The sequence below is a fragment of the Camelus bactrianus genome, chromosome 21 (genome assembly GCF_048773025.1).
Source record: "Camelus bactrianus isolate YW-2024 breed Bactrian camel chromosome 21, ASM4877302v1, whole genome shotgun sequence".
NCBI classification, from domain to species: domain Eukaryota; kingdom Metazoa; phylum Chordata; class Mammalia; order Artiodactyla; family Camelidae; genus Camelus; species Camelus bactrianus.
This window is the reverse complement of record NC_133559.1, coordinates 7,444,861-7,670,482: the sequence shown is the minus strand read 5'-3', so window position 1 is coordinate 7,670,482 and position 225,622 is coordinate 7,444,861. Positions and strand designations below refer to the sequence as shown.

General features: G+C 48.8%; 2 protein-coding genes, 1 long non-coding RNA gene and 1 pseudogene across 7 annotated transcripts; 2 read left to right on the top strand and 2 right to left on the bottom strand.

The window, feature by feature from the left end:
* Positions 1-3,385: 3,385 nt before the first annotated feature.
* On the top strand, positions 3,386-14,423 carry PMVK (phosphomevalonate kinase). 2 transcript variants are annotated; one of them, XM_010953973.3, is made up of 5 exons: positions 3,386-3,777; positions 5,623-5,686; positions 8,247-8,399; positions 12,741-12,870; positions 13,909-14,423. In XM_010953973.3, the coding sequence occupies exons 1-5, from the start codon at positions 3,683-3,685 to the stop codon at positions 14,043-14,045; spliced, it is 579 nt and encodes a 192-aa protein (XP_010952275.1). In that variant the 5' UTR covers positions 3,386-3,682; the 3' UTR covers positions 14,046-14,423. The 2 variants fall into 2 exon arrangements, with proteins under 2 accessions (XP_010952275.1, XP_045371924.1); XM_045515968.2 differs by having other exon boundaries at positions 3,638-3,777; positions 5,585-5,686.
* Positions 14,424-52,613: 38,190 nt separating this feature from the next.
* On the top strand, positions 52,614-205,904 carry KCNN3 (potassium calcium-activated channel subfamily N member 3). 4 transcript variants are annotated; one of them, XM_074349498.1, is made up of 9 exons: positions 52,616-53,879; positions 96,012-96,107; positions 139,062-139,480; positions 174,713-174,854; positions 181,613-181,723; positions 190,864-190,991; positions 191,697-191,766; positions 197,484-197,729; positions 197,976-205,904. In XM_074349498.1, the coding sequence occupies exons 1-9, from the start codon at positions 52,980-52,982 to the stop codon at positions 198,006-198,008; spliced, it is 2,145 nt and encodes a 714-aa protein (XP_074205599.1). In that variant the 5' UTR covers positions 52,616-52,979; the 3' UTR covers positions 198,009-205,904. The 4 variants fall into 4 exon arrangements, with proteins under 4 accessions (XP_074205598.1, XP_074205599.1, XP_074205601.1 ...); XM_074349497.1 differs by lacking the exon at positions 197,976-205,904 and having other exon boundaries at positions 52,614-53,879; positions 197,484-197,968; XM_074349500.1 differs by lacking the exons at positions 52,616-53,879; positions 197,976-205,904 and adding an exon at positions 54,767-54,925 and having other exon boundaries at positions 197,484-197,968.
* On the bottom strand, positions 163,282-166,686 carry LOC141574362 (uncharacterized). Its single transcript, XR_012501317.1, has 5 exons — positions 166,452-166,686; positions 165,481-165,719; positions 165,166-165,330; positions 164,503-164,604; positions 163,282-163,702 (listed from the first exon to the last, which is right to left on the bottom strand). It is a non-coding gene; the product is annotated as an uncharacterized LOC141574362 (long non-coding RNA).
* LOC105068178 (large ribosomal subunit protein eL28 pseudogene) lies at positions 184,958-185,730 on the bottom strand (annotated as a pseudogene).
* Positions 205,905-225,622: the final 19,718 nt, after the last annotated feature.

Here is a 225,622-nt window from a genome sequence, read left to right as displayed (position 1 = left end):
TATTGGCTATATTCTCTATGTTGTTGTATACATCCTTATCGCTCATTTTATTAATAATTTGTACCCCTTAATCCCTATATGGCCCTTCCCCCATTTCCTCTCCCTGGAGGTAACCACTAGTTTGTAGTCTACATCTGAGTCTGCTTCCTTTTTGTTATATTCACTAGTTTGTCATATTTTTAAAATTTCACATCTAAGTGACATCATAAAGTATTTGTCTTTCTCTATATTATTTCACTTGACATACCGTCCAAGTCCATCCAAGTTGCTGCAAATGGCAAAATTTCATTCTTTTTTATGGCTGAGTAGTATTCCATTGTACATATATACCATATCTTCTTTATCTAGTCATCTATTGATGGACACTTAGGTTGCTTCCATATCTTGGCAACTGTAAATAATGCTGCTGTGAACATTGGAGTGTATGTATCTCTTCAAATTAGTGGAGTTTTTTTGAATATATACCCAGGAGTGGAATTGCTGGGTCATATGATAGTTCTATTTTTAGTCTTGAAAAACCTCCATACTGTTTTTCATAGTGGCTACACCAATTTACATCCCCACCAACAGTGTACAAGGGTTCCTTTTTCTCCACATCCTCGCCAACATTTGTTGTTTGTGTCCTTTTTGATGATGGCCATTCTGACAGGTGTGAGGTGATATCTCATGGTGGTTTTGATTTGCATTTCTCTGATGATTAGCAGTTTGAGCATCTTTTCATGTGTCTGTTGGCCATCTGTATGTCTTCTTTGGAAAAATGTCAGTTCTTCTGCCCATTTTTAATTGGGTTGTTTGGGGTTTTTTTGTTGTTGAGTTGTTTGAGCTGTTTATATATGTTGGATATTAACCCTTATGGGTTATGTCATTTGCAAACATTCTCTCCCATTCACTACTTTGTGTTTGGCAGAGTGCCTGGCATCTCTGGCTTCTAATCTCATTTCCCAAGAACTCTGGCCACTCCCTTCCTGGGCTGTCTCTGCTCCTGTCAGACACCCCTGCTCCTCCTCTCTTTCCTGCCTCGCCCTCAGCAGCATCCCAGCCTTTAGGCTGGCCTGTTCTACCCTAAAAATAGTGCCTCATATTTGTACAGCCCTGTACAATTAGGAAAGCTTTCTACACATATTCGCTTGTTTAATATTCCCTTTGGTTGTGGAAGGAAGAGCAGATGTTCTGTAACATAAAGGGTTTCATGGGCTGGTGGCAGCCCTGGGAGGGCAGCACCGCTCTGGGAAGTCCCTGAGCAAGTGACCTTGGCAGATAGGGTGGATAGGTGTGTGAATGCTCGGGGTGAATGGTTTCTGGTGATGATGAGGTCCAGGGTGTGACCACAAGAGCTGGTGTCTGAGGAGGAGAGGATGAAAAAGCCTTTGGACGTCTGAGGCCAGGGCATTGAGCAGTCAGGGTGTTGGAGGGGCTGATCCATGCAGAGAATGAAGTCACTGAGAATGGTGATGGGAACTGGGTGGAAAAGAAGACAGGGAGCCAGCGGCTGAGTCTCACTAGGTGACTCAGGATTGCTGGTCATCAACCCTGAGGATGTCATCCCCTGAGGAGAGGATAAAGGTGGCTCAGCCAGGTGGTATGAGTCTTAGAGGAGCCAGAGTTTTCCAAGAAACAGGGGAGTCATGGTCTGAAAGCTGAAATGGTGTGGGAGGGAGGCCACAGACACCAAGTCTATACTGAGGCCTGAGGGCTGGGGGAAAATAAAAAGCCTCCCCTAGAGAGAGTAGTAGGGAACAGTGAGGTTCAGTTGAGGCGGGAGCAGGTGGGAGCTGCTGAGAAGAGTCTGGGATATGGGGGATGTCCCGTGATTACTGGGAATTCCAGGGAGCTTCATTCTAGGAGGGGTGAGGGGAAGGGGCAGGGGTGAGGCTGGGCCAGGTGAGGGAAGAAACTCTGGGAGAAGTTCTGACTTCTTAGCGGCGACTCAGGGAAGTGGGAGCGTGAGCGCAGTTAATCCTTTTGGTCTCTGCTGGCAGAGGTGGGATCGGTGCTTTCAGTCCCAGATACTTGTTGAAGGTGAGCTGGGAAATCTGATCCTGTGTTGAATTATAAACTCTAAAATCACACAATGATCAGAATAAATAACTCCATATTTGGATGACACTTGAGAATATACAACACCTTTTGACTGTACTTTAGCATGTTATTTTCCTTATTTCCTTCTTATTGCAACCCAGTGAGGTGAGCATTATCAATGATGAACTCAGAGTGACTTGCTGAAGGTCACATTCCTGGGAAGTGTCATAGCTGGGTTCACCCCCCCCCCATGCTGCATTCTAAGTGCATCTATGAGTGTGGTGCTTTCAGAGTTGCTTACAAGAAAAAAAGACTTTCCCAAAGTCCATTCTTTTTGCATCTGACCATTGACCATTCTACTTTCCTTAGCTTCTCCTGTGCCATCTTTTCAATATTCAGAGAACTAATGGTTTCTCCCAGAGTAGGTCTTCACACCTCACTTATCTCTACATGGCTTTATAGCTTGTTAAAATGGATGCAGTAATGGGTTGCAGGCTCTGTTCTGACAATCTCAGAGAAATAAAGGACAGCAAGTCATAGCTAAAGACAAATCCTCTTACTTAACTGGGACTGGCTGTCAGCTGCTGGGGGCAGAGGCAGAACTGGGAATTCAGGGAAGGGACAGAACACCACCCCTTACATTTGTCCTTTAAACTCCTGGCTGAGAGCTGGACTCCAGATAAAACTAGGTAATCTCGTCCAGGAGTGGCTTCAAAGCAACCCCACCTCTTTTTTTTTTTTTTTTTTTTTTTTTAATGAGGTGGAGGTAATTGGGTTTATTTATTTTTTATATCTGGAACCTCGTGCATGCTAAGCATATGCTCTACCACTTGAGCTATACCCTCCCCACCAAAGCCCCTTTCTAAATTTATTCTACTGATGTCATTCCAAGCTTTCTTGCTTCCGAAAACTTTTGAAGAGGCTGCGGCTAGAAAAGCGACGTAAGTTTTCTCGCTGGGCTTAAAGGGTCGAACTCTAGTGGCCTCTCCAGTTAGAAAACCTGTTTAACAATCAAATAATGCTGGTGTGATTAAGCCCCTCCCCTAGCATGACGTCACCAGGCCCAACCCCCGAGTGCTTGTCTCGGTTCATCGCCGGAAAGACCCATTTCACTGTGGGGCCTATCCAGATTTGCTTTAGCACATGCATTAAAATGCACAGATAAAAAGGCAATTTTGAAAACTCCTTCAACGCGATCACGTCTATTCTTTATTTCATAATGTTTGTAGGGTCGTGTGGAAGGTAATGTGAGGTCCATTTAGGAAATTTTAAAACGTCACCCCCCCAGGGGGAAAACAGTTGAGTCCAGTTCCCGCCCCCCATGCGTCACACGTGTCAGCTAAGAAGGCGTGGCTTCACGTCAGCTTCTGGGCGGGTTGGACTGTTCTAAATGAGTTCTCGTAGGGGAGCTGCTTTAGGGGAGAAGGAGGCCCTGGGAGTTAACCTTCTTTCTCTCCATATTCTATTTGTGTAGGCATTCATTTAAATGCACGGAAGCATGTGTAGGGGCTGACTGTCCTCTCCGCGGCCATGGAAAAGGCGGAGACCGAACCCCTCCTTATTGCCGCTCCACCGTGTGGCCGCGTCCATTCGGCGCCGGGTCGCCCGATTTAAGAGGTGGGGAAAAGTGTCGGCTTTAGGGATCGCAAAGCGTGGCGGCCCCATGGCTCCGCTCGGAGACGTCCCGCGGCTGGTGCTGGTGTTCAGCGGGAAGAGGAAATCCGGGAAGGACTTCGTGACCGAGGTCCTGCAGAGCAGGTGTCCGTGGGGTGGGGAAAAGCGAAGGACCGGGGAGATCCCCGAATCACGTGACACAGGGGGTGTGTTTTGGGTGTGATGGAGTGAGCTTTAGAGTAGGGGTCCTCGATTGCAGGACAGGAGGAGCACTGGGCCACGAGAGGTGGAAGATTGCCACCGTCACGTGAAGCAGCAGTCTGCACGCCCACCTCAAAGAACCAGGCGGCCACCTCTCCAAAGACTGTCAGCTGTAGGTCTCTCCAAGAAGCATTAATAATAGTTACTACCAAGGCACTTTTGCTGCACCACCTCTAATACTCAAGACAGTATTGCGAGGTAACTGTTACAGATGAGGAAACCAAGTCACAGATAAAGGATTTGCCTCAGACCGCACCCCAATCGCGTATGGCTCCAAAGACAAATCCTTGCCCAGCACACCACCTAATAGCTGGGGTTTATCAGGCCTTATTTTGTGCCAGATGCTGTGTGTATACACCTCATTTAATTCTCAAAAGCTCTTTGTTAGGTGCTGTGTGGTATTATTAGTATCTACATTTCACAGATGAAGAAACTGAGGCTCTGAAAAGTTAAGAAAACAAACCAACCAACCAAACCCAAGCTTGCCAGGAACACAAAGTAATTGGCAGATCCAGAACTCAAATTCAGCTTTAGTCTAGCTCCAAGGAATGGGTTCTTTCTGCCTTACCTCACTGCCTCTCCAAGTAGTCCCTTTTGCTTAGTGTGTTCTCTCAAAGCAAGATGTTCTGTGTGGGAGCATTTTTGCTGGGGTATGGGCTAGAGAGCAGAGAAACCAGGGGGAAAGTGGAGTGCGGCTCCTCTCTTGAAGGCCAGTGTGGTGGGGGTACCAGGAGGCTGCTTTTGGGCATCATGGGAGTTTTAAGAGGTTGTGGGAAACCCCAGGGCAGAGTTTATCACCTGAATCTTTCACCACTAATTATCCACCGCCTTTTCCTGAGTTACATTTCTCCTTGTCTCCAAACACATAAATTAATAGTGGTCAGAAGCAGTGGCTCTGGAATCGGATTGCTGGGATTCAAATCCTGACTCAGCACTTACTTGACTGTGATCTTGTACAAGTTTCTTATACACCCTGTCCTCAGTTTTGTCATCTGTGAAATGGAGAGAATAATAGGGTGATTGTAAGGATTAAATGAGATAATGACATGAAGGACTTGGAACAATTCTTGGCACCTAGTAAAGGCATAGGAACTAACTGTTGGCTTTCATTTTTATTTTAACATTACTGGCTTTGGTGCTTTGGGTGTGTCAAGTTTCCTCACTCAGCCTCAGTTTCCTCATCTGAAACATGGACATAAGAACATCTATCACAACATGTCAGTGTTTAAGTGAATCTGTGAGCATCTCATGGTCAGGGCAGGAATCATGTATCTTATTCATGTTTGTATCACCTGGGTCCAGGTATAGTACCCAACAAATGGTCAATTGAGTAAATTGAACAACTGAATGAATGAGTTATTTATGTGCGGTCACCAAGTCAGCTGAGACCGAGATACCCCTGGCTGTGAGAGAACTAGTTCAGGGGCCCAGCAGTAACCAGATTACCAGCCAGAATATTGCCGGGATGTTCACATTGTAATTATACTTTTATTTGTTTTACCTGTTAGCTTCAGGGCTCTTTCGCATTCGAGTTGCATAATAATCCCATGGGAAACAGAACAGAAATGGTTATCTCCATTTTATAGATGAGGAGATCAGGGACGTTGAGACTTGACAAAGTTATACAGATACCAGCAGCAGAAATGGGGCTTCACTCCTCCTGATTTCTTTCTCCTCTGGGGCCTGGAAGCTCTGCGTTAATGGGGTTCGGATCTCCCTGTGTCACAGACTCGGAGCGGACGTCTGTGCTGTCCTCCGGCTCTCCGGTCCGCTCAAGGAGCGGTATGCTCAGGTAGGTGGTGGTTCTGGGACAGCTAGTAGGTTGGAAGGAGCCAGCTCCGGGCTTTGGTTGCTGTGCTGTTGTTTGAGTCACTAGTGGGGTTCCTATGACCACTGCTGGCAGGGTGGCAGGCAGCCCTTTGCCTTCTTTTTTTTTTTTTGCTGGAGGAGGTACTTAGGTTTATTTGTTTATTTTATTTTAACAGAGGTACTGGGGATTGAACCCATGACCTCATGCATGCTAAGCATGTATTCTACCACTGGGCTATGCCCTCCCTCTCAACTCTCTGCTTTCTGTAGGTGGACATTTTGGGAGCATTTTCAGCTTAAAGTTTCCTTCCCATTGGCCTTACTCACTTCAGGCCACCTCCCTAGAGTGTGTTCAGGAAAATATGTCCAGAAAAGGCTGTAGATGTGATTTGGCAGCTCTGATGCTGTGTTATTAGTAAGGGTCTGTCCCCTTGGTCAAAAAATGTGACCCACCTTGACCCCCTTCCCCCCACTGAAGCTGACTGGCCACAACCCTTAAAATTTTCCCCTTAGCTATTTAATCACAAGACTTGTCAAGACAAATTGTCTAGTGAAAAAAGCAAGATGTAGAACAGTGTATAGAGAATGCTACATTTGTATAAAAGTGGGGAAAATTGTAAATATATTTGCTCATATATTCAGCCATTCAACAAATACTTATGGGGTGCTCGCATTATGCAGTGCATTCAGCACCATCCCAGGTACCTGGGATGTATGAAAGCCTGGGCAGGACACTTAAGACATTGTACCGTTGGTTGCCTCCAGGGAGGGGAGCTATGTGGCTGGGGAACAGAAGAGGGAGAGAGATTTTTCAGTGGCAGTGATGTATCTTTTGAATTTTGAACCGTGTAGATTAAAAAAATAGGATTGTAAAGAATAAAACAGGAACTCTTAGAACCTTAGACTTCGGGAGCCTGGAGGGTGAGATCAGCTTCCCACCCAATGAAGGCCCCCTAGTCACTTACATTTCTGTCCTTGACCTCTAGGTGCAGCCTTCCAGGGACCTGTGCTCATGGCCCTTTGGTCAGTTGGCCTGAGTCTGGCCTTCTGGGGCCACACAGAATGATTTGTCCCCTCCTTCCATGTGACAGTCCCGTCTCTGTGGGAAGCCCTCTCCTGTACCGTTGGGTCTTCTTCCACCAGCTAAACAGACCCATTCGCTGGATGGCCGCCTGGGGGCTCCTGGTGGATAACGGATTCAGTGGTCTTCAAATTTTTTTTAGTAGGAAACTTTCCCAACTGAAATTGGATGGAGAAATTTCTTGAATCCAGTAGATAGACTGGGAGCAACTTTGAATTGAGGGGAGGCACTTAACCTCCCCCAGCGGGGCCTGAGCACTTCTGAAGAACCCCAGGGCTTTAAGGAGCAGATAGAAAACCCCTGATCTACTTCCAAAGTTCCCAAATTAGGCCCCACTTCAGATCTGTGAGCCAGGCTGCGGGGTGCCGTGGGGTAGGTGGGCAGGTGTTTGCATTCTTAAAACCTCAGTAGGAGACTGATAGGCCAGCCTGCCCTTGCAGTTTTGAAGTCCAGCATCTTACTCCCGTTAAAAAACAAACCCAAAATGAAATGCTCATGTGTTGATTTCTTAAGTTGCAATGGGGAATATACTTGACAAGAAGACCATAATGCTCCTGGTGGCTAATCTTCCCCTGTGGTAAAGAGTACATGGGAAACGAGTTTATAAACGGGAGGTGGCTGCCGGCCTCACCTTGGAACAGGGTGAAAGTAGGTGATTCGACTGGCTGGGCCCCCTCAGTGTGCACTTGAAGGAGCTGAGTCTTTGGGGAGAGGGTCTTGCTGCAGTGAATTCCAGGGGAGCTGAAACCTGAACTGACTGACGATCTTCAGACCCCTTCCCATCCTGGGGTCCTCTCCATGGACCCCTCCTGCTTGTCAGTGTCCCTGGAGAAGGGAAGGCTGGGTCTGGAGGCAGCTCCCCAGGGTGGTCAGAGCAGCCCCTCCTGCTCCAGCGGGCCTCTGGCTTGGAGGCTCCAAGAGCGCCCATAGCCAACTGGAGTGATGTTGGTTCAGCAAACGTGCCAGGAATTTGGGTAGGAGGAAGGGGCTGAGGGAAAGGGGAGAGGGACAGGGAAGCCAGGTTCCTGGGCTTCAGGCTGGGAGTAAACAGTGCCAGAAGGGGCAGTGGAAGGACACAGAATGGTGTGTTTTCAGATTTCCCACTTCGGTTGAAGGCTAAGCCTGTGCCCAGGGGAGGCAAACTAATTTCAGGATTACTTTAAGCCAGAAATAATTGGGTGGGTAAAGCTGTTGCACAAGAGAAACCCACATCACACATTTAAACTGAACAAACTGAAACAATTTCTGGTTTATCCCGAGACCTTTCTTCCATCTGCCAGGGTTTGGGATTTCTTAGTTTCCAGGACCCTTTCCCTCTCAGGCCTCATCCTGGTGGCAACCTCCTGAGTCCTGCATCAGCCCTCTGGAGGGAGGGTGAGGAGAGGGCTGGCCCTCCCTCTGGTTTAGGGGAGACCTGCGAGGCAAAGAGGCTGGTGGTGGAGACCGAATGTGCTTTGGGCAGGAGCACGGCTTGGATTTCCAGAGACTCCTGGATGCTAGCACCTACAAGGAGGCCCATCGGAGGGACATGATCCGCTGGGGGGAGGAGAAGCGCCAGGCGGACCCCGGCTTCTTCTGCAGGAGGATCGTGGAGGGCGTCTCCCAGCCCATCTGGGTAAGTGGGCTCTGTGGCAGCTTTAAGAAAATCTGTTTCTCCTCCTCTGCCCCTCCCCAGGTATAGCCCAGATGTGTCCATTTCTCTCTCTCCACTGGTCCAAGCCCCTGTCGTCTCTCACCTGGACCGTCCTAGTGGCCCCTACACTGGTCCCGCTTCGGCTCACGTTCCTTATGATCCAGTCACCCAACCGCAGCCAGAATAACCTTTTAAAAACTCACTGAGTCACGTTTAGAAACCTTTGTCCCACTGACCTGATGAACAGAATCAAAATCCTTCATGTGAACGTCTGGACCTTGAATGATCCGACTCCCGCTGCCCTTAAAGCCACCTTGCTCCTTGCACTGCTGCCATATTGGCCTTCTCTCTGTCCCTCAGATAAATCAGGCTCCTTCCAGAATCAGGGCTGGCTCTGCCTATGTTCTTCCATCTGCCTGGACTGCCCTCTCTTTCCCTTCTTGCCTGGTTCCAGCTCAGCTTACATGGCCCCTCCACAGGGAAACCTTCCGTGATACACAGGTCTTCACTGCTGCTCCCTGTCCGGTGCTCCCATAGCACCCTAGCTTTTCCTTCTGGAAGCCAGTAGTATCTCGTACCAGGACTGGTTCCAGGTGACTTGGGGATACATCATGGGAAAATCTGATGAGGTCTCTGCCCTCAGGGTACTTACACTATAGCTGGTGGGTAGAGGGAGTTAGGCCCTAAATAAATACAGAATATGTCAGGTGGAGATAGTCAGAGGCAAAATAAAGCAGGCCAAGGATATGAGGAGGGCAGGGTTGCCGCTTGACTAAGGGTGTCGGGGAAGGCCTCACTGATGTGGTGACATTGGAGCAGGCCCTGAAGGAAGTCAGGGAGTGACCCAAATGGATTTTTGTGGGTGAGGGGTGTGTGGCAGGAAGTGAGGTCGAATCATGCAGGGTCTCTGGAAGAGACTGGAGTTTTCTCTGAGTGAGATGGGAATTCACTGGAGGGTTCTGAGCAGAGTAGAGGCCTGATCTGGTTTAGGGATTAATTTTTGTTTCAAAGTAAAAGTTGCTTAATTGATATTTAAGTGCCTACAAATTTCTAGGGAGTTTCCCCTCCCTGGGTAGGATGACAGCTGCTCACATGGGTTAATGCAGGAAAGATGTGAAGTTCCTAGAATCTGTCGAGCACCAGGTAGGGGACATCCATTGTGTCAGCAAGATCCGTAGTACCCAGGTAGAGGGCGCGTGGCTCTCCACTTCTTGCCACAGCCTGCTGTTGGTATGGCAGGAACCGTTACCAGGGCATCCTAGCCATCCCAATGGCACTTCTCTGAGAGAATTCCTAACTGTAGGCCTTCAGTCATCAGACTAGCCCTGAGTCTTGTGAAGGGACACTGCCCCTGGCTGGGCTTCCAAAGCTCTCATGCTTTATTCAAAAACACCGGTGGACATCTTAAACCCCTAATGGAGAAATGAGATACACGAATAAGTGTGATCTAAGATTTAGAGAGCTCTCCCTAGCTGCTTGGGGGAGGGCAAGAGTGGAAGCAGAGAGGCCAGGCAGAGGATCTTTCCAGAAGACAGCCAGATGGCCGTGGCTGGGCTTGGAGTGGTGGTGGAGTGGAGAGAGGGGTTGATTCTGCACAGGTTTTGAAGATGGAACCACTAGGATTTCCTGGTGCGATGGCTCAGAGGTGGAAGGACAGGAGACAAATCCAAGGATTTCTTTCTGAGCAGCAGACGAATAGAGCTGTCATTTTCTGAGATAGGCCAAGTGTGGAGGAACAGGTTTAGGGAGAAAATCCGGAGTTCAGTTCCGGCAGCGTTAAGGCTGAAATGCTTGCTGATGTGCACTGTGGTTCCGTGGTTATTAGTGAAGCTGCTGGTTGAGCATCAGTCTCCCACTAGACTGGAGCTCCCTGAGGGCAGGCACCAGGTCTGCTTTGCTTACCACTCCATCCCCAGTGCCCAGCCCAGTGCCTGGCACACAGTACTTGTTTAATAACTGGGTGAATGACCATGTCAGCAGCATGGACAAGAACACCTGGCCTCTTCATGTGCTAATTCATTCATTCATTGAACACTAAGTGCTCCTTATGTGTCAGACAGTGCTAAGGGTCAGGGATAGAGCAGTGAATGAGACACAGTCATTTCCCTCATGGAACTGACACTGCAGCATGCAGACTGACAATAAACACAGAAGCAAACTGACAGAGAGTGATGGTTTCATGAACACTCAGTGCTCAGAGGAAAATAAACAGCATATCAAAATCGAGAGGGACAGGAAGGGAGCCAGGATGGGAGGGACAGCCTCTTTGAGGAGGTGACGTTGGAGCAGAAACCTCCATAAAGCGAGGGAGCTGACCTTGTGATTATACAGGCAGACTGAGCAGCACATGCAAAGGCCCTGAGGAGGACACCAGGTTGGCAGGTTTGAGAAGCAGCAGGACGTCAATTGGCTGCAGCGGAATGAATGAAGGAAGATGATAGGAAATAGGTTGCAGATCTTGTAGGACTTTGTAAGCTGGAGTGAGAGCTTTGGATTTTATTAGAATGAATGGAAGCTTTTGAGAGATTTAGGGCAGGGGACTGGCAAGAATCACATTTGCATTTTATTTATTTTTATTATTTTCATTTTTATTAAGTAAAATTGGTACAATTTGCCTGCACATATACAAAATATTGCATATAAATACATATATACAATATACTGCACATTCTTTTAAATTTACATATATGTACTGTCCATTCTTTCTAAGAACAATTTAGAGCCTTAGCTTTTTAAACTTACAGAATTATCAAAGGAATAAAGCCAACCACAAAAGAAGAATCAAAATCAAAATAAGAATGCAGTAATCCAATTGTAAAGGACAGTCAGATGTGCTTACATGTATTTAAGAAATTAATCATCTAAGTTATAATGAGTTCATTTGTGTCCTTTTTTTTAGATTCCACATATAAGCAATATCATGTGGCATTTTTCTTTCTCTTTCTGGCTTGCTTCACTTAGAATGATGATCTCCAGGTCCATCCATGTTGCTGCAAATGACATTATTTAATTCTTTTTTATGGCTGAGTAGTATTCCATTGTATATATGTACCACATCTTCTTTATCCAGTCATCTGTTGATGGGCATTTGGGTTGTTTCCATGTCTTAGCTATTATAAATAGTGCTGCTGTGAACATTGGGGTGCATGTGTCTTTTTAAATCATGTATATGCCCAGGAGTGGGATTGCTGGACCACAAAGTAAGTCTACTCTTAGTTTAAGGAACCTCCATACTGTCCTCCATAGTGGTTGCACCAATTTACATTCCCACCAACAGTGTACAAGGGTTCCCTTTTCTCCATACCCTCTCCAGCATTTATCGTTTGCAGACTTTTTAATGATGGCCATTCTGGCTGGTGTGAAGTGATATCTCATTGTAGTTTTGATTTTCATTCTGTTAACAATTAGTGATATTGATCATCCTTTCATGTGCTTGTTGGTCATCTCTCTGTCTTCTTTGGAGAGATGTCTATTTAAGTCTGCTGCCCATTTTTTGGTTGGGTTGCTTGTTTTTTTGATATTAAGGTGTATGAGCTGTTTATATATTTTGGAAATTAGTCCCTTGTCTGTTGCATCACTTGCAAATATTTTCTCCCGTTCTGTAGGTTGTCTTTTTGTTTTGTTGATGGTGTCTTTAGCTGTGCAAAAGCTTTTAAGTTTAATTAGATCCCCTTTGTTTATTTTTGCTTTTATTTCCATTACTTCAAGAGCTGATTCAAAAAATATATTGCTGTGATTTATGTCCGGGAGTGTTCTGCCTATGTTTTCCTCTAGATGTTTTATAATATCTGGTCTTACATTTAAGTCTTTAATCCATTTTGAGTTTATTTTTGTATATGGTGTTAGAGAATGTTCTAATTTCAGTCTTTTACAGGTAGCTGTTCAGTTTTCCCAGCACCCACTTTTACATTTTAAAATATGCTGGCAGGGCAGGGACCGACTAGGGTATTTTTATTTCTGGTCTCAGTTTGCTCATCTGTAAAATGAGTGTGTTGGATCGGCTGATCTGACTTCAAAGCCTGAGGCGTCTTCTTCAGTTTGGTGATGACCAACAGGACCGTAGAACACAGCATGGGCAGAGTGGGCTGTGGGCTGCAGCGATCAGGGAGGGCTCCCTGGAGGAGGAAAGGGATGTCTGTTTCAGCTGGTTGGGTGATAATAGGGAAGGGGGATACACTTGTCTGGGTTCTGTAGTCCATGCTCCAGCTTTTTCAGAGTGAGGTCTGGGTCCCCCCCCCCCTTTTGCCCTCACCCCCAGAGCCCTGTCCTGTTGCTCCCCACACCATGTCCTGTTGGTCCCCTGTCTGTGTCCTTTCCCTGCAGCTGGTGAGTGACGCACGGAGAGTGTCTGACATCCAGTGGTTTCAGGAGGCCTATGGGGCTGTGACGCAGACGGTCCGTGTGGTGGCCACGGAGCAGAGCCGACAGCAACGGGGCTGGGTGTTCACACCAGGTGAGCTGCTCACAACCTCTGCCTCCAGGCTCAGCACTCAGGCCGGCCACCTTGCCTGCAGACCAGCCCACCCACTCCCGTGCTTCTGTCTTCTGCCATTTCCCTGGCAGGCTGTGGGGAGTGAACAGGGGATTATAAGAAGGGGTCTGAGGCTTGGGGCTCAGGAGTACCTCCAGATTAGAAAGTGGAGTGGGGTAGAGGAGGGTGTCCTTGGGGGTGAAGGTTCCCCCATGACCTTGGCCTTGAACCCTTATCTGAGCTGTCTTCTCTAGGCCAGTGGGCTTCTGGAGGTCTGCCTGGGACCCACCCCCATGGTCCTTCACCTTTGCCTTCCAGCCTGGTGAGGGGCTGACTGTGGGTCAGAGGAGGGGGCCTGACAAACCTCACTCCTGTTTGATGAACAGAGCGGGAGGGGTGGGGGTGGGGTGCAGGGGGACGGAGCTCTACTGGCAGCCTCAGTGGTGTCAGCCCAGGGCCTGCTCTGTGGCAGCTCTGAGGCCCAGCTCCGGAGTCTTTCCTGTCCTAGGTCCCTGGGACTCGGGGAAGTTCAAATCAGTGGGTCAGTCCCCTCCTGAGGGCTGCTCACCACATGGGCCAGGCCAGTGCCAAGTGCTTTGTACATATGATCCCAGTTTAGAGTCACAGCAAACCCACCAGGTAGATGCTCTTATTACCATTCTCACTGTCAGGTGAGAATGGCACACGCTGCCTCCCATGAGGATTGAACCAGAGATTTAGGGAGAGAAATCGACATGATCATCTTTACATAAAATGAAAGTCAAGTGGCCATTTGGGTTGTCTGGTTTGAGATGGTGGTAACAAGTGAAGGGTTAAGTCAGCGGGACTCTCTGGGGGCTCAAGTGGCTGTGGGCTGTGGAACCTGTTATCCCGGTGATTCAGGGTGTGGGGAAGTGCCCTCTGGAGTGACCGAGGGGAGTTCAGGAGAGGGCGGCTCCAGGTGGAGCCAGCAGGCCTCGATGCCGGTGCCCAGTGTTTGTCGGCAGGGAGGGGTCTGACCTCGCCGTACCTCCTCCGCAGGGGTGGACGATGCTGAGTCAGAATGTGGCCTGGACAACTTTGGGGCCTTTGACTGGGTCATCGAGAACCACGGAGATGAGCAGCGCCTGGAGGAGCAGTTGGAGAACCTGATAGAATTTGTCCGCTCCAGACTTTAGCTGTCAGGGTCTCAGAGTGAGCTGGGGGCTGCCGGGGTGAGGGTGGCTTGCTGATTCTGGCTGAGGTTGGGGAGCAGACAGAGGGCCTGGGTCTAGGCTTCTGGGGGCTGGCACATGTCAGACAAGTCAAGAAACTGCTGGGGACCTCATTTCTTCATGGAGAGGACAGCCCTTTGTCTTTAGAAGGAGACTTAAAGGGCAAAGGAGGGCGAGTTGGCTGTGCTTGAAGCAGAAACGTCACCATCTCCATGGGTGCCAGACCTATCGGCCTGTGGTGGCCTTGCTTCCCGGACTGGATGCTCTCAGCACTTTGTTCTGGGCAAGAACCCGTGGCTCCCCGGTGTGGATACTAATAAAACTTCTTGGAGCACCTGCTCAGAGCTGGACATCTCTCATTTTTCAGACGCCATCCCAGCCTGCGTGGGGCTCAGTAAGGCCTGGGTTGTTCTGGTGGCTGGGGGTTTCTGCTCTGCCCCCTACCTGGGCTGGAACGTATTCTGCAGAGGCTGACCTTGGTCTGGGCCATGTCGGTAACAGGCCTGTGTGTGTCTGAGGTTCTTGTCTTCTGGGATGGCCCAGGAGAGGCTGAGTGTTCCAAAGAAAGTGCCACCAGCAGTGCCCGGGGGGACCGAGGTGTCACAGAGGGGCAGAGACACCAGAGCTCAGTGGCGCCTGGTGACCGTTGCATGGCCCAGGACAAGTGCCATCACCACGAGCCTCGGCTTTCCCATTCCAGGCCTCGGACTTGACTCCTTTTGTTTATATAGCCATATACAATTTCTAAATTTCTTCTAGATTCTTCACAGCCACTCTGTGAAATAGGCAAGGAGGGCATTTTCATCTGCATTTAGCAGATGCCAAGGACTCAGAGAAGTGAAGCAACTGGGCCAGGGTTAGTAACTGACAGTGCTCCGACGAGAACACAGGCCACCTGCCTCCTGACCCGGTCCCTTGGCCACGTGCCTCTGGGGTGTGGTGCAAAGCCCTGGGGCCCCTTGCGGTCCTCAGGCCCAGCCTGAGCCCTCCAGCCCTCTGGCCTGGGCTTTGTTCTCCTCCCACAGATTCTGTGGGTTCTCACTGATAAGAGGACAACCAAAGAAATTCCGTCGGCTTGCCCGTGCCCCAGACTGAGCTTGATGCAGTCCTGCCCACGTCTCCTCCTCCCTAGGTCCCGTCTTCCCGAATACTGGTTCCCTGGCTCTTCAGTTAACCAGGCCTGAAAGCTTGGCAGTCATGGTGGACTCCTCCGTGTCCCTTGACCAACGGCTGATCGATCCCCAGGTTCTGTTAACCTGCCCTCCCCAAGTCTTCCCTCTGGGATTCTCACGGGAAGGTAAACTCCCTGATGATCGAGGCCATGTCTGTCTCGTAGTTGGAGCCCTGTCTCCTAGAGCTGTCGGTCCACCGTGGGCACTCAGAAAATGGCTGTGACTGGGTGCATGGTGAGACGGGACTGTGTGAGTCATGCTGGAATCATGACCATTTCGTGCAGTACGTGTTTCCTCATCTCCAGCTGGGAGGCTCTGCCAGCCCCCGGGGCCTGTGTGTCTGTCTGCTCCCCTGCTGGAGCTGAGCCAGCCTGGCTTGGATGCCACCGGGGTCCTTACCAGCACAGAGACTGTAGCTCCTGGGGGTCCTCTCAGAATTGCTGGCAAGGCTTTTGTGAGGTCACCGCCCCCACCCCGCTCTGTCTTCCCCAAGGCAGTGTCCTTCAGCGTGAGGGGATGCGGGGGTACCTCCTCAGAGTTGAAAGCAGCCAATCCTTGCCTTTCACGGCAGAGAGATTCAAAGCTCAGGATGGATATGAACCTAGACGGTGCAGTCTTGGACTGAGAGATCAGTTTTTCTTCCTTCCTAGCTTTATTGAGATATAATTGACATAATATAACATTGTATAAGTTCAAGGTTTACCACACGATGATTTGGTACATGTATGTATTGTGAAATGATTGCTGCCAAGTAAGGTTAGTTAAGACCTCCCGTCACCTCACATAACTGCCATTTTTTTCTGCTGGTGGTGAGAACATTTAAGATCTACTCTCTTAGCAACTTCCAAGAATATAATACAGTATTGTTAGGTACACTGATTATGTGGTACATTGGATCTCCAGAACTCACTCGTCTCGTAACTGGAAGTTTATAACCTCTAACCAACATCTCTGCATTTCCCCCAACTTCCAGTCCCTGGCAACCACCATTTCACTCTGTTTCTATGAGTTCAGCTTTTTAATTAATTAATTAATTATTTTTGTTGTTAATGGAGGTTCTGGGAATTGAACCCAGGACCTTGTACATGCTAAGCATGCACTCTACCACTGAGCTGTACTCTCCAAATTCAGCTGTTTTTGGATCCCACATATAAGTGAGATCAGACAGTATTTGTCTTTCTCTGCCTGACTTACTTCACTTAGGATAATACCTCATGGTTCATCCATGTTGTTGCCAAAGGCAGGATTTCCTTTTTTTTTGACTGAATAATATCTCATTGTATGTATATGTACCACATTTTCTTGATCCATTCATCCATTGATGCACAATTTGCTTGTTTCTGTGTGTTGGCTATTGTGCATAATGCTGCAGTGAACATGGGGCTGCAGATATGTCTTTGAGGTAGTGATTTCCTTTCCTTCAGACCTATACCCAGCAGTGCGATTGCTGTTTGATCACTGATTGATACTGTTCAGTGTAAACGTCAAGGAGGCAGGGATGAAGCAGAGAAGGGGAGGTGGGGCTGATGGGTCTCCTGTGTCTCTGGTGGGGGTGCTGACCTGGTTCCTGGCTTTGGGTATTTGGAAGAGTCACACAGGATGTGACTTGGGAAGCCAGTGGGTCCATCCCTTCACCCTTTGACAGGTTGGCACCGATGCCTCTTAACATGGGAAGCCCCAGTGGCTAACCAGAGTCACTTCTGCTGGAGTTCCTACACACTTGTTTTTTTTTTCAACCAGATATTTCTCTAAATACCCAAATCAATAATAACCCTGACTTATGATACCCTATGTTATGATGAGAGTTTTAGCTGCTTTTATTTCAAGACATTCTCCCCCACCTTGCTAACTTTGTCTGCGGTTATGATCTCAGAGTATTGCTCCTAAATTATTTTTTAAATGTTATGTATATATTCTTTTAATAATAATTTGTGGCACTAACATTCTCCAAAAATTTTTACTTTTCCACTTCTAAACTGCTGGATTGAGACATAATTGGCATGTAGTAACTGCACATATTTAAAGCATACAGTGTGACAAGTTTTGACATTTGCATATACCCGGGAATCCATCAGCACAGCCACAGTGGACATATCCATCACCCTCAAAATCTTCCCCGGGTCCTCTCCTCTCGCCTCTCCCTAACCCCCACCCTCGTCCCCAGACAACCAATGGTTTGCTTTCTGTCTCTATAGATTAATTTGCACTTTCAATAATTTTGTGTAATGAATCATATAGTATACATTCTTTTTTTTTTTTTTTGCCTGATTTCTTTCACTCAGCATAATTATTTTGAGATCCATCTACATTATTGCAGGTTCATATCAACAGTTCATTTCTTTTTATTGCTGGTGTGTGGTGTGAATATATCACCAGAGTTTATCTGTTCACTTGTTGATGAACATTTGGGTTGTTTCCAGTGCTTGGATATGACAAATAAAGCAACTGTGAACATTTATGTACAAGTTTTTATGTGGGTACGCATTTTCATTCCTCTTAGGTAGATACCTTCTTAACTTTTTAAGAAACTGTCAAACTGTTTTCCAAAGGGGTTGTACCACATGCCCACCAGTACTGACTGAGAGTGCCAGTGGCTTCACGTCCTCACCAATACTTGGTATGGTCAGTCTTTTTAATTTTACTGATTCTAGTAGGTATATAGTGATATCTCATTAGCATTTTATTTGCACTTCTCTAATGATTAATTTGACACATATCCTACATTCAGTGTTGATGAAATAATCTCTCAGCAAACTTGGAATAGAATAGAACATCCTGTACCTGAGCAATAACATCTACAGAAACCCCACAGCTAACAGCACACTTCGTGGTAAAATACTAAATGCTTTCACCCTAAGACTGGAATGTCCACTCTCATCACCTATTCAACAGCATATTGGAGATTCTAGCCAGTGCAGTAAGATAAGAAAAAGAAATAAAAGGCATTCAGATTGGGAAGAAAAAAGTAAAACTGTCTTTATTCATGCGTGATCTGATCATTTATGTAGAAAATTTGATGGCATCTCCAAAAAAGCTGCTAGAATGGATAGGTGAGTTCAACAAGATTTCAGGATATGAGATCCATACAGAAAAGTCAATTATATTTCTATTTATTAACCACAAATAGTCAAAAATGGAAATACATTATGCCAGTTAATAATAGCATAAAAACATGTGGTAGTTAGAGATGAATCTGATAAGACGTGTAAGACCTGCACGCTGAAAACTGTAAAACATTGCTGAGAGAAAGGAAGACCTTAAAGACAGAGATCGCACCATATGCATAGATTAGAAGCCTCAATATTAAGATATTCATTTTTACTGAGACATAATTACATACAGCCAAGCGTACTGATCCTAAGTGCACAATTCAACAAGTTTTGACAAATGCACACCTGTGTAACACAAACCCTTATAAGACAGAGACATCCCCACCACTCTAGAAGGTTTCTTTTTAACCCCAGTCAACCCCTGTCCTCCCAGGAACAACTACTTTCACCGTAGATTAATTTTGCTTGTTCTGGAATTTCATATAAATGCTCAACATCCAATTTTAAAATACATTTTCAACAGTAATTTATTTTTTAGACTTAATTGGTTGACTGCTTACTCTTAATTCATTCCTGATTCCTCAACTTCCCCATTTTTGAGTTTTGTATTTTAATTCCTCTCCAGACAGTTGGTGTGCCTTCAGATACTTTTTTCAAAAAAGGCAGGTGGTGATATAATTTTCTGAACCCCTGTGGATGAGAGAATGACATTCTGTCGCCTCTGTACGGGGACAGTGATTTGGCTGGCTTAGGATTCGTGACCTGGTTCCACTGTCTGCTAGTGTTTAGTGTTGTGGAGTCTGAGGTCACCTTGAATTTTGTTCCTTTGAAGGTAACCTTCTTTTTCTGTCTGGATGCTTTTGGATTTTTTTTTTTTTTTGCTTTCATTTTTGAAATTCAAATTCTGGCATTCTCCAAGGCAGAAAATGGAAATGTCTTAAGAGGAAAAAGTTGGTGCTCATTGTTCCCGGTAAAGCGTTATGGAGTAATGAGATGGAAATTTAAATGGTCGTGTACATCCAAGTGCCTGCTGCAACCCAAAGTAGTCCCCTTGACAGAGATGTTGCCTCTAGCAAATGTCTTTGGGAGCTCCTCTTTGCTTTGGAGGTGCTGGCCTCAGGGATGGCAGATTCTCCCCCGGAAAGCGGATTTGGGTTTTGGCAATAGCCAAAGGAAATTTGGTGCTAAATTCTGGTGAGGGGGGCAAGGTGAGAGAGGCACTTTTCGGCTGGAATAAAGAATGCCTAGAGTGAGATAACTCTAAAACTTCCTCAGAGCCAATTCTAGAGAGGAATTTTAAAAAGCTGTCTTATCATCCGTGCCTCTGTGCCTTTGCATATGCCGTTCTCTCTGCCTAAAGTGCCCTTCCCTGTGGCTTGCACTTGGACCCTCACAACCAGGGTCAGACCGCTCTGCTCCCCGACTGTCTCCGTATGTGCTTTTATCATTCCGCCATCACCCGGTGAGCCATTCCAGGAAGAGTTTTTTGAATCTTTGTCTGGTGCCTGGCATGTAATAGGTCTCAATAAATGTTTGTGGAAATGAAAAAGTTTTATTGTCAGGAAACAACATGACCTCCCAGGTTTACTGTCTTAAAGGGGCCTCATTTAGTTGTATAAAGTTATGTTGAGTGTTTTTGAAGAAGCAACAGCACACTGAATCCTGTTGCTTTGCTCTTATTTACGTACAGTGGTGTGCTGGTGAGTGTTGAAAAATTGGCTCTCTGAGAAAAAAAAAAAGCCCTTGAGTTTTAGCTTTTGACCGTTTCTCCTGCTATAGCTGATTTCAAGCTACTAACATGATGTCCGCTGGCCAGCAAGACATGTAAAAATTGGCCCTCGTAAGCTGGCTCCCATATACCACTGTGAAACTCTCCCCCATCTTGTTTTTCCACCATTACCGTTTGTGGGGATGGCTTTTTCGCTGTTTATGCAGCACATGGCTGTGTGCTCTGCATTTTATCCCTTGCATCAGTACAGTCGTTCCTCTTATCCTCATTTTACAGCAAGTGAAATGAGACCCAGAGACTAAGAAACTTCTGCGAGGTGGCAAAGCTGTCCTGTCTCTCCCTGGGTTTGGCCTCTGTCTGGAGCTCGTGGCCAGCGCCGCGAGGGGCTGGAGAGATGTGTGCAGGGCCCTGTCTTCTGTTGGCTGGTGTTGAGGTGAGTTGCCTGGAAGGACCCGAGGACCCTGTGCTTGACCCAGGACATCCCTGCCAGCAGCCAAGTTGCGACAAAGGCCAGCATTTGTCACATTCTCTTGTGACCTGATGAGCAGGTGACAAGGAGTTTAGCAACTTTTACTATATGGGGCTGTCACTCTTGTGGGCTAATTCAGCATCTGGGCAGGGCCCCATCGCCTGACAGCCAAGTGAAGTGATGAGTTCCTCCTTACAGTTTGGGGTTTTAACCTGTTTCTTCCAGGTGGGTCCAGGGAGCATCCAGCCAAAGCTGAGTTCCTCTGGAGCCCAAACTGAGGGTGGTGAGGGCTCCTCCAGGAGGTGAGAGGTGGACCTGCGGCCTGCTTCCTGCTTGGTTTTGTCTTAAATGACGTCCAGTTTCCAAGATGGAGGAAGGTCTGTGTTAGGGACTGTGTGAGGCTTCCTAGGGGGAACGAGGGTCACCAAGATATGTGACATCATGGAAAGCAAATATTGTAATGGGCCTCGGTGATCTAGCTTCAGATCCTTCGCTTACAGATGAGGAAACTGAGGCCCAGCAAGGGGAAGTGGTTTGCTTAAGGTTGTACAGCAGTGGTGGCAATGCCAGGACTAGACTCCAGGACTCCTGACTCCCCACCCAGGGGTTGTCCCCTGCCCTCTGTGTCCCTGAGGGAGCATGAGCTTTGTGCCCTTTATCAGAGGGTGGCAGAGAAGGCCCAGCTTGAGCTCTTGGGAGACTGGCCTGCTTCCCTGCTTCCTGGGTTTTTCCAGACTTGGCTCAGGAGGCCGAGCCACCTGCCTGTGCCACCTGGCATGTTCTGGTTAGATGAAACAAGCTTAATGGGACGAGAAGGCTGCAGAAGCCACTTCGTGGGAGGGAACATGCCTGGCGTGCTGGGGGACAAAGAGGGGGATGACAGGTGGACACCTGGACCTGCCATTCCTCGGAGGTTGGGGCTGGGATTCTGGAGGTGGAGGGCCCTGTTCTGCACCACGGCTGCTCTCCACCTGGGCGTTGACAGTGTCCTCTAAGTGGAGACATTCCCAGCAAAGTCCCTGTGTCATGACAGCTCTAGTGAATTCCCAGGCACACCCAGACCTGAGCCACTGGTGGTTTTGGCTACCTCAGGGTCTCCTGCTGCTGCGGCTGGCTGGTCCTGCAAGGTGGTCAGGAGGCCCCAGACAGCTGGCCTGGGCCGGGCATTGTTCTAGCAGATCTGAGGTGTTCCAGGAACTATGATAAATCCAGTTGAGTATTGGCCAAGCAAGCCGAGAAGGGCAGGGAGCCAAGGCCTTGGATCTGTTTGGCAGATTCATTCTCAGCACCTGGCCTCTTGCAGGAGCGCTGGGGAGGGAAGGGGCGCGGGGGGGACGTTAACTCGGGTGTCAAGCTTTACAGTCTACCACACGTTTTCAAGCGTGTTATTTCATTCCATTCTTCAGTAGCCCTAATATTGCTCCCTTTTTAAAATGGAAGAAATGGGGACACAGAAAGGGAGTGACTTTGCCCAGCACACTCTGTCGTCAGGTTTGAGCCCCACCTGTCATTCATTATCCAGCTGTGGGACCTTGAGCAAGTCAGGTCTCTTTCTGAGCCTTGATCCCCACCTGTCAAATGGGGCATCTTGCTACTCACTGCAAAGGTGATGCAGGCAGCACCGTGCCTGCCTTCCGGGAGCTCAGCTACCGAGAATTCCTCCTTTTCCCCCTTGCCTCACACCCCGCGGCCGGCAACCAGGGAGCTGGGTCTGGAACTGAGCTTCCATTTTTAGTGTTCTTTCCCCCTGACCTTACCCTTTGGAATGTGAGAGATAAATTTGGCATTTTGGGGAATGGAGTTCTTATGAGTAAATAAAGGAAAACGCAAATCTTGAAATGAAGGCATGAGTGAAGGGCAGAGCGCTGGGGCCAGGCCTGTGATGCTGAGCCCTCGGCTGGCCTGCCTGGGGCACTGAGGCCCCCCTCTGCCCCTCTGTCCCCTCTCAGTGTGTCTGGCTGGCTGAGCCTTGCATGGACCCCCTGGCAGGTTGTCTGGGGTCCTCAGGCTTTCCCAGAAGCTTCTTGAACCTGCTCAGGGAGTGGGCCCTCAAGGTGGGCTGACTGATGGATGGTCTGAGCCCACCTTAAACTGGGAGGGAGTGCGCAACCAGAGTCAGCCCTGGAGCAGGCTCAGCCGTGCCCTTTGGTGGGCCCGGAGCAGCTTCTCAGCACCCCTCTGGGTGTGCACGCCTTCCCACCACGACACGCAGGGCACGGTGGTTAATGGATAACTGACGCCTCTGGGAAGTCCGCACTGGGAATGGCACTGGGTGTGCAAGCATGAATCTGGCGCAGTTCAGGACTTGCTCAGACCTGGTTTCTTTCTGTCAGTCACTCTTCACTGGAGGCACTTGCACGCCTGTGGTGGGACTGAACTTGGCCAGCTCCAGTAAAACGGTATAGTCACTTTCAGCGTCCATAAGGCCAGAGTGGTACGGACCCACCCCTCCCTCCCTCCCTTCCTTTTGTGCTTCTGGTGGTCACTGATTTAGCCCCTGCAGCAATCCCTCCTCCCCCTCCCCCACCCCCCTAAAGGTTAGGATTCTGTTCAGTCCGCAATGTACACAGTTGTTTTGGTCACAGGATATAGTGACCTCTGGGAGCCTGTACTCATAATTAGGTAATTATTTTATTCAGTATTTTTTGCTAAATAGCCCAGGCAGGCCCTGTTCCTGTGGCTTCAGCCCCATCCCTTGAATGACCATCCTGTGCTCTGCTCTCCAGCCATCCTGAACTTTTGGATCCTGGTTCCTGGAATCACCAGGCTCTTACTCATCTCTGCAATACTGTACCCTCTGCCGGGAACACTCTCGCCCCTGCTGGCCTCCTGGCTCCCTCTTCCTCTGACTTTGGTTCTCTGCTTGTGGTTCGCTTTCTTCCCTGGTTCTGCCCGGCTCTGCGCTTCCTCCCCAGGGTGAAGCGTCCCCATAGCCCCTCTGTCTAGACTGTTGCCCCCTGTGAAAGTGCTTAATCATGCTCCCTGCTACCTTCTGAGCTCTGTGAGGTTGAGGCCTGCTCCCTCTTACTCCTGTAACTCCCAGCACCTAGCACAGTACCTATCACATAGTAGAGACCAGTAAATACTGTCAGATGAGTGATGAGAGAGTGAACCCCAGCCCACCAGGGGAACCCATGACTATGACCATGAAATTGATCGGGCTCTGGGGCCTGTGGGTCCCTTAGCTCAGATGCCAGACACACAGTGGTGGTGTGGCCATGCTGACGTGGTCTATCTTCCAGGCATCAGGAAAGCGGGGCAGGCGATGGCTGCCGGAGTGACTGAGCCTCAACCTGTGTCCCCCACCTCCCCTCCTCAACTCCATCCTTCCGCTCCTCCTGCCTCGGTGGTTCTCGCCAGTGCTTCACTCCCCGCTAGTGTCTGGTACCCCTGTCCAGGGCTTAGCTGCATCAGGTTGCCCTTCTCCTTTAGATTTCCCAGTTTCTCCATCTTCCCCTGTCCTGAAACGGCTTCTCTTTCGTCTGCTGACCCCTCAAGTACCATCTCAGTTCTCTCCTTTCACTCCTTATTAACACTCTGCAATTTGACCTCTGCTCCCCTCTCTGCTGAAACTGCTTCTTGAAGGTCACACACTACGGACCCAGCATTGTCAGTTCTCACTCATGACCTGCCTGCATCAGCAGATACGGTCACCCACTCCCTTTCTCTGCTCCTGCCTTTTCTATTTCTGACTCCTCTCTTCTTGTCCTAGAAATACAGGTATTCCTCAGGCCCTCGCCTTCTGTTCTCTCTCCTGCCCCTCCCTTGGTGAGCTCATCTGGATGGGAATGACTCCCAGATTTCCTCGCTTCCCTCCACCGATGTCCCACTAGTTGTGCTCAGACCAGCCTCGTGATCACCCCTCAGAGCCTGCTCCTTCCCTTACACGTTCTGTTCCATTGCTCAGACTGGAACAGGGTGCCCTGGCTGAGCCAGCCCCCCAGATTTTTGAAACCTTGGTGAATTGAACAGGGAAAAACTGTCCCAGAAAAGTCACAAGAAGTTTTTGTCTTTAGAGGTGATGACTTCAATTCCCTCTTGGATCAGGCAGTTCCTTTGTTTCAGGAAAATTGCCCAAAGCAGCCCTTTCATTACACACATATGAAGTAAGCATTTCCCCATTGTTCTTGGGGAGAACTGAAGTCACGGCTCACTTGAGTGCAACTCCCAGCCGTCTAGCCTTCTGGAACAGCAGCTCTTGCGTACAGTTGAGTCAGAGCTCTGCCTCTGAGACTTTCTCACTTTTGGAGGTGGGGGTGGGGGTAGGGTTTGCAGTGAGAAGTATTTCTTGGATCTGTGTAAATATAGAGGCCACTGTGCCGTTTGTTCGAGGGTGCTGTGTGTTCTGGTTGAGCCTGTAGTCTGTGCGGTATCCAGAGCCCAGTGCAGAGACCTGCCGGCAGGACCCATGGAGGAGACTGAAGCCAGAGCAGTCTGGACCTAGCGCACCCTCCTGGGACTGGATGGGCCGCGGGTGCTCCATCTGTGTGATCATGGTGTCGCCTCCCGACTAGACTGAAGGCAGCATAAGGGCAGGGACTGTGCGTCTGCCGGTGACGGCCAGGTGAATTTATAGATGGACAAATATTGTGTTCGGCCGCACCTGGGGCCATAGAGCAAGAGCTCCCTCTCTTGGTAGGCTGGGGTTCTCCCAAGGGTCCATCCTCCTGGGAAGAGGAGGCTCCTGGGTAAGGAAGGCGTGTGCTCACCTGGCTACTGGGGAGCCGCTTTCCTCCCCCTGCAGGTGCCTGGGAGCGCGACGTGGCGAGGTTGTGGCCTGGGAGTGGCCCCTTCTCTAGTCACCAGGTTGTTTATCCCCCGTGTGCTTTCCCTCCATCACCCTCATAAGAGTCTGAAGGCACAGTCATGGGCCTGCCCAGGTTTGCGGGGCTGGGGTGAGACGCCTACATGCTACGTGTCTAATATTTAAGTTATAAATAAAACACCTTGTAACCTCCTGCTTTGACAAATATAACTTTATAATGACAAAATTGGGAAATACAGAACTCAAAGTTGGCAAACTATCCAAATTGATTGAGTTGAATTATTGTTGTGCGTGTTTGGGTTCTGCTGTTTTATTAATGGGCCAGAGATGATTGGAAAAGTAATACAGACAAACATCATTCATAAGTTATTATATAATTTTCCATAAAATTTATTTTTCTTGCCTTTATTTTAGCAATATCACTATATTGATTTGGTCAAGATTTCCCCTAATTTTTTGCGCTATTGATAGCAATGATCTAAAAGATAAAAATACAAAGAACACTTTCCAAAAAGTACAGAACTTGAATTTTTTCATTAATTCAATGTAAATAGAAGTAAATGTAAAACATTAAGAAAATTAAAAGTAGTTTCCATATGTTTTCAAAGAAGTTCCTTTTCTTCCAAAATTGTCATCTATTAAAAGGCAAACCAGTAGTTTAAATAAATTAATCTGGCGGCCAATGTAAAGAATCAGTATCAAACTTTACGCGTTTACATCTTGATCTACATATTTACAAACTGATGTGTAACATGAATGATTGAATATTGAAAATAGTCCTCAACGACCATATGCTACAGTTGCAAACACTCCGCTCGTTCCTGAACACTTCATGATTGAAACAGGAAGAGAAGCAAGAACACGCACATCCGCACATCCTGCCTCCTGGGACAGGATATATTGTCATGTGATCTAAAAGGAAGGATCTGACAAATGAATTACTTTTTCCCTCTTACCTGAGACTTCTTCAGTGACATCTGCCCTGCTGGCTAAGGCAGCTTCATCCCAGTGCTGGCTGTGCCGTGACCCACACCCCGTTGTGGCATTTGGCTTAGTTGCCTTTGTCCAGAAGCCACAGGGCAAGAGACATGGAGAAACACGAATCACAACAGAAGACGTGTAGGGGTGTGCACTGCGCTATGCCTGCTCTGAGATACGCTTCTGAGAGAGGAAGGGGCCCCGTCTGTGTCTGTGTTTGTATGTGTGTGTGTGTTTAAAAATGATCCGGTAAGTCTAGTATTGTTTTTTTGGGGGGAGGGGCAGGTAATATCATGTATTTAGTTATTTAATGGAGGAACTGGGGATTGAACCCAGGACCTTGCGCATGCTAAGCATGCGCTCTGCCACTGAGCTATACCCTCCTCCCATGTATGTGTATGTTTTATAATAACAGCTTTATTCTAGCAGTATTTATATACCATACAATGTGCCCATGTAAAGCGGATAGATCAGTGGTTTTTAGTATATTCACAGAGTTGTGCAACCATCACCATCAATTTCAGAGTGGTTATTTTTTTTTATCACCCTCTAAAGAAATTCTGTACCCGTGAGCTGTCACCTCCCATTCTCTCCTCCCCCAAGTCCCTGGCAACTACTAAGCTACTTTATGTTTTTATGGATTTACCCATTTGGGACATTTAATATAAACAGAATCAACATGGCCTTTTGTGACTGGTTTTTTTTACTTAGCATAATGTTTTCAAGGTTCGTCCACACTGAAGCAAGTATCAGGGCTTCATTACTTTTCGTGGCTGAATAAGATTCCAGTGTTTGGCTAGACCACGTTTAGTTTATCCATTCCCCTATTGATGACCATTTGGATTGTTGCCACTTTTTGTGGCTACTGAGAATCATGCTGCTGTGAACATCCATGTACAAGTTTTTGTGTGGACATATGTTTTCTGTTCTCTTGGAGATGTACCTAGGAGGGAAATTGCTGAGTCAGCCATGTTTTTTAACGATATTTGTGTGTATGCGTGCGTGCGTGTGTGTGTGTGCAGGTCCCAGGGCAGGGCCCCTTGACCTGGGTCTAAGGATGGTGCTGGCAGCCTGGTTTCTGCAGAACAGTGGGGAATGAAGGCAAAGGCTTTTGTCACACTGGTGCGGGGTGGACAGAAAAGGGTAAAGGACCAGGATGGTGGTCGTCATCTGTAGAAGATGGCCAGTTGTAATTTAGGTATTTATATGAAGTGTGACCTTATTTTGTGGTTCTTGTCCGGTGAGGTGGTACCCTGCTCGTTAGAGGGCTATCACTCTCCCCATCACTCAGACTGAAATTTACAGCACAGGTTCTGGGAATCCTGTCTCCTTGTCAGCAGCCCTGGTGTCTGTCCTCTTCTCTGCACTCCCTATGCCTCTGTCCTAGTTCAGCCACCCGAATCCCCCAGAAATAACTATCAGGAACAGTTTGGTGTATTCTCGTCCAAAATTTTTATACACATATTAACATATTATTATTTCTTTTTGAAAGCAAAAATAGGATAGTATGGTGTACACGGTACATTCTGCAACTTGTTTTTCTCCCGTATTGAAATAGACATCTTGCCATTAAAATGCATACAGATCTGCCTCATTCTTTAAAGTCGAGTGTGTGGCCTATACCATAGTTTATGTAACCAGTCCCCTATTTATGGACATTTGGGTTGTTATGGAGTTTGAGTTTCTGCTGTTATAAACAATGCTGGAGTGTTTTTGTATACATATCTCTTTATGCATTTGTGTTTATCCTGCAGAAAAACTCCCAGAAGTGAAAATGTTGGGTGAAAACAAAAAATGTTGGGCCAGAGGACATAAACATTGAATATTTTAAATAAATGCTACCAAATTTGCCTCCAAAAGCATTATGCAGTTTATACTGTCATCAGTTGTTCATGAGAATGCTGGTTTCCCCTCCCTTTTGAGCACTGGATATTACTGATTTTTGCTGTCTTTTATCAACCTTAGCCACATGTCCTCTTGCCTCCCATGGAGCATCAGCTTCCTAAAGGTCCATTGACGCCCAGCTTCTCTCCTTTTGCCTATTAATCTTTCAATACCTAGTTCTAATTATGACCTTGCTAATTAAAAAAACCCTTTTGAAAAATTGAAATAGGCGTGTTCGGGCCACCTTTATTCAGTCAATCAACAAATAGTCATTGACCATTAGCCATGTGCCAGGCACTCTCTAAGCATAGCATTGAACAAGAATAAGGTCTCTGCCGTTGTGGAGTTTATGTCTTGTGATGGGAGGCAGATCACAAGCAAATGAAGGAGCAGAAATATGATCAGACAGTCTAGGTACTAGATAGTCAAGTGTTATCCTAAGAATTAATATAGGGAGATGTGATGGTTACTGGGTGGCTGTTTGAGATTGGCTGATTGAGAACAGAATTTCTGAGGAGTAAACACACAAACTCAGCTCTGAATGACAAGAACAAAGATTAGGGGAAGAACATGCTAGGCAGAGGGAACAGAATGTGCAAAGGCCAGAAAGTAGGAGGGAGCTTGGCATGGTAAAGAGCTGAAAGAAGCTGGAGTGGCAGAGTGGAGTAGGGTGCCCATGTCCCCTGGGCAGAATGGGACATGATAAGAGTCGAGGCTTAGTCAGGGACCAGACAGGTACAGCTTTGTGAAGCAGGGCAAGGGGCTGGAATTTGGAGTGTGATGAGAAGCCGCTGGAAGGTTTTAATCATGAAAGTGACTTGATCTGAGTTATGTTTTTAGAAGATCACTCTTCCCAGGTGTGGAACACGGATTGTAACTGGGGAAGTAAGGAAGCAGGGAGACCCATCAGGAGAGACCAAGGGCAAGGTCAAAAGCAGTGCAGATGGAGAAAAGTGAACAGAGTTTGGATGGAGTAACTAAGTTGATGGTGATGTTATTTACTGAGATGGAGAAGACTAAGGGAGGAATGGATTTTGGGGTGGGAAATCCAGAGTTCCATTCTGCCCTAGGCAAACTTTGAGATGCTTATTAAACATTCACACGGAGATGTCATGCAGGCAGTTGGGTATTTGAGCCTAGAATTCCAGGGAAATCCAGAGTTCTCTGCTATAAATGTAGACTTGGGAGCCATCAGCATATAGATGGAATTTAAAACCTTGGGACAGGAGGTGGTCACCCAGGGAGAGTGTATAGACAGGAGAAGAAGAGATCTCCTAGGACCGAGTCCTGAGACCCTCCAGCATCGAAAGATCAAACAAAGGAGGAGGAACTTACAAATGAGGAGGCTGAGAAGGAGCAGCTTTGGAAGCTGAAGGAAATACAAATCAGGAGAATAGGGAGCAGAGAAACCAAGAGAATAATATGATTCAAGGAGGGAGTGGTCAACTGTGTAAAATGCTAATAGGAGGTGACCATTGGATTTGGCAACATTGTGCTCATGAAAGTCCTTGACCTGAGCTGCCTTAGTTGGGGGGCATTGAGAGAGAACAGGAGACGAGTGGGTGGAGTCCAGGCTGCAGCCACTGTTCTACAGTTCTGCTGTGATTGGAGGGGAAAGCAAAGGGCGAGTACCTGGAAGGGAACATGAGATCGAGGTAGGATTTAAAAAAAATTATTTATTTTTTTAACGGAGGTACTGGGGATTGAACCCAGGACTTTGTGCATGCTAAGCACACACTCTACCTATGGGCTATACCCTCCCTGCCAAGGTAGGATTTCTAAAGATAGGAGATGCTAAAGCTTTTTCACCTACTGATGAATGGATTTGGTGGGAGAGAAGAAGCTAGTGATGTAGGAGTGAGGACCTGGGCAGGATCCAAGCCCTCGAGGAGGAGAGAAGGGTACCATCTGGGTACATGGATGGACCCAGGGACATTATCCTTGCAGGAGGGAAGCAGACAGGGTGGTCTTGATGTGAGTAGGCTGGTGGTTTGTGCTGAGGAGAGGAGGGGGTTCCTGTGAGATTGCACCAGGTTTTTCCCCAGGAAATAAGAAGCAAGGTCATTGGCATGGCAGTGGCAGTGGCGGTGGTGGTGTGGGGTGGGGGGAGGGTGGGGGAGGGTGGAGGGTGTAGGCGGTCTGAGGAGTGAGGGGCGGAGTCAGCTCATCATTTAGGAGACTGGAGAAATGTCCTTCCGGGGAAGCACGCGGGGTTCACTGGGCATGTGGGTGCCCGTTTGAGATGGACTGACAACTGTCTCCAGCTATTTACTCAGAGGGAAGCCTTCCATCCTCTAGGCCCAGCTTTTCTGCTCAGAGCTTTGCTCATCCACTTCTCACTCGGGTGTACCAGGTGGAAACCCAGGGGGCGTCTGAACCACAGAACTGGAAGGAGGAGGTAGGCGAGGAGAGAGGCCGCACAGTGGAATAAAACCAAGCTGGTCCCCGTCCCAGCTCAGGAAGTCAGTGACCCTGAGCAGCCACAGGAGGCCTGGCAGGGCCCGCCCGGGCAGGGCTGGAGGCAGAGCTGGCTAATTTTAGAAGGCCTCCTGGTTCTATTGTTCCGGGTGAGGCTGGGCAGCAGAGGAGGCGGCTTGGGGTGGTGACACCCGTGTGGGAAAGGAAACGTGTGAGAAGGATGGAAACTGTGAGGGTGGTGTGCAGGTTTCGGCCCCGGGAACGTTCTGCTCTGGTTCCCACGGGGCAGGTAGGAAGTTGCCTTCCCCTGACTCCTTTCTACCATGAGTAGCTTTTCCATCGTCCCACTGAGCAGGGTGTCGGCTAGAACCCTCCGCTCCCACGCCTGCTCCAGCACTGTTCCCCCTCTCTAGGACTGGTGGACGGTGAAAGCCAGAGGAGCGCAGTGGCCCTGTGTGGTTTGAGGCTCAGACACATCCAGTGACTGCCCAAGGCCTCACTTTGGTAGCTGAGGCCAGTCAGGGTCCACTGGGGGACAGTCTGGAAGGCCAGAATACTTTGTTGTTCTGATGAGGCTTGCTGCTGTTGGCATGGCAGACTGAAGGCCCAGTGGAGATGGTTTTCTGAGAATTTGTGTAAGAAGGGAGGCAGCGCAGGGGTCCAGGAACAGGGCCCAAAGGCCTGTGTTCAAATCTTGGCTCCTCCAGGCATTAGCTTCATGACTCTGAGCAAGCTATTTAATCTCTGGGGGCCTCTGGGTCCTCATCAGCTACTGGGGACCAGTAATCCTGCCAGGCTCTCAGCACGGACAAGATAATGTGCTGGAAAGCACTGCGCAAGGAGGAATTCTGATCAGTGTGAAGCTGAGGCCACATCACAGGTTGGATTTTACCTTAGCCCAGGAGGGAAAGGCCTTCTTCTCAAAACGAAAGAGGATTCATTGTACTTATTGGTGGGGGGAGGTTCATGACTATGTGGATTTTGTTGTTAAAGTTTTGTGACTGGTTAGAGGACGCACAGGGGAGAAGGATGAGGTGTGCCCAGGCCGGGAAAATTCCAGACCCCGTTGGTCTCCAAGGCCCTCTTGAAGTGGAGAGCTCTTACAGGCTGGGAAGGCCACTCAGAAGGCGATGTGTGTGATTTAAAATTCTGCAGATGACTTGACAGCTGGGTATGTTCTTTGTTGCTTAATAGGTTTTCTCCAGCTAATTCTCCTGGGTTCTTTCCATTTCCTGGGCAGAAGGAGCCAGCTTTAATATCTCCCCTCACTGGCAATAAGCTGCTGCCTGGTGAACAGAGATGAGAATGTGCAGATTTGTCGGGGAGAGAGGACTGAGTGAAAGGATCTCAGCCGCAGGGCTGGAGGGAAGGCAGGCCGCCCTCAAGGTCACCTGGAGGTCATGGAGGGCCTTTCCTGTTGCCTGACAGATTGAGCCCTGATCATTCTTACCTCTCTTGTCTCCTGGTGAATTCCTACTCATCCTATAAATCAAAGCTCAAATGATGTCCCCTCTGGGAAGACTTCCCCAGTGTTATTAGACAAAATTAATGGGCTCTCTTCCATGTCCCTATATCAGTAAGGATGCTTTTGGTTGCAGGTAAGAGAAAGAGTTGACTCAAACAATAAAGAGAATTTATTATCACAGATGACTGAGAATTTCAGGAGTAATAGCTTCAGGCATGGTTTGATCAGGACTCTAGCTCGGTTTATCATTTTTTAACTTGTTGCAATTTAAAGTTTACAAAAATTTCCAAAATATATGTTCAACAATAATCATTAAAATGTTTGCAGTATAAAAAAATATCATTGGTTCTCTAGACTTTTATCCTTCTCTGATATGTTAGCTTTGTTTTCAGATTGACTTCTCCCGAGGAGGCAAGATGGCTGCCACCAGCAATGGAGACTTGTTGATCTATGGGCAGAAAGAGAGACTGTCTTATCGCCCAGGCACAGAGCAAAAGCCCTAAGCCTCACTGTGGTTAAACTGATCTGAAGTGGACAAGAGAATCCATGCGTCGATTGACTTAGGCTGGCATTAGCTTCTTTTCATGAATCAGTCAGTGTGTGGTACAAACGATGAAATTATACCAGGCAGGGACCACCTTGAAACGGGTGGGCTCAATCTCATGCAAGGATGTGGCTCCCACAGAGTGCAAGTAGGGTGGTTCCCAAAGGGAGAGCTTTTAGGAAAGGGAAGAGGGCAGTTATTGCTGGGTATGTAACCAACTAATGCCCACTGTACTCCCATGACATTTCGTACACTGTACTAAAATCATATGTATCTGTTAGGCTCTCCAATTCCTTTCAATTTTGATGAAGTCCAATTTATGATTTTTTCTTTTATGGACTGTGCTTTTACTATTGTATCTATTGATTATACTTGCAATGTAATCCCAATCAAAACCCCAATCTAAGCTAGGGTCACACAGATTTTTTCCTACACTCTCTTCTAGAAGTTTTATTGATTTAGGTTTTATATTTAGGTCTATGATCCACTTTAAGTTGACTTCTGTATGTGGTGTGAGGCATGAATTATTAATTTTTCCTCTTTTTTTGCATGTAGATATCCAGTTGTTCTAGCATCATTTATGGAAAAGACTATCCTTTCTCCACTGAATTACCTTTGCACACTTGTTGAAAATCAGTAGTGCACATGTGTGTGGGCCTATTTCTGAAGTCTCTATTCTGTTCCATTGATCTATTTGCCTGTTTTTATGTCAACTCCACACTGTCTTAATTATTTTTACTTGATTATTAGTCTTGATGTCAGGTAGTGTAAATTCTCCAACTTTCTGTTTAAAGGTTGTTTTGGCTCCTCTAGATCCTTTGCATCTTCACATAAGCTTTAGAATAAGCTCATAAATACCTATTAAAAAGCCTGATAGGGTTTTGACTGGGATTGCATTGAATCTATAGATGAATTCAGAGAGAACCGGCATCTGAACAGTCTTGAGACTCCTACCCATGACTGTGGTATATATCTCTCCCTTTATTTAGATCTTCCATTTTTCTTAGCTGTGTTTTGTAATTTTCAGTGTACAGGTGTTCCATGTCTTTTATCAGATCTATCCCTATTTCATGGCTTTAATATTATTGTAATTGTCATTCTTTATTTCAGATTTTGATTGTTTATTGCTAATAAGTAGAAATACAGTTGAGTTTTGTATATGGATCTCGTCTCCTGCAACCTTGTTGAACTCACTTATCAGTTCCTATAGTTTTTTGGGAGTTTCCTCAGATTTTCTCCATAGGTGATTGATTATGTTATCTCTGAATAAAGACAGTTTTATTTCTTTCATTCTAATCTGGACACCTTTTCTGTCTTATCTTGTTGCCCTGGCTAGAACCTTCAGTACAGTGTTGAATAGGTGCTAGTTCTCAGGCTTGAATTATTTATGACAGGGGTTTGCTATCATGCTAATCTTTTTTCTTTTGTATATAATATCTCTGGTTGCTTTTCAGATTTTCTCTTTAGCACTTATTTTGAGCCATTTGATTATTATGTGCCCCTACTGTAGTTATCTTCATGTTTATTGTACTTGGGGTTCATTGAGATTCTTGGTTCTGTGCATTTATAGTTTTCATAAGATGTTGAATAATTTTGGCCTTTATTTCTTCAGACATTTTTTCTGTTCTCCCCCCACTTCCTTTTTTCTGAGACTCAAATTATACATATGCTAGGCCATTTGAAGTTGTCCCATAGCTCATTGATGCTCTAAGAAAATATTGGATGGATTTAACAGCAGATTAGACATTGCTGAAGGACATATTAGTGAACTTGAAGACAGAGAAATAGACATACCCAACATGAAACTCAGGGAGAAAAAAGACTGAAAAAATTAAGCCACCTGACATTTTGACTGCAACCTCATGAAAGAGAATGAGCCAGAAGCACCAATCTATGCTTCACTCCAATTTCTAACCCACAGAAATTTTGAGATTGTAAATGTTTGTTGTTTAAACCACCAAGTTTTGGGGGTAATTTGCTATGCAGCAATAGATAACCATCCATCCTCTTTGCCTTTTCCTCTAAGTTCTCCATGTGTAAGTCTTTTTGTGACCAAGTACTAAGAAGAGAGTCATTAACCTACTATCAGCTCTATTTTTTTTAACTTCCATTTGTCCCTGTCTCACTTCAGTCAAGTTACTATCACTCTTCCTTCCACCAGTCCCACTGACTCAGCTCTCACTAGTGTCATCTGGGAACTCCTTGAGGCCAGGGGTATTTTGCAGCTCTCTATCTAGACAGCATCTCTGCTGTCTGGGACGCTGTCCATCAGTCTTTTTCTTCCTCCGCATCTTGGTGTTCTACTCTCTCATACTTCCTTATTGTCAGCCACATCTTCTAGGTCTCCTATGTCGACTTCTCCTTGACCTGTCCTATAGTTGTTCTCCAGGATCCTTGTCCTGCCCTCCCCAAATTCTCAGTCTACATACTTCATATACCTTCTCCCAAGGGCATCTCATTCACACATGTAGCTTCAACCACAACCTCTGTGCTACCACAATCTTGCCTATGTCTCTCCTGACCAGTGTCAGGGTTTCTATTCTTTCCCTCTGTGTTGGTGGTGATGACTATGGCTCAAAATAACGGAAAAACCAACCCAAGTTGGCTTCAGCATGAGGGGGGTCACATTTTAAGAAGGTCATATGATAAGACTAGAAGGAGAACAGCTATAGAGTTAGTTGATTCAACAACTCAGTGATGTTATCAAGCTCTTAGTTTCCTTTCCTCTTTCTGCTCTGCCAGCCTCATGAGTTCTCTGCAAGCTAACTCCTTTCATGGTCCAGGATAGCTTCCATAGGTTCAGGTAAAACATACACCCAACAATGTCCAGCATCATAAGCCTCTTACAGTCCCTTGTCATGTTGTTGTCATTGTTGGGGGGGTAGGTAATTAGGTGATTTGTTTATTTATTTATTTGAATGGAGGTACTGGGGATTGAACCCAGGACCTCGTGCATGCTATATCCCCTCTCATTCTGTTGGCTGTCACTTGCTCATGCCTAAACTAGTCACTGTTCAGGGGAATGGGATCAGTATGGTAGCATTAGACCAATTATGATTCAAGTCCCAGGACTGGAGATGTAGCCCTCCTTCTCTGTGACATATGGCCACATGAAGGATGACCAAATCTTGGGTTCTCTTATAAGGAGGAAGGGGGACAGTGGCTGTTGGGAGGTAGCCTGTCTGTTTCCTTCCGTCTGACTCTGCTTCCCACTGTGGTCAGCGCTTTGATTAAATTCTCCAATGGCTGCACAATAACTTCTGACAAATTCCAGGTTGTTAGCATGATACTCCAGGCTTCCAGGACTTGGCCTTTATTTACCTTTCCAATTTTGTCTTCCAGTACCACCCTCCTTCAGTGCTCAGCTCCGGCACCACTGCCCCCAGGAGTCTTCCTGGCACTTGCAGAACCTCACTGCGGGTCCCTGTAGCTCCTGCACATTCCTCTCTTGGTCCTCTCCATATTGACATTTCTGAGCAGCAATACCTTTCATTCCAAGTGCCTGATAAATCTTTTCTGAACTGAACTATAGACCCGCTGGCCTCTCTTCTGAACTCCAGGCCTGTTTCACATGTGCATTTGGTTTGTCCCACAGGCACCCGAATTTCAACATATCAAATTAGTGGTGCGTCATCATCTTGACCTGATCTCTTCTTCCTCTTGCATTCCTTATCTTGGAGGATGTACCTTCACTGAGCTGCTCAAGACAGGAATTTTGGAATGACTCTCTCTCTTTTTTTTCTCACTGCCTTAGTCCAGGATCCCAGGATCTTATCAGCTCCAGGGATTCCTGCAGCAGCTTCTTACCTCCAACCTTATTCCTATGCTATCCTTTCTCCATACTGTAGCCAGGGTGTGCTTTGTAATAAGGTCACTCTCCTGTTTTAAATCCTTTGATGCGCTCCATTCCCTTATCAAACTACCTTTCTTGTTGTAAACCCCTTCACATCTGTCTCCTATTTAATTCTTTAGTCATCTCTCAAAGTACTTGTACACTCATGTGAACCCAAGCCATCTGGAATTATTTCCAGTTTCTCCAAAGCAATTCCCCAAAGCTTTTTCTCTGCCTAAAGTGAGAATCTCCTCACTTCTGCCCCTGGTTGGCTCATGAATCCTCATCTTTCAGGACTTAGCTCAAGCTTTAACCATTTCCGGAAAATGCTCCCATCCCCACCCATTTTCCAGGGTTGACCCAGGTGCCTCTTCTGCCCTCCACTGTCACGGCTTCTAGCTCTGTACTATAATTGTCACTAATAATGTTTTGTGGAATCTCTGTGCTCCTGGCCCTAGGTTAACCTGAGTTCACTCTCTGGAGTTTCTGTTTTAGTGGGAGTTGAGGGGGAGGGCTCCAACACTAAGCACGTACTGTTTGGTTATAGTTGAGACAGTACCGAGGAAGAAAAGTACAGGATATTAATGGAGTGAACTACAGAGGACCTGTCTTAGGCTGAGGATCGGGGATGGCTTCCCTGAGGAAGTGATGGTTACATGGGAAGTCTAGGGATGGGGAGGAGCTGGTGGCCGGGGAAAGCAGATGGTGGGAGGGGGTATTGGTGGCATTCTAGGCAGAGGAACATCACATGGGCGCACCCTGAGGGGTGAGGTCACCTGGCTCTTTGAGGAGCTGGAGAGAGCCAGTGTGGTGAGTGTGCGGAAGCAGGTGCGGAGTGGTGAAGGGTGATGCAGGGGAGGAGAGTGAGGGGCCCCTTCAGGGCCATGGGGCTGTGCTGCCGAGGACTTTGGCTTTTACCCTGCGAGCTCTGGGAAGCCATTGTGGGGTTTTATGCAGAAGAGCAATCTGATCAGATTTGCATTTCAAAAGATAGGTGTCCTGTGGAAGATGGATCCGAGGGCTGGAGGGGTGGCAGTTGGACCAGTTAGGAGGTGTTAGGATAATGACTTGGATTAGAGAGGTGAAGAGACAAGGAGGATGCCACAAGCTGTTTACGAGGCTGGGTCAGCAGGATGGGAAGAAGCAGGTGCCGAGGATGGTTCCCATCATCTGGGGGGTGATGGGTTTTGTCTGCTTGAGGTGGGGGACATGGGACAAGGGGATGGTTTCGGGGGAGCAAATCAAGAACCTGTTTAGGGCATAAGGGTGAGCTCCTCAAGGACGGACCCATCTGTTCACCTTGAATTCTCAGATACTGGGCCCAGCAGGGGCCCAGGAGCCATTTGTGGTGTGAATGACAGGATGGACCCTTTCAGGCCCGCTGACCTGCTTGGTCGGCTGAACGGAGCACCCATGTGCTGCTCCTCAGATGGCAAGACGAAAGCCCTGTTATGTTCTTTCTCACCTGGCGGGTTATCTGCCCAAACAGACTGCTCTGGAGGTTACCCCATATGAGATCAGAGAGGTGCACATGTGTAGGAGTGTGTGTGTGTGGGTGTGTGTGTGCGTGGGAGAGCACGCAAGAGACACTGGGAGTTGGGGGGGCACTGTGCTCAGCATCTCATCACCATCCATCCCCTTTACTGCTCAGTGGGGGGCAGGGTCTGCCGGCTGCAGGGCAGCGCTGCAGTCCGAGGACTGGGAACACTTCCCTGCCACTCACACATACCATTCCCAGATTTCCCCAGAGGCTTGGGGTTCTGGTTCTGTTTTGCAGTCAGGGAGTCTAACATACAGAAGGCTGAGATGCTGCCAAGTCTCCTGGGCACAGTCCATCCATCCCCCAGCCAAGCATCATTCATTCATTCACCTGCTGCGTGCCAGACCCTGTGCTGGGCTCTGGGTATATCACGGCAACCGGACAGCCCTGGTCTCGGCCCCCTGAGCTCTAACACTTCACATGCGTCCACACACCAGCAGTGCCGCCAGCACCACCGCCACCTTCAGAGTCAGCTTTTGCGGGTTCCAGAGCACATATCCTCACTTCCATCTAAGCCGCCTGAGGTACAGCTCTTCCAGGGCCCACAGGTGATGCTGTTATTGTAAGTTTTATCTCCAACCACACATACCTACCTGCTGGAGATTCAGAGCAGTGATGCTTATAGTGGCCAGAAATTGACAAGTGACCCCCAAGGAGTGAATGGCTGAGCAAATGGTAGACATATAATGGGAGAGTGTGACATCTAATAAAAATGCCAAGTAGGTGGCATTATGCTGATGTGTTAATGAGATGGGATTTATTGTATCTGTGAGATTTCCTTTAATGAAATAAACAGAACATAAAACAGCAGGTCCACACTAATGACAACTGCTCTAAAGCCGATGTACCTATGCCATAATTTCAATTTTATATGAAAAACACAATACTTTGCTGAAGACTAAAATATGCCAATACCTGATTTAAGCAGAGAGTTTATACATGATTTTTCTGCTTCTTTATTATTTTCTGTTCTTTCCAAACTTTTTATGATGAGCAAGCTTTTCCTATGAAAATTCAGAAAAGTAAATAAAAAAAACACTGGAACCCTCCGATGTCTACACATGGGCATAGATCAGAAAAGTACTTCCAGGGATGTAAGAAAAACTTGGTGATCACTGGATTCTGTTGTCCACATTTGTAATAAAACATACAGTGATATCTGAGAGCTGGATTAAGTGGGTGCTAAGCGCTCTCTGGCTCTGAAGTTCCGTGATTTAATTTAATTCTACACAAGTGGAGAAGCTCACAGTCTAGGCAGGGGAGCAGACTTATTTATTTACTCATTCATTAACTCAACAAATACTTACGGGGTTCCCGTCATGCTCCTGGCATTGTCCCAGATGCTGGGGAACATAGACACATAATTACAATGCCATGTGAGATGTGCCTCAGGAGAATTCCCTTACAAAGTGCCGGGGGTCCACAGCATAGGAAGCAGCTGACCCTGTCTGGGGCTTTGGGGGGGTCATGGACGGCCTCATAAAGGAGGTTTATTTGAATAGGGACTTGGCGGATGAATAAGAGCTCTCTAGGCAGCAAGCAGAGGGAAACAGAGCTTATGCTCAGCTGGGCATTATTTCTGGAGAGGCCTACATGTGCTTTGAGGGAAGATGGAATAGAGGGATCATTTAGAGACTCTTGTCCTCATCCCAGCCACGGAAATCGGGATAAGAAGTGAGTTCAGAGGTCTGAACTCACAAAGTTAGAATAACTCTTTTGAGTCCTGGCTGTTTCTTCTTCTCCCTTTTACTAAGAGTCATGTGTGTTCAAGGCCTCTTTAAATAATGACCCCCCTTGACCCATCAGCACAGCCTGATCCAGGAACTGGAAACATCTGGATCCTGCTGGGCTGGACAAACAGTGTGTGACCTCTGGATTTCTGTCCTCATGCAGAAAGCAAGGATGGCTATAAGAAGATGTCCCAGGGCTGGAAATTCCAACTGGGAAACAAGAATCCTTAAAAAAGGGACCATTGGCCATCTCCGGTCTGTCTAGTTCTGTTGTTCATCTTTCTTCCCTCCTTACCCCAGTCTCTCATTTCCTTTCTCCTTTCTCTCTCCTTGGCCACGTCTACCTTCCTCTTTTTCTCTTTCTTGTTCTTCTCTCTTTAGTCTCCTGGTCTCACTCTCTGCCTCCTTGTGTTTCTCTGAGTGTTTCTGTCTCTCTTGCTTTGCATGTTTTTTGATCTTTCTCTTTCCCATACCTCCTGCCTAACTCCAGGTCACTCCCTTGGTTTCCTCCATTGAGAGGACCCCCAGCCTGCCTTTGAGGGGGCTTAGGGAGGGCAGAGCTGGTGGGTCACTCCGAGCTTGTTTGGCATCCCTCGACAAGCGTCTCCTTTTAAGGAGTCTGAGTTCACAGCGAGATGATATAAAGAGCTCCCCCGTTCTGGCTCTCACATATCCTTACTTGAGCGGAAACATTTCCAGACAGATAATCATCAGGCTTCCTACAGGAAATTAAAGACCTTGGCGCTGTGTAGCCGCTCGCATCACCTGCGTGGCCTGTTAAGTTTCACGAGAGGCTTTGTTCCCTGGTATGGGATAGAACACATCTCTGATAAGATTTCTTTCCCACATCTCTCTAATGAAGGCAGAAGTGTGTGTCTTCTAGATGAGCAAGCTCACAATAAGGCCAGCGGGTTCTCATTTTGGTGCAAGCCGGTGCCTCACCCCTTCTTATCTGAGTCACAAAGACCCTGAGCTGGCACATGTCCTGGGTCCACACTGGGGGCAAGAATCCTTATAATGAGGCACATCTGGACCTCTGGCTGGCTTGGCAGATGCAGCACTTGTCTCACTTCTTTCTTGAATCCCCACTTTGTCCACATTCCTCTGGTCAGCATCTTCTTTAGAGGAAGACAGGCCCCCGTCTAGACAACATGGTAATCCCACTGTGTGAGATTTGCCAATGATTGCCTTAGGTCTGAGCATGTAACTCATTTTGACCAGTGAGTTATAGAGGAAAGTCTGGGGGCTTCTGGGATTGTTTTCCTCTTATTAAAAAGAGATCTAAGACATAGGTGCTTCCTTTTATTGTCTCTGGACTTTGAGGGGGTGACGGTGGGATGCCTGGAGGTCCTGCAGCCATCTTGTGACCATGAGGGAATGGTTAACATGCTGAAGATGGTGGAACAGAAAGTCAGAAAGAGCCTATGTTTGTGGTGAAATGTGCCATCAAATTAATGGCTCCTAAAACTGTCCTGCCTCTGAAGTTCTTAGCGTGTTGGATAATAAATGTTCTTATTTTTAAACTCCCTGAGTTGGAGTTTCTTTACTGGCAACTGAGAGCATCTTAGCAAATACAGAAGGGGAAGACCAAGATGGGCCCACCATATTTTATAAGGGAAGTGCGAGTTCACTGAGAGAGAGGTAGGGTGGGGAAATGAGCCTTGGGATCAGATGGCTCCACACGGCAGCACCAGCTTTGTTGTGTTCTTTGCTGTGACAAGTCATGGGCAAATCACTTAACCTCTCTGAGCCGAAGTTTCCTTGGCTCAAAATGAGTACTGAGTACCACACAGATGCTCAATAATTGTCAATTTGCTCCTCCCTAGGTATGTTTCTCTTCCAGCTATTTTTAAAGGGACCAAGAGGTGCCAGGAGCAGAGAGTTATTTAATGACATTTCAGTGCTGGGGAGAGTTTTATACAGAGACCATTCCGAGTCCTTTACCCACAGTTGCTCCAAGTACAAATCATGTCTCTAATGCCAGCAACAGCATTGAGGGGGAGGCAAATACACCCAATTCTCAATTCTCCATGGTGATGAGGGACGTGGATAATTGAAAACAGCAGATAATCCCCGAAACTGCTTTGAGTCACTGACTTCCACTGCCTGCCTCCCCCACCATCACTTTTCTGGTGCAGCTGACAAAATGAACGTCTCTTTTCTTCTCTCTTCTGGTGCATCACTTGGCAAAGCTGCTTCAAAACAGCCAAGGCCAGGGTGATGGAGGAGAATCAAGGGGGCCGACGCCACCTTCCCAGCCAAGAACAGCCTGAAAGCTGCATGACTGAGCTTGGCCTTGGAGTTGGGCTCTGTCTACCCCTTGGGCTCATTGACTTCAGTTTCTCCAAGCTCTTCAGAAGATCAAAGACAAATGGTGCAGGAATACTCCAGGTGGAAATGAGCACAGGAGATGTAGGTTCCTTGCCTCAGTTGGGCGCCGCCCAGGGGAGCCAGGGCACAACTACCTTCACGCGTGCTCAGAGTTCTTCCATGACATGCTACGCATTCCTTGGAACCAAGGGTGACTGCCCTTTTCCCTCTCCCCAGTGATGGCTTAAATTAAAATGATTTTTGTGCATTGAATTTAGAGCTTTTGGATTCTTGAGCCAGATCGCAGAGACCAACTTATTTACCAAAGCCCCCTTTCAGTCAGTGAAGCACCTTCATATAAGAGGGGTGAGGCGAGAAAGAAAGAAACATGTACTGAGTCCTCAGCCCATGCCGGCACTGTGCTAAGCACTTCACGCCTATTACTTCGTGAGGAGACTGATCTTTCCAGCTAGAACTTGTCTGGCCTGAAGTAGGAGGTGCTGCTTGCTTGTCTCCGGCAACCTATCGTGGAAAATTCCTGCCTTGGTACCAATAACACACAGATCAATTTCCTCCAGTCCCAGACCCGGAGTTCAGGTCTCTCAGGATCTCCTGCTGTCTTGTCCTTTGTCTCTGCACTAGCAGTTCACTCAGACGAGGCCTGTGGGGCAACCTGAAACCTCTTTGTCGGGCGCGGGGGAGTTTCTAGCCTTCTCGGCCTTTCTCGGGAGATGCGCGAGGGCCTCAGTGATATGAATCAAGGCTCCCGGTGCCGGAAGCAGCCATGACAAGATCTTGGGGGCTGCCCGGGCAGGCTCTCATCCCTTTTCCTTTTCTTCCCCTTCTCTGCCCCTCCTGGCTGGTTCAGAAGCTTCTCTAACGGAAGTGACAAGAAATAAGTAGGAAGCCACTAGCCTTTCTTACCCTCTGGGGCTCCCATTTGCCAGTTCCTGGGGCCACCAGGAGGCTTAATCTCTAGGTTTGCAGGAGGAAAAAGCTATTGTACTAAGAAAGAGGATTAGGCCTCCCGGGAACACCCATGACGGGCCCCAGGGATTGCCGAGCCGCCACCTGTCATAAAATCAGCTCTGGGAATACAGTTTCGGAGACAATCAGAGGAGGCCAGTTTTCTTAGACTGTAGGATGAACTCCCCAGTTAGAAGAATGGCTTATTTGGGGCACGTGTTCTTTCTGAGATGTACAGCCTCATCCCATCCCCATTCTGAGTGTGACTTTTGAACACCAGACAGGAAAATGGCCAAGATGGGGGAGCTGGGCCTTTGGAGCCTGAAAGTCAGTCACTCAATCTTGGGCAAGTCCTCTAGGCCTCTCAGTTTCTTGCTGTAAAGTGGGGACGACAGGAGCCCCCTTGCAGAGGGTCACGGGGTCGGTAAGAAGCAGCTGCTTGATGCTGGGGGCTTGATAGGGGCCCCCGAACTGATGGTTGAATCTGTTACTGACCGACCTGTGACTGAGGTTTCCCCAGTTTTTGGGTGTCTTTCATTTTATTAGAAAAATTGGCCAGAGGCTCTGGAGCAGAAAGGGGAGTCCCAGGCGGGGCTGTGGCTCTACTCAAAGGGGAATTCGTCACTGCAATAAGGGTCACGCCAGCAGGGGCTGGGAACCCCCTTGCCAAACCCAGCTGACCCCCAGTATCCTGGCCCTGATGTCTTTGATAAGGACGACTTTTGAGAGCCCCAGGATGGGTAGTGATTTCTGGTTCTCCCGAGGTGCGGTTTGCAGTTTCACTTGTTACGAAGTTGGCGTTGGAGTGAGTCACTGCGGGTGTGTGGGCTTAGCTGCCTTCCTGGCACCCACTTCCTGGCTGGCCTCGTGGACCTCTTTTCAAGGTTAGTCTTGGGATTTCCATTACAGGGTCTGGGAGAGACAGCTTTCTGTTCTGCTTCACTGTATTTCATGGCAGAAATTTAAAAATGAGACAAATATTCGTAAATGTGGGGATTTGGAAAGTCTTTTTCTCCTCCATCCACCAATCTTTTTCAACCTTTAAAAAATATACGCTTACGTATAGGCACGTATGAACACATGCATATGCTAATATACATGTGTGTACGGATGTGTGTGGATCTCTAGCTCGGTCAGTACCATCTAGCTCTGTCCATCTCAGGGGTTTGGGGGGATAGGGTTGGGGCCTCCCTGGCCCATTTACACTCTTCCTCTAGGATTAATGCACGTGGGAAGGGGGGTTTCTGTAGCGGCGGTCAGGGCCCAGCAAAGCTAATTAATCCTCCTGATGGCTGAGCTCCGAAATGAGCGCAGCCTCCAGAAGGCCATTGTAGCTACGGATGCACATGTTCAGCGACTGTAGGGTCCAACGTGCGTTCTCACCAGCCCTCACTTTAAAGGTTCCTGGTGGCCACTGGGGGTGCTGGAGGATGAAGCCAGCTAGCCTTCCCAGCAGCACGTGGCTTTTGGCTGAAAACACAGAAAGGATGCTCCACGTCGGACCCTCCTGTTCCGCTGGCCTGGAGGCTGTGGCTCTATGGAGTCTCCTGGTCTTGGTGACCTGGTCTGATGTGGAGGTGGGCAGTCGTGGGACATGGATAGAGGTGATTATGTTCTGATTTCATGGTGGAGAGCCCAAGGGTGAAGAAACAGCTCTGGGCTCAGGGTGGGGACAGGAATAGCAGTGACAGTGTCCTGATCTCTTAGAGGAGATGTTCACAGAGGTAAGATGCTCTGGTGCTGATGGCAGGGACAGGATCAGAGGTGACAGTTCTCTGGTCACCTGGTGGGATCCTGATGGGGGAGTATGCCCTATTCTCAAGGTGGGGAGACCAGCAGTGGTGGTAGTGATCTGATCTCCTGGGGAGGAGAAATGAGGGGGGCTGTGTGGCAGTGGGGAGCTTGTGTGCTTCTGCCCACAGGGCAGCAGAGGGTCCAGGAGTCCCACTCAGAAAAGCTCCTGCCCATGTTTGTTCTTACATAAGAGCCAACCGGCTGTCAAGGTCTTTCCTGCAGACACTGCTCCTGCACACAGCTGGCGGGGGCGGTCGGGGGGGCCTCTCCTTTCCCCTCCATCTTCTCAGCATCCTGCCTGGGAGACGCTGGCCACAGTGATTAAGCTTCCGGTTTGATGGGGATCCTGTTAAGACCCTAATGCTTTTCTAATTCTGGCTAAATCGACATCAGCTTTGCTGCTCTACCTACCCAGGTCGAGCTTGTTGCTTCCAATTTCAGGTGATTTCCATCTTGTCACTCTCTCCTCCTCCCTTAGCCCATGTGATCCTCGGGCTCTTCCAGCTGCCTGGTACCTCCTGTGAGGCATCCTGCTGCCTCCGAGGCTTGGCAATTAGAGACCCAGGCTCCAGCAGGGAGGGCGGCTACGGATTATTACTGAGGAGGGAGAGCCTGAGTGCAGTGTCCATAGCAACCCTCTAGCTTTCACCTTGATGGGGAGAGGAGGAAAGCAAAGAAAGGCAGGGAGGCAGCCGGATGCCTGCCCTTTTGCATTATTCATATCAAAGTGCTGGGCACGGGAGGCTTTGGCTGCTGACTTTGGTTTGTAGATGTGGTGTGGGGAGAGGGGACTTTTTCTCATTTAAAGACAGTGACTTGGAATGGAGATGTGGCGACTTGGAATGGAGATGTAGCAGGGAGCTTTGGGTTGGGATGCATGCAGTGACACAGCAGGGCAGGAGAGGATGTGGTGAGCTGTGCTGTCGGATGTCCAACAGCTACTGAGATGATAGACCTCTTGAGAGGGACACATCAAGGGGACCCTGATTCGGGTCCCAGCTTTGTCCTTAACTCACACGTAAGCTTAGGCAAGTCACCTCCCATCTCTGGGGGGTCTTCTTTTCGCGTTAATAAGGTCGGGCCCCAGGCATCTCTGTGGTCTCGTGTAGCCCCCATTCAAAGGTTTTCTGTTGGCTTACCTAGGACAGATCCTAGGGGTATTATCTTCTTTTCCAATTGGAAAAACTCAAGGAACCTGCCAAATAGGAGCTACCTTTGCAAAGCATCCATAAAGGTGAATCTTGGCGCTGAATGTAGTCCCTGAACCTTCATGGAAGGAGGCAGAAAGTTAAGGGCACGGGTTCCACTTGGGATCCTCCGCACCTCCCAAGGTGCCTAGAGTGCAGAGCTATGTGCGTGTCCCACCAGCAGAGGTCGCCACACTCCTCACAAACCCGCCACAGGTTGCCAGGCCCCAGGTAGGTGAGCCCCGGGTGAGAATCAGCTGGGGCCTCATCTCAGAGGCAGAGCTGGGCCAGGAGCCACCAGGACCTTCCCTACTGAGCTGCCACTGGCCAACTGGAGTCGGGAAGGGCCGACAGCGCCTGGCTTGCTCAGAAGGCTCAGACCCAAGTCACCAGACACGCCCCAGGTATATGTCCTTAACTCGAGAACTTAACCATTGGAGGGTGGTTCATCCAGGGCTGCACAGTGCCCGGGACTTGTGGCTGCTCTGCTTTAGGGCCCCCGCCTCGGGCAGCCCAGGTGCCAGCTCTGGGTTTGGGAAACCGCTAGAGGTAATATTTTCCTTGAGCCTTTTGGGACTGGGGCCAGGAAGCTGACTTGATTAGTAAATCTTAATTGAGAGCATGCTCTGTGCCAGGCATTTGGGATTCGGTAGTGAACAAAATAAAGATCCCACACTTGGGAAGCAGAATCTCTGGTGGGGAGGAGGGTGCCATGATCTGCACTACAGTGTGGGGCTGGGAGTGGACACACCCACCCACCCAGGACTGGCTGGTGATGGGCTCTCCCCACTGATTCAGCCCTGAGCACACGGGCCTTTGGACCTGCCCCGCCTCCAGGGATGAGGCTCAGATGCTGAGCCCTGGCTAAGCAGGGGTCTACATAGGCTCTCCCCCAACCACCAAGTTCCACCAAGGTCTTTGCATTTGCCCAGTCCACATACATAGCACTTTACAGTTTGCAAAATGTGCGTACCTGTACCACTTTCATGTGAGCCGGCAGGGCAATGTGGTGACAAGACACTGGCACCCTGTACCCATTTCCCATGTATTTTTTTTTCCAGATACCATATCAGTACCTTTTATTTGACTTTTGACCCCTGAAATAAGGGGTCAGGAGAAGCATTTAAAAATGTATTTTCATTTTCACAAAACCACCAGGGAGGGAGGTGTGACTGGGTCCTACTTTCTGGGCTCAGAGCAGTGTAACTTGCCTGAGTGGCCACCAGCAGGATGATGGCAGCTCTAAAGCAGACGGGTCGGATTCCCAGCCCGAGGCTGCTCCCAGCATCCCTGCCTGCCTGCTCCACTCTGTCTTCTTTCCACACCCAGGACCAGCCCCACCTGCCACAAAGTCTTTGGAATAGAGTCGCCACCCTTCTTTCAGACAGGTCTCCGTGGAGCTGCTCTTTGGAAACCTTCCCCAGCTCCTATCGTCAGAGTGGTTTTCATGGAGAAGGCAGGCAGGAAGAAGCCCAGTGGTGGTAGCTGAGAGGACAGGGTGACCTCTCCAAGTGCACAGTCCAGTTTGGCTCATGGCGTGGCCTCTGGCCTCCTTTCAGAACAAGTGCAAGCCAGTTGCCTTCTCTGGAACTTAACTCAGTTTTCCCATCTGTAGAATGGGGCTACTAATCTAACCTTACTGGCTTGTTGGGACCATGTGTGCACAGAGCAGGCCCTCAGTGAACGTACCAGGGTGTGGAAAGTACGTCTCTTTTATAGCGAGAGCCAGACAAGGCAAAGGCACAAGAGTTTCAGTTTTCCCCCAGCAAAGCCGGATCCTGGAGGAGACGGTATGAAGCTGCTGTAGATGGATGAGAGTGGTTAGTGGGTGGGCTGGAGGCAGGTGGGATGTGCTGTGGTCCTGTCTCGCTCTTTCTGCCATAGCTTGGGGAAGGGTGGGAGGGCTCTAGTTAGGCAAGTCCTCACCCCAGGGAAAAGAAGCATGGATGAGAAACCTACACTTACAGATCGGGATTCACCGTGGCCAGCAGGGTAGGTAAGGGGTAAGCACTGTGTCCAGGGTCAAGATGCCCTGAACTCTCACTCATGCATAAATTCACTCACTCACTTCTTGATTCAACATATCATTTGGGTGCAGGGTGGGATGCAGTGTTGTGTGTGTGTTTTACAATTTACACCACAGGCTCCTGTCACCAAGGAGCTTATGGTGTAAATTAAAAGCAGGGGAGAAAAGACGTGTCTACAGACAACTCCAATACAAGCAAGAGGTGAAAAGTGTCCCCAGAGAGATAGAAATAAAGTGCTAAGGGAATTCAGAAGAGGGAGATGATGTTGAATTGGGGGGAAGGCGCCAAGGAGGGGCTGTCTGGGAAGGTTCTGGGTGGAGGCAGCACCATGCTCTCCTTAAATTCTAGCCAGACTGGACACAGAGTGACGGTGGAGTGGCATTCCAGGCAGCACGAATGGGGGATGGGAGAGAGCATGAGTTTAGGGGTCAAAAGGATCCAGGTTCAAATCTTGAGCAAGTCATTTCAGCCTTTCTGCACTTTAGGTTGTGGGAGTGAGAGTGTAAAGGATGGAGAAATAGAACCTTCCTGGCCTGCCTTCCAGGGCTGCCAGGAAGTGCAAATGCAGTAGTTTATGAGAAAGTAGTTGGCAAACTGTAAAGTGCTCTAAACGCGCAGGGGCTGTTTTTAATATTAAGGCATTAATTGACCCCGTAACAAAACTCCTAGATAAGAACACAGTAATGACCGAACCCGGACGGGCTAATGAGCTGTTCAGCCCAGAGCTCTCTCTGACCCACCTGTCCAGGGTCTGAGGGAGTTGTGGCTGATCTCAGTGACACTTCTATCCCTGGAAGGTTAAGGATAGCCCTAAACACCACTAGCTTTTCTAAAACACCCACTATTGTCTGTCATTGTATCTAAACTCTATCTGTCTGTCTGTCTGTCTATTTATCTATTCATCCATCCACCTATCATCCACCCCCCATCAATCCATCCATCCATACACTCACCCATCCATCCATTCACTCACCAACCCATTCACCTATTTATCCATCCATTCATTAATCCATTAACCCCCACCCCATCAATCTATCCATCCATGCACTCATCCATCCATCTAGTAAACCTATAATGAGTATCTCCATGGCTGGATACTCTGTTCTCTGTACAGAAAAAACATTAGACCCCTTCTCTGTGCTCAAGAAGTCCACAGCTTAGTGGGAAAGACAACCAAATAAACCACATACCATCGCTTTTCTTAAACCCATTTTCAGTCAGTTCTACGTTTTGGGGATAACAAGTTCCACAGACCACAGATTATGGGATTTTAAAGTTGGGTGATCTTAGAAATCATCTATACTATCTCACTCATTTTATTGATGGGGAAATTGTGGTTATGATTTGTTGTGGAAAGTACTATGACTTCCTCTTATTTGCCTCCCAATGACCTCTCCAAAATTTCAAGTTCAGCTCAGTTCAATTAATCTTTATTAAGCATCTGTTATATGCTAGACTCTGTGCAAGAGCTGCGGATCCACCAGTGGAGAAGACATCATTCCTGCCCTCAAAGAGGTCATAGTCTAGGGGGAAGAGGACACACACACCAAGAGATAACAGCTACACTGCTTGATAAAGACAGGGATAGAGGTGAACACAGCACACTGAAAGTATAGAAGAAGGGCCCCTGATCTGGATTTGGGGAGCCTGGGGGAGGCTTCCCAGAAAGAAGACCTGTGAGCCATGTCTTGAAGGGCAAAAAGCGAGGTATTTGATGAAGATGTATGGGAAGGGCATGCCAAGCAGAAGGAACAGCATGAGCAAAGGCATGGAGGTATAAAATAGCATGGCTTATTGGAGGAAATATAAGAAGCTGGTGGTGTTGAGGCTTAAAGAGGGAAGTGGTGAGGAATGAATGTGGGAAGGAGGACAGGGGCACAGTGACAGCCTCACCTGACATAGAGCTGGTACGGCCAAAGGCCACCTTTACTTTACTGGATTTGGTGAGCATGTCCTTGTTCACTTTCCCTGGTACAGCCCTCTGCCACAGCTCCTTGGCCTTCATCTTTACAGACCTAAGAAGTCTTATTTATGGGAACGAAGAACCTATCCTTCAAGCTGTGGATTTGGACATGCAGGAAAAAGTCAGCCCTGACTGGCAGTGTTGGTCGATTCCTGTCGTGTAAATACTCCCCCATCACTGATTTCAGGCTAGCGATGCGCCATCACTGGTTGTGGAGTTGGGAAGAGAGATGTACCTTTGACTTTTACGAGCCAGTACCGGCCAGCTCCAGCACACCAGCTTCGGGGCTGCATGCCCACTCTGGTGAGATAGCCTACTCACACTGACTTGCATGATGTAGGGACCTTATCACTCCCATTTTGTAGAGTGGGAAGCTGAGATTCAGAAGGTCACATAGCCACTGCACAGCAGAGAGGAGCTCCAGCCTAGGCAGTCTGACTCTAGGGCCCAAGCTCTAATTGAGACACTGTGCTCCTCTCATTCCAACAGGGCGGCTGTACTGAGAGGCGTGAGCTGCAGCAGTGGCATCAGCTAAGCCCCAGCCCATTTCCAGCCGAATCTCCAACTGCCCTTTGGCTCTGGTACAGTTTTGTACCTGCCCCCACCCCCGCCCCCCAACCCATAGCTGTTTGTCATCCCCATCCATGACAGCAGGACATACTCTAACAGCCCCCATTGGATCCAGCCGGCACAGGGAGGAGAACCGGAGGCAGGAGGCTGGCCCAGAAAGGTCAACTGAGGCAGAAGACAGGTCATGGCAGTGGAGTGGGCACAGAAATGCCCATACCTGGAGTCTGTCCTTAAAAATTGATTTTCTGCAGCCCAGATGCTGTCTCCAGCAGTGAGAAGCAACACTAACAGCACATTTCTGCTACTAACAAGATAGTAATGATAACTTATTAGGAAATCATTAAGTCTAAGTATGTTATCCAAAGCCTTGAACCAAACAGGTGGCTCTGTTTGGGGATGGAAGGAGAGAAACCAGGAAGACAGAAGGCAAGGGGAGGGAAGGCAGGCGTGCTAGAGGGAGTGAGGTGGGAGAGGTACCAGAGGGCTGGCATGGTCATGAGAAAACACGTGAGACCCTGGGCTTGTGTCTGAGCCCCAGCCCTATGACCTAGAGGGGGCATGACCATGTCATTGATAATATAATAACAATAATCAAGATTAGTGTGTGTAATTATAATTATTCAGGTTTCTGGGGTTGTGGCTTATTTTACAAGTAATATTTAGCTCTCTATCATCAGGGCTGATAGGGGATTGGAGAGGTGAGAACTGATGTATGGAAGGTACTCTGGGCTCCTTTGATGGGAGCTCTGCTCCTTGTCCCAACCCCCTCCCCGACCTGGCCACTTGCCACTCACCATTCAGGAGAACTGCTTTAGAATCTCACTGTGTGTGTGTGTGTGTGTGTGTGTGTGTGTGTGTGTGTCCGTCCTACTCTTCCCTCTTCCTACCAGGAAAGCAGCTGGACAGAGGCCAAGCAGTGATGGGAGAAGCAACAGCCAGGCGGGAAGACAGCTCCCTCCTAAAACTCCAGGTGTGCCTAGGGAATCCCACAAGGGCCCCTTCCTCACTGATTCCCTAAGTCTGCTGCAGTTAGAGATGGAAATGAATTCAGCTGGAGTCTCATCTCTTTGGAACTCCCTTTGCACACAGTGGGGGCTGAATAAATACTTGATGATGGTTCTGAACCTGGGAGGCCAACAGCTGTTCCCAGCTCTGATTCTCAGGGCTCCAAAGGACAGATCAGGTGGGGAGCAACCATGGTCTTCAGTCTTCCTGCCAGACCCTCCTGTGACTCCAAGTCCAGCTGGAGCCATGGTCCACCTCACACATTCTGCTTTGGGGAGGCCAGTGCTTTCTCAATAGCTTCACTTCGGCTCTTTCCCACCCATCATTTGAGCAACATTTATGAAACAACTACTTTGTGCTGAGCATCGTAGTGGAAAGGCATCCTGGGCGATGGTGTAGGAGCTGTAGGGTCAGCCTGACATGTGTTCAAATTCTAGATCCCTTAATTACAAACGGGGTGACATCTGGCCAGTTATCTGCACTTGAGTGATTTTAAAAAAAAGGTTTTCATCTGTAAAAGGAGAATGATGACATCACTTTCATAGGGTTGGTGTGAGGCTTAGAAATAACAGATGCTCCTGCACACATATTGCAGGCAGTTCAGTAGGTGAGCTTATCAACCTGGGGTCAGGAGGATGTGCATCCCTTCTGCTTCTGTGACCTTGAAGTTGTTACTCAATATCTCTGAGCATCAATTTGTTAAATGGGAACGATGCTTACCTCTTTGGTTGATTGGAGGATGTAACCAGATGGATAATATGTGTGAAACAACCTATCGTAGACCCTGACCGTTAATGACTGTCTTCCTGCTTCTCGCCCCCGCAGCAAGGTGCACAGCGCTCGTCCTTAGCAGGACCTTCGCTCCTCCTCCCCTCCGCCCCGCGTGCGCAAACATCCCGTACCGCCGTGAGCTCACGGGTTTCTGCCATACCTGTCAGAGGAAGGAGGGCAGCTGCTCAGCCTCCACGGTGGGGAGCGGAAACTACAGTTCCCAGCCTTCGCTGCGCGGCGGCTGGGGCTGGGAGCTGAGGGAGGCAGGCCCCTCCTCCGGGGAGGAGTCTGTGCGGGGGCGGAGTTAGGAGGTGGTTGGAGAGTTAAGCCAAGCCAATGAGACCAGCTGCTAATAAGTGGGCTTGGCTTACCCTATAACAGTGGCAGGAGGAGGAGAGCAAAGCTATTGAGCCAGCGAGGAGTGAAGCTGAGCCTGGCCTCACACGCTCCTAGAGGACCACCTCCTGAGACAGAGTTCTTTTTCCCCCTTCTTCTTTCTTCAAGCTCCCCTCCTGCCCTCCCTCCCTGCCCAGTACAATGCATTCTTGAGTGGCAGCGTCTGGACTCCAGGCAGCCCCAGAGAAGCGAAGCAAGCCAAAGAGAGAGGACTGGAGCCAAGACACTCTGGTGGGGGAGCTCGGATGCCTGGCTTTCTTTGAGGACATCTTTGGAGCGAGGGTGGCTTTGGGGTGGGGGGTTTTGCTGCAGGGAATCCAGCCAGGCCCCAAGATGGACACTTCTGGGCACTTCCATGACTCTGGGGTGGGAGACCTGGATGAAGACCCCAAGTGCCCCTGTCCATCCTCCGGGGATGAGCAGCAGCAGCAGCAGCCACCGCCGCCACCACCACCGCCAGCGCCACCAGCAGCCCCCCAGCAGCCCCCGGGACCCTCGTTGCAGCCTCAGCCATCGCAGCTCCAGCCGCAGCAGCAGCAGTCCCCGCATCCCCTGTCTCAGCTCGCCCAACTCCAGAGCCAGCCCGTCCATCCCGGCCTGCTGCACTCCTCTCCCACTGCTTTCAGGGCTCCCCCTTCGTCCAACTCCACCGCCATCCTCCACCCTTCCTCCAGGCAAGGCAGCCAGCTCAATCTCAATGACCACTTGCTTGGCCATTCTCCAAGTTCCACAGCCACAAGTGGGCCCGGTGGAGGTGGCCGGCACCGGCAGGCCAGCCCCCTGGTGCACCGGCGGGACAGCAACCCCTTCACGGAGATTGCCATGAGCTCTTGCAAGTACAGCGGTGGGGTCATGAAGCCCCTCAGCCGCCTCAGCGCCTCCCGGAGGAACCTCATCGAGGCTGAGCCTGAGGGCCAGCCCCTCCAGCTCTTCAGCCCCAGCAACCCCCCGGAGATCATCATCTCCTCCCGGGAGGACAACCATGCCCACCAGACCCTGCTCCATCACCCCAATGCCACCCACAACCACCAGCACGCCGGCACCACCGCCAGCAGCACCACCTTTCCCAAAGCCAACAAGCGGAAAAACCAAAACATTGGCTATAAGCTGGGACACAGGAGGGCCCTGTTTGAAAAGAGGAAGCGACTGAGTGACTATGCTCTGATTTTTGGGATGTTTGGAATTGTTGTTATGGTGATAGAGACCGAGCTCTCTTGGGGTTTGTACTCAAAGGTAGGGGCTGCAGTTTCTCTTTATACCTTGAACAAAAGGAATATGTAGGTAGCAAGAGAGAGAGATTGAGAGAGAGAGATTGGGGGAGAGTGAGAGATGGTGGTGGTGGTGAGAGGCGTCTGCTCAATTATATTGAACACTCTAACTTCCCATGGTTTTCCTGCTTAATCCCGGGAGAATTCATTCCTCACTTTCTTGGGGGGAGGACATCCCCACACACTGTGTCTAATTTGCAGTCTCTGTGTTAGGGAGGATTAAAGAATCCCTTCTGAGAAATCATCTTTCCTCCTGGCTCACTTGTACTAAAGCATAACCCAGCAGCTTAACGCACCAATTAATTACACTCTGCCTTGATGTGCTTGCCAGTTCCTGTGACTTCCCCTCCTCTCCTCCCTCCCTGCTCCACTCCATTTTCCCGAGGATAAAAAAGAAATAAATGTCTGGGTAGGGGGTGGGGATTCCATGCCAGTCCCTTCTCTCTCTCTGTCTTCTCCCCTTCTTCCCAAGTTTCTGTTTTTCCTCCCCATCCCTGAGAGACTTAGGGCAAAATAGAAAAGCACCCGTGACTTGCATCACCTGGGGCCATGGGGTAAAAATATAGGTGGAGGAAATCAGCAGTCCTTTCCCTCAGGAAAGAGGACTCAGAATAAACGTGCTGCTGCCTCGTAAACATCCCCTGATAAAAATGGCTACAGGTGTTACCAGGGCAGAGCAGATGGGCACCGCCTTGGCATCAGCCAGTGGGGAGCGCCTCTCCTTCGGATGGGATGACAGGGCTTCCCAGGCGTCCCCGAGAGCCCGCGCCCCCGGCTCAGCCCCAGTTCTCCCCTCCCACCCCAACTCCTTCTTCTTGGGATAAATAAGGATGAGTGTGTGCGCGAGTGTGTGAGTGCGCGCCCCGATGGAGATCGGCGGCACCGGCTTTAGCGCGGGGGAGCTGGCCCCGCTGCTCAGTCTCTCATTTCAGTCCCAAGACGGAGGAGGGGGTTTCCCTCCCCGAGGGGGCTTGGAAATCGCGTCCTCCAAGGGAGTGGGAATTGAAGAAGGTGGGTTTCCGTCAATGTTCTGCTGGCTGGGAGCCCTCCTACTGCGAGCTGAAGGCTTGGAGACCTGGGGAGTCGTTGGGCAAGTGGATTTTTTCCCACTCTACCCTTCACTCCCAATTTGTTGGTGTGTGTGCGCGCGTGTGCGCGCGCGAGAGTGTGTGTGTGTGCATACGTGCTTGTTGCTTAGATTTCTCTACTTATTTGTCATTTTGGGCAGGGGATGGCTGGGCTGGCCGGCGGGTAGCTGGGAGGGGTTCAGCTGTTGGAGGTTTCAAATAGAGCTTGTTTCAGGCTGGGCACAGCTGCTGCGAGACTGTCACATTCCTTGCTGAAATCCAGCCGCAAAAACCTGGGAGGTGCTGATCGGATTTCCCCCATTCCCAGCCTCTCACTTGAACAGGGGCTGGGCAGATTTGCCTGCTCTGGAAAGGGGTGGGGCAGACCCGTCAGACGACCTGAATAGCCAGAATGGAGACTTCCAGGTGGAGGGTCCCCCAGGGACCTGGCTGTTCGGAGGGGGCTGCCCGAGCCCAGGGCAGCTCCTGGAAGCCGCTTTCGTCTAAATAGCTCAAAGATTGAACCCCTCAGTGAGCGGGAGCGAGCGGGGTTTCCCCTGGAATCACAGCTCACTTAGTCATTCCTGTAATGAGCCTCTGAATCTGCGGTCCTTCTGCTTGCTGCCTTCTCCTGCTGGGCTCTCCGGGAGAGGGGGCTGCCAGCCTCTTGGCAGGCCTGGTAGTTGCCCTGGGCACAACCCAAGCTCCCTCCAGGCAGCCCACTGGGGACCTGGAGCCCTTGCTGGGGGAAACTGATGAAGGCCCAAGTGCTGGAGGGGTGGGGAGAAGGGGCAAGACCAGTACCTTCTCTTTCAGGGAAGCCTGTGGTTGGAGCTCTTAAGGGAATGGCTCTTCCTAGAGACAGCTCCCAGCGTGGGATCGGTCTGTGCACATTTGTCTTGATGCGGTGGGAGGGTTGCTGCTGGTCAGGAAAGGGCCTGGAGCAGGTGCCTCTCTGATGGAGTATTCAGGGAAAGGGGCTTTCCCAGAGCCGGAGAAGGCAGACTCTGGTGTGAAGGGAGGGGGAGGTGATCCAAGGGACTGGGCTTCACCTAATTTTTCAATTGCTGACCTTGGGCTGATGGAAGCCTGGAGTGGGCAGCAACTGGGAAAGTCCTGCTTGCCTCAGCTAGCAAGATGGCCACTTTCTGTTCACCCTGGGTTCAATACTGGTTGTGATAAGAGGGCTCATTTTAACCTGCTCACCCGCTCCTCAGCCCTGCTGTCATCTATCCATCAGGGCATTGAGTCATTATGGAACAAGTATTTTCTGGGCGTGTCTCCCGTGTCAGGCCCTGTGGACCCAGGAGGAGGTCAGGCAGCTATCCCTTCTCCTTTCCTGGAGGTGAATAGGATTGTTTTAAAGAATCAGACTGAAGTTCGATTCTGCCACCTCCAGCGTGTGATCTTGGACAAGCCATGTAGCTTCTGCGAGCCTGTCTCCCCAGCTGCCAAGCGGGGAGAGTGAAGTGGATAAGTGTAAGGCACTCCCTACAGGACCTATTGTTATTGTTACCAATAATGACAATGAGGAGGGAAAAGAGATGTCTTTTTCCTCTGTCATCCAACTCTGGCTCCAGAATTAGTTGGGGCCTGGAAAGCTTGGGAACTAAGACTTGTCAATGGAGTGAGAAGTTGTATCTTGCAAAGGAGAAGTTCTGAGAAGGGGCTGGGCCTTCTGACGGGAAGGTACCTCTAAACGTGGGTCTGCTGTAAGGGAGGTGAACACCTGTTCCCCAGTCTCGTAGAGAAAACGGGACACTGTTGCGACGGACAGGTTTAGGTCAGAATGAAGACTCACTGGCTTGGGGAACTCAGAGACGTTCAGTGGACCCCAGGGAAGAATGGGTGACAGTCTCTTTGGCTGGAGAACTCTGGGTATCTGTTTGGCTTTGGTGATCAGTCTGGAGGCAGGAAGATGCACAGGGTGGCCTCAGGTGCCGCACCCAGGTTGGTTAATTCTGCACCGATGGTGGCAGCTCCCACTCAAAGGCCCTGGGGAAAGGGACACAATTTCTTTTCTCCAAGTGATTGAAGACTGCCAACCTTGTGCCCGAACTGCTGCTTATTGAAGTTCTCTGTTCTTTTCCACGGGGCTGTGGCCTTCCTGTTTGTCTGTCGTTGGCTGATATCTGTTCTTGGGGGAGGAATTCATCCTGCCAGCCTGGGTCTCTTGAGAAGGAACGTGGCATGTCCCGCAAGCATTGAGTTAATGCAAAAGTAAGCCAGTTTGAGGATGTGAGAGATCAGGATTGAATGGTCCTCACTCCCCTCTCCCAAGCCACAGGTGATGATAGGGGAGGAAAATGGGTTAAGGTGGGACTTAGGTAACAGGAGAGCTGTTCGTGATTGTGCCCAAGGCCGTGGCTCCTAGCGAGCTACCTCTGCACTGAATGAGGGTCCAGGTGTTTTCTTCGGAGTGAATTTACCTTGAGGGCTTAGCCACCATGATAGGGCCAGGTCTGGAGAGCCTGTTGAGAAATCTTTGTGACATTGTCCCTGCCACATTAGTGTCAGTCAGGATGAGGGAATGAGGATTTGGGGAGTCCTCCTTGGCGTTCTTTATTTTCTTCCAGAGCTGGTTTGAGGCACACCTACTTCGTTGTCTTACATGGCCTTCTGTGACCTCTCCACCGGGTCCAGAGAGAGTTGGGGATGTGGCCAGCCTGTCCTCCCCTTGCTGTGGATGTCCCCACCCAACCTGGCCATCCCGCTGGTGGCTGAGCTGGGGCCTCCGTCTAGCTGGCAAGTCATGGGTGGGCCTGGTTTCCCAGGGACCTCGGGCATCGGGCTGTGGGGTCAGCCCAGGGGAGGCTGGGAAATGCTGAGGCAGCAGGGTGGCTCTCTGTTTCCACCACTTTTGCACAACCTCAAACCACTTCCCCACCCCCGGTCTCAGAATCCGTCTGAGCTTCATCTCCCAGGCAGAGCCAGTCCGCTGCCCGCTCGTGCCCCGTTCCTGCCCTCCCCACCCACTTCCTGCCCCTCCGTTCCTCCCCCTCCCCGTGCTGGCCATGTTGCTGGGTCACCAGGCCACAGGCACAGGAGTGGGAATGCTGGTGCTTCCCCAGGCCGCCCTGTCCCCTCCCACGTGTGGCTTCCTTTCTCATTTCTAGTTATTCTTCCTTCTTCAAGCCACCTCGTGGGAGGCCACCCCAGAAAGGGCAGGCTTCTCTGTGTGCCCAGGGGAGCTCCGTTCCCTGGCCAGTCACTCTTTAAAGAGAATGGGGTCCCTCAGGGCCAACTTGTATCTCTTTGCTGACCCCACAGAAGTCTACCCCCAGCCTCCAGCCTGGATGCTGGAGTGGGATCATGGGTCCCAGCTCTTCTGTTCCCCTGCTCCCCTCCCCCACCCCGATCATGGTGGTCTTGACTGCAGAGGGGCAGAGCAGCCCCTGGGGCTCTGCTGGGCGAATGGTCTGCACCTCCTGCCAGACCCAGGGGCCGCTGTTGAGGGATGTCTTGCTGTTTGGGAGCAGATGCCTTGGGGCACGCTCGTCTGTGGTTTCAAGCGTGCTGGGAAAGTAGGACTGGGTCAGCCCCCGCTCCGTCAAGACTCCCTGCAGGACGACCTGCAGGACAGGGTTGCAGAAGGCAAGAGACTCTTTATGGGTGATTGGCTACAGCAGGAGCCTGAGAGCCAGCCACCAAGGCCCCAAGCATATGTTTTACCATCACAGGTCACACTGAGTGTCTTGGCCCAAGGCGGGCAAGGGAGGCTCTGGGAGTGTGAAAACGAGTCCCTTCTCCCACCTAGGGTGGTGGCGACTCTATTTATAACCTTGGTGGACCATCTGCAAATGAGTCAAACGTTTGTAACCCACAGAAGGGACAGCTAACTTTTATATATGCTTCTCCTTTGCGTGTCATGACACTATTTATAACTGTCCTGGGGGAAAGACTTCATAACACATCCGGACTTCCCTTCCCCATGGGCAGCGCTCCCCGCTGCTCCGGCCCCGGCATCATCGCTGGGGCATTTATCTGCTGCACAGGCTAATTAGCAAGCTGGTGGACAGCCTTGCATTTCCCTTATTGAGCTGGGAGGAAGGGGATTTGGGAAGCCAGGGTCCAAAGATCTGCTCTAAAAAATGTAAGCTGAGGAGAAACAAAATGAAAAGAAATGGGGGTAACCTCTGTGGTGATGCTGAGGCCCGGATGGAGATGTAAATTCAGAACTGAGAGCTTTGGTTTTGTTATAGTTATTTGGAAAACACATTCGGGGGTAGAAAATGAGTGTGTTGGAGAGAGGGAGTGAGCGGAGGGGATGTGAGGGGCGGCTGTGGGTGTGAAACACCCCCTTCCTCAGTGGCGGCCAGACTGGCGCATTTGTTCATTCAGAGCTGTTTTTCTTCTCTTTCTTTCAAAACCCCAAAGGGAGAGAGAGAAAGAAGAATGCCTCCTGTTCCTCTTTAAATAATGAGGGTGGGGAATTCTAAGACTGTGCTGTTCTCCAGAGCTGTGGGGAGGAAAATTCTGGTGCCTTTTTTTTCTGTTGGGGAAAGTCCGGAGGAGGCTGATAGTTTTTGGGGTGTCCCCTCCCCCTCCCCTCTCATTCCACCCCCAGGAGCTCAGCTGGGATCCAAGAGAGCAAAGAGGGAAGGCGGAGCAGGGGTCAGGGACCACCCTGCTTCATCTCTGGGCCTGGCACTGCATGGGGCGAATGCAGTGGGGGACAGGAGAGAGGATGCAGGGCCGTTTATACCGCACTGGGCCAGCGTTTCACTCAAGAGTCTTGGAGGTAGGGGGTGGCTACGGCCCCCTTTGTGGATGAAGTCCCCTGGCCAAGATGACAGTGCTAGTGGGTGGTGGCGCTGGAATAAGAACCCAGGCCAGTTGGACTCCCAAGCTGAGGCCTTTCCTGCTGCTGCTGGAAAATTGCTTATCTTAAGAGACAAATCAAGGTTTATGGGGCTGAGACCCATGATGCAAAATGTTGGGATGAACTTTACTAAGAGAGAGGCAGGAATTAGCTTGATGGAGGATGGGAAATACCAGTGCAGGTACCCGGGGTGGGGGGTGGCCAGGGCAAGGCGGGCCTGGGCGCAGCCTGGGTCCAGGGTGAGATGTGGACAGGCCCACGGTCAGTCCTTGGGATGCCTCCTCACCTAGAAGCCTGGTAATGCTGCTGGCAAAGTGGAGAGGGCAGAAAGTGTGGGAGTTACAGAGAGAACAGGAGCCTGTCCTGCAGAGGCTGGGACTGGGTGGGGTCCTGTCACAGCCTCATGGCACTCCCTCTCCACCCCTGAGAGCCAGCGGTCTGGGACCTGGCAGAACACTTCCACACCCAGCCCTGGCCTCTCGGCCGCTCTCTGCTTCCCCTTTGCCCACCTCTCCCCTTCTCCGGCACTGGCTACTGGGCTACTGGTGGGGTGATCCACGCGGGCCTAGCGTCTTACATCTCACAAGGTATTTCCGTGTTTGTTGTTCTCAGGATCCCCCTGTGGCCCTGGGAGCCATTACACTTGGCAGTGTCTCACAGATGAGAAAACGGAGCTGCACAGGGGTTGAGTGGCTCGCCCCCGGTGCCCATGTGAAGAGAGATGGTTCTAGAGAGCGAGCTCAGGTCTCCGGTGCACCGCTTGTCTGTTCCAAACCCCACCCCACATGTCTGCTGGGGATTGGAGGGCAGGAACTTCCAGGGCTTCTCCATCCTGCTTCTAGAACTTTCTCCTTCGTCCTTGAGTTCCAGTTTCCTACTTTCCTGGTGTGAGGCTTTGTTTAGCTCTGTCAGCGGCAGTTAGTGTTAAAGAAAGGCCTGTCTCTGCTTTGAAGGAGCCCTGAAGAGGTGCCTCCGCCTTTTGCTTCTGATTTGTTGTATGGCCTTTGTCAGGTCCCTTTACCTCTCTGGGTCTCTGTTTCTCCAACTTAAAAATGAGAGCTCCTTTCCTGCTCCAGAGCTTTCTGCATCCATCAGACTTACATTGTGCCGCTCTGTCTCCAAGACAGCAAGCCATGGTCCTCCAGCTCCTGTTCCCCAGGGCTGTCGGGGCTGCACCCGGGCTGGCCTGGGGTTTCTGGTGGTGGCGTTGGGAGTGCTGAGGAAGGAGGCATAATTTGGGATGTCATGGAGGCTCCCTGTGGGAGATGGGGTGGCCCTGAAGGATTAGAAAGACAAAGATGGCAAGATCACAGGCCTTTCTAAAAGTGAGAACGTTGGCAGACAGGGTGGAGGGGGGAAGAGTTGGGCGGAGTGAGTAGGAGACGGAGCAGGGGCAGCTTGGGGTTCCCGCCATGTGGTGTCCACAGGGACAGGTGGGGAGGAAAGAGAAGCCTGGGAAAGTTGCTGGGGCTGGGTCTCATCCCAGCAGGTTCGAAGCAGGGAGTGAGAGCCCAGGGCGAGGGCACAGGACAACTTAATATTGAGCTGATGAGTGTAACTGCCAGGGGCTCAGGGTCTGGTGCCCTCAGGCCCCGAAGACCCAATGCTGTTCTCTTCTCAGAGGCGATGCTGATCCAGGCGGCCTGGCGTGGCTGTTGCGGCCTTGGGCTCTGGGCTGACATCCAAACTTGTGGTGGGTCCTCAGGGAGTTTACTGAGCCTAGAGCCCGTCCTTCAGATGTTCAGACGGAATGACAGCCCCTGCCTATAGCATAGCACCCAGGTCAGAGCCTTGACGCCCACCAGCTGGTGCTTTTATGAGAACAGTGCTTAGAAGATGCCCCTGTAGCCCATAGCCACCCGGAGAGCACGGAGGGCGTGGTTGCACCTGTCACCCTCTACACGGGTGGATGCAGAAGGGTCCTCTGGAAAAGGTGTGGAATATGCCTTCCTTTCTCCTAAAATCAAATGGCCTCACCTTGGGTCCTGTTTCTGGCTGGGTCCCTGTGGGTGAGTCTGCACAAGTAAGAGGGGAGCAGGGTGTTCCCTGGAAGGTGGGGCTGTAGTGGTGGCCTGGCTGGGGCTTCTGGAGCCTTCTCACCTCACGGGACCCAGTGACTCTACACTAAGAGTCCGCACTCTGTGGCCTGGGTGCAGCTCATTGGGTGTGGACCTGCAAATCAGACAGGTGGAGAGAGAATAAAAATAAGCCAGGGAGCCAGGCCAGAGGCTGAGAGGCCCGGAGGAAGGTCAGGGGGACACACGATGACCAGGCAGAATGAGGCTGAGAGCACGGAATGACAGGGCGAGGGCCAGCCAGGAGGCCGTCCTGGGAGAGAACCGGAGAAGAAAAGAAACGCTAAGGCTTTCCGGACGTGTCTTTAAGAGAACACGATTTTTCCTTCAAGACTTGTGATGGGGCACCTTCTTGAATTCAAAAGGTTGTGGGCGCTTGTGAATTAAGGCTCTGCCTACCTTTTCTGCGCTGGCAGCTGGTAACCCTCCCAGCCAGGCACCAAGGGGCATGAAGAGCAACCAGGTCTGGGAGGGGCGTCCAGACCAGGGCATCGGGGCTGGCCTGGGGTGGAGGCCATTTCCCCCCCAACAAGGCTGGGGCAAGGTACCCAGAGTTGTATTCTGAGCTGAGCCACGGTGACACTAAATGAACAACGTGCACATGATGTGTGAAACAATATGCAAATTGGCATCTGCTATTTTTGCATCGGCTTGTTGGGCATTTTTCTTAAAGGACAGGCATTGTGCTGAGTGTCAAATGAACAGGAAAGCTGTCTTACGGGACACTCCCTCCTACAGGGGCCGAATAGGCTGCTGCCTGCCCCTCAGAGCTCCCGGGTGTCAGGCCTGCCAGGCAGCACCTCTAGGAACCATCGTTTGGTGTTCAGCTTGATCTGATAGATGGAGAAGCCCAGAAAGCTGGGGGTCTTGGCTGGGACCACCCCGCAGACAGGGCGTGGGAGGAGGCAGATGATTTGCTGGCTGAACATGGGGAGTAGGGAAGAGACTGCACTGGGGGCTAATTCTGGCCCAGCCCCTCACCTGCTCGGGGACCATCAGGCCAGTGACTCAAACCTTCTGAGCCTCAGTTTCCCCATTTGTTCATGGAGAGAGTGGTGTTCGCCAGCCTGGTGAGGATGAAACGTGATAATGACTGGGTAAGTGGCCAGCCCGGTGGCTGACGCATCCTGGGCTGCCAACAAATGGCAGTGCCTCCTCGCGCCTTTGCCTGAGTTGGCACCTGCCTGCATCATTGCCAGGTTCCACCAGCAGGGATTTTTGCACAGCCTTTTCTCCCTTTTAAGAAGATTTCTGATTTTAACAAATTGGGGCTTAGCCATTTTCTCTCTTTCCTGGCTTCCATCGGGTAGGATGTTGGCTTGCTCAGCCAGTCCCCGAATAGCTCCCACATGTGGGAATGCCCGGAGCTGCGGACGCAGGTGATGTCACCTTCTTCCGAGATGAGGGCTTGGGGTGGGCACGTTGTTGTGGGTTGGGCTACTGCCTTTGGCGGGGCTTCGAGTTGGATAATATGGGTGGGATGAATCAGGGGAGGCAGCGTCCAGGGGCAGCTGCTGGTGTATCTGGCCTGGTGTGGCCCAGTACCTCTTGGAACGGCCAAGCTCCACAGGCCCACCGGGTGTGCCAGCCTGGGTGCACATGGCCCCCGTCTCGGCCTCCCACCTCAGTGAGGAAGGCAGGGCAGAGACCATCCTCCTCTTTACAGGACCCTAAGGCCCAGAGAAGTTATGTGACTTGCCCAAGGCCACTCAGCACTGTGAATGGCAAGGGTGCAGCTGGAATCCAGGAATTCTGGGTTTTAGTCCCACTGAACACCCGCTCTGTGGCAGGCCCTGTTCTAGGTTCCAGAAGTGCAAAGGTCTGTGCTCTTAAGGATGTGAGGCAGCTATAGAGGTCTCTCTTTAATAAAATGTGTTGTTCTTTGCTCACTCTTCCTAAAAGAGCTCAGGCTTTCAACACAGACCTGGGTTCAAGTCCTGGCCATGTGCTACTGAGTTGTGGGGCCTTGAGCAGTGTCCTCTCTATCTGGAAAGTGGGGTTATAATTCCTTTTGCTGAGGGTGCAGGTGGAGGATTCAATCTGGCACAGAGCTGCCTGCGGGGGCTCTTTGGTCCACCGCAGACTTTGCCATGTTGCTCCTTTCGAGAGCTCAGTGGCCACAGGACTGTAGAAGCTCCTCAGAGCTGGGCCCAGGACTCCCTGCCCCTCCTGCTCCAGGCTGGACCAGGCGTTCAGCTCTGCCAAGCTGCTCTCCCCTGCTCCTGGGAGGAGTAATGGTGCTGAGCTGGGTGGGAGGACATTTTGGCACCAGACACCAGACTGGTCCATGCTGTGTGCCCGCGATGGAAGGATCCCTCAAGAGTGAAGTGAAATTGACATGAGCTGAGAGCAAGCCCAGGATGGAGGTTGAGTCATGAGGGTTTCCTCACAGGTGGAGGGGGTCATCTCTAATGCTTCTGTCCTCAGTAGTTCGGTGGAACGCACTGTGCTCACAAAATGGAAACTTCTTTCCCCTTCCATAAAAAGGAGTCCAAAGCACACTGAGCCTTAGGAGGGATAAAAGGGGCAGATGGAGGAGGAGAAGGAAATGAACAAATGAACATTTATCAAGCAGCTACTATGTGTTTTACCTCCTCTCTTCTCCTTTAATTCTCACAACAATCCTTGTTTTATGGATGACTGGATTCAAGGCTCAGGGAGGTTAGGTGACTTGCCCAGGGTCTCACAGCCAGGAAGTGGTGGACTTGGTACTTGAACCCACGAATGTCAAAACGCATGCCCTGTGCGGCAGACATGCTTTGCAGATCGCCTCCAAACCAAAAAGCTGTTCTTGTTCTCTCCACCCTTGCCCCCCTCCACCCGCCCCGCTCTAGTATGCCGCCCTCACTCCCCACTCATGGATGATTCGATCTCTGGAGGGACGGGTGGAGGCAGGAGAGGGAGGAGGAGGCTGTCAGTTTAGACACAGAGGTTTGTTCAACCTCCAGATGCCCTGAGTATGTTGACAGGGAACACTGGGCTCTGGGGCCAAGGATGGTCTCCCCCAGGCTCTCAAGGGGGTCAGCTAAGCAGTCAACAGACATGCTTTGGTGTTCTCTGCAGTGCCCTGGTTGTGCCAGCTATGTGAGAAAATTGAGCTCTGTGAGCCTCAGTCTCCAGATCTGTGAATGTGGTGACAGTGCATGTCACAGAGAGCCCATGAGACCAGACCCAGGGCTGGTCTGGTGGCAAAGGGCTAGGGGAAGGCCAGCTGTTTTTATTGTTCATTTGCTTACTCATAGACTTATTCAGCAAAACCCAGGGGACTAGAGAGAGTCCCCAACCTGTGGCCCTTCCTGGCAGGATCATCTGTGTGCTGGCCTAGCCAGCAGGCGTCTCCCTGGGCCCATTCTATTTCATGCAGATGTTAGGGCTGTCGGCCCCCCTCTCCTTTGTGGTTTTCACTCCATGTCTATCCCAGAACGCCCCTCCCCTGCTTCCCAAGTCTTCGGTCTTTCGTAGGTGACTACTCCCGAGGGTTGACAGGTGCCAGATTGGCTCTGGGGGTTCAAGACTTAACGAGACACAGAGCTCCAGGCTTGAGGGGAGGCAGGCGTTGAACAAGTCATGACAGGTATGACGGGAGCTTTGTAGGAGACAAAGCACATGCATGTGGCCTGGATCTGACCCGTAAAGCTGAGACTGAGTCTCTCATTCCTTCTTCCTGTTCCCCGCCCTCTTTCCCCCACGGGGCCATTGCGCCTTCGCTTCTTCCGGCTCCCCTGTGTCTGGCTCCCCATCGCCCCTGCCTCTTATATTTGTGCAGTGAAGGCCAGTGTTAGGAGAACAGGCCTTCACACGGCAGATCTGGGTTTGAATCCTGACTGCCATTTATTCCTGCTTCTGTAGAGGTGGGCGAGTTGCTTCAAGGCTTTGATTCTATTTCCTTGGGGTTGAACTTGACTCTGTTTCTGGGCAATGCTGAGGATTCAGTGAGGCCCTACTGTGTGTACAGCATGTGACATGGATTTTGGCCCAGGTGGAGCACCAGTACAGACTGTGGGGGAAGAGAAGGGCCCCAGACTAAGAGTGAGGAAATTGGGTTTCTGAGCCTCTGCCATGTCATCTGGGAAATGGGAGCAGTGAGGTTGAGGACGATGTTAAGTCCTCTGTCGGCCATTTTAGGAGGAGGACAGTTGTGAGGACCCAATGGAAGTAAGGAGCGAAGGGGAAGCAGCTCTTGTCGGCTTGGCAGGTGCTTCTCGGAGGGGGCGCCGGGGAGGTTTTATCTTCCTACCCAGGAGTGAAAACCCGCGAAGGCATTGTGGCTAAGTGGATTTTCTCACTGTCAGGAGATAGCTGAGAGACAGACCCTTCTGGACAGCCTCCCGCCCCGCTGCCTCCTCCCTGCAGGCCAGCCCTTGGCATGAGGCCTGCTCAGCTCCTGAACCCTCCTAGCAGCAGGGATTTAATTACTATAATGTAAGTAGCCATGGCTTGAGGCCTTCTGGCGGAGGGGAAACAGATTTGTCTTCTCACTGGGAGAATAAAAATCGATGGGAAGAGAAAGAATTGTACCTTCTTCTGAAGTACCCACTGCTGTTGGGCTGACGGGTAGCTTTCCTAGCGGGGGAGGGTGGCGGGGAGAGAGGGGTGGGGCCAGCAGGGGGAGGAGACACACCGTCCACTTCAAGGACCCTTGGTACTTGCGTTTGTCTTCCGTGGGATGACTTGGCTAAGCTGCCTGTGTTTCCCCAGATCAGCCAACCAGTCAACAGCCCTGTATCAAGCACCTGCTGTGTGCTTGGCACTGCCCTTTAGAAATTCCTCGCCGTGTATGGAGCCCAGGAAGAAAAATAGGTAACTTTATTCATTCAGCAAATACTTATTGAACACCTACTATGTGCCGGGACTGTTCTAGGCACCACAGATGTAATAGAAAGAAACCACAAAAGGTGAAAATCCCTGGCCTCTGGAACTTACATTTTAGCAGGTAAAACTGACAGCGAACTATATATTAATTATACATTATATTTGATGGAAATACATGATATGAAGAGAAAGGAAGCTGGGATGGGAGGGCAGGGAGTTCTGAGGGAAGAGTCGTCATTTTAATTAAGTGTCTGGGAGGATCTCACTGAGAAGGTGACAATTGATGAAAGATCTTTAGGAGGCAAGGTGGCGAGCCCGGGGTAGGGGGAAGAGGAAGGAGCAGTATGAAGGCCCTGGGTCAGCATTATACCTGGTGTGGTCTGGACAGCTCTGTCCCGGAGAAATGGGATGTGAGCCGCATCTGGAATTTTACATTGTCCTGTAGCCATGTTAGAGAAAGGAACAACAGAAATGGGAAATTAATGTTAATAATCCTTTTTATTTAAACTAGTAGAGTAAAAATATTACCATTTCAACATGTAACCAATGTAAAAAAATACTGAGATAGTTTAGATTCTGCTTTTCATACTAAGTCTTAGAAATCCAGTGTGTTGTGTATCTTGTAAGCACATCTCAACTGGACACTAAGTCTTCCCTGGAAATACCTGATCTGTATTTGTTCATAAAATTGGCAGTTAAAAAGTAGACTCACATGCATAGGTTGTTGCAGATATATTTAAGTTTTCTTATAAATGAATGGAGTATCATTTTTTAAAATGTATATTGAAAAATGAAATATTTTAAAAATTCCATTGCATTCGCCACACTGCAGGGCCTCAGTGGACATGTGGCCAGTCTCTGCTGTGTTGGACAGCGCAGGTCTTGGGCAGTGAGGCTGACTTGATGAGTGATGGGGATGTTGAGGGAGCATGGGGGAGGGTGTGAGGTCAGAGAGGAGGTGGGACCAACTGCCAGGCTTTGTAGGCTGTTCTGAGGAGTTTGGTTTCTACCCTGGGTGAAATGGGAGCAGATGGAAGGCTCTGAGTGGAGAAGAAACAAGATCTGCCTTACATTTTAATAGGATCGCTCTGGCTGCGGTGTTGGGAACAGACGAGGGGGTGGGGGCAAAGGCGCCCAGTTAAGAAGCCGTGGTCATGGTCCAGGTGAGGAGTCAAGGTGCTTTGGACCCAGGTGGTAGCAATGAGATGGTGAGAAGTGGTTGGATCTTTGGAATATTTGGAAGGAAGGCATTCATGATGAACTGCATGCAGGAGTGTGGTAGTGGTGGGGAGGTGGCAGAGTAAGGGGAGGTCAAGGACGAGGCCAAGATTTTGGCCCAAGCACATGTAAGGATGGAATTTCTGTTAATTGGGTTGGAAATGACTGTGGGAGAAACAGTTTTGGGGAGAAGATGGGAGTTTGGGATTGGACTTGCTATGTTTGAAATGTGTCGATTTCAACACAACATGGGTAGCATGTGCCCCGAGGCTGTGGGGGGTCAGAGACCTGGGACACGGAGAGCTTCTGCCTGAACCCCTGGACCCTGAGGGAAGGCTCCCCTTGCATTCCAGAGGACAGTTCCCAGCACAGCTGGCCACGTTTTTAAAGAATTCAAATAAGTTCTCTGTGCTTCCAGCACTATCGGTGCTTACTCTCTGAAGGTCACTGGAAGCTGCTAGGGTCTTCTGGGTCAGAGCCATATTTCAAGGTCACATCTCCCTGCTCTGGGCTGACCCTAGAGCAGTTTGATGAATTAAAAAGAGTCATAGTGGTCAACAGCTCCCCCAGCATTCTGGGGAGGCCAATTTTATGGGAAGTTACTGAAACAATACAAAACTCTAAAGACATGTATTCCTGATCCCCCAGCACTTTAACTGCACAGGGATGTGGGGGAAGGGATTCACGTGCTCTGGCTGGAGAGGCAGACAACCTCCTCACGGTCTCACAGCCCGGGAGGAGGATAGGACCAGCTCCCTGGGAACCCCCAGCCTCGTGTTCACCAGCCACGACCCCAGGTGCCCAGGGCTCTCAGGGACCTGCCGAGTGCTGTCACACCTGTTCGCTTGTCAGCTGGGAGGAGAGTTGGGAAAAGGGGCAGGAGTGGCTTTGAAGGTCTTCTCCCAACCCTTCTGGTGTCCGATGCTGGGACCTGGGCCTGGAGAGTGAGGATCTTGGGACCTGTGGACTAAGGCCACTCCATTCTGGTGGCCCAGGGTCCAGATCCAGAACCTGATCCTTACTGGCTGTGAGACTTCAGTGATTTAATTTTTGAGTTCATTGGCCCATCTGTTGAATGGGTGTGATGGTGCCTACCTTGCAGTTGTGGGAAGTGATGTTAATGAATGACCTTAGCCCAGAGACGTGACACTTGGTAAATGCTGACTCTCAGTAAATACTGTTTCCGTTCTTCCTTCCACTGATGTAAGAACTGCTTGCGGGCAGGCCAGTTCTGGCCCTGGAGTGGAGGGAGGTTGTGCAGAAGGGAACATCTGAAGTGGTGTTGGAGCCCAATGAGCACCATAAGTACAAGAGAAAGGAGCACCTGCCTGAATGGGGGGAGTGAGAATGAGGTGGGGGTCTCCTCCCTTTCCTGAGGCCTGGATCTAACTCTGTGCCTTTAGGTTAAGGTTTCAGCTGGGGCGACTTTGCTCCCCAGGGGGCTGTTTGGCAATGTCCACAGACATTCTCAGTCATCACGACTAGGGGAGGGATGTTACAGACGTCTGGTGGGGAGAGGCCAGGGACGCTGGTAAACATCGCACAACACCCAGGACAGTCCCCACAACAAAGAATTACCCGGCCCTGGTGTCAATAGCACGGAGGCTGGGAAACCCTGCTTTAGATGACTCATCCTCGCAGGCTTCTTAGGAGGAGAGATGAGAAAACGGGCGAGGTTGCTTTGTTACCTTCAGTGTGCTATTCTAATCCCTCTCTTCCCCCACCTCATCCCAGGGGCAGCCCTGTGTTGGGGGGGACTCTGGACCAGGAGTCAGAAGACCCGAGTTCAAGGCCCAACTCAATGGAGTGCTTCCTTGTGTCTGATCCCCGTGTCTTTCATCCATGTGGTCTCCTGTGTAAATGGGGCAGTGGTGTCTCCGTGGTGGTGGGCTGTGGCGTGGACCTGGTGGGAGCCTGCGTGGGGAAGATGCTCATCCGTGCGATGTGCTGACAGACGGGAGGTGGCAGGATGAGAGACTTTCGACACTTGCACCCATGATACTTGAGGATGGAGGGACGGAGCCAAGGAACAGCCCTCTGCCCCGCGGGGCCACATGGCTTTCCCCCCAGGCCTGCTCCCTTTTGCTTCTTGTTTTGTGTTTTCTTGAACAGGTGGAGCTGAAGTCTCCTCTTGGGAAGACGGAATTTGCAGGAAAATGCAGGGCTATTATTTCTGTGCTGTGTGAGTGGGAGACAGAGCTGGGTGAGTGGCAGATTTCCCGGCAGGGGAGAGACAGCTGAGTGCGCCAGCCTGGGCATTGCTAGAATCCTTTTGGGGTGGGTGGGCCAGGATTCCCTAGTAGCCACCTCAGGAAACAAGTCTTTGTTCTGAGCTCAAGACTGGCTCCAGGGAAAGACAAGGCCCGGCTGTCCGGGAAGGGTCTGCATCAATATGGTGAAGCTCTGAGGACGCTCTTCTGGGTTTGGTGCCAGGCACCGGCCCCAGAAATGTTGGGGGACAGAGAGATGGACAATGCATGGTTGGGGAGTGGCCAGGCTGCCATAACTCCGAGGAAAGGCAGACTGTGACACGTGCCCTAATGAGGGACAACGTCACATTGAGGGCACGTCTGGGGGCTTAGAGGAAGTGGGGGTGGCACGGGCTTTGTAGGTGGGGACGGCTTCCTGAGGCCAAAGGGAAAGTGTACTCTGAGCTACAGGCAGTTTGGGCAGAGGCCTAAAGTTGGAGAGCACCTGGTGTTCTCAGGGACAAAGGAGGTAGGTTTTCCTGGAAGTGTTTGGAAGAGAAGACTCAAAAGGGATGTGAAAGCTGCCCACAGGGGCTTGCACATGGGGCCAAGGAGTTTGCACTATTGTCTCAAGGCACAGAGAGCCATGGGAAGTATTTGAGTGGAGCAGTGTTGTGCTCAAACCCCAGCAGAGGATGGATTCCAAAAGGAGCAGGGAGGCTGGCTGGAAGGTTATTGCAATAGTTCTAGCGAAGGAGAGGTGAAGGCTTGAACCAGGCTGGGGGCCAAGGGAGGGAAGGTGTGCGAGCAGGGTAGGGCTTTGTGGAGACAGGTGATGCGTAGTGTTCACATTTCTCCATCCTGGATAACTAGCTTGTGTGTAAGGGTCAGAGAGTACTGTGGCCCGATCCCTTCCCTGCTCTGCTCAAAGCCAGCGCCTTCTTGGAGGGCGGACAGGCAGCTGTGAGCCCCGGAGCAGCCTGCCAGTCCCGGAGGGCGGGGTGGCCCAGTGCCCGCCCCAGCCACCCCGGCTGGGGGGCTTTCCTTCTGGAACCCACGGGGCTCAGCGCTGGCTTCTTGCCAGGCCCGAGGGAGATGGAACACACCCTCTTCCTGCTCATTTTCAAAGATCGGGGAGGGAGAGCGCCAGCGTGCTGGAGCCAGCTATGCTTGGGCTCACGTTGCAGCTCGGGTGCTGACAGGCTGTGCGGTTGGGCAGGTTGCCCGGTCTCCCTGAACCTCAGCCTGTGCATGTGTGAAATGGGGGTCACAGTGCTCAGCCCCCAGGGTGTTGTGGGAGAGGATTAATAAGAACACAGCTGTAAAGTTCTTAGCTCAGTACATGGCCACTATTTCAATTTACAAGACCCAGAGACAGACGGGTGTGGCAGGGTGAAGAGAGGCAGGACCGAGTTGCCTATAAAGGAGATGGAGGCCCGGGAAGTGGTTGAGATGGTGAGTTCTGTCTTGGGTGTGTCGGCTGAGGAGTAGGGGGAGTCCCTGGAGGATATCCTGCGGGAATCAGGTGGTGCTGGCAGTCTTCCAGCAGTGGGGAGTCACGGGGAGTCACAGGGAGCATCCTTACTAGTAACTTGGAATCTTTCCCAAACCCCAGCCTCACTGCAGGGGGTCCCAGTGTGGAGCTCGGGGGTCAGCCCAGCCTTGGTCCTCAGCGCCTCCCGCCCAGAGGCTGGCCCCACCTCTGCCCAGGGCCCTGCTGAGTCTTGGCGCAGCGCCGGCTCCAGAGAGGAGAGAGCCCTGGATCTGGGGTCAGTGACCTGACATTCGCCCTGGTTCTGTCCCCTCCCTGTCAGGGCAAGCCTGGCAGGTGTGTGGGCTTTCTGAGGGGCAGCGCCCTCATCCACAAAGTGGAGACAGTTGTCAGGAGGATCTGTGAGGTGAGGGCTGGGAAGGCCTCCCACAGGCGCCTTTTTTAGGGGCCCTCAGCAAACGTTTGGTGAATGAGTGGAGGGAAGGCTGGGCGGTGGGCAGAGAGGGATGGTGGGAGGCGGCCCCGAGGAGAGGCCAGGGGACAGGGCGGACAGCGAGGGGGTCAGGGAGACCCCCGCCTCAGCTCCTGGCTCTGCCACTTGCTTCCGGGTGACTTTGAGCTTTGGTGCCTTCCTCATTACCGCTATGTGTGGGTGGTGGGGATGGGAGGTTGGGTTGCGGGGCCGCTTTCCTGCTGCCTTGTGGGGTGTTGACGGGCCTGGAGGGAGAAACAGATCTAGAGGGACACACGGAGTGTCCACATCCCTCCGTTAGTACGCACAGGAGGCAGAGAGAGTGAAAGTGCCCCTGAGAGGGCGGTCCCCGAGTGCCTCCCTTTCCTCGACTGTTTGAGTGCGGAGAGAAGGGGTGCTTCCGAAGGCCAGGCTTTTTCGCTGCCCTGACTGCTTGTCATGTGTTCCTTTGCTCTTTCCTCTCCAGAAACATGCCCCAGCCCTATGGACACTGGCCGTAGCTGCCTCAGGGAGCCGGGGCATCACGGCGGGGCAGGGGCTGTAGGGGAGCAGTCTGTAGAGAATATAAAAAAGTAAAAATAAATAAAACTGATGAAAAGTCAGTTCACTTTTATTATCACCAGGCACCTGCTCTTCTAAGTAAAATTTGGGATGAAACCGTCCCCCTTGAGGGCCAGATGCTCCCAGCCCCGCCCTTGGTGAGCCCCTGCCTGATGGCCCTCCAGGGAAGAGCCTCGGAACTGTCAGTACCGGGTGGACACTCACGGAACCCTAGCCGAGGAAGCAGAGATGGTCTGGAGGGTGGGCCATGCACGACTGCAGTGGCAGCCCGGCCTTGGGGCCCAGGGGACCTCCCTGGGAAGTGAGGGGAGAGCAGGGGGTGAGGAGGTGCGGGAGTGCCGGCTGTGAGCTCACTAGGAAGGCGTTGTCTAGACCCCTTGGACGCTGGCGTGAAGAGGGTGTGTTCCATCTCCCTCGGGCCTGGCAGGCGGCCAGTGCTGAGCCCCATGGGTTCCAGAAGGAAAGCCCCCGGCCAGGGCGGCTGGTGCCAGCTGGTGTGGGCACTGGGCCGCTCTGCTCCGTGGGACTGGCGGGCTGCTTCTCAGCCCCAACGGAGGGACTGGGGAGGGGGGGAACCAGGCTTGCTCTGGGGCTCCTGTAGCTGGGAGGGGTTTGAGGGAGGCGGGAGACAGGCCGAGATGCACATTTCTCCACCTTGCAGAACAACGATGTACACGAGGGTCAAAATAAGCCCTTTCGGGCTTTAATGACCATGATTTAACAGGTTTCCCTGCAGGGCTGTGGGAGGGTCCCGTGTGGAGGGATTGTGGGAGTGTTTCTCCAGACTGGAGAGGCTCAGCGGATGTACAAGGAGGAAAGCTTGTCCCTGTGGCTGGCTGCGGCTTGCGGCCCCAGGGAAGTGTGTGATTGGGATCTGGCAGCCCCTTGGCCCATTTTCTGTGTGAACCCCTGGGAGGGCTGCTTGCCAGGGATCAGCAAGGCCCGTGTCTGTTTTGAAGCCGCATGCCTTCGGTCCTCGCTGTATCTGAAGTAGATATGCACCAGTCCAGATGGGCCTCATTGGTCCTGTGTGGTGGGGCCCCTGCAGTGAGGAGAGCAGAGAACTTTGGGACTTGGGGGCATGAGAGTCCCTTTTCTGGATCTGCTCCCCAAGGCAGGTGTGTCCGGTTCCATCTGGAGCCCTTTTGGAACCAGGGAGTGGGCTGGTGTGTGGCTGTCTGGGGCTTCTGGGGCTTCTGGGGCTGAGCAGCCAGGCTAAGCTTAGCCCAGAGACACTTCCTAGAAACTCAAGGCACCATCACAGTATTGGCTGGATGTTGAGGAGTGGCACGAGGTAGTGCACGAACGGGAAACAGGTTTTATCAGGGTGTCAGCTCTGAACAATTGGTACCAGCTGCCAGAAGGGATATTTTGAGAAGGATTCTGAGGTGTGATCTGAGCTTGGTGGGAAGAGTTGATTCGTGATGTCTCTCCTGGGCAAGGAGGGATGGAGGAGGGGCAAGGTGTTTGCCATCGCTGGCATAGTGGAAAGGGAGCCTACGTGTTATCTCGGGTGAGTAACTTTTATCTCTGGGCCCCAGTTTCCACATCTCTAAAATGGGAGTGAAAATGTTACCCTTCCAACCTCACAGGCTTATTGTGGGGACTGAGTAAGAGAGTAGAGAGAAAGTACTTTGTCAAAGACAAAAAAACTGATTCATGTGCAGAATGGGGGTTCTGTAGCCATGGAATCACTCAGGGCCCCCAAATGACCTAATAATAGTGATGTCTGCAGTCATTCCTTTCTCTGCTGCACTGAGGACCAGACCACGCTGCGGTGTGCGTTAAGAGCCATGGCTCACGTGGCGGGGGCCTGCGTCGTGCCTGACACCCAGGCCCTTTGTACACTCTTGGCCAAAGTGTCAACAAAGTGTCCGGTTGGAATTCATTTCTCTCACTGACCCTCTCCCCAACTTGAAAGATTAGAGACTGTTTTTGTGTTTAACGAGAAAAGGACAGAATATCTCTCCCCTTGACTCTTACACTCCATTAAAGATAGCAGAATTGCTTTACCAAGTCTGAAAGCCTGACAAGAGGATGTACTAATAACGCATGAATTATGCAAATCTGTATAGTCACTTGATTTGCATAATGGAGGGGCAGGAGGAGGGCTGGGGAGGGGAGAGAGTGGGGGTGAGGGCACCTGCCCAGATCTGTGTGTGATGGGGACACCGCTTCTCTCCTCCCTCCTCAACTTCTAGTCCTGAGGGTGACTGCTTCTCAGCCTTTCCTGCTGGCCCTGTGTCTGGCCCTCTGCAGGCTGGCTTACACGGCCATCCCTCCCCCTCACAGGAGTGTCACCCAGGCAGGGACATATCGCCCTGTGCTCCCCTCTCATGTGGAACTGGCTTCATTAAATCTCACAGCAGCCCCTCCGTGTACAGACAGCTTTCCCGGAGAAGTCCCCGGGGTCATTATTTCACCAAACTGTTCTGTCTCTCGGAGGTCGTGTACTTAGTTAAGCGCCGTCTGGAATTGTAACCGTTGCCAAGTGCCTTTTCCTCTGGCTCTGTGGGAAGTGGTGTGAAAAGGTGTCTAGAGGAGAGAACTCCGGTGACCCCCCTGGTTTCTGATCACTGCTCGATGGGTCTGGGCCTCTGGCTGTGAAGCAGGCTCCATCTTCTACTTTCCCTCCCGGCTTCCCTGAGCCCTTTCTATCTTAAGATTTCAGATTTGATTAGGGCTGAAGTTGGGGCGGGGTTACTTGAGGCCTGGCCCTAGTGGGTGCTGTCTGGGAGCCTGGGTGGAGGGGGGCACAGACTGAAGGGGTGTGGGTACCAGCTAAGGAGGCAGGGGGGCAGTGGTAGGGGCCGGGCAGCTGGCTTCTCCAGAAAGTGTTGATCCTTTACTCGGTGGGGCAGCTTCTTGTTCTGGAGGACGTTCTGTGAGGCAGCTGCAGGGACCAGTCCTGGCTGGGGAGTGGGCAGGGGTATCTAGCTTCTGGAAGGGCTGAGTGAATTGTCAAGGCTGCTGACAGGCTTATTAAGCGCTGAGGTCTGTGGGCCAGGTCTCACGTTAGGCGCTAGAACCGTGGGGATAAAAAAGCACTTGTGTGTCCCACTTCCTGAGCTCCTGCCCTCGGTGCTGGTCCTGTGCTAAACCCCTTGTTTACATGTGTCATCTCAGTTAATGTTCACAACAGCTTGATGAAGTCACTGCTCTTATTTCCCCATTTTATAGATGAGTAAGTTGAATCTTGGTCATAGGGCCAGTAAGTGGCAAAGCTAGGTCTTCTGAGTCCGTAGCCCTTTCTCCTGACCACAGCGCTTCCACAGACTCCGACCCCTCCCTCGAGGGTCTCGTGGTAACAGTGTAAGCAGATGATGGGTGTGGTGAAGTATGATAAGTGCAAAGAGAGAGGTTTGAACTAGGAATAGAAGTAGCACAGGGGATTTCATTATGCCAGGGAGGGCCAGGGAAGGCTCGCAGAAGGGGTGTGCCCTGAATAAACCACAGAGGGAAAACTAGCTTCTGTCTGGCACTTGGCTCATTGGGCTGGGGTGGGGAGTGGGAGCTTTCAGATGAGCAGAGTAATTCCAGATGCTCTCAGCCCCCGTCCTGCCCTACTTGCAGGGTGGGACTGGGTGAGGGGAAGCTGACGGACTTCAGGGAGCCCTGGCTAAGATGGGCAGGTGGGGCAGGTGTGGGTGCTACCCCAGGGGCTCCTCCCCTTGCCCCATATGTTCAGCCAGTGCCCTGGCCTGACCAGACAGCCCTGGGAGCCAGGGGTCTGTGGGCGCCTGAACTGTGTGTGGACTCTGCCTGCCCCAGGTGAGGCCTCGGCTGTTTCCACACCCACACCCACTCAGGCCTGAGGATGGGGCCATCATCAGAGCAGCCCTGAGAATTCTGGGCTGGAAGGACCTTGTGTCTCACAGAGGAGGGGTCTGAGGTTCAGAGGGGAAGTAACTTCCCCAGGTCCCACAGCTGGTGAAGCAGCAGATCAGCCCCAAGTTTTGCAGTCTCAGCTCTACCTGGGTCTCCTCTCACTTACTGGCTCCCTTGGGCTCCCACCCTTTCCAGGCTGTGGGTGCCCCCTCAGCACCCACTGTCTTGTACCCATGCACCCACACGTGTACACTGCTGTGTTTGCCTCACGCTTGGCCATCCCTTTGGGATCCTTTTAGGCCAGGGCTTTGTTCTGGAGAGAATTTAAATGGAATTGTCAGATGAGGAAGGAGCAGAACCTCCTAATTACATTACCCCCTGAGAGGCCCCTCACACACACTCAGCTCACTCTCCCCACCCCCTTGCTCCTGTCCTGGGGATGCTCTGACTGGGGAGTGGGGATGGAGGGTGAGGGCAGAATCTGGTAGATCTGAAAGACTTTCTGCAGGAAGTTTGGAGTGAGGGGGGCTCCCTGTTGGAATCACAGAGGTGTGAGCTGGAATCCTGACTCCACCACTTACAACCTGTGTGACTTTAGGCAAGTGACTGAATTTCTTTGAGTGTCAATTTCCTCATGAATAAAATGGGGGTAATAATAGCACCTCCCTCAATGGTTCCCAAACTTCGCTACACTTTGCCATCACCTGGGAATCTTTAAAATATGCTAATGTCTGGCTTCCAGTTTTTGTTGTTGTTGTTGTTGTTGGCGGTACTGGAGATTGAACCCAGGACCTCATGCATGCTAAGCACACACTCTACCACTGAGCTCTACCTTCCCCGCTGGTTTCCAGCTTTTGACCTTCTGATTTCATTGGTCTAGGGTGCAACCTGGTATCAGGAGTTTAAAAAACTCCCCAGGTGGTACTGAGCTGCCAAGTTGGGACCCACAGTCACAGGGTCTGTGGAGGACTAGAGATAGCACAGACCCCTGGGGATACCTCAATAAATGGAGGTGCTTACTTTTTAATTCATTTTCCTGCCTCTTGCTCCATGTATTATGGGATCTGAAGGGGGAAAGAGGGTTTTCATTTCTACTCCACAGTGGGTTTCCCCTGAGTGCTAACTTGGAAGTGGCTTTCAGGGGCCCATCTTTACTGGAAAAGCCCCTCGCTTGCCCCTCTCGCTGTCTCCGCGGCCCTGGGGCCGGCCTCAGTCTTCCCGACAGCCTCTGCGCAGTTCGGGGTTACACCGGGATGCCGGAGCGGGGAGCTGGACGGAGCTGGGCTTGATGGGACAGGACCAGGCCTCTTCCTGGTGGCTTTGGGGGTGGAAGGGCCAGTCCCCACGCGCGCCTCTGGGAGACGGAGGCCCAAGATGCTAGCGTGTGGTGGTCAGACCTGGGGCGGGGTGGGCTCAGGGGAGGTGTCGGTGGGGACGGAGTAGGGGAGGGGAGGGGCCTCTTCCTTGATCCCCCGAAACTCTGCTCCTTGGCACCGTGGGAGGCTCGGCAAACCTGCAGCGGGGGCTGTGAAGGAAGACACATTTCCCCAGATTCCTCAGCTGCGCTGACAGGAAGTTGTGCATCACCGGGCTGACAGGAAGGAAATGGCTCTGCTATTTGGAGAGAAATAGAGAATTCTGACTGGGGCTGAGGAAAAAGGTGTTTGCTTGTAGAAGCTGTTTTGTTCCAATACAGGGACCCTTTTTCCCCTCGGGCGATTTCTCCCAGCTTATTTTCCTCTGAATGACAAAGATTGAATTTAGCTAATGAGGAGCTGAGAGAGGGAGGAGAGGGACGCGTGAAGGGGTCCTGTGAGATTTCGGGAGGTGGAGAGCCCTTGCAGGCTGTGCGTCCTTCTGCTTTTAATCAGAGTCTTCCTTGCCCAGCTCCCTGCTTCAGGGAACTGGAAGGTGACAGAGCACTTTGTGGTCTCACACGCCACTCTCGCCTCCATCCACAAACCATACCTTCGCAAGTGCCTTTGATTTCAATTTCTTTTTACCGCCCCCCAAAGACACAGTGAATCTTTTAATAGCACAAGGCCTTTTGGATCGCTAACCAATCGGTCGCCAAATCCTAACCAAAGTGCACTCAGAATAGACGCTTTTAATAAAATATATTCCCTGTAAGCCAGGGTAAACCTGTGAAATTTGTCCATTTCTTTGAGAGTATCTCTACAAATTTTACAATATTGAAATCACCACCCAGTGACCTTTTAGGAAGTACTAGATAAATTACAAGAGACAAATAGACAGACCAAAAGGAGAAGTACAATTTCCAGCGCCTTTCCTGCCAGGTTCTCAGGTTGAGTCTTAGAAATCCCTGGCTCCCCGTGGCCCCCTCCCAGTCGTTGATGGCCCCTGCCTGGCAGTCTCTCTCTCCATCCGCCCCGGGAGCCTCTGAGACGTTTGCAGCTCTGAGAGGCAGCTCCGGCACCTTGTTCCGTCTGTTTGTCTCTGCGCTCCATCATTTAAAATGCTTCCACTGGTGGCCAGAGCCCCTGGAAGGGCTCTTGGGATGGCCAGGGACTGCTTTGGAAAGGCTCAGATGCCCTGCCGCCCAGGTCTGCCCCAGCTGCGTGGCAGGGAGACTTCAGCCTCACCAGGTGAGAGCCAGGCTGGGGTCCGGGCCCGGCCACCCTCCCTGTCAAGCATTCTCTGCATCCAGGCTGGCTCTTGGTCACCTGTGCGTGGCTTGTCCACTTTGTGGATCTCCTCGCCCCCAGGTCAAGTACCCGCTGTCGTCTCTCCATGCCGGGCACCTTCCTTCCCTACCAGTTGGTGGTGCTCAGGGGGTGTAAACCAGGTGTAATATGCTGTTCATACTCTGTGTAGGGAAAACAGAATTTGGAAGGCAAATGGTCTATAAGATCATATCACTTAGAGCCCCTAAGGGGTCTTCTGGGGACTCCCTGCTCCTTTGGGCTCTGGAATCCGCTCCCTCTCTAGAGCAGATACCTGGAGACTTGGAACCGGGCTGGGGTGGAGCCGCACAGCTGCACCCTGCTGCCTGGGGGCTGCTAATTGCAGAGTCCTTGGTGGCAGTGGCCACACGTTGATGTGTTCATTTCATGGATAAGTGGGCTCAGTAGCCAGCCTGCCTGCTTTGCCATCACCGTTTGGTGACCTGCATTCACATCAGCTGGAGGCGTCACTCAGGGCCCCGGAATCTCTGTTGCTGTTTTCCAGGCAGAGATGCCACCTCACTTGACTCTTGGTTGTGGTGAGACCCTGCCAGCCTCCCACGCAGAGAGGAAGGGAGATGGGAGAGAAGATAGGGGTTAACAAGTATTCTGAGTGCTGCTGGCCCTTCGGTAGGTTGAGTCGCTTCATGAGGAACATAAACAAGGCACTATCAATGCTGCCCAGGGGTTCACTCACTCTTTAATTTGATAATTAATTCCATAAGCATTAATGGAGTTTTTCTCACATACCGGGCACCATACTAGGTGCTGGGGGTCAGGGAGAAATTGAAAGATTAAAAAGCCGCTCAAAGAGCTCACAGGCTGGTAGACAGATACTTAACGCACTTAGATGGTCTCGCACAGAGACCTGATGTCCGGTGAAGGTAGCACGGAAGAGGGGGCGGCTCAGGAGGGTGGGGCAGTGGGAGTAGTGGGAGCACAGTTGGGTCTTGAAGATTGACCAGGAATGTGACAGGCCAAGAGAGGAAGGTCGCTCCTGGCCTAGGAAACATGTGCAGAGGCCCAGAGACCTGAGAGTGCAGAGCATTTTGGAGACGTGTGAATAAAGACTCAATATGGCTGGAATCTGTGGTGTGGGCAGGCTAGAGAGCTGGGCTGGTGTCAGATCATGCAGGTGCCTTGCTTAGGGGATTCACCCCATCCTAGAGGCCATGGGGAGCTCAGAAGGGATTTAGGCAGAGGGGCGGCACAATTCGTATGTGTGTTTTTTACATTTAGGTCTTTTCTTTTTTTTAATTTAAATTAAAAATTTTTTTTACTATTGAAGTATAGTTGATGTACATATTATATAAGTTATAGGTGTGTACAGTATAGTGATTCAGTTTTAAAAGGTTATACTTTATTTATAGTTATAAAATATTCCCCATTTTGTACAACATATCCTTATAGCTTATTTGATACATAATAGTTTGTATCTCTTAATCCTCCACCCTTATCTTGCCCCTCCCCCTGACTGGGAGCCATTAGTTTGTTCTTTTTGAGTCTGCTTCTTTTTTGTTATATTCACTAGTTTGTTGTATTTTTTAGGTTCCACATATAAGTGACATCTTACAGCATTTGCCTTTCTCTGGCTTATTTCATTTAACATAATACACTCCAAGTCCACTCATGTTGCTGCAAATGGCAAAATTTCATTCTTTTTTATGGCTGAGTAGTATTCCATTGTATATATACCACATCTTTATCCATTCATCGGTTGATGGACACTTAGGTTGCTTCCATACCTTGGCAACTGGAAATAATGCTGCTATGAACATTGGGGTGCATGCATCTTTTCAAGTTAATGTATTTGGTTTTTTCAGATATACACCCAGGAGTGGAATTGCTAGATCATATAATAGTTTCATTTTTAATTTTTTGAAAAACCTTCATACTGTTTTCCACAATGGCTTCACCAATTTACATTCCCACCAACAGCGTACAAGGGTTCCCTTTCTCCACATCCTCTCCAACATTTGTTATTTGTGTTCTTTTTGATGACAGCCATTCTGACAGGTGATACCTCATTGTGGTTTTGATTTGCATTTCCCCGATGATTAGTGATGTTGCCTGTTGGCTGTCTGCATTTCCTCTTTGGAAAAATGTTCAGTTCTTCTGCCTGTTTTTAAATTGGGTTGTTTGTTTTTTTGATGTTGAGGTGTATGAGCTGTGTTAGCTATTAACCCCATATCTGTCATATCATTTGCAAATCTTTTCTCCCATTCAGCACAATTTGTGTTTTATGTTAACTGCTGTGGAACCTCCCTGGTGTAGCAGAAGGAGCACTGGAGCAGGGGTCTGGGGAGCCAGGTTCTGGATCTGGACCTAGCAGCTGATTGACCTCAGTCAGGTCAGGCCTCAGTGCCCTGGCTTGTAAGAGGAGAAGACTCTAAGGCCTGTCCCAGCTCTGACTTCCGCACCCTCATGACCTCTCTTTTTGGCCCCCACGCCCTTTGTTCTGTACTTGTCTGTCCACCTCTGGCCATCTGACCCATGTCTCCTGGCTGTCCCACTGTGCTCGGCAGCTGGTGGCAGCTGGAGGGAGAGGGGTGAGTTCTCCAGGAAAAATGTGCTCTCCTGACCCCCCAGAGCTCACAGGCTGCCTGGCCTTTTCCAGCCCTGCAGGAACAGTTTCCCCCAGCCCACCTGGCTCCCCACTGCCCACAGCCCTGGGCCCAGCTGGGTTTCTTCAATGAAGCAATTCATTCCCCTGGGCCGAAACCACCCCCCTCCAATCCACCTGGTCCCAAGTGACAAGAGGCAGCTGATTTGGAGTCACCGCCCGGAAGCCAGGGACATCTGTGTGGAGAGACGTCAGTGACTGTGGCCCGTGCAGTCTTTTTCCTTTGCTCTGACCCGGGTTTTCACAGCTTAGCGTGTCATCAACCACAGTGCTTGTCCGGGAGCCCCACCATCGGCTCTTCCTGTCCGGGGACCCCCGAGCCACTTCCACGAAAGAATTGAAAACGGCTGTGGATGCAAAGACATGTTTTCCTCCCAAGCATCAGTTGTTCTGCTGCTTTTGCAGGGTTATCGCTCCTGGTCCTAGAGCTTCTCCAGGGTGAGGAGGGCTTGGCAGGGGTTTCAGTTTTCCTAGGTCTTTGATCACAGCTGTTATATTTAAAGGCTTAAACAATGGGTTCTAAACAAATAAGTATCTGTTTAGTCAGTGGAATGAGGAAATTAAAGGTGACTCAGACTCACCCCCTCCCCCCAATTTTAAGTGCTATTGACTACCTGAATGATCAGACCTGTAATGATGTCATTTTGCTTGATTCTGCTCTCCTTGGGAATTTGGCATGGTGTGTCTTTCATTCATTCATTCACTCACTCATTCATTCATTCATCAAGTGTTTATTCAGTACCTACTACTATGTACCAGGTAATGAGGACAGAGAGACAAATAGGACCCAGACCCTGCCACAAGGCTGCCCAGAGTCTGGGGTGACCCCCCCAGGGGGAGCCCAGGGGCTCCAGCACAGTGAGTTTCATTCAGACCTCGAAACTTGAGCTGACAACCTGAAACCCTGTTCCCGGAAAACAGGGAAATAGAAATAGCGCATGAGGGAAGAAGTGTGGGTGAGGAGAGTGAGATGAGGGCGGAGGAAAAAGAGAGATGGGAGAAAGGAAGCAGCGAACTTTCCCATGAGAGAAACGCTGCAGAAACCCCCCCGCAACTCACAACCTCGGGCAGTAAGAACCCAGCTGAGGGGAAGGCTCTGGCCGGCTGGGGCATAGGCAGGGTACTTCCTGCTTGGTGCCTCAGTTCCCCAATCTGTAAAATGTGGCTTTGGACTGGGGCGTCTCAGAGATCACTAGACTAGCATTCAGTGACCAGGGCAGAGCACAGTAGATATGGGGTAGGAGCCCAAATAAAGGCCCTGGAAGTGGAAGACAGTGTTCCTCTGGTTCTCCCATCTCAACACTGAGACACCCTTAGGTGTCTGTGTTCTGTGGGAATCCTGCCATCCCCTCCCCAGCCTCTTCTGTCTCTCCCCGTTGAATAGTGGAAGGAGGAAGGTTCTGGGTGTCCATGTATGTATATTTTTCTGCTGTGGACATTTTCTTCTTGGAGTTTCTTTCTTTTATTTTTCTTTGTCAGTAAGGCCACTTGAATTGCGCCAGGTCCAGGGCGACTCTGCCTGGCAAGCACGCATCCATCTGATGCACTGGGCTAACTCCTTGGCAGGCCTGCCTCCAGATGCCCTCAGCTGCTGTCCCATATGCCTGTCCGTGGGGCCCTGTCAGACCACTGAAGCCCAAGGGTCACATTCCAGAGGCCACCCGTGCTGGTCATATTCATTGATCCCTAAAGAAAACAATGTTTTGGCAACACAGTGTTAGAAGAGTTGGGGTTCCTAGCTGTCTGATCTTGGGTAATTGCTTAAATACTCTGAGCCTCAGTTTTTCCCGTCTCTGAGCTGGGAGTGGCTCTCCCTGTCTCCCAGGGATCAAATAGGAAACTGCAAGAAAGAGCATTGTGAATGAGGAAGCCCTAAACTGACATCCACCACACAATGATTCAGTGGCAAATGTATTCTGATAGTCAGCCTTCTCCATGGTTACAGCTTCTTCTGTGCTGAGTAATTCAAGCCACAAAGGGTTAAGGCAGCAAGGCACGTGACTGAAATTGTCCATAATTGATGGAATAAACCTTAAAGGAGTGATGTATAATTGCAGTTAATCCAGGCACTGTGATGCTGCGCTGCTAAAATTGTCTATAATAATTGCTTTGATCTAACAAAATGACTCCTGGGAGCAGGGACCCTGGCAAGGGGTCGGCCAATGGCAGCTCTGAGCCCTATCCCTCCCACTGGACAAAGTGGGAGTGGGAGCTGGGAGACGTGGGGGCAGGAGGGCAGGGAGGGGCCCTCAATTCTCTCAGACCCCATGGCAGCAAGTGCTACATATGCCAAGTGATCATATGATTCACTGTCTAAACGGGGACACTTTTGAGAGTATTATATTAATAATTGCTATTCACATTAATAACTATGCCAGACAATAGGCATAAACTGGTCTCCCCAGAGCCAACCCGGATATATATATGGTCACCCTGTGCACAGACCGTTTTAAGCTTCTGGGAACCCTTAGGTGGTAGAACATTTCCACAGTCATTATTTGGTCTTCACAGTAACTCTGAAAGGAAGAAAGGATTTTTACTCTCATTTAATGGACATTAAAGATGGTGCTGGAGCCAAACCAGTCCAGCTGGGGTCTCTGGCCTGGTTCCCCTGGTGACCGATGCTCTGCAGGTAGGGGACAGCTGGCTGGGATCGGGGAGCGCTGGGGAAACGCCTGGAGCTTGGAGGGAGAGACCCAGCAGTTCAGGCTTGAGAAGAGTGGCAGCGAGGTGACCACACCCTCAGGGAGGACAGGGCGCAGGTCCCAACAGGGCTTTGCCGGGGCTTCTCCAATCCTGAGCTCGGACTCAGAGGACTCCTCCTTTTGCTAATTATGTGATCTCATTTAATTTTGTGATCTGTGCCTCAGTTTCCTCATTTGTCAAGGAGGGGACAATAATTCCTTGTAAGGATTAAGCGAGATCCTGTATGAAAGTGGGTGGACTCAGAGACCCACACGTCCCAGGTACTCCAAAGCCTTGTGGAGTTTGAATCCCAGAAGCAGTATCCTTTAGGAAAGGAACCACGGGGCACCTTCCTCCTTGAAACAGCTCTGACTTGAACCAGTTAGAAGGATGAGCCCCAGCCTTGAGATCAGGGCTGCCTCAAGTTCCTACAGGAGGGAAGTGGGTAAGAGAACTACGTGGTGGATTTGAGAGATTCCCGACTCCCCTGACTTTGGATAATCTACTGTGTGCCCCGTGCAAGGTGGGGGCAGCACCTCAGGGACCTTCAGGCCTCGCGACTCCCTTGGGGCTCTGCACACACAGGCACCCCCGTTGGCCGGCAGCCCTGGTCCCCTTCTAGGCTCACGGACAAGCTTGCTGGGACACGAGCCGGAGACACCCATTGCTGGAATTGATGGCACCTCAGAGCCAAAGGTAGATAGGCCGGCAACAGTTTGGTGCCAGAGAGCGAGAGAGAGGGATAAAAGTGCCACGTTCGGCCTATTAATAGCCCGTGTTTGGTCTCCACCACTTCTATCAACACCGTCCATCACATCCAAACAATCGGGGAGCCCGTGCCAAACGGCTAGGAGTTAACAGCTCATGGCTGTGCTGAATTTCTGAAAAACAGTATTTCCACTTCTTCTGCCACTCTGAAATGCCAATTGTTTCATGCCAACTGGTTATTTTTCCAGACAATTTCCCTTTATTTATGTTTAAGCTTTTAGATTTTTTTTTTAAGCAAAAAGAAGATGACGAACCTAGAATAGGTGATTATTATTTCTTCTGACTTGCCCTTGAACGAGCTGTGGAAGAAATGTTCATTCCCCAGATCTGAAGGGAGCGCTTGCAGGGGGTGGGCGAGGGATCGGGCAGAGGGCCCCTTGCAGGAGTGTGCAGGCTGACGGGCAGGCTGACAGGCAGGCAGAACGCAGGTGTGGGGAAAGCACGGGCCCGGGCCTCGGAAGACTTAGGGCAAGATTAGCCCTTGCTGTTACTGGTGTGTGACCTTGGGTAGGACAGAGCCCCTCTCTGGGCCCCCATTTCCTTTCCTGTAAAGTGGGGGAGCTGGGCTAGATGGCCTGGGAGGCCCCTTCCAGCTCAGTCTTTGCCTTCCGTGGAGGATTTGCTGTCTCACGTTTATTGGCGAGGATGCGGGTGTGGAAGTGGAAGGAGGGTGATGCTGGCCTCCGGCTGCTGCTCCGGGAAGCCTGGAAACGTGGCAGGGGAAACATGGGATGGGGCTGCTCCTTATCCGGGAAGCTCCAGAACAGCCTTCAGAGATGTCTGTGGAGCCTGCCAGGCGGTTGTTTTTCTCACCATATGTGATTTCTGGGCATCTTAAAATTTTCATTGGGCCCAAACATTGCCAGGCTCAGGGGTTGATTCTGCCCCGTGTGGGGATGGAAATGGGTTTGCCTCTGGGCACCAGTCTGGGAGTGAGCAGAGAACTGAGCTACGGAATTCTCTGATGAGGTTACAAGGTAGAGTTAGGGTATATGATGGTGCTGCAGGCACCGCAGCAGCCTTGGGTGCAGAAAGAGGCAGAGGCTGGAGGGCGAAAAGAAGGAAGAGAACTGGAGGGGTGATAAGGCTGAAAGGTGGATGGTGGGGGGTAGTCTGTAGGCCTGGCTTTGTGTCTTTAAAACCAGCACATGCTTCTCTTTGGCTCTCAGGTGATGAGAATTCTTATTTCAAATTCTATCCATCTAAAGATGAATTTACCCAGTTCATTGCAGTTGGTTGACCACAGCTCCTGCAGAGAATCTGGGAGTCTGGTGTGTGTCCTGGGGCAGGATGAGGAGAGAAGCCCAAAGCCCAGCCTGGGCTGGTTCTGTTCTAGCCAGAAGCCCAGTGTGCACACACAGTCTTCTGCAGAGCAAAGTGATTTCCTACTGTTTTACTGGTTTGGGGGCCAGATAGGTTTTAATAAGAGAATAAAACTACTTCAAAGCAAGCCATCCAGAAAGCAGTTATTTGTCTCAGACATTCTAGAACATTAAAAGGAGGAGGGGGAGGTGCTTCTGCAAGCTGGAGGAAATGTGGGGACCATGGTCTTAGGGTAGCAGTGGGTATTTGCAAGGAGAACCCCTCACGGTGAGCAGCCTTCCTGCAGGGCTCTGCCACACCTGGGGGGCAGAGTTAAGTGTTCTCTATAAGGCTACCAGGACGGATGTTGGGGCTGGGACAAGAGACCTTCACTATGTGCTTCTTCTGAGGCAAAGGTGGGGATCGGGACCTTCAGGATGAGAGGCATAGTGACAGGTGTGCATTCATCAGAGCTGGAGAAGGAGGTTCCAGCTTCTTGACATGACAAGAGTAATGTAATTGCTGGCTGGCCAAGAGCACTCACATTCCACGAGCAGAGGAGGATGAAGGGTAATCAGGAGCAGGCTGTTTATTGGAGAAGGAAATAAAGTGTCTAGGTGAGATGTTTGGAGGTGACTTCCAGGGTAGGGATCTAGGCTTTTGGAAAATAGATACATTTAAGGTTCTTATATCTTCATAAACAGGGGAGACAGGGCGGGCAGGGATGCCCACCCCTTGAGCCTAGGCCTCGGGCCCCCAAAACCCAGGTCCTAAGCTTTGCTTCAACATAGGCTGGTGTGTGATAGGGCTGAGCCTACCTCGCTGGGCCTCAGTGTCCTCATAGAGAACAAAGGGTGGGAACTAGCTGACCTCCAAGGGCACCTCCAAGCCTGGTGTTCTGTATTTTTATGGGTTTTTGTCTGGGGGAGGGGTTCACTTATTGAGGACTTTGGCATAGGCGCCTCTGATGCCAAAGTCAGAGTGAGGTTTCACAGAGGCATTTGTTTGTTTACCTTTACTGGGGGCTAAGCCCCTAAGAAAGCTAAAGCCAGATCTGTGAAAAAGTCAGAGCTTTCCAATGTAGAGATAGGCTGCCTTTATAGGAAGTGAGTTCCCTGTCCCTGGAGGTAATCAAGCAGAGACTGGATGACCACATGCCAAGAATCTTAAAGGGGAGAGTCATGAGCCATTTAACTAGATGGCTTTTAAGTTTCGTTTTAACTCCAAGATTCTGGGGCTCTCCTGCTTATGTATATGACTGCCTATTCAGTGGTGTCTCCTCAAGCCTATGATGGTGGCCCCAGCCTTCTGGGCTTCTTTCTTGGGCCTCTAGAGCAGCAGTTTTCATCCCTGGCCTACACATTATTTCTACCTCCCACACTTAGCACAGGGCCTGGCACATGACAAACATGTAATAAAAATTTTGATTGAATTGAATGGCATCTTTGCCAATATTGTAAGTGGGGCAGGATAGTACATTATAAGCAAGCATGCAGTAGAGAATCCATGATACGCCAGTTCCCTTCTGCTCAGACTTTGTAAAGAAAACCATCTCCTTAATTGGAATTGTGTTTGTGGCCTTAGGGATGACCCATCTGACTTGATATTTTGGTAGCACGGTCTCTCAAATGACCTTTTTTTACTTCCTTGGGGCATCGCACAGCGGGAGAGCCAAGGCCTGGGGAGGATGATTTCCTCTTAATTGGTGTCTTGGTCTTCATGCTGGCTTCACTAACCATTACCAGGCCACCCTCTGCTCAGACCTGAATGCCCTTGTATTAATTGCATGATGTCCCTCAGCCATCAGGTTCTATCTCCTTCTGGGAGTGACAAAGTGGAAGGCCACAGAGAAATGCCCCAGGCCGACTTGACTGGAGTTTTATTTTGAGACCATTGGCTTCCTTCACTCCACGAGCGTTTCCTGCCTGCCTCCCCACGCCAGGCCGGTTCCGGGCTGCACTGGCAATGATGAGGCAGACCCGCGGCCCTGACCTCGGGCGGCTCAAGTCTGTCATGCTAGTAGGTGACCGAGGTTTAATGGTGACATGACTGGGGACTCCTCAGAGGGCAGGGGAGATGGGGACTGGTCCCACCCGGGAAGGCTGGGCGGGGAAGGGTGGCGTTCCGAGGACTGATGGCCTTGTGTCATCAGACTCTCTGGACGGAGAGAGCACAGATCTTTGGGTCCGAATCTGACTTCTATTTCTTCCTCACTTGGTAACGATGGGCAAGTGACTGAACCCCCTGGGCCCCCCATGGGGTTGTTCTGAGGGTCTAAAGCAGTTACAGCAGCGCCTGGCCGTGATAAGCGCCCAGTAAATGCCAGCTATTATTTTGATCATGTTCCGTTAGTTGTCATGTATTTGGAAGTTGAGGATGGAAGCGTCCACCTCCTTGTCACATCTCAAAATTCTGCTCCCTTCATTCAAATGTGCAACATTTGACTAATATTTATTGACCTACTCTGTGCTGGACAATGTCTGAGGCTCAAGGATGCAGAAGTGGATAAACAAAGCTGAAAAATCTGGCCTTCTGGGGCTTCCATCTCGGCGGGTGGGAGACAGCCCCTGGGCCCCGGGAAAGACACACTGTCACCCACACAGCGTGCTCATGAGGAGGGAAGGTGCCTGCAGCTTGGTCCCCAGTACCCGGGATGGGAGCTCAACCCTGGTGGGCGCTGAGCAGGGGGAGGGCTCGCACTGTCTTCCAGTATGTACTCCACAGCCGGTGTGGAGCCCCTGCGTCCTCAGCAAACAGCATCTCTGGGGATAAAGTTACTCTCTGAAGCCCTGTGGGGCCTCTGTACTCCTCACCTCATGTTCAGGATGTGGAGTCAGGTTTGGGTCCCACTGAGTCTCTCAGGTCGCCTCCTCTGGTCCTCATCACCTCCTGCTTATTCAAGGAGCCCCTTGCAGGTCTTCTCTCAGCCCGGGCTTCCTGCCCATTCGTCCAGGCCCTGCTCACCTGCCCGTAGTCCACCTGTTGGGATTCAGGCTCAGGGTGGATGGGGTGTGGGAATCCCTGGCATTTTGCAAGTAGCCAGGACAGGGCCTGGGCATAGTTCAATGCTCAGTAAAGATTTATAGCGTGGCTAGGTGAGTGAGTGAAAGTCTGGCCCACTGCAGACTACCCAAGTTGTCTTTCTGAAATGCCTGGGGCAGGATCTTTGTAAATTGTTGTAACCCTTAAGTGCTGATTCTGGAGCTGATTCAGGGGCCCCCGGCTGAGAACCAGCAGAGGTTACCTGCGCTGACATCTGCGCAGCAAGAGAAAGGGAGTTTGGCTATGAGAGAATGTGAACTTTTCTTTGTGTCAAAAAAGAATGCAGTTTTTCATATGTGTTGTTTTACTTCATCCTCCAACACCTGGGAGAGTGAGACCTGTTAGAGCTGGCCTGCAGAGAAGGAAACAGAGGCCCAGAGATGTTAAGTGATGGGTCCAATGTCACAAAGCTAGTGAGTAGCAAAGATATGACTTGAATTTTGGCTTTTTGGTTTCAAATCCCATGGTATTCAGAAAGAGACAATGGTCATTTTCCTTGTTAACCATCTTGTTCTATTTGAGGAGAGGATGGTGTGAGTGTGTTTTGTCGCTGACTGTTGCACACTCACAGTTCCATCATGTATAGAAATGCTTGGGAGAAGAAAGAAAGAAAAAAAAAAAAGAAATGTTGAGAGTGTCCCTGTAGCTCGTGCATGTGTCATGGCCATTGTGTGCCCGGTGCCATCAGCCATTAGGTTTCAGGGACTTCTGGGACTATATGGTCCAAGAGTCTCATTTTATGGAGGGTATTGAGGCCTAGAAGCCTGTCCGAAGCCAAGCATTTACCACCGTGGAGGCTGAGACCTCCTGGGCCCTCTGATGTCACAGCTGGGGACCAGCTTGGATATGAAGCACCCTGGATTCTTGGAACTTCTCCCTTGTCAGGCCTGTTGGAGATCCAGTTGCCCTCTGAGACACCCAGAGTCCACCCTCCCCAACAGCTTTGCCTGTTTCCCCTGTTCTCAAGTTCGACATTGAAGGATGCAGAGGGTCTGAGTGATTCCACTCTGGACCATGAATGACCAAAAGAGGATGCTGGTGGCTGGCTTCTGGTAGGAGCCTAGCAAGGCAGTCCCTCTGAGAATGCCAGGAAGAGCCATGGCTGTACTCACATCATCAACCTGGGATGATGAGCATGTGGGTGAAAGGTGCGGAGAGTGGATGAGAACGAGGGATCATGAGAAAGAGGCAGGATGAGAACAGAGGAGGGAAGAGGCAGGGGCTTGGCGCTGGCGTGAAAGCACCAGGTTGAGGAAAGAAGCTGTGTCTGCGCAGAGAGCAGCAACCATGAGTGCAGTCTTCCTGGCCAGTGGGTGAGGGGCTGGTTTTAATTTGCATAGTGTTAATTAGCAAGAGTGTCTAATTAGGACAACCATTACAGAGTCACAGTGTTAAGCCGATGCTGAATGTCAATCAATTTTGGAGCCTCTCTGTGAAATCGAAGGAAAAGTTGACCTTATTAAACAGAAAAGATTTCTAAATCAATTGTTTCCCAAGTCGAATGCACAAAATGTAGATCTTAATTCAGTAAATACAGACTTTTAGATGGTATCACTTCTTCCCCGTTGGGGGTTCCAGCCAGTGTCAGAGATCATGAATGGACCACATATGTGTACACACATGCACACACACACACGCACACACTTTAGGGTGTCACCTTGATTGGGGAGGTGTCTGCACATCTTTACCTAATACTTCACTTCCGTTCAGTGCCCCCTAGGACTCTGCTTGCAAGTATAGTTTTCTGTTATTTTCAATAATGTTCCAAACAATGAAACACATTTTGAACTTCAAAGTCTCTGGGAAGATCTACTGTAATCATTACCGTTCTGGCCTGTCTTTGGAAGCTACCAGGCAGGCCAGGAGGGCAATTTAGACAGCTGGCTCCAGAGCCAGGGACACACTCCATCACATTCCGCACAGCCTCGGGGGAGGAAAGGCTGGAGCAGTTCTGAGAAGCCTCACTGCAGAAATTAGAGGTCAGAAAGGCCTGACCAGCAGGGCAGGTGGGGGTGTCTGTGCATGGGCGGGGCACGGAACCTGGAGGCATACAGATCTGGAGTAAATCCTGACTTCTTTTCTTTTTTTTCCTTTTTTTTAAATTGAGTTATACTCAATTTACAATGTTGTGTCAATTTCTGGTGTATGACACAATTTTTCAGTCATACATGAATACACATATATTCATTTTCATATCCTTTTTCACCATGAGCTACTGCAAGATCTTGAATATACTTCCTGTGCTATACAGTATAAACTTGTTTATCTATTCTATATATACCTGTCAGTGTCTACAAATCTCAAACTCCCCGTCTGTCCCTTCCCACCCACCTCCGCCCTAAATCCTGACTTCTTCATCCCTGACTTTGCCATTTGTTGGCCATGTCTTTGGACAAGTTAGGTACCTTCTTGGAGCTTCAGTTTCCTCCTCTGTAAAAGTGGGTTGATGATGCCCCCCTTGCATGGTAGGCCCCTACAGTAGTGCTTTATACCAGATTATTGTCTTCCATGAGAAGTCATAGACTGGTGAAGGGCTGCCTCATGGCTTGGAGCAGAACAGGGACCACGTGGATGGGGGCATCTTGCAGGAATGTGGTCTACCCTCCTTCCCTGCTAAGACTCCCCTCTGCTCACCCCTGATGGCTATACCCAGCCTCTAGCAGGATGACAAGAACTCACTATTTTGCATGGGAGCCTAGTTCATTTTGAAGGCAGGGGAAAGCATGGTATACAGAAAAATCTGATAATATAGCTTAAATCTGGCTAGTTGTATGACCTTGGAAAAGTCACTTTGTCTCTCTGATCCTCAGTTTCTTTGTCAGTAAAATGGAGACATTATGACCTCATCTGTAGGGTGTGGATGTGAAATAAGTTGTGTAGAAGGCATAGTCTGGGACCTGGTATGTAGTCGGTACTTAATAAATGTTAGGTAAAAATAAAATTGCCATCATTAAGTGGCTTCTGTTAAGCACCTGTTGTACTCAGAGCGTCAGAGGTAATACAGTGGTGTACCCTGACATTTTATAGAATGACACTGTATTTTCAGTCTTTTTTTACATTAAAAAAGTAAGAAATTTGAAAATTATTGGGAATGTACCATATATAAAGTTTTGGAGTCTGGGTTTTTCACTTGATATTATAGCATGAACCTTTCCTCATGTCTTCGAATATTCTCTGCAGAAATGGTTGTAAGTGGCTACATAGTGTTCCATCACTGGCTATTCTCAAATTTACTTTAATATTTTGGGGGCATTTAGGCATAGGTGGCTTTAAAAGACAATTTTCATCTGTTGGGATATAATTCTTAATTATTCCTATTTATTAAGAATTATTACTCTATTGTTGAAAAGTTCTGAGTTGCAGGGGAGAAGGATTGACCAGTTGACCACAGGACTCCCTCCCAGCCCTATGAGTCCTTTTTAGCCCTTGGATGGGAGTAAGTGAGGGCCAATCAGGTGTGTGTATGTACATACATACATACGTGTCGTGTATGGCAGCTAATTAGCTAGCCCTGAGTCACTGCCATCACCCAAGGAACCATATCAATTTCAAGCTTCATTGGAGTTCAGACAGCAAAGTAAAGATGATAACTCAATATTTTAACAAACAGGAAACATTTCAAGTCCAGCCAGACTTCTTTGACATTTTTTCTAGCTATTCAAAATGGCTGATGGCTTATTTTTCATTGACATGTAATAGAGAATGCAAGGGAATCTGTAGCGTGGCAAGCATTCCTGCTGATCCGATGCACACTTGTCTCCCCATGGGGCTGGAACTGGCCGACAAGGTTTCACTGGCCAAAACCAAGAAGCAGGTGGGAGTCACCTCTTATGTAAAGGCTTTGAGTTTTAGAACAAAAGGAAGAGGCTCAAAGGAGAGGAGACAGCATCTGGCCCCAGTCCTTTCACCAATTCCTCTAAAAATGATGGAAGTAGACTTGGATTCTGATTTCAGTTAATTTCTGCCAAAAGAAACAAATTAGAGGTTGAAATGTGCAGCTGATCCCAAACTCTTCCCTGGGGAGGCATGATGCTCCCCAGATGCCTTCAGGCCCTTTTGAGAAGAAAGTTATGGTCATTTCTGGCTCAAAAACATCGAGAGCTATCCCCAGTGGCTTTCTGTAGGGAGGTAGTCTTCTCCTAAAATGCTAAGCATCCTTGAATTCACCGCCTGCTCTCTTCAGCCCCACTAGATCTTGTGATTTGGGTGGTGTTTCAGGCATCAAGTAGTGCTTTCAAAGATCGGAACCTTCCTGAGGGCTGGAACTGTGTTCTATTTCACTTTGGGCCCACCGCTGGAGCAGCACTGCACCAGTCCCCCACAAAAACACCTCCGCACATGTGAACGGAGTAAATGATTGCAGCCTGCTCTTCCTTAAACTGTAGATGTGCAAGAGGATAAACAAAAAGTGCATTATGTTTAGACCATCAGCTGGGCAGAACAGAACGGAGACCTTTCGCACAGTTGGGTGATCCTACACCGTGCAGAAAGTTGGAGTTTGTGTATACGCCAGGTTGGAAGCTTCTGGTAGGCAGGAGCCCTCTATCAATATCCTACAGGGTCCAGCCCACTGTTGGACCTCTAGCAGGTGCTCAAGAAATGAGAATGGTCATGTGACATTATCATGAAAGAATGAATGAGCTACTTCATTTGTTCTCCCTTGGGTCCCTAGCACTAGCTTGTGCCTGGCACAAAGTGGGCCCTCAAACTATGTCAAGTAAATAAAAGGTAGATTGGTGGACACCGGGGAGAGCTGCTTTCTTTCCATCTCAGCCTGTGGAGGGTGTCGAGAGCATGGATTTGGGCATCTGAAAGTCCAAGCCCTCCATTGACTCTAGTGGTCGCCATATGGACAACACCCCTGGACACTGAAGATCTCAGCCACCTCTCACTCTGTCTCTGAAAGCTTGCCTCCTTAGACAGTGATGTCTCCCTCTCTAGCTCTGCTGTGGGTTTCACTTGGCAATAACCATATCCTACCTTTGAATCATATCCTTCCATTGTTAAGCTGTGACATTTGGGTCTGTGTAAATGGACACTTCTCACATTTTCACTGTTTCCCACTGGAGAGTGACCCCGAGGGCTTATGGGCAGTGCTGTGGGTGGGGAGTCAGAGGCCTTGGCTTTGAACTCTGGCACAAGCCACTCACCCCTCTGAACCTCTGCCTGTAATGTCTGTAAAGTTGGGATAGAGGCCAAGGGTTGTTGCGAGGATGGGTGAGAAGAAGCTGTGAAGCGACCTTGTAAACTGTAAGGTGTTTTACAGACATCAGGCATTTCCTGATTCTGGAGCACGGGGGCTGTTTCTCATGTGGCGTGCATCTCAGGATACGAGGGGCTGCAGCTACATAGTGCTTGGAAGTACGGCCCGGCTCTTTCTGCTGCCTTTGCTCAGGGCTGTGTGCCTGCCTGCCTTTGGGGCTGGAAGCCATCTCTACTCCCTGGCTTCCAGATGCCCAAGAGGGCACCCGCTCTGTAGAGGAAGTGAGGTAAATGATAGTAGCCAGCCCTCACAGGGCCTGGCGCTGGTCTAGGCACATGACAGAGACAAATTCCTGTATCTTTCACAGTAGCCCTGTGAGGTAGGTACCAGTGTTACCCTCGTCTGCTGCCCGAGGCACCTGAGTGAGCGCAGAGAGATGGAGTAAGCAGCCTAAGGTTACAGGAGTGGAGTGTGTCAGGGTCTGGATCCAGTAGGCTGGCCCCAGAGCTCTTGCTGCTAACCATGTGGGTCCCCTGAGCTGCCCTGGGGCTGGAGGACTGCACTGAAGGCCAAATGGCCCACCCTGCCTCCCCCAGCCTCAGGGCCCTTCTCCTGCCCAGGACCCCCACTCCGCTCCTGTGCTCAGGGACCCCTTCTCTCTCCAGTAGCTCCTCTGCTGCCCTTGCTTCCCTCCCTGCCTTTGGCTGAAAACAGGAGATGAGCATGCTGCCAGGGCGTTCTCATTCATTCCTGAAAGAACTCTGCATTGTCGGGGATGGACGGGACCTTGAGAACCCTCAGGTTCAGGTTTGCTAAGAGAAAAGAGAGGCCCAGCTGGCACGGTATTGATGCCCAAACCATATAATAGTGGCACAAAAAACAATTATGTTCGTATGACTTACAAGCATGGAGGCAAAAATTCTAAACAACACATCAGCAAACTGAATCTAGCCATGTATAACAAACATCGTCCATCACGCCCAAACAGGGCTCATCCCAGGAATGCAAATATGATTTAACTCTAGGAAACAGAGGCTCTGAGGGCTGCTGCCAGCCCAGGGCCCAGCCCAAGGTGCTTTTGTGGCTCAGGCTACCTTTGTGCTGTATCCTGCTCTCAGGAGGCGCTAGTGACAGTTTTTCCTTTGCCTTCACTGTTCCCCCGCCCACCCCCCCCAAAATCTTTGCAAGCCTCAGGGTAAAATGAGATATTGCATCCGGGATTTCCCTAATGGTCTCTTTCCATTTCTCCTGCAGGATTCCATGTTTTCGTTGGCCCTGAAATGCCTTATCAGTCTGTCCACCATCATCCTTTTGGGTTTGATCATCGCCTATCACACCCGCGAAGTCCAGGTAGGTGCCCTCGCCCTCCCCTCTTGCTGCAGCGGCCATTCCTTTGCTCTGGGCTAAGCCCGTCTCCACCCCACACCCATCCCTTCAGTAGCTACTCGGATGATGTCACGAGATGGTATCTGAGATAGTGGCTCTTCTCTTCCAGTTTGGACCCTGTGGGAGAGGGAATTGTGAAGCTGCCTTGTGACTTTAGAACAACTGTGACATTACCTGCATCCGGGGATCCCAGAGGCAAACACGGCTCCAGGATTTGGGGGGCAGTCCTGCTCAGAATCTTCATTTAGCCCCCTTGTACTGTGAGAGTCCCTTAGGACTTAATGTGCCTTTTCTATCTCTTGCTGGATCCTTTCTGAACTTGAGCCACTGAATCCCCCAAGTGAGGCAGACCTGCATCCTGTCCCTCTGTGCACACAAGCATGGGTGTGCGCGCACACACACACACACACCCAGCACCAAATACCACTGGGTGTCTGTATTTCTTACTGGTGTAGACTTTACCCCTGCTGGACTCTGCCAGGCTGGGAGGAGTCATTTTCTAGATAGAATAGAATCCACTGTGGTCAAGGAGGCCTATTTCTTGCTGCCTAAGAGTGACTTGGCTTCCAGAGAAATATTGGCTGGACCTCTGGGGTGCACTCCAGTTTGGCTGATGTAGGGAGGCTGGTTCAACCTGGCCTGGGAAGGGCAGGCAAGAGTGAGCAGATCTGTAGCATCTTCTCCTGTCAGTGGGTACCACCCCCCCACCCCCACCCCCCCAGTCACTTGGCATCTTCAGGCTGACCTGCTCTGCTGGGGACCTGCATAGTTCTAAAGGATCCAGATGTTTTTCCTCACATGCATGTGCATCGGATATAATCCCAGTCCTTTGGCAGGAGGAGCACAGATAGATGCACATCTGGGCAGCAGGCGAGAGGTGGACAAAGACCAGAACCCGGAACCTTAAGAGCTGGGGCTGTCTCGGCCGTGACCTCGTTTGCACAGTGTGTCTTTGGCCAGTTCTGTGACCTTTCTCGGCTGGAACCTGTGAACTTTTCTTCGTCTGGAACATGGAGAGGGGGGTTGTTTATTGTACTGTTGATGGGGGTTGTGAGGATGAATGAGGAGTGTATGAGAGAGAGCTCTGTTGACTGTAAAATGCCATCCCTTTTGTCACTTGGCATTTCCGGGTGGAGTGGCTGCAACAGGCAGGTATGGGCACGCGCCTCCTGCTCCCGGAGAGGGTCTGCTTTCCCACCTGGTGTCAGGGGCTGCTGCAGCGGCCTGGGGGTGGAAGCCTTGGCTCCAGGCTCCTTGGAAGGGCTCCACTCTGTTGATAACCAGAGGACGCTAACCTAGAAGGTGGGGACTCTTGAGTCTCTGTGGGGACAGAGGTTGTGCTCTGAAGGCTGAGAGTCCCAGACGCCACCCAACACCTCCCTTCATGGGGTCTGAGCTGGACAAAGCAGGTGGGCTTTAACCCAGACCACTGTCCCGTCAACCCAAGGAAGGAGCCAGGAGTATAAGGGAGGAGACTGGACCGGAAGTCACAGTCTGGGCTCCCAGCCAGGTTCATCCCAACCCAAACTGGCTGTGGGACCCAGGTATTTTCTCAACTCCTCTGAGCCACCACACCCTCATCTAGAATGGGTCTGTACCACTGTGTATCACCTTGCCCTGTGCAGAAGAGGCCACATGGGCCAAAGGAAAAAAGGCAGAGTCCTAAAGCTCAGCCATGATCCAGGCCTGAAGGAGGGGGAGAAAGGAGCTGCTCCCACCCTCAGCCCCACGCGATGCTCCGCTCAGCCTGACCGCCGCTGCTCTCCACCCTGGGCATGGGGACTGGAAGAACTAGGCGTCCCTCCCTCTGATTCTTTTGGGGTCCTTGTCCCCCAGGAGAATTAGCTCTCAGACCTGATCCCGCCCGGCTGTCACTGTGACCTCAGTTCTGGCCTGGTGGCCGGGCTGGGTTGCTGACAGGCTGGCACCTTGCTGGCACCCTTTGTCCATCCTCAGCTCACATCCCGTCTCCGCTTCACCCTGGTCATGGGCGACAGAGACTTGCCAGTCACTTGTCTCCGCCTGGCCCTCCCAGCGGGAAGAAACAAAGTGAAGTCAGCAGCATTGAAACCTGGCTCAGACACTTCAGCCTGAATGACCTGAGTTGGTAACAACTTCCCTGGACCTCAGTTTCCCCATCTGAAGTATGGAAGTCATCTTACCCACTTTGCTGATCTCGGAAGAGGGTGGGTAACAGTTGACGGTACAGAGTGGGCTTTCATGAAATGGAAACTGGTCCCTTTCCTGTGACCTCTGTCCCACTGCTTCCAGCTGGTCCTCGTCCACGTCCTAGCTGTGCCCCAGATGGTCACTGTCACGACTGCCTGGGACTGGCGGGTGGTTGCACTTCCCCGCCGCTGTGGTCCAGCCCATCCTGCACCGTCCACTCCCACCGCCCGGCCCCTTACCCTCCCTGGCCCACTGTCATGTGGAGTCACCCAAACCTGGCCCTCTCTGTGCCTCTTACCTGTTCAGTAATATCCTTTCTTCTGGAAAGGTCTGGCTGGACTTTCTCCTGCCAGAGGGAAATGGGCCCAGTCAGCGGGGCCCTGGTAATGCACTCACCTGACCACACTGTAGTTTTCCCTTCTAGGTCCTTCTCCCCCAACCTCAGGGACAGTGATGCTATTAATCTTTGTGTTTCCAGGGACCCGCAGTGTCTGACAGAGGGCACATGTCTGCAGGGCAGATTTTGAATGAAAGGGTACTGGAGTCAAGATATCTGGTTTCCAAAGCCACTTAGACCATGACTAAGCTGTGTGGTCTTGGGCCTCAGTTTTCACGTCTGCTCACTGGGGACCCTAAGCACCCCCATCCCCATTCGGCAGGTCTCTGGTGTAGGTCTGCTGCCCACCGGCTGGGGACTTGCTTCCTCAGAGCAGAAAGAGGGGTTATCCTGAGCATGACTGTGGGGCGTATCCAGAGGGGATGCTTGAAAAACCCCTTCAAGTAGGAAAAGGTCAGCGCTGCCCACCTGTTGTGAAGCAGGGCAGGGGCCGGGCGCGGCGCATCTCCTCTCGGGGGCTGAGGGCCGGGGCTCGCGTTAAGGATGCGCTCACCTCCTCCCTCATCCACACCAGCTGCTGGTCCGCTTGGCTGAAGTTTAGCAGGAACTGGACGACCACATCTCTACCTCCCCGCAACCCGGCCTCAGACGCTCACACCCAGGCCTGGGCCCAGCACACACGGGAGGCGGGAGGTACCTTCTGGAAGAGTATTTCTATTTATTTAGTTTGGACAACTTGTGTTCTTGAGGAAGAAGAATCCTGAAACATTATTGGGAGGCTCTCAACAAAACTCTGGCTTCAAGTCATGAGCCTGAGGCTTGGCCGCTTCTCACAGGCGACAAGTGTAACGCTCCCTAGTGTGGGAGGCCCCCCGCTCTGTCGGCCTGCCCATCCCGGGGAGTTACTGCCCCTTGAGGGAGGCTCTCCCTGGCTGGGCAGTGAGAGTTTTTAGGAAGTCTGCCCTGCCACTGAGAGAAAATGGGCCTCCTGGGACTTCCACTCAGCCCGGCTCTGTTCTGGAGCAGGGAAAAGGAGGCACCTGGGTTTCCCTTGAGGCAGCCTCTGTCATTTTAGGATCCCTGCCCCGTCCCTCCTCTGTCTCCTCTTCTCTTGGTATTTTGGAGCACGGAGCTTCCAAAGGCCAGACATCTGTTTTCCCCGGCTAGTGTGCACCGGAAAGAAATGAACACACAAACCCCAGTGCGTTTTGGTTATTTACCAAAACTTTGAAAACTGCACTCTCCTTTGGAGAGTGCATTCACTCCTGTGGTTTGGCAATCACCAGCATCCCCAGATCAGCAGTGCCAGCCTCCTCTCCCCAGGCTGCAGGCTCACGCTTTCGGGGCCATTGGTATGTCTCTGGCTTAACGCGTAAAACTCTGAACCCTTTATTGCCCCCCTCAACATCATCCCTCCCTCCCTCCCTCCCTTCTGACCCACCTAGGGCGTTCATTCCTTCAATGTGTGCCAATGAGGGTCTGCTCTGCAGAGAGCCTGGGACAGGAGCCCAGTTCTCTGTGCTGGAAACCCTGAAATCACCTTTGCTTCTCCAAGGGGTTGCCAACCTTGAGTGAATCTGTGGCTCTAATTTAATGTCTTTGGTGCCATCCTGGAAGGCAGGAGGGCAGGAGGCTGAGAACACAGATTTTAGAGTGGCCCAGCTTGGGTTCAAATCATGCCCTTTGTCACATTGTGGTGTGTGTGGTGGCCTTTAGCAAGTGACTTAATCCCTCTGAGTCTATTTCCTTTCTGCAAAATGGGACTAATAATAGTATCCACCACAGAGCTGCTGTGCAGGTCAAGTTAAACCATCTGTACAAAACACCTTAGCCTCAGTGAGGATGTGTCTGCTTGGCAGACAGGATGGAAAGGATGGCCTGGGCAGAGGTCTCAACAGACACCAAGGCCCTGGGATGGGAAAGTGCAGGGTGCATTCAGAATGCCTGCAGGACACAGTCCTAGGCAGTGGGGTGGGTCCACTCTGGAGCATGGCAGGACCAGCTGGAGCTCGCCTGTCTTGCTGAAGGGTTTTGGAACAGTCTGGTGGGCAGCAGGGAGAATTATGGGGAGAGAGACGTCAGATTTGCATTTTAGCTGCAGCATGGCAAGTGTTGCAAGGGCCAGTTTCAGAGGCAGGAATATGAGTTGGAAGCACATTTCCATGGTTGAGATGAGGGGTGGTGACACCCTGAATCAGAGCAAGACAAGAGCTGGGACGGGAGAGGCTGTGCATAACTTGGTCACCTATTAGGATGGAGGTACTGTCTGCAGGAAGAGGAGGAGTCTAGCCATTGCTTGGGTAACTCAGTGGCTGGGAGAGCCATTTATCATGATTGAAACCACAGAAGGAGGTTGAGGTGGGGAATGACGAGCAGGTCAGTTTTGGACACATCAGAGTTGAGGTTTGGGGTTGGCGGGTGGGCATCCAGCTGCCTCCAGGACATCGATGCAGAGGCCAGGGCTGGATGAGCAGGGCGCAGCGAGATGAGAGGAGGGCACGGAACAGACCCCCTGGAGAAACATTATCAAGTGAGAAGTGGGGGGAAGGAGTGGAGCCCACAAAGGCGAAGGAGCAGTCAGGGAGGTCGAGGGGGCCCCGGAGGGAGGGAGTCACAAAGCTGAGACAGAGAAGGGAGCGTTGGTTATGCCACAGGGAGGTCAAGGAGTTGTGGTCCCCTGAGTTGGGGGTCACACAGGTCCTCTGCATCAGGCTGTGGGCAGGTCCCTGTGCCCGTCCTCAGCGCAGTTGCTGGGAGTGGCAGTCACAGGGCAGTGAAGGGGAAGGAGGACCAAGTAGGAGGTGAGGGAGTGAAGACCCTGGTCACTGGCCCGTCTTCTGAGAAGCTTGGCTGTGAATGGAGGGACCCAGCGTGGCTGCTGGAGCGGACACGGTGCTGAGGGAGGGATGCTGGTCTGTGTATGCAGGCTGCAGGGACTGCGTGTGTCTGTCAGCTGTCGGGAAGGAGCAAGTTGATGCCCTATTAAAGGTTTCTTTCGAATGGCACTACTTTAGGGACCTTCTAGTGTTTGCTTCTATTGCTTGAGCCTTGTGGATAATGTACAGATTTAAAAACAAATCTTTTTGCTGATTTGCTCATTTCTTTCCCTGCACTTTGTTTCATCTGGGATACAGTCTAACTCATCTGATTTAATACACATTTTAAAAAATGCCATAACTATTAAACACCTTGTTTACAGACAGATGAAATCAGTTTATTCCAAACAACAACAAAAAATGAAGGAGCCAGTTGAGAGGGAGAGGAGATAACCAGGGGGCCAGGTTCTAGTTCAGGAGTGCACAGGAGGGGAAGGGACTGAGTGCCCCAGGGAGGAAGAGCCCTGGCTCAGAGCCTGGGGGGCGGGATGGAGGAGGGAGAAGGGAGGAGGTGCAGACACACCTACATCTGCAGGTGTGGGGCCAGCCTTGGTGTCCTTGGTGAAACTGCAGGGACAAGAAGCTGCGGGATTGTTCCTGGCACATGGCAGGGCTCAGTTAATGTTTGTTGAATTAAAATGCAGGGACTGCTGTGAACCTAGAATGGGACATAGGCAGTGGCAGATTTCCCACCATCCAGTGTGTGGATGGCAACTTTAGAGAGAATTAATTTCAGTGTGGGGTTACTGGCCATACTCCAAGTGAAAAACATCAATCAGGTCAAGATCTGGTATTGGCCTCCAGAGGCTTCTAGTCTACTTCAAATTTGATAGAAACATAATGATAGTGACAAGACATAGGTCTTCAACTGCATGAGTTTAAAACACAGGAGACCAACAAAAGGAGAGACTTTTGAGATACTAGGTGTGTAAAAGTGGATATTTTTATTAACTACCAATAGAGTTCTCAGCTGACAGGAAACGTACTTTAGATTGTAGGGCATAAACTATATTCAGAAGACTACTCACGTTACAAGGCTCACCTGCCACAGCCCGATGGTCCCACAGATCGGAGCCTATGTAGCCCCTCCTGGGTGCATGTAACCCACTGTCACAGGGACACGGGCATCTGGGATGCAGGAGGTGTCACTGGTCCAGATGCTTCAGGGTCCCACTGCTAAATGAGCTAGGAATGGACCTGATGGTTCAGGCTGAGTCTTGCTCTGTGCCCTCACCCTCCCTTCTCCCTGAAGGAGAAAGTGGGCCCACGTCACACCCTGAACTTGCCTGTAAGGCAAGGACTCCTGTGTGTCAGGCGTTAAGAACCCAGAAATCATTCAGACGCCGTCCCTGCATTTGGAAGCTGCTCGTCCTAGACCTCGATCCTCTGTGACCCAGGCTGGTACGTGCCGTGGCATGCAGTGTGTGTGAAACACCATGTGGCCACAGAGGATTGGGCAATGTTCCTGGGGAGATGGGGCTTTAATGGAGCCTTGTATTCACTGGGGGCAGAGCCCTTGTGTGCTTGGGATGAAACTGGTCTGGAACATTTAAGGTGTGTGAGAGAGAAGGGAAAGATGGCGTGTCTGTCCTGGGGGAGATGGCAGTTGCCCAACCCTGTTGAGACCCTGCCTCACCCCTAGGGCTGGGGTCTCTATCCTTGCTGTCCCCTAGTAGATATTTCCTAAGGAGGTCTCTGGCTGGTTGGCTGATGGATTTGAATTGCCTTGACTGGGCTCAGAGGCAAACGTCCTCCTTTTGAGCTGAGCAGACTGGGGACTCCTGAGATCCTGAAACCTCCAGATGGCCCTCTCGGCCTGCATGGTCTGGGAACATGAGCTCCATAACCCAGGTGTGCTGCACAGAGAGGAGGAGGGAGCTCCGGGTGCCCAGCGTGGCTCCAGGACCGGGGGCTGTCCAGCTCAACAGGAAAATTCTCGATGGTGGCTTCCTCTGCCCAGCTCACATCCATCTCCTGCTCCACTCTAATGAACACTGCCTAGATAGATGGTCATACACGTGGGAGACTGGAAATTGGGAGTGTGTTTCAGGGGACAGTGCCTGGCTGGGCCTGGCCGGGCCACTGCACATCAGCTGAGGACACGGCCCGCCCCCCACTGGCCCGGCTGCACCCGGTATGGCTGGAAAGAAAGGAGAACGGGAGGGAGTAGCTTCTGAGTCCGAACACCACGAGTCCTTGTCAGACTCTACCCTTCAAAGACAGGAAGCTGAGAGGCTGACACGTTAGCAACCACCTCGGTGACGATGGTGTCACCTCATCTTGTCTAGTGCTTTGTATTTTTTGGCGTGTTTTCACATATATTGTCAGACCTCTTGCCTGCCTGGCTTCACCTCTTTGACTTTTAGGCTTCAGACCAGATATTTCCTCCTTCAGGAACCTTTCGGGCCACCCCCACTCCCTGGGCAAGGCACCCCTTCCAGGAGTTGGCTTGGCATCGGCTCTGCCCCCTGACACTATTTCTTGCCTGCACCTGCTCTTGGCCGTGGGTGCATGGTGGTGGGGGCTGACTTGGGTTCACTGCTGTATCCCATAGCAGAGAGTGCCCAGCACATAGCAGGTTCCAGAAGTGTAGCCAAATGAGCGGACAGCAAGCCCAGGGGGTACACGGGGCAGATTGATTCTCCCCTCACTCCACAGAAGAGAAAACGGAGTTTCTGTATGGCCTGATGTCCATGGCCTTGACTTTTGCATCATAAGGGTCTTGGTGGGCTGCCCGCTGCGAGCTGATGGTGCCTCCGCCAGCGCCCGTGCTCCCCCTCCGTGGTCCCCTCCTGGGCCTCAGTCCGAGTGCCTCTTCACTCTCCAATTTGTGATTTGCGGCTGGCCATGGATTGCCATGGTTACTATGCCAGCCCTGGCAGTCTCTGTGTGACATTTTGGTTTTATTTGCTAAATGTTTGAACACTTGGGTTTAACCCTTTCTGCCCCAGGGAGGGCTTTCCTGCCCCATTGCTCCTCCCCCAGGGGTGAGGGCCTCCTGCTGCTCTTCCCTAATGGCAACCGGGAGCCCATGGGGCTGGCATGCCTGGGGGGAGCAGCTAGCCTGATTCTCAGCTGCCTGTATTGACTTTCTGTTTTGTCACTTGGAAATGTCATCCTGTGCAAGGCTTCTTGACAGGGCGTGTGCTGCATCTATTAACAGGTGTGAAAACCTCTGCCCTGGACATGTTCAGACTTGCCCCAGCCAGGAGGGACAGTCCCAGACTTCCAGAGTCAGCCGGCTGGGGCTCCAGTGGCTTCCAGGCAATTGCCTCTTGCCAAGTCCTCCAGAAGCTTCCTCAGCTCCAGGAGTCCAGGACCTTAATGGTGTCCTCTGCCCTTGAACCCTGGCAGGGAGACAGAAGGGAAACTGGCTTCAGGAGGAGTCAGTGTTTGTAGCTGGGAGATGGTGTCACCCTCACCTCCCACTCTTCCTCCACTGCTGGCTCAGGATGAGGTGGTGCTGGGAGGCTGAATCCACCCAGCTGTGTGTTACCTTGGAAACCACACACCGTCCTCACCCTGGGAAGTGAGGGGGCTGAGGCACGCTTCTCAAGAAGCTTCTGCTGTAATTCAGGCATACAAGAGATCACCATCCCAACATGGGCAGCTAAGTGAATGAAAGGGTTCTGAGAGAAACAGCCTGAGTGCCTGTCCCATCCAAGGTGCTTCCACCCAGCAAGCCTCGGCCACCTTTACATGGTCGGAGGAGCCTGTGGCCTGGCCTGTCTGCGGTATTGATCGCTGTGTGAGCCTGGAGGAGCTACTTCTCTCTCAACCTGAGTTTTGTCATCTATAAAGTAGGCAGATTGGGTCAGATGATCTCTGGGGCCTCTGATTGCATGCCGGGTTCCATGTCTGAAGGATGCTCAGTGACAAGGAGAGAAAAACATAGGGAGAGTAGCTGTGAGTGGTTTTTGGTAATAAGGTCTGATACAGTTTGCATTCAGGAGGTCCTCGTGAGGGACTGTCCGGGCAACCTTGTCCCTTCTCCTAACTGCCTTGCTTCTTTCCCCAGAGCTGGCTGTCCCCTTAATATGGCCTTGAACTAGAAATAGTAAATAATCAAAAGGACAGTTCTTTGGCTCCAACATCCTAAAGTTTAAAAGTGACTCCTCTTAAGTCTCTTACAAATATAATCTGGTCCGACATCTTAAAGCTTTTAGGATAATTAAAGTAAGTGACTGCGTTCCCTTCCTCGGCGCTCAGTTCCAACCTCCTTCCATGAATACAAACCCCCACTTCTCCAAAGTCACTGGGAAGTGAGTGTTCAACTTAATAGAGTATCTGTTTCCCTGAGAGTGCCAGTGTATTGTGTCCATGACTTTTTCAGAGTGAATTCATTCTATTTCGCATTGATGTTGTTACTGTTTTTAAATGACAATCTTTTCCCCCAGGACAGCCCTTCTCAGCCAGGGATGGGCACCAGATCCCCAGTGCCCCGTCTGGCCCCACTGGCCCGGGGCATGTGCGTTGTGAAGGCGCCACAGGTCCCAGTGCATACTCCTGACTGGGAGACCGTGTGCTCGGTTACAGGCTCAGCAAGGCCGTGTCGTCTCTTCACCGTCTTTGTGGCTGTCCCCGCTGTGCCATTAAAGGGTGTTGTGATAGTAGGAGCCTAAGTCCAGGCTAAAGATAATTGACTCTCTGAGGATTTGGGAAATTGGAAGGCACTGTAGAATTTTTAGTGTTTGGAGACTTCTTTACAATTTTCATCGCATTATACGGCCAAGAAAATTCTGATAATTCTAGTCTCTGTTCAGCAGGAATCTGGTAAGATGACATCTTCCTGTTTTTAAGAGTAAAGATGGCAAATTCTCCAAAACCCGATTATTGAGAAAGATGTGAGCTGTGCTGAGATGATCTTTGAATGAAAGAATTCAACACAATTCAATCAAGCAGAATTCCATTTCCTCTGAGCACCTCATCAGTACAAACCTATCGGGTGGGAGGGAGGGACACTGGGCTTGTGGTCAGCAGATCTGGGGTTAAGGCGTGACTATGACATTAAAAAAATTTTTTTAATTGTATAATGGATATAAGTTAAAATGACAATTTTAACCATTTTTAAATGTACAGCTCAGTAGCAGTAAGTACAGCCACACTGCAGTGTGGCCATCACCACCATCCATCTCCAGAACTGCTTTCGTCATTTTTATGTAACTTTCAGTCACCTGATGGCTTCTGGGTATGGGTGCCCCTCCGAGTATGGTGGGCTTTTTTCACACACGCGTCTCCTACCCGCACGTTCACTGCGTCAGCCCTGCACTTGCCTACACCCTGTCCCGACACCCGCATGTCACGGGCCAGGTTCTGGTTCTCAGTTTGGACTTAGAAAAAGGTTTGGAACCCCACAAATGATAATAATGTCAGGCTGTATTTGTCAGTGGCTTATGTGCCAGAAATTGTGCCCTTTAGGATCTCAGTGAATCCCCGTGGCAGTCCTGTGAGGTGAATCTGTTACTATCCGTGTTTTATAGATAAGGCGACTGAGCCCTGAGACATTCAGTTCTGTGGCCAGGGTCTTGTGACTGGTGAGAAGCAGAGGTGGACTGGTGGGCTGACCGTCTCCAAGCCTGTTAGGCTTCACTGCTGGCAAGGAGAGCTCTGGCCTTGGTCTGTCTCTCTTGCCCCTAGTTCCTGGAGGGCCAAAGGCAGCCTGGAATTTGGGCTTAGCCATGGGGATGCCCCTCCGAAACAGAATAAGAGTGAACATGACGAGGCCCAGGGCAGAACAGCAACCCAGACACTGTTGGTCCAACCCTGTAGCAGCACCGGGGCGCTGGGCCCCAGCCACACCTCCGGAAGGGACCCCCAGCCTCTGCTCTGCCTTCAAGTGGCTACTCTCCCTGTTAGAAATCCCTTCTTCGTCCTGGTTTTTCTATTGTCCTCCCCTTGCGTCCCAGGCCTACCCCAAGGTTGAGGTCCAGCACCCCCAGGGAGGTGGGGGATTGCCAACTCTGTGTAGCTCTCCAAGCCGTCAGGACTGGGAGGGTGCTTTGGTTTCCCTGCCTCCCTTCTGACCCCTGCTAGGCTAGAGCCTTCTTTGAATCCGTGGCTGCCTGGCTGGGCTCCATGCTGGGTCTTGTTCTTTTTTGCCCTGCCCTCCCCCACTCCCCGAGGGGTTGGCTCCTGCTTCCTGTCCCCAGTTGTTGCTTGTCTGGAGCCACAGTGACTCTGCCCATCCCCTGGCCCTCAGGACCAGACTTCCCTTCACCCCTAAGCCGAGGCCCATCTGGGTGTGTCTAGGCTTCCCTTCAGACACTGAGCCTTAGGTCACCAGTGGGCCAGGCTTCAACAGTTTCCCCCACCCCTGTTTTCTCTTCCTCTGACTGTCCCTGTGAAAAGGGCCAGCAGCCTCTCACTCAAGTGCCCCTGGGTTGGACACAAGACCTCCCAGGGTCTTCTCCTGCCCAGGTGAGAAGTCCCCAGCTTTCCTGGCACTGTTGGGAGCCCTGTCTCCATCCTGCCCCTGCTGCTCTGCACAGTGCACCTGGCCTGCACCTGCCAGGGGTGTGAGCTGCTCAAGACAGAGTGCTACCTACCTGCTTTCTCATTCCATTACTGCGGCCAAAGACAGCCAGTGCTCCCAGCTTGCACAGCAGCCTCTTAGTTCACATTGAATCGAATGTCTACTAAAACCCTCTGCCTTGTTCACAGAGCTGCCAAGCCACAGGTCTCTACCCCCTGCCCCTGATCTCCCACCCTTGCTTGTCCAGTTGGCTTTTGGGGACAAGAGCTGCATCTGTCATTCGCCTTTGTTCCATTTCTGCACATTCCTTTCGTTTCAGCCCTTTGTTTTAGTCTGTCCGGGTCTTTTAGCATCTCTCTGAGCAACTCGTGCTTGGGGCCCTCCCAGCTTCCTGTCCTCCCACATTTGATGAGCCTGACTATGATAGCTTCATCCAAACCATTGATACAAATGTGGAATCAGAAATGGAATCTGGGGAAGTGAACTTCCTTTTGTTGGATTAAAGGCAGGAGGAATGGAGACAAAAAAATTCAAGGATCTGCAAAATCATTCTCCTTCTAAACATCTGCGGGCCTCCCCTTGGGCTGTGGTCTTATGCTCCCTCCCAATCTACCTGCAAAATAAGCCCCGCTGTGCATTCATTCACCTAGTGTGTTTATTGAGCCGCATTCTGGTGCGGGATGGGGCTGGGAGCTGCAGAGTGGACCCTGTCTCCGTGCTGCTCACGGTCTGTGAACTAAAAGGTTGAATGGGCACTTGGCTACCTGGCAGGATTGGGTTGTTACAGCACTGCCCCTCCCTGCAGGCTGTATCACAGGAGAGTGTTGCCGCATGGCCACGTCCCCAGGGCTTCAGCACTCCAGAAGCAGTCTCAGCCACAGCAGCTGGGCTTGGCCGTGACTGCTGACCTATGGCTGCACTGGCTACAGCTACGACCAGAGATCAGTGACCAGCCACGGCGGAGCTGTCAGCCAGGTGCGGAGCGGCCGCAGCCTCCGAGCTCCATACAGTGAGGTTTACCCCAGCCCCGATGCTGGTCTGCTGTGTTTGTGCCCACAGGACCTGCCCTGGTGGCCCTCAGTTCCCTCATTTGTGCAACCAGGGCGGGGAGCTAAGTGCTCTCCAAGGCTCCACCCAGCTCTCTCTGGTGCCTCTGGCTAGAATGTGCTAGAAACCTTACTGATTTGACAGCAGAGAAATGACCACCCCTGGGTGTGTGTGTGGGATGGAGGGGGGTGGGGGGGTGGGCAGGGCAGTATTTGTCTTCCTGCTGCTGTTAGAAATAAAAACTGTTCTCCACCTCCCCTGAGGACTGGACAAAAGGTGATTAACTCATTTGACACAGAGCTATTGAAGGTCCGTTCTGAACTGGGCACCTCATGGCTGGCAACAGGCTTGTGATCTAATGGGGAGATAAGCACTCAACTCCTCCGTGCCTCGGCTGCCAAGTGCTGGAGGCTGAGCTGTGGCGCGCGGGCACGGCGCACACAGTAAGGCCTTCTTAGTGGGTGGCAATGAGGCCACCACCCGCCGGGCATTTGAGATGGGCCTTAAAGGCTGGGCAGAGCTTCTGCAGATGTGGAGAGCTAGGAAAGCTCAGGGCTTCTGGGGAGTGGGAGAGATGTCGTTGATCATAAAGGCAGTGGTGACAAGAAAGACTAAATGGGATGCCTGGACCCAGATCCTGGGAGTAGGATCAGGAGAGATTAGGCATCCTTGTCTCCAATGGTAACAGCCCCTAAGTGTCTATTAGAATGGGTTCAGGGATGGCAATCTGATGGGGGGACAGGGAAACCAGAGAATTTATCCCCAAGTTGCATTAGCAAAGCATTATAGAAGATTGCTAAAACATCAATATTTTTAGTCAGTATTAAGACCAAAGCCTGGGGCTGAGGGTTGGGCAGGGGACTGGTGAGATGACGGAAGCCCACCCACTCTGCAAGATTTAGCGCCTGCTCTGACTTGAAAGTAAAGCATTGAGCTCCAGGAAACATTGAAAATCTCTTCCTTGGGGGATCTTTAGAAATAAAGACAACAGCTACCTGGTACATTCTTGTTTGAGAGGGAGAGGGATGGAAAAATACCCCTTCAGAATCTGGGGTTCTGTGATCTTGTTGATGGAACACGACCCCACCAGGAGCCCTGGCCCCTTGGGTAGCCAGAATTTGTCTTGCTCTGTTGGATCTTTTTTAGATGTTTAACAGCACTGATGAAATTTACAAGAACCTCAAGATTTTACAGTTTTGCTCTCCTCTTATTGTTCCCTAACCCAGCCTCCACCTAAAAACACACGGTTCCCCAGCAGCCTGGGAGCTGGAGCTCCCCCTCAGGCAGGACGTTGGGTCCACCTGTGGGTTTGGGGAAGGGGTGTGGCTGGGAATGGCCACCCTTCAGAGTGTTGGCAGAATGGGCTTTGGTCCCCAAGGCCTGGCTGTCGCCTGCAGGAGTGGTGACCTCACCCAAGGCTGATGTGGGGGCTTCTCAGTTTGTAGTGGGCTTGAAAGGTGCAAACGCTGGGGAAATGTAGGCAGAGATGTGCTGCCTGTAGCTCATAATGGAGCAGCTGACTTTGAGCAGGAATCGACCGTGGCTCGTGGCTCATGCTGCCGTTGGCTTATCCCGTGAGAGCCTGCCCCTGCCGCCCTGATGCCGTTTTTTCCTCTTCTCAGTTTCTTCTCGATCATCCTATCAGCATCATCTAAACCTGCCTCTTCCAACTTCTCTTCTTGTCTTCTCTGGCTCTCCTTTCTTGCTTGCTTCAGTCTTTCATACGTAAACATGTGGTGCCTGTCGCTGTGGGCTGGCTCCGTGTGTGTGCGTGCGCGGCTTTCCAGTTGAATAGACAGGGCTGAATTTACAGCCGATACTGCCTGACTCTGGAAAAAGAGAGGACAATGAGGGACAGGATCTCTTGTAGCAGAGAACATTCGGATCTGGGTGTCCTTTCAGGGTAAATTTAGTTCCCAGGGCTGGTGCAACATTCTAATTTGGTGGGAGTCCTTGGGTGCCCACTGTGGGGAGGGGACCTCCTGGTCCACTTCAGGGGACATGTGAAACCCAAAGTTTATGACCGTTATGTAGAACTGCAGTTCCAGCAACCCTGAGCTGACGCAAGGTTTATTCATCTGGCATCAGGTTTCCTTCAGGCTCCTTTGTAGCGCTTTATTGTTCTTGAAGCTTCTACATTTTCACAGCTGGCCCATTTCAAGGCATAAATACAGATTAATAGTCTATACTCACTATGTTCTCATGCTCCCAGGATTAAATCAATAATGACTGAAATATTAATTGGACCTTTGTGAAAAGAAAATGAAATATGGTACAGAGCAGAGCATTCTAGATTTGGAATCAAAAGTTTGAATCTCAGCTCTGCTGCAAATTGGTGACCTCAAGAGAATCACTGAACTTCCCTGAATCTTTCTCCTGCTGGGTGATGGGATCAGATGGCCACACAGGAAGGTAGTGAGTACCAGCAGCAAGAGCCTGGCACAAACCAAGGGCTTGATGGATGTTTAATTTTGGACCCTCCTTGCCAAGGAGATCACCATTGCAAACCCAACCCCAGCTCTTGGCACGGTGGTCCAGCTCTTGACTGCTGTTGGCAACTGTTGAGATGCTGGACACCTTCAGTCCTTTAGAGTAAGTCTCTGAGGTCCTTGCTGACCATTCCCACGGTGCTTTCTTAGCTGGTGATCAGGAACACTCCCTGGGGGCCCCCCTTCCCAACCTTTTCCCGCCCCCCTGCCCCCCCAGCCCCATTTCCTGTTGATTCTCATGAACAGAGTCAGGAAGCAGAAACACTGGTCTGTGCTTTGTTAATGGGCATCACAGGGCTCTAGGGAGCCTCTTGTGCCGTCGGAGAAAGACTGGCCCGTTCCCACCAGCCTGGGCCCAGGTCACAAAGCGTCTTGCTGACGCGCAGGGCCTGGGACCACTCAGCCACCTCAGGAGCAGGCAATGGCTCCAGGGATGGTGGGTAGAGAGTGGACAGCCCTGTGGCAGGTGCGTGGAGCACAGGAGGCGACAGCCCTGATAGGATGGTGATGGTAAAAATGTTAATAACAACTAATTGCAAAGAACTGAGTAGTGTGGCATGTTTTTCAAAATTTCTCTCATTTTATCGTCACACTCTCCCCGATTTACTCCCATTCATCCTGTGTTAGTTTCCTATCACCGCTGTAACATATTACCACAAACTCAGTGGCTTAAAACAATAAAAATTTTTTATCTTACAGTTCTGGAGGTCAGGAGTCTAAAATGAGCCTTACTAGGCTAAAATCGAGGGGTCAGCAAGGCTGCATTTTCTGGAGGCTCTAGGGGAAAATCCATTTCCTTGCCTTCTCCAGCTTCTAGAAGCTGCCTGCCCCTCCATCTTCAAAGCCAGCAACAGCCGCCCAAGGCTTTTTGCACATTGTATCACTCTGACACTGACTTTATCTGCCTCCCTCTTCCACCTTTAAGGATCCTTATGATTACACTGAACCCACCCAGATTATCCAGGATAATCGCCCTATATTTTAGTCCTAATCCATTTGCGTCCTTAATTCCTCTTTGCCTGTAAGGTAACATATTCACAGGTCTTGAGAGGAGGACATGGACATTTGTTGGGGGGCATTATTCTGCCTACCACAATGCCCTATTTGCAGATGAGGAAACTGAGGCTGGGATATTACGTAACATGCCCAAAGTCATGCAGCTGGTGGGCAGCAAGGTTGGAATGTGAGCTGGAGCTGCACAATCTAAAACCTGCCATCATTTTAAAAGGCTCCCTAGGAAACCAGGGAAAGCACATTCCTCCAGAACGGCCCCAAACAGCGACCACATGGGAGAAGGGCAGGTCCACCCAGTCTGAAGCCCCTCACACCATTTTAGGTCATAATGGAAGAATAGACTGCTCTGTGCACAACACTGCATAGACCGAACCAGCGGTCCTGAAACTTGGCTGTTATATTGGAATCACCCAGGGAACTTTAAAATAATACTGATGCCTGGTCCCACCCCCAGAGACTGGGATTTAATTGCTCTGGGGAGGCACTGAGTATAGGGTTTTTTCCAAGCTCCCCAGGTGATTCTAAAGTGCAGCAGAGTGTGGGAATCATTGCTCTGAGCTAATCCATGCTCCCAGCCATGCCCCCCACAATTATGTGCTCCTCTTGTGACCATGCCCAGGACACACCCACCCACCCCCAGGACTTTGTTCTTGGGCTCATGCCCAGAATGGCCATATCTCCTTTGCTTCTTCCTGGCAGCCTCCCTCACACCCTGGCTGTGTACAGAGCAGCATCGTTTATGCACAGAGCATCCTCCTCTTTGGGAACGAGGCATATTTTCCTTCTGTGTCTCTCATGTCCCTCTGCATGGCTATCTGCAGAATCGAATTTTATTAATTCCCCCCTTGCACATGTTCTATTTCTGTAAAGAATCTCTCCTAGAAAATCCATTCAACTTGAGAGGCAGCGTATGTGGAATCTGATAACAGATCAGACTTTGGAACTAGACTGACTGCCTGGGTTCAAATCTCAGCCCTGCTGGTTGCTGGCTGTGAGCTTGAAGCAAGTTATTTTATCTCTCAGTGCCTCAGTTTCATCATCTGTAAAATAGGGATAACAGTAGTCCTGACCTAGGGTTGGTGTGAGCATTAATTATTTCATCTCTGTAACAGGGATTAATTAGAAGGGTGTCTGGCACATAGTAAGGCGGTATCAGTATTTGCCAGTATCACTACTCCTGCTCCTGCTGCTACTACTGTTCTCTTAACCTGGCCCTGTAGGAGTCAATCAAATTCAGCAAACACTGGTGACCTACCCCGTGGCAGGATAGGAGAGAGTAGCTAGTGTTCCATGCCCTCAAATAGCTCATGGTCTTGGGAGGGAGTGAAGTGTTGAGGAGAAGACGTCAAATAGGTGGACAACTCATTGTAAGACAGCGTGAAGAGTTTGAACCAAATTGCTAAGGGATGATAAAGATGGGGCATCCTCGATGTGGGGATTTGTTGGGACTGTGGATGGGAAGGGGCACTGTAACTTCTAAGCACTAATGAAATCTTAATGGGTCTTGTCCCTGCCGTCCACGCTTCCCAAGTTTCGGTCCAACACTGAGACTAGTGAGTGTCACGAGTTCAGGTGCGTCGTGCTAGTGCTTGCTAGTGAATGCATTAACATGTCCTGTTCTTGCTGAAGATGCCCTTGCCAGGAGAACCTGCCCTTGAAGAAGGGGCTGGCTCCCAGCAAGGAAAGGGTTACTGTCCCCGACTGATTGCAGCTGAGGTCCAGAGGTGACAAGGAAGACCTGTCATGCAAATGTGGGTGGGGTATGGCAGCAATTAATATGGAGTTTGGAGTTGCTCAGAAAGCCGTGGGCTTGTCCAGGGCCTTAAACCCCCAAGGAGAAGGACAGATAGTGCCTGGGGAGCTGTTGTGAAGGTGGCAGCAGGGTAAGTGGGAAAGGAGAGGGCAAATCAACTTTTGTGAGAGCCTCTTTATTTTGTTTGTTTTTGTTTTGTGGGAGGTTAGGTTTATTTATTTAATGGAGGCACTGGGGATTGAACCCAGGACCTTGTGCATGCTGAGCACACACCCTACCACTGAGCTATACCCTCCTCCCACCCCCACAGAGGCTCTTTAGAGAGGAGTCCTCCCTGGGCTGAATGTGTCCTCCCAACTCATCCAGCCAAATGGCCTGTGGCTCCACCCATGCACCTCTCACTTGGCCCTTGGCTCCCTTGCTCAGTGTTGGCCCTTGTTGCCGGCAGCTGCAGCATGTCTGCCAGCTGTGGGAACAGCTGTGCACCAACACTGGGCCGGGTTGCCCCCTGGTGTGTTTCCTGTCCCCGCCTGGTTGAACACACTTAGAAATAGGACTCAGCGTTCCTTGGGTTCTAACTGTAAAACATGTGTTCAGAGGCCCCAAACACCTGTCTGCCTGGGGAGACTGTGGGACAAATACTTGAGACCCTGGTGGGTTTTCTGGTTTTAAAGGAAATTGCCTGTCTCGGGGCAGACAGATGTTGATGAGGGTGTTTCCAGGGCCATCCTGGGAGCCAATAATGACACCAGATTGTTACCTAAATGCCCAGCGTCAATTCTGACCCAAAGCTCAGGGTTTTACTGTCAGAAACATCACTTAGGCTCCACCTCAGTTGGCACTGCCTGCCCACACTGCCGACTTCTCAGCTGCAGCCCTGACATGACTGGTGGCACAGCTGGATCTATACCAGATCCACTTGACTCTTGGCTGCAGAGGAACAGACCGTCGGAGTGTGCTTCCTGACCTCGTCAGTACAAACAGGCAGGCAGTGTTCCCCAAACCTGCACAGAGGAGCAAAAGACGTGGTCCAGGAGCTGGCTCTCCAGCCAGGAAGGAGGAGAGTTGCATAAATGCAGGGGTGGGGAGGGGGAAGGTCTAGTTCTTGTTCAGTGACCGCGGGCCACTGACCTGGGGCAGGACCCAGGCTGCATGCAGCCCAGCCACACTGTGGGGCCTTAGAACCCTGGCTCAGGGGTTCGGCTTTATCGAGAAGCAGGAGCATGTGAGGAGAGGACGACCTACTCAGAGTCATGTTTTAGGAAGACTACCAGCTGCCGTACGCCACTCACAACCCAAGAATATGAGGCAAAACACAGTATCTAGGATATTACAGAAAAAAAAAAAAAAAGAAAAGGATCCATTTATTTGAACCCTCCAGACAGCAGTGGGCATCAGACTCAAGCCCAGGAAACCTGAATTTGCTGGCAGGGCCCCACTCGCTGACACAGGCGTGCAGGGGGCCATGGCGATCCTGCCAGTTTCCTCACCTGGAGGCATCCTCCTTGGCTCTGTTCTCCAGCCTCTTCCCGTGGTTGTTCTGACGGGAGGGAGAGCCTGCCTGACTTTGCAAGGAGCCTTTTCATACTGTGCATGCCAAGTCATGGCCCTGCCCTCTGCCAGTCTCCCAGAGGCCAGGATGTGCCTTTGGTGGGGGACGGAGCTCTCCCTACCCACTGCCTCCACTCCCGCTGTGCCGTCTTGGGCTTCAGCCCCGGCAGGGCCCCAGGAAGTGGCTCAGAAACCCCCCTGGGCCCTGCCAACCAATGAGCCTGAGGGCTCTTCTTCCCTCTGCCGATTCCTAGAGACTCCAGCGGTGGGGGACAGAGAGGGGCACTTCTGGCTGCCACAAGGCTCATGGACGGACACGGCTATATAACCCCGGGCTAAAGGGTTAACTCTCTGCCTCAGTTTCCTCGTCTACGAGCTGAGTCATCTCGTTACCTTGCTTAAGGGGTTGCTGTGACCGCTGGATGAGGTAACGCATAGAGAGCACTTGGCAGAGGGTCTGAACAGGGTCTGAGTTCAGTATGGTCACTGCTATTACTTTGGTTGCTACTTTAACTTTATCGCACCCACACTGTCAGTCCCTGGCCTGTTGCAAATAATTGCAGAATCAAAGAACAAGGGAATAACATTGAGCTATGTCCTCATTCCCCTGCTCTTGCGGCTGTAGCCCCTCCCACCTTTGGTGCCCACGGGTCCACCCCTCACAGCCAGCCGCCAGGAGCATTCTTGGAGCACCCAGGCGCCGATGGAGGCAAACGGAGGACCAGAGGTCGAGGCTGTCACACTTGAACTGCACATCCCCTTGGGGTGCCAGCTCTGCAGGCTCTTCTCAGGACCCTCTGCCAGGTCCTGCAGCTGTTGGCTGGAGATGCCAGCTATGGAAACAGCTGGGCCTCCACCATCTTGCCTTGTCCTCCCCCTGGATTTTTTTGTGATCACTTTAGCAGGCAAGCGCACTTAAAAATAAGTGGCGAATGCAGCACTTGTTTGAAGTGTAAGATATGTCACTCTCAGAAAGAGATTTTGCTCCCTCTGTATAAAAGATAAGAAATAGACATCTAGTTAAAGAACTTTTGGGGCCAGCTCTTCTTTCAGAGGGTGGGAGCCAGCACCCTTTGTCCTTCTGGCGTGGGCTCCGGGGAAGAATGGATGTGCTCGCTTCAGAGCTGTCAGCGCAGCGGCTCTGGGCTGGGGCTCTCTCATTGATCTATTTCCCTCCTGTGAATGGGTTCTACAGAAGCAGCAGAGCGATTTTCCCCTAATGATTGTGGATAGAGAAGAATAAAATGTGACTCTAGAGGTATCTTGGGACCTTCGCTGTCATTGCATGCTGACACTTCATTTCAGAATGTAAACGGCCTTCTCCCATTTTGCCAAGATAAATGGTTCTCTTTAGTCAGGGACAGCGAGCAAAGAAGCAAGGCTTTCCATGTAAAATTGAGGGGCCTCCTCTGTGGGGGGTGAGGGTCTTCCTCTTCCCTCTTCTCCTGGTCTTCCCCACAATCTCAAAGGAAGGGAGCTGGAGGCTGGAATCCACTGGCCAGCTTGAGCCGCGTACAGCTGGGTGGATAGAGTCGGAATCTGTTTCCTTCGAACGAATGTCTCTTGTGAAGCCTGGAGTCTCGGGACGGGATACCTGCTTCCTGGGCCCTTGGGAAGATCCCTTTTCAGACCAGACCCTCCCGACCATAAAAGGCAGGGTGGCTGTCTCCTGATCTGGAGTGCGGATCCCTAGATACCCCGGCACTCAAAGCCATTTTGAGTCCAGCTGCAGAAGTAATCTCAGTGACCTTTCCCAGGTCCTGCTCTCTGCTGCCTGACCCCTTGAGGGGTGAGGACACCATGCCGACCAGGCGGCTCCAGGCCACGGCCCACTCACTGTCGGCCACTGTCTCCCCATCCCGGGCACGTGAGTGTTCCAGGGGGAGGCAGTGGAGGCTCTCCTTGCCCTTAGTAGGAGCAAAGTCCTCCTACTTGTCACTCTTTACTATATTTACAGCTGACTTCCTACGTGACCCTATGCAGGGGAGGGGACTTGACCCCGGACAGCTTCACTTTATGGGCTTGGAGAGTCTGGGCTCCAAAAGCAGGCCATCCTGCCCGCGGTCCCTGGGGCTCTGGCTACACTGTTTGGATGGTTCACAGGGACAGTCCTCAGAGGCACCCTGACCAGAACACGGCCTACACCTAGCACCGCTGTGCGTTCACCCATGGGGTGACAGTGATCTTGGGCCTTTGACCTAATCTCAGAGAGTGACCTAATCCATTGGGTGTCACATCTGGCTGAGACTGGAGGCCATTCACCTCTTTTCATCTCAGCTTGATCATATTCTAAAGACTGTATTGGTATAAATCATTATATATATAGTATGCTTTGATAAATATTATGTTAATACAGTAAATGTTAGTAGCATATAATTAAATGTTAGTTTATCCCAGTAGTCTCGCCAGTCAGCCCAGGGTATGGTGAGGTGGTGGGTCTGAATGCCTGGAGTTAGAAAGGCCAGGCTTGGAATTTTCACTCCACCATTTCCCAGCTGTGTGACCTCAGGCAAGTACTTTGCCTCTCTGGCCCCAGACTCCTCATCTGCAAGTTGAGTACAATATCAGTGCTGACTCACTGAGGGTTTTTTAAATTGAAGTATTGTTAAAGTATTGTTAATTTACAGTATATTAGTTTCTGGTGTACAGCATAGTGATTCAGTTATACATTTATGTGTATATATATATTCTTTTTTATTATAGGTTATTACAAGCTATTGAATATAGTTCCCTGTGCCATACAGTAGACACTTGTTTATCTATTTTATGCATAGTAGTTTGTATCTGCAAATCCCAAACTCCTAACTTATTCCTCTCCTCCATTCTCCCTTTGGTAACCATAAGTTTGTTTTCTATGTCTGTGAGTCTCTTCCTGTTTTGTAAATAAGTTCATTTGTGTCATTTTTTTTAGATTCCACATATAAGTGATATCATATGATACTTGTCTTTCTCTGACTTACTTCACTTAGTATGATGATCTCCAGGTCCACTTAACATTGTTGCAAATGGTGTTATTTTATTCTTTTTTATGGCTGAGTAATATTCCATTGTATAAATATAACACATCGTCTTTATACAGTCATCTGTTGATGGACATTTAGGTTGCTTCCATGTCTTGGCTATTGTAAACAGTGCTGCTATGAACATTGGGGTGCATGTATCTTTCAAATTAGAGTTTTCTCTGATATATGCCCAGGAGTGGGATTGCTGGATTGTACAGTAACTCTTGTTTTAGTTTTTTAAGGAATCTCCACATGACTGAGTTTTGTGAGGATAAAGCCTGAGAGTGCTTGTGAAGTGCTTAGCTCTGTGTCTACTTCACCCTTAGGAAACGCTCTGTAAGTGTTAGTGCTTTTCAGTGCTCTTATTATTCCATTAGTGTAAATAGCGCTTCCTGTCGGGGCTGCTCCTGAATAAGTGGTACCTTCTTGCCATAAATGACACATGGGATATGTCCTGATTCATAGTCACAGGTTAGAGGCCTGAGGTTTAAACTCCACCTGGTTTGGAGGGGAGTGTATGGCTCAAGTGGTAGAGCGCATGCTTAGTATATACAAGGTCCTTGGTTCAACTCCCAGTACCTCCTCTAAAAATAAATACATAAATAAACCTAATTACCTCCTCCCCGCCAAAAAAGTGGTAGGATAAATGCCACCAGATTCTTCAGTGTGGGAGACTTGGGAGTCAGAAGGCTCAGCTTTATTTCCTGCTTTGTCACTTGCTGCTTCCGCGGGTATCCCTAACACACTCTCCTGGTTTGTGCGAGGGGATGACGATATCAGCCAGGCTGTGGGGAGGACCGGACAGGCTAGTGATGCCAAAGTCCTTGGCTTAGGGCCTGATGCATGAACCTGTCTTTTCTTCCTCCCTCCCTTCCTTCCTTCCTTCCTGGGTTTTCAAGCCAGGCCTGAGGCTAAGAGGTGAGTCTTGGTGAGTCCTCCAGGCCCGAACAAAACAGGGCAGTGGTGGAGAACGATGCAAAGGGAAATGACTTGGGGTTGCGATTTCAAGAATATCCCTTTGAGATGATGGTTTTGTTGTTGCGTGATTTATTTCTATTAATAATCTCTCCTTTCTCATTGTACTATAAAAATATCTCCTCAGGAAAATGAGGCTCAGTGTGGTGAATTTACTTACCCAAGATCACACAGCAGGTTACTGGAGGAGCCAGAATTTGAACGCTACTCTGCCAGACTCCAAAGTCCAAGTTCTTCCCACCATCCTTGATTGTCTTCAGGAATTAGGATCCCCCTGCTCTAAATGTTCATGGTAATAAGGAGACCATCAGTATGAGAATTAAAAGTCCCCAAGGTCAGGCTCTCTCTGCCTCCTGTTCTAGGGGAAGGGATGAGATAAGCTAACCAGATGGCCTTTCCCCCTCTTCTGGGACTGGCCTCACTGGGAGTGAGACTACACTGTCCCAGTGGCACCTTTTGTTAGGTCACAATTGGTCCCAGGCTCTTTATGAAGCCAGGCAGAGCGTTCCTTGTTTTCACAGACACACCAGGCTAATACTCTTGTGTCCCAGCTCCCAAGTGCCTTTTTTATTTCCCGGTTTACTGATTATTTCTATTCCACCAGCCTCATTTGAAAAACCCTTTCATTCATCACAAAAGCAAACCGCACAGTCAAAAGCCAGATCCTGTCCTCTGGGCATGGCCTCATTTCCTGCCCCATGATTGACAAGGACCCAGGAGCGCCTTGCACACCTGGGCGAGTGATTGCTGTGCACTTCGACCACTGGGGCTGTCATGCTGGGCTGGGGCTGGGAGTCGGGGGAGCCTGGTCCTCCCCCAGGGCTTCCAGCCTCAGACATTCCTGCTGCTTTATGGACATAATCAGTTCTTGAATCATGACTTGCCTTCTGAAGTGCAAATTTGCAACCAGTTCTCCATGAGGCTTTGCAGTCAGGTGAATTACAGCCAGGGCAGTCTGTATGCCTTAATTTTTCATTCAATTAAAAATTGTCGAAACATCTATGTATGCATGAAAGCATATCTTTTAAGATATGCTCCATTTATTTCATTCACTGAGTATTTTTTTTTTTTGTGAAGGGAGGTCATTAGATCTATTTATTTATTTATTATTAAATTTTTTTAATGGAGATACTGGGGATTGAACCCAGGACTTTGTGCATGCTAAACATATGCTCTACCATTTGAGCTATACCCTCCCACACTCACTGAGTATTTGTTAAACACCTAGTTTTAAGGGCAGGATCTGGGGAGACAATGGAGCTAGAAATAGATGTGGCCTCTGCCCTCAAGTAGCTTATAGTCTTATAACAGATCAGATTCCGTCAGATAATTGCACAAATAATTAAATTATAACTATAACAAGTGTCACAAGTAACTAGGATCAAGCCAGTCAATAGGAGGATGACCAGGTCCTAACTTGGCACAGAGTGAAGAGAAAAGCATTCTAGGCTGAGGGAACAGCATGCCCAAAGGCCACGTGTGTCAGGAAGGAGAAGATAAGCGTGGCAGCCTGAAAGATGGCCAGCGTGGTTGAAGCAGACGGAGCAGGGGCACGACACACAAATGGAGGCTGCGGAGAAGGAGGGACCCAATCCTTCAGAGCCCTGCAGGCGCTGAGAACGACTTGTCTTCATTCTGCACAATAGGAAAGCGCTGGGCAGAACCACTGGTTCTGTGTCTCCAGCACCTGGGACAGTGCCACGCAGTGCACATGTCTAAGGAGTGGCTGCATCCCATCCCGCCCATGAGGGAGGAAGGGATCCACCAGTGGAAGGATTGAGCACAAGGGAGATGAGGGATGCTCTCTGGAGTACTTGCAAACCCTGGAATGGATGCAACACCGTCCCCTGCCCACCCTCACCTCCTCAACGCTGACCGTGGGGATCTGGTGCAGGCTGGGATTTTAACTGCAGGTATTCGGAATTAACTAAGTCAGCTAAGTTCCTGCTCTGGCCATTCTTACAGGCGCTTTGTGTTCTATTTCTGCCTTGAATAATAGTCCCCAGAGTCCTGAATAAGCTACGAGACTTAATATTGATTTGTTTTCTTTCTTTGTTAAAAGTATTATTAATGATCTATTGAGAATTTGAGGTTTACCTTATTAACCATCATTAATGGTAGTCCTTTTATGTTGTTTATAACTTTCAAATGGGGTCTATCAGTTCCCAGCCCTGGTGGCTTTGTCTGTAGGTGGCTGCACTGGGGTCTGTCACCCCCACTGGTTGCTCTTTTTCCCCTCCAAGCTCCCCACCTCCCCACAATGCTCCCTATTCTTCCCTTTGTTATAAGGTGCAGGGATGGAAATCCAGGTCTGACCTTTTCAATGTCAGCCTCTGTCCAAGGACATTTGGCCGAGAAGCAGGGACAGTGCTTTACCTGGCCCTGGGCCTTGGCTGTGGGCAGGAGGAACCAGACAGCTTCAAACTATTCAACACACCCCTCCATTTGTAGCTCGCCAACTTTTCATTCACTGGTTTGCATGTCTGACACCTCACTTGGCACATGATTTATTACAGCTTTTAAATAGTCCTTTCTTTCTGAATTGAACTGTTCCTGTATTCATTTGGAATGGGAAGATTGGCTTCTAAGTGTTTGTGGTGCGAATCTTCCCAGGGGTGATGGTTTTAGGTTAGGGGCTTCCCATTCTTAGTGCTAAGCCAAGGACCATAACCCAGGAACCACCCGCCGCCCCCGCCCCGATCTGGCTGGAAATGAAAGAGATGGAAAGAGACACACCAGAAGCTGCCCGAGACCTGGCTGAAGGAAGGAGCGTGTATGGAGAAACCTTTTAGTTTTGCCAACACCTTCAAGGAAAGAAAAACAACCTTCTACCTGGATCACAGGCAAGGGAAGGTAGTTCCATCTAAACAGTTGGGAATGGGCTTTAGAATCCATACAGGACCTTCTCTCCTGGATGGGTGTATTGGATTCCGTTTTGAAAATACTTTGCTGGGGTGAGTTTCTCTAACATATGTCTTTCTCTCTCTCGTCTTCTGCAAGGTTTGACAACCTCTGTAGCCAAAATCCCTCTTGCTGGAGTTAAAGCCTCTTAGGGACCAGTTAAGCTGGAATAAAGGATGGGTATAACAAAACATGCAAGTTCCCTTTCCTTTTAAAGACAACTATGTTTCACGGAGACTACCTGAATAAATTCATCAGTTTGTTATTATCATTCTGGGATTATAACTGGGGAGGACGGTTGCAGAAATCCCTGTGAAAATCTTCCATGCTCTGCATGGGGAGGGAAAGTCCTACCACTTTCCTGTGGAGCATTCTGGTTCCTATTGTTACCCTGTATTTATAGACTGGGCTCCACTCAGAGCCCACCTCCTTCTGTCGCTGGTTGAAAGGCTATTGAATACAATCCCAATTAAAGGAGGAAGATGTGGCATGGTTGTAGGAGCGAGGCAGAGAGAGGGACAGGAGGGAGTAAACCACCCCGGGTGCCGTATGAGTCACCTGACCCTCTGCAAAGGGACACCCATTAGCAATATCAGGGCCTTTTGTTCCCTTCAAGATTCCCGCAGTGAGCGCCACCCATTTTTACCACAACGGTGAAAAAATTTATTCTTGTGCTCATCTGCCTCCACCCACTCTCAATTCTGAAGCCTCAATGGCTTCATCCTCCATTGATCATGACACAGTTGCCACCTGTCACTCTAGCTTGATTTTCTTGCCATCGCATTGTCTCCTGTGCCATCCACCTGGCCCACTGGAAGGATGCTTTTACGGACAGTGTAGCATTGGCAGGTTGACAGGTGAGGTGGTTTCTGAGGGGCTGGCATGATGCCCAGAGGAATGCAGTTCAGCCCTTGGAGTTTGGTTCTTCCTCCCAAATTCAGGCAAACAGTAGAGAAGTTAAAAAATCCTTAAGTATCTTATACCCTTGCCTCATTTGGCCACAAAGGGACATAACAGTCAAAACGCCTGGGTTCATTTGTATAGGAACTTATTTACAGAACAGAGACAGACTCACAGACATAGAAAACAAGCTTGTGCTTACCAGAGGGGGACGAGGGGCAGAGGGATAAACTGGGAGTTTGGGATTTGCAGATACTAACTACTATATATAAAATAAACAATAAGGTCCTACTGTTCAGCACAGGGAACTATGTTCCATACCTTGTAATGGCTTGTAATTAAAAAGAACATGAAAAAGTATATAGTATATAGATATATCTATATATCTATATATCTCTGAATCACTATACTGTACACCAGAAATTAACACATTGTAAATTGACTATACTTCAATTTAAAAAAAAATAAAGTTTGAGAGGTAAATAAATAAATAAATGTTCACTTTCATGCCAAATAAATAAATAGATAGATAGAAGCAAGCCTGGGTACTTTAAGCCATGGGAGAGGCGTGGAGTCACTCTCAAGTTAGAGGGGGTTCAAGTTATTTGTAAAATTGACATCAGAGCCCCAGGTCCCTTTCAAAGTTCCTTTCAAGAATGGGTGAGAACCATTCATTCTTCATCATGATACAGCTGGGTTTATTCTTATCCTCGCTGCCTCTACCCCACTTTCAATTCTCAGCGCTTTTATTGCTTCTGTTTTTCACCAAGCCGGGGGTCGTTGTTGAACCACCAGTGCAGGGCTTCTAGGGTGGAAGCAGCAGAATCACCCCCCCAACTCATTCAGCAGCCACGGGCAGTCACCCGTGGAGCCCATCCTGTGCACTGGCCTGCACAGATGTGATCCCTACCCTGCGAGAACTCTCAGTTTAGAGCAAGTGTCCTTTTTAAAAATTGTAGTAAAATACACATAACATAAACCATCTGAACCTTTTTTACGGAAACAGTTCAGTTGTGTTAAGTACATTCACACTGTGGTGCATGCAGAACACTTTTCATCTTGCAAAACTGAAACTCCCTTCCTCCTAGCCCCTGGCAGCTACCATTCTACTTTTGGTCTCTATGAATTTGACAACTCTAGGTACCTCATATAAGTGGAATCATACAGTATTTATCTTTTTGTGGCTGGCTTATTTTACTTAGCATAATGTCCTCAAGGTTCACCCGTGTTGTAGCATGTTTCAGAATTACCTTCTTTTTTCAAGGCTGACTAATATTCCATGTATAACATTTTTGCCTATCCATTTATCCATCAGTGGACACTTGGGTTGCTTCCACCTTTTGGTTATTGTGAATAATGCTGCTGTGAACATGGGTATGCAAATACCTCTCTGAGGCCTTGCTTTCCAGAGCAAGCATTCTTAGCCTGGGAGCTGGGAACTCCCAGAAACTACCTGCCATTTGTGGTGTGAAAATGCATCTTGTTCTGGGGAAAGCAAATCTGTAGCCCTCATCAGGTTTGCAGTGGTGTTAGGATGCCAAATGGCTTCAGTCTAGAGGGGAACAAGAGCAGCCCCTGCTTCAAAAACCCCTGAGGCCCCACCTGTCCTGAGCTTTCCAGCGGCAGCTGCAGGGGTGCAGGAGCAAGTCGTCCACATCGATTCTGCCACTCTGCTTTCTACTCGGGTGAACCTTGGCAGCTCATTTGACTTCTTGGAGGCTTCGTCTTCCAATCTGTAAAATAGGGATAATGACAGGGGAGGGTATAGCTCAGTGGTAGAGCGCCTGCATAGCATGACCAAGATCCTAGGTTCAATCCCCAGTACCTCCATTACAGAAAGCAAATAAAAGCTTAAAAATAAATAAAAAAGAATAACTTTAAAACAGCCTACGTATTTTAAAAAATAGGGATAATGACAACATCCTTCTATAATTGTTGAGAAAATTAAATGAACACAGTGCAGTGGTTAAAAGCCTGGTGTGACAGGCTGAATAATGGTCCCCCCCCCAAATATCCAGCTCATAACCCCTGGCATTGGTGAATATCACCTAGGGCAAAAGGATGTGATCAAATTCAGGATCTTAAGATGCAGAGATGATCCTGGATTTTCTGTAGGGGTCTTAAACACAGTGATAAGTGTCCTTATAAAAGAGAGGCAGAGGGAAGTTGGACTCCAGAAGAGGAAGTAAGAGATGTGACAATTGTAGCAAGAGGTTGGAGAGCTGGGAGGAAGGGGCTGTGAGATGGAAAAAGCAAGGGAGTGGATCCCCTCCTAGAGCCCCCAGTCTGGCTAGCGACCTCTACTTGAGTCCAATGGGACTGATATCAGACTTCTGGCCTCCAGAATTGGAAGAGAATAATTTGGGTTAAGTCGCAGTCTTCTGGTTATTTTTTACAGGAGCAACAGGAAACAAAAACACACAGATTCTGGAGCCAGATTGTGTGGGTTCCATCCCGGCTCCACTACTTGTCAGCTGTGTGACCTAGGGGAGGTCGTTTACCCTCATCAGGCCTTGGTTTTCTCACCTTTAAATGGGGATAATGATAATAACTTAGGGTCGTTATGAGGATTAGGGGAGTTAATATTTGTAAAGCATTGAGAACAGTGCGGGGAGCTATTTTTCACAGGGTGGCGTAGTCAGAAGGGCTATGGAACAGGTAATGAAATCGGCCTTGTGGGAGGAGCCTAGCTATTAACACTTCTCAGGAGGCCTTGTTCAGGACATCCTAGTGGTGGTGGGATGTGTGTGTTGGGCGGGGGGATGGTGGGGAGGGGGCTGCTCCCGGGGGCCCCCAGGCTCTATACGGAAAATTACAGGGCAGGAAGGAACTCAGGGGATCATTGGCCCTGCAGGAATGGTTGTGCTTAAAACATCCCCGTTAGGCTTAACTAGTGACTTTCCCCAAAACAGTTCTTTAAAAAAAAATACCTTATTGGGTTTTCAAAATTACCAAAGCTTGTTTTAACGCAGAGGTATGTTCTAATTATTAAAGGAAGAGCTAATCAATAGTTTCCCTGGTTCCCACCCCCTACTACCTCCTCAGAGGTGCTGGAGTTAACAGTTTGGTGATTAACCAGAGAGATTTTACCACCCCTTTTGTGTTTTTGCGTCCGTATGCAAAAACATACCGGTATGTGTGTACACATAGAGGGATTTTTATTTTCATATGTTGGTGTTTGCTTTTTTTTTAAAGAGAAATCATATTACACCCATTATGCTGCAGTTTTCTCTTTTTACTTAATAAAATATGAACATTTTCTAAGTCCATACAAATAGATCCACTTCATTTTTTAAAACAGCGACATAATGTTCCACAGTATTTGAGTTTATTCAACTGGTTCCCTATTGATGTGTTCAGGTTGTTTCCAGGTTTGTTTTTTAAAAATTATTATTAGCAGTTAAAAAAAAATCCTTCAGTTTCTTTATTTTGTGTATATGTTGCAAAAGACTATTTTGCCTTGGGAGAATTCTAGAAATGGTGGACAATTAAAATGTTTTACTTTACTGTCACACTGATAGAGTTTTGAAATCTTAACTTGTCAAATTTTCAGAATATTTGCCCCCAGTTACACATTCATTTGGGCAGCCTGGGTCTCCTGAGCTGTGTGTGTGGCCCTGTGATGCGAGAGGGTCTGGGAAGACGTTCAATCCTCCAGGAGCCATGTGTCAGCTTGGGTGCCTGGTGTAGACAAGTGGGTGGACCGCTGTGCGTCTGTAAGGCAGCTCTCTGGGAGTGTAAGAGACTTAATTGATGATGGTGTGGACCCTGGGTTCAAATCCTGTCTCTACCACTCACTTGCTGTGTGGTCTTGGGGAAGCTGGCTCATCTGTAAACTAGGGAAAATAACAGAACTTTTCTTGTGGGATTGTTGTGAGGATGAAGAAGGTTAATGTAAAGAAAAGTACTTTGGACTGAGCCAGCAAGTTGGAAGCAGTAACAGGCTGTATTTTCTGGTTGCCATGTTCCCCCCACCAACCCCCGGGGGTGGGAGGGAGATCAGGAAAGCTCCCCTGATGGCAGACGTTTCCGCTGGTCCTGGAGGATGAGTTGGGCGTTTTAATCTATTGCGGGAAACAAACACTCCCCACTTACCACTAACACCTGGTCTTGACCTGGTTCTTCTGTGCCCCAGGCTGTTGAAAGATCCAGAAACCTTTTTAGTTTTAGGTGCAAAAACGCCCTCTGAGCCAGGGTTAAAGAACTTTTCCCCAGTGGTCAACTGGTTCATGTTACAATGGGGCCAGGGCGGCACCCCAGTGACTGGTGATCGTGCTGTTACCCCGAAAGCATTCAGCAGGATTGGTTCATGTATCAAAACAAAATGGAGACTTCTCAGAAACCTCCTGTTGAGAAAACGATTCTTCTTACCCGAGACTTAGCAGGTGCCCAGAAACCTTCTAACTACCTGATCTGCCAAGGCATATAGAGATCCCGAAATACCCTCTGGCCTGGCCTGAGAGGGCAAACACCAGTGTTGGTGGTTGGCATACCTGGGATCAGGGCATAGTGGTCAAGATTATGGCCTTTGGAACATGGCTTCCTGATTTTAGAGCCCAGGTCTGTTCCTTAGTAACTGTATGGCCTTGAACAAATTACTTAATCTCTCTGAGTCTCAGTTTCCCTATCTGTATAATGGGCATGATAATACCTATCCCAGAATGCTGTTAAAGGCCAAGTGAGTTAATGCCTGTAAAGCACAGGGCCTGGTATGTGGTGAGGCTGAAATATCTGGTGTCTGTTGTTCTGGCTGTTGATGGAGATGGGCACCCTGCCCCCCTGAAATTGGGGCTCACCTCCCCTGAAATTGGGGCTAACACTCCGGACCTTCCTTTCCAGGTGCTACTTGAGAATTGGCTCTGTGACAGTGTAGGGCACAGGGTGGGAAATCGCCAGTGAGGGCACCTAACCCTGCCTGGGGTTAGGAAGAGGCCAGCTAAGACATGTGGAAAGGAGAGACTCTCGATCTGGGTTTTCAAGAATGAGAAGGGACTCTCTGGTGAGGAGGTTGAGAAGAGGGAACAGCTTGTATAAAACTTCAAGGGACAGAAGTTCAGGGATCATGAGTAACTAGGTTTGGCTGGAATGAGATGCCAGGTTGTGGGGTGCAGCAAAGGCTGGGACCACGTGGTGAAGGGCTCTTGTGCCAAGAGCAACCAAGAGGTTGAACTTGATTCTGAACGCTCTGGGGAGCCATTGAAAGTCTCCAAGAAGGGAAGTAACATGCTTGGTTTGCATTCTAGACCATTTGATCTGGTAGCGGGGTGGAAGATGGATGGGGTGGGGCATGTTATGATACCAGGGCGTGGCTGATCTAACCCACACATTGGCTGAGGTCATCTTACCCTTACTGCTGCAAATAGAATTGGGCACAAACTCCCACCCCAAACAAGGAGGGGACCCAGTATCTCCCCACGGGTGTCATGATTCACTGGATTCCATTTATCTCCTGGCAACTCTTCTCATGCCAGACTCCTGTGTCTGCTGAATTCTCCAGCTCCTTCCTGCACACAGTGACCCTTGTAGGCACCAGGTCACCTCCTAGTCCCTCCATTCCCACAGGACCCGTGATCAAAGCCTGACTTCTGTGTGGGTTGGGAGAGAAGGGAGGGTGTGGTGTCGCTGGTGGCACAACAAACAACAGGGCACTGAACTTTGCATAGTGTTGTATGTGAATATCTCATGACTGTTCCTGCCTCCAGGGTGGGTGGTCCGTGGCAGCTGCTTCTAAGTGGGCTGTGCTGTCCCTGCTGGCTCAGGACTGGTCCCAGGGAAATAAACATAACTATCTTAGTTCCACAGAGGCCAGTCTGGACTGCTAATCGCAACTCTGGTTTCCTGAGGTGGTGCAGACCCAGCCTATTTTAATTATATATTGATTCTGTGGTCACTGAAGGTTCTTCTGAGAAATGAACATTTAAAAGAGTGGGCTTGAGATTTCTTTAGACTAAACCAAAGTAAAGCCACAATAGGCTAGTTCCCAATATAGAGGGTTTTGTTTGGTGGACTGGCAGGTACAAGGGCACGGGACCTGCAGTCACATAGAATGCAGGGCCCTGGGCAATTGATTTAACCTCTCGGGTTTTATTCTCATCTGCAAAATGGGCATAATATTACTTCCTTACAGGAAGGTTGTGAGGTTGCAATGAAACAGTATGTGCAAAATCACTTCGCTAGGCCTGTAGGCAGGCTTTGGGGTGATTTTGACACATGAGGACACTACTATGAACTGAATTTTGTGCCCGCCCACAAATTCATATGTTGAAGCGCTAACCCCCCAGTGTAACTGTATTTGGAGATAGAGTCTTCAGGAGATATTTAGGGATAAATGCGGTATCGTAGTGGCCCAGTCTGATAGGACTGCGGCCTATGAGAAGAGAGATCCCCCCACCCCGTCTCTCTGCCATGGGAGGACACAGAAGGTGGCTGTCTGCAAGCCAAGAAGAGAGCCCTCGCTAGAACCCGACCATGCTGGCCGCCTGGATCTCAGACTTTCAGGCTCCAGAACTGTGAGAAAATAAAATTCTGTTCTTTCGGCCATCCAGTCTATGAAACTTTATTACGGCAGCCCAAGCTGACTAATGCAGACGTGTGTTTAACCCACACCCAGTCTGTCTTCAGAAAGTGGTAATTATGTGCACACAGCGCTGAGTCGGGGTGGGCCTGTGGTCTCCCTGCTCCTCCAGCATCTCCTTCCATGGCCTCCCAAGTCCCAGTGATCTGGGCCCTGCTACCTCCTTGGCCTCATCTGGTGCCACCCATCACTTATTTCCCAGAATGGCCTTCTTTCTTTCATTTCTCAAATTCCCCAAGTTCTATCGTGCCATGGGCCTTTGCACATGCTGTCCCCTCTGCCTGCAGTGCCTACCTTTGCAGAGTTTACTTTTCACTCAGAGGTTCAGTCCTCAAAGAGCCCTGCGTGGACTGCCTGCTTAAAACGGTGCAGCCTCTACCCAGGCTGCTCTTATTTCCTTTGGCTTGTGTTAGACTCTCCCTAGCAGGCATCACGTACTGGAATTAAATGGTTTGCCTGTTTTCTATCTGTTTTTCTCCACTAGAACATAAACTCCATGAGAACATGGGCCTTGTCTATTTATTCTTGCTGTATCCCAAGAGCTTAGCATGGTGACTGTCACATAATAGGGACTCAACCTATACTAAATGGATGAATGACTGAATAAGCAAACTGATCTAGGAAAAGCTCCATGCCTGTGCATCCAGCATCTCTTGAGGTAGACCCAAAGCACCTTGATTTCCAGCACCATGCCTTAACGCTTATTGTAACTAGAGACCAACTGGTCCAGCCAATGGTTTTCTAACTAAAGGGTTCCGTGGAGGGGTATAGGCCACCACAGAGAGCTAGGCGGGGGGAAGAGGTGAATGAGTTGGACTTCGTACACTCTTTTCTCCCCTTTTAACTAGAAGAGCTCTGAGTTTATCTGTTTCTTATATTGAGCTTACATGAAAAATCTCATTAGAGGAAATAGCTCCGTAGCTAGGCAGAAGTGGAAATGTTCACGTTACAGATGAAGAAGCTGAGGACCAGAGAGGGAAAGGGACTTGCCCACGCACAGATGGTCAGTGGCAGAATGCGCTATCCCCAGTGGTGCCGTGGTCAGGCACCATTCTTGTTAGCAATTCTTGTTATGTGAGTGAAAAATACTAGCTTCCTCAAATGCTGTAACTTGGCTTTCATTCTCTTAAGAACTGGGAATGGAAAGGATTTAGGGTCACCACTTGTCTCTGGCAGTCCCAAACCAACTTCAGGCTCAAAAGCCCCTAAGGGTCCTCATGCCCAGTGCAGGAGACCATAAGTGAACTCTGCTGGGAGCATCCAGGAGAACTCTAGTCAGGCCAAAAAGCCACTACATGGACGTTACACATGGCCCAGTAAGTCACAGAAGTTTCAGACGAGGAGGATTTCTTCTTAGAAAGACACAGAGCTGACTAGCATGGACCCCAACCCTCTGAAAGTCTTACTGGTAGTAGACTGATAGACTTTTCTGACAGCTCGCTTACTTGCCAGCCTCTTTCTACCTTCTCTTTTTTTCCTTCCTCTCTTTCTTTAGCTAGTTCCAGGTAGCATTTGCTGACTGGAAGTTTTATGTTAACCATTACTGCAAACCCAGGTGTCCATTTCATCACTGGCAATCAGCTCTTGTCCTCGGGGAAAACTAATTAGGTGTTACAGGGCTTTTGATGTCGTTTCCATGGAAACCCCCCATAGTATGATGTACATGCAGACTATATGTTCCAGGGAGTTTGAAAAGTGTGTGTGTGTGTGTGTATATATAAAATATATAAATATAATTATACATATAATTACTGGATTTTTAAGAAAATCTTTCATTTTTTTCTTTTGCTTTTTTTTCCTTCATGTATTTTTTTAAATGATGGAAATTTCCTCTGGGTTTTTCTCCCAGAGAGAGAGAATAGTAGAGAACACAAAAGGCTTTTTCCATATTCTCTCCTTTAATTAAAAAAAAAAATTCATAGTTGCATAAGAATAAAAGTTTTTCAGATTGGTCAGAAAATGTCTAACCAGGATCTCCCCTAACAGCTGAAAACATTTTAAGGAAAGACATTGCTTAAAGAAAGAACCTGAGAGAGGTCCCAAGTCTTTCAAAATAGAATGAAGAAATGCAAACCGGATGAATCAACTCCAAATGTAATTACACCTAAAAAAAAAAAAAAAAAAAAAAAAAAAAAAAAGGCAGGTTCCCTGTGTGCCTCCAGGGGAATGCAGGAGCTCCTGGTGGACCCGGTGCTCTGTCAGGTTGACACGGGAGGCTCCGGGATAGTTTCCTTGTCTCGCAGTTGAGACAGCCCGTTCCCAGCCCTGCAGCTAACACACGGTGGGCTCCAGAGATTGCATGTGAGCTGACCTGCCCCGGGGTGACAAGAGTTGGTGCCCCCCAGCCCCCAAGGGAGCTGGTGAACAACCTGATTGTTCTGAGATGCTCCAATGAGGGAAGCGTGCAGACCTGGTCTGACTGAATAGGTCTGTAGGTGGAAGGGCCCAGCAGATTTTACAGAGAGCCTGTTATGTACCCATGTGCCAGCACTAAAATTCAAGGGTTCTGGGAGAATCCATAAATAACCGGACTGTTTTCTTTGATACCTCTAATTGGCCACTCAAAGATGGAATGCCCACACTGACCTCTCTGATAGCTGCCAGGTGATCAATTTACCCCCCACATTTGCCAACAAGATTCACTGTTCCCAGACTCCCTGCAGATTTTCTCAACACCTGATAAATCCTGTTTTGCCTTTGTTCCTCAATTCAGTATACCAGCTGACTTCCTCACATGTGAGAAACACGTTGCAGGCAGAATAAACTGCTTGCAAAATAACTTTTTAAATGCTTTGAGTAATTCTTTGATAAATGAAATGCTGTGTCTACTGGGTGGGGCAGGGTTGGGGGAAGCTGGCATGGCCCTTGATCGTGGTCTCCTCCTCATCCAGTTACCCTGTCTGATTAACTGTGCGGGGGTGGGAGGGTGGAGGGTGGAAGTTCCTTCTAGGGGCTGGGGCATGAGAAGCCAAAAGGGAAATGTTGGGCATGGCAGGCAAGCCACCCGACTTCTAATATGCCTCCCAGGGCAATGCATGAGTTAGATTTGTTTATATATTGGTTTTGTTGCAAAGAACCCCCAAAATTAATGACCTAAAACAGTAATCATTTAGCTCACAATTGTGTGGATCTGCACCCGGGGCAGGGCTCAGCTCGGAAGTTCTTCTGCTGGTCTCACCTGGGGTGAGCTCTCACACAGCTGGTCAAGAACGGCCTCACTCACACAAGTAAGGGCGACAGGAAGAATGGGGTTGTGTGTCTATAGCCAGCCCCATTGTGCTGACATATTTTCAAACCTCGGCTACATCACGTTTCTCATGTCCCATTGGCCAAAGGAAGGCATGTGGCTGAGTTCCGATTTAAGGGATTGAGAAACAGACCCTATGTCTTGCTGGGAGGGGAAGCAAAGTCACTTGTGAAGAAGCAGACAAATGAGGTGGGAAGACTCAATGGCCTTTTTGGTAGCACCACACCAGATTTGCCTGACGCAAGCCTTCCAGGCACTGTGGAAACCCTATTTCGCCCAAGAAGCTTTCCAAGATGGGCCCTTATTGTGCCTTTCCTCTGCTAGAGCTACTTGAGATTGTGAGCTGATTCATGGGACATGTGTTTAATTCATATTTATATCCCCACAGTGTTCTCACCGATTGGTTCTTTTTAATTGAGGTATAATTGCCAAATAAAATTGTATATATTTAAAGCATACAATGTGATGAGTTGATACACGTATACATTGTGAAATGATTACCACAGTCAAGTTAATTAACACATCTATGATCTCACATCGTTACTTTTTTGTTTCTGAGACATTTAAGATCTGCTCTCAGCACATTTCAAGTCTTGGTTGGTTGTTACTAACTATTTGATTGAATCGAGTTGGTTCTCCTTTCTCTCTAATTAAAGCTCCTTGAAGGCAAGTGTGAATTGCTCTGTCACATAAAATCTCCCTTCCGAAGCTCTTGGAATCATACCAACAGGCTGGAAATCCTACAGGCTCTTAGAACCAGTGGCAGAGGGTTGGGTCTGGAGCCGGGTCTGTTCAGGGCATCATCTGGGGTAAGAGTGAGACTTGCCGATGACCACAAGCCCTGGCGCTGAAGCATTCAGTCTTCAGGCTGGCCATACCCCAAAGGAGCGGAATCACCGTTTGAGACTAGGGAGGCAGAAAGACTCAGCAGCCTGGAGAATGTGACTTTCCTTCCTCACTCAGGGCAAACCCAGCCAGGTCAGGAGGAAATGTGTTTGTGTCCCGGGCCTCTGAGGCTTCTGCTCTGTGACGGTTCAGAGCGGACCCCCTGATGACCTCCTGGTGACCCTGGCCCCATGCCAGAGCCTGCCCACGTCACTGCAGCACTCTTCCAGAATTCATCAGGGCGATCAGTCAGGCTGCCCTAGAACCGGGCCTGGGTGGCTGAGGCTGAACCTTAGGGGAGAACAGCTCTTTACTGGAGCCGCCCTCCCTCCTCTGGTCCAGCACTGCTCCAGATCTGGTTCCAGATGATCTCTGGAGCTTCCTAGGCCTTGACAATCACCTGGGACCCTTTATTCCAGACTGAACCACCCCTAGTGGGTAGGTGTCCTCCCGTGATATAAGATAAATGGTCAGGTGCTTTACTAGTCACAGGCTTAGCAATGAGTCTTCTGCAAGAATTTCTATTCTGGGTGGTTAACAGGGGCCATGGGCCATCTGTCCTTTTCTTCACGTGACACAGTCATCCACCTCCCCACCCCGTTACTCATTATAATTCTACTGACTGCCCACTGTGTGCCAGGACTGTCTCAGGCGTCGTGGAGAGGTGAGATAAGCCAGGTGTGGGTTCTGTCTCCGCGGGGCTCACGTGCCCTGAGACCACGCATGAGGTTTGCGTAGGACCACAGAATAAGGGCTCTTCAGAGCAGAAGGCACCTCGAGGATCATCCAATCCAACCCCTCATTCCTCAGAGGAAACAGCCCAAGAGAGGGGCATTTAGTCACCCAAGGGCTCATAGTAAGTGGTAGTTATTGGTTCACTAAACAAGAATTTACCCAACACCTGTTATATTCTAAGATCTGGGCTGGGAACAAGGCAGACGTAGCCCCGCATCCCTTTGGAGCTCCAGCTGTGACTGGTGGGTCTCAATCCAGGTTCCAATTTAGACTCATCTAAGGAGCTTTAAGAAAAATCCTAATGCCAGGACCTCATGCCCAGAGGTTGAGATTTGCTTGGTCTGGGGTGGGCCCAGGGACGAGTATTTTAAACAAGCTCTCCAAGTGATTCTGCTGTGCAGACAGATCAAGAACCACTGCTCTAGGGGAAAGATAGACAAAAACCAAGTAAACACAAATAGATGTGTAACTGAGATTTGTGATTTGTAAGAAATGAACAGGATGCTGAGTGAGGACGTGGCAGGGGGTACTGTTATCTGCCCTAAGTCTGAAAGGAGTGAGGCTACACTCAGAGAGCGGGGATGCCAGGCGGCAGATGGGAGCAAGCAGAAGCATGTCCTCATATGGGACAGCAATGGAATCTTCTGGGCCATATCACCCACCCTGCTACTCCGCAGATCCCTGTACTGGAACCCTGTCTGGCAGAAGCTGTCAATCTGCAAGCTGCAATATCTCCCCCTGGCCCCCATACACACTGTTGATGAATGTCTCCCAGGCCAGTCGGATTAATAATCCCTCACGTTTTGAGAGTGCAGTCATCCCTTGGTGTCCACAGGGGATTGGTTCCAAGAAACCCTGCAGACACCAAAATCCAAGGGTGCCCAAGTCCTTTACATAAAATGGTATAGAACCCTCAGCCCCCGGATCCACAGCTGTGCATCTGAGAATATGGAGGGCCAAGTGTAGTTAGTAAAGCACTGTCCCTCTTCTTATCTGTATTATTGGATTCTGATGCTAATCCCGTGAGGTGGGCAGGGTCAAGGTTAATAATCTGATGATAGAGATGTGGAAGCAGGCTCAGAGGAGGGGTGAGACCTGCCTAAGATGACACAGCTAATATCTGGATGTGCAAGACTTCAGTCTAGCTCGCCAGCCTCCAACTCCACTCCCCCATGTTGTCCCCTCACCCCCCCCCCCACCCCGGGTTGTGCCAGGAAACTGAAACAGAAGCAGGGCACCTGGGAGGCAGGTGGGGACACTGCCTTGCGGCCAGCACTTTCCTGTCAAGCTGGGTAGATCTGCCGACGTGCCTCCCCTTTGACTTGCAGGGCATACAAGCTTGTTCTCCATCAGGGAATCAAAGGAACCTGCAACTCGTTGCTTCAGTTCCTGCCCAGAGTGAACCCAGTTACTATAGTAACCTGATGCAATTCTCTCTTATAGGGCGGTTAGTTTTCATTTTGTATTTGAAGAGTTTGGCCAGGCAGGCACGTTGCCATGGCTCGGCCTGTCGGCGGCAGTTAGGAGCAGAGGGAACCCTTTGAGCAGCCTCTAGGTCCCTCTAATTGATGGTGGAAACCTGTGTCTGGAAAAACCCAGGCTCAGCTGCACCGGGGAAGGAGGGAGGGAGAGTCTCAGCTGGTGCAGTGCTGGATACCCGCTCCTGTTCAGAGATCACACCTTCCTAAGTACAGCTACCTGGGCCCAGGTTGGCCCCTCAGCCCCTTGCTCCCAAGTGCCTTCTAGTTCCCCTCCGTGATCCTCATCCTGGGAGCCATGCTCTGAGCTATTTCATTCAACCCTGAATGCCCAGTCCCTGGCAGACAGAGGACCTCCAACAGATGTTTGTTGAAGAATGAATGATCTTTCGTAGTTTACGAAAAGCTTTCATACTCATTATCTCCTTTATTCCCCATGATAGCCCTGTAAGGTCCCAGGGCAGGAGGAAGGGGAAGCTGAGGTCCAGCAAGGTGAGAGACTTGCTCGCACAGCCTGCCTCCCCTCCCTGTGCACTTTTGCAGCTGTCCTTGCCTCTGGGCAGCCCACCAAGTTGCCTGGTACCTGCTCCTTGTGGCAGACAGAATGTCACAGGCAGACCTCAAAAGCAAGGCAGTCAGGAGACCCCTGTTGCTCAAGTCAGGTGACTTGATTGGTTCACCTTGAGTTTGTCTCAGACATGACACAGATCCCTGGATGGGTCCTTTGTACCCTCAGAGGCCCAGGCATGGGTGCCGCAGTTTTCTCTTCTTCCTTGGTTGTGAGGCTGGGGCCTAGTAAGGGAGGCAGTGAAGGAGGCAGGAGAGAAGATGCTTGGTGACTAACTTCAAAACACAGCAGAAGGTTTCCTTGGCCCAGACCATGGAGGAAATTGCGGGACAGACAGGGCCTCCCAGTCCCTAAACTCCCTGTGAAGTGGAGGTGAGGTTGGGGGAGAGGAAGGCTGAGCTCAGCGTGCCCAGTCCACGCTGACCTGACCTCTCTGTTCCTCCTTCCATGCTGAGAGTGTATTTCCAGGTTAAATAAAACTTCTTCCACCCAACCCTGGCCCCAACATTCATTTCTTTGTAATGCAGCCTAATTCCCTTCTGGCCATAAATCCTTCCTGGGATTCGTGGGCTGCTCCCTTGGCTAGGAGGTACCAATGCATCCGGAGCAGCAGCTCGTGCTGCTGTGGGACCCTGCCCCCCCACCCCCACCCCGGCCTTACAGGCCAGTGCAAGCAGCTGCGTGTAGAACTGCTCTCTGTAGCCCTGGAGCCAGCAGCATGGGTGGCTGTGTACATGGGTGAGCCAGGACAGAGCGAGCTGAAGGGGCCAGGGCCCAGCACAGAGAGGACAGGGCGTGAGGATAAGCAACTCTGTCCCCTCTCAGTAGTGAGGTTCACACCTGCCCAGGAGGCCCCCACACCCAGCACAGGCCCCTGATCTCGGGCCTCCCTCTCCAAGAATCAGAACCTTCAGAATGCCCAAGCTGGACCTTAGAGGCCTCTCACATCACAGATGTGGAGCTTGGGGCCACAGAGAGGAAAGATGTGAGGCCCCTGTCACAGTCATCAGGCATGGGGGGCCCACAGTGGGACCTCCTTGAGAACCAGCCTGGGCCTCCCCTGGATGTGAACCCAGCACCGAGCCCAAGCCGGGCACACAGCAGGTGTCAGTGTACATTCTTTTCAGCTGCTTTGCCATTCCTCCTGTTGTGACAACAGGAGTCTCAGCTTTGTGGAAGGAAGGTTAGGGCTGGAAGAGAACTTTGACATCACTGAGCCCCACCTTCATTTATAGAAAGAGACCCCACTGATTAATAATGCTAAAAATAACCATAGCTAATACTCACAGAGTGCGAGGCAGGGTTCTCGGCACTTGGTATATACTAGCCCACTGCAGCCTCACAACGACCATTAGGCAGCACGTGATATTATCATTGTCCCCAGGTGAGGAAACTGAGGCACAGAGAGGCTTAGTCACTTGCCCAGGATCACAGAGCTAGTGTTAGGATCAGGATCCAGACACAGGCAGCCTGGCTCCCAGGCCCACCCCGCTAACACCCCCTGCACCGTCAAAGAGCAAAGCCCTGCCAGCAGACGCTCACCAGTCTCTTCTCCAAGTGGGGAGAGGAGTCTGGGTCAACCCCGTGAGTTTACTCAGGAAACAGCTTTTTCATCTCCGTATCCCCCTCCAGGGCTCAGCTCCGGGCCTGGCAGGGGCTCAGGGGCCTGCGTTCAATGCAAGTGAGCTGCTCTTCTTCCTTATCATGAAACAGCCGGTTTGGGGTCACCTTTGAGCTGGAAGGGACCTAGGGAAGCAATTTACAGAAATGGAGGCTCAGAGAGTGAACGTGTCTTTGTCAGGTCACATGACTCCTGGTCCAGGGCTCTCACTACCCAAGCGAGGCCTCCCAAGAGGGCCCTAACGCGGGTCGACTGCCCCGCCCTCCGTCACCCCACGGTGCGGTTCCATCCTGGCTGCGCTAACAGGCTCTCTGCTCCCACCAGCTCTTCGTGATTGACAACGGTGCAGACGACTGGCGGATAGCCATGACCTACGAGCGCATCCTCTACATCAGCCTGGAGATGCTGGTGTGCGCCATCCACCCCATTCCCGGCGAGTACAAGTTCTTCTGGACCGCGCGCCTGGCCTTCTCCTACACTCCCTCGCGGGCGGAGGCCGACGTGGACATCATCCTGTCCATCCCCATGTTCCTGCGCCTGTACCTGATCGCGCGCGTCATGCTGCTGCACAGCAAGCTCTTCACCGACGCCTCGTCCCGCAGCATCGGGGCCCTCAACAAGATCAACTTCAACACGCGCTTCGTCATGAAAACCCTCATGACCATCTGCCCCGGCACCGTGCTGCTCGTGTTCAGCATCTCACTGTGGATCATCGCCGCCTGGACCGTCCGCGTCTGCGAAAGGTATTTCCGCGGGTTCTGTTCTCCGCTAGACCGGGTCCTCTGAGCACGCAGCTCGTGCTGGGCTGGGGGAAAGGCGGAGGAGCAGGGGCGCCAGGATGCATGTGGTCTGACGGAGGAGACAGGCATGTACCTAGACAGCTCAGGAGAAAATGGGGAAGGGGAGGGCCGAGTTGGGGCTGAATACCTGCAGCAACATGGAAATACTGGAACCAAGGTAAGTTGGGGAAAACGCATATATAATCGTTCTCATTTCCTGTTCCCTCTTTGTAAACCAATATATCAAAGCATTCTGGTTGTATCGTCAACCTTTTCTAGAGTATAATACTTTGAAGTTTCTGTACCCTCTCTCCCTCTTGGCAACTGAGGATGCCCTCTAGCAGTTTAAAGGCTCTGAGAAGTCCTGCAGTAATGAAACTGGTTTAATTTTGTCTAATCCAGGTTTTCTCAAAAGTATTCACACACAAACGCTTTTCATTGGACATCACTCTTGATGCCTCAGTGCTCAAAACTTTGGTCCACAGACCAGCCTCATGAGCATCAATGGGAACTTGTTAGAATGCAGAATCTCAGGACTGAATAGAATTTGCATTTTAACAAGTTCACTGGTGATTTGTGTGCATCTTAAAGGTTTTCGTAGTTGTTGATTAATTCGTTATATTTAATCTGAGTCCTTTTGTGATGTTTTACAAGCATTTTTAAGCAAACAATAATATTAAACAAAAGTATTAATATCTTTTATTTTCAGAAAATATTTTGAGATATTGTTGAATGATCTTCAAAAATCCGATTGTTAAGAACTATGTACTTTTCTGCAATGAATATTTCTGTCAACATTTCTATTTCCTTAGCTTGAAAGGTAGGGTTACAAGAATAAAACCGGTTCTGGTTTCTTTCCCAAAGACTTTCTGCTTTTTATGTCACCCACAAGTAAAACTCTTTAAAGAAACTGATTATTTTCCTCATCACTTCATTTTAATTGTTTGAGAGGTAGGATATTTGCAGGGATAAAAATTTCAAATATAAAATTATATATAATGCTTAAATTAATGGCTTTTTTAATGTATAGAAGTAGTTTAAATTAAGCAGAAAATGAATTAGGACTTGTTATACCTTAAACATTCTTATAAGAGCAGGACTCACTTCACTGACCTGTAACACATCACAACTAAAACCTGTTATCAATCTGAAGTCACTTACCTATTTTTTTAACACATTTATTGTGGTGTGATTCCTGCACAGTAAACTGCACATATTTCAGATGTACAATTTGATGACTTTTGATAGATGTGTACACCCATGAAACCACCACCACAAGAAAGATAGCTAACATTTCCATCACTCCGCAACAGGTGCAAATTTCGAACTCCCAATTTATTCCTTCCCACCCTCTTTACCCTCTGGCAACCATAAGTCTGTTCTCTATGTCTGTGAGTCTGTTCCTGTTTTGTAGATAAGTTCCTTTGTGTCCTTTTTTTAGATTCCACATACAAGCGATATCATATGGTATTTTTCGTTCTCTTTCTGACTTACTTCACTTAGAATGACAATCTCAAGGTCCATCTGTGTTGCTGCAAATGGCATCATCTTATTCTTTATTTTATGCCTGAGTAGTATTCCATTATGTGTGTGTGTGTGTGTGTGTCTATATATACATATATATATATATGTCTATATATACATATATATATATATATCCCCCACATCTTCTTTGTCCAGTCATTTGTCGATTGACATTTGGGTTGTTTCCATGTCTTGACTGTTGCAAATAGTGCTGCTGTGAACACTGGGGTACATGTGTCTTTTCAAATTATATTTTTCTCTGCATATATGCCCAGGAGTGGGATTGTTGGGTCATATGGTAAGTCTATTTTCAGTTTTTTTGAGGAATCTCCATACTGTCCTCTATAAAGTTTGTGCACCTTAAAGTTTGAGAAGCACTGTACTGATGGGACATACTTTGGGAAACATTGTTTTAGGAGACTGGTGGCTGGGCAGTGACTCAGAGAAGTGACTGGTGGGAGAGAAGGGGGTTGGCCTATAAGGATCGGGAGCTCTACACCTAATGCCAGCCCCTCAGAACTGCCATCCCCGAGGCTCAAGGGTAGGCCTGTGGCACCCTCCTCCCACCTCCATCTTCAAGTTGCCTTTGGTGACTCCTCTCCCTTTCAAGCTGGTCCTGGATATTCATTTTCTCTGATTTCATGTGTGGAATCTGAACACCTAGGTGAAAAATCTGGATTCTGTCCCTAAGTAGCCGTGAGACGTTGAGCAAGTCACTTGACCTCTCTGGGCCTTAGTGTCCTCATTTTAAAATGAGGATCACTTGAGATAGAAGGAAGACGTGTTCCCTTGGGAGAGGTTATTTTTAGTATGCTGGGAGGCCAGGTCAAGCATCCTGTGTCATTTACACGGGTCCTGGTATTTCACTGCGCCTCATGAAACTTGCCTGGTAAGCAGGCACTCTTTCTGCAATGGAGAAGCATATGCTTGGGTTCCAACCCCAAACTCCTCATAGTACCCTTAGCTGAGCAATATGGTGCCAGTCACTTTACCTCTCTGGGCCTCAGTTTTCTCATCTGCAAGCTGGGGATAATGCCTACTTTATAGGATTTGTTGTTGGGGTCAAACAAGATAATGTATGTGAACTGTGCACTGTAATACAAGGATAGTGACAATTCCTAATAATAACAGAGATCCCTTGAGAACTCTTGAGAATTTTGTGGCTGCTTTCTTATAAACAGAACAAACCAATTCCTACTGTAGATAGAACTATATACTCTTTCTGTTTTCCTTTCTAATTGATTGAAGCTGAGTCTTCTAACAATAATAATAATTGAATCTGTATAGCCCTTTAAGGTGTTTGAAATCTTCCATGTCCTCAAATCAACCCTCTCTGGTGTATATCATCGTTCCATTTTTCAGATGAGAGGAAGGGCTGCACGTGGAGCAAAGTAGCAGCAAGTGAATTGCATTGTTTATCAAACCTGTCAGAAGTGATTTTTTTTGGTGATGATTTTTTATTGGAAGATAAGCATGCTTCAAAGCATAGCTTGCAAATGCTTGGGTTCCAACCCAAGTACTCTGTTGTATGTTATTTGGCACTGAATGGGTCTCCATGGCCTCCACCCTGAGGCTGGATTAACCAGGTCCCCATCAGACCACCGGGCCTCTGTCTGCAGAGATGACTGACAAGCCCCAGCTGAAGTCTAAGGCAAAGGTACAGAGAAGCAACGAGCAAATCAAAACTTCTCCTAAAGTTTTCCCTCCTCTGGTGAAAAGGCCCTTTGACCAAAAGGCTTCTGCTTAGATCTCACACGAGGTATATTAAAGCACGTGGGATGTCGTTGCCCATTTTGGGGAGTTTACCCTGTGCCAGTTCCATGTGGGATGCTTCACTGATATCTCCATTTGTCCTCACAGTTGACCTAAGATAGAGACACTGTGACTGCCCTGGTTTTAGAGTGGAGGAAACTGACGTAAATTAACTGGCCCAAGGTCACAGAGCCGGTAAATACGGAGCCAGAATTTGAACTTGCTTCTGACTCTGAACTTCATATTTGTTTCACCAGCCCAGGCTGAATCCTGCACTTACAAGGAAACTGTGGCCTGGACTCTCCTGGTGACTTTCCAGATCTGAGCGTCTCAAAGCCACTGAGATTGACACTTAAATCCCAGTCTTGCTGTTTTGCCTGCCTCCGATGTCAGTGCTCTTAACCGTTCTGTCACACTGTCTTCAGGGCTGACTTCACATTAAATTCAACCATCTCTGAGTGTAATGATTGCAGTGATGCACCAGTCACCCAGACGCCTCCTCTGGGCCCAGGCTCTCGGCCCCTCAGCTGGGGTTGTCGGTTCTGGCAGAATTGCCCTGGATGAAGGGAGTTGCCTCAGCCAAGTTCAAGTCTGCTGCCCGGGGCAGCAAGCATCCAGTGCCCTGTCAGTGCAGAAGCTGAAAGGCCCAGGCCTTTACCTCCGGCAGAACAGCTCTGCGGGCCTCCCAGGCTCCCGGGCTCTCCAAGGGATGGAGGGGTCCCATGGCACTTCACCTCCTCCCTCTACGGCCCATGGGTGCCGACCCTAAGAGCAGCCCCAGTGAACCTTCTGCACTCAAATCTCAGGGTCTCGGCGACTCTCCCAGGCATCTGACCTACGGAGCTGTGAAAGCATGTATGAATAAATACATTTTTTCCTAATCAGGCAAAAAGCGCTTTAAAAAAAGACCGAGCGGTTTCTCTCAGAATCCAGCTTAAATGCCCACTTTCCTTCCCCAATATCAAATAATAAGTAAGATTGGCAGAGACTTTGAGACAGGAATTATTCAACCAGAGACCGGACAGAACCTGGAAGCAGGGGCTGCCTTGGAGGATGGAAGCCTTGGACCAGGGTGGGAGGACGATGTTGGCAAGATGACCTTGCTCTCTCTCAGCCTGATCGGATGACGGTTCTGTCACCTGAGACAGCAGAGTGGGTAAAGGACTTGCCCAAGGTTGCATAGCAGAGTGACAGGTTCTAGAAAAACTCCCCTCTGTTGCTGCCCAGAGCAGGGCGTGTGTTCGCATTCCAGGTGGGTTTCATCAGCCCGGATGCATCTCTGGCTGTATACACACACTTCTGAAGTTGCTATGGAAATCCCTCTTCAGCGAGACATTTTCAAAGACATTTCTCATATCTGGGGTTGGCTTTTATGCGACAATAAGGGTTTTTCACCTTTCCTCCTTCCTAGGGGGGAGAGGGAGTTAGTAATTACTCAGAAGAGCCTGCTATCGGGAGGGCAGAGCCTGGTTGCTGGGAGGGCAGCATCAACAGCGGGCTTGTTTTCCTTGGACCCCGGCGAGGCATTACATCATGGGTTCTGAGGCCTGACAGTTGTGGCACTCGGCATATTCTCTGGGATTCTCCTGGCCGCGTGCCCACCTCCCACAGGCCTCCCAGAGCCCATCGCAGGAACCTCCTCATTAAACACTGTCACACACCAGGCAGCCTTGTTGGTGGAGAGACCATCTGAGGCCCCAGGTCGAATGGCGGCAGGCTGGGGGAGGGGGCTTTCCCGGCACGCCCCGAACAGAAGTCTGTCGGCTCACATGTGGGTGTTTATCTCCCTGGGAGGAGCCACAGGGCCGCCCATAGCGCGGAGAGCAGGGGCTGAGTCTTGTGATCCCAAGCCAGGTTTTGTAAATGACCTCCCAGCCTCTTGAGCGGAATCCCTTTGGCCTCTTCTCTCCTGAGGCTCCAAGTTCTGCGCACAGGCTGTGTCAGCATCTCAGGCCTTCCAGCCTATCAGCAGGTCTCTGGTGGTGATGACGTGAACTTTCATCTATGTCTGCACCTTGGCCTTTTCATGAGAAATTTGAGTCTGGAGACCTGGCTGCTGGAATTGGAGAAAAGCAATTCCTGGCCATTCTTTCTCCCCTTCCCATCGTAGGGAAGATAAAAAGAAGCTTCCTTTCTCCGGCCTCTTCTGCCTCTGCCCCAGACACCCAGGTCTGCACCAGCCAGAAGCTAGGAGCAAGAACAAGTCCCTCCACCTCTCCGGCTCCTTCCTTCAGTCTCCTACCACGGCCCGCAGGGGGCTTCAACTCCAAGAAAGGCGCAGGCAGATCTACAGGAGGAAGCACACTGCATGGGGTTGACTCAAGCGCCCAACTCGACAGCCTTGTGCACTGGGCAGAACTGGGAAGAACCCTGATAACAATGAACCAGAGGTTGTAATGCATGCGCAGTGACCCCCTGGGACGGCAGAAAATGATCAGAACTTCTATTCCTGATTATTTTTTTTGAAAAAAAAATGGACACTTTGCTAATTTTAATATGCAGGAAGACTGTAATACATGTGGACAATTTATAATAAATATACATATAGCCAGGGGAGGGTGCATGCTCAAAAAAATTTACTAGCAGGAGTCCGTGATTTTAAAGGGTTGCAAACTGCTGGTTTAGGGTATGAGGTAGGAAATAGTAAGGATGGAAAAGGATCCTGTCACATTGGATGAAGCCTGTGAGCCCAGGAACCCTGCCCTCTAGCTGGAGGTGGGGGAAGTCAGCACCCCATAGGGCTGAGGAGCAGCCTAAGGCAGTCCTGCTGCGTGAAAGGTCTGGAGAGATCACTCCTGATTTGAAGATGAATTCGCGGCAGGGAGTGGAGGAGAGTGAGGAAGGCAGGGAAGACAGGAGGAGGGAAGGGGAATCCTACAGGAGGCCTTTGAAACAAATCTGCAGCATTAAGGAAGAGGAAAAGAATTCTGAAGATGCCGAAATATGTTTAATTATGAGGAACAAAAAGTAACATTTGAAGATTTTTGGGCTTCCCTAATGGTGCAAGAAAATGTAATCTCGGTGATGGAGAAGAGTGGGCAGATGTGAAATGAAAACGTATCTGGCTCACGTAAGCAGAGTTCACAGAAAAGGAAAGTTGTTTTAGCAAAATGAGTGGGGCACTGAATTTTTTTAAAATGTGGAATGTGTTGGACAAACGGAAAGGTTTTCTCCGAATGAAGACAAGAACAGAGTTGAGAGAAGAGGGTAAGTGGGAAAGAATTGGAAGCTACAGAATCAAGGCTAACTCCTAGAACTAGAGTTGCTTTGGAGGAAGAAACCAGAATGAATTGGGTAAAAGCATAAACAAGGACATACAGGAAGAAAACTTTTTCAGGATTGGCCGGCCGGAGGAGTCGGGGTAGGGGGATAGGATTAGGCAGATCAAAAAGTTTCCTGTTTTCCAGTTAGAATAGGGGGAAATTTTTTTTTCTGGAAAATTTACTGAATCATAAGGTTAAACTATCCTAGAAGCACATAGGCAACACAGAGGAGACTTTCCCCCAGGAATCCTAAATTCCAGGAGACATTAGGGCATTCATGTCAGGAAACAACAGGAACAGAGGTCATTCTTGGAGTTTTGTGGGCTCAGAAGGTTACACTTTTGGGGGAGCTTGTGTATCAGTTGACCAAGGGATGAATCACAATTAAGATCTTAATAATAAAACAATATGAAAGAAAGGCAGGTGGACAGCATTGAAACCAGGTACACATGAAATCCAGGCTACATTTAAGCATGATGGCAAAGCCAAATTCTAATGTCGAAGAAAAAGTAGATTCTGGAAAGAGTAAATGTATGAAATAAAAATAATAATTCCATAGTAATGAGAGGGTTGCAAACCCTCAGATTAAAAAGTTGAGAGAAGTCTAGAAAGGTTAGTAAAAGCATGCCAAATAGGCAGAAAAGAATTTTAAAAGCCTAATCATTCAATTTTAATAATTAGAGAAATACAGTTTAAATCATTTTTGGTTTTGTTTTTTGGTGGGGGGAGGTAATTAGGTTTATTTATTTATTTTTTAATGGAGTTACTGGGGATTGAACCCAGGACCTTGTGCATGCTAGGCATGTGCTCTACCACTGAGCTATACCTTCCCTCCCTATTTTTTTAAACCTAAAGGTAACCACAGGTAGAATTTTGAAAGTGTAGTATTGATGACAGGAGCATCAGCCAGGTATTATTTCACTTAATGACACAACTCTGTGAGGTGTAGAGACTGTTATCATCCCTAGCCTGCAGGTGAGGAAACTGAGGCACTAGGAAGTTAAGTAATGAGCCTTGAGTCACAGAGCCAGAGAGCAGCAGACCTGAGCCTCCAACATCCTGCCTGAGAGCCTCCCCTCTTCCCTACCCTGAAAATGTGCTTTGTCCACACTCCTGGATGAGACACACCAGCGACATCAGAGACAGAAAAATAAGGAAGCAGGAAGGAAGAGCTTAAAGACAGAAAGCATGAAACAAGATGAGAGGAAACCAAACCTAAAATTTATAACAATCAACATAATTGAATTTACTTCCCCAATTAGAAGACACTGTCCCTTACTTAGATAGGATTTAAAAGCAAAATTTAATTTTATGCAGGTTACAAAAGAGATACCTAAAACGGAAGGACCCAGAAAAATAAATGAATAGCAAAGATTTATTAGGTAAGTACAAACCAAAGGGCAATTGAGTAGAAGTCCTCGTTTTAAACCCAGTTGAATTCAGCACAAGAATCATTACATGGTCCAAAGGAAGCATTTAATATGGATAAAAACACTATACACAGTACTACTGTGAACTTTTATGCAAAAATAAATAAGGAGATGGAGGATCTGAGTTTTAATTGACTGTTACGTATTGAACTTTGTAGCCTATAAACGAATAATACATTTTCTTTTTAAGCATCCATCAAACATTTACAAAAATCAATCAACTTCTTGGCCACATGTCTCAAAACATCAGAAAAAAATTTCAGATATATTCTCTAACTACAAGGCCATAAAACTTCAATTAAAACGAAACTTTTGGGGGGGGACTTTTAAAGCAATCACCTCAATTATAACTTGGTCAAAAGAGAATCATTCAAAATTTCCAGTGAAGACGATTCTAAAAATTACAATGATAACTGTATATATCAAAGCTCAGGATGTGACCAAAGTTGTTCTCACATGAAAAATATCCTTATAGTTTTTCATTGAAAAAAAAGGAACATGAAAATAAATTGAATTCATTAGAAGAACAAAACAAGCTTCAGGGGGACAAGTTAGTTTTATAACAAAGACAGGAGTTGATGAATCTGAAAACAGAAAAACAGAACTTGTAAATCCAAAAGATACCAACTTCTAATAAATCTAATCAAGGGAAAAAAAGAAAACACAAAATTAGGTATTTTAAAGGGGAATACCTACTGATTCTCAGGAAGTTTTAATAAATAAAAGAGAATAGCTTAACTGTTTTTGAAAGAGAAGACCATCGAGGGGGACTTTCTCCACTAGATACTAAAATGTTTTATAAAACTAAGGTAATTGTCCCTGTGGCATTACTGAAAAATCAGTAATGACAGGTCAACGGGACCTAATGGAAACCCCTGAAATAAATCCTAGCATGTGAGAACCCCATATTTGAGAAAGAAACCAATTAGGAAGCAATAGATTATTCAATAAATGGTAATGGGGAGATTGGATGCTTGGATGAAAAATCAAATTAGAACCCAACCTCTCACCAGCCACAAAATAAATTTCAGGTGTAAAAGAAGAAACCATGAACAAGCTCCAGAAAACAAAGTGAATATTTAATCAATCCTGAGATGGCAGAGAATTGTTAAGCATAAAATCTCAGAAGAAATGTGAAGGAAAAAACTGGTGTATCTGATTACACCATACATACAATTTTAGATTTCTGTTCTCCAAAAAAATATAAACTTATTTAAAAAGCAAATGTTACACTAGGAAAAATATTTGCAGCAAACATGACAAGAGGTAAAAATTCCTATTGTATAAACTAGTTTTAGTTACCGATCAGAAAAACTCATCTCCTCAAAAATTCGCTAAAAATAAAAAAACTGACAACCAGAAAGAAAGAAATACATATAGCCAATATAATGAAACACACAGCCTCCTGAATCAAAGAACCACAAATTAAAACTACAAAGAGAATTGCTTTTTCTCCTCTAGAGTTGACAAAAATTTAAATGAATATAATTCAATGCTGGAGAAAGTTGTTATTGTTGGTGGTGGGGCAGGTGGGTTGTTTCTCACATATTGATGGTGAGAAGGAAAATTAGCACCACCTTTCTGGAAAACAGTTTAACAGTATGTCAGGGGAGCCTTTACAAGTTCTTAACTTTAACCCAGGAATTCGCCTTCTAGGAAGCTGTTCTAATGGGATAATCAATTTGTGTCAAGATTCTTCAGCAGGATGCATTCTGCAGCAGGGGAGAATCAGAAATCAGGTGAATGTCCAGAATTTAAGCTGTTAAATAAATCACAGCATATCCATATGATGTTAGGCAACACTTTTAAAAAATCATCCTTCGAAGATTATTAATCAGGTAGGAAAACAGTCATGATGTAATATTTTTTAAAGGAGCACACAAAATAGTGTTATATAGGATGTTACCAATTAAAAATATAGAGATACATAATATGCATAGAAAATTCTTGGAAAATACATATATTGTTTTCTGCGGGATGTTATGTGCGATTTTTTCCATTACATTTTATTGCATTTTCAGTGAGAATGCATGACAACATGTATGTTTGTGTTTATCTTTAATATAAAGAGGGAACATTTTGTTTTTTCTCCCTCAACAAAACCTGTCTTCTCATCTTCCATAGAAACTCATATTTTATATCAACAGGGCTTGGGAAGTAAAGTTGAAGGGCACACTCGGTTTTTACATATCATTTTCTCAGAGAAGCACATTAAAAGTTCCTTCCTAAAGCGTTCCCCTTCCGACCTGGCCTTAGTGGACAAGGTAGTGGGAGGACGTGAGCCTAGGCTGGGGTCCTCTCTCCCAGGGCGGATGGGCCACTTAGAGTCCCTCTGAGGCCGAGGGATGATTATGGAGGACCCGGCAGGTGGAGTTCTGCAGGTGAGGCGTGATCCGAGGCACGTCTGCATTAGCTCTTCAGCACCGGCTCTGGGCGGGCCAGGCTCTGGGGGCCTAGCGACGATGCGGGAGCCCCTCATTCGGTCAGGGAGAAACCGCGGGTGTGCAGGTGGTCCCCGCAAGGCCAAGGCCTTTGAGAGGAGGCGGGGCCGAGGTTCTCTCCGCCAGGGGGCGCAGGGCGGGAGGGCAGTACAAACAGTGGGGGCCGGTGGGCGGGGTCTCATAGGCAGGGGCGGGCCGCGGGGGAGGAGCCAGCCCGCCGGCTCCTGGTGCCGCCAGGGTTGAGGTTCAACACCGCTGAGGTGGGAGAGCCTGGCGCCCCGGGCAACCAAGGATAAACCTCAGGACTGGGTCCTCTGCCCCAGGGTTGCCTCTGGTTCCTGCCTCTAGTAGCGTCGTATTCTTATTTCATGTGCGTGTTTTGTATTTCCACCCATCCTTACTCCTTTACAGCCCACTTTTCTCTGTCACTTCTGATTCAACAATTCTTTCCTTTCTTCGTGGCACTATTTGTGTGCTCTTTGATAATTAAGCATGGAAATCGTTAATTTGTGACTAGTTTCTTCATATTTTGATTTATATTCAATAATATACTATTCCACAAATTATGATTAATGCATGACACCTCTTAGAAAAGAGAATCAAGAAATGAGGAAATTGTCCAGAAAATTAGCATTCTCAAGGGCTAAGTTTGGGACAGTGTAGGTGCAAAGTTGACTCCACATTGCACTGAGAAACCATTCCATTTTTCCAGTCGAGTTGATCCCCAAATTACTCCAGCCTATGTTACATTAAACACTAGATTTCCCTATTCTCTGCTGGGAGGAGGCCAGCGCCCTTTTGCCTCCAGGATTTTTGCCTTAGGTAGACCCAGCTAAGTACAAGGCTCTTTCTCCAGCTGGAAAGGCTCATCCAACCTTTCTCAATTGGGATCTGAGAGAGAATTAAGCCCTGCAGAAATGGGTTGGAATGACCGTCTTCCTGATCCCACCAAGGATGGTGCACAGCTAGTACCAAGTCTGATGTGTAAGAGGGAAGTTGCTTCTTATCTTGGATGCCTAAGGGCATCCGGTCTTAATTCTCACCCTCTGGGACCTGTTGGAAAAGGCTGCACCACTGGGAGGAGACAATGCCAAAAAACCTACAAGGGTGGGAATCCTTGGAGGGAGCCAAGATGAGGAAAAGGGAGGGGGTTCCTGTAAGCCACATCAGCCATATCTATTTGTGAGCTGATATTATTCAAGACAGGAAATCCACATTTGTCAACTTTTCCATTTTTTAACTTCGGGGTGGTTTTGTTTGCCCCTGGTGGTCCCATGGTGCCCTGCATCTCCAGTGCAGGCACTCGTCAGCAAGGGACCCTCACCCCACGGCATCGCCATGTGTTCGGTGGCCTGGGAGGTGTGCTCTCCTCACTGTGCCCCCCTGTGCTTTCCACCCACTCCACTGCAGGCATGGCTGCCACCGCCCAGGCTGCTGTGAAGCCCTGCAGCCCCGCTCTCATGGCAGAGCTGCGGGCGGATTTTTTTCATGTTTTCTCCTTCCATTTAATACAGGCTCCTCTGTCCCCTGAGATTTGGCTCCAGTACCCTAGAGGCTGAGCTGGGAGGGAATATGGGTGTCACATGCTGTGCTCCAAATGGTACCTCACTGAGCATCCCCAGCCCCACCCCACCTGGATGCCTGCTCCCATGCTCTGTGAGCTGCCCAAGAGTTTTGGGGCAACCACAGTCCCTCCCTTGGTGGCTTGAAAGTAGTGGCCCTGGGAACCCACCAACCCTACCACACCTGGTCATTTTGTTCTCCTGAGAGGCTCATGGGAGCCACCTGCTAACAAAGCCCCTGCAGGCTGGTCCAGACAGGCCCAGACATACTGAGACGGGCCAGATGGGCTCTGACACCCCCACAATAGACAAGGCACAGAGCCTAGTAAGTAAAACTCCTTTTGAAAATTTTAAACATGTTTCAGCTGAGTCAATACATGCAGTGACACAGTGGTGGCAGCGCACAGAGGCTGGGTACAGCCTGAGTTCAGGGTTAAAGACAGTTTGGCTCCTGGTTTCACCATTCACCTTGTACATTGTACTTGTACTTAATCTCGCAAGAGTCGCGAAGTCTCTACTGAATACACTCTGGGACAAGGATTGCATCACTTTAAAAGACCATTCAATCCATCAGCAGACAGCTCTGATTTAGAAATATCTTCCTAATATTGGTTAAATTAATTCCTTGTTGTTTCTAACTTGGGTCCTAACTCCATCTTCTGTATCCACACAAAAGAAATTCAAGCAACATGGGCTGGTTGTTAAATCATTACCATCTGGGCAGATATGGGCTTGGGGCCTCACTCAAGCTCTTATAGCCTGTGACCTTGGGCAAGCTAGCCTCAGGACATCTGGGAAATGGGTTAATTCACAGAAAGGCCTTAGTCAGGGCAGAGCATTTAGTCCCTGTTGAGCGCCCAGTGAAGCAGGCTGGTCCTCCCTCTTGCACTGAAGGCCCCTTAAATATTTGAGAACTGGTTTCATCCTCTTCAATCTAATGGCCTCTCATCCTTCAGCAAGTCCTCCCAGGACTCTCTCCTGATCAGACTCCATTCTCTTGCTCACCCTCCTCCTTGGTCATCAATGACCGCATAAAGTGGAGGCCCCAGACTGAACATAGTGCCCCAAGTATTAGGCAACCTCCCATTTTCTTGGCATTTTTCTCCTTTTAATGCAGCTTGAGAGTGGCCCATGGGAAAGGCAGGCGTCTCCCAGAACAGGTATAATGACCTGGGAGTTAGGGAGTGAGACTCAGGGCACATCTCTGTTTAGATTTGGCACTTTTGACAGCCCCGTTCTACAGCCCCACACTCTGTTATTAATTTTCCCTCAGTACAGCCCCACCAGCCCTGCTTAGCGTGAGCCCTGCAGCAAGTGATCGGCGCCCCCACCCCACGTGGCCCACCGCCTGACAGAGCCACAGCTGAGTTAAGGCCAGCAGGGTGTTAAGCCAAGTGGGAACCCAGGTAGGACTCTAAGTGTCAAGACACTCACGTCCTGCTTCCAGCTTCAGCGAGGGGCAGAGGGCCTGGCCTGGGGGCCCATTACTCTGCCTTAGTTTTTCTGCTGATAAAAGCAGTGCTTTATCGGGCCCCTGCAGATCTTTAAACAGGGATTGCCAGAGAGTTGAGATCACCCCACCACTCCCATGGTCTCTGGACTCATCCCATGCTGATGGTTCCCATCCCCCTCTCTCCTCCACCAGATCTGCTCCCTTTAGCTGGACATTCTCCATCCTGTGCCATCTCCCTTTGTCGTGCCTGCCCCTAGAGAATGCATCCACTCTCATGAGAAGCATGCTCACCTCCCAAGTCGAATCCTTGAGCCAAGCCTCCCTCTTGAGCTGTAATGCTCAGTGATGAATGGCTTCCTAAATAAGAACAATGTTAATAGTTATCGGGCCCTACTATTCACCAAGCACCATGTCAGCAATTAAATATAACTTAGAGAGTAAAACACACATTTTTTTTCCCTCATGGGGTCTATATATAGTCTTCCAGGGAAGACAAATAACAAGTCAAACACAAATAAATATGAAATTTAAAATCTATGGTATATATTGTTGAAGGTGTTAAAGGAAACAAGGTTGTAATTATTATTATTATTATTATTAATAACGGGGTTGGAGAGGAATCCTCCTCAGCTGCGACCTGCCTAGAAGGTCTTTCTAGAGAGGTTATGTTTCAGCTGAGACCTGAAGGATGGGAAGAAATGAGTCCTTTACAGACCAAGGGGGTGCGCTTTCCAAGAAGAGGGAACAGCATGTACGAAGGCCTTTAGCATGGTATGTGGAGTCACTGGAAGGAGACCAGTGTGGACAGGTGTGTGATTGGCAGGGCCTGAGCTACAGAGGGGGCAGGAGGCCAACAGTGCTGGCTCCGGGGGCCATGGCAAGTGGTGGAGGGCAAGTGCGGAGGGAAGCCACTGAAGAGATTTAAGTAGAAGAGTCATGCAACCTGATTCATTCTAAGAATATCACTCTGGCCGCTGTGTGGAGAACAAATTGGAAACAGGCAAGAAGGCTACTAGGAGGATGAGTCAGGAGGCCATTGCCCAGGCCAGGCAAAAGAAAAGCCGCGGCAGCGTTGAGTTCTTGGGTTCCTCCCCTCTGCTAGGCCGAGAGTTTCATATGCGTGCTCTCATGCACTGAATGCCCCGTGCACCAAGTCTATGTTCACAATCATCATGCTGCCCCTCATTTCTCTCAGCTTTCCTGTGTTTACCTTCTTTTTATCAGGAAAATTTTCAGTTCGTATTAGTTTTTGGGTACAAGAGACAGGAAATCCCAAATAACAGCAGCTTAAACAAATAGAAGTTTCTTTTTATTCAAAAGAAGATTGGACTCACAGTGAAAAAGAATGCAACAATGAATATATGTATGTTCATGTATAACTGAAAAATTGTGCTCTACACTGGAAATTGCCACATCATTGTAACCTGACTATAATTCAATAAATAAATAAATAAATAAATAAATAAATAAATAAATAAATAAAATTTTAAAAAAAGAAGATTGGAAAAGGGTCAGTCCAAAGCAGGCATGGTGCTCGATGGCATTAGGGACCCAAGCTCCCCCTTCCTTGTTGCCCTGCCAGCCTTGGTACATGACTTCTTCCTCATAATTCAAGAAGGCTGCCAGAGCTCCAGCCATCCCATCTATCTTCCAGTCAGCAGGAGGGAGGAAGGGACAAAATAACGTGTGTTTTTTTTTCTAAAGACATTTCCTGGAAGTAACATGTGTCATTTCCATTCACATCCATTGGTCAGTTACATGGCTGGACCAATGTAATCATTATTATTGGCAACCATTGCTCATTCCTGGGTTCTCTTACCAATAAGAAGGGGAGAAGGACTATTGTGCCATAACTATCTCGTAGGCTCAAAACCATTTACTATCTTTGTGCCCACCCCCACCCCATTCAGCCCTTTATTCAGGCATCAAGCCCTATAGTTCTTATTCTACAATGTCTCTCAAATTCATCTTTTCCTGATACCTCACTGACACAGATCCCTGGTGTCTTGCACTGGGCTGTAGAAGTAGCTTCTCTGACCTCAAATTATGCTACCACTGGATACCTTCTATTACCCTTAAAAAACCTGCAGCTGCTTCCTCTGGAAGATTAAGTCCATATTCCTCGCTTTAGTGTCCAAGGCTTTCCACAGCCCCCCCACCCCCCAGTCAACCCAGGACAAAACCCATTTGGTTCAATTTCAGTAACACTAGCCACGAGTGTAATAACACCCCGCATTCCTAAATGTAAGGTTTTATTGCCTACAAAATTAAAAGCAGTGGCACCTAAACTAAAAAAAACCCAGGCTCACAGCCTAGCTTAATCATGCACCAGCTGTGTGAACTTGGGCAGGTCACTTACTCCCTATTAAATAAGACAAGTGCCTATGACTGCAGCTGGGGCTTGATGAACTCTGGGCCTTTCCTTTCCTGGGCCTCATTCTTCTGATCTATAGGTTGGAGATATAAGCCTGTCTTACCTACTTCCTAGCTGGGTATGAAGTTCAAAAGAGAAGGCATGAAAAGCTGGGGAAACCGTAAAATCCAGGACTCGTGTTCTTTACTTCTCCCAACGCCCCTAAGAAGTGAGCAGGTAGAATAGAGTCCAGAGGCCCCATTTAATGGATTAGGACATGGTGACTCAACGAGGCTCGGTAATCTGTCCTGTCTCCTGACTCGGGGGCAGTAGAGGCCTGGGACCCCAGAATCCCTAAGCTCTTGGGGTATTTGTTAAATTGGGAAGTTGTCTCTGTGACTGTGTTGGGGTGAAATGAGAAAGAGAAAACTGTGCAAAGTGAATTTAGTTTTCTTTCAGCTGGGGCTCTGAGGTCATCCTCTAATTTGTTTGAGGGCATGCCATCTGGTACCTCGATGGACACTGATTGGTGCTGTAGGAAAATAGCAGTTTGTAGTGGGAAGCCACTTCCTGTTAGTGGGTACAGGTAGAAACGGCCCATCATCCTTGAATGCCATGGTGTAAGTTTTTGGGGGTTGAAGACTGGCTAGACATTTCCTGAGAAAGTATATGTCAAAATTAATGAAGTAAACAGCTCTATTGTCCAACTTACAGCGTTAAGTAAATGTGAATGCAGTTAACTGGATAGTAGCTTTGTAATTATTTTGTCAAGTTTAACATACGAAATTGCTCCCACTTAGTTACCAGCATTCTTAATTTGTTTTGTTCTTGTTTATAATTTAAACTGTGGATTTTTATTTAGGGAGTAAATGTGTCTTGAGGCTTTTCATTATTTCAGAAATTAGACTATACCCTCCTGAGGTTGCCAGACTGTTGCTGCAGCCAAATTAGGCAAAACACGAGGGCTGGTGAGACTGAGCCAGGGTCTCGGAAGCCTAGTTAAGGATGACCTCAAGCCTGAGGAAGGAGAAGGAGAGCCGTCATTTGTTCAGTGCTGACTTCTCACATTCATCATCCCACTTAACCCTCACAAGAATCTTTGGCGGTATTTGCCTCCATTTCACTGGTGGAAAAACAGAAGCTGAGGACAGTGGGGTAACTCACCCACCACTGGGTGAGGTTGCTCCTTGAATTGCCTCTCCCCCAGCAGCTGGTAAGTCTGTGAGAGAATGTCCTAGAATGCCCAACCCTTGTAGGAGGTTAGGTATTATTTTTGAATAAATCGGGAACACTATCTTACTGTTCACGGCTTCTCTGTCTACGCACTTTCTCCTCTGACTCCCAGCAGCCTGAGAGATGGGCAGGGCAGGCATTAATTTTCCCATTTTAGAAAGTAGGGAATAGAGGCTTTGGGAGGTAAGTGAGGCAGCTCACTGCTGGCCCAGGGATCCTTCCTAGACAGGGAGGGTCCTCCACCTGGGACACTCCTGGCACCAACTTCTGAGGTCCCCTGGGCCTGGCTCTCCCTGATCCACTCTGTGACTGAAGATTCCAGAGCCCAAGGTCACTTAAGCTAACAAGCAAATGAACCTCGATTTGGGTGGAGTGGGGGGGCGATGATGATGACTGTGAAAATCTTTGTTTTAGGGGATGATCATATTTCTCAGAAACTCTGGAGAAGCGTGCCGTTGCTTGAGGGTGTTTAATAGAATCACTCATCAGATAAAAATAGAAGCCAATAATAGCACAGGGAACTATATTCAATATCTTGTAATAACCTATAATGAAAATGAATATGAAAAATATATGTATGTATATGTATGACTGAGACATTATGTTGTACACCAGAAACTGACATATTGTAACTGACTATACTTCAATTAGAAGCCAATTGATGTTTATCAAAGGAATCATCATCCTTATCATTACCGTCATCTTCCTCACCAACAACCTCAACTCTAATCATGACAGATTTGATCAGAAGGAAGAATAACCGTAATAAAGGCGGCCTTTTGAGGACTTGACCGGTGGAGGGCTTTCCTCCATATCGCCTTCTCTGTCTGTCTCCCTCATTTCAGTGAGTCAGTTTTTCCTCCCCATCTGTTTGCTGTTTGGCACTTTATACAACTGTCTGGGCTCTTTCATTTTGCTTCTGCGGTTGCTCAGCTCCGACGTGTTCCCTCCTGACGCTTCCCCTTTGTTCTGGCAGCCTCCTCTCATCTGCCGGCTTCCAGCCCTCTGAAGTGTCAGAGGTGGGTTGTAGTTTTCAGGCAGCATTTTGTTGCCTGGCAACATGTAACAAGCATCTTCTGTGATGGCTGCTTCCTGTAAAACAGAGCCAGGGCTGGGGCGCTGGGATGGAGGCGCCTCCAGGCCCTCTCTGGGGAAGTGGGGAGGAGGAGCAGGGCGAGAGACAGACAGGCAGACTCAGGTGACTCCGGATGTAGCCTTTCTGACTCTTTTATAACAGCCAGGGCACCAGCTCACCCTCTCCTGTTCCATTTCAGGAATCACAGGTATTCAACGGTCAAAAGTCTCAGTTAGGAGCCATCAGAGGTTCTGTGTAACTTGGTGGCCACCTGCTATGGCTCCCTGAGGGGTGGTTGGCTGGCCCTGGATGGAGGCTACTAGATGGTTTCCACTGGAACTGAACTCTTACTTGATCTTGTTCCCTGTGGGATGTAAACGTGCCTTCCTGCCTGTGAAGACGACTGGCTTCAGTGTCTGCAGTCGGCCCAGCCACCCGCTCCCCAGGGACTGGGTGGAGGTTGAGTCGGGGTGGGGGGTGGTAGCGTGTCATCAGAGAAGCAACTACCTTAGAACCAGTTGGGGCTCTAGAGCTCATTTAGCCAAATCCTCACATTTTACATGAGGAAACCAAGGGCCAGAGGCAGGAAGTGACTTGCCCAGGGCCACACATGTTGGAGGGAACCTAAGTTCTCAGTTGAGGGTTTCTCCTGGGATCGACTATCCTGGGCTGACATGACTGGTGCCTCATGGAGGAGAAAAAGGCAGTAGAAAGAGAAGCACGGTGGACTTGGGCTCAGCACGCTCCTCTCCGGCCTCCATTTCCTTATCTGAAAAGAATGAGGTTTGCCAGGTGAGAGGTAGCCCCAGAGCTCAGTGACTCCCAGAGACCAAGCCGAGCCAACAGGCAAAGCCCTGCCTGCCCAGGACTTTGACAGTATGTCCATGGCTGTTCTCTCACTTCCCTTGAAAAGTGCTGGGGAGTCCTGAGCCTCTGGGTTAATGCTTCCTAGGAGGATTCCATTCTGTGGGCAAAGACCCTCAGCACAGCCACTGTTGTGCCCCTAAGGACATTTGTCACCATCAGAGCAACTTAGGGCAAGGCTCCAGGAATCTGTGTCCTTCCAAACACAGCCCTTAAGGGCATCAAAGATGGAAGCCGCAGCTGCCCATTCCCCTCTCTGACCAGCTCTCCATCCTGTGTGTGTGCGGAGAGGGGTTACAGCTGCCTGGAGCTGGGGCCCAGGACCCCTGTTTCTCAGAGGAGCAGATTAGCTCATGAGGGGACTGCAGATGCGCAGGGGATTTTATACCATCCCCTCGGGTCCTGCAAATGAGAAGAAACCTCCAGATGGATTCTCTCCTCTGTCTTGCTCCTTCTTTTTCCCCAGCAAGAATCTCTCAGTTCAAGGGGCAGAAAAAAGGAGTTTCGATGAGGCAAGCAGTCTTTCCCCAGCTGCATCCCTTCGTTCTGCCCCTGGGGCCACAGAGATGAACAGGGAGGCCCCAGCACAAGAGCCTTTCCTTCCAGCTGCTGCTCTTGGAGATCTTGGGGCATGCCAGCTCCGGAGATTTAGAAATTCCTGTAGCAAGAAAGCCCCCTTAAGGGGGAAGTTGGGTGTGTGCAGCCTATATCCATTCCCTTCTCCACACGGTCCTGAGCTTCAGAACGAGTTTCTTTCTGATGTGTTCCAGGACCTTCTAGTTAATCATATAAATCAAGGTCTGGGTCATTTGGCTGTAGGACGGGTAGGCCTGGACCAGCCCCCAAGACCCTGCTCGAGACTGTCACTCTTCACATGGGCAAAGCCCACCCCCAGAAATCCAGGGAAGTATGCCATCTGGACGCCCAGGCCTTGGAAAGAGATTAGAGGCAACCATCCTCCACATGCAGGCTGCCTGTGGTCAGGGGGCTCCTGCAGCCCCCAGAGCCCCAGAGCCATGTTCCCCAGGTCAGGGTGGTTGCCTCTGCTGAGTTAGAATGCTTCCCACTCACCCCTTCTGCACCCCCTCTACTCAATGGCAGGGGAAGCTGTCCAACTGGAGCTCCCACGTCCTGCCCTGGAATCCCCACTGCTCTGGGAAACAGTAACAAGAAAACTCCTTCCCAGGATATTTCTTCCATCCTGTATCTCTTTGTTCTTGCTCACAGGGCGGTCCCCACCTCCCTCCCACACTAATGCTGCCCAGGTGAGACTGCAGCTCTGTGCCCTCCTCAACATTTGCTCGCTTGGGGAGCTGCCCGCCTTTAATTCTCTTTGGAAGGCTTAACTGAGAGGAGCAAGACACCCTTCTTTCCTTTGAGGCTCCAGTGGGGACCACTGCCTACGCGGCACTTCCCTCCAGGGGGCGCCATTTGCATTGACGTCTCCATGAACGGCCCTCTCCATTGCTGCACAGCGCACACCCTACGCTGCAAACAGGGCAGCCCTGGCTCTGGCTCCCTCCCTCGTGAAGCTGGCTCATGGTAATACAGACCCAGGATCAGAGACCTGCGAAGGGGAGAATCCCCGGCTGGGCCTATCGACCTGGCTGGGCCTCCGCTTCCTCAAAGGCATAAAACGGTCAAAGCGGGAGATGAGGAATCGCCCAACTCCAGCTCACGTTTAGGCTCTGCCACTCAGTAGATGTTTCATTTGAGTTTCCAACTCAAGAAAACAGGAAACGACAATGACAAATCTTGTTACTGTGAGGATGAAATGAGATAATGCACGGAAAGGTTTGACCCATGTGACATGCCCTTGACAAATGATGATGATGATGATTGTTATCTTTTAAAATAGGGCTATATTTCCAGTCCGACCTTCCTCACCAAGATAGTCCCAGAAATAAAATGAGAAATAGATCACCTCTCAGGTCTTTAAGGAAATATTTTGCAAGAATCCCAACTACAGTTGTTCACGTCTCCGTGTATAAAAAGCTAAGAGCTGGGAAGCCCCTCTGCTTCCAGGTCTCATTCTGTGACTGATGTCGGGGAAAGGCTCAACCCGGAGAGGGAAAGCTACCAGGTGGAAGACCGAGGCCCCAGGAGGGCAGAGCTGAATGAAAACCAAAGACGGTAGCTGAGAGAAAGCAGAGGCTCTTGGAGGGGCATGCGATGAGACCAGGTTTAAACGTCACCTCCCCTGGCCCCTTGTTCATTCACTGCCTCCTTCAGCAGATTCATTGAGCTTCCTCCAAGTGCCTGGCCACTGGGGCTGACTGGGCTGTGCAGAAGGATGAGCCCCGGTGAGAGCACCCGATGAGATCCCACAGTGGGAGATGCAAAGAGGATGCTTGATCCAGGAAGGCTTTCTGGAGGAGGTGACTTTCTGGGCCTGAGAGGACTCCAGGCAGAGCGACCAACATGAGCAGAGCCTGGAGGTGGGGGGAGCAGGGTGGGAGAGAGAATAAACAGTTGCTTGCCAGGGGGGTCAGTGAGAGGATGCAGCTGCACTCAAGGTTAAAGGGACCAGGCCGGTCTAAGGAGTTGGTACTTAATCCTCCGTCACAGCCAACAGTTCCCAACCTTATTTATGTACTTGTTTCTTTTATTCCAGTGATGCAAAAGAGATGGTATTGAGATACCCGCCTTCTGCTGTGGGTGGGCCCCAGGTTATAAATCATTTCCGCTGGGTTAGCTAGAGTCCCAGCCCTTCCTTTCCACTGGAGAAAGCAAATCAGAGTACAAGACAGCGAGAGTGATGCTATCACAGGGGTAACCTTGAAACTACCGACTCTAAACAGTAAATCTTTCACCAATGTCAACCCTTCAACTACTGTTAGTCCCGGGGAGATTGTGTGTCCCTGTGTGTCTCCACACTGAGGCCAAGGAACACCCCCCTCCAAGGCCAGTGGGAGCCACTGGTGGGTTTTGAGCAGGAGAGAGTCTTGTGTTTTGGAAAGATTTCCCTGGCTGCAATGTGGAGGGGAGTTTGAGGGGAACACAAGGATGACCATGAGATGGGGAGATCCATTGGGAAGCTGCTGCCGTGATGGACATGGGACAGGAAGCCACCTCCACCAGGGAGGTGGTTGTGGGGATGGAGAGTGAGGGACAGAAGCCCAAATTGACACGCTGACTCATTGGATGTGAGGTGATGGTGAAGAAAGTTGGAGAGCAATGCCCAGTTCCTGGCGTGGTGAGGTGGTGGTGTTGCCCACAGCTAGGAGATGTGGAAGGAAGAGGGGTGGGTTTGGAGGGGATGCAGGCATTGGAGAGAGGGCAGGTAGTGAGCAGGGCTCAGGATAAGCTGAACTTAATTTACCTGCTGTCCCCCTGGATGTGTCTCCGGTTGGCAGATGGGTCCATGGGTCCGAAGCTTGGAGGGGAGATCTGAGCTAGTTTCAGAGGCCTGGGGGTGGCTGTTGAAAGGACAAAGAGGCATGTGGTCACCAGAAGAGCAGAGGTGGTCTTCATGTCCTGGGAGGACAAGGACATGTGTACTTCTTCTGGGGCAGCCCTCTCCACTTCCTTCCCAGGATTCTGACTCTGCTGGGGGGAGCCCTGGAGCAGGGACCCTGTGCTGTTTCATCTCATGTCATTGGTATCTGGCCCCCTAGGAGGTGTAGAATATAAGTTTGCTGGATAAGCAAAACCAACCTGATGCCACCAAAGACTGGTGTCCCCATAGGGATGGCCATCTCCTTGGAGGCAGAAGCCCCCTTCTCCTCTTTACAAGAAGAAGATGAGAAAGAGACTGAGCCAGTGAAGGAGAGTGAGAGAGGGGAGATGCAGGGAGGTGGGGTCAGTGTTTCAAAGGGAAAGAGAGAGAAGGGTGAGGGAGAAGACAGAGCAGAGAGGCAACGGAAAGAAAGGTGGAGGAGGGGAAACAAGGACCCAGGGAGCTGGTGACAGTGAGGCCAAAGGTGCCAGTGTGTTTGCAAGGCTCTGCTCATCAAAGCCCAGTGCTGGTGCTGGGAGAGAGCAGCCTTTATCCACCTGCCTCTCCCCCAACGGTCCTCCTGATCCCCTAAGCCTTCTCTGGAGCAGTCCCTCCACCTGGAGCACCCCTACCCCGGCCCACCCCTGCTTGACCTGGGTGGCTCTGTGTAAAGGCTGCGTCCTCAGAGGGGGTCCCTGCTTGGTGCATCTCGTGCTGCTTCTCAGCACTCATCTCAACTCTAACATGGCCTCTTTTGACTTTTGTGTTGGTTTGTATCCACCTTCTTCACTGGACTGTAAGTTCTCTGAGGAAAGTGCCAAGTCTGGCGCATAGTAGGGGCTCATTCAGAGTTGCTGACCGAATGAGCTCACTTAGTAAGCTTCAGTACCTGCCAGGCAGGCCTGCTAGGCAGGTCTTACATTTGTTACCTCATTGAACTATCAACACCATGCCACGACAGAGGTTTTACACATTTCGATGTATAGAAGGGAAGCCCAAGGCGCGGGGAGGTGCGTGCCTTACCCAGGCCACGCAGCTAACAGGCGGCAGCGCTGGGACCGGCCGCCTCCCGTCCCCTCTGTGCCACACCACCTCTGAGGGCTGCGGAGGAAACGCTTCCCCGAGAAACAGTGCTTCTTCCAAACATATTGTTTTTCTCCATTTTCATGCATTTTATTAAACATTTCCAAATCAGGAAACATGGAAATATTTTTTAATAAGAAGAAAGAAAACACTGCAAATAGAGAAACTGACTCAGAAGGATTTGCCAGATGAGCATCTGGTTTTTAATTTAATAACCATGCAGAGAGGTTGACAGCACGCCCCTTTATGAAGAAAAGGGACTGTGGAAGGAATGGCAGCTGGCCTCCCTCGAATGGCGCATCCATTTGCAAAGTGGAGGAGTCGGACAAAACATCTTAGTCCAACGAAGGGAGGAGGAGACCCAAGAGAAGAGAAACACCCCGAGAAAACGGCCCGAGCTGGTGTCCTTGTCCAGACACCCCCCCCAACCGGGGCCGGCAGAGAGCTGCCTCCCAATGCGTGGCACCAGCCGGATGTCCTGCCTCTCGCGCATTTGGCAAAAGTCTCCAAGGAAAATCGCTGAAGAGGCATGCATGCCACCACTTCCGCCACAAAAAGCCACACCGCCACCATGTTCACGGCAAGAGGACGCACCGTGTCTGTTTGGTGACAGATCGCAGCTTGTTGGTTGGGGTTGTCTGTTTTGGTGGTGCTGGTTCTCTCCCCTTCTAAACATAACCAGAGGCTTTGCACCCATGCTGTTAGTTCTCGGGGCTGGAAATAAAAGACTAGATTTAGACTTGCCTTGGAAAGATCAGGGCTGTTGCCTTGAATTACCTGGTGGAGGGAAACGTCCTTATTTTCCTAAATTCAAAGACAACTCTTAAAAAATAGGACACAAGCCATAGGAATGAGGCAGACAAGGGAGTGGCTTTACATACGCGTGGTCGTCAGACACGTGGTCCGGTAGGCTGGTGGTTAGCCCTGAGTCTCCAGGGCCATCTATTTCATATTTTAAGTTTTTTTTAAGGGAAATTGTTTTTAGGAAAAGAAAGAACTATTTTTTTTGTTTTCACCTTGATGTGAATTCACCTGTAGCTGGAAGTCACCAAAAGCCATCTATTCCTTAGCTAACTTTGCATTTCAGTGGTACTTTTTCACAGACCTCAAACATTTCTGATACCCTCCTAATGGCAATTTTCTCCCCAACCCTGGAATCACATGCTCTAGCACGCTGAGGGTCCTTGATAATTAAGAGTTGATTATATTGGCATCCAAGACAAAAGCAGAGGTAGGGATGGGAGTAAAGCCCAGGCCTCTGTGCAGATGTCTTCCCTTAGGAAGAGCTTCTCAGTCTCCCTGACCCAGGCTGGGACTCACCGTCACGCGCGGAGCCTCCAGGCCATCGTCCTACTGGCCGGGGCTGAGCAGGTGCTCTGCCAAGCTGGGACCGGCCGGGGTCCGCCCAGGCGCACAGAGGCTGCCGCCACACCCCACCCTGTGCCCTGCTCACTGCAGCCACCATTTTTAGAATCAGAAAAAATATAGGTTTCTGGCCCAGCTTTTCCACTTACTTCTTATAAGAAGTTAGGCAGGCCCATTGCTCTCTTGAGCTTCTCGTGATTTTATTGTAAAATTGGGGTAACAGCCCCCATCCCACTGACTGTTCTGCTGGCCTGTGGTAAAGACAAAATGGGATCATTCATTCATTCACGTGTTCAACAAATATTTGTTGAGCACTAGAGACACCTCAGTAAACAAAAGAGAAAAAGTCCTTGCCTTCATGAAGCTTGTATTCTAGCAGAGATTGACAGATGATAAGCAATAAACACAAAAATAAGCCAAATATGCATTATGTCAGGTGGTGATATGCACGTGGCGAAAAGTGACACAGGGAAGGAAGGTGAGGGGCGCTGGGTGTGGGGCGGCCGTATGTTGTAATCGGGTGGGCAGGGAACACTTTCCTGAGAAGCTAACGTTTGAGCAAAGGTCTGAAACTGAGATGAGAACCTTCCAGGTACAAGAAATGGCAGGGACCCAAACTCTGAGACGGAGGAAAGCTGGGCGGCTGAAGGAGCTGTACAGACCCCAGATGGAAGGAGTGGAGTGGGTGCGGGGGCAGCTCACGGGATATGGGGTCAGAGAGGCCCCACGGTTTGGGGGGCTTATGAGGACTTTGGCTTTTGTCCCGAGGGAGACAGAATTTTGGAGCAGAGAGGTGAGATGGTCTGTCTTACCTTTTGCAAGGACCACTCTGGCTTCCATTAGTGGGTAGTAGGCAGGGATCCTACAGGCAGAAGCAGGGGGATCGGTTAGGTGACTCCTGCAGGGGTCCAGGTGAGAAGGCAGGGCCTGGGTCAGGTGGCAGCAGCAAAGGTGGGGGCACTGGTCAGATTCAGGACCTATTTTGAAGATGAAGCAGACAGGTTTGATAGCAATAAGGGGTTAAAACTGCAAATCACCATGCGGAAGGGCGGGGGTCAACCCGGAAGTCAGTGGGATGAGGACAAGGAAAAGGTGAACCTGGGAGGAATGAATGACTGCTTTCCTACCTGGCAGTGCCTGCTGCCTGCTCTCCCTCCATGCCCCGTGTGGTTGCCCTTGTCACTGAGATGAAGCCCCAAGTGGGAGGCGCCCCAGGTAGGAGACTCTCCAAGAGGCAGTCACCTCCTCTGTGTGTATCCTGTGTTCCTGGTGGACAGATCTCTTCCACAGTTGCTCCTCACCATGGCCTTTTGAGATAGTCAGGGCTGACATGATTTCCCCTGGTTCCCCAAAGAGGAAACAGACCCTGAGAGAGTGAAGTCATTTGTTCAAGGTCACAAAGCCATTAGGGAGTGAAAGGCAGTCTTTCAGCCCCAGATCCTGCATTCTTCTGTTATGACAAGGCCAGACTTACACACACAAGATGGTAACAGCACAACAGTAGTCAACATTTTTTAGTGTGACTGTGTGCCAGGCAGGCACTGTTCTAATGGTTTAGAAATACCAGCTCACGTAACCCTAATAGTAACTCTATGTGAGTTGGTACAAGTATTATCCCCTTTTACAGATAGGAAAACTGAGGACAAGTTCATGCAGATAGTAAGGGGCAAAACCCAGATTCAAATATAGGTAGTCTGGCCCTAGAGCCTGCACGTTCAGCCGTGGCTCCTAACCACCTTGTGGTCTCCTACCCGAGACAGTGTGTAGGCAGCAGACGGACAGTGCAGATTCTGAGTGGTGCAGGTTAGAGACAAAGAGCTTGCATTGGCTGGGCAGGTCGGGGGATTTAAGCTGCTTCTTGAAGGGTCATTTAGAAGGGATCAGCCAGCATGGTGGCAGGCATGTCGGACGCAAGAAAGGTGTGAGGCAAACTTGGAGCATAGCAACACTGAAGAGGAGCCCAGAGGAAGGAGCCAAGAAGGATGGTCAGAGCAGGAGGAAAGCAGGAGAGCAAGCCACTGAGGATGCCAAGAGGGCAGCGTTTTGAGGAGGGAGACACCAGTGGGATCAAAGGTCACCAAGGGGTCAAGTCAGGTACCTGTTGGTTTTTCCACTGGAGAACTGAACAAGCACAGGGTCTGCTGCTCATTGGGGGCTGGGGGCCGACTGTGTGATGCTGGGGAGTGATGGAAGGTGGAGACGAAGAATCCACTTGGCTTGATTCCTGAAAATTTCCAACAAACAAACCAGACCCAGGACAAATGGCTGGAGCCATCAAATCTCTAAGATCTATGTGAAAAGAGCTAGGTCACAGCTCCTGTCAAGAAGCTGAGTTCTCATGAATACTGAGAACCGACTTCATCCCAAGGAATTTGGCAGCCACTTTGACAAAAGTTTATCTGCCAAAGATAACAGCTGAAGTCACCTTAACATGTGTCACTGACTTACTAAAGCAGGCATCACTTTCACAGAGTGACAGGGAAGGCAACAAACAGGCCACATTCATCCCACAAATACTTACTGAGCACCTATCATGCATTAGGCTCTGAGAAGGTACCTAGAAACATCTACAAAGAGGACTGTAATGTAATTCCAGGGTTGAGTAAATAGGCCAATGGAATAGAATAGAGAACCCAGAAATAGCATCCTTTCACGTACAATTTATAAGACAGAGGCAGCCTTTAGAGCCAGTTGGGAGAAAGGATGGACTGCTCATTAAGTGGACCTGGGATAATTGCTTATCCAAGGCAACATTTAGAAACATTTAAAAGAAAGTCTTATAAAAAAAAATAAATAAATAAAAATAAAAGAAAGTCTTATAACCACTGGTAGGAAAGGATTTCTTTAAAAAATTAGACAAATCACTAATTATAAATTTAATTATAAATTAAAAAGATGATAAACTCAACTACAGTAAAATTTAAAACCTCTATTCATCAAAAATAATATATAGAAAATAAAAAGACCCAGGACAAACTGGGAGGAGATATTCACAACACATAAACGGACGAAGTTCTTGGCTGGAATATAAAAAAAAAAAACTCTTATAATCAATAAGAAAAAGGAAAAAAAAAACAATAGAAAAATGGGTAAAACTCAAGAGTGGTACTTCACAGAAGACGAAACACGAAGGACCGAAAAACAGGTGAAAGGATAGTCAACTTTTATCAGGGAAATATAAAATAAAAGCATGATGAGATACCGATTTACCCACCAGTTTGACAAAAATTAAAGTCAGATGATGACAAGTGTTGATAAGGATACGGAGCAACAGGAACACATATGCACTGCTGGTAGAAACCCAATGGTACTGCCATTTTGGAAAATAACTTGACATTTTCTAATGAAGTTAAATATGTACATGCCTTACAAATCAGTAAATCCACTCCTAGGTATGTGTCCTAGAGAAATTCTTATGTAACCGGGAGCTGTAATTAAGAATGTTTATGGCAATATTGCTCACTAGAGGAAAAACCTGGAAACCACTCAAATGTCTTTCAACAGGTGAATGAACAAATAATGATATATTCATATGATGAAACACAGTACAGGAATGAGAATACACTATGGCCACATACATCAACATTCATGTTGCACAGAAAAGAGCAATTCAGGGAAGAGTTCACTGTATTTGTTATCTGTTGCTGCATAACAAACTGCCCCATAATTTAGCAGCTTTAAATAACCAGCATTCGCTGTCTCATGGTTGTAATGGGTCAGGAATTCAGGGACAACTTAAATGGGTACTTCTGGCTTGAGGTCTCTCGTGAGATTGTAATCCACACCTGTGGTCTTACCTCAAGGCTTAACTTAAGGGGTTTCTGCTTCTAAGCTCACTCACGTGGTTGTGGGCAAGCTGAGGTCCTAAGAGAGAGTGGTCCATAAAGAGAATGAGGTGGAGATCTCCCAGACAAAAGCCACGGTCTTCCTATAACCCAGCCTTAGGAGTGATAGCCCATCACTTCTACCATATTCTGTTCCTTAGAAACAAGCTAGTAGGTCCAGCCCACACTCAAAGGAAGCAATTACAGAAGGGTGTGAGTACACCAGGAGAAGGGGGTGCACTGGGGTCATTTAGAGGCTGCCTATCACACTCTTGTAGTATGATTTCATTTTTATGAAATTCAGAAACAGGCAAAAGTGAAGTGCACATTGCTACATATGTATGTAGAAGCACCATGAAGAAAAGCAAGGACATGATAAACATGAAATTCAGGATATGAATGATCTCCAGGGGGAAGTGGGAGACTAGACTGGAGAGAATACGCAAGTAGATTCAACAAGATGATGAGCTCAGGGATGCTTACTTTATCTTTATGCTTCGTAACTTAATGTTACATCACATATATTTTTGTGGTTTTTTTCTCTTGGGTTTAGTTTTGTGTTTGATAATATGGAAGTTACACATGCATAAAAGAATCCGTTGTTCTGTGGTATTCGCGGTCCTCCACCAGTTTTCCCATGTATGCGTCTCCAGAGGCAGCTACTTTTACCTCCTTTTGCTAATTAATTTTAGCATTCACCTCCATGTCTCTTAATCACATGCTTGTATTGCTACTTTTTGACGTTTTGGTTTCGGCGTCATCTGTTCCCTTCCCACTGCCAACAATGAGGACTGAGCCCCCTTTCCTCTCCTCCGACTCTTCTGCCCCCTCCCAGATCCTCCTTTCATAATTCTATCACTATTTTGGTTAGATCCGTTATCAGTGTTTACATTATTCAGCCAACACAATTTGACTCTGTTCATAGTCGAGCTTTGTAGTAAAGGATGATGACTTTTCCTCTCCTGCAGGACTTTTTGTTTTTCCTGGCTAATTATCATATTTGTTCATTTGCTTAGTCTTCTATGTATTTATCACTAACTCAACTCCAAACTCTGGTAGGTGTCTAAATTTCTTCTCAGGATGTTCAGGCACTGCAAGTTTTCTACCAGTTTTGTCTTCTTGGAGAAATACCTTCCAGAACCATCTGACCTGCTCCAGCCTGGACAGGTTGTCCCCCATCACCTGGTGTGTGGCCATCACCCAAGGGTCTCCCAGTTCTGTCACCCCCGGCCTCCCTCCTCTCCAGTTTCCTCCTCTGGGTTTACTCCTTTGTTTTGGTGACACACACCCTCCTGTAGCTTCGTGAGAAAGGGTGCAGAGGAGGCACATATTTGAGAGCCTTGGCTGGTTGGAATTCTGGTTTGGAGAAAATTTTCCTTTGGAATTTGAAGCCTTTGTTCCACTGCCTCCTAGCTTCCAGTGCTGCTGTGAAAAAGTCCAAGGTCACTCTGACTTCTGATTCTTGTGTTTGACCCCTCTCTCTCGCTCTCCCTCTGGAAGCTCTGTGGAATCTTCTCCTTCCCCCTGGTGTTCTGAAATTTCACAATCGCGTGCCTTGGTGTGACTCTATTTCCATGCACTGCGCTGGGAACAGTGGGCCCTTGATCTAGAAACTTGTGTCCTTCAGCTCTGGGAAATTTTTTAATGATGTCTTTAATGATCCCTTCTTTCCTTCTTTTCCTTCCTTCTCCTTCTCCCCGTCCTCCTTTTTCCCCAGTTCTTTCTTTCTGAAGTTATTAGTATTTGAATCAGTAGACTGATTCACTCATTTCCTCCTACTTTCTCTCCTATTTTCATCTCTTTGTCCTTTCTGCCTTTGGGGAGGCTTCCTCAATGTATCTGCCGGCCGTCTAGGAGGACTTTTTGGTACAGCGTACATTCTTGTCTCATGGGTCCAATATTTTGTTTTATCTTCCTTATGACATTAATTATAGGATTTGTTTCAAGGGTTCTTGTCTGTGAATGGCCTGTATGTGATCCAGAGTGCTTTTCCTTTGTTTGTTTAATTGACTGAGTTGGTCTGCGTCTTTACTGCTCGAGATGTCTGGGGATTCCTGGCTGTCTGCTTATTTTTAAGAGCAGGGAACTAAAACTGGTACTTTACAGGGGTAAGGGGAGGGATAAAAAGTATCCTGTGTGTTTAATCTACCATCTTTACGCAATCATACAATCTTTCACGTCTATCATTTATTTCATAACAGTAAAAAGTGAAAAACCATAGTCCACACCCTAATGATAAATTAATAACTATAATAACCCTAAAAAAATACCTACACCCTTTCCTCCTTAGCTCTTAAAGAAAAACAGGGACACTTTTCTCCAAAAAATTCTCCGTTGCAAAAAATATCATGAGATTAGTACGTGAATTTGTGACAAGTGTAAACCACTCTAAAATTGTGAATAGGTTTGGAAACAATTTCGCCCTCCTCTCCACTCCCACAGTCCTGAATCACCAGCCTGGCTCTCTCACTCATGACTTCCTGCTTGGTGAGTTGCAGGCGTGTTTTATCTCCATGACGACGCTCCCAGCCACGGGAGAGTCGGGTGCATGTCCGATTCATCTCCGAGTCTTCTCTAGCCCCTGTCAGAGGGGACATCATTAACGTCTGACAAATGATGAACGAATAACACCCGTAATAAGATCTGCTTCTCCTCTTCTCAGCACACCTAGTTAGCACCAGTGGATTTTAGATGGTGAATGAAAAAGAAACCCACAAGACCATAAAGAGAATCTAGAGAAAAATAAAGCAGTAAATCAGACCTCAACTTTAAAAAGAGAGAGAGAGATTACCAGTTGTTGTTATTATACTCTACTTGGAGTTCTACTCTCTTTCCCTCAGAGTCTGCCCACATATGAATAGGATGGGCCATGGTCCGGAGGGCAGCTGAGCAGCCAGGGAACACTGGTTTAAGCCTCCTTTCCTTGCAAGGAAAGGAGGACTGTAGAGACCCGCGTGCACAGCAAAGCCAATAATGTCCTTGGAAGACAGGCTGCAAATTCAATCCAAACCCCAATCCAAAGCATTCAAGGCTTTCCGTTGCTTCTCCACGGGCACCTGCAAACTTCCTAGCCATTCTCAATGCCTGGGACCTGCCCTCTTTAATCAGTCTTGCATGTAGCTGTGGGAATTATCATTCTCAGTTACCAAGTGTCTCGTATCCCTTCTTTTTCCAAGAACTTACAGTACATTCCTTTCATCCCTGCATCAAATACTTCTCCAGCCTAAACATCAAGACATCTTCACCCCCCTTTCATCTTTATCCCTCCCTTCCTCTTCATCTGCACTTGTATCCCTCTGCCCCTGTATTTTCCTGTAGATTGTTTCTCAGGCAAACAGATGGATAACACCTGCCCCTCTCAGCAACAACAGTGATGATGACATTTAGGGTGCACTTACTCTGGGCCAAGCACCGTGCTAATATTGCTGGTGGATTATTTTCCTTAATCCTCCCATCAGTAAAGAAACTGGGTCACAGAAGGGTGAAGTCATTTGCCCACAGCCATGGAGCTACTTAAGGTGGCGCTGGGCCCTGAAGCCAGGTGAGCCGAGCGCAGGATCTCAGGTTCACCTCCTCTCTACCCACCACCTTGACCTCACTGTCCTCAGACTTGAGCCAAGACCCCTTCCAGGAAATGTCTGATGGACTGATGACCCTGGCTACACTCTCAACATGCGTGTACACGTTGCTGGCTTGTGGCATGGAGCTGTCTTTAAGTCTTCCCCCGTCTGTGCCCCCACGCTCCGTCTGTCACTGAGTCTTGCTGCTTCATAGACCCTAAGGTCCATCCCCCCAGGGAACGAGTCCCCATCACTACCTCAGCACAGACCCTAAGAGCCAGGGTCTGCCACCATTCCTTCCTGCCAGAGAGCAGGAGGCTGCAAGTGGAGGGGACCGCATGGGACTGAAGGCCTGGCAGAACCCCAGGGCTGTGGGGAATGGGACAGGGAGGGTGGCTGCCCGTCCAAGACCACGTCAGACCTGGGATGGGGCTGGTGCCCTGGGGCAGGGCACACTCCATCTTGGGGATCAGATCTGGACACTGCCAGCCTATGCTGCTGTGGTGTGGCCAGATGAGCAGACACAGGCCCAGCCCTGGGGAGGTGAGGCCAGCTGGAAGGAGCAGGCAGCCAGAGTGCCCTTGGGGTAGCAGCAGAGTGTCGCTGGGGTGCAAGCGAAGCATGAAGGAGAAGGCAGGTAAGAAATCCCACCAGCAGAGCTTTGGGGAGGGAGCGTTTGCTCTTCAGATCCCCATGGAGTTCCAGGCATGCATGCTCTTGTGTAGACAGCCAGGAAAGGCCAATGCTGCCCCCTCTGGTTGCTGGTAGACGACTCAAGTTGGGGCTGGACGGCCCACCAATGATGTGCTCATGGGGATCTGCTAGGACCAGGCTGAGGTGGGCGATGAAGGCTGCTGCCGGCACCTCCCTCTGGCTTTGCTCATTTCCTTCCTGTCTGGCTCCCCCACCTGTGTGTTGCATCTTTTTAAACATCCTTCTCACCACCTGCAGACCTCTCTTCCCAGTGGGCTGTGTCATCTTGTCATTCATCAGCTCAAGAACCTAGAATTACTTCCAAGTCCTCTAAGACCAAATACAAACCTCTTATCATAGAATTCAGGGCCTTCCAAAATCAGACCCTTGGTCTCCAAAGCTACCTCATCACCTGCTCCTGGAGCCCAGGAGCCCTCCTCTTTCTGAAACTTCTTCATCATCTCCCAAGGCACACAGCAGTTGCTTCCACCTCTCTGATGCTGAGTGGAACAGCGAAAGAGCATGGGCTTTGCTTTGGCTACTTCCTGTGTGTCTTTGGGCAAGTCACTCAATGTCTCTTTGCTTCCAGTTGCTTGCCTATAAAAATCCTTCACAGGATGTTGTGAGAGCTAGAGCATCTGTGTACAAAGTGCTAGCCCTGGGGTAGGTGGTACTGATCCAGTAAGAGTCGATGAACAGTAGCCGTCACACTGTGCCCTTGGTGTTCCCTGCTCACGCGCCCTCCACCTCCTTTCTGACTAGCAGGCTTCTGCCTCCTTTTAGGCTCATCCCCAGTTGCACCTGTACCTGTAGCCTTTCCTGCACACCTGACCTGGGGGTGGGGGTGTAAGGAAAAGAAAAGCAATATTTGCCAAGTGCCTGCTGGGCACCAGACCCTGCAGGGGGCGTAGCGAGAACTGACAGTAGCAGCTAATACTATCTGGGGCCTCTTTGTGCCAGACCCCATCCCAAGCATGTCATGTGCATTAATTCATGTAAGCCCGATCAGTAACTCAGTTCTGTGGCTTAAGGTTCCTAAATGGCTTTCTGCTCTATCCAACCAGGATGGTTCCGTCTCCCCGGCCCTGTCTTATCTTTCCCATCCAGTGGCCTCCAAGACGCTGATGGGGAGATTTTATCAAGTAGTGATGTCCCTGCAGGGTAAAATGCAGAGTCCATTATGTGTCACTCGGACTGCTTCTGGTAGAGAACATTCTGAGGAAGGACACACCTTCACCTGCCCGGCCACCCCAGGTGCAGCCAGGCCCACCGGCTGCACTCAAGCTGGGCCCTGGGTTTTCATAAGGGCCTTCCCTCTGGAACAGCCTCCCCTCTGGCCTGCCTGGAAAACTCAAGCCTCTGACTAGCCCTCCTCCATTTGGGTCAAGGTCATTGTCCTTTCCTTCCTGTCCTCCAGGAGCCTCATCCACCCACTTATTGACTCTTTCGCAAATGTCTGCATCCTCAGAGGACCCTTCCCTGGGCTGGGAACCCGAAGGCCAGGGGCTGTATCCTGTTCATTTTTCTATTTCAGTGCTTGGCACAGAGCCTGGCACACAGTGGACCTTGGAGTTTGGGGATGAGGGAAGGGAGGGAAAAGATGGGGTGGAATGGGCATCGGACAGACAGAATGGTGGTGATGTGTTTCCAGCTGGTTCTCCCAGGGCAGGACAGCCACGAGCCTCCATCCAGCTCAGAAGAGGGGGCCATCCCTCGGCGGAGACCCCCAAGCATCCCCTGGAAACAGCTCCCAGAGAGCCCTGGCTGCCGCAGCCTCCCTGCAGACACCTGGGAGGAGCCAGTCTTTGGATTCCATCAACCTTCTTACGGGAAATTGCTAAATGTGTTTGGTGATTTTTTTTTTTTTTGACATTTTCCCTGTTCAGGAGCTTGTGATTTCAGATTAATCACATCCACGTACATTTAGACTGTCAGCTTGGAAGGGAAAATCTCAATTTTATTACTGCGTGATTTCATCCAAAGCTATTTTACCGAAAGGACGTCTACAATATGGTGCCAATCATGACAAAACATTTTACCACTGGGACCAAGCTCATGGTGGGGGGTTGTGGGGTCGGATGAAGAGCTGCCGGCAGGACCCAGTGGGCAGAGTCGCAGCAGCTTCAATCTCCTGGAGAGACCGGTGTGCCACCATCGCTGCTGTCTCCACCTCAGCAAAAGATCACATTCCTCTGTCCAGGTTTCCTTCTCTGTCCAGGTTTGCCCAGAGTTACTCCTGGGTGTGGCGGTTCCACTGACTAACTCCTGTCTTCCCCCGGCAGGTACCATGACCAGCAGGACGTAACTAGTAACTTTCTGGGTGCCATGTGGCTCATCTCTATCACATTCCTTTCCATTGGTTATGGGGATATGGTGCCCCACACATACTGTGGGAAAGGTGTCTGTCTCCTCACGGGCATCATGGTGAGTACCTGCCTCCGCCCATTACCCTTCCCCTCCCTCTGAATGCTGCCCGGAGCAGTGCCCTTGCTGTGAGCACAGAGGGGCCTCCCTTGTCCAGGCGTGGGGCCAGCAGGCCAGTATGCGTGTCCCTGCACGTAGGAAGGAAGGCGTGAAATCTGCATGGCTTCTCGCTTTTCCATTTCTTTTCTGAAGCTAGGAATAGGTCTTGGTTCCTGACGGCGAATGGCCAATTCACAGCCCCCCAGAAATGGACTGGCCCTCCACTCCCATCCACCACCCGACCGTCCAGTTTGCCCATGAGTGTCAGGGCTTGTGGTTAACTGTCCTCTTTCCTGTCCCCTGGGCCACACAGACCCTGGCACCACATCTGATAATGTTTAGCCAGAACTCAGGGAGGCAGGGACCAGGGAGAGGCCACTGAGCTGGCCGTGAGAGGCCTATGTCCTGGCCTGAGCTGGCCACTGGTTTGGTCCTGGTTTGATGATATGGCCCTGGGCCAGCTCTTGACTTCCCCAGACTTTGGCTTCCACATCCAAATGTGGCAGTGCTGGGTTCCGTGTACCTGCCCCCTCCCAGTGCTGGCGCCCGGCTGGCCCATGCCTCCATCCCCATCTCTCCCCAGGTGCCCAGAAGCTGTGCTGCGTCCTTTCAAGGTGTATTTCTCCCGCCCATCACCCTGCCACCCCCACCCCGACACACATGACTGTCACAGCAGAGTGTATGGGAGGGAGTCAGGATTCAGAGCGGAGTCTGAATTCCCACTGCTGGTCCTCACTGTGGACACTGGGCAGGACACTTAGCCTATTGGACCTCAGCATTCTCTAGTGCACAGTGTGGGTGGGAGGCCCGCCCCGCCCTCCTCACTAGCTGGTGATGAGGATGGATTGCAGTGCTTTATGTTAATATGCTCCGTTGGCAATGAGGAGCTGCTCTGGCCAATCAGTGCTGGCGAGTCCTCAGCATCCCCGCCCCCACTGCTCCTTCACTGGCCAGGTGATGAGGGCTCCTTTCCAACCAGGACAGGCAGCCCTGCTCCTCGACCTCCTTCCCCAGAGCACAGAGTGAACACACAGGGTCCTCTTTTCAGAAGAGGAAACAGGCTCAGAGAAGAGGCACGCACCTAAGCCCGAGGGTCCTCCTTGTCAGGGGTGGTGGCTGCCGCACTCCCACCCCACACAGCCTGGTGGCCTGCTGGGGCTGATCTGGGTGACAAGGCAGCCGGGCTGCTCAGAGCAGAGGAGGCCGGGGGTCAGAGGCCCGGGGCAGTGGGGCTGGTGAGCAGGAGGGGTCCAGGGCTGCGACATCACCTCTGGACACAGTCCTCTCCCCTTTTGACTGAAATCCAGAGCAGGCGCCCATTAGCAGGCAGTCCTCAGCAGCAGTTAATGACGAAAGGCTTAGCGCCGGGCGGGGATAAATCATGGGTAAGTGTAAGGCCTCAGAACAAATGCCTCCCCTCAGTCAGTAGGAGTCTGTCTGGCACAGCTCCAGCTGTCACCAGGAAACCAGGGAACCATTCTTCCTTCCAGAAAGGAATGAAATGCCACCCGAAGGCCAAAGCTTTCCTATCTCACAGCCGCTCCTGGGGCGCGAGCTTTGTACCTCAGAACCAGCTCTCAGCCAGGCCCCAGCCCAGAGCCGGGCTGCCAATAGGTGGATGGCCCTGCTGGGAGCCTCCGTTATTTTTAAATACCAGCCATTCTTCGTCTCAGCAAGGAGCTGTGCCCTATCCAAGGAGCGGGCCCATCTCCGCCACGTCCCTGCTTCCCGCCCTCCCGCCTCTCCCGGCTTCTACTCTGACACAGCCGGGCATGCGGACAGGACCCCGGGCCCCTCCCTGCCTTCTCCTTGGGGTGTGGCCTTCAGCACCCCTTTTGCTCCTAGGGCTACTGCAGCGCCTTGGAAGGGGATGTTTTTTCCTTGTAGAGAGAGGTGTGATCAAAGTGGCAAGAACTAACGGGTGAGGAGGAACCAATACCCACTTCCTATATTGAAAATACAGCACATGCCTTTCATCTTCTCCTTTTGCTCAAACCCTCCTGCATACATAGGTAGCTATCTACACACAGGGGCAGGAAGCTTTCCTCCGCTTGCTGGAGTGTTTTTACCCAAATTAAAGTCAGTTGCCTCCCCCTGGGGACAGCTGCAGTGAGGAGCCCTGGTGGCATTTTTCTAACAAACATGACTTTTCTAGCTGAGTCACTCCTTTTCAAGGGTTTCCCGTGGCTGAGAATCCCTTCCTCCCCTCCCCCCAGCCTCCCAACACTGTCTGTCTCCAGATTATTATTGCAAGTGCCTTGATTCAAGGTAGGGCTTCCTGTTTGGTTGCCATGGACACTGCACAGGCCAAGGCAAGGCCTGCTCGGGAAGGGGAAGGGAAAAGAAGGATTTGTGTGTGCGGGCTGTAAATAGTCTTAATCATTGTTTTCTCTTGGCAATCCCAGTAACGGTGTAATTATCAACCATTAAGCAGGGTATATAATTGTCTGAACAACTTGACATTGTTGGCACAGGCCTGGTGTGTCTGAGAGATTTCACCCACAAAGGCAGATATATCAAAGTCCAGCATCGTGCCGTAAAGAATTTTATGATGACACTTACAAGGCAGAGGGAAAGCTGACAGTATTCAATATCCACAATGGGCCTTTGAAGGCTTCTGGGTTCGGCAGGCATCTGGAAGACGTTTGGGGCCCCCAAGACTGCTTGGTAGGAAACCCATTTTAACAGAGCCGTCTTCTAAAGCAGGACTCACTCTGTGGACCCTTCACGAGTTGGGGACAAAGAGACAAGAGCTTCCAGGCTATCTGCTGGGGACACTGAGCTTTCCCCCAAGGCTTCATGAGAGATGCTTCTTTGAACTGTCAAAGGAAAAGGATGATGAAGTAAAAGGTAGCACGAATTGAGTCATTCCGGGAGGAGGGAAAAGGAGGGCTCAGCAAGACATCTGCTTAATGTCAGTTTTAGAAGATGAGCTTCTCCCTGGAACACCTTGGTTTCAAACCAGTTGATGTTATTTTAGTGGTTACATGGAATCTGCTGCAGAAACAGAATCCAACTGTAAATCCTCCAGGCTTCCCTCCTCCATTTGTCACTTTCATTTATGTTTTATTTTATTTCATGCTTCTTTAGTTAAGAACACCTCATACTTTTCCCCTTGGGACACTTGTTTTTCAAGATTCTAAGGTTTTCCAGCTGGAAAATGTCTCTTGGAAACAAGAAGGAGGAGGACCGGTGTGGAGGAGACCGGGTCTCTGATTAGGGTCCAAATCTATAGATGAGTTCGGTGTGTTCACACCACGCCAGCCACTCCTTTCTCTGTTCCCTCCTGTGCTCCTGCTCGTCGTGTACCTTGGAAAGTGTGACCTCGTTAGAGGTGGACCCTCTCCCCTCCCGTCACCGTCCCATGGAAATCGCATTGGACAGAGAAGACCCAGGGAATCCAGTTGGTGTCAACTGTGATTCAGGACTTGGCACGACTGAAGGCAGAAGTCTGAGTTATGGATTTGCTCCACCATCTGACCCCATGGAAGTCGTACCAGCAGCTGCTTCCTCTCTTCTGTCCCACTCTGTCCCCTCCTCACACGCCCCCTCTGCCCACCAGCCGTTTCTGAGATTCCACACGAGGACAGCGAGGACAGCATGAGCTCTCACACCCTCAGACCAGCCAAGTCCTTGGCAACTTGTCTTTTCAAACCAGCCCGCATCACTGCCACACCACACAAGCATTCCCAAACGGCTAACGTGCTGCTGTCAGACTGTAAGCTCATCTAAGTAACAGGGCCCGTCATCCCCAAAGGGGCGCAGGTGATCGCGACACCACTTAAAGGTGGACGCCGTGGGAGGAAGGGGCTTCCATGGTACTTCTTTCTTTCCTCTCCTGAGCCGAAGTCCACCATTCACTTCTGACTCAAGGCTCAGGTGGCTCCTTGTTTTTCCTGACTTCCTCTCAATCCCATCAGCCCATCCTTTTTTCCTATTCCCGCACTTCCTCCTGTCCTCTTTCCCTGTCTGTCTCATACTGTTAAGGGGGCATTACAACTTGTTCCCTGTCTCAGTCTCCGCTCTGGCTCTCTCTCTGCATCTCCCCTCTTCCTTTCCCTCCCTTCCCTTCCTCCATCTCCCCCCCTCCACCCTCTCTCTCTCTCTCTCTCACACACACACACACACACACACACACACACACAGCGGAGAGGACCAGTCTGGATTTCAGCACCTGCCCACTTTCGGAAGGTTGCTAACGTCTGACCCCATCGTTAACAAGGTTACCTCTTAATGGAAACGACCAGATTAGGCTTCATTATTGGCTACTTCCCTAATCAATCCAGAGGACCGGTTTTCTAAAAGAAAAATCAAGTTGAAAGTATCCACTGCTCTCTATTCAACTTAGAATTAGGGGTTAAGAACCAAGCATTCTTCAGAGGAACATCCGTGATAAAGGAGTCTTGACATCTTTAAGTTGAAAGAAACTAGGAAATGTCTTCAAGCCCACCCTCCTGCCTCCCTGCAGAAGTGTGTCTGAATCATGAGAGACAGACGGTTCCTCAGGTAAAACACGCTAGCTTCCCATTGGAGTCCACCTGCTTTCAGTGGGCTAGGTTGAGAGCCATGGTAAGAACCACGGAGCAATCCATCTAGACCCTGGGAATTCTGGATTGTGGATGGTTGATTGTTTTAATGAGACTCCCCCAGTGGCGTGCTGAGCAGGGAGACTCCTTCATGCTGATCCTGCCCACCCTCCCAGCTCTCGGGGTGATTTAAGTAGTTTCCCTGGACCCAGGGAGGTGAGGGAGGCTGGAGCCTGGGAAGAACCCTCTCCATCTGATGCTCCATTTCTCACACTATGACATATCCCTCTTTTGGGGCTCTCAGCCCAGAGTACTTCTGGAACTCCATACAAAAGAGAAGGAATATACTCGGTCTGGTTGAGGGGAAATGGAACACACATCTTCCCTCTAGAACAGCTTCTTTTTAAGTTATTTTTTGCTTTTGGAGGCCTGGCTAAACTGATGACACCTACAGACCAGGCTGTCCAACTGCCCGAACACATCCTTTGAAAACTGGGCACAGAGTCTCTGGCAGGTCACAGGTGCCAAGAAAACAGGGCCGTCCCTGAACAAGAAAGGAAACTGAGGTCAGAAAAGGAAAGTTCACACGGACTCTGTCCTTTTCAGCTTGTTGTGCTGGAAATGGGTGGCTGACCAAGTGACGAAATGTACCAAGAAACACGAGGTTGTTTTCATGGGAAGCCTTGTGAAAAGCTAGGGGAGAGCATTGCCAGCTTCGGTCATGCCAAAACCCCGTGCCGGCCAGCCTCTGCCAACCTGTGGAAAAGGAAAGAATGAGATGATGGAGGAGAGAGCAGGGGGTTGATTTGCCATATGCATTCCTGCCGACGCTGGTACAGGCTACAGTACCTTTCAAAACATCCTTTACTGTTTCCCACACACGCTGTTAGACCTGGTGAGCCCCAAACATTATGGATGGATTCCTTCAACCCTGGGACCTCAATTGCTAAACTGAGCTCTGTGGCAACTGGAATTACTGTTTGGCATCTCGAGGATCAAAGCACTGACTTCTCTGATTGCATCGTCTCCCTCCATGAGTGGAGGTCAGGGCAGCCCAGGGGCCCGTGTGCAAGAAGAGCACGCTGGGGAGGGCATGCTCTGGTCCAAGGACCGGGGCGGGGGCTTGGCTCATGTCTGCTGCCTGCAGAAGAATCAGGGACAAGTGGATTTCTCTCACTGCCCCTCACTGTAGCATTCCCTCCACTGCCATCTCCCCTACACCCCACCCCCTCACAGCCCAAGCACAAGCTGGTCAGTGAAGAGGACTTGAAAGTCCTTCAGGAGAATATTGGGATGAGCCTCTTTCTGCTCATTTCTCAGCACCCAGAAGATTAGGGGAGAGAGAGTGCTGTGTAACCTGCTTCTTTTACTCCGCCTCCCCCCCCCCCCGACCCATCCGCTAGAACCGACCTACCTGAGCAGAATAGGAATGCTGCTCTGGAAAATACTGGGGGCCTTCTGCTTGTTCCCTTAAAGCACTGGTTTGAGGCAGGCGTGGTGTTGTCTTTAAAATCTCTGCAAGATGGTGACTTCCTGAGCCTCCTGGTGAAAGCAGGAAGAAACTGATTTCTTGTGCTGAGTCATAGCCTAGACTTCCAGGTAAAAAGGCCCAGCCGAGCAACAAGCAGACTCCTGCCGACCAGTGTTCCACTGGGAAGCAGACTTAGGGGCAAATGTTTTGCCTCTTCATTAAATTGTTTTCAGGAAAACTCTTTACAACCAGCAGGTGTTCCATCCATACTGCATGGCTTTCTTTCCTCCTGGCCCCCTGCTCGGGAGCTGGCAGCGGGGCTGGGATGTGCATGAGGGAGAGCGGGGCATGCGTGTGCCGGACCTTCCTTCTTCCGTGCACAGCCTGGCAGGTGACCAAGGGATATCTGTTGTTTTACATTCCCCCCAAGCCGCAGCCCCCTCCAGTATCCTGCCCCCATCAGAAGTGGCCTGTTCTGTAGTGACTCAGTCTCCCGGACACAGCTCCGCAGCTAAGCCAAGGGCACGGCAGGCCACTGTGCGGGGCCGGGAATCAGGGCCCCGATGGGTTTTGTGGCGTGGCCTTGACCAGCCAGCGAGCTCAGGTCCCCACTCCGCTCCCGGGAACCCCACGGCAGGCGCGGGGCACATCGAGCCTTCCGCCTGAGCCCTGCCTCTTAATGACATGCTCTCTCCTCTGGCCCTCTTGCTGTCCCCCCACAGGGTGCAGGCTGCACTGCCCTCGTGGTGGCCGTGGTGGCCCGAAAGCTGGAACTCACCAAAGCGGAGAAGCACGTTCACAACTTCATGATGGACACTCAGCTCACCAAACGGGTAAAACTCCACTGCCCATGGTTTACGGGGGGACATGAGCCCACATGGGAGGCGGTCAGAAAGCAGCTATGACAGGTCAGGAGGGCTGAGGGAGCCCCGGACACATGCACACAGCTGGCACAAAACGGTCACAGTCTCCCGACGCCCAGGCTCCTGTCTGCTCCTAAATTACCATGTGTGGTTCAGGCAACCAAATAATTTTCCTGATAATGAAATCTATAGCATACAATGAAGTACCCCACCCCCTTGCCGAACGGTGCCGAGTAAATCACCCAGCATGAGGCGTTTCTGTTTATGCTCAAATATTTTCATGATTCTCATTAGGAGGAGCAGTAGAAAGTCTTAAAAAACTATATTGGAAATGTTATTTAAGTCTAGTCCTTAAAAAAAAAAATCATTACAGATGATCACTCCTAAATAATGTCCCTCCAAATGTCATCAACCAATTTTCCCCTTTCAGGTTTTCCAAATAATATTTCTCCCTGTACCCTGATGAAGGTGTTAAGGAGGGTGAAAAACTGAATATAAGCAGGACTGGGGAGATCGTTTAGCTGCAAAAAGTCTGACTTCCCACTGAATTGTCAGAGAAGAAAAGGCCCATTTAGAAGAGACAGCAATGCGCCTTCCAGGATAACAGTGGGCCAAATGAGCGAGGCAGGAGCTGTTTATTTAATGACAGCTTTTATGGAAAATTCTTTAGAGCTGCAGGCTGAACGAGGGTCAATAATATGAGTTCCTGCAAAACTCTCCTCTTTCCAAAATGAGAGAGAAGCGGGACCCTGTACTGGGGTCGTGGCCGCCAGAGCAAATCTTCCTCATTTAGGACTAAAGTGGGTTAGGAGACCTACGAGCAACCACATTTTGATTGGGGTTTTTGAAAGCTGGAGAAAACGTCAGTGATGAATGTTGCGGTGCAGTAAAAATATGTCGGAAATGGAGACAAAGGCAGGAAGGGAGAAGAAAAGAAGGAGGGAGTGTGACAGGGTGTGAGCTCAGAGGGAGGCCAAGGGGGATGGAGAAGCTGCCAAGGCCTCTCCAGTTTCTCTGCAGAATTATTTATGGTGCTTGATTGTTTGGTCTTTGATTACATGTACTGGGCTCTTTAAAGAGCCTCCACAGATGTTGGCAAGAAAGGATGCAGGCCAATACGCTTCTGTTGTTGACATACAGATGGTTGTATACGGTACATCGTGACCCTGCGCTGTCCAATGTACCAAAGCAAATGTGACTTGTAGTGTCAAGACGGCAGGGTTGACGACTGTGCCCATGGGTGAGCCAGCCAGGTTCACCCCAAACCCTGTAACCCAGCTGCTTTCCCTCAGCCCCCTGATATGCATGCTCAGGTTGGAGCAAATTTACCAAAGTTGGTGGAACCTAAATGCAAATATATTTGCATCTATTCTCCCAGAATAATTTAGTGCAGGAGTCAGGAGCAAGGGAGTTTGCCCTCCAAAATCTGCTCAGAAGCTCTTTCTTAGAGCAGAGATATCAATGGTCTCTGTTTATTCTGGTTTGCGTTTTGCAACCAAGGATATGCTTTGTATTTCATGTTATTCCTTTGTCCTCTCCATTTTTCACTCCATGAATCAGACACTAGAGGAAAATAAAGCCGAGGAAAGCCAGCTCCCTATGACAGGAAAATAAACAATTTCCCTGCACTATAATTGTAGAAGGAGATGAGAATGTGGTTGCTAATTTCAATCTTTCAAAAAATAATTCTCTAAAATCCTCCTCAGGTCCGCTTACTTTTTGAAAAGTAGGATGAAAAATCAAACCAACAAATATTTATTGTGCATCCGTGAGTACAAGTCACCTTTTTAATCAAATAACATCTCCCTTTTCCAAGAACACTTAAATCTGTTGAAATGTCCCTTTAATGTCTCGTATCTTTTCCCAAAAAAACAAACAACACAAAAGAGATGGTTCTTACAGAGAAAGGATTCTCAAAGCTTGCAGGGCTGGGACTTTGAAAGGTTCTTTTCCATAACCTTCATTGAAAGGCGCAGTGCTGGGCCTGCTCTGGCTTCAGCTCCCTTTGACCTGGCCTCAGAGAAGCCCACCCTTCTTCCCCTGGTGCTGCCTCATCCATCCTGTGTCCTCTCCAAAAGGCCCAGTGTGTCCAGCTGGGGCGTCTCATGGGTCAAACTGACGCTAAGCTCAGTCTATTCATCTCAGTGAATTCACAGAGGAAGAGCCAATCGTGGGAGGCGCTGATTGTGGCATAATTGCAAACCTCTCAGGAGTGGGCAATTAGCAGATTTAACAGATAAAAGCCATCTCTTACAAGTACATGTGACCTTAATTCTTCAAACATCTAAGCCAAAAAACAGAAAAGAGGAATTGTAACCTATTAATCACAAAAATACTCAAGTTGTTCTAGTGTTTATTCATTCTGCCTGCCTTGACATAAAGGTTTCAGTCCAGCCTTTACCATTAGAGCCCCACCATTTTTATTTATTTGCCAGGGAGGCAGGGGTAGGGGTGGGGCAGAAGTCTGGTCACACAGGGTCAGGACTCAGTTTCTGCTTTTCCTGAATCACATGGCTTTTCTTCTTTCTCTTGTATAACTTGTCAACCCTGGTGGCAACATCATCTGTGCACTTAATGTGATCAGATCTTCCCACACTGACTTTGCAGTGTTACTGCCGTTGTTAATCTAGAATTACAATTTATTGCAAACCTCTAGGCTACTAGATAACATATACGTAGATGACACACAGAAAGACTATAAAAAAGATCCTATCTTTTCTCCCACTCAATGCTACACATCCCCATCTCTCCACTCTATGTGACTAAACATACCTATCACAGGGATCCCCTGCTGGATGCCGTACCTGGTGTTCTGGGGACACCAAGATGGGTAAGAGATGGTCTCTGCCCTCAGAGAGCACCTCTCCTTTCTAAAGGACAAGGCAGCTGCCCATGGACACACTTGGCTTCAACGGCACTACGGACAGATGTTCTGTTTGCCATACCTACTCTCCCTGTCAAACCTGCAGGCACTACCATGGTGTGTGTGTGTGCCCCTGGCTAAGGACCATGTCTCATCCTTGCCATGATGGGCTCTTGCCTCAAATATTTCATCCAAGCACCTTGCCCCATGAAGTCAATGAGTGAGACCAAAACCAAACCATGTCTCCCCCATGTGAGTGCCTTCTCCTGACTTCCCTGGTCACCTGATGGCATCACCATCCTTCCAGTCTCCAGGCTTGACATCTTAGCAGCATCTCCAACTCCTCTCTGCCCTGGTCCCCACAGGGGGATGAGCAGCTTCAGAGTCTGATTTGACCTGGCCATGGCTGTTCATGCATGCCAGCCTCTCCAGGCCCTCTGCCCCACCATCCTTCAAGCCACCATCTCAGTCTTGCACCCCCATCACAGTTGCCTGCTACCTCCTCATCTTTCTTGGGCCTCCCTTACCTGAGTCATCCTGTACTTTGCTTCCTTGTGAATCTCTTCAGACTCTAAGACTTAACTCTGAACATATCACCATCCTGCTCAAAAACTTTTAGTAACCCCCCAGGACTCATCAGTGCTAAAGAAAACTTTTTTTTTTTTGGTCGGCTGACATCTTTATTGCTCTGGGAAGGGAGTGCTCAGGAGCTCTTGGTGGGGTGGGTCTGCTTCCCCTTCACCATCACAGGCTTCTGGCTGTGCAGGATGGAGCTGGCTCTGCGGATGGCGGCCATGCGCAGATCTCGGCGGTACTTTTCTCTCGGATCATGTGACGGACGCTGCTGAGGGTGGCCCTTGCGTTTTTGTTGATGGTGGTCCGAACATAGGAAGTGGCTGGCTTTCGCTGGCTGGATCTCCGTTTCATCACCACCATGACACCTTTGCCATCGGCCGCCGGCCCCACGCCCACTGTCTTGCAGTGACTCCGCCCACTGTAGCGGGAGGCGTTGTGGGCCTTCACGTTATTGGTTCGGTGCTGTACGTCTGCTTGCTCCTCTTGATCAAGACGCTGAAGCAGTTCCGCACGACCATCATTGCAGATGCGCGGACATGGCGGCAGCTCCTATCTTTCCGGTGGCCGGAGACAGAAAGAGTAAAGAAAACTTTAATTATGAACATGTGTCAAAGTTTTATCACAACCCTGCTGGGAAAAAAACCTTTTTTTCCCCAGCAAGTTAATTCAAAGATTTACTCACAGAAGAGGTCTTTTATAGGAAAAGACAAGGGTAGTCATTGTTATACAGGGTGCAGAAGGTCTGGATAAAGGACACTAGACCCCTGACTGACGCCTGGTTGGACCTGTGAGTGGATTCCCAGAACCCATCTTAATTTTATAAAAATTTATCAGATAATCAGTCAAGCAGTTATCAGGAACGCTAATTCTCCCCAGAAGGGGATTATAAATTATATCGCCCACGGAAGTTCTGTCCTAGGCAGAGTGGGTATAGTTTGTCTTTGACAATAGCCATAGCAACATTGAGCTTTTGATCTGGAAGGATTCTTAAGGATGAGCCTCTTCAGGCCCAGCGATGGGCAAGGGCGGGCCCCCAGCCATATGCAGTGAGCTGGGTCCCAGCCAGGGCTGCCGTTTGTTCTCAGGTTGCCAGGTAGCTCTCCTGCCATAACCCAGTGGGTTTTCCAGAACAGTCAGTTCCCTGGAACTCAGAATAGTGGTTAGGGTCCCAGGCCTGCTGGAGAGAAAGGCCAGTTTACCTCCAAACAAGCTGAGCATCATGTTAATAGCATGATGGAATTAGCTGTGATTCATTACTGTGTTGCTTTGGGGAAAGAGCTACAAATGCCAGCTCTGAACCACAGGAGGACATCCCTCCCCGCTCCCTGCCCCAGTGTCCTGCCAGCCACAGCGGTGCAGCCCCCATTTCTAAGTGTTTGGTGAAGGCTTCCGGGTGAAGCGGGTGAGAAGCCTGAGAATGGGCTCTGGGATCGGACAGATGAGGGAAGGAGAGAGGATATAAGCAGGGAGTCTGAAGAGATGACAGCCACAGGGGCCAACGGGGAGTCTGTGGGGATGAGGGTGGGGAAGACGGGCGGGCCCTGGGTGTAAGGGACACCTGCAGTCCAGTGTCTGAAGGTGGGGCTGGCCTGAGGGTTCTCGGATTGCGATTTTCTCATCCCTTTAGCTTTATTAATCTGAATTCAAACTCTGGAACTTCTTGAAGTTATTTAAGTCGCACCCACCTGCCAGGCTTGATCGGCCCCTCTTCTTTCCTTCCTGCCCCCTCTCCAGCCTCCAGGTCGAAAACTCTTTCCCTGGGAAGAATTCCTGGCAAAAGCGTGGACATGCTAATATTTCTTCCCTGGGGGGTCCCCACCAGTGGGGGTCCTGGAATTGCTCTCCCAGGGCATGGGTGGGGGACGAGAAGCGTGCCTCTCATCCTGCCCAGCATGTTCCTCTGCAACAGCTCCCCGTAGTACCGAGAGGCAGGCTACCCTGGCAGAGAGGTGGCCAGAGCAAGTGGTTGACATGGATAATATGGCCAAGAGCTCAAGGGCAGACATATGTGTTCTGGTTTATGTTTTCTTTTGCTGGAGGTGGGGGAAGAAGCTGACATCTGCTGGGGGGAAAAACAGCAATAAAGCTGCCGCGTACAGAGGGGCGGTGCAGCCCGGCTCTGTGCTGAGTGCTTTAGTGCATCCTTGTTCCATCAGCCGCAGTCCCATTTCACAGACCAGGAGCACTGGCATCGCTGTAGCACCTGCTGCGCTGCCGTGTCTCTGAAGCACTTACCACCTGATATTGCATCACTAAGTGCGTGCCGGCTCCACAAGATTAGAAGCTCCAGAGGGAAGGCACGCTGTTGGTTTGTGTGTCCCTTTAGTCTTACTGCCGAGAACAGTGTTTGCCCCATCGTGGGGGCTCAGTAAGTGTTTTTGGAAAGAAGGAATCAAAAAAATTGAGTCTCTGAGAGGTTCCATAACTGGTCCAAGGCAGAGATGATAATTCATCCGCTTGTGAGGTTTTTCTGAGGGCTGATGGAAGAGTGTAAACATGAAGTGTTTGGCACAGAGCCTGGCACACAGTAAGCACTCCATGAATGTTAGCTGTCAGTATGATTTGCAAGATCTTTGTTGGATGACTTTCCTGCCCAGGCCCATTCATCTTAGGGCCCACTCTGAAGTACACAGGTGACTGAGCCCATTCTCTGGCCCCCATCAGAGTGAAAGCATACAATTTTTTGGTAGAGAATGAATGGACCCTCAGAAAACAATCAGCTTATGGGTTTGGGGGATGAAACAGCCAGCCTTCCTCGCACAAATGGCCTTCCTCTAACCACCCCTGAGCCTATAGATCATGGCCAACTTTACCCAGTTCTTCTCAGTTCCCTGACCCATCCCACTGCCAACCTCAACCCCCGAGAGCATCTCTGGGCCCTGGTGCCCCTGCCCACCAGGAGAGCTCAGAGGGTACCCAAGTCCCCATCAGGGAACTGTGCTTGGGAGCCCCACAGAAGCTCAGTGGCTCCCAGAAGGGGCACACGACCTCCACCTCTTCCCGCCCCAGTGATGCTCAAAGCATCAGCCAGGTGAATTGGAGGAAGAACCTGGTCACAATAGCGTTTACTGTTGACCTGGGAAAGCACAGTGCAGTTAAAAGCCTATTTCTTTTTCTCTTGCAGATATTGATCTACTTAGCTTTGTGCCAGGCTGTTTGCTGGCGATTAATTCCGAGTCAGCACCAAGTCTTGCGTTTAACGACACTTTCCCGAATACGCAGGGGCCTCCTGTTCAAACCCATAAAGATGCTGTGGCTGCTTCGCTCAGCTACCGAGGCTGTGCTGTAATTTTAGTACCTAATATTTGGGCTAAAGTTAAGTGCAGGACCCAGACTCCCTGTTCTGTCATATTGCTAAGTGACGGCCGTGATGATTAAAAAGTCTAATGTCCTTTCCAGTTCCTTCATCCTGGAAAACAGGAAACAGTTCTGTTTGTGTAGAGATGATATCTACTCAGAGCTTTCTTCAGACCACATGAAACCCTTATGTTCTTTTTGGACCTGGCTCTTGTCTTGACTTGGCCATTAGCTAGCTGTGGGATTCTGTCTCTGAAGCCGTTGTTTCCTCATATTTTCAGTGCAGGTTTGGGCCAGATGATGACAGCTAGTGTCTTTCTGGTACATTGTAATTTAGAGAACTCTTAAATCCACATTGACTCAGTTTGCCATTTATAACTTTATGGTCTGGGTCTGGGTCTCAGTTTCCTCATCTGTAAAATGGGGGCTAATATTAGCACCTGCCTGGTAGGGTGGCTGTGACGATTACATGAGTGTACATGTAGGCAAACTGGCACCCGGTAAATGTGCGCTGTCAGCCCCAGCACCGTCAGCAGCATGGTCATGGCCTCCTTTGGGCCTCATAGCAACCCTTTAGGTAAGGATTTATTTTTCCTGTCTTATAGATAATGAAGCATTTCCTCCCAAACTGGCAGAACAGGGATTCACCTGCAAGCTTTCCAATTTCACTTGTTTGCTGCACATCAAGACAGAGGCAATTGTCAAAGGTTCATCAGCATTGACATTCTGTGGTTTTCTCAGTATTCCGAAGAGGAGACTGGTGTAACTGGGGCTCTGCCAGTCATCCTAAAAGTAGGCTTCTCCCTCCTGCTCTTCTGTGAGGCTTTCCTTAGAGGCTAAGTGCCTAGGAAAACTGAAGAAACCATGTGCCAAGTGGCCCTCTCGCTCCACTCCGCAGAGAGAAAGCCTTCCCTTCTGTGCTGCCCCTTTGGCCGGGAGGCTGATGTCCACACCAGCCCCTGGACAGAACCCCCGTGACCACCCCTTCCTCCGCCTCCCCCCTCCTACCTGGTCCCCCACCATTTCCAGCTGCTACTCACCACCACCTGCTTCCTTTCAGGCAAGAAAGTTCCAGAGGTGGGCAATTAAGTCATTTAAAGCCATTTTCACAGTAGATTTTTACTGAAGAAAAAAGCAATATTTATGTGGCTTAGCTAGTTCTGAGAAGACCTAGCTGTTCTTTTAAAACATCGCTTCAGCGCCAATGAAAAATACAATCCAGCCTTAGTAATAAATTTTTAAAACATACACACACAAGTTATCAGGCTGCAAAACAATGTTTCTGAGGCCTTCCCACACGTCTCAGTATTTTAACAACGTCCCATCTGTTGATGTCAGTCTGAAGAAGCAGGTCTGTCCTCTCCAATTTTATTAAAATCCTTTCTGGCTAGTAACCTGATTTCTACTAGGCTGGCCTGCTTCACTTCCAGGCCCTGGGCCTGTGGGCCTGTGCCAATTTGCATGGCTGACAGAAATGGGAACGGTTCATCAAAAATCTGTCTAGCTTGTGCTTAATAAGAAATGTTTCCTCTTGCTCTTGTTACTAATTGCTGAAGATGTCTGTGTTTGGATTAAAACTTTGTCCCTTGCCATCTGGATGCCATTGATATGTCTCAGCTCTGTCGTGAGCTGGGTGAGATCAGTGGTTTCCATGTCAACAGATGACAGCGTCATATGTTGAAATGTGTGATTGCCGTGCAGAGAAGAAGCCAGCCTTGGGAGAGAGGCAGCTCTGGTTTCACACCGACATGTCTGCACTGATTTTCAGACACTGCTTTGAAATTATTTCAGTTTTGTGCCCATTACATTTACATGTCAAACTGCAGTGTAAAGGTTCTTGGCCATTTGGGAGAGGAAACAAGGGGCTGGTTGTTACCTATAGTTTCATTCGGCGGGAAAGACCTTTCCTCAAAGAGGGCTTTTAAAATCTCCAGCTGACAGGAAATCTGTTTACTCTCTGAATCCAAGAAATGTACCATGAGCAGTAAATAGAAATCTCAGGTAGAGTGTAGAACTCTGCATCCAAGGGCAGCAGTGGTACATATTTATCTTTTCAAAGGGTGCCCCAGGCCTCCAGGTTTCGGTAATGCAGCCTGCCTAAATATAGCATGAGTGGCCGCAGTGGAGAGGCTGTCCTGAAATGATCAAGGAAGAAACGAGAAACACCCCTCAACTTCAGGCTCCGGTCTACTGTGTCCAACATAGGATTAACAAGAGATGCATTTTATTCATCCTTTCTAAGTGTTCCTGATTTGATTCAGGGAAAAGAATCATCTCCTTATAAGGTAGACTCTATCAGCAAACACAAAAAACATGCTGTGCGAACCTGGGAATGTTCACCTGACAGCAACCTGCCTTATTTACTTTCCCTCAGATCAAGAATGCTGCAGCCAACGTCCTTCGGGAAACGTGGCTAATCTATAAACACACGAAGCTGCTAAAGAAGATTGACCACGCCAAAGTCAGGAAACACCAGAGGAAGTTCCTCCAAGCTATTCACCAGTGAGTATGCCAGGGTAGCTCAGCCACCAGAGGACCAAACTGGAAGTGATGGGTTCCCCAGAACTCCATCAATATCTTCCCATATCCTTAAGAGGAGCAGAAGAAATCCATTCTGTGGCACTCAGCAGGCACTGGGCAGGGGGGTGGCCTGGACCCAGGGCAGTCTGTTTCTTCATTTACTGCACCTGCCGCTGCCAAGCATTGGGCAGACAGCTATGGAAAGTAAAAATTAGGTAAGAGCCTCTAAGGGCTCTCACATTCTGCACACACACACACACACACACACACACACACTACAACTTGAAGCAGAACAAATTGTGGTCAGTGCTTTCTATAAGCTAAGTCTTTAAAAAGTAAAGTGGATTTTTAAAAGTAGAGGATGAAAACATTTATTCTGACCTGGAGGTTTCGGGAACCTGGAAGGCTGAGAGTAGGGCATTTGAGATGGAACAGCCTAGGTAAAGGTGTGGAAGCCGGGAAATGATCTGGGAGTGGTGAGGGAACGGAAGTGACCGAGGGCAAGCAGGCGTGGGGACAAGAGTGTGCCTGCCGAGCCTTTGATTCTGGTTAGTTGTCACCCACGCTCAATGTCCCTGGTTGTACTAAGTTCCAAAATCAGGCGAACTGGTGTGGAGGTGCAATCTGCTCGTGGGGCTGAACCTAGCAGGCACTGAGGCGTACGGCTGTTACGACTCTTTCCCACAGACTGAGGAGCGTCAAGATGGAGCAGAGGAAGCTGAGCGACCAAGCCAACACCCTCGTGGACCTTTCCAAGGTGAGTGGCAAAACCCGAAGACCTCGTAAAGGGTTCACAGATGCTGCCGTTTCGATTTCTCAGAGGTGGCCGGGAAGAGCAGGCCACTGCCCACTTGGACGTTGCAGGACCAGGAAAGCAAAGACCACTTCCTCCTTCATTAAAAAATAATCTAAGTTCACGTTCTTGACACATGCAATCTACTGGTGTGGGTTGTTGACTTTTAAAGCCTGGCATTTGTTTCTTAAATTCAGTCGCTCAGGTTTGTCTTGCCTGCGAATGAATTAGCTGATCGGCTAAATCTTTTTGCGTGTTGCCCAACGAGCTGTACACGAAGGGCTGCGAAGGATAAGCTTGAGTTTGCACACTGATGAGCCCCAGTGGTGACAATAGCGATGCTGCTGCCTAGGTCACACCGAGGAAGGTCCTTCCGGTTTGCCGTTATAATTGGAAGTTCATTTTTCTGCATCCTCCAGTCCTTACAACTCAGCTTTCCCGGCCCCAAATGGGTGGTGGGGGTGGTAGGTGCATTTCTTTATTTCTCATGAAGATGCCAAAAAAGAGAACCCTCCTTTGAGGGCCTCACTGTCATTCTGCATTTTGGAACCAAACTGCCTTAAATACTGTAAAGCAATTCACCCCTCCTGCAAATCTCCGGAGCAAAAGAACCAAAGCCTGCGCTGTTGGCTGAGCTGTGTGGAGGCACCGCTGAAGAGGGGGCCTCCCCTCCTCAGCCCCTCTTCCCTAGCGCCTCTTGATAGAAATCATCTATCAAGTGCGCAGCCCAGGGCCAGGCTGGCAGAACATTCCAGCAGATGTCAGTTAGCATCGTGGAACCCGCTCCCTGGGTAAGCAAGAGAAACTCCCTCAGGCAAATTAAGCCCCCTTTGAGAAGAGGGTACAATCAGAGAAATTGCCAGTTGTTGGGTGACACGCATGTGCCTTGTTCAATTCAGGGATCAAGCCAGAGAAAGGCCCCCCCAGGCCGGGGAGGGCTTCAATCAGGGAGTACGTGGCTAGGAAGGGCGGGGAGAAGCCCACAGGTCTGTGTGCCTTTGGAGGGGGCGCTGAGGCAGAGTGCAGGGCTCCTGGGAGCCTGGGGGAGGGGGGTGTGTGAATGGAGAGCCCAAGTGCAGGAGGGAACCCCCTGGGTCTTGGGTACGTTGGTTAACACTCTTGGTATTAGAAACAGGTTTAAAGATGGAGGCGTTTGCTATAAGGATACCAGGAGTCTCATTCCAGGCAGAACCTTAAGGCAGGCACGTGGTCAGCCTTAGGAAGGAACCAACCAGAACTGGACCTCACCCCAGGAAGTATTCGCTCACCCTCTCTTTTCTCTCCTGTTTGAGTACCTGCTTCAGCTCTTTCTCTCCCTCCTCTCCTGACAACTTCCTATGCCTCCTGTCTCCATGGCAGACCAGGGCAGGCCCCTACCCAGAGAGGACATGCTCGAGTCTAGCCACAGGCAAAGACAAATCGGCCTCCTATTGGTCTTAGTTCTAATCCTCAGAAGGGATGAGATGACTGGTCAGTTTGGGTCACTTGTGCACCCTTGGACCAATCAGCTGTGGCCAGGAGGAGGGTCATGTAGGGAAAGCTGGGGACCCGAGCCGGGAGATGCAGGAATGCCCCAACAAGCCCTAAGATATTCCTTTTACAAGTTGCCATGTTTCCTGCCTCCCCTCTCACCTGGCAGGACTCGCTGTGGCTGTGCTCTCCTGGAAATAGCAGGTAAACTGGACTTTCAAGCCTGGATTTCTTCAGTGCCAGCTTTGCCTCTCACAGAGATGGGGCTCCATGCAGCGCAGGCTGGGCAAGGGGAGAAAGTCCATGAATTGGAAAGAGGCTCATGTGAATTGGGTGGGGAACTAAACCATCATAGCCTGGGAGCGAGTTACCTGGAGAGAAAGGGAGTGGAGGAGAGGGTCACAGGAAGGCTCCTGCAGGGCTGCAGGGGGATGGGGGTGGGACCTGCCAGGAGGGCGAGCTCTCACATCCATCTAGTCTTAGTCTATCTTCCTGGGAGGCACAGCCAAGGTCCTGGCAGCAGCCTGGCATCATTCACGTTGGTCCACACTCCCCCTGACATCCCGTCTCCAGGCAACAGAATGGGGGAGACATAATAATGCCATGTTCGCTCCTTTTTTGTTCTGTGTTTTGTCCTCCCAGCTCACCACCTTCCAGCCCTGCCCTTTGGTCCTCTCTAGATGAAGAGAAAGGCGTGTGGCCTCCACATACCACTGGCTCTATTGAAGAGCTCTCTCATAGGGTGGCAGAGCTGGGGGCTCGGATGCTTTATGTGCTAGCTTCAGTTTCTCCCATTGAAATGTAAAAATAATGCTTCACATCTGAGGTGCAACTGATCAAATGAGATGATCGCCATGAAAATGCTTTGTGAACTCTAACGGTTTTGCACGTGGTAGTTCTGATTAGGAATAGACATGAGGAAACCAAGATCTAAAGGAGCAAAGAGACCCTCCCAAGGTGGGGTTGTTGGCCAGCCACAGCACAGAAGCCAAGACCCAGGGGCCCGGACTTAGTTCAGGGTGCCCTGCGATCAAATAGTTTTGTGGTCTGTACATTCCAGGAAGAGCGTGCGCCTTGAGGAGCTTCTGTGAATGTTAATTAATGAAGGAAGCACTTCCACGTCTAGAGTCATCCTCGCCTCCCTGGCATCCACAATAAAATCCTGATCTTGCAACGGCAGAGCTGCCCAGTCCGCCTCCGTGATGGCTCCTTTTGGGGCTTCAGCCAATATTCTCTGGGGCATGTCACTAGCTGGGGAAGTATCACTACATTTTTCAATCTCCCTTTCCCCATCTCCTCTCTGGCTTCTCGCGTTTTGCCACCTCCCTTCACTTTTTTTCTCTTTCACCTCTTTTCCCACTCCCTTCGCCCCTGCAGGCACCAGTGGTTTCTGCATCTTCCTGGAGTAACTTGAAATTTCAGCTGAAATAGGATCAGGGTGTCACTAGCAGATGACCAGAGCCACAGGGCCTAGAGGTGGAGAGTGGGGTGGGGGGCAGTACAGAGCAACCACCAGCCGGATTCCCTGCCGTTGCAGCCACAGAAACACCCAAGGGCTCGAAGTGTCCTATGAATCTTGCTCCCAAGTCTGATGTCATTTGTTAATTTGCAGGAAGAAATGTGGCTGTCACATAGACAAGGATTCTACAGACTAACCCTGGAAGCCAAATTATAATCAGAAAGTTGCCTGATAAGAGTAGAGTCAGGGGCAGGTGATGGGGATAGCTCAGTGGTAGAGAGCATACTTAGCATGTACAAGGTCCAGGGTTCAATCCCCAGTACCTCCACCGAGAGTAGCGTCAGAACCATGGGACTCAACTATATTGAGGGCATCGCAGCCTGCTGGATGGTACTGGTTGGGACAAAAATGATTTCGTTCCAATTAAATGAATTGAATTTGAGGGATATTTAGACATAGGGTGGGCAGGATTTGGTACTGGCGAGCTGTGAGGGCTGGGGGACCAGATGACGCCCAGGTTTCTAGTTGGGACAGCTTGAATGAATGGCAGTGCCTGGAGACAGGGCGCGCTCCCAAGCGCAGATCCGGGAAGGAAAGTGGTGCACTTGGCATGAGCTCCCTTTGTTTAGTGTTGCTCTGACCTGGTTTTATGATTTAACTCTCAGAAGACAAGTTTATTTTATTACTTTAAAGTTTTATCGTATTTGCAGTTCCCTGGAGGTACCCCATGTTTGCTCCCCTGCTCTCACGACCTCCTTCCGCGTTCATTCACAAAAGCTTACTGAGCACCTGCTCTCCAGAGGCAGGCCCTGGGCTGGGCCCCCTGGGGAGTCTTCTGTCCTTTCCTCAAGCCACTCAGCTCTTGGTGGTAAACACTGAGAAACCTTCTAGGTACATGGAAATAATATGTGGTGCCAAAGGTCTTTCCCCATCAGTTAAACTCCTACCTTGGGCAAAGGATGGCAGGGATGGTGGTTTTCCCCTGTGTCAGCACTTTATTCATTCATTAGTTCTATCGACATCTTTTAGTGCCAATCACGTGTGACAGGCCCCCTTACTAGGCATGTTTATGTACCTTTGTCCATCCAGAAATGTTAGCTGAGCATCTCCTATGTGCCAGATACTGTTTCAACACATCAGTGAAACAACAGCAAAAGGTATCTGCCCTGCAGTAGACGACAGACAACAATAAGCCAAAGAAATAGCAAATTAGCTACTGTATTAGAACACGGCATGAAGAAAAGAAAAAGGTTGAGCAGGGTTAGTGGGATCAGGAATGGAGCTGTGGACAAGGAGCAGTGTTATCAAGGGCATGGGGGCAGCTTCATTGAGAAGGTGATTTTTAAGGGGAGGCTTAGTGGAGGCGAGGCTGTCAGCCATGGGATGGGTAGGGGGCGAGCACTGGGGACAGGGCGGGCCCATGGGACACTGGGAGACAGCACAGAGCACAGGAGGTTTCCTGGGGGGCACGTCAGGGAGTGAGGGAACCAGAATGTGGCAGAGGAAGAGTCTGAAGTGTGATACAATCAACAAAGGCCTCTGCTGAGTCACAGGTGCTCTGAAGGTAGACTGGCCCGTAGGGATGTCCCAGACGGAGACAGCGTCCCTCCCCTTTGACCAGGCAGTGTAGGGGCAGTAACCTCAGCGAGGTAGCTCCCTTTCACTGGAGCCCGTGCCTGAGTGAGTTATGTCGTACATCATACATTCTGGCTACTGTGTTGAAAATGGGTTGGGGGTCGCGGGATAGTTTCATGACTATGTATAGTTAATTAACTCCTATTTTATAAGGAAACCAAGGTTCAGAGAGGTGAAGGAGCCTGAGGGAAGGCACATTATTAGTGTGAGCTGAAGACACATGCTTGACCCCTGACCTACCAATTATAAGTCTACTGCGCTGTCCACTCCCCACCACAGTGCCACCTCCTTAATCAGTGGGTTCCACTGACGTCGGACCCGAGAGGTTGGGCGTCGTAAGAACATGAAGACACTTTAGACACTCGCTCTACTTAAGAAGAAAGTGCTGCTGCTTTTCCATTCTACATAATTTCTAATATATTTTTATAAGTAATGTGCATTATTTTTGTAATAAGAAAACAATAGCAAACACACACACACACGAAAACGCTGTGTCGTTCAAGCCTCCATGTCTCCAAGAAAGTAAACCGCTTCTCCGTCCTTGGCCAGATCAGACACAGCCGGTGTGGAAGTTGGTGCCGTTGTAATTTGGGGTTGGTTGGTTTGTTTTATTGAAGCATAGTCAGTTTACAATGCTGTGTGAATTTCTGGCGTACAGCATCATATTTCAGTTATATTCATACATATACTCCTTTTCATATTCTTTTTCATTATTTGTTACTACAAGATATTCAATATAGTTCCCTGTGCTGTTCAGTAGAAACTTGTTTATCTATTTTATACATAGTAGTTAGTATCTGCAAATCTTGAACTCCCAATTTATCCCTTCCCACCCCCTTTGCCACCTGGTAACCATAAGTTTGTTTTCTGTGTCTGAGTCTGTTTCTGTTTTGTAGATCAGTTCATTTGTGTCATTTTTTAAGATTCCACTTGTAAGGAATATCATATGGTATTTTTCTTTCTCTGTCTGACTTACTTCACTTAGGATGACAACCTCCAGGTCCATCCATGTTGCTGGTCCAGTTGTGATTTGGAGAATGTTTCTTTTTACCCATGGCGGATTCTTCTGTGATGATCTGTCATCTCCTGTCTCTCATCTCTCTGTCTCTCCAAACAGATGCAAAACGTCATGTATGACTTAATCACAGAACTCAATGATCGGAGCGAAGATCTGGAGAAACAGATTGGCAGCCTGGAGTCGAAGCTGGAGCATCTCACCGCCAGCTTCAATTCCCTGCCCCTGCTCATCGCGGACACTCTGCGCCAGCAGCAGCAGCAGCTCCTGTCTGCCCTCATGGAGGCCCGGGGCGTCAGCGTGGCGGTGGGCACCACCCACACCCCACTCTCCGACAGCCCGATCGGGGTCAGCTCCACCTCCTTCCCGACCCCGTACACAAGTTCAAGCAGTTGCTAAATAAAACTCCCCACTCCAGAAGCATTACCCATAGGTCTTAAGATGCAAATCAACTCTCTCCTGGTCACTTGGCCATCAAGGAACATTCAGACCAGGGAACATAAAGAAGAAAGACCGAGCTAATTAACTAACTCATGTTCATTCAGCGTGCTTGGTTTGATATGCCTTGAAACCAGAAATCTAATCTCTGTTTAGGTGCCTCTACTTGGGAGCAGGAAGAGGAGATGACAGGAAGCGACGCCTCTGGCAGGGCCCTTGCTGCAGAGTTGGTGGAGAACAGAAATCCACGTTCAATCTCAGGTCTTCACGTTGGGGGGGTGGGGGGTCAGATGCACTGAAGTAGCGACAGTGAAGCCAACCCAGAGGAGGGTCCCTCGGAGGGAGGGTGTAGAATCCGGCTTGGGGGGATGGGTCCTCACCACAGGGTCCTGCAGCCCACGTCTCTTCTTTCCTTTCGTCTAAGGAGGCCCCTGGATGACAAAAGTAAAAGAGAGCTGCCCACATCTTGCCAAAACAGACATTCTTTCCTCCCATCCTTACACAGTTGTAAAACTCAATTTAGACCGAAAGAAAAATAGACAAATAAGAAGCCAGACTTTCCATCCAATATTAATACCCATATAAACCCTTGTGTTTGCAAGCGTGTGCGCACACACACACACAACACACACACATCCCATATTCAACCCAGGTCTTTTCTTGTTTGCAATTGACCCTAATAAAGAGGGACCTGGTACCTTACCCTGCTCGCAGTAGGCACCCTCTAAATGTTCATTAAGTTGGTCTGAATCTGGATGTGGGTGCCCTCAGTTCAGGTAGCTTGCCAGTGGTGGCCACATTCGCAGAGTCACTAAAGATGACCCTTCAAACATGTCCCTTCAAACGCAAAACAGGGTACCTCGTCCTGGATACGCACCATGCTTGCTCTGAGATGAATGACAAGACCAAATTGTTGGCATTCTGGAGAGATAAGCAGCTTTCTAAAAATAACAGCTTCTGCAGAGTTTTCATCTTATGTCCAAACAAGCTGGGTTCCAGAGGAGCGTGTGATCGGGTGGATGTACGCGAGGGAAGGGGAACAGCATCTGTGCACGTGCGTGCACACCTGTACGAACAGGTGCGACCCCATGACGCCTGCGCGAATAGTGTTGTCTGAGGGTTTGCTCATTTGTGATATTTACCCAGCGACAGGTTTCCAGCCCCAGATGTTAGGGGTGCAAAGAGGTCAAGTGCTTCACCTGAGAGCTGGGAGGAGACATGATGGTGAGTGACCCAGGTGGTCCCTTCTACCTGCCCTAAAACCACTTCAAAGTGAAGGGTTATGAGGATAAAGGGAGCCCTTAAGGAGCCTTGTGGGTAAGGTAAGGTGACACGGATGCGTCAGTAGCCTGTTCCTACTGTGCCACGTTAATCTTGGTGCACAAACGACTCTAATTACATCTCAAATTCCAAGAGACTTCAGAAACCTCCAGATCTGGTGTAGCGAGTGACAGGCACGGAGAGGACAGGGGATGGGGATGCAAAATGTTCTCCTCGCTCCATCATCTAACCATGCGGAACGTTTGTGATGCCAAACCCCCCCGCTATCCATCACTTTTCTCATTCTGAGGTCTCTGACTCCTGCTCGTGTGGAGTTAAATGATGCTGTAGGGAGCATTTCATCTGTTTACGGTAAAACGGAAGGCGGTCGTTTGCGGATGGTTGTCCTGTCGGGTTTCACTTTGCACAGGATGTCGCCGCCTTTCCAAAGGTGGCATCTAGCTGTGGAGACGTCTCTTCTGCAGCCCTGGACCTGGTCTTCTAAGGACAAGGGGACCAGACAGCAGAAGGTAGACGACTCTAGAAAGGTCACTCTTTCCAGATGTGGTTTCTTGCTAAACTTCTTCTTTTATCTATTTTTATAGCTGTTGATATTCCCTTAATGGCCTCATTTTTATCTTGATAACTCCTTTGAGGACTTTCCTTGGTTGTTTTGCATACCACAGATGCCACACTTGCTGCTGGCTTTTTTATTTGTTTGTTTCTTCTTTTGACTATTGATTATCTGAAAGATCCCTCTCCTTTTTTATGTCCAAGAAGGGTGCTCGTGTTTTCAGTGACAGCTGAACATATAAGCAGACGAAATAACCGTGCAGTTTCTCTGTGGCCTTAGTTCATTTCACAGTGTGAAGAGCACTGACAGGTCAGCCTGAGCTTGCCAGTCCTGATCCTTTAAACGACAGCCATCAAGTCTTAATTCCTAGTCACCCTTCCCATTCTGCTTTAACCCTGCGATGTGTGTGTGTGTGTGGTTGTGTGTGTGTGTGCACGTGCACGCATATAAGGGTTTCATCTGAATTTCAAACAAATGCCATGAGAGATTCCACTGCCACTCCTCCTGCCCAAAAGTGTGCACAGACTGTCACTGACCCATTGTCGTCTGTGGGTGATTCTGCTTTAAGCCACTGCTCATGCTGTATCCTTAGGTAAATCCTGATGCCTGGCACTAGCAAAGGGAGTGACTGGACTTACATCCAGTAGCAGTAGCCACGGGCATCCTGGACACACATGGGCATTTGTAGCATGACTGGACCTATTGGTAGTGCAATAGCTACGTATGGTTTTTATCTTTGGCAAAAGAATACTTACTCTTCCAAAAAAAAAAAAAAAAAGCAAGTGAATCTGCATGTTGATCCTACAATGGTAAATGGGAGGCTGCATCTCTGTACTAGTATTTCAGCTTTCTGTGGGGAGGTTATGCATCCTCCTGCAAGTACAATCAACCCTTGATGACTTAGGTATCGATTATCCAGGGTGTAGCTCACCCAGGTTTCCTTCCCACAGCCTGTCTTTTGGCTAATTCCACTGCACCTCAGCATTGCCGTCAGATGGGCAAAGGGGGCAGGTGGATTCTCACGCCATGCCTTCTTGTACCTTATTTTCAAGTTTGGTGGTGGAGAAGGTTTAATCATCTTCTCAAGAATTGGCTATATGGACAAACTATTAATTATGGTAACCTCACTCCAATACTGAACTGATGGAGTTCTGCCCACTTCTGGAAGGCTGACCCAGCGGCAAAGCTCCTACTGTCACCCTTCTGATAACTCAATAACAGGTAAAAGTACTCTAATATTCCCTAAACTATCTAGACACTTGAATTAAAAATACAGAGCCACCCCCTCATCGCTTAAGCCATATTATAGCGCCATGTACTGTAAAGTCAGGGATGTACTGTGACACATTAAGACCACTAATCTCAGTGGAATTTCAGGACATAGCATCAGTTGGCAAATTATATCAGACTAGGGGCCCCCTCCTCCTTAGATTGAAGTCCAAATAAAAAGCTGCATCTTTGGATCAAAGGCCACATATGCGTGATTGTCATCAATAAATTGCCATAAAGTGTCTATGAACTGCTCTCACCATTCTCGTAACGTAACTTCATGACACCACATCTCTGGAAACGCTTAATACAATCCAAAACAACAGGCAGGGTGAGGCCCGGAGTCACCACTGACTTCTGACCTCAGCAGGTCCCAGCGGTGTAACAGCGGTCTCGTCGGGGACGAGACGTGGAAGATGTCCGTGCAGGCTCTGAAGTGCTGAGTGCGTGCGAGCTGTCGTTATTCATTAAAGGTCAAGAAGGAATGGCATTGAAAAAAAATAATGATTTTAATGTATTTGAAGATTTCCCCCTTAGATTTTTAATAATTTCCTGGTGAAAAAATAATGACGGAGAAGAAGAAAAGTAGAGACAAAGAATCAGAATAAATAAGACTCTAACACTGAATCCACATGTTTGGCCAATGAATATAACCACCTCATACCTCAATTTCTCTATACTTCAAATGAAAGTAAGAGTTAATGTTCGTAAGTACAGAGTATTCAGTAGATTTAAAAATGGAGTCACTCTTGTTGTCAGCAGCAGCCCAGACCAGCTCTGTCTAGTCCACACTTTAATGTTGCCTCTGAATGTAGTCAAATGTTACCAAAAAGTAATTATTACCTATCAACCAGTTAGTGACATTAGCAGGGAGAAACATGGGCTTAGCACATATTCCCAGGACCTCTCTCCTCCTTCAGGGTGTACCTCAACATTACAGTGCACCCCAGATTAAGAATCAGTGTTTCATTCAGAACAAATGGTGTTACTAACCATCACAGTATCACAACTGAGACACTATGAAGTCATTGCACTACCAGTAGGTTACTGCTCTTTTAAAGATTCTGCTTTTAAATCCTAAAATACGTCCCCGGTCCTACACGGTCCTTCTACTTCCCTGGGTATTGCTTAGAAGCAGATGAAGGCTCTGTCAGTGGTCATTTCGCTGTCCCTATTGACTCTGTGGCATTAGGTTTCAGTACCTTAGACAGCTATCTGGTGGTTTCCTGTTAGGCGGGAACAGCCCCTTCCCCTCCCTACCCTGCAGTCAGTTGGCTTAATGACACCCTGGACAGTATCCCTTCCTTGTCTGCCACGGCCAAAGTAAACATTGTGGGAATGGGATCATTGATACCACTACGAAAGGAGTGCTACAGGGATAGCAATATTAACTGCCTGCTTCTGGTAGTAGAATAGAAATGAGTGCTCTTCGTTCCGAAAGCTTGTGCCAGGCTGCATGACTAGAAATTAACACTAAACTCCTGTCAGACACGTAATATGTAGATTTTTACTAAAATAGACCGAAGCTTATTAAGAAGTACTCAGTGCAATGGTATATAAATATATACAGATAGAGAAAAAAATAACTGTGATCTCTTTTTCTTACACCATTACTGGAAACGCCCAAACATGAACTGGAGTTCCCTCTGAACAAAACCATTATCAAATCTTCAACATATGACCTCCAAACCTAGGTGCCAAGTGCCCTGCCACAGTTGTTTACACACCTGAGAAATGAGTTCTGGAAGCTGTACTCTTGGGCCTGGACTGTGTGTTGAAACAAACAAAAGAGACGTTGTGACCAACCAAGCTGATGGAGGAAAAGCACAAAATCCAAAACCAACCTGTAGTTTGGATCCCAAAGAGATGCTGAATTTATAGCCAAAAAGAAAAAAACATATATATATATATATATATATATATATATATATATATATATATATATATATATATATATATATATATTTAGAGAGAGAGACAAATCAAGTATCAGTCTGATCGGAACAGCCAACATCCAAGTCCACAGAAGAAGGACAGTGAATGAACAACATTCTCTAACTGTGTCATGTTGTCTCAGTTTTTGAATCTCAACCAGGACTGATCCACCTTCATCAGACACACTTTTTAATGGCGCAACAACTCAGTTTTGGCCCCAGACTCTCCATTCCACAATGACCAGAAGAGAACAACAAAAGAGAGCAACAGGATGTTAACGGAGGAAACATTTTCATGGTGAACTCAGAAACTGATGTGTTTATATTCAGAATCAGATGAGCTTCAATATGAATTTGCATCTTGCCTCTGTACTGCTTGCTATTTTTTAACGATAGGAGAAAGCATAACAGTTTATTTTAAATATGAAATATATTGCTATATTATAAAATATATTGTAACTTTCAATTAACATTTTGTATCCAACTAGTCTTTAGCAGGTCCAGTGTCAACCTGCTCTCCCAACGACTGTTTCTGAGTACAAATCACTGTTAGTGATTGCCTGACACCCAGACCAAGGGTCCCTAGCCGTTAGAACTGCCATATTCTAATTCTCTGAGACCTGACTATTAGCGACAAAACAACATTATTCCCAGCTTAGAAGAATAATCCTACCCTAAATTCTATCAAGCCATTTCCAAAGAGATTTTAAAAGCCATCACTCCTCTAGCAGCTGTGCAAAGCCAGTTTAATAAAAGTGCAGGCTCTTTCTATATAAATGCCAAGACCCTATTACATAAATGATGTCAGTCTCAAACTCAGCCAACCAGTTTTTCCTTTGGCAATGTCAGAACTGGGCATAAGGAAGAGTCCTGTTCTCCTGTGACACAACAGACTCGTCCTTCTAGGCATTGGAAGTTTCTCTGTGTCCGAGCATAGCCGGGACTGGAATTCCATTTACATGGGGCCCAGTGAGAGCCCAGTTTGTAGATGCGCTTTTCCGAGTCGGCGCTGCCCTACAGGGAGCAAGGTTTCCACATGCTTATCCACAACTCGGAGCACAGCTCCTAAGGGAAGGAGGGGAGGAGGCAGGACACGCAGGACCCAGCAAAGAGCTGGGCTTCCTTTTCTGCGAGTTTACTCTAGCTGGGAGGAAAGAGCGAGTTTCAATCAAGATGTTTTCCTTTATTGGCAAACTTGTGGAAAATTCTCTCCTTGGGCAATGATGATATTCATGCCTCCTCTGAGACATGTAGAATTTTTCACTTCCCTCCTTTGACCAAGGGACTATTTCTAGATGAAAACAGGATGTGTTTGGTTACAGAACAAAGGTTTTCCAAGGATCAGTGGGTCTCCTCCCAAAACGGACCCTCACTTGTTATCACTTTGGTGTAATATTGTACAGGTGCAAACCAAGTAGCATCAGGGTAGAGTCAACTGAGTGTGCGCATCTCTTCCCTCTGCAGTCTCTGAAAGGTCACACAGATACACCGCTAGTGCAAAACAGCAGGTTTTCTCCTGGGGAAACAGCTGGAATCCTCACAAACTTCCATTTATCTGAGCTTACATATAGATGAGGCTGGGGCTTCAATGATATTATTCACGCCATTCAAAAGAGAAATTTCTCAACGCCCAGCTTCAGTCTTGCATAGCTGGGACTTAAGTTGAACACACATTTTATTTTTATTGAGCTAAATTCTCTCGGTCTCCGTTCTGCCCCTTAGTTACATGTTAGCCTGAGCTCCATTAAAGCCATCAGAACTCCAGGGCATCTGTTTTTAGCAAGTTACTCACTCACTGGGTAATGGAAATTAGTTTATTCTCAATTTTATAACTGACTGATGAATGTACTGGTGGTAATTGATTTGTCTCTCAATACTTTTCCACTACTAAATAGAACTGTGTCTTTTGTCTTTTCCTTCTAGCCTTTCCCAGGCCAAGGCTTTTACACTTGTAGAGAGTGTTCTGATTTTTCTACTCAAAGTTGTTCTTCAATCTAGAATCAAGGAACTCAATACAAATTCCTGACTTGGGGAAAGCAGATCTCTTGACAGTAATTCAGGTGTAAGCTATATGCTAACCCTTGCCGGTCAAAGTGTGGTACGTGGACCGGCGACATAGGCATCACCTGGGAACTTGTTAGAACTCAGGCCCCATGCCAGCCCTGCTTAATCAAATTGGGTGTCTTAACAAGATCCCCAAGTGATCTGCATATATATATACACAAATGCTGAGAAGTGCTGGCCTCACCACATGCCAATGGTAACCAACATCATTAATGATCAAAAATTAAACCATTTCTTCCCTGACCCTCACTTACAGAAGTATTTGATGAAGTAGAGGTCCCGTGCAATCATAAGAATTAAAAACAAATGCATCTTCAAATTCCTCTTGAGGTCATAGAGCTTGGGTGGTGTACAAAAGAAGCAGTCTTTTTCTAGTCTCATTTTTAAAAGCACTCACTTCATAGCCTTGAGCCACCTCAAAGCACCTTTTTAAGTTTTTCATTTTAGTGTATGCTAGCAGGGCCATCAGAATAGCAGGTGGCTTCTCAGGGCAGGTCCCCCAGAAGGCCATCCGGGTCACAGCCCAGGGTAGTGCAGAAATGGCTGCACCTCTGTTCCTTCCTTGAGAAACTCGGCAGTCCAGCAGTGGGAATTCTCCTCCCCAGAGGAAACTAGCAAAAGAAGTTAGTTTAACCATCTAGCAACATTCCTAATCTATTTTTAAACCAAGTCTCTTGTTCATTACACCAACCAGACCCTCCAAGGTAAACAAGGAAATATGTGAATTGTGATGTTGGCGCCATAAATCGATATGTACCCAGAAACAGTTACGTTCTGAATTAATGGCTTTAACCTGTTCATTGTAAAAAGTGCCTTGGACTTCAGTCTAAAGAGGTCAGTATAAATATATATGTGTGTGTGTGTGTGTGTGACATACGTAGGCATATTTATACGTACATAGGTGCACACACATATACCTGCACATTCATATATAATATATACATATATATAAACGCTTCATAATATATCATATTGCTATTCGCAGCTCCATTTCTTTTGTCTGGTCCTATGTTTATTTGTTTAGTGAGAACTTTACATAGAGAGGTTCTATTCAGGACATCGATGTATTTTTTTGTTTGTTTTTTACTTTTTATTAAAAAGGTAAAGGATATTAAAAAAAAAAAAAAAAGTCAAGTGCCTAAAGGTTTTTTTGTTTTTCTTTTTTAATGGAGGTGCTGGGGATTGAACCCAGGACCTTGTGCATGCTAAGCATGTGCTCTGCCACTGAGCTATACCCTCCCCCCCAGTACCTGAAGGTTTTGAATGAAATTGTGGTAAACTTTCTCAGGTTACCAAAGAGGAAATTAAATTTTCCTTTGGGAAACATTTTTCTGTTTCAGCCACTTTGTTTTCCCTCTGCAGGAGTGCAGAAGAGTGGTTAAAGTGATTTTGTAATTTCCTTGTAATCCATTTTAATAGCAAACATTTTGTTCGGCCTAGTGCCCAGTGCTCATCACACAGCAGCCTCAGAAGGGCCTGGTCCTCATGTCCTATGCAGGGTTTTGTTGGCATCAGGCCGACTAACTTGCAGGGGACAGGGCTTAGATTGGTTGAACTATTGCTTCCTTTCAGTAACACACACAGAAAGACAAGTGGGAAGTTCTCTCCCTGGGCCAGGTGGGAACCTGTCTTAGAAGGCTGGCTGAGGGGCCCCAGTGAACTTTCTAGAGCCCCTGTGCCCGGCCTTTCTACAGTAACACAATGGCCTGTACCAATCAGTCTCGCTACCTTAGCCTAAGCTCTTCTCTTTCTACCGTGTGATAGCTTGTGAAGCACCAGCCTTTCTGGTTAGAAGCCCCCAGAGCTGCCAGGGGGAGTCACCAGGTTTCCATGGCTCTACTCATGAGCTCCAAGGAGCATTTTACTTTTTCAAATCAACTACATCTTCTCTCCTGCTCCCTATCCAAGTGGCAACACCCTCATGACAGCCAGAGCCAGGCCAGAGAGGTCATGCCCTTCACGGGGTCAATCAGAAGGGACATTGCAAAATATCAGAGGGGACCAGAAAGACAACAGGTCTCTCCAGCTGTCCCCACAGCTGCAGCCACATGTGTGGAACCATCACTAAGAAGGCTTGGCAGCCAGGGGATGGGAAATCAAGGTCCCCAAATGGAAACCCCCATACCCTTACTTTCCTCCTTCTGAATTTTTCTGTAACTCTAGACAAAGAAAAAAAAAAAAAGAAAGACAGAAAGAAAGAAAAAGAAGAAGAAGAAGAAAATGCCTTTTAGGTGCTTTCAAAACTGGTATCTACTATTTGGGACTTTTTCTAAGTTAAAAAATATTTTCTAAAATATATCTAGCTATATTTCTGCTGCTGTTCATTCCTTAAAGCTCTCTTCCAAAAATTCCTTATGAAGTACTACATTTACCAACTCAGTGATTACTAAATAATAATACTTTTTACTTATAAACAATAATAACTTTCATCTAAGGACCTCAAATGTCAATAAGTTAGTTGTCGCCCTATGAGCTGGATGACAAATATTATGCCCATTATTCAAGTAGGAAAATGAAGCTAAAGAAAACCGAGCAGTAAATGACTTACCTAAGTCAGGACATAAAACTGAAAATACGATCTAGGACTTTTCAGCACCTTTTGGGAGGGAACACACACCTGGGGGCTCAGATTCTACGGCCAGCCATCTCTGGATGAGCAAGACCAAGAGCGCGTGTTGAGTCCACATGCTGAGTCCCAGGCGTGGAATGTGAGTGGTGGAGTGGACTGCAGGTTTGGAGGTCTGGGTGGAAGGCTGCGTCTCTTTCTTTGTGCAAAGTGCAGGAGTTGTGCCACCGAGGTTGAGCTGAGTCTTTGGCCTTCTCTACTTCCTCTTGCACTGACGCTGGAGAGAGAAAGGGCATTTTAAAGATGGTCTGGCAAATGTTGATACAAATATGATGGCATTAAATGAAAACAAGAAGGGAACTGACTCAAACAAAAACCAAAAATACAAGTGGCTGATTTCCTTTAATTTTGTCTTCTTCCTTCCCTAGTCTACAGTTGTGAAAATAGGAGTTTTTTTTCAGGAGGAAATCTTAATTTAGATTGGAAACAGAACCCCCTGGGAAAAGTTGCCTCTTGAAGCAAGGCCAAGATGGTGTTGATGTCAGTGCCAACCTGCAGGCACATAAACAGGTTTAGTGCCTAACCTGGTTTTAACAACCTAGAAAGAAAGTGAGACCCATGCCCAAGGTGAGCAGCTGTTCACCAGTGAGAAGGTATAGACACACTGATGTGTGATAAAGCCTGCTTGCCGCCGTGTTCAAATAAAGACTCAGGCCGTTGAGCATGGTGGTCACTCCATTTATCTGAGCAGAGGTTCGCAATCTTGGCTTCACACTAGAATCATCTCAGAAGCTTTTGAAAACATCCAAGCCAGTGCCCCTAAGCCCCAGAGATTCTGATGGCAGCATCTGGGGTGATGCCCGGGCATTTCCCTGAAGCCCCTCAAGGGGTTCCTGGGGGCACTCAGAGTTGAGGGCTGATCCAGAGCTTTCTGAAGTGAGACCCCCCCCCAGTGCCCAGCCTGGCCGGTGCCCCCCAGGGGATCTCTACCCTCCCCTGAGTTGGCAAGGAGATGCTGGGGAGGAGGGGAAGGGAGGATAGATTTGTGTAAAGACAGGGATTTGCTTGAAGCTCCACTCCTTTCATCTGCCCTCGTTTCTTTTTAGTTCTGGCCCCATGAACCTGTGCTCATTTGCATTCGGCTCTACACGAATATTCGGCCAATGCCAACAATGCAGCCAGGTTATTATTCACTCGGTATTTGTCTGCCTTGCGGCTGCAGCCTTCTGTTTCTCCTGGCACCCAGTCTGTCTGGGGCTTAATGTCTTTCTTTGGCCTCAGCTCTGGGTGAAGATTCAGGGAGGGCCATCTCAACAATTTTCATTAGGCGAAAGGTTAAGGTTAAAAATAACATGTTGTCCTTGCTAGCAGGTGTCTCATTAAACCTAACACAAAAACAGGGTAGCCTGCCATGTGACACCCATGGATTTTTTTGTCCTAACTATATTTCACTGTTAAATAAGGTGTTGTCTTCTATCTAAAAGGAAACTTGACCCATTATTACATTATACATAGCTGTGAAAGCGGGGGGAAAGGGACATTAGAACCCACAGGTGGACCCGCTTCTCAGAAGTGGACATGCTGCTAAATTCAGGGCCCTCTGAATAAGACTGCCCCCTGCAGGTCAGATGGAGATACAGCAACGTGAGGAAATAGGAAACTCCTTGGGCATCCTGGAAACTCATTTGTCTGTCACGTCCCTTAATTTACACAGAGGAAATGGAGGGACAAGAGAAGTGATTGGCCCAAAATCAGAGAGTTTCTGCCTAATTGGGCAGAAATTGGACTGGAACATTGCCACCGCATGTTGAGAATGCCTTCTGTGCGGGTGTGGAAAGCTGAGGCCTGCCCAGAGCCTCGCCATGTTCTTCCTAGATTCATCCTCATAGTCAGTTATCAATTTTGCCAACATTAGATAAAAATAAAAGGCCCTGCTTCCCCCCACACATGTTCACGCACACACATACGCACCCCACATCATCAATCTCTCACTGAAAACAAAGATATGCATATTGTCACTGGCTAAATGAATTCATCGTGTACTTTATATTCCAGTAGCATTGATCATTTTCAATGTTATCTGCTTTTAGTTTAAAGAATTTAGAGCTAATACTTGCAAATCTACAAGAACCCCCACTGGTTAGGAAACATTAAATTAGATTATTAAAATGATGCAATTTTATATCCAGCATTACAGTGGATTATGCTAATGGTGGTCAAGGTTATTAATATTTACTTCAGTCACTACTACGAATAGTACATGAACAGTAGCCAAAATTAGCTTAATCTTTTTTTTTTTTTTGTAGCATGAATTTGAAATTTACACTTCATTTTTTCCCAAGGACAAATCACACTTAATAGCATCTCTTAAAATGCAATTTTGTCCCCTAGAAAAGCGAAGGTGGAAAACACAAATGCAATATGTTACCGTTCCCTACAGGTGATCTCCTCTTTACTTAGGTAAAGTTTTCTTCCAAATCTGTTCTACCTCCTACTTTCCAACACTGGGGTATCGCTTAAAAGCCATCAAGTATTTCTCAAGAAAGAATACATAGAGCAGTGGGGCACCCACACCCCAGTCACTCATCAAGGGAAATGTCAGGTCTTCTGTAAGCTCCTATACACGGTGATTCAATTGCCCTTTCTTCGAACACCCTCCTCACCTCCCACCTCTTGGAATGAGAAGGTAGAAATATAGCTCTGCCTGAAAAATCAGAATTTAGGAATCCTAACAGATTTATACTTCAGATTTCCTAGAGAATTTTCTGTAAGGATGACAATGCAGTATTTACTTGACTCAGAAATTAGGAACCTTGGATCCTGTTTGGCTTCGGTTCAAATGAGAAAATAATCATCTATTATTGTCTGAAGGTCAACAAGAGGACCTGGCATCCTCAGTTCTCATGGAGAACGTGGTGAAAGAAGGCTACAGAGGACATTATTCATTACCTCTGTGACATCTGTTCCCCCAGTTTTCCAGCCCGTTGTACATGGATTTTAATTTGGTGAACTCACCCTTCCCCCATCTCCACTGTGCATTTGGGTGGGATTAATCCTACTTCCAGACCCATGGTGGACCAAAGCAGGCTAAGACAATTAGAGTAACTCATCACCCTCACTGAGGAATGGGCACATGGCTCGCATTAAGCCCACATGAGCAAATGAGTCTCAGAGCCAGGGCTTAAGCAGGAGCTACCAGAAAAGATAGGCTTCCCTGGGAAGGTATGGTGTACAGATTTTGTCAGGAAGTGATGCTCCATTTTGTTTCATGAGGTGCAAGGGTGGAGTTGCCAGGGGGCAACATGTGGACCATGAGGATAAAGCCCAGGCCACCAAATGCAGAGAGGAGAGGAAGAGAGAAATGGGGGCCGTGGTACATCCGTGGAGCCTCTGAATCTTCTAATTACCTGAGCCAGTAACTTTGCTTTATGGTGAAGCCATTTGGAGTTGAGTTTTCAGTCACATTCAACATAAAGAGTCCTGGTGGAGAAGAACCAATCTTCTGTACACATGTCTGATTTCCCAGAGGAGTACCCAGAGTGAGAATGAAAGGAAATGCCTGCTCAGTAGTTCTGACATTTAAAAAGTTTAAAACACAAAAACTAAACAGGATAACAAGAAGATTGGAAATGTCAAGATTGACTCTAGAGTGTACCTTGACCACCAAAGTAGAAAGGTGATGGAGGAAGGAGATTCTGTCAAATGACTCAACCAGGTTTTCACAGGAAGACGAGACTAAAGCAGGCAATGACGATCAGGCAGGTGGGGATGAGGAGTGCAGTACAAATGGTCTGGATATTGTTTGGAAGGAAGGTAAACATTGATAACCTCAGAGTAAATCATTAAAATTATAATCAATTGTATATTTGAAATAGTCTATAACTTTCAAATTAGTTGAGGTTGAAAGACTCGACAAAGTCAATTCAAAAGGAGGAAAAATACAGAAAAGGTGGAACAGACTGAAAGGCCAAAACAAAACAGGACAAATACAGCCAACTATTTCCATAATCACAATGAAAATAATGGACTAAATGCTCTAGGCAAAGAAAAAGATTGTCAAACCAACTGTTTTCAATGATCCAAGTAAATGCTATTTATCAGGGACATATCTAAAACATGAAGATAAAGAAAAATTGAAAGTACAAAATTTTTTTAATTGAAGTACAGTTGTTTTCAATGTTGTGTTAATTTCTTTGGGGTAGGTAACTCGGTTTATTTATTTATTTTGATGGAGGTACTGGGGATTGAACCCAGGACCTCACGCATGCTAAGCATGCACTCTACCACTGAGCTATACCCTCCCCCACCACTTAAAAGTACAAATTTTAAAAAGATACACCAGGTTATTCTAGCCAAAAGAAAGTGGTGGAGCTATCCACTATCAGGGATCTCACTACCTGGTATCAACAGCTATCAGGGGTGAAACAGACTTTAATGTAAAAGCAAAAGTGCACTGAGTTCACCAAGAAAACAGAACAATTCTGAATTTATATATTTAATCATGTGGCCTCAAAATACATAAAACAAACATGGAACTACAGCAAAACACAGACAAGCCCACGATCATAGTAGGAAAATGTAACACATCTCTCTGAGTAAGCAGTAGACCAGGCAGACCAAAAAAAATCTGAAAGGATTGTGAAAATTTGAATGACTTAACCATCATAAAATCTGTAGTAGACTTTTTCCCAGTACATGGACCATTCCTGAAAATTGACCACTTAATGGGCCACAAACACATTTTAAAAGACTGGTGCCACACAAGCAACACTGTCTGACTGCAATGTGATATATGCTAAAAATCAGTAACACAAAAAATTATACCCAAAAAACATGTCCTTTGGAAATTAAGAAACATACTTATAAATAACTCATGAATCAAAAAATAAATCATAATGGACATTTTAAAATATGTAAAACAGAACTTTAATGAAAATACCTATCAAAATTAGTTGAATGCAATTTTGAGAAAAGCAGAATGAATAAAATAAAGAGCAGAAATTAAATAAAAAATAAACATACACTCGATAAGATTTTTAAAAAGCCAGAAGTTGATCCTGTGAAAACACAAATAAAATTGATAAACCTCTAGCAGGACTGAACAAAAAGAGACAGAGGAAGGGAGGGAACAGAGAAGGGGAGAGAGAGAATACAAAGCAGTATTAGGAGTGATGCTACAATCACTAAAATGATAATAGGAGGATACTTGGAAATAAGTGGGGAAAAATAGCAAAAAAAAAAAAAAGATTGCTTATCAAAACTGACTCAAGAAAATATTAAAAGTAGAATAGCCATAAAATCATTATGAATAACTAAATGGTTCAAATTTTTCCCATAAAGAAAACGCCTGATTTTACCAGCAAATTCTACCAAATATTCAAGGAACAAAATAATTCCAATCTTACACATTTTTTTTCCCAAAGCATAAGAAAAAAAAAGAGCTGTTCCCCAACTCATTTCATGAGGCTAGCATAGCACTGATATCAGAACCTGATAAAGATGGTACAAGGAAAACTGCAGTTTTATTTATGACTATAGACACGAACATTGTAAACCTACTATTATCAAACTAAATCTAGAAATAAATGGGAAACAAACACATCATAATTAAATTATGTTTATCCCAAAGTGTGTTTGTTTAATATTAGAAAAATAATGAAACTCACCACATTAACAGATCAAATCATTTAATAACAATAGATTTTTTAAAGAGATTAATTAAATTCAACATCAGTTAATTAAAAAAAAAAAGACCCTGAGCAAACTAGGCAGAGAAGGTGTAGTGTCATCATCCAGTGATTCATGCCTCTGTATGCTCTTCTCCTCCTGAGTGTGGGCTGGACCTGGGACTTGCTTCTACCCAGTGGAATATAGCAAAGGTGATGGGATGTCATTCCTGTGATTGGGTCTTGTTATAGAAGACCATCTTAGCAGACTGGAGAGATTTGCCTGCTGACTTTGAAGAAGCAAACAGACATGTTGTGAACTGCCATGGAAAGGGACTTGCGGCAAGGAACTACGGCTGGCCTCTAGGAGCTGAGGACAGCCAATAGCCAGTAAGAAATCTGGGCCCTCAGTCATATAGCTGCATGGAAATGAATTCTGTCAACATTCTGAACAAGCTTAGAAAGAAGATCCTTCCTTAGTCTAGCTTCCACATGAGACAGGCTGGCCAACGAGGTGGCTGCACTCTTGTAAGACTCTGAGCAAATGACCCAGCTAAGCTGTGCTCACACCCCTGACCCATGGAAACTGAAATAATAGACGTGTGTTGTTTTGAACCATTAAACTTGTAGTAATTTGTAATACAGCAATAAAAAAATTAATACTAAGGGAACTTCCTTAACCCAGTACATGATTTCTACAAGATGATATCTTCCTAAAGCACACATCACACTTACGGGTGAGACCGGGACACCCGTAACTCCCGCCTCTGCAGTGGAGGCCCTAGCCGTGCAGTATCAGTGGAAAAATAAGAGGAACAGCATTAGGAAGGAAGAAAATTTTATTATTTGCAGTTAATGTGATTGTCTGCTTGTCTACCCTGAAGCATCTAAAGATAAATTATTATTAGAATTAATAAGAGAGCGTGGTTGCTGGATACAAATACAATAGATAAAAATTAATTACATTTCTATATCCTATCAACAAGAAGCTAGGAAATGAAATCTTACAAAAGCAACCATTTATAGTAGCATCCAAAAATATTGGAAATCTAGCAATAAACTAATAAAATATGTATTTGAGCTTTACAGAGAAAAGTATAAAATGTTATTAAAGGATAATAAAGAAAACTTAAATAAATGGGAAAATATCCATGTTCAGGATTGTAAATATGTTTATTCTCCCCCAAATGAATCTATAAACTTAATACAATGCCAATCAAAATCCAAGCAGGTTTTTTTGTGAAGCATGACAAGCTGATTGTTAAATTGATACCAAAACAAAAAGGGCCTTGACATTTCTGAAGGAGAATAGGGTAGGAGGACTTACCATATATCAAGAATGTTTGTCATAAAGCTCTAGTAATTAAGGTAACGTGGCCTTTGTGCAGGGAGAGGAAGACAAATTGAACAATGAAACACAACAGAGAGCTGACAAACAGACTCATACATTTATGGAAACTTGTTCTATTATAGAGCTGTCCTTACAAATCAGATGGGGGAAAATTGACTATTCAATGAGCTGCATTGAAAAAAATGATTATCTAAATTTATGCACAAAAATTAATGCTGATTGAATTAAAAGCATAAATGTAAAGAAAAACTGCAAAACTTTCAGGAGACAATAGAAAACATTTCCTAAACAAGGCTCCAAAAGCTCAGACCAAGGGAGAATGACTGACAAATCTGAGTATATTGAGATTAAGACTTTGACTCTGTATTTCTTTAAAAGCAAGAGGAGAGTTACAACTTGCATGACTTACAAAGTCAAGCAAGCCAATTGGGAAAAAAATAGGCAAAAAGAACATGAATTTCACAGAAAAGGAACCACAAATGTCCATAAACATATGAAAGGTGATCAGCTTCTAGTGATCAAGGAAATGCAAACAAAATGACAAGTTACTATTTCACACCCACTAGAGTGACAGAAAAAAAAAAAGGAAATCAGATAATACCAGGTGTTGTATGTGGAGCAACTGGAACTCTCACCCACTGCTGGTGGATGTGTAAATTGGTATAATCACTTTGGAAAAGAATTTGTCATTACTTAGATTAGTTGAGTATGTGCATATCCAGTGAGCCAGAGTTGTTTATAAAACAGATAAACAAAATATCACCAGAATCGACCCAAAAAAAGAATAGAGTGGGTATAACAATTATGGATAGTCGCACAATGGAATGTCATGCAGCAGTGAAGATGAAATCAATGACCTACAGCCAGGTACCCCAGCAGGAATGCAGCCCAGTCACATAATACTGAGGGAAGAAGCAACCTGAGGGAGCGTACACATTGTATGTGCCTGTGCTTTGATGTTCAAAACCAGGCAGAAATAAATCATATCCTGCTTAAAGATGCAGACATTGGTGTGTCGTGGGGAAGAAAGGAAGATGGGCTGGAGAGGGGTGCTGGGAACTGTAAGCTTCTGAACATTTTCTAGATTTCAATCTGGGTAGATAAGATACAGATGTTCGTTTTATTATTCTTTTTTTTTTTTAATTTTAAAAAAATTTTTAATTTTTGGTGGGGGGAAGTTAGGTTTACTTATTTTATTTATTTTTAGAGGAGGTACTGGGGATTGAACCCAGGACCTTGTATAGCTAAGCACGTGCTCTGCCATTTGAGCTACACCCTTGCCCCTTTATTATTCTTTTTTAACCTGTCCAAAGATGTATGCGTACACTTTTTTGTATACCTGCTATACTTCCTAGTTTTAAAGTCACTAATAAAGCAACACTCAAAATATGCCAGGTTTTTCCTCTAGTCTAATTCAGCTAGTTGGCAGCAGCACCAACTAAGGTGAGTAGGAGAAATGACCCAGCATCCAGGAAAGCAGGGCTGAAGGGACACCCCTGGAAGCCTCTGATGCTGTTTTGGACTTTAGAAAATAAATGAGATGCCCATAAATTACATACATACTTCTTCAGTTAGGAGGAGAGCGTTATCACCAGAGAACTTTGATCTTGAGCACATGGCAGACTTTCCTGAAGACTAAAGGAAGGAGAAAGCCATCCTTAAAGGTTTCCATAGAGGAAAAAGGAGCCCTGTCAAGTATGTCGTATTTAATCAAGAACAACTTAAGTACACAACACCTGGGTTTAGAGTCCTCTAGACGAGGGTTCTTATGCTGACTTAGGTGCTTACTAGCTGGTGACCTTCCACGAGAAAGAACTCCAAGCCTCAGTTTACCCATCTGTAAGAAGGGAATATTAATAGTACTCCTGCTGGAGGGTTGCTATGAAGATCAAATGAGGTAGCATATGTGAGGTCACCTCCCACAGGCACCCAGCTAGCCCAGGCTCCTGCTGTTTATGTAGAGTTGCTTATTTCCAAGCTTTGTGTTTTACCCAGAGGGAGCTGACTTACTCAGCCATTGCTTCTTTCTGTCTAATGATGGGGCTTTCTAGTCTCTGCCATGCTTAGATTCAACTGACTCTATCAGCATAAAATAAAGAAGGCTGGAAATCCCAACACAGCGTCCCAGGGGCCGCAAATCAAGAATGCAGCTCACACGACTCTGATTACACCCGGGAGTCGAAAGCACATTGTGCACTGTGATTAAAAAGAGGCTTTACTGCCTCAAAAGCACATTCTTGCCAGTCCTCCCAATCATCAAGAAACCGTAAGGACTGATAAATATCTCCTCCCGATCCAATTTTACAGAGGTCTGAATCTCTTAAGGGCATTCAGAGGGAGGCATGGATCATTCAGGAAACCCAGGGAGCTGGGGAGGCAGCAGCCCCCGGTTCCTGCGGAGGAAGATGCCCGGGAAACTCCTCCTGCTGCATCTCATTCCCCTTATCCCTGTGGAGCCACCAAACACTGGCGTCCCCAGGCCAGCGGGGGCTGGGCTCCCCCCTCCCCACAGCTGCGGGGCCTTCTGCCTCCCGCGAGGGCCCCTTTGCCACCTTCCACCCGGGAAGGCCGAGCTCAGCAATTGATTTCCCTTAATCGTGCCTCCATATCTTCAGCCGTGAAAATACTCTCTCTTCCTCCTTTTTCTTCCCAAATGAGGTAAGTCAGTGAAATAATAGCCACTTCACAGTGCATTCAATTTTCAGCAGTCTACTCTCTTCTCTCACCAAAAGTGCTAAGATGCTTCTGGCTGAATTAATTATAAATTGTGATTTTCTTTTCTCTGCTTCTGTTTATTTTCCTTCAATATGTCAAAATTCTTGGAATCAAAAAGACAAGGTTTTAAATAAAAACCATTGAGAAAGCAAATTACATTCTACCCTGCATGGAAATTCTTCAGGTATTCCCCCTGTCTCTAGGATCAAATCTACATCCCTTAGCATGATTTCCAGTCCTGCCCCCCACCCCTCACCCCCGCTGCCGCAACCCACCTTCCAGCCTCCTTCCCTCTCTCTCCACCACCCGTCCCCCTTTCTTCATCCCCTCTCCCTCTTCCATTACCCTGTCTTACACTCACACACACACAACTGGGTTTCATAAACCTGAGTTTCATACACTTGTGTTCCCTAAGGGTTTACACATGCTCTGTCTCCTGTCTGGAGAGCCCTTACCTACATTTTGCTGAGAAACATCTACCCCGTCTTTCAAGACCTACTTCTCTAAAGCCCTCTCCATCTCCCTCACTCCAAGGGTAACAGCTCTCATTTATCTAAACACCTATTGGTTCTCAACATGCACATCAAGATCACCTAGAGAGCTCTCTAAAAATACATATTCCTGGACCTCCTCCCAGACCTAAATCAGCATCTCCCGCTTAGAAGCAAAGCACGCCAAAGCATCACAGGTGAGGCTAACTCCCAGCAGTGGCTGAGAAGCTGTGCTGGGTAGCAGCTGAGATCGTGGGCTCTGGAACCAAACACTCTGGATTTGAAGCCTGCCTCTGCTGCTAACTGGCTGCCTGACCTTGGGCAAGGTGTTCAGCTTCCCTGTGCCTCCAAAAGACAGGCATGACGATGCTAATAGTAACTACCTCAGAGGGTTGTTGTGAGTTTTAAGTGAGTTAATACAGGAAAAGTGCCTGGCAGACTCAGTGTTTCATAAATGTTAACTATGGTTGTGTCTCTGGCACACACTTCAAGTAATCTTCACAATAACCCAGAAAGATAGTTATTATTCATCATAGTTTACAATGAGGGGTCTGAGGCTTAAAGTGAGAAAGAAAGGTGGGATTCACTCCCAGATCTGCCTGATCTCAGAGCCGGTGCTGGTTCCAGTAAACCACGTGATGCTTTATGTTTGTGGAGGGCAAGTCACATTGAAACGGATGGACCACTTGGCACTGGATGCCAAGTTCCCTGTAGGCTGGATCCATATCTTGGGCATCTTTGCAGCCCCAACACCCAGCACAATAAATGCCATCTAGCAGGCCCTCAGTAAATACTGGCTGAAATGTGAATTAATAAAGAAGGCAAGGAGGGAGGGAGAGAATCAGTCAAGCAACAGTGGTCTGAGTCCCTGAGCTGCTCCCGAGGCAGGAAGATAAGAAAATGGAGGCAAAATGTAGTTAAAGGTTTGTGAATCACTTGATTTCTTCTCCTGTCTTTCATTTTATATATTCTTTTCTTCTCTGGGTATTTTAATATAGTAAGCCACTTCCAAATCATCTGTGAAAACAGACAGTATGTAAATCAATTAACAATGTTCTATTATTGATGCTGTTTTTACCCAAATTTACCTGCTTGAGAGCAAGGGTAAAAGAAGTCTGAAATTCCTATTTGCTGATGTTCTCTCAGTACCAGAAATGCAAACATTTGTGATGCATTCGCCACAGGGTCTGTTTTGGGGAAGGCTTGAAGAGTATATGTTTTTAGGGGGCGGTTTAAAGCATAGGTGTCAAATGGAGGAGGCACGTGGGTGAGTTGTGGGTACATCACTCACCCAGCAGGGAACTGAAGGAGTAATTGGTCAAGGGAGCAGCAGCAGAAACTGAATTTACTGAAGAGGAATCCTTCTCTGGTGGGTGGAAGTCATGTAACTTCCGCTCCCACTGGCTAGGAGAGCAGCAGTGGCCTCCACCTGGACCGGGAAACAGAGCCTGGGATGGCTGCCCGAACCCGCAGAGCAGAGCGAGGTGACGTGCCGCAGGGACCTGTGTTAGAACTCAGCTGGTAGCAAAGAATTAAGGACCAGGAGTCAAGATTGCAGCCCACCCATGAAAGCCATGGTTCCCAACCTCCAGACCACCAAGTAATATTTTCAAGTATTATTTTTGCTTTGTTTGGTATACGCTTTTCAGTTTACAGTCTTTCTTTTGTAGCATCCTATTCTTTAAAAGCCTCTGTTTTTCCCTGGGAGCTTACACTTCCTGGGAAGTGTAGTGTGTCAGGGTGAAGGGGCTGAGGCCCAGTATTGGAGCTGCAACCCTCCTGGAGGGCTGGGGCGGCAGGCGCAGGCTGGGAGGGTAGGTGATGCGCCTCCGGACACACAGGCTGTCTCCGTGCTCCCTGTTCCCAGCGCCCTGCCAGGTGACCCCGCTGCTCAGGGCACTACCCATTGCCCCAGAGAGGCACTTCTCTTTTCCAAGGGCTTGGTTATAACCCCTTTGGGAGAAGGAGGTAGAAGGAAACATTCAGGAACCCTCAGTTCTGGAGCAGCCTCTGGATGTTCAGATCACACAGGTTGTAGTAACGGAATTTCTCCTTAGAGATGTCGACTCCAGGTGGCAGGTGAGGCTCCCCTGGGAACTGGAAGCAGGAAGCATGGCGGTATCCTAAGTGTAAAGCCCCCACTTGCCCATCTCTGCCCCTCGTTCATTCTTAATAAGGCCTCTTTGGCAACATTTTAAAGGCCAGGATGAGCGAGCCTGTTCAGTTAGGACCGGACAGGTGAGACTTGACTGCAGAGGAGAAACAGGAGCCAAGCAGAAGCCCAGCCAAAGTGCGGAGACCATTTCGTTCACCAGATTGGAAGCCTGGCTTGAGCCGAGTTCATCTCTTTCTTCCCATTCTCTTCCTCCCTGCCCCACCCATCCTCCACAAACATTTAGAATAAAATCCATCCCTGCCTCTGAGAGATCAGGTTTAATTTTTTATGTAAAATTGGAGGGAGAGTGTTGGAGGCAGGTTGTGCCTGAATAACAAATATAGGACAGATTCTCAATACATCCCAGGCTGGCACATCAGGGACTCAACAATTGCTGGAACCTGGAGCCGAGTCATTAATTTGCTGATTCACTTCTGGAGAAAGCCCACCGGCTTTGATTTCCTCATTTTTTCCCATAGACGAACTGTGTCCTCCCTCTCCATGGGCAAGCTAATGGATTTTATAATTACTTACTTCTGCCTTATTTTCACATCCTATTCTAGTTTCCAAGTTGGAGTTTGGTGATTAAAATACCTAAAAGATCAATATTTCATTTCCAAAGACATTTTAATTTTAAATGAATAGTGCAAAGTTTCTTGTACCTTCGTATGCCAGGCACCTGTTTATTCCAGTTTGGCAGGTTTCTTCATTACCTGCATACCAGAGGAATTGCAAAGATTAACTGTTATGGCTAAATTCTTAAAAATTAAAAGCATCACACTGGGATTGGGAATTGTGTCATATTTTTTGGAGCCAAATGGTTCAGAGACATCCCCGAAGTACAGATTCCTTCCCTTTTTCTTACAGTTGGTGCAGTGGACAGAGCAAGAGTTTGGAGTCAGAATGACCAGGGTTCACATTTCCTGCTCTCCATGTACTGGGATGTGTCAGTAGGCAAGCTTTTTAAATTTATGGGTCTCAGTTTTCTCATCTGTGAAATGGAAAGAGTAATGCCCACGTGGAAGGGCTGCTGAGGATTAAATGAGATCCTTTAAAGCAGTGATTTCATGGAGCAGCAGCAGCAGCAGCACCTGGGAATTTGTTAAAATGCGAATCCTCAGGCCCCATCCCAGACCTACGGAATCAGAAACTCTGGGGTGAGTTCCAGCCATCAGTGGTCTAACCAGTCCTCCAGGTGATTCTGATGCCCACTCATGAATGAGAGCCCCTGGTTTAAAGCGGAAGGCAGACAGCAAGTGCGCAAGAGCTCCTTGCTCCTCCTTTCTCTTTAAATAACAACAGGTCTTTGCAGCTCCTGACTTGTATGCAAAATGAGGTCGTGATTTCAGCCTGCCTGCTCAGTTTTAGCAAACACAAACTCCAGACCTTGATAGTCCTTCAGGGATGGACGCTCACATTCCAAAAACATCATGTCGTTCACCTCCGAGAGGTCATCTTCCAGGAAGCACCTTGGAGAGACAATGGGAAGATAACACTGTGCATTGTTTCGTGGAGGGTTTCTTCATAGGAGGAGACCTGGAGTACTGTTTTCATTTGAGGAAGAAGCCAGGTACTTTCAAATTCCCAAACAGCCAGGCCACTGGTGAGGCTGGAGCCTTGACTAAATGCTGCCATCCTGTGGGCAGAAACGAGACACAGTGCGTGACCACCTGGGCATCCCACCAGCACCTGCTGGGCATCTGTAACACACCAGGCCCCAAACCGGGTCCAGGCGGGTGCAAAGGTGTAGGCGTTGAAGTCCCTGCCCTGAGGAGCTTGCAACAGACTCGTGGGTGAGATGAACCTGTAAACAGAGAAGTAGGTAGCCGATGCAGGAGCCCAGAGGAGGGAGGTGCTCAGGCTGAAGTGCCTGAAAAGACTATTTAAATACATAATCTCTTCCCTAAGGGTAGAAGAGAATTTGCAGAACTATTAATAAATTTTCACGGAACAAATATACAGGATTTTTTAATGAGAAACTAAAAATTAAGTGACTAAAAAAATGCTATTCAAAGGCTCAGTTTCTAATTATAGTCTCCTAATGGAGAAAACATGGAACAGATTCATTTCTCCTGACAGAACAGACGCTCAGTGAGTGCTCCCATTGATAAACTGGTACTCTCATTTGTATCTGTTCACACTGCATGATTTAAAACTCTAGGAGGATATTTCATTTTAACACAAAATACCATCTTTTGAGCAAATGCAATTAAATTCTATATATACCTAATTTAGTCTTTCAGATAAGGAAAAAATACTATCTACCCAAACAAGAAATTGCTTAGAAGAATGGCGGAGCATGTCAAAGAGATTTGGAAGGCAGCTTGAAAGCACTCCCAAAGGCCAATTCTAGAAAAATTAAGGCATCAGAATAAATAATGAAGTAACAGATTACAACCCATTGAAAGAACATAGGAAACAGGACTCTATATTGATGTGAATAAATAGAAATTTTCATGAAGAATAGGATATTTACATATTTTATAATACCACCCCACAAAATGTAAACTGCTACACAGTACAGAAAATAGTATGGAGGTTCATCAAAAAAATTAAAAATAGAAGTACATATGATCCAGGAATCCCACTTCTGGGTATATATCCAAAGGAAACAATTAGTATCTTAAAGAGATATCTGTACTCCCATGTTCATTAGAGCATCATTCACAGTAGTCAAGATATGGAAACAACAAAGCATGTTGATGGATGAATAAAGAAAATGTGATATATATATATATATATATATATATATATATATATATATATATATATATATATATACACACACACAGTTATTCAGACTTTTTTTAAAAATCCTATTTATGACACCATGTGTGAAGTTGAGGGGCACTATGCTAAGTGAAATAAGCCAGACACAGAAAGACAAACTGTGTGATCTCACTTATATGTGGAATCTAAAACAGCTGAACTCATACACACAGAGAGTAGATGGTGGTTGAAGGGGCTGAGGGGCAGGGGAAATGGGATATTGGTCAAAGGGCACAAAGTTTCAGTTATGCAGGGTAGGTAAGTTCTGGAGATCTAAAGTACAGTACAGTGACTATAGTTAATAACACTGCAGTATATACAGTACTTGAAATTTGCTGAGAAAGTCGATCTAAAGAGCCCACACCATACACATACCCACGGTGGTAACTGTGTGAGGCGATGGATGCATTAGCTTGATTGTAGTAATCATTTCACAGTGTATACTGATATCAAACCTTATACCTATTTCCAATTATATCACATTGTATGTCTTAAACATACACAATTTTATTTGTTAATTATCCCTCAACAAAGCTGGGGGGTGGAGAAAGTTAGAAAAACAACAACAATCCAAAATAAAATAAAATAGTGCCCCACAACATACTAATTACAAACAGGAAAGATGTAACTTTACAACGAAAGAGCCTGGCAAACACCACCTAAATCAAATTCTGGAGTGTGTACATTGTTAACAGTGGGACACATCAGAATCTTGTCCCATCTGCTAGCGAGCAGTGGGAACACAGCACCACCTCCGCCCATGCACAGCCTGAATCTAAGCACCAGGAAACTGCAGACACACTCAAAGTGAGGAACATGTTACAAAATAACCTGTAATCTTCAAGGATGTCAAGGTCATTAAAGTCAAAGAGAGCCTGGGGAACTGTTTCCAGACTGAAGGAAAGTCAAGAGATTTAAGAACTAAACAAGATGTAGTTCTGAACTGGATTCTTCTGCTATAAAGATTATTATAGGGACAACTGGCAAGAGCAGAGTGGGCTCTGAGGGAGATAGTTACGTATCAGTGTTCATTTCCTAATTTTGATGGCTGTGTTGTGGTTTCTAGGAGAATGTCCTTATTCGTAGGACAAAGACTAAAGCATTTGAAGGAAATGAGGCATCAGATTGACAACTTACTCTCCAGTGATTTGGTTGAGGGGTGGGGCAGTTCTTTGTACCATACTTGTAACTTTTTCATAAGTTTGTGCTTCTTTAAAAAAGATTTTGTTTATTTATTATGGCATTGTTTAATTATTTTATTTTGGCGGGGATGGAAGGTAATTAGGTTTATTATTTTTAAAGGAGGTACTGGGGATTGAACCCAGGACTTCATGCATGCTAAGCATGCGCTCTACCACTTGAGCTATACCCTATCCCCCAGGTTTGTGATTTTAGAATTAAAAAGAAAACTACTTAAAAAAAAAGAATATCAGTTCTGGAGTCAGAGTCCTTGGGTTATAATCCAGTCACATAAAAGTTATGGGATCTTGGATAAATTACTGAACTTCTCTGTGTTTTCACTTTTCTATCTGTACAATGGTAGTATAATAATACATATTTTGTGGGGTTGTTGTAAGGATTAAATGAGAACAATAAATATTACATTAATAGGGTAACAATTTATAATAGGAATCATTTATCATCCAAACTGGGATTTTTTTTCCTGAATTTAAAGGGTGTCAACTGCTGATGCCTCAAAGAGATCATCAAAATAAACTGTTTATCAGCAAAGTTAAGTTTATATCTTAATGTAGCAAGGGAGACCACCACCTTAGTAGCGTCTCTGAAGGAGGAGTTTATGGGTAGGATATTTAGAAGGTTTGGAGAACTGGGTCTAAATTGGATCTTTCAATGCAGGGGCCCGGGAGGATGATTGGGATTGACAAAATCACGATATGATAGTTTAGGATTGGTGGATACAGGGAGGAGAGGATTTAGGGGGGAACACTGAAGAGTGAACAGGTGTTTGATAAGCCACTGTTGTAAGTAGGGGGCTCTTACCCTGATGAGGGCTAGCTGAGGAGTCTATGTTCAAATAAATTGATTTTCTAGAAGTTCCTGAAACAAATAACAATGCTATTTGCAACTTCATCTTCCTGGGAAGGAGTTTCTTGGAGTTCAAGTTATGTTAATGCAGTTTTGGTTCTTAATCCTATTAAACTACCTGTAGTTGGTCTCCATTCTCAGAGGACACTAACCAGATACGATTTAGGAACAACAAGTATAAACTAGGATATATGGTTACCCTACCTACCACTAAGCAGATATGAAACCCGTATAATATAGGAATTGTTATCCCCATTTGTCAGATAAGGAAATTGATGCTTCTGGCCAGTAGGAAGAACAGCTTGTTGAACCTTGGCAGACCAAGAAAAGCTTCCCAGACAAGGTTAGAGTCAAGTTTAGTTCCGAGTAACTAGCAGGCAATAACCCTTTGTCAGGTAACTAAAGGAACAGAGGAAGAGACGGGGGCGAGATGGGCAGAAGGAAGGGTACCCAGCCAAAGGAGCCAGGGCTTCCGGGGGAACTACAAGCACCTTCGCTATGGGAGGGCTAGAGTGGGAGGAGGGAGGTCCCCTGGGATGCCTTGCTATGGAGTTTGAGCTCTATTCCAAGAATGATGCCAAGTCGTTAGAGAGTGGTAAGCAGGAGTGAGGTGCTTAGAGGAGCATTTTAGAAAGTTAAACTTAGTTGCAGGTGTGGAAAGATGGCTTGGAAAGAAAGATCAACAGTCACAAGGCTGTTTCAGTCATTCAGGAAAGATTAAGGAGATAAGAGAATATTATCAACTTTATGCCAATAAATTTAAAATGTCAGATGAAATGGAAAAATTCCAAGGAACATATTACTATTAAACTGATTCAAGGAGAAATAAGATACTTGAATAGTCACGTAAGTATTAAAGAAATGAAAGCAGTATTTTAAAATCTTCCCACAGAGAAAATACCTAGCCCAGTTTTATAGGTGCATTCCACTGAAATTTGAAGAG

Bases quoted from the DNA above. Each gene is read 5' to 3' on its own strand.
- PMVK (XM_010953973.3), top strand. From the start codon at position 3,683: ATGGCTCCGCTCGGAGACGTCCCGCGGCTGGTGCTGGTGTTCAGCGGG. The intron at 5,687-8,246 runs GTAGGTGGTGGT...TGCTTTGGGCAG, and splicing joins TCAAGGAGCGGTATGCTCAG to GAGCACGGCTTGGATTTCCA. The intron at 12,871-13,908 runs GTGAGCTGCTCA...CCTCCTCCGCAG, and splicing joins GGGCTGGGTGTTCACACCAG to GGGTGGACGATGCTGAGTCA.
- KCNN3 (XM_074349497.1), top strand. From the start codon at position 52,980: ATGGACACTTCTGGGCACTTCCATGACTCTGGGGTGGGAGACCTGGAT. The intron at 174,855-181,612 runs GTGAGTACCTGC...GTCCCCCCACAG, and splicing joins GTCTCCTCACGGGCATCATG to GGTGCAGGCTGCACTGCCCT. The intron at 190,992-191,696 runs GTGAGTATGCCA...TCTTTCCCACAG, and splicing joins TTCCTCCAAGCTATTCACCA to ACTGAGGAGCGTCAAGATGG.